The 288,358-nt window shown below is 30.2% G+C and overlaps 1 protein-coding gene across 3 annotated transcripts; it reads right to left on the bottom strand.

Annotated features, from left to right (window-relative positions):
- Positions 1–58,544: 58,544 nt before the first annotated feature.
- On the bottom strand, positions 58,545–207,937 carry LOC129958631 (EH domain-binding protein 1-like). 3 transcript variants are annotated; one of them, XM_056071230.1, is made up of 19 exons: positions 207,387–207,604; positions 207,202–207,266; positions 200,474–200,607; positions 199,770–199,883; positions 196,533–196,590; positions 195,445–195,594; positions 195,169–195,350; positions 194,882–195,084; positions 191,313–191,445; positions 189,352–189,589; positions 183,926–185,014; positions 182,380–182,490; positions 181,586–181,790; positions 179,445–179,491; positions 175,433–175,550; positions 173,906–174,005; positions 137,447–137,520; positions 97,646–97,760; positions 58,545–72,314 (listed from the first exon to the last, which is right to left on the bottom strand). In XM_056071230.1, exons 4-19 carry the CDS (start codon positions 199,871–199,873, stop codon positions 72,236–72,238), a joined length of 3,006 nt encoding a protein of 1,001 aa, XP_055927205.1. In that variant the 5' UTR covers positions 199,874–199,883; positions 200,474–200,607; positions 207,202–207,266; positions 207,387–207,604; the 3' UTR covers positions 58,545–72,235. The 3 variants fall into 3 exon arrangements, with proteins under 3 accessions (XP_055927205.1, XP_055927206.1, XP_055927207.1); XM_056071231.1 differs by lacking the exons at positions 207,202–207,266; positions 207,387–207,604 and adding an exon at positions 207,861–207,937; XM_056071232.1 differs by lacking the exon at positions 207,202–207,266.
- Positions 207,938–288,358: the final 80,421 nt, after the last annotated feature.

Below are 288,358 nucleotides of genomic sequence, written 5' to 3'. Positions count from 1 at the left end.
TATATTTTTTTGCATCTCTTTTTAGATATCGCCTTCACGGAACTGGATACCTAATTCAATTTCTTCGGAAAAGCCAGTCAGTTCCCACACGAAAGCCATGAGACGGTAACATCAAAGGCAAACAGGCGACAGTTGCTGGCTTTTGGCGCCTGGACCCGACACTGTCGATAAGATCGCTTCATACAGAACTCTCAAAAGGAGAAAGGTTTCTCCTCAAAAGAGAAGAAAAACTTTTTGAAAGGCCCATTGGATAATAATAGAAACAGTTGAAAGAAACTCCAGTATGCAGATCTCTTATTCGCACTGGGAGAGGATGAGTGGCGATCATAGAATTTTCGCCGAGACCAACAAATGAATAATAATAACAGCTTTGATTCTTGACAGCATTGTGTACAAACAAACGAGCAAAACCGGTTTATATTATAAAAAAAATAACTGAAAGGCCTTAATCTAATGTATCAGTTTTAATAGAAATCTGATACTGATTTTTTTAACGGAAAAACATTGTCCATGCGAATGAAATTAGGGGAAGATGTATGTATATGTATTTTATATGTAGAGGAAGGGAGAAAATGAAAGGTAATGAGAAAGCGATAGAGCGTTCACGAAGATCAAACAGTAATTAACCCTTTGCACTTGGAGGTGACTCTCACTTACCATTAAAGACTGTGCTTCATTTTGAAGTTTTATTTATTTAATTTTGATTGTTAAAAATACCTGTAGAGTTGTAAGAGGACGCAAATTAATTAAACGAGAGAATTCAACTTAAAGCAATTATATATATTTATTTTTCAGTAAGCAACAATAATAATTCTTTGTATCAGGAGACCAAATGTGCATAATTCGAGTGCAAAGGGTTTTCATAATTATTGGAATTTTATAATTATGTAATTAATTACCCAGAAATTCATAATTATGCATTTCCGAATGCAAAGGGTTAATAATCATAGGTTTAAAAAAAAAATTTCAAAACAACTGAGAATCTTAATTTAATGTATCAGTTTTAATATAAATAAGATAATTTTTTTTATTGGAAAGCATTGCCCATGTAAATATTATCCGTGCAACCGAAATGTTGAAAGAAATTGCAGTATGGAACCCCTTCATTGTAAGAAATATGAGGGGGGACATTCATAAAAGATCTTGCTTAGACCAATAAATGAACAATAATAATAGCTTTGATTCTTATATTTACTAGTATTGTTGGAAAAACAAACAACCAAAATTAGAATATGAAATTGCAAAAAAGAAAGTCAAACTACTATAGATATTGAACGATTATATTTGTTTTAAATGAAATTACTGCATAAGTAAGTAGGTTCTTTGTGTAGGTTCTTAAAGTGAAACTGTGTAATTGCGTATAGCTGACGAGGATCCAAGTGATTGCGAGGGATGTCCTTTTTTTTTAATCCGTTAACTGCTTATTTTTATCAACTATCTAATTAAATAACACCGTCCGTTTAGGGAATACGCTGTTCTACTGATTCAGTTAAATCCATGGAACAATTGAGGTGTTTGTGGATTAGGTGCAATTTTCGCATCACTTTATAGCGTTATACAACGCGTTTAACTCCTCTCTGACTACTAAAGGAACATAAAATTTAAAATAAAAATTTTAAATAAAACTGTGATAAAAAGTTCTTTGAAACTCATTGTAATGTATCCCAATTATAGATCAAAGATAGGCGTACTAATTTCATATTTAATTACTTAAATCCCTGCCAATTTTTCCGCCAAAAAGTCGCCAAAGCCAGAATGTTCGTCGAAAAGGCAATATCCCCCCCGCATAAAATTGTGAATTTTAAGTAAGACAGCGAATGCCTTACATGGAAGTAGCGAACTTAAGTTATGATATATACATTTTGGCGTGAATCTAATATTGTTACTGAATCTATCTTACGAATGGGCATTTCCGATGCCTTTCTTCTGACCTATTGTCGCCAGAATTTGGCACAAAACTACAGTTGTATTCAAAATATCACATATCGAATTTCAATGATTTAAGTCTTTGCGTTTATGAGTTATTGTTTTTTCATGCGTGCGTAAATGCAGACTGACTGACTGGAGGAAGTCAAAATTTGACAATCAAATAAATTCTTTGACAGATTTTGTTCAAAATTTGATCAGAATCCCATTTTAGATGCTAAATCTGAAGGCCAAATTATATTTATCTAGCTCTTTATATTCTGAAGTTCTTGCTTTCACTTGTATTTCAACAGCTAGACAGACAGACTTCCTTTAAATGGATTTCATTCAAAACGTAATAGAAATCTATAAATTTAGTCTCAAGTCCATGTACCAATTGTCATCCGTTTAGCTTTAAATGTTTCAGCATTACAACGTTCACAGACGGATGATTAAACATTACATAACATACTAGATGAAAAGACAAACAGACACACAAAGAAATATAACAGTAAAAATGTATTTTTCGAATTTAAGTCTGAAATATGGAGATTCGTCGAAACCTCGAGTTCAGATTTTTTTAAACGATTCAATATTTTCTATATGCTTCGTATACGAGAAAGTAAAAATGAAAAATGATGGCATTCTTTATTCTTATTCCTGACAACATTATTGGGATAAAGAAACAAGCAATACTAGATTATGAGTCTCGATAAGTCTTCATAATAAACAATGATGCTTAGTCTAATTTTTGTTTTCATACAAATCTGCTGTTCGTGTTTAAAACAGTGAAATTGCGTCTTTGAAATTTTTCATCCAAACTTTTCAATAAAAAAATTTAAAAAAAAAAGAAAAGAAAAGCCTAGCGACTCATACAAAGAAAGTAGCACTTTCAGTTCAAAGAGAGAAAACGTATATTTTACAGAATTTTTTCGAGTATGTTAAAACCCTCGAGAAAGCATTTTAAACCATTAACAAACAGATCTGTCATTTCTGAATCAAAACTGAATTTATAGAAATAAATAACTGATTAACTTATTACGAAAACTAATCATTTATTTATTATACTTATGAATTATTTATATATGATTTATTTCACTTCAGTTAATAAAAAAAATTAAAGGAAGCTGGGACTATTCTTATGATATATATGGACTGTTATCCTATTAACGATATCTTGAGCATGACTGTTTCAGATTAACTAACAAAAATTGTTGTAGAAAATCTCATGAACATTGGCAGAATGCTTAAAAAAATAAAAATTATTATTTTTAGTGCATTTTAAATGCAAATATGTAGTAATATTTAAAGTTTTGTTTCCTTGTTGTAGAATTTTCTATATTGATAATTTCACGATCACTCAAATCACCACTAATCACTAAAATCAGTTTTGAAACAAATTGAAATCCAATAAAAAAAATGCAATGTCAAATACAAAATGAAAATCATGTTTGAAAAAAATATCAGCTATAACCTCCAGCTAAAAGGGAAATATTATGAATCTACATAAATGCAAAATAATGAAAATTACAAACCTCGGCATATTAATCTTTGCTTCAATTCGGCATAAAAAAATGTAAATAAAATGTGAAGTTAACGATCCCATAACTTTTATTCATGCTTAGCTTTATTCGCTTACAGATAAATCAGTCAATTAAAACATTAAAGAATCTGTCTCAGTTTCCTGCCCCCCAAAACCGAAGCTGGGATTTCACAACCGATAATGATGCAGATAAAAAGGCCAGAAATATTTTTAATTTTATCCAACATTACAGACGGCGGTGGAAGATTATATATGCTGATAAATTTCGGACGATTATCATACTTAAAAGTGTTTATTTGAGTCACATTGATAACGGTGATAATAATCACTGGCGCTTTTAAATTAGGTTCTATACTGTAAAATAAAAAAATAAAGGAACATTTACAACGTTATTCATTATTTTCTAGCATTAATTACTTTACAGACCATTTTAAAAGTACAAGAGGGTTATTTCGATCGGATCTCTAATTTTATTCCTTGTGAGATTATAAGAATTGCACCTAAGCCAGACCCCTTTCTTAACTTCCCTATGACACTATACCTCTTCAAAACAGACACTGACTGCACCAGGGATACTCTTTATTCCGATAAAGCTGAAGATGTGGTCAGGGCTGTTCTGCATGCTTCGGCCCAATCTAATTGTCCCTCTGTCTCCCTCCCCCTATTTTTTTGCACTTGTCGCACGACAACAACAACAACTTCTGGGAAGAAATTTGATTTAGACGATTTAATATTCAAGGGACCATAATATACAATAGATCTTTCCAAAAATCGATCTCCAATTAAAGTCCTTTTTCCAAAGCAGATATAGTACCGTGCCAGCTTCAGCATATATAATCGTCCATCGTTATCTGTAATTCTGGGCGGAGTTAAAAATATCCCAGCTCTTTTGGTCTGCATCGTTATCGTATGCAAAATCCCAACTTTTGCTCTGGCATCTAACAACTCAATGCGATTTTTTTTTTATGTTTAAAGTGATTGATTTATCCCTGTGCGAATAAATCTAAGCATGAATAAATAATATTTATGAGGATCCATTGTATTCTCAATTCAAATCTGAGATATAGTTAACAAGATAACAAACCCTTAAGACGAGCTCATTTTCTACTGTGATACCTTATGTACTTTAAAAGCTTATTTCTCTATAAATGACTGAATTTCAACATGCTTTTTCTTAGGATTTTTGTCACAATATTGTTTAAAAGAATTGTAATTATTAAGAATTAAAAGAATTAATTTAAAATCTCTACTTGCAATTGCTATTTTTATTAAATTTTCAGATTCTCTGGGTTCCCCTCTAGAACAGAATTAAAAAAAAGAACCGAATAGAATAAATAAAATTATAATTGAATAAAAAAATATTTCCTCCCCCCCCCCACACCCGTTACTCTGCCTCTTTTTGGGTGAAATGCAAATGTAATTTCTCTCATGTGTTTTGGAAATATAATTTGGAACAGTAAATTTTTTTTCAGTTAATTTTCATTCTAAAAAGATTAAGTGAAAGAAAAAAAAAGAACTGAATGAAAAAATGCATAATTTTTTATACGAATAAATTAACGATCATTTTGGGAATTTAATTCTGGGTAGATCGATAACTTCGTTAAAGGTATTCGATAATGAATAAAATTTAATGAATAAAAGAAACGGTTTTTTTTTTTTTTTTTTTTTTTTTTTTTCCTTTTCTTCTGATGCCAAAGCAATAGGTTTTTAAAAAAAAATCCCCTTATTAAAACGACATTTAGTTAGAGCTCTTTAATTTTATCATAAAATAGAACTTGTATTTTTATTTCTTAGAAAAATAATCGGCATTTTTTTTTTCATTAAAGAATTTGTTTTGCGATCTTTACATGTATAGAAATGCGAAAAGAGGTTTAAATTTCGAGTTAATGTCCATTGGACTTTTAAATATAATTTTTGTTATTACTAAAATATTTTTTCAGTTAACAGCAATAACAATAAAAACTTTATAAAACTTTAAATTAATTTGTTAAAAGCAAAATAATAATTATTATTATTGTAAATAATCGGAGATAGTTTTTGCAGGCTATAAAAATATTTCTCACATCTTAAAGTAATTAATTTTTAGCAATATCCAAGATTACTTGAATATTTATAATTCTTTTCAGTTTTGACTTAATGTTTTATTTCCTTCTATGATATAATTTTAAATATTTTTTGAAACTTTATGATTCATTTATATAAATTTATTTAGAACCCTTTTATCCTTCTTATGTTGATACTTGTGTGTGTGAGAGTATTTGATACAGTAAAGTTAATTCAATAAAATTCCTCATTTTAAAGCAATAAAAATATATTGCAGATTTAAACTAATAAAAAAAGATGATTTGACTCAAAAAAAGAACTCAAGAACCTTTAGGAGTGCAGCTAATACTTCAAATGCCATAAGTGGTGAAAGCAGGTTTTAAGAAATGAAAATATAATTGAAGAATGTTACGTGAAATCAAGCTTATGATAAACAGAGACAAAAATGGCAGACTTAATGTACCCTATTTGTAAATAAATGAATTTCAGCAAAAATGCATCAAGTTTATTCGGTATCAGAGAGATATTTAAAATCCAACAGGAATTGGAAACTGCTTAAATATTCTAGTTCCAGTGAAGGTAAACAATCATTCTTATACAATTAGGTTTACTCAGTGATTATTATAATTTCAAATAAAGACATCTAGAGTTATATTTTTTGATGTGTGTATATTTTTTCAAGTTCCATGACAAATAATTCAAAGCTCAACAAGAATTATTGCTATATTAATAATAAAACCATAAAAGTGTTTTTTTAAATCTCTTTTCAGTTTGTTGGGAAATAAAGTATTTTTTTTTAATTCTAATTACTATACTCTACTCCAAGTAAATTCAAATTCAAACCTTTTGCCCTCGGATGGTGACTCTCACTCACTATTCAAGATGATGCATTATTTTGACATTTTATTTATTTTTTAATTTTGATTGTTAAAAATAACTTACAAAATGGTAAGAAGATGTGGAAAATAATTTGAGAAAATATAAATTTAAAAAATTATATATTTATTTTTCGGAGTAATGGACAAGTCCTTGCCTTAAGTGAATAAATATGCATTTAATTACTTTTTAGAGTGTAAAGGGTTGATTCCATTCAAAATATATTTTGATTTTCTTTATTTTGATATTCACTAAAGATAGATTTTCTCCTAGTGTCGCTTTGAATACCTCAAGTTAGTATAATTTTGTTTTGATCTTAATACTTTTAATGAACAAATTATTTTCCAATTTTTAGCATACTAATAAAAGACATTTTTGTAAAAGAATCTTTTTATTGTTAGGATTTCAACTCAGTTTCTTTAGATGTGTTTTGAAATTTTCACCGATCCTTTCCATGGACATCATGCTCAACTGCTACAAAGCCATTAATAAATGGCTTTGTAGCAGTATATTATACGTCGAGACCTCGGGACAAGAGACTCTTCTTAAAGTGACTGTCGTCGTCCTTTCTTCAATGACGCATAGTTGCAAACCGGTAAGTTTAGATCTTCCAACCATCCTATTTACATGTGAACAATATAGGCGGCAAAGTGCATTGTAAAAGCAAAGTATCTACGTCGAACCAAAGGAGAATCTTTTTGAATAGCGAAAAAAGAAACAAAATGGGAAAGAAGGGCGATTATGGTTTGGGTCTTCGAATTCACTGTCTCCAGCTACAGAGATGTCGCTTATCTTCAAAGTACCCTTCTCATTTTTGAAATGTCTCTCTTTCGAGGCTCCTTCTATAGGTGTTTTGGATCACGCTGTCATAATCACAACAGTGTCAGAGGTCAGACCAAACGTGATGCCGAAGACAGCTTTTTCGGGGAAGGGGGGTGGTGTGAAATTTGAAACTGACAAATTGCTTGAAAACATTGCAATTTTTTTTTTTTTTTTTCCCCTTCCCGATATATAGATTTGCTTAACTCATTCGCTGCCTTGATTTATGCTTGTGATTCGGATCCTCTATCTAATTAGATGATCCCCTCTTTGCTATCTATTAACTGTAGCTCAGAAGGGATCATCTAATTCTATTGTGTGAATCACAGGCGAGTCACGTGCGATCAAAATGTTAAATGATGGTATGAAGAATAAACAGTTTAAAACGGTGCGTTAATATAACTAAAATAATCTAATCTCACAAGAAGTATTTCGGAACAGAACTCGTTATTTTAAAACATGGTCGGTCGACAAAAACGATATTTGAACCAACATCTTACTGTCAAAATTTTATCAGGTAAACAAAAAAAAAAAAAAAATTATCAATTGGTAAAAGATTGAATCTTCCGACAATTTTTTAATAGCTGTGTTTTTAATAAATGTATTGTTTGCTAAATGGATCCAAGTACTTTTGAAACGAAGTGAATTATTATTTTTTTGCAACGTTATAATTGTATAATTTTATTCAACGCTATATAAGCATAAAAAAATACATTATATCCTATCTAGAGGAAGTTAGAAATACGCATCTGGTTCCTACAGGGGAATCGGGCCCATTTACATAACGAACCTTCGGAAGAAGCAAATCTCAAACGGAAATACAAACCCGAAACCTTACAACCAAGCCACTACAGTACAATACAAATAATTCGTTAACATTGCCCAAGGAGAACTATGTGCTTCCTTTGTTTCTCTCTGCATCATAATTTTGTAAGGTTATTTTCATTTCTTTTGGTCCTGGTGGCCTTATATTAAAGTCACAGCTTCAGGATCGTAGAATTGCGGATTCGAGACTTTATCCCACCGTCACTAGAAATGAGGAGCTGGTTCACATTAAATCTGCCTTACCATGGTCAAATGGCTATCTGACATTGATTCAAACTGTTGAGGTTCATCCATCCCTTGTCTAGTTTCGAAACGGGCGAGATGACTTGTTTATATTAATTTCCATATCAATTTTTCATTAGCTTATAGTTCTTTATGTATGTATACTCGCTGCAACAAAAAAAAGTTTAAATTTATTTATTTTACTTTTTTGGTGGAAAAAGATAGGGAACAACAAAAGTTAATGAAGAATAACGATGATCCTAGATTTCGAAGCCGTAAAGGTGATCATAAATGGATTTTTTAGGGATTCTACCACATTTTGCCCTAGTAACATCTTTTTATATTTGTTTCGGAACTTCTTTTAGCTCCAGGCATGTATTTACATAAATAAAATTAAGCACGTTGTTAAGACATTAATCACTTTCTTACGCTATAAATTAATTAGCAGAAGCGTGTATAGAAACGTGCATAGCATGTTATAGAGCAAGAAGTTGAATGTTAGCTTCCTTCTTGCATTTTAGTCATCAAGAATTAAACCTTAATTTTTATAATAAAAAATAAAATCATTCATCATCATTTTATCTGATGAATTAAAAAAAATCTTTAGACAAAGAATGATTTTCAGAATAGAGTCAACTTATATTCATCTGATGCACGTGAAATGCGATACGTTAATTTAATTTTATAATCCATTATGCATTTTGCAAGCGCGAAAAAGATGCGTAGTCACAACAGAACACAAGATAGGTGCACTTAAATAAAATGCAGAATTACGCTTTGCATGTGAATTGATTCGTATATAATTGCTTTTAAATAAAATTCGTGTTTTTGTATTTAAGAGATTTTGTAACCAACTTTTCAATCATTTGTGATACGCCAAAAATTCTGAATTTTGGAAATTTTTGATGAAAATTGGCAGAATTAAAGCTGAGGAAAATAAAATATTTAATATTTTCAGAACATTAATATCAGTTAATTGATTAATTTTAATTAAATTTTTATTCCATACAAAAGCCGTCATCTGGTGATGAATAATGGGGGAAAAAATGGATGACGACAATCCTTAATATTTATAATACTGACTAATGCTCATGCTGAAGATGAAAAAGTATAAAATAATAAAAATAAACAATTTTAAAAACATGCTTTTATTAAAGTACTAAAGAGTCGCAGATAATTTTTTTAATCAAAAATATGGGGATCAAAATAAAATGAGAAAAGAGTGAAACTCTAGAAACAATATAATAAGGATATTAAGCCTCAATGAATATAATAAAGAAAATTCCAAAATATTAAAACAAAGAAAAGTTTATTATGAATGTGATTAATCTCTTCATCCTTTATATAAATATGTGACGTCTACAATCGTTTCTTAGACGTATAAACTATTATTGCATTTTATAATGGCGTTATAATTCAATACAAAAAATGATAGATAACGCAAAAACACCTTAAGCGTTCTATGAATTCTTTGTTGAATAAGAAAAACAACATTTCCGAGACAGAAGCTGTCATCTTATTAGGTATTATTTGCTTAGAGTATTTCAATAATCGCCTATGTTTTTAGGAATTTGTTTTGACATCCATATTTCTGATTTCAAACATTTAGCTTTTATAGAAAAAAGGGTGCTTTCAAAAATTTATTCAAATTTATGATTTTTAAACACTAATATCGAAGAATTATACAAGAGCGCACACTGGCAGTTAACTTTGGCACCTGATGATTATACAACTTGGTCCCATTTCAGGATTCATAATAAAGAAAAATAAAAAGAATTAAAGAAGATTCGAATATCTGAAACATATTAGCATGATTATACTTCGGGCTTATTTTGTCTGTCTTGTTTGATTATATCAGCCGTTGAATTCTGTAAAAAGGGATTTTCATTGTCTCGTATACAAAATGCGCAAAGAGAAATTATTGTAATCGTCAAAAGAATCGAAATCGCGATTTTTACGAATTCCCTCATTTCATACCTCCCTGCCTTCATCATATACCCGAAAAACGGCCTTTTGTAATTATATCTATAAAAGCGGTTTGAATAAAAGAAATTTCAACTCCAAAGTTGCAGATTTTTATCCAATTTTCAATGAAATCCATTCAGAAAAAGTATAAAATTTGGTGCACAGATTTAACATTTAAAGTGTAAGATATGCTTAAAATTTGAAAACAGTTCATACTGTCTATCGGTCTGTACTTTCACAAGCATGTGATCGCAGTAACACAAAAATGCAATGAATTATATACATGGTATAACGTATGTGATTTTGTGACTACAACTGTAACTTTGTGACAATTTTTGGTTTCAATTAGTGGGGAAAAAATCGTCCAAAAATACACACTCAATTTTCCGATGCTTGTATATTAAATACATCCTAGCGATTAATAGCCAAAAAAAAGATCCCCGACTATTGCGTGCTAATTGACTATTCCATAACTATTGTTCACTAATTGATAATATGCAAGTACATCTATTCAAGAATATGAAAGAACGTTTCGGGAAGACTACTCCTGCTAATTAGCATTTGGAAAATATATTGGCACCCTATGTATTATGTGTACTATGAATTTACGAAACAATTCCGCTGATGCCTCAAATTTTGGTTTTCCTTGGTCACAAAAAAAGACTTTCAAAATACACATTCGGTTTTCTGGTACTTTTGCACTGCAAAAGATCGCACTCTAATAGTCACCTTCGTTACTACTGTTTGCCAATGGCTTATGGTTAATGATACAGAAATACACTCACTGGAGAGCATATGAGAAATTTTCGGCTAGATCGTCGACATTGACTAAAAAACTTCAACAATGATAAAACGCACGTCAGTCAAAGATTTGATTAAATAACAAAATTGGTATGAGTTTCATTATAGGAATAAAAAGCACTTTTTTATATATTCTGTTTAAAATTAATATTGAAAATTAATGAAAATTTTCGAAAATAATTCAAAATAAAATATGTATATCACTGAAATTTTAAATCTTTGAAATTAGCGTGAAAATAATAATTTTTGTGATAACATATACCGAAGTTGTTGAGTAAAAATGCTAAAATTTTGATTAATTTTTAATTTATTACAAATCTTATTACAAATTTTAAAAAGCTTTTTGTCATTGAACATATACTACCCAACAAGTAAATAAGCGCCAAATTTGGTTTTTCTGTGTCAAATTGTTTATCTTGTAAAGCATTGCATTTAGGACCTAAAGCATTTATTGATATGATTTTTTACTTGATGTACAGAATGTATATCAACCTAATGCGCTATCGTGAAAAATTGTAACTAAATTTTCACACCAGTTTTATCCAACTGGATTATAAGCTATCCCATTAAAACACGTTGTTATGAATGTGATCAATGGAGTGGATGGAAAGGGTTACAGAGACCCGCTTCTTATAAAACAGCACGAAATGATAGCATTATTTGACATTCAATACTGCCGCACAAACCTGCTCATTGAAAACCGGCGGGAGGTTTCAATGAAACGATGGCGACAACATAATGGAGGGGTGCAAGACGGTACCCCAACTGGTACCAAACAGTTTATCAATATTTGAGTTTCTTTCAGACACAAAGCTGGTGCAGTGAGGTGAAAGGGGGCCGTCTGAAGGGTCAACGGATCATGTCGCACTCCGTGTTAAGAAGAAGGAGGTATGAAATGGTGTCTTCAAAGGTGCGCGGTCTTGGCACAATAGGTAATTGCAATGCAGACAGCTTGAGAGGGATCCGAACAGTGAACCCCCGATTGAAAGGGCGAACTTTTTGAAATCGGTGTGGAAAAATCGCTTTCTTTGGCGTATCATCTGCTTCTCCGAACCAGAAAATTGCATTCCTTTGTGAAAATGAACGACTTTTACACTCCAGAATAAATATTCGCCAGAATGACGACTGTACGATCTGGAATGTGAATCACCTTTCCAATAGGAATTGCCATTTTCCGGACATTAGGAAATGGTTTAAAGGGGAGGTTTATTTAATACGTTATTAGGAGGTTTATTTAAAGGGGTCGTTGTTTCTTGGTTTGTGGTTGTTTTAATGGGCATTATAGTGGCAGGTATTCTTAAAAAGTCTTTGGAGTCTTGGCGTAGAAAAGGGTGTCAAACTAAAATGGTGGGACGGGATAAATAAACATGGTTTAGGTATATGGAAACCACACCCCAAAAAAAATCCCTTTGGAAATTTGTGTTTATTTCAAAAACGATATGTAAAAAAAAGAAAGGACAACTGTTTAATTTCTGGCACTTAACCTCTCGTCTCTATTATCATATTTTCTGTTTGGAAAGAGGAATCTGTATCGACTGATTTCAAAACTGACCCAGGGTGAATGTTAGTGATTCTGAATATGATAAAAGATTTATTTCTTTTCATATGTGAAAACAATGAAGCATCTTTATCGTGCTTCATTATATTCATTGGTCATTGTATAGTATTACAAATATAATCCATTTCAATTTTGTTTAGCTCTTTAAAGCTTTGAATTAGGTCTAAATACACACAAATAATTGGAACTCATTCACGGATTTCGCCGTAATTTAAACTGATGTACAAATCTAGTATTATTGTTATGTACCAAACTGCATTCATCATTTTCTCTTCTTTTTAAATTATGTTCATATGCACAGAAACAAGAGATGGTATTTGATAATAAATTATAAAAATATCGAGCTCTAATTTTATTGACGATAACTATAGTCTTTGTATCATTCATGTATGATTAAATTAAAATCTAGAGAACTTAGTTGGCCAAACTTGGTGCATTTACCATTACAAATATCCAAAGGTAAATTTATCTTACTCAGCATCATCTCTCTCAGAAGATTCAACTGAGTGCATTTAGCAGTCCCTATAGCAAGAGTATCAGCTGCTAAAAATTTTTTCACTTTTAGCTGAAGTCGAATTAACAACTTCCTTAGCAAGGCTGTGAACCTTTGAAATTATTTTTAGCTCATTCTGTTCCAACATAACATAAACCAATGTGCAGTTGGATGTTAGATGGAATTCGCAATTGCTTTTGCCATGTGATTGTGACGTAACGCAAATGAACTTCATTACATGACCTTGTACTTTATACTGCGATCGCGATCAATCGTATTTAATTGAGAATCAGCTATCAGTTATTATCAGTTACATTTTTCCTACATTTCGGATTTACATTCCCACGATCTTGAAGACATCTGAAATCAATGACAATTAGAAACTCTCACTTTATGGAGGATATATATGGGCAGTTTTCGTGACATGGCAGATATCTTTTTTATAAACATTTGAAATTCAAGGATTTCAAGCTGCCATTGGGGCAAGCCTTGAAGAGGACAAAAAACTTCGCAATGCCTTCAGTGTAGATATGTTGGTATTCCTTGAAAATGATGCTTTTAGGGAGAGTGTAGTCATCAATGATGAAACTACTTTCTATATCAACAACAAGAAACATGTTGATTCGAGTATGGGGGGAAATGGAATATTGATTACATATTTGCCATGTTACGAAGTGTGTCCATATTGAATCTTCATAAGGAAGATAAAAAAAAGCATTCATATACCACCCCTTACTTTGCTACATAAGAGATTTTAATATCACTTCAGGAAACCAGAGAACTTTTTTGAAAAAGGCACATTCTTTTTTGAGCACTCGGTATAGTGAAAATCTGAAATATCTCATTCCCTTACAAGTACAAAATTATTCAAACTGCAAAGAGACCTACATATTGTTGGATTAATCTCGAATTGTTAACAGGAATGGATAACAGGTTACAGGATAACAGGTAGGAATGTAGGCAAATCTGAGGACATCAAATGTGATGCTTTTAAGCCCATTTGGTAAAGAAAAACTACTTAAATCTATTAGTTAAGGACTCCTGATGAAGGGAAAATATAGCAACTTTTATTGACCAAAACGATCTTGGAACTCCTAGGTAATATCTGAGATCTTCAATATATATATGGTGGGTGGAAGTCCCACTGCATATGAAGATAGGTTGCTACCCAAAAGGACTTTCAGGTGAAATTGTTTTTCATTTGTATTTCATTTCCAACGAAAACTGAGAAAACCTCAGGCAACCAGGTCTGAAACAGCGAGCAATTTGTTTTTAAAGCCGATATCGATGTACCAATTCTTGAATAATCCTGTTTAAGAACAGTCAGAGATTAGAGTACTTGATTTTCTACTGACATGTCATGTCCCTCAACCATGCCATTCCAGACTTCAAATATGGTGGTAATAGTTGGGCTTGTGCAGTGAAATACACCTTGGTGAATTCACAACACAAGCCCAACCATTAGTCTAGATATAATCTTCATTATCTAACTGAAGTAATCTTTTCAAGTCCTCGAAGCATTTTAAATAACACTTTTCAGTTTTTAAAATAATTTAAATTTAGGGGAGGATCGTCTCTGATGTTTTATTGACAATGTAACTTAACAACACTTTGTGTTTTATTGACAATGTAACTTAACAACACTTTGTGTTTTAAATGGCGAAAAAGAAAAAAACAAACTTAAATACAATAAATAAGACTTTATTCAAATGGATGATGCTCATTTGGTACGTCATTCATTTACTTGGAAATAAATGTCAAATGCTCTTCCAAAATTTAAAAATATCTTTAAATATTTCGGAAATAAAATTAATGAAATATTCTTAGCAGCTTAAAATTATATGTATATAATATAAAGAACTGAGACATGTAAATTTTGAAAAATAATAAAAATTTGAAGTATGATTTTATGCACAGAAGCGATGTGAATGAAATCTCAATCTGAATGTAAAAACTTTTCGGTTGAATCCTTTAAATGAGATTTGCCATCTTCCGTATATTACATATTATTACTGCGTTTAAGTATTTAAGATTATAATAAATTTGAATTAAAAAATATCCATTTTATTGGCCACCATTATAATTACATAGCAAAATAAAAAAACCCAGTCAATATATTGATAACTGCTTAATATTATTATAATTTTTTTTTAAATAATCAGTCCCTTTCCTCAATTGTTTTCTTTAAATGAAATTGTTGTCTTCATAAGTCGATTACAAGTCGATGCATATTAGAAATATTTCTGTCTTAAATACTAGAGTAAAGAAATTAAAGAATGAATAAAAGAAAAAGTAAGATTCTGGCATTAGCATTGTTGCACTCTTGACATTTTGAGTCGACCATGAAAAGTGAGTTTTTTCCCCTTTTAAAAAAATACAATGATTGCTGATTTTTTTAGTGATAAAATATTAATCTTAAGGATAGTGTTTTTACTGTAAGAAAGGAATTAATGCATACTTTTTTTTTTTGTCTCGCACATGCACCAGAAAGAAAAATTAAGCCGTTATTAAGCATCGCTTTAAAAAATTTTCAGTTGCAAATAAATTTTTTTTTTTTTGGTTTTTTTCCCCCTAATACTTGCAAAACTAAATAATACAAAACTTTAAAAAAGAGAAATCAACGAAAAACAAATTTATAGAGGAGAAAAAAATTTCCTAACGGAAATTATAATTCTCCTTCCGATATACAGGATTCACAAGATTAACCAATGCATTGCATTAGCAAATTATTTTATAGAATAATATAGAAAAATACCAAGCTTTCAAATCTAATGAAAAATAATACCTTTTCTGAAGCGTATCTTTTGGCAAAAAAACTAATCAAATAAAAAAATTCATACAATAGACCAGAAGTCAATCGAATTTTTAGCCCTAATGCGTCTTAATTTTAGTCCTAATTCACTGAGTAGAGGGTATGGATGGGACAATTATCTTTCCTAAAGAGAACTAATAATTCTCTAAGTAAAATTAATTCATAGGAGAAAGTTAATATTATCGAATAAGTTAATCATAGAAAAGAATAATAATAAAATAAACCGAAATTTTCGTTCTTAATGAAAAATAATAATGATCTAATCGAATTATTAGCATGGATAACAAACTAATTCACGTTATTGAGCCAAAACATAATAGAGTTTTATTCCTAACGGAAAATAACTGTGTATAAAAATAAGCTATTAAAAATAAATTAATTCAAGAGTATGTAATAAATAGACTGACGATTTATTCCTAACGAAGAGTAATAATTCTTTTCTTATAAGCGAAAAGAAATGCGTATAAACAAATTAATTCATGACATAGAAAATAAACAGACCAAAGTTTCATTCCTAACGAAAAATAATTCTCTGTATGCAAAAGCAAATTAATTCACATAGTAGAAAATAAACAGATCGAAATTTCATTCTAACAACAAAAAAAATTACCGCCAACTTCTATTCCCTAGAGTTAAAAAAAGGAAAGAAAAATCGGGTGAAAGATCTCACTCTTGTTTACGGATTCGAAAGGGGTAACCCTAGAGGGCCGAATGTTAAGTGGGTCCCAAGTCCCAGCTGCAAAGTTCGACAGCGATCATTATGCATTTGCAGACGAAGAAAAGAGTAAAGAATGCAGCCTTTCCTCCGACAACAGATATTTTGCTGGATTTCTTTTTCGAGCGGAAGAATACGATTTAGGTTTAAAAAGGATTTGCCGGTTTAAAGCTTTGACTTCTAGCTTTAGCTTTTTGGGGGAAGGAGAAAAAAAAGCAGACCGAATTTCTTGCTCCGAGGGAAAACAAACAAGCATTTCGCGTGGACATCAGAGTTGTCATGCTAGATAAGATTACCGTTATTTTATTTGTCTTGCAAACGGAAATGTTGCTCACCCACCCCTTTTCCTTCAGAAGAGTGTTTTCTAATGGGTAACAAAAAGGGAAGGGTTTTTGTTTTCCATCTAAACAACAATAAAAACATATCGATCGTGTAGAAACGCATTTGACTAACTCTAGTATGAGGGGAAAGAATAGCACCCCATCGCATTGTTCTCTCAATGCTTTTATTGGCGCATTTAGAGGATGTTTCAGGATTTTGTTTTATTGATTATTTTTATTCTGTGCTTTTATTTCTAATTTTACTTTTAACTTATCGTTGTAGTAAGGAAGTTTGACATTTTACTTTTGAATAGAAAAGATTCTTTTTTAGGTGACCTTTGAAGCGTAAAATGGTAAAAGACATTATAAAACCCAATGCAATACCATAAATATTGCAGTGGCTCTTATACCCAACATATCTGGATAAGTCCATGAATCAAGAATTGATGATGAAGAGAAAGCATGGCAGTTTTTGTTGACCAGAGTTACCTTTGAGCACTTAAATAGCACCTGAAATAGTAAATTGCTTTCTTGGAAGATTACAGGGGAAATTCTCACATATTTGTGCTTTATTTGGAAGAAAATCCAGAAATATTTCAGCAGTTCAATCTGAAAGCAGCGGAAAATTCGTTGATGCCAGTTTTTGAATATGCTGGTTAAGAGCACAGCGAGAGAAGATAACCGTGGTCTTCAACGTGCGACTCCCATGAATATTATTTAATATTGTATAATATAGCACTTTTTTTTTATATTCAGAAACGAAAAGAATTTCACTGCTAAACATAAACTGAAATAGAAAAGTCGACAAGCTGTTAATGCTAGTGAAAGTAGTCTCAACAGTATTAACTTTCATTAGCAATTAGCTTTCAATGAAAACAGCAACAATTTGTGGGTTTCTGCAATCAAAAATTTATTTAGCATGCATCTTAAGAGAAAACCATAAACATTTCTTTTAATGAAAAATGCAAAAGAAAGCTAGCAAAGGAAACAAATTATGAGGAAAGATGCCTTTACCTTTGAGTTTATGGTAAAGGAAAGATCTCAAAATAATAACATTTTTTGATGCGAAATTTAATATGATGTTGCGTTTTTGCATCTTTTCAAACTGAATAAAACGTTTGCTGACTTCACTTTTCGTAAAAGTTATTATACCTTTTAAATGTTTTATCAAATTTACTATAAAATGTCTTGTTAGAAAAGAGTACCATTATTTATTTGCGCATATACAGAAATGTTATTCACCTTCAATTAGCTTTCTTCCCACATGTCCTTATAGTACAAAGTTTTTCTTAGATTGTTTCTCCTCGACCCTTTTTATGCAGATAGAATTTTTTCCCATTTCTTTTATAAAAATTTCAACATGACCTCAACTAGAAAAAGAAATATTAATTAATAATTTGTAAAGATAATTTTACAAAAACTAACTTTTAAACAGATTTCAATGAAGGGCTTAATGTTATAATTCGATGTGATTTTCTTAATTATTTTTGCTTACAAATGTTGAATAACTTGATAGATAAATGACTGCATTCTTCGAGAGCCCATTATTGTAGTTACCAAAAGTTAATCAATAACAATCAGTGGACGTGTTCTCCTCGACTTTCTCATATATTTAGACGATATTGTGCCTTCTGTTTTGTTCTCCTCCTATTCCCCCTGAACGCATAGCAGAAATGGAGTATTGTGAGGAGGGACTTGTTCTTGTTTTAATGAACCCAATATTATTACAAATACTAATTTATCAATAACAACCAGAAGGAATGTTCTCCTCGATTTTCTCGCAACCAGAAGGAATATTCTCCTCGATTTTCTCGCAACCAGAAGGAATGTTCTCCTCGACTTTCTCACATACTTAGACAATCTAGTGCCTTCTTTTCCGTTCTTTTTCTATCTTTTTTGCTTTCCTGAACGCATAACAGGCGTAATTTACACTAGGGAGAGAAGATAAGAAACTCTTGAAGGTCATAAAAATACGCAAGTGTGAGTAGCGCCCCCTCTTCTGCTTGTAGCAGTACGGTCACAACCCCCGATAGACAGATGTCTATCGAGGATTGTGGTACGGTCCGCTTTGTGCTTAATGTTATAATAATGAAAACCAAATATGCATTTTTGACGCTTTCCTTTCGCCCTATTGGATCCAAAATTTGACACAGATCTATAATTTTGGCCACATGAGCACATGCAAGATTTTATTTATCAAAACCATTGCATCTTCGAATTATCGCAGTTAGACTCATTGAACAAGAACGCACAGATTAAGAAACGGACAACCCTTGTATGGATTTCGCGCTAAATTATATATAGATCGATAGTTTTGATTATCAATTTGTATTCTAAATTTTATATGCATAGGTATTGGCGTTTCCTAGTTATGTTCTCGGACAGGCAAGCTTTTTTTTTGGTTTGTCCAAGTTTTGATGGAAATCTATAAATATGGTTTACATCAAATATGGTTTACATCAAAATATATATCAAATTTAGTCGATCTAGTTCAAAGCGTTTTTGAGTTATCATATTCACTGATAGACAGTCATTATTTGAAAAATATATTTTTTGGACTCGGAGAGGATTAAAATATAGAAATTCATCAAAATCTCAAGGTCGAATGTTTTGATGACTATATTATTGCTTCTTTGTATACTTCATTTAAAAGAAAGTAAAAAGAAAATATATTTCATATTTCATCTCAAAATTAAAAACAAAACAAAGAGCTGTTCGATGCAAATCGACCGATTTTGAAAAATGTTTATGGTGAATATATATGAATAAGCATTCATAGTTATTTTGAAACGGGTCTTTTAATTTTGAACCGTAATGAAGGAAGATACTAGTGCCGCCACTCCCATCTCCATCTTTCCGCTGGGAGAGCCTTTGACTCCGAGGTATTTAAAGTGTTCCAAACATAATTACACGCATTCTATTCGGAGGATTCAGGTTTCGATCCTGAAGTAGAAACTTTACAGCCATGCGAGGCAAAAATATCCCTAATTAATTATCCGGTACCTTAGAGTGGTGAAGGGAGCATGCGCCCTATTCAATTGAGATTAATGTGTTTCACACGTCCTATAGATTCTCTAGTATTTTGAAGTTTAGACAAATCGGATGTATTCATAAGACCTAAAGATCAAACATTAACATATAGGTGTGGTCTGAAATTGTGAAGAATAATGTGTCGGCTAAAGTCTTATCGTATGACAACAGGAGCATTCTTGTTGTTATCCAACGCTCCTTGGCAGCAAAATTGTGTCAGGTTGGTGACTGAACCGGCTACCTTATCATTTGTGATCCTTGTTTCGTGCAATATTTTCAAACAAGATAACACTCATTCTCATACAGTAGATATCACCCAACTTGCTTGTACAGAGTGTCGACATGTTGCCTGACCTGCGAGATCTCCAGATCTTTATCCAACCATTGGATGATAAATCCAGTGTCATCCATAATTAGTACAGACGGTTGCTGAATTGAGAGAGCAAGTGTAAGAGTCATGGCACTCCATGTAATTAAAGGACGTAGATAGCAGTACGACACAGTGCTTAAGCGTTTGCATGCTTGCATTCAAAATCACGGCACTATGCTGATTATTTATGTGTTTATTCCCAGTGACATTGGAACTTTAATCGACAAAATAAGTTGCCTCAACACTTATTTTGCCTAAATTTCATTCCTTATTTTATTTTTATTTTTTTCTAGCAGATGGGATTTTATTTCCCACCAGCATATCAAAAGGCTAATACAAAAACTTAAGAGAAAAAGCAAACTACATTTTATGCACTAATCCAAATTTAGCGTTTAAAATTATAAGTACTTGAAACTAAATCAAAATTAACCACAAACGTTAAAACAAATAAAGCCACGAATCTATTTTTTTCACTAAGCTCTTTCAGTCAGAAAAGCAGCTGCATATACAGCCGAAAATAAATAATATCTTTCACCTTCTCCACGCTATATTCACTATTAACTGAAATTTCACACCAAGCTGTTTTGTTTGTTTCAGTAATACTATTTAAACGACATTTTCTCGTAAAAAGGAATTCGAAGGTATAGCGATCTACATCACCCTGTGATCCATATTTATATCCATGGCCTGTTTTTAAAATATGAAAATTTGGACACCCATTATTACCCATTAAACAGTAACCATAGGGCAAGGTAAGTTAATGACCAAATCTCGACTACTGAGTTACAAAACATAACAAGAGATTCCAAGAATATAATATTGAAAGATTCAGAAATCGACTTGGAAGATACACTTCAGTATTCTGGTGCTGAACACTAGTAAGGAAAAGTGTCTTCTCTTCCATCCAATAGCTATCTTTCTTCTCCAAAGATGATCGATGGAGGAATCCTCTCTAGAAATAGATGAAGAAGAGGGTCTTCCCCTCAGCCCCCTCCCACTAAGAAAGGCCTGGCCAATCCTCCCAGTCACGTTCACTGTCTTCGTGAGACATTGCGCTCACGTTCGATTTCGGAAGCGAAGAATCCGATCGCGAGGGGCGTGGAACTGAATTTCGATATGCTTCATTCCCCCTACTCTCCCTTCCCCAGCAACTCGAGGTGGGGGGAGGATTTCCCAGCAGTGCGTGACCTTCTCCGACGAATGACTGGAAAAGTTGCTCGGGATGCTTGGAAAAACAATAGGTAGCGAGAGAGAGAGGATATTCTGTTTCCGAGGGGGGTTGAAGCTTCGAAACGCAACAGATGGGACACGCGACCGCCCCCCTGCTGAGTACTCGGGAACTCTATGGGGGGCTACAAAAGCACCCAACCGTCTCCCTTTCGCTGCGGGTGTACTCCGCTTTAACGCTGCTTACGCGCGTTTCAAAAATATCTATCCGATAGACAATGGGACAGTCGTGTTTATTTATTAGTGTGCAGAGGATATCTGACATATGTGTTTATATGATAAGTGCTAATGTTTGTCTTTACAATCTGTTTAACGCTACTAAAGCAATTAGTATCACGTATTTAATTCATATTGTATGTCAAAATCTTTGTACTATGTGTTGATGTATAGTCGGGAGATCATACATTTTTTTTTTTTTTTTTTTCATTTTGAAATAAAGCTCTAAGGGATTTACGAAATAGTGCTTCCTGAAACATTAAATTATTTTTTTATCTGTATATGAAAACCTTAAAAATAATCTGGCAAATGACTTTGATTTTTAATTTGGATATCTATTCGGCGCCTTATCCTATAAAATCTTTATTGATATTGAGTAAAAATTAATATATAAACCACTCATATTCAAAATATTTAATTTAATCTCATTAAATAAATACGACGACCAGAATTATCCTTTATTTACTGCCTGCAATGGTTTTTTATTTATTTATTTTTTATTTACTTATTTATTTATTTATTTTTTTATTATTTCTACTTTCTCGTATACGAAGTATAAAGTATTGTATTCATCAAAAAATTCAAACGAGAGATTTTCACGAATTTCCACTTTTCTGACCCTCTCTGAGTTAAAAAAACATTTTTTTGATATTATGTCTGTCTGTGAACACAACTCAAAAACTCTTTGAGTTACAAGGATGAAATTTGGTATATTGACTGAAACCAAATGTATCGATTTCCATCAAATTTTGAACAAAGTCCATCGAACGGAAGTCTCTGTCTATTCATGTACGAATGAACTGGAAATGATATACTTCAAAAACTTCAAACATATAAATGAATAAAATTCCATACATAGGTTTAGTTACCAAAAGGTAGATTCTTATGAAAATTTACAGTAAATATGTCCAAGAATTAACTGTCTGTCAGTCTGTGCTTTCGCATGCACGCAAACTCAATGACTTAAATCAATGAAATTCGGTATGTGATCTTGTGACAACTGTAGTTCATGTCAAATTTTGATAATAATCACTTTTAGGAAAGGCATCCAGAATGCTTATTTGCGCGGTAGATTTAATAAAATTGTTAGATTCACGCCAAAATTTTCTAATATTCGCCAATGCCATGCAAGACATTCGCAATTCAAAATTTTATGCAGGGGAGAGGGATGAGAAATTTATTGGATAGTATGCGAGAAAATTTCAGGGAACTCATTTCCGCTGGTTGAAGTTACATGTTGACTCAAAGCTTTTTTTTTTTTTTTTTTTTTTTTTTGTCAAGAGTGATAAATTTAGAAGCGATTTGCATTTGCTTTGTTGCAATTAAGGTTGATGCGTTTATACAATCCGACATTAAATGGTTAATGAGTTACATATTTTCAATAAGGCACTTAGGTGGTTTCACAGTGGAAAGATTCATTGTAAGACAGAATTGTGAATCAATGAGAAAAAAAGAGCTGTTGAAAACGTTCTGCCAAAATAATTAATCCTTTCTAAGGCCATGCGAAGTAGGCTTCCCACCAAATTTATCAATCTTTGTATGAATTTATGTAGGTTGGCATAAGTTCTGACAAATTTTTTTAGAAAGACAGAAACTTAGATGCTTCAGTTCTTTATCTCACACAAAATGATGTGTCTTGATTTGTTACTTAATTATTAATTAATCAAATTAAATTTATCTAATAAGCTAAATGAATCCCTTTTCTTATTCTAATTTTAAGCCTAAAAATATTTTAACATATGACTAGAAAAAAATGGCCCTTTTAAAGGGTTAAATAAAAACTTATAAAATTACCAGCACTTTAAGATATCAATGTATAATATTAAATAGCCCGTATTAATGATTAGTACAACATGAAAATAACAAAATAATATGAAGATATACTAAATAAGTTTAAATTTTAAATAAAAATAATTTCTAAAATTTATTTCGCTCTTGCCCCTTTCTCGGCTACTAGAAATAACGCGACATTATTTATACTAAAACAAAATATTTTTGACCCTTGAAAAGCGTTAAAAAATAAATAAAATAAAATTAGAAAACATTAAAATTAGCTCTTTGATCTACAAATTTATTTAACCTCTTAATTAGATAACACATTCCATATGGGAGATTTATTATAATTTTAGTACATATTTGAACAAAGAGAACTTCTGGGATATTTAAATGTGCTTAGATATGTTTTATTTTAAATGAATTGAAACTCTGACTTAAATGCAAATATACAATTCAGAAATACTATAATTAAACTGATAAGTCAGAGACGCCATTATATGCGATGAGGTTAAGAAAGCAACTTCCACTTTACAAATTCCAACACAACTTTGTTATTACTATGTTAGGATTTACCAGAGGTAAAGATGTGGAGAAAGCAAATGTTAGAAAATGATAACCCTCAATTCTAATTCAAAAGTTGAAAGAGGCTGTCAAAACAGTTACAGTTCTCTGTCAATGGCACGCTGGCAGGAGAAACGGGTTATCCAAGAGCGATTAGAGGGGGGAAAGGAAATTTGATGGATGATCTTATGGTTGAGCGCCAAAATCGCTGCTAAATCTAAACGTGATCGCATTTGATTTAAAAATTCATCGTTTTTTATTGCGAGAACATAAATCAAATTGCTCAATCATTTAAGGCCAAATGGTAAAGTCGGAGGTTATGAACGCGACTTTATTTTAAGTCTAATGTTCAAATCCGTTTTCAGGTTGTATATCTACAGGAACAAATCTGATTTTTGATGGGCTGTTTATATCTTTGTATTTCAACTTGTGGAAAAAAAAAGCACATGTTTGTACATATGGAAGAATGAAACACGATTTCTTTGAAGGAAAAACTATAAATATATGGTTAAAATTTTAGTTGATTTTTATTGATTTCCATAGACTATCAACCAATTAGATTTAATTTGATTAATTAACTTATCTTCATCAAAACGTATAACTACAAAAATGATGTCCGTGGAGTTAATTCAAGCTAACACATTTTCAAAATGTGACACCCATCATTTTTTTATTTATTTGTAACAATTTAATTTATTATTAATTTTACTATCCTATTTACTTAATTTGTTATTAATTCCTTTATGTATTTTTTTTCATTTTTAAAAATTTTTAACTAATTTTATTTTTGTTTTTATTTTTATAGATTGTTATTCGCTCATTTATCTATTTTTATTTATTTATTGCTCAATAGCAAATTCATTGAATTTCTTATTGGTGTCTAAATTAAACTGCAGGGTATAGCGCAGCGATAGACAACATGCCGATTTAGATAATATGCAAATTTATATTATTATCATATGAATATGATATCAAATGAATTGTCTTCAATAGTTTTTTTAAAGAAAAAACATTTTATTAAAAGTTACTTAAATTTGTCACGAAAATTTCCTAAGAAACGCATTAAAACTGTCTTTCTATTGTTGCACTGTAAACAAAAATAAAAAGAATACTTGGCGGTTCTTTGATGCAATCGGCATTCGAATCGTAGCCCTATGACCACATATTTGAGATGAAACTATATTACTAACTATTACTATATTTGTTACTATTAGACTAATAAAAGTAGACTAATAAAACTATTTAGACTATACTATATTTGTTTATAGAGACTATAGACTATACCATACTATATTTGACTATGCTATATTTGTTTTAAAGACTGTAACTGGAGTCTTTCCAGCAAAAATCAATTCCATTAAAAAGTATATATACTACGCAGTGAATTAAAACAAATGCATCGATTACAAATGACTATAAATTGTAAGCATAAAAGGGGGGGGGGGAATTGATTACATTTTAGATGCAATTTCACAGTTTTGTTTGTTTTCGTACGTAATGATTCCCTTATACGATTTTGTCACAAGGGCCAATAGTCATGCGGTAGTCCATTTCACGCCATACACTGTGAAGCATGGTGTATCTAAATCTTCTAACAGCATGCTTTAAAGTATCTAAATTTGCACCATTGATATAAACTTAGTCACGTGTAGAGCATGCTTAAGGATACCTATCTGAATCTGGAATTAACTACTCTTATCTTCATTTGATTGGAAAATATCGTAGAATCTATCTGAATGCCTCTTTTGCCTGAAACATTAAACACACTGGAGACACTGTTCATTTTCGGATTCTAAAAACATCCAAGTCTTTGGTCATGCGTCAGGATCCATTCATTTAGTCAGAATATGTGTGAGAGGACAGATAAAAGGAGATCTTTACTTTCAAAGGTAAGATGAACTAGGGTTATATTCGGACTTAAAACGCGTAAAAACTACAGGTCACTATAATATTGTCGGAAAGAATGTCAATTCGCAATAAAACACATTAGAGCAATTTTTATTTATTGTGAAGGGTCTAAACATTAAATTATGATAAATAAATAGATTTCTGATCTTAAAATTTGGTAATTCCCTTTTTTACAAAATATTTTTAGGTTAAAACGTTTTTTATTTGCTTATTTATTTATTATTGAATTTTTTGATAACATTTTACTTACAACATTAGATAATCTCATTCACATTTAATGATATAATATAAAATATTTTTCGTGCCAGCTCTGAAAGTTTTTTTCCACCCGAACTAGTCATATAAGCAGTCAATACGCAATTTTAAATTACAATAAATTAGTACGATCAGAAACAACACGACACTGACATACACATGGAAAAAACAATCAAACAGAACGTAAAAGGATCTAATGGAGAGAAAATCGGAGTCAAAGAAGGAAGAACTTCGGAAATGTGCTCATCCTTCCGTATCTCACCCCTTAGAGAGGTAGAATCATAGAAAAGTGGTAGTATCGTAATACCGAAACGAAAAGATCAATTAAAAAAAATTTCATATAATTGTGAGATGGATTACCCCATGGATGTTATCTGTTTGAGTGAGGATAATAACAATGAGTAATTATTATTTAAGCAAACAAACTACAAGTGGCGCCACCTTATAGGGAAGTTAAGAAAAGGAGATTTCCTGGCTCCTTAATATTTATAATAATGAGCTATAAATGAAGCTTGAAAAATAGAAAATAAATATAGCAATAATTATACACATGAAAAATTTATCTTTTAAACATATTAATAAAATTTGTTGAAAAATATTTTTATTAGAATTATTTTAATATTGTTTGCACGTCCAGAGGAAATATTTCTAAACATTACTCTTTATCCCATTTGTTATCAAAATAGTTTTCAATGAATAATTATTTATATTAATTTCCTCATGTTTTCTTGCACTACAATCATTTTCGGTATTTTAAATGTACCCCATGGCAACCATTTGATATACAAAGGCATTCTCAAGCTAAACTGTGCCCAGGATATGCTATGGCTTTTTTACTTATCTTTTCGATTATCATCAGTAAATCAGCAGTCGTGAATAGCATCCTGGGATTCCTCCCACCAGATTATCTGTCATATTTGGCTTTAAAAAGTGGCACAAACAGACCAATGTTTTGTTTCGATATTGCCTCCAAAGATTAGCGCCCAGGATATTCTATGCATTCTTCACATAGCTACGCCACTGGTGACGGTGTCCGCGTCTCATTTTAATAGAAAAAAATGTCTTAGTCTTCATCTTAGTAAAAAAGAAAAAAAAAATTGTTTCAATAAATCTGCAGCCTGTTCTTCAAATTTGCCTTTTAAGCAGACTCTGGCAAAGATATAATATATAGGCATGAACTGTGTTTACTTTTACTCTCCCCCCCCCTACCGTCCTCCCAAAAAAATTTAAGACACAATTTGCAAAAAGGGCATATAAAAACCATTATAGCTTATAAATACATCGATAATCTGCTGTCACCATAGATTATCTGTCGACAAAAACAGACTAGATCACAAAATAAAGAATAAATAAACCACGGAAAAAAATTAATTTGTAAGTACAATTTTAATTCTTACAATTCGTTCAAAGTTCATTTATTAATTAATATTCTGACAAAAATACAACATGGATACGAACTATGTTTATTTTCATTTTACCCCCTCAAAAAAAAAAAAAAAAAAAACTGCATAAAAGCATTATAAATCGTTGCATGTGAAGCCCATCGGAATTCTCGAATAGAGAGCCGATTGTCCGTCCCCGAGAAAATACCCCCTTCCAGCAGCAGAGTATCGGAAGTTTATCAATTATTCATAGCTCACTATGTGCAAAAGGCGTGAAATCCGCAGACAGCTGCGATAGAGTCCCAATTCAATTAGAAAACCCTATCGTAGCTTTCAGCACTCAATAGATGGCGCTTTCTCACGCCTTTTAGGGGATCTCCCTCCCCTGCAGTTCTTCAGGGAGGGGGTGGTATGACCGCAGGAACATTAGTCCCCATTGTGCTTTGGGGAAGGGCCGCCCCTGGATTATTTGTTTTGATTTAGAGCCGGAGGGATCGAAGGGCTTTTGGAAAAACGGCGACTTTTTGACACCTTGGCCGGGTTGTAAGTCGAATTTCGGAGGATGCTCCAGCGAGATAAAAGAACCCTCCACTTCAAAGGGGAGCCAGCGGCTATTTGGTTATATATCGATATACACTCAAACCATAGTCGTGAATGATGTACCTTTTTCCCTTTAATATCTATTGCAAGCCAAACTAGGGTATGAGTCAAGCACTTGATGGGTATGGGATCTGTATGAAAGCTAAAACTAGATATCAATATACAGCAGAGTTCTCGGAAATATATTGCGTCACGTTTTGTAAACGTTTATTAAGCCAGAAGTGAATGTAGTGTTCTTAATGAAACTGGTTCTTGTCACTGAATGAAAAGGAAACGTGAAAATTCATTTTAAAATTATTATGATCGAAGTTCATATAGAGAGACTTCATAGGTATGGGATTATATGAAGTTAAAAGTAAATATCAGTATACAGCAGATTTCTCTGAGATATATTGCTTCACGTTTTGAAAGTCTTCATTAAACCAGAAGCAAATGTAGGGATTTTGTTGAGGCTTTGTCTTATCACTTCATAAAATACCAGTGTGAGAGTTTATTTTGAAATGATTATGATCGAAATTCCCTATGAGGTGTTTCATTGTTTCTTACGTGAATAAAAAACATTATTGTTAGTAGAATTCATTCTTTATGAAGTGCCTCCTCAACTGACAGAATCCGATGATCAAATAAATAAAATAGGTACTTCTTAGATGCCTCACAACTTTTGGGAAACCTCGAGGATTTTTTACAGTATTTACAGCATAAATTTGTATTTTTTTTTTTTTTTTTTTTTTTTTTTTCATGCGGTAGCTTAATTTTTCACACTCTGTTTTTAGGATTTATCTCGTTTTTTCGAATTTTCTTGCGGATAAGTGCAATCCGGTTTAATTTGCAATCGGTTGACGGCAATTGGCGTAGTAAGCGAGAGAAGGGAAGTATGGTCATAGGGAGCACCCTCTTGGGGACAAGACATGAGCGCATTCATGCCTCTTTCTAAAATGCCTCTTTAATGCCTCTTTGCTTTTTATAATAAACCCAGCATTGAAAAATCCTGTTTATTACGCTATCTAATTTTAGTAATTCTACTGGCGAAAGTGATTTGACAACAGAATCATGCAAATCAAATCAGGAAGAAAATTTCCTAACCAATCAAATATATACTTACACTCACGATTATCCGCTGTTGTTAATCCTAAAATGTTTTAAAAATAATTCCAATCAAAAATGAAAAGAAACAATAAAAAATATTAAAAAAAAAATTTTCTTAAAAATTTAAACAAACCGACTTGTAAGCACAGAAATCTGTTGTTTATTAAATTATTGTTGCCATAGTTGTTCAAGAGTGTTTCGCGTTGATTTGTTTCTATTTTCGGCCATCATAGATTATTCAACTTGAATGCTAAGAAGAAATGCTAATGAGTTTATTTCTTTCGCAAAGTTTCTTTTTGTAAATCATTTACTTGGGAATGAAATTGTGCGTAAGGAAAGTAAGTGCTTTAAATCTTCTAACCAAATCGAACCACATGATTAAGAGTAAAATAGAATTCATTGAAATAGCGTTATTAGATGCATTCGTATTCTTTGCCATAAGTATTTCTGTATGTAAAATTGTTTCCTGTTAATAAAAGTATATTTGAGATCATACCAATTTTTGAACTATTTTAACTAAATCAACGATGATGTATTGAATTCAATGTAGAAATTGCAGTAATATTTATTGTATAATAATTGAAACTGATTGCTACTCGCATGCAAAATAAGAAAACAACGAAAGACCTGTTAGGCCAATCCGACATATAGAGATAAACCCTATCTTCTATTTTCTATTGTGGTTGCTCTGTTGGCGAAAGCTATTCGATAATAGAATATCCGTCTTATAAAACTATTTTCAGGAACGAATTCTCTATTCTATAAAACATACCTCTTTTCACTTGACAATAAACTAAAAAGAGTTAAAAGAAAAGAGTTAACGGGTGTCTTCTCTGCTTTGCAAACTTTCCTGTCTGATCAATTTCCTTTTTCCCATTTCCACAGTTGCCCAAGTGCTTCGTAAAGGAATTCGCTTCGAAATTACGTTTTAATGCATTATTCTCGAAATCGAAGGTACCTCTTTCGTCCCCAAACAGATAAGAAGGAAACTTTTCACCGATTTGCCTTGCCACGGTAGCAAGAGTCAATGGAGAAAAATGTGACTCCTGAAGATTCCCCTTCGGCTGGAAGCGCCAGGGGTATCAAAACCGTCTTTTTACCATCCCGTTTTCTTCCAGCAACTCTTCTCTTGACGGTTTACAGACTTAGGATTGCCTCAAGTCTCCTTACAGCCCAAACGGGCAACTGGTGAAATGGGTAGTTTCGAATAAAAAGACGTTATGATACCTCTTTTTGTTTTACCCTTGCTCGTTTTTGTAGCAGCGCTTGCTTACTTGCTAGCTTGCTTTCATTTTTATTATCCCCCCCCCCCTTTCCTTCTTTTTCCTTTTGCTTCCATTTTGCATATTTTATTTTATTTTTTATTTTTTTACTTCGCTATTCCCCTCCCATCTTCGGTGTCGGTTGCTTTTCTGGTGGTTTAAAACAACATCAAAAACAATGTCTCCTGCGACTGATGCGCCGTAATCCTCTGCACGTTGGAAGAGAAACAAGGCTCGCAGAACGGGAAGACTTTTGCATATTTCCGAGGCTTCTTTTCCCCCTCTTTCACTCTCTTTGGATTAGGGGACCCGGGGGGAATTCTGCTGCTCCACGCAGAATTTTCCTTCCACGAAACAGCTTCCACGCAACAAAAAGCATCCCTGATCACCAACAACGACAAAACAAAACAGCAAGTGGGATTTCATTTTCTATTCGGGAGTCACTTTCGGCTTCAACATTAGGACTTTTTGCATAAAGAAGGGGAGGAAGAAGAAGAAGGAGAATTCTCTCTTTCTCAGAAAAATGAGAAGTCGGGAAAGAGACTTTTCCGAAGTGGCTTTGGCCGAGTGTAATCTCTTCGCGAATCGAAAACGGAACCCGATAAAGAAAACAGAAGACCTTCGAATTCAATCAGAGACTCCTGAAAATTTCTGTGGAGTCCTGCTTTAGGGAGCCTTTTCTTTTCTTTCTTTCTTACCCTTTCTTCTTTTCGTTTTGTTTTCATTCTTTCTAAGATTCCACAAAGCAAAGAGTTGCGTATTGGTGAAACTCGTCGGAATAGGCCAGTCGTTACTCGTAGAAACGTTGGAGAAAGGAGACGTAATTTGCCGTTTGTTCAGAGTAAAAAAAAAAAAAAGACACCAATAGAAACAAAGTAGCTTAGGTTTATTAAAGTATTAGAAACAAAGGTACACTTTAAGTGAAATTTAAAACAAAATGTTCTTTATTTATTTTGTAGATCACTCCAGGTTTGGTTGTAAGAAACTGAGTTCCTTTTTTTCTAGCACAAATGACTTCTGAAACAATGTCCATGTGAGATAAAATGAGTATTAAACAGAAACATTATCTTTCGAAACCATTTTGTTATTGGTCAGTATGTGTGATATATTCCAACTAAATCGATATTAATTGTTTCAATAAAAGTGATTACTGATTCTTTAAAAAATCTAATAAAGAAATGTTACCATATTAAACAAAAGCAGGTATTAGTGTTGTTAGCTGTTAAGATTATATGCACATCATTTTTAAAATCTGAGGGCTAATTTTATTTGATAGTTTAGCTCACAGCTTAAACGTTATTTCAGGATTTTGAATAATGGATAAGAGGTCCATTTGACATCTCAGCCATAATACCATATTCAAACTTTCCAGCATTACGAAAACATAATATCGATATGGAAACTCGAATGGAATTACATGCATTATATCAATAAAGATAGCCAATTTTCTGTTGAGAACGATGCTCGAGAACAAGGAAAACTCCTGCCTCGAAGTTGAGATTCTTAGTAAGCCAATGATATAATATAAAGAATTTACTTCCCACGTGGTCTCTATAACTGAACCAGGGATCCCTAATTTTTTTAATTAGTGGTCTCTTTTCTTCGTAAAAATTTTTAGTGGTTTCACTTGAAAACATTTTTGACAACCTCCAAATGTAAAAACCAAGGCAAATATGAAACATTTTAATTAGAAATTAGTAAAAAGTTTATTTAAACAGAATTACTATCTGAATCCAATTAAAATACAGGGGATAATAAAATAACATGGGAGATATGTTTCGCTTAGTAGGAAATAGCCTTATAACAGGATATACATTATCGGGTGAATTTATGAAATTTTAAACATGTCTCTATGTGTAACTGCCTCTATTACTGTTGAGATCTTATTGTTTTTAAACTGTCTGCTTCATTGTTCATATTTAAATAACATGCCAGATCTATATTTACTTTTCTAAACAAAAGAAAAACTGGAAACTATGATAACATTAAATTTATCTTATGCTTTATATGGCATTGTTTATCAAGCCTCTGCTACCTTATACGAGTTCTCGTCATACGGGAACGGAATCCACAAGAATCCACTACACTTCAAATTAAAACGGTGTCATTGTCAATCCTATTTGCAAATGCTGCGCAAATAGAATTGTCAGGGCCATCATCTGCAAACTTTGCAAAACCGCTACTGGCAATTTAAGCCCTAACCTCTTAAATTGTGGATTCCGATTCCACATGAATTAAAATAACCTAATATTGCTATTATTATCAAAACTTTCACAAAGCCTTCTATCGAATTCAATAATATTTTTTTTTCATAGAGATATTCAAGAAAATCTCATGAATTAATACATTTTAACATTTTTTGTATGAATATTTAAAAATGTTTTTCATTTTTCATTAATTATTGCTTTATTTTCTCATTGATTTTCTAATTTTTCGATCGTTGCAAATTTCTACAAATGAAAATAAGATAGCGTCTGTAAGTACAGTCGCTAGCTTATAAAAATAAGATTTTTTTTTTTTTTTTTTTTTTTTTTTTTTTTTTTTTAAGAAATGGAAAAGTTAACTTCTGACCTAATCACAGTTTATTTTATAGTTGGCTTATTTCACTCCCTGAAAGCTCCTAAAGAACTCATAAATATACTTTAATCTTTACATATAACCAGCAAAAGTGTTCTACACTCAATTTGTCTATTCATAATTATAAAATTGGGCATTTTGTATTTAGCTCCATCATATAACGAAATTAAGTATACTTTTTGGGCCTCTTTCTTTTGATGCTTAGACTTTTTAAAATCATTCAGTAAAATTCATTTATCTATCTTGTTGCTGTTATGAATTATGCCAGCAAGTTCATCATACACAAGAATACATTAATCAAGACATATTCAACCTGTTGACGGATTTGGCCTAAAATATAAAAAAAATCTACAGTTATGGCAATAAAATCGTATATTAAATTGTGTGCATCTAGCTGCAAGCATTGTAGACTTTTGAAGTCGTATGCGTAATGACGTACAAGCAAACAAACTTACCGATGATGGGCTTTATCTAAAATTTAGCATAATCTACAATTTCAGAGTAGAAATCATATACTAAATCTCCTACGTATAACTTTTCATTTGTCCACAGACAGACAGATAAATCAATCGGTAGCTATAATATCAAAAATAGATTTTTTTTTTCTTTTTTTTACTCAAGTTTCCTCATAATCTCTTTTTGATGATTACGATACTTTCTTTCTAAGTTTCACTAAGAAATATAAAACTTTAGGATGAGCATACTTCTACTATACTCTGTTTCACCCTAACTTGGCAGTAGTGTATATTCTAGGCATGCCAAATCACAGTCGCTGTGAGGGGAACTGGGTTACTTTAAACTATAAAGTTACTAGAAATGCAGATCGCTGGCGGAACTTTATCTCGCAAATTTTTCGCCAAATAGTAAATATTTATTAACTTTATTATATTATCATTTTAAATCAGAGAATTAATTTTTTCCTTATTTTCATTATTTTGTTCAATATTATTGATACATTATTTTAATAAATCATTAAAGTTATTTCATTTCGTTTCATCGTTTCTCAAAAGAAAACCCTAAATCTTTTAATATTCTGTAAAGCGTAGTTCGGTTAATTTTTTTCGAAAAGATATCTGTATCATCGTTCACATCTTTTAAAACTTTATCTAATGTTGGTTTCTCATTTCTACGAAAAAATGCATGGATTTTTCGTCAGATACAGGATAATGTAAAATCATCATATTTTACAAGACCTGAATGTTTACCTACTGAGCCTGGTCGCTTCTTTCCAGGGTACTTAAAGGACTGGATGCCTTTATTTCTGTTTTCATGTTGCACTTTTTGTTGATTTCACTCTTCTAAAGGTGTGCACAGCGTATTCAGTGATAACACTTTTTCTTTTTCAGACATTTTAGAAGTGAATAGAAATGACGAATCGAATAAATATTCAACAATCAAAACTAATAACTACTAATGTGATTAATATTATCAAAAATATCAGCTGGTAAAAGAGCGAGAATAAAAAAGTACGAAAGATGATAATGGTTGGGAACTAAATGAAGCTGAGTTGGCGGAGACGTACAAGAAAAGCGCGCCAAATATTTGACCTTGAAGACCGGTTCTAGCCAAAGTGGAATGCATTATGTCAATTGTTTCGTTTTATTCACAAAATACTTAACAGATAAACACTTCTAACTTGAGAATAATTTTAAATACATACTGATAAAAGAAAGGAATTCTGCAATTTATGATATTATTTGATAAATTTCTGAGCATTTTAACTATTTTAAAGTCGGAATTGATGGGGAGTTCTTTCCCAACGCGGAGCGTCACATTTTCTGCCTTTTACAATACTGCCAAGTTTGGGTGAAACAGAGTATAGTATTTTATAGCAGTGAAGGCGCATTTAAATAGCGAATAAATTGCTTTCACACATAAAAAAAAGGTCTGTTCAGAGCAAGAATAGCGCACATTTTTCGGTTCTCATTTACCACCGCCCTTTTTTTTTTAGTATTCTTGCCCATGCATAATGAGCAGCGCACAGAACAACCGTTTTCAAACGGATGCGCTTCTCATGTGACACCCTATTCCTCCTGGTGCAATCGGATCCTCTTTCCCTTCAGGGGAGGTGTCGAGGGTTCTTGGGTGCCAAGACACGTGCCCATGGTCGGGCTTCTGTCGTGGGGGCGTGTGAAATCGCCTGGGGAAAATGTGTCCAGTGCTCCTTTCAATTAGGTGCCAACAGTCCTCTTGGTGGTGGATTATTATTTCCGCAGTTTTTTTATGCATATCTTCCTTTTCCCGTCATGCATCACGCATATCATTCGATTCAATGATTATTTCCTTCATAAAAATGTTGCCGAAGGGTACTTAATGATTTTCGAAGAGGTTTTGAACGGTATCTAAGGTATGTCCAACGTTCCTTACAATTAGATGACAACAGTCCTCTTCGTGGTGGATTATTATTTCCGCAGTTTTTTTACGCATAGTTCCCCTTTCCCGCGGTGCTTCTCCCATATTCAGATCAATGATTATTTCCTTTACGAAAAGGAAAGTCATCGAAGTATTACTGTTGATTTTTAAAGAAGTTTTGAATGGTAACTAAGATATATCCAGAGCTTCTTTCAGCTGTATACAATCAGTTTTCTTGGAAAGGAATTTTTATTTCGGCAACTTTTTACTTATAGTTACCCCTTTTCCATCATGCCTTGTGCATACCAATCAACTGAATGGTTATATTCTTTATAATTTTGTTTCCGAATAGTTAGTTTTAAGAGGTTTTGAATGGTATCCAGGATAGTTATTCCATGGAAAGTTTTGATATTTTTAGATTGGTTTTATTGTAGAAAAAGAATGTGAAATAATATTAGAGAAATTGCATTTCATGTTCTGGTTGAAAAGCAGGAAATATTTAGAACAGTATATCATTAAAAATGTGCATATACTGAAGAAGCATTTTATATTAGTTTGTAACATACTCGTAATGTTTCAATAGTTAAGCATATTGTGTGTAAGAAATTTCTCAAAGAATAGGTTTGTTGTATTTAACTTAATTTCGTTTTTGTTGCTTTCTTATTTACGAAAAAGAGAAAGCGAAGTGTTTTAGATCTCTGGAGAATATTATATTTGGAAATATGACTGTATATCAGACTATCTGAGAATATAATGACTCAGCAACAGAACGAGTTTAACGAACAAAATTAAGTATGTAGTCTTTAAACTAAAACTGCATATTTCAATCAAATTTCAAATAAACTCCATCGGATTGACATTTAATTATCTGTCCATACTTCCGCGCTATTTGTCCATCTATCCATATGAATTCGGAAACCACAACAAACTTGGAAGACAAATTTTAGTATGTGAATTTTACACATAAAAAATATTTTATATGTACCAAAAATTGAACCAAATCAGTCAATGAATAGATTGTTTGCCTGTATAATGAAGAAGATCACTGAAAAACGCCTTGTTGGATTAGATAGGTAGTAAGAGAAGTAAATGAATTTATATAAATTATTCGATGCAATTGCAATTATGCTTTTTAGAAAAATCTTCATTAAACGTAAAAAGTAGTTACTTTCAATATATGTGTAAAATTTAAGAGCTTATTTTAAATTATTAAAAATATATCGCATTTTCAAGCAAAAAAGAATTTTGGAAAAAAATTCTTTTTTATTATCAGTCTCCTATTTAGATTTTCATGCGTAGCTCTAAGAAAGCGAATGGGGTTAACCGGTTCAAGTGTTAAATGAAGGCTCATTTTATTTTTCTAGTAACCTTTCTTCACTCTGTTGACTCTTTTTCTTACAAGAATGAAAAATAATTCAAATCACGTTTTTGAGGTTTTTCAAACTCTTCTTACTTTACATTATTACTTTGCTTTAAAAAATAATATTTCACTTGATTGTTTCAAATGTATAAAAATAATAAAAAGTCGAGAAGAAATGAAAGGTTGAGTTACTTGATGACTGACTAAAGTTGACACATCTTGAACCCTATAAAGCTTACTTCTAAAACTCAAAATGGGGTAAACGATTCGTTTTGGCATATTTTTCATTCACTTTGCATGCTATTGAGCAGTTTCTTGAACATTTTATTAAAAAAAAAATCTGAAAACCCGGATAAGAAAAAAAAAAAAAAAAAGGGTTTTCCCTTCTCTTTAAGAGTACCGATAATAATATTATATCAAGTTATTTACATTGTAACGTTATTTTTGCTTTATTTTTTATTATTTTTGAAGACTTCAACTTAGCATTTCATTTTTAATAACAATAATTTTTTCTTTTTCTTTTTGGAGAAATGTATGAAAAAAATGCCAAAGAACCAAATTACTTGAAATTCTCTTGTTATAGAGCAGGGCTTTAAATTCTTTCATTTGTGCACAATTTTCTATCGGAACAAAAGCCTGAGCCCAATTTGGGTTAACATCTAATTTGCATATATGAAAAATAAATTAATGATAAAGAAATTTTCTATAATAAAGTTATTTAATAATTTTATGCAAAACATTTTAAATTCAAATGGTTCACTTTGATTATATTTCCTTATTATATCCTATGGCGTACCAGGCAAGTGATCACTATATTGTATGCAATTTTTTTCGCCTTGGCCATCCTCATTGGCCTAGCTACTGTAAAAAATTATCCAGGATATGAGATTATTTTTTTATTCCCTCACATATTTGACTTTAAAAACTGATATAAACATACCATTCATCTCCATGGAGCCTCTATGATCAGTGTCTAAGCTAGTTATACCCCCCCCCCCGCTTCCTCCTGCTTCCGTCGTTAGATCACTGATCGTATCAATGTCGGCTCATCAAATGGAGCGACAGATCTGCAACACTAGTTGTTTTTATTTCAAAAGTTCGTTTGTTCCTATTTATAATATTTGCCGGTATTTACTTTCTAAGATTTTGATGAATTCATGGAATTAAACATGAAAACACTTTTTAAGCTTATACAAGGAAGGAGCGGAATAAAAAAAAAAAAAATGTGATTTTAAATCTTGTTCTACGAAATCTCAACTCATCGTTCACTCCGGAATGCATCCGAGAATCCGAATCCACGAAATAAACATCGGAATTGGGATTTTTATTTCAAATATTGTATAAAAAATTAATTTTCTATCGTTTAATTATCACATGAATTATTTAAAAATATGTTCAGAATTCCACTCAAAGAACTATTTCAGATTCAAAGAAGATATGTCATTACTGAAAAGTAGGGAAAAAATGTGCCTAGTTCTACGAAATTTCATTTATTGTGTAGAATTCGGAAATTTAATCGTAGAACTATAATTTTTCTTTATTATATTTCTGCAACTCGCTGACACTTCATATTTTCTTCCTTCTCTGCAAGTACATTCGTTTGTCTGAGTTCCAAAATCAAACGCCAACTCGTAAATATCACTGTATATTAGCTGAATTAACATATTAATGCATTTCCAAAGCAGAAATCGTCATCTAATTAGAAAATAGAATAGATGAACAGTAAAAAAAACGTTAAAGCTACACTGATTTTGCTTCATTTCATTTTTATTTTATATGAGAAAGACAAAAAAATAATTCATTCATCAGAACATTCGGAAAAGTGGAATGTCTACAGTACATTATTTCTCATGACTTGCTTTCCGCTTTATACGCTCCTTCCTCTCAGTAAATCTATTCGTCTGCCTGAGGTCAAAGGTCAGCCGCCAACTCATCAGAACCACAGTATATTTATTCATTAACTGACATTAAAAAAAAAAATTGGGGTGGATATATATGCACAAAAAAGTTGTGTAACTGCATAATTATATTCAAATTGTGTTTTGTTTTGAAACTATGTTATTTTTAAAAAAGGGTGTCGTTATAAAATGATCAATAAAATCTTTTCAATAAAAAAAATTTAGTAAGTAACAGATCGTTATAATAACCTCTAAATTACATATTTATGTGCGGTATTTCATTAAAATATAAAAACCAAACCAAAAATATAGTTCTTCAAATATACAATTTTGTTCCGTTCAATTTACAGACGAATTTCAAATTCGTTCGCTTGTTGTAAAGAAACGAAGTACATAATATATACTTTCTGCTATATACAATATTGACTGATATATATATAGACTCAATATATACTTTCTGCTATATGCAATATTGACTGATATATATAGTCTGAAACTAAACTGTCAGGCGTATCAAATATATTTTTGACGCTGAGTGCTTTACACTTCCGTAAAATTTTCGAAATCCTCAAATGGGGATCGTGGCAGCTAATGGGTTAGTTGAATTGAAGCAATAACACATTCACATCAAAACAGATGGTTTCATCTAGTTAAAAAAAGTAGAGAAAAATGAATAGTCAAAAGGCTTTAAACTACATTGACATTATTTCGTTTCATATATTTAAAAATTCGTTTCATTTCATTCATACAAGCAATTTCGTTTCGTGGTTTATTTTAAATGGGAAAAGCAAATAATAATTCATTTATTTATGACATTTGAAGAAATGGAACATCTTGAATTCTTGCAACATTTCTGAGCTCCGCAAGAAACGCTACACATCATTTCTGTAGCAGAATCATCTGACCTATAAGCCTGAAAAAAAAATCAGCTCTGATAAAAGAGCGTGCGTGCGCTTAATACGTTGAGTGTATCACCTAAAAGTTTCTCAACCGACTAAAAGCTTTTCAAACAAAGGCAGGGGGAGTCCAATTACTTCAACAAAGTGTCGACCGGTGCTTGCTTTTTACGCGGACCTTTCGTTTGCAAGTCGGAGTCAAAGGCGAGGGAGGCCGAAATTCAATCAAAATAAAAGAGTTCACAGATTAACGGGGCTAGAAGGTGTCGGGTCGCCTATTGGATCATCCCACCTCATTAGAAGCCCCGTTGCCAAACAACTTGCGCTTCCGATACCCCCCACAATAGCAGACGATGAAATTTGATTTGGGTCGCGAGGCTCCCCCACACACCCCGGCACTATTAGCGTAATGAAGGGATACGGAACAACAACCCCCCTTCCGATTAGGGATGCAGGATAATCCCTGAGAATTGGAGGACCCGTCCCATCCCCCTCGATACGAAGAGTCCTCTGGGAACAGCGAATGCATTTCGACTTCATACATAAATAATGTGTTATTTATAAATAATGATGATATTTGACTGTTTAAGATTCTTTGAAAATATTGATACGTTTTGGATTGTTTAGCCTCTAAAGAGATCTGTTTTCTCTTCTAATTTGTTGATACTTTGGAAATGTGTTTAAATGTTTCCTTAAAAATCCATAGCACGCAAAATATATTTATGGATTACATGCCATATTTGCACGGAAATATAGAAATAAAATCATTCGATGTTCATGGGCAGGACAATTAAGCTATTAAGGATTAATATATCGAAGCTGTCTTAGTCTCAGAGAACTAGAAGACAGGGCAGTCTCTAAGAATTTGAGGATCCATTCATGCCACAAGACAAGAGCCAGTCTCTGAAAACAGCGAATGCATTTTGGCCTTGTGCATAAATAAATAATGAGTTATTTATAAATAATGATGATATTTGGAGATATTGGTATTTTTTTTTTTTTGGAGAGTTAATTTCTTAAGAGTTTTAGTTTTAATACTATTTAATAAGATGATACTTTCTGTTTTGAGCATGTGCTGTCATACTAATTACAATTTAGTAACCATAAAACACTTGAGATGTTCATACATTTTACATAATTCAGTTCCAAAATTGTCAGAAGCGGGGTTTTAAACATTTTTGAAACTTAATAGAAAATAAAGATTAGTTAATGATAAATAAAACCAATAAACTTACTAAATTAAATTATGTCCCTATAAAATATTTTTTCCGAAATAAATACGAAAATAATATAATTATGAATGTATTAATTTAAACCTTATACTTTTTTGATTTTTTTATTAATCAATTGCAATTGAGCAAATTTTTGTAAATAAAAAAGTAAATACTGCAGGAAATTTAACTAAGAAAATTTCAAAGTTAAATTTTTAGTTAAATGTAATTAAAAATTAGTAATTTCTTAATTGCTGTTTCTTTTCTTAAAATTTACTTGTATCAAGTCAGAAATCTGATTCGTACTTTGTTTATTATAACTCAATTATTCGAAATTAATTTTAAAAAAGGTAAAATTTAAGTTATGTCGAATGGCATGACTGCACATTATATAGAATAAACAGCACGGTGCTATATTTTAAATAGCCCTATGCATCACTAGATTTCTCTTTTCATAACTGACACATTTGGATGACATATTTTGCTTTGTAAAAATAGAGTCGTATTGATTTAACTATAGGTTCATGGAACAGTCGAGATAATTATGCTCTCCACATAATTTTTGTACCAATAATATAAATAACCATAAATTTTGTACCTCTGAACCATACACAGATGCTGAGGGCGATACCTGAAACAACATTGCATTTCCGACCTTCCAAACCACATCATCAATAGGAAGTTTAAATCTCGATGTGAAATCCAATTTGCAGAATGTCTGCTTACCCGCGGGATCTTTGTCAAAATCAGGTTTTAAAATTAGGAACTATCCACTTCCAAACCCGCGACCTTACTTCCGAAATATGGAATTGTGGTAGAAGCATGCCTTAACATGATAATATGTACTGATTAAATTTCCATCGTCCCCTTCTTAAGTATATGACTTATTTTATGTTTATGTTATGTTATCTTATGTTATTTTGTAAAAGATTTTTTTTTGTTTACTTCCTAATACGTCAGAATTTTGACATTTTGAATATTTATTCGTCCTCAGTGGACAGTACAATATTTTTATATTCTCAGAACTTAATCATCAATTAGTTATTAAATTAAGTTAATTAATTTTTGATTTTGTCACAGTGAATCCGAGAAAATTAATTTCAAGATTAAAAAGTGGAAAATAAATAAAATAAAAAGTCCTCTATTTTGTTTAACTTACTAATGAAAACGTGCTTTTAAAAAATGTTTTTATTTAAAATCATTAACAATTTCTTTTGCACATATTCTGTATCGATATAAACTTATTTCCAAGCAATTAAGACAAAAAAAATTTTTTTCCCTTGATTAGTGATTATTAAAAGAACAAAAAATCACCATCTTAGTTTACTGCTTTCTATATGACAGTATTATGAGTTTTTATTATCCTTTTGATGTTAATCGCAGACAGTTGTCTTAACCATCTGGGCATTGTCTGTTCTCAGTAATCTTCATGGAATTTGAAGTCTTGGACAATCAAATAAAAAAGAGGGGAGGGAGTGAAGAAGAATAAGAGAAATCAGAAGTGGGCGTAGAATCCGCGTAATAATATTTGAGGTCACTTCAAGAACATCTTAATGAAAGATTTCCAGATCTTAATGAAATGCTGGAACAAAAAAAATTAAGGATCATATTTCGCAAAGCTGTTTCAGATATTTTTGATGTAAATCGGCATCCAGATAAAATAATGCGCAACTCAGGATGAAAAGTTGCGAAACAAGGACACATCTGAAAAAGACAGCTGAGGACAAAGTACAGTACAAGAAATGGATAGGCGACAATTAAATACGAGCTTATAGTAATTCTAGGAAATGAGGTCATATTTCTCATAAACAGAAGTTATCTGTCAGCGACATACATATGAGCTGTGCAAAATGCTTGGGTATTATCAAAATAATCACTGGAATCGGACAGGATATAAAATAATCTTAACAGTTGTTTGGAGTTTGAGATTAACCAATTCTTTATTATTGTAAGTAATTTATGATTTATGAGTAATAAATCAGATCGGTAATTTGTAGTAAAATTAAACAATAAAGTTGAGTAAATAATATGCAAAAATCTAATTCCGGAGCTTTTTGAAAATACCATGGAAGTATTTTGATGTAAAATAAATAAATAAATAACCTTAAAAATTCGAAAATCTCAATGAGCGCATTATGTGATTAATCTCTATATTATCTCATTTGTTTTGTTAAAGGGCAGAAATAAGATTTTTATCTAGGTAATATGTACATAGTGCATTTCAAATCACTAAAGCGCAAAAGTTCATTGTTGTCTTTTCCTCTCCTTCTTTCTATTGCTTTCGAAAGCTTACGTTGCCGGCATTTTGTTTTCTGCATCCTTTCTCATAATTGAATATCACGACTGCTGCATCAAAATGTCGTATGTAAAATTTTCCAAAACATTTTATTAATGCAAAATATTTGTGTAAATTAGTTAAATATCTAAGTATATTGATGTATGTTGTCTCAAAATGTTGTATGTCGTCCAGTTATTACATAAAATTTTTGAATATTTTGCTGTTTGTGGGTTTTGACTTGAGATACTTTTATGTAACAGCATTTTTGTCGACTGTCAGTATATTTTATTTAGAGCTTACTGATTATTATATGAAATAACTAAATGGAAAAAAAATAAGGTGCATTTTTTAGTTTTTAATATTCATTTAAGCATACAAAAATGTTGCAGTTACTCGTGCAAAGATATTTTTTTCATTTTAATAAGTACTTGCTAGGGAATGGGCAAATCATCATAAAGGTATTGATGCGTATTCATATTTTATCAAGGAAATCAAATGGGTATTGATAGGTAATGTAGGTAATAAAACAATAATCCCAGACATTTCTCGAGACCTTGGAAATACCAGTGTGCTGAAACTATCTTTATGGCGTTATTAATTAAGAGAAATACATTTTTCAGTGAGTTCGAATTTAGTAAAATAATTTTGCATAGTTGTTTATTATTAGCACTGAAACTTCTTAAAGCATAATGTGCTAAACTTATAAATGATAAAAAAAAAATAAAGAAGGATAGAGGAAAAATGCGAATTATTCTAGTAAAATAGCCTAAATTTCGGTAACATGCATGCCATATATATACTTAAAAAACAGATTCTGAGAACCATCCCTCCATCATCTGACAAAGCAAAGTCCATCATATAAATCCTGCATTTACCCATTTAATGGGTATTATTGATGATCGAATTTCGTTCTATACTATATGGATAGTATCTACAACGTCATTGAAAATATTAATCTTTCCCAAAATGAAAAAATGTGGACACTCATTAAAATAAAACTTTACAGTTATTTTTTTACATTCATTACCTTTTTCTACAGAAATACTCTTTCATTTCTGAGAAATTGCGAAAGCCATGTTTCATACACATCATTTCATAACCAACACCTCGAATGATAGCCACGGGGTGTTACGAAACTCCCTCCTCCCTTTTTATTCGTAAGCATTTTCAAATTAAAAAGAGATTGTGCCCACTCATCTTTGTCAAATGACGATTTTATAGCCCAAGGGGAATCGTTCTCTAATGCATTCTGAAACGGTTGTTTTTCCAGTGTGTTAAGTTATGAAGTGTTAGTTGGTGGTGGCGCCTCCGGCGATGAAACCTAATATCGCCGATTCTGAAAGCGCAAACCTAATGAATCGCCAGGGTGTGAGTAGGTGACGGTTACAGCTGTAGCTTGAAAAATTAATTACTTCGTACAAAATTAAGGATCTCGACCAAAATCAGAATGTGGATTGCGAAAGAAAGCTTCTTTTGTTTCGATTAAGGATTTGAAAAGGATTATATCGAATTGGAATCTCATAAAAACGTTTTTAATATACGGTGTTTGTATTGTATTAGATGTTTCTTACATCATATTTCTTACGTTCATGATCAAATTGGAGCCGTATTTTATTCAGATAATTATGCACTTGATGATCTCGCAGTTGCCGTTGGTTGTAGGTCACAAAAGAGGAGGGAATAAAATTTGTACTGTGAAAGAATACAAACAAAACAGGGAAGGAGTAGATAGTTTAAAAGAACTTCATAGTAGAAGATAGTTCATTTGTTTTTTTAAGCACTTAAAGGAATGAGAAATGGGATTTCACAAAAATGTATTTAATTTATAATACTTAGATTAGACTGCGGAAAAAAATTGGAGCTTATATTTCTTGCCATATATATATATATATATATATATATATAAACAACAACACATCTGTTTGGAATCATCTGTAGCTAAAACTGTTGAACGGAAAGAGAGCAAATTTCGTGTATAATCTGTGAAAGCCATGGTTAGATGAATTCCACAAAAAAATGAAAACAAAAATTGCAGATAGGAGAAATCTTGGCTCAGTTGGAACCAAATACGTGTAAATGATTACAATGAACAAACCAACGTGAAGTTTCATTAATTTTCGAGTGCTTAAGATATTTCCTTATAAATGGGGGGATTGGTTTTCCCCGAAACTTCCCAGCATGCTTTTTAATAAATGTACTTTTGTATTATTAACCATATGCCATTAGTGAACAATAGACCAGAAAAAGTCTATCAAGTGAGATCTCTGGCGATTTTTTATTGATTGATCACTGGAATGCAGTGCCAGGAAACCGAATGGTTATTTTTCAACCGATTAAAATCAAAATTTGACAACAACTATAGTCATTAAATCCCATACCAAATTTCATATAGTTAGTCATATAGTTTTTGAGTTATCACGTTTACGTGCTTGAGAATATATAGGTCAATCTCTCGACGGATTTGGTTCCAAATCTGGAACGGATCTACACATTAGATGTTAAATCTGTGTTCGATGTTCTATCCATCTAGCTTTCTTCATTTTGTAGTTATCGAATGAATATATATTCGGACAGCCGGACACACAGATTTCCTTTCATTGGATTTAGCTCAAAATTTGATAGATATCTAGATATTTGGAGTAGAGACCATATACCAAATTTCATACGTCCAGCTCAAATCGTTTTTAAGTTACTGTGTTCAGACAGATAGAAAGACATAATTCCAAAAATGTGTTTTTTCGGATTCAGAAAGGGTTGAAACGGGGGGATTCATCAAAATACTTGCATACGAGAAAGTAAGAATGAATGGGCACCATATGAAACTCGCAAAATAATAATAATAATAATAATCTTTTATGAATAAACATTAGGGCTTTCTGGCTCATGTGCAGTGTGAGCAAAATATTGCATCGACGATGTTTTTATTTTTTCCCCCTCAGAATTCTTTTCAATATGCCATCAATATTTTATATGTACAATACGGCTTCATTCCACTCATTAATTTCAGCTGTAGATACCTTCCAATGTGGAAAGTTAATTTATGGCCATCCTATATTTTTTTTGGCTCATAGGGTCTTAGATTTTAAAGATAAAAAAGAAATTTGAAGCATCGGATTCATATTAAATTAAAAACTTACATATTGTAAAAAATATTACATTTAGGGGATTTGTATCAAAGAAAAACTTGGAACAAAAATATATGGAATCAACGGTTTCCGGAAAAATATGCTCAGAAATCTATTCCGACCCAAAAATTGTGATATTATACTTTTGTAATACCGCAGGCTGACTGTTATGTTCAAAAGATTCATTTGGTTTTCCAATTTACTAGCAGAGCCAGATCACCAAATCGAACCATAAGATCTCCCAATTTGCTAAGAGAAATTAGTAAAGATTACTTGTATTAGTGAAGGATTTGGCGGAACAAATTCTCGAGAGGGATCTAGGGAATATTGTTTTATTACCCACATTACCTATCAATACCTATATGATTTCCTTGATAAAATATGAAAGGTGTGACGTAGGTCAATCATAGCAATTCAGTAACTTGCAGGTGATATGGAGAGCAGATAGATATATGACGTATCTAAAAATAAGAAATGGTGAAACTGTCCGTTGAGATCCGCAGAAAGTGATAACTGTCCTTTGAGATCATTCCTCTGAATTCATTGTACAATGCAACGTTGATTCCAATTACAAGAAGACGAGCTATAACGAAATGAGCTGCAATTGATAAGTGACTCCCTAAATTTATAACCTAGAAGCTTTGAAGGAAGGGTAATTTTGATGCCAATCAATGAAGAGATATGCATCAACGGAATTCGTTGACCATTCTGGGAAATCGCTTTTCCGTTGTCGTCCCTACCGAATGTGAGTAATAGCGGAAACAGGAATTCTTCTTGATTGCTTTTAACCTACTATCCAAACCGTCCTGTAAGTTCGCTGAAATCGATAAGTGACTCTCTGACCTAATAACCTAATCTGCGCCCTTGTCCTAGATATCTATGAATTAGTCCTATATTGTAAAGTTGACCAGTTACGATAATTATAAGCCATTCTATTCTATTCCCTCCGTTTTGGGTGGTCATTCACGATAACTCCGCGCCAAGTGAATGGAGTAGTGGCAATTCCATTTTTTGATCCATTCGTTTCAGGTGGTCATTCACGACAGCTGCAAGTCAAACTAATGGAGTGGTAGCACTTAATGTAATTCCATTTTTTTAGTCCATCCATTTGGGTCGCTCATCAGCAATCACTCCACATAAATTGTCTTCCAATCTTCTTCGGCAAAATTCCCTGTCCTTCTGTGCACCCTAGAACCCCGAGCGTCTTCTTCAATCACATTCTTTTAGCGTCCGTTCCAAATAAGTGCTCGTACCGATACCGCTAAGTGCTCGTTTGATAAGAGTCAAATGGTTCCATTAAAGTCCTAATTCCTTTTGCAGTAAAATCTTTTAAGAAATTCGAATCTTCTTGAAATAAGTTCAGCAGTCGCCGACAACAAGTATTCACTGATGCAAATCTGGATTGAAATGCATTAACGGAAAAGAGGAAAACGAAATGCGTAACGACCTTTTCAACTTCACTTGCTTTGCTCGTAATAAATTAAATGCTTTAACAAGTGATTTGATAATCGGATGTGACATTTTACTTTCTATCGCTTCTTCCACCTTTTGGAACCAGCACTTAAGCAGATCAAACGTCTGCAATTCGAAAATGCGAGATTTCTCTTTTGATGTCTATTCTTCAGAAAATTTATGCTATCGAATTCAAAACATCCTTTTTAGAAATATTACGACGGAAGTTTGTCGATTTTAATGGTTTGAAGAAGCTATGCATCTAATTAGATAAGAGACGATGAGATGTAAATCTTTAGATCAAGATAAGATGAAATATCATAATTCTTTTGAAATAAGGATGAACCATCCGCATTTGTGTTACAAATCTAAAAAAATTTGTTAAGCAGGAGCGGGAAATCCGAATAATATTCCCCCAAGTTGTATTAATTCTTAAGGAGAGGAGAAATTCACTTTGTATATCTGAACCTCCGTAAAGAAAAGGTTAACTCAATTAGCAAGAAAAAGAAAAGATGACAATTCATAATCACATTTGCCGATTTTGAGATCTATAACATGTGAAAGGTGAAGACGATAGTACAAATAACACAACGTGTTGTTACCAATCAAGATGACATGAGCAGTTATATGTATCACATGACTGTAACATCACATAAATTGACTTATTGATGTTGCCGTAAAATTATACCCTTCCAGGATTGCACGTGCTATTTCCTTATAACCATTATCTGCTTTATATCCATTAATGATGAAGTGCAATATGTATTGGCTATCTACAAGGCATATCGCTTGATAATCGCTATCAATTTCGTACGTATTTATTTCATAGAGTAGGAATGTGCACCTCGCTGCAATTTTTGAAATTTTTATGAATTACAAATTGAGCGTGATGCTAATATCTTTCCACATTAATTTTCGAAAATATTATTGAGCAAAATTGCTTTCTACAAACTTTTAAAATTTAAAAAAAAATGTCTTTTTATTGATGCTAATTTAATTATCATGAAAACATTTCTTAAATTTTGGCAATTTTTTAACATTTTTTGTACAGTTTTCAACAACGGATTTCATTGTTAAAATGAAAGTCAAGTAGTTTTCATTATTCCATCAAATATTTAATCCCGTAAATTTCTACTGTTGTTGAAAGCTAAGGAAGAAAATTCTGTTAAACATTTGTGTTGTTTACATAAGGAATAAGAAAATAACCTCGACAGATTATCCGAACAATTACGTTTTTAATGGCATTACGATCTCTTGGAACTTGAGGGGTTCATAAAAATTAAATAATGCGCAAGAAATTTAACTGAAAGTAAATGGAACCAAATTTTCGAATTTTTATGCCGTAAGTTTTCGAATTTTTATTTTCAGAGTCCCACATATGAACGTTTTGCTCTTCACAGAATAGCGGGGGGAAAACCCGGTTATGCATTTTAGAAAACTTTTTTCGACCAAATAAATGCAAAATTTGTCACAAAACTAAAATTTTACTAACAAGTTCACATATGAAATTTCATTTATTTAAGCTGTTGCATTTCTGAGTAAAAGCTTTGCATACATGCAAATGTACGGATTGTTTGATGGTCAACCCGTCAATGGTTCTGGTTTAAAATTTGAAATAGATCTACACTGGTGGACAAAATTAAGAGATGGAAGACATTTTCCCAAACATCTCAAAAAATACTGAATATAAATAAATGAAATTTGGTATGGATATAGCTTATACCATGGTAATAAAGTATGCAAAACAAAAATGAAAGTGCCATTCACTGGCAAGACCTATTGCCAATAAATCCAATGTAGTCTGAACTTAAGGATAAGAGATGACAATAAAAGTGAGGCTTGTACAGTGTGTGTTGCCTCTAGTATGGTGTATGGTCACCCCTGACAGACAGACAGCATGCACAACGAGTATGCATGCTGTTAATAAGGGATTTCAGGAGGGGTTGTGGAAGACCCTCCCATTCTTCCACCAGAGCAATTTTTAACTCTAGAATGGTTCTGGGGGGAGGTTGGCGCATCGCAATAGCTCTCCCAAGAGCATCCCAAGCATGTTCATTAGGATTCAGGTCAGGGGATTTGGCTGGCCAATCCATTAGTTGAATGTCCTCGCTTTTCAGATACTCATCAACCATGAGAGCCCTATGTGGTCGCGCATTTTCGTCCATAAAAATGAACTCAGGGCCAACAGCGCCACTGAAAAGACGCACATAGGGCTCTAGGACCTCCTGCCTGTACCTCTGGGCATTCACGGAACCATTGTCAAACACATGGAGCGGTGTGCGGGTATCTTGCATGATCCCTGCCCAAACCATGAGTCCTCCACCAACATAAGGGTCTCTTTCGATAATGTTGCTGGAATGGTATCGGGTTCCAGGTTTCCTCCTTATCAATAACTGTCCAGAATCAGGTTGTAGACTGAATCTGGACTCATCGGTGAAGAGAATATTAGCCCATTGAAGCTGTGTCCAATTCTGATGTTGTCTGCACCATTCTGCACGCGCTCTTTTGTGGGAAGGAGTGAGTGGGATGCAAATAGCGGGCTTCCTGGCATACAGCCCTCTTTCATGGAGACTTCTGGAAACTGTCTTGCTCGAAATTGATGTTCCTGTAGCAACCGCGAGGTCCCTAGACAATTGAGTGGCTGTAGCCGTCCTCTGGCGCTTAGCTGAAACGAACAAATACCGGTCTTCATTGGCCGTTGTAGCCCTCGGGTGACCTTGTCCTGGTCGTCTGCATACTGTCCCACTAGTTTTAAATTGACTCCACAAATTGGAAATGACGCTTGGTGTTATATCCAATTTCCTAGCAACCTGAGCTTGGGACTGACCTGCCTCAAGTATACCCACAATTATCCACCTCATACCGTCGTCTAAACGATGATGTTCACTCATTTCACCTAAAACCCAGCAAGAAACAACACGATTATTCAAAAAATGCACTAAAATCTGCAACTGTGTTGAAAAGTGGAATGAGATGAAGTAGATGACACAGATTAAAGGAGTACCCGCCCGATATGGGCTACCTCCTTAATGGCAAAAATTGATGCGACCTGGCTTGAAATAAATTTACTTGGACTGTAACGTCTCCTGTGATGGTAGAAGAAGAAATGAGACAAAGTCGACTGGTGAAAAGTCGCATGGCAGGTGAGGGAGAGTGGGTGAGATGTCTCAGCCAATAGTAAAGCAGACGGTCAAGGGAGTAGGTGAGGGAGAAGTAGAAGCGTTTTGGTCTTTCGGAGGGTCCAGGCAGCGGATGAACTATTGTTTCTGGTCGGCCAATCAGAGACTTTCTACTTGCAGGTGGGCGGTAGAGCTTCAACTTAGTCCAGGAGTGCATTAAGGAGAATGAGTTTTCTTTCCTCTTTGGAAGTGGTTCCTTTTAATTTCGCTGCAACTGAGAGTAATCCAGGGAATTCTTTCAGGAGATTTCTAATTTCTTTTAACGTTTCTAAAAGTTCTTTCATTTCCAGGGTGTTGTTTTGAGAGCTGTGATCTGTTGAAGTTGGGGTAGGATCCGGTATCTGTTGTTGAGGCTGGGGTCTCTGTCTGGGTGCAGGGGGATATTGAGCTGCTTCTACGATTTTTTCTGCATTACTTTTCCTATTTTTGAGGATCTCCGCATAGGTTTTTCTATTAGTTGTCGATGGGGCAGTTGTTGGGTATGCAGGGCAACCTTTCCATGAGGCCAGATGTCCTGAGTTGTTACAATTTATGCAGATGGGATCTTGAACTTTTTCCTTTTGAGAACACTCATTTGTGGGATGATTGCCGTTACATTTTATACAGCGCGGATTGCATCTGCAATTCCTAGCGCTGTGATAAAATCCTGCGCATCTAAAACACATTGTAGCTTTTGCTGGTCTTCTGTATGTTTCTATTTTAACTCGGATATAGGATAGGATTCTAAGATTGTAGATGTTGTTAAAGTTACCAGTTTTCTTGACTTCCACCAGGAAAATAGGGTAGAGGGTCTTATTTCTAAAATTTTTAAGTTGTGAGATGCGTCCAATGTTAAAATTCTGAGCTTCAAGTTCTTGTTTCAGGTCATTTATATCTTGATTAAGAGGCAGTCCTTTAATGATGATTTTAATGGGTCTATTGGATGGGTCTTCGGAGATGATGTGTTCTAGTTTCTTTTCGGTCAGGAATTCCAGGATTCCCTGTCTCTCTTCATCGCTGCCTGGGGTGATCTTTATAAATCCATTTGAGTAGCTATTTTCAGATTTGGGGTATTTTCTATTGAGCTGCTGCAGTACTAGGTTATAACCTTCAGTTAATTTCATCTGGATGGGGGGGATTTCTTTTCTTGGTTGCTGTGCTTCTTCTTCTAAAATCTGGAATTTGTTACTGGTGGTGACTTCTAGGTTTTCTACTGAATTTTTTCTTTTGGAGGAGTGTTTTCTGTCAACAGGTTGGAAGGGCAGTTCAGTTTCCATTTCTTCAGGATTATTATTCTTACTTTCTGTCGTTTCCATCAAAGTTTCAGGATGAGAGGGCTGTTTTTCATTTTCTATATTATGCTTGTCGCAGTTCATGATGGGGCAGGGGTTAACTTCAAATAATTCTTGCTCAATCTTTTTGATATCATGCTGGATTCCTTGTAGTTTAAAGTAGTCTTCTTTATATTGACTTGTATGTTCCAAGTTATCATCTTTCATTTGTTGTAAGGTGTCGTTAAAGGAATTTGCTATTGAGTTTAATTGATGAGATCTAATTTGCTGGTATCTGATGTGTGCACAAAGATTTTTATTTCCATCATGTTTAGTGCAGTTTCTTTTTAAGCAGGGTTTTGCATTTTTTAGTTTCTCCTCATTAGTTTGCATTTTTCTATTTAGTATTTCTAAGCGTTTTAGCAGGGAAGCTTTTTCCTCTGGATTGCAATCATCTTTTAATTTATTTTTAATTTGCCAAGATTTATTACTAGATGCAGTTAGTTCTCTATCTAGGTTTCTAATCTCAGTACAGTGATTCATGATTTCAAAGATACGTGCAGAATAGCAACATGGCCCGCTACTAACACTACTGACACTACAGGAGCCATCAGAGCGTCCGTCTCCCTCCATGGCTGGAGACGGAATGAGATGAACAGCTCGATGCGGACTTTTATACCTCCTGCTGGCTTAGCAACGCCCACAAGAATACGTAAACTTATCTCAGGGCCAATAGCGCTACAGTGACCATATATGGCAATCAACTGTCCATGTTTTGTGCGGTATTTTTAGAGAAATGTGCGAAAATGCTTTCCATCTCTTAATTTTGTCCACCAGTGTACATTTTAGATACTAAAACTTGCAGTAAATCTTATCCATTTAACTTTCTACGTTTTGAAACGTTTGTGTTCATGTGTATTCGAACAGGCACACAAATTTCTTGTGGATGGATTTCTTTCAAAATTCGATAGAATTTAAAATTTTGCATATAACAAAAACATAACCAAATTTCATCTTTCTACGTTTTCTTTCATGCCTTGTGTACACAAACAGTTTTTCGGACTAGGAAAGATGTGAAACGTGGAGATTTGTCAAAATCTCGGGTTTCAATTTTTTGACGATTATAGTTTTTTTTTTTTTTTTTTTTTGTATATTTTATATAAAAGTCATTGCGTTTAATGGCTTCACTTCATTTGAATGATGAAAAAGTGTTTTATATAGATTTTAATTAGTATCTGTTACCCAATATTCGGACGCATCCATTATTAAAGTAGTAATTTTAAACGACAAAAGTTTCCTAATTGTGTATAATAGTAAAACGTGAAGTGTGAAATAACGTGTAGTGTGCTTTAACAAAAAAGAATTGAAATATTTACATGAAAGAATAATTGTAATTATTAATGTAATTATCTCTCAAAACTAAAAGATATTGCATTAGTTAAATAGAATTCGGTCTTTGCATATAGAAAACTTATTTTCCTGCAGAATGATCTAAAATACATGCTAAGAGCTTAAAACTTTTGAATGAGTCATCAATAATTACGCAACTAATTTGCCTTTTCGGAGAACCCATGCAAGATTTTACTTTTGGTTTCCACAAGTTTTTTAAATCCGAAACGATGTTTCAAACTCTGGTCTTTGGGCTTTTGGATCTGTAGCATAAAATATTATTAAGAATCTGTAATATCGTTTTTCTGCCATGTTAATCTTATGGTTAGAAAGATAAATTTACAGTGATAATGAACGCAAAGGCAATGGCACCCGTCCTTCGCGACAAAAGTAATGATTTTGAAAGATGTAAGAATTTTGATTCCATCTCAATTACTAATCGAGATCTGGAGATTCCTCAGGAAAATTACATGAGACATCACGTCTTGTTGGAATGCAATGTAAACCCAAGAACATCAAGAAAATTACACGTGACATCACGGCCTGTTGAAATGCAACATAAACTCAAGAAGATAAAGCAAGTAATATCACACTGGAGTTACTCGTATGTTCACAGAGTGAGCTGATGAGTGTGGACACTCGATTTTTGATTCTGTTATTAAATTAGAGACCTGCTTTCTACTTGTGCACATCTTGGCTGTGTTTTTATTATCCGCGTCCCGTGTTTTCTAAAATATTCAGGGAATATAGCGTCCATTTTCAATTTGTTAGACTATATTTACTGTACATCCATTGGATGAGTTCCGTAAAAATGAAAGTGTTTAATAAAGCGCAGTTGCACAAGCATTGATATAGTATTTCCTATATTGAAAAACCCTGATTAATCAATAGAAATTTTAAATTAATACACCTCATATTCGACTAATAATATTAACACAATACCATGTGATAAGACGGTAAAGTAACGCTTAATTAAACGCTTTTATATGACTTCACAAATACGAAACAAAGCCGGATAAGCACTTGCGATGGAAAGACGAGTCACACACGTCGAGATGGTTTTGTCACAGAATCGACAACGATGTGTTACACCAAGTAGCAGGCAATTGTTACAGAGGTCAAAATGTTCGTGATCCGTCGACTGAGATTATTTGCCAGAAAATAGTCTTACTGAGGTCGAAAATTAATTCATTTAGAAGATATAAACATTTTTCCGATTTCCATATGGTATTGGATACTTTGTGTAGCCTTGCTGCGAGTTACAGTGAACTGCTTTGGCATGTAAATTTCTTGCTACCTAAGGGGTTAAGATGAAATTTTATAATCGATTTTTCATTTATTTCCTGTTGTACTGGGGGGGGGAGGCTGCGGTGGCCTGGTGGTAAGGTCTCGGTTTGTGATCCGTAGGGCTTCAGGTTCGAGAACCGATTCCACCGAAGAACCGTCGTGTAAGGGGGTCTATTGCACGTTAATTCCGTCATGCCAAGCGTCCTTCCGCTGGTGTGGTGTGGCATGGAGAGGGGGGTGCCAGCTCAAGTGTCGTCCTCGTCATCTGACCACGGTTCAAAATGACGAGGTCCGTCCCAAAATAGCCCCAGTGTTGCTTTGCAACGGGACGTTAATATAACTAAACTAAACTAAACTGTTGTACTGGGGTTCTGAAATTTTGTTCAATTAGTGCTCTAGGCAATACATATTTTCAGAACTTTATCAACAGTTAGTAGATTAATTTTTGAGTGGTGGCTATAGATATTTATTGAGTTTAGAATATTGAGAAAAATTATCCCAAGAATAAAAATTGAATATTAAGTAAAAAAAAATCTGTTATTTAGTACACAAGTGTGTCTTTAAAAATAGATTTAAATTTAACTTACTATTTTTATTGATGCGATCAGTTAAGAAAAATAAAATTTTCAAAAAAAAAAAAAAAAAAACGCTGATGATTTAACGAATAATATTTTTTTTAAAATAAATTAAACATTTAATTTCTTATACCATTATGCTGCACTGTCAACATATTTTATGAGCATTTATTTATTTTCTTATAATTTTTGTGTTAGATGAAACTCAATTTTGCTGGCTGCACGCATTTTGTATACAGAAGCGTCGGCTCAAAATGCGGAAAGAAGTGGACATTTACATGATGATGATGTCGAGTCCGCGTTACCACGGAAAAGGGGGTGCAGTAGCTTCTGAGGGTAAAGAACCCTGAGCACCCGAGGGCAGAAGTCTGACTTCTAGCTCATATGAAGATGAGAGCTCACACATTCACTTGCACAACTCCTTTTTACAGGGGGGCACATTCACACACCTCACAGATGAAGAACAACCATGCCCGAACCGGGACTACCCCTATGCCAGAACGCCGGCAGTGGACATTTACATAAATATGGTAAATATACTATTTGTACCAAACGCTCGTCTAAAATAATTCTTCAGCTTAATAAGAATTTTATAATTCCTGTCCATATTCCTTAGATAATTTCATAGCCGGATCAACTCATACTTAAAAACAGACCAAATGCAATTATCACAAACATTCAGTTATTTTCTTTTAGAAAATTAATGAAGTATAATACGGATAGTTAAGTTTTATTTGAAATGAAGCAATTTTCAAAGGAACGTATGAAAATAATTTTAAAAATTAACCTCGAATTTAAAATTAACCAATTAAAAACTGTAGTCTTAAATTTTTTATTGATACATTTTCTTCTTCCAAGGCAATAGTTACGAATTAAAGCAACCATTTGCTTGATTATTAAATCGATCAAAATTAATTTTTAAATGAAAAAAAAAATAATCCTGAACTATGCAGTTTTATTTATCATTTCTTAGCTTTACAAATTTTGATGCATTCAGGAGTCAATTTATGCGATATCACAGCACGCGACGTACGCAATAGAGCATAGTATCTGACAGCGCAATGTGTTCAGACTCTGATACATTTTTTTTCTGTAATAATGCGTTATGATCCTAAATTGAATTAATTAATGCAGAACACTTTGCACCACATATGCATGATTCCAATAATATCGAAAAACGTTTCTTAAATATACTTTTTTTTTGAAAGATGACATTATTATTAAGTTTGCAAAATGTTTCTTTTAGTTTCAGTATATAGTGTGAGCACAAAGTGTGAGCACAAAATTTGTAACTAAATAATTCTTGAGTGTAATAATGCAATTTTGATATCAATGACTAGCTCAGTTTTAATCTCGCTTTTTTTGAGTGCAAGAGTGAAGGGGGGGGGGAGGTAAATTCTTAAGACATATTTTTGCTCGAAATGTCAAAAATATATGCAAAAAGTAGGCCTTGGATTTCAGAAACGAAATTGTTTAAAATCGACGTGTTTTTCATGAACTCTATTCTCTTAATGTAAAAACAATAATGTGATGGTATGAAAAGTTTACTGAAACAGACAACATTATTATTATTATTTTACTACTTTCTTCTATACGAAGTAAAGAGGAAGTGTTGCAATCGTCAGAAAATTCTAACTCAAGATTTTGATGAATCTCCATGTTTCAGATCTCAAGTTCGAAAACATATTTTTGGCATTCAGTCTGTAAACACGATAACTTTAAGACGCTTTGAGCCAGACGGATGAAATTTGGTTTACGGATTTACGCCCAAATCCATTCAGAGGAAGGCTGGCTGTTCGAGGATAAGTAACTCGATAACTACAAAACGCAAAGAAATAGATAGATAGTATTTGGGGTTAATATTTCAAATATAGATTACCAAATCTTGAACCAAATTTGTCAACGGCTTGACCGTCTATCGGTCTTTTCTTTCACATGCATGTAAACACAATAACTGAAATCACTGAAATTAGGTACGTGATCTCGCGATTACAACTACAGTACCGTGATAAATTTTTATTTCAAAAAGGCGTCCAAAATACATGCTCGCACGATAGATTCATGCCAACGTAATAGATTCATTTCGTAACTATTGTTAACTAAGGGGCCGCGGTGGCATGGTCTCGGCTTCGGAACCGGAGGGTTTCAGGTTCGTGACCCGATTCCACCGAAGAACCGTCGTGTAAGGGGGTCTGTTGCACGTTAAATTCGTCATGACCAAACGTCCTCCCGCTGGTGTGGAGAGGGGGCTGCTAGCTCAGGTGTCGTCCTCGTCATCTGACCGAGGTTCAAAATGACGAGGTCCGTCCCAAAATAGCCCTAGTGTTGCTTTAAAACGGGACGTTAATGTAACTAAACTAAACTACTGTTAACTAATGCCATGCATCCGGGCCTTACCTAAGATTTACAATTTTATGCTTTTGATGTAATATAATATCTTTATTAGGGAATGTATGAGAAAAGTTTCGGGGGACAACTCTTGTGGGTGGGCCTTCCTAGTTTCTTTATATGCCTAGTGAGAGGAAGCAACTATTGTTGAACGCTTTAACATATGTATCAGAGCAGCACGACAACATCAACGCGTAATGCATCTGACGAACTGCAAAACAACTGTGGTCAACATTTTTTTACAATAAGCTTAGTTTGCATTCTTACAAAATGCGCATCGTTCCAAGCCCTGCAGAATGTGCATATTTCAGAAAGCCGAAAAGTTTCGTATAAATAAAAGATGCTGTTTGTATCATTACAGATGAAATGTTAACAAACACTGTACGAAAACTCTGATACCGCTTTGACATTCTCCGAGCTATCAAGAAACAACATCTATTAAAGTAAGTGATCTTATTAAAAATTTTATAACTGTACTTATAATGTATACAAACAAGCATATTCGTAATTATAATTGTTTTCGCACAATAAATTTTTATAATCAGGGCAGGGCATTTTGCTTTTCCTGTATTTAGCTTTTCATACTGAAAAAAACCGACTTACAAGCTGCAACACTGATACATTAAACTTAATTGGATTAGGTTTTGTAGTAATAGATCAAATTAATAAAGAATGGAAAATTAAAGCATATGAATTATTGTTACCTTTCATATTTATTTACGGTTTTAATAGCGAGAAAAAAAAGTCAAAAGCAATGTTAACAAAACAGCTACACTTTATTTCAAATATATGATTCACTAAAGAACTTACAGAAGCAGTCAATTTTATTTCACAAAATTTATAATAGCAAAACAACAAGGCAGAATATCACAACCAGATATAAAGCCAGGGCCGGATTAAGCTTTGTAGACCCCCCCCCCCACCTGCTTCTTCCCTTTGAGTACTAATAGGATATATATGTCTCACTTGCATTTTAAAACTACTACTGAGATAAAAATTAGTTCGAAACCATTGTATTGTGCCCCAGTTGATCATATTCACACATTTCTTATTTATCTAGATGGCGCAGCCTATTTTCCAGGCAAAAGTCATTTTTTAGAAAAGATTTTAGTTTTGCAGATTTTTTTTTTTTTTTTTGCAATAAATACTGATTTAGAAGTACACGTATGCTTAATAAATAATTAACATAATAAATAATTATATTAAAAAATACTTTGCATAACAAAAATTGGTTATGGCAATTTTTTTAATTTAGAATCTATTGCTTTTCTCACAGAAAATATACCGAAATAATTTGAAAAAAAAAGTATTCAAAGGGTTATGATAACCATAAATAATAAGAATTTAAAATGCAGGCTGCCTTCAAAAGAGTTGGTTTTAGTCACATATAAAAAGAAGTCATGAAAACTTATAAAATTTTGTTAACGTAATATAAATACCCTAATAAGAAAGTTTATCATAACTATTTAGTTAATCGCTCAAAAACTACAAAAAAAAAAAAGACTATATTATAGCAGAATTTCAAAACCATTCTTAATCTAATGAACTAGGAATAATTTTCTGAAATTTAAACCAATTCCCAGATGTCCTGTACAAATTGTAGGGCCCCTAAACAATTCGCCTATTTCTTAATCCGGCCCTATACAAAACAATAACTTTGTGGAAGAATTCGTATTCCAGATGAATAGTCACAAAATGCAGTCTTCCACAACTACCATTAATTCACAATACAAAAGCATTTCATATGAGAAAAATTGTAAACATGACATAAAAAATAATAATTATTTGATGATAAATATCAATTTACAATAGGATTGTGATTTCAGTTAGAGCACATAGTAATTCATTTCTCTATCAGGAGTGCTTATCCTTAACTTTGTTTAGTATAGTTTTCGGCATTAAGAATAAACATTTATAGTTCTTCCTAATTCGGTCAGAAACTATATTTAAAATAGTTAGGCATTTTTTTCCGTCTCTTCAAATAATTATTATTTAAAGTCCAGGAGTTTCTAAAGACAAGGGTTCTCAAACTACGGGTTGCGACAAGATCTAGAGCATATATGTATCTTTAAATTGTGATGGAGTATAAAACTTGATCACGTTACACATAAGAAATAACTTTTGTAAAATCATAATTATAATCACAATTTTTTACAAAAGTTTCTTTTTTTAGAAAGAACATATGCTGTTCGTCTCTGAAAAAATTCAACGCGCCGATGATGAAGTGGGTCGCAAGGTTTGAAATTTGAGAACCTTTGTTTTAGATTAAGGCTTCTTAATTTGTTTAGCAACCTCAAGTGCACAGATACATGGAAAAACAAGATATAGTAATAAGAACTGATTTTCATATTAGATCATAAAGACAATGTTTTGAATTAAGATAATTTCCACCAGCATATCAATACTATACAACATAATATGGCATGAAACAATATTTACAGCATGGTGACCAGGGATTTCGTTCGTTAATTTTGATTTTTTTTTTTTTTTTTTTTTTTTGCACGCGTGGTAACAACTTATTATTAAGAAGCCTTCTTCTAAATAGGAAATTCTAAGCAGGTAAATTTTACAAGGCAATTTATGACATTGCAGCATTTTTACAAATGAAAAGAATAAGAACAGATTTCGAAAACGACACTTGTTTTCAGACTAAGAAATTATATTAAACTACTAATTAGACAATAAAGACTATTATAAAATGACTCATATTCTAAGTAAAGAATTATTATAAAAGCGACTGCACGACGATAGTTCAGTCAATAAAACCTAAATAATTGATATTTTCAAAAGACACATTTCTTTTTAAAATAAAGTTTAACACTTATTTATGACAGTAATGGGTACATTTCTAAGATCTATGCTGTACAAGAATGAAATTTTCATTTGTTTTATGTCCTTATATCATCTGAAATGGTTTCAAATGGGTAAGACCCATTCCCCACACATTTTTTTTGATTTGCGTTTTTAGAAAAATAGAAGCAATATATATTGCTTCTAATATACTACACATTTTTCCTTCACTTCAGCTGAGAAACTCAATAAAAAGTTGATTGAAATGTGAAAATAAATTGTTTTTTAAATGGGAAAATAGTTTTTATTAAACAATATATTTGTTGTTGTAACTAATTTTTTTATTTTAAATATCAGTTCTCAAACACAAGAGAAGATTTTTCAGCTTAAAAAAATAATAGAGAGAGAAAGATTGGATAGTAAAGGCGACAGCATTCTACCGTAATGATATTTTAAACAATATTTCAAATAAATTCAATCATAACACTTTATAGATATTTTTAGATTACAAAAGTATTTACTAACAGTCATTTAATATCCAATCTGTTGATTTTTGATAATATTTCAGAATTTTTCACATGCTAAGCGGACATGGTGAATATACGTATGCTTAAATGAAAAGACAAACCAGCACTAGAAACAATGTGTGACATGTAAAAGTCGTCTAGCTTGTTTTCTTATCTTTCATTTAGTCAGAAAGGTATCACAAAGTAGTCTATGTACATTAGGCTCGCTTAAGCTTATAATTGTAACTTCAAAGATATCGACTACCAGAAGAACAGAACGCAAATCTATTTCCTACAATTCTAAGCTTCATATATTATATCTATTTCTACACAACAAATATTTCTAAGTTTGTTCAGAAAAAGAAACAATTACAGTTCTAAGAGTAAAAATAAACATAAATAAGACTTCACATTAAAAGTGCATAAGGTAATTCTTTTCTACAACATGAAAGCTAATATTTTTACATCAAGATTGTGTACTTGCTATATATACATCATTCGACCAAGAAAATCAATCGATAAGCAAAACTTTAAATAAAAAATATAAAATCTAAGCAGGAAGACTAGAGAAAGTAGCTAAATCTACGAAGGAATCTAGGAATAATTTCTAGGATTAAAATGACTCAGGATATGAAGGCTGAAAGATTCCACACATATAGACAGCTTTACAGAATTTGAAGTATTCAATACATTATACACTGAATATAATGTTACATCAATAAAAATTCTTTTATTTCAGTGTGATATTTTCCAGAGGATTCCTAAATACTTTTACAAAAAAATTAGGTTTTATATATAAAATAATCAAATTTAGACGATTTTTTAAATTTTTAATTGTGTCACATTCAAAATATCCTCTTATAAACTATATACAATGATGAGAGCATACATATACTAACATTTAAACTTGATTATATCCGTTTTACAGCGAATTCGTCAAGATATGCAAGTCTACTACATCTAAACCTATATATGCATTTTATAACTACTTGCAACAAATTACTTATATCTAATTAATATATAACAGCTCTATAATTTTATTATAATTAACACTACTTTGGCACAGGTAACTGACTAACCGAAAATTATCTAAAAATGAATCAGTCTATTTCATATTCAAAAGGATTTTTAGAATATATAAGGCCAATTCTTTCTTTCAAGAAATGTGGTTTCAAGGGTAAGAACTGTCAAGCCTTATACAACAGTAACGTAATATTACAATAAAATTTATAAGAAAAGAAAGATAAAGAAATATCTTATACTAAAACATGAAATGTAAATGGCACATTTTTAATAAATGAAAAGAAATACCTACGAGACGAAAATGAGATGAATTTCTACGTCTATAAAAGAATGAGCACACTTTAAAGTTGACATCTAAAGTGGAATATATAGAAAAGTGTTATACAAAAAGTGAACGGAGGCAAAGAAATATTTAAACCAAAACAGAATGCACATTTTAAACAGCAATAAAGGCAACAACAACAACAACAAAAAAAAAAAACCACTAATTTCTTGTTGATATATTTGAAACTGGGAAATGGTATATTTATGACATACAAAAAGCAAGCGTCTGAGAGAAACAGTAATTCTCAATTTACATTTATCAGCAGGTATTATAATGTACCTTTAAGGTTTATTGTCTCCTTATAAGTGCATATTAAATAAGATATATATATATTAGTGCAAAGAAGTATTAGTAATTACCTAACATGGACAAAACATCTTACATTCCAATTCCACAGAAAAACTTCATACCTGTTATAGGTATAAAAGTGATGGCACATTTGATGCTCTACATTATACGCTGTTTGATAAATGTTTGATGATTTTCACCACGACGACACATACTATAATATAAAAACCAATTATTGAAAAAAACCATATAAAAGTTGAAAACCGGTTTTTCGAATAAAAAAAGGTTTTATTCGAAACATCAACATACAGCAAACAATGTCTCATAATCTTGTGTTTGAAATCCTCTAATTCCAACAAAAAATTTAAATTTTTAAACAATTTTAAAAAAAGCGAAAAAAAGCATTTGGAAGGTGAAGTATTTTCTTTCCAAATACCTTTGATACATAGTTATTTATAAATATTGCATAAAAATGCTACTTGAGCATTTTCACTTCAACTTTTACATTACAAAAATTTCTATGCTACGTAAAAAATAAGATGGCAAGATATATATATATATAGAAATGCAGTAATAGTAATTATGAAAAAACACGAAATATTATACACTCCAATTTCACACATATAATTTAAACTTTGTGTAGTTTTCAAAAATGCTAACACTTATCCGATGCTCTACATTTTACATTAATCGGTAAATGTTCAATATTTGTTTTATCAGAGCAACACACACTCTAACTTTAAAGCAAATAAAAATAAAAGGCCACATAAAAGTTGAGAAAAAAAAATGATGCAAAATGTAGACTCTCTCACGGAATATTAATTTTTACTTGGAAAATCAAACCACCACTAAAATTCAATTGGTTTAATAGTATTATGTATGTACTTAAAATTTTATACGTAATTTTTTTCAAATAAGCGTTATTCGATAATTTTGTTATACAGTTATTTATAAAAATGGAAATGCACAATAATGCTAAAATGGCATTTAAATTTAAATTTTATATTATAAGCATTCTTCGTTATTTATTTCTAGATTTTACTTCTTTCCATCTACTTTGTACAAATAAAAAAAAAAAACGTTGAATGAAAAAAACTATAAGTAATTACAAAAAACATCCAAAATTCCAATTACACAAACAACTTTGCATAAGTTCAGAAGGTTGCATCAACTTTTGGCTGCTTAACATTCTAAATTAATCAATTGTTTTCTCTGTTTCTGATAAAATGCTTTTTATCAGAAAAGCATATACTAATTTTAAATCAAATAAAAGAAGCCATAAAAAATTTGAAAAACTAAAAGAACGCACAAACGTCGCCTCCTCTCACTAAACATTCATTTTAAATACAAAAATCAATCCAATGCAAATAAATCAATAAATCTAAACACTACAGATTCTTTTTAATCCGAAATTAGAGATTAATTTTTTAAAATAGACGTTATCCCATAAATTTGCTTAATAATTATTGAAAATGCAAAATGAAGCTACAGCAGCATTTTAACTTCAATAACTTTTTGTTATAAGTATTTCATGTTATTTTTTGCAGATTTAAATATTTTTAATATACCTCATAAAAACACAATGCCACACATTCGAATTAGTGGAAAAGACAGCCAGATATATCTAAAACAAAGCAGGCACGAAAAAAGATGAAATATTTTGTATTCCCATTGCACATAGAAAATTTTAATTTACACTTAACATAGTTTCCAAAAGTGATAGCACTGCCAGGTATATGGAACAAACAATATTAATAATTACGAAAAAACACGAAATATTTTACATTCCGATCGCACAGATACAATTTAAAAATCTACATAAATTCTAAAAGGGATGGCATCTCTCCAATGATAAGAATGCCAGATATTATATATATACCAAGAAGTATTAATAATTAAGCAAAAAGACAAAATACTTTACATTTCCATGACATACAAATATATTGCACAGTTTCCACTCAGGCATCTATCCGAAGATAAGTCTGCCATACATATAGAACAAACAGTATTAATAATTATACAAAGAGTTGAAATATTTTACATTCCAAATACATCGAAACAATTAGCACTTTGCATAGTTTCCACGAGTGATGGCATCTTTCCGAGGCTCTACTCTAATCGATACATGTTATTGCTTTTTATCAGAACAAGAACACGCTAACATTAAAGCAAATAATAAAAAATCTACCTCACAAAAGTTGAAACAAAATAACAAGTAAGCCCGACACTTCTCTCTAAATATTAATTTTTATTTTAAAAAAAACAACAACAACTAATTGCTAAAACTCAATTTGTTTTATAGTCCTATGTATCAAATCCTTTATAGCAAAAACCGAGAGATTTAAAATTTTAGATTTTTTTTTAAAAAATAAGCTTTGCCGTATAATTTTGTAAAATAATTATTTATAATTCTTGCAAACACATATTAATGCTACGATAGCATTTTAATTTTATTAACATTTAAGCTATTTGCACTTCTCATTATTTGCTTTTAGATTTTACTTTTTACCTCATAAAAACACAATGCCACACATTCGAATTAGTGGAAAAGACAGCCAGATATATCTAAAACAAAGCAGGCACGAAAAAAGATTAAATATTTTGTATTCCCATTGCACATAGAAAATTTTAATTTACACTTAACATAGTTTCCAAAAGCGACAGCACTGCCAGGTATATGGAACAAACAGAATTAATAATTACGAAAAAACACGAAATATTTTACATTCCGATCACACAGATACAATTTAAAAATCTACATAAATTCTAAAAGGGATGGCATCTCTCCAATGATAAGAATGCCAGATATTATATATATACCATGCAGTATTAATAATTAAGCAAAAAGACAAAATACTTTACATTTCCATGACATACAAATATATTGCACAGTTTCAGCACAGGCATCTATCCGAAGATAAGTCTGCCATACATATAGAACAAACAGTATTAATAATTATACAAAGAGTTGAAATATTTTACATTCCAAATACATCGAAAAAATTAGCACTTTGCATAGTTTCCACGAGTGATGGCATCTTTCCGAGGCTCTACTCTAATCGATACATGTTATTGCTTTTTATCAGAACAAGAACACACTAACATTAAAGCAAATAATAAAAAATCTACCTCACAAAAGTTGAAACAAAATAACAAGTAAGCCCGACACTTCTCTCTAAATATTAATTTTTATTTTAAAAAAAAAACTAATTGCTAAAACTCAATTTGTTTTATAGCCCTATGTATCAAATCCTTTATAGCAAAAACCGAGAGATTTAAAATTTTAGATTTTTTTAAAAAAAATAAGCTTTGCCGTATAATTTTGTAAAATAATTATTTATAATTCTTGCAAACACATATTAATGCTACGATAGCATTTTAATTTTATTAACATTTAAGCTATTTGCACTTCTCATTATTTGCTTTTAGATTTTACTTTTTACCTCATAAAAACACAATGCCACACATTCGAATTAGTGGAAAAGACAGCCAGATATATCTAAAACAAAGCAGGCACGAAAAAAGATGAAATATTTTGTATTCCCATTGCACATAGAAAATTTTAATTTACACTTAACATAGTTTCCAAAAGCGACAGCACTGCCAGGTATATGGAACAAACAGAATTAATAATTACGAAAAAACACGAAATATTTTACATTCCGATCACACAGATACAATTTAAAAATCTACATAAATTCTAAAAGGGATGGCATCTCTCCAATGATAAGAATGCCAGATATTATATATATACCATGCAGTATTAATAATTAAGCAAAAAGACAAAATACTTTACATTTCCATGACATACAAATATATTGCACAGTTTCAGCACAGGCATCTATCCGAAGATAAGTCTGCCATACATATAGAACAAACAGTATTAATAATTATACAAAGAGTTGAAATATTTTACATTCCAAATACATCGAAAAAATTAGCACTTTGCATAGTTTCCACGAGTGATGGCATCTTTCCGAGGCTCTACTCTAATCGATACATGTTATTGCTTTTTATCAGAACAAGAACACACTAACATTAAAGCAAATAATAAAAAATCTACCTCACAAAAGTTGAAACAAAATAACAAGTAAGCCCGACACTTCTCTCTAAATATTAATTTTTATTTTAAAAAAAAAACTAATTGCTAAAACTCAATTTGTTTTATAGCCCTATGTATCAAATCCTTTATAGCAAAAACCGAGAGATTTAAAATTTTAGATTTTTTTAAAAAAAATAAGCTTTGCCGTATAATTTTGTAAAATAATTATTTATAATTCTTGCAAACACATATTAATGCTACGATAGCATTTTAATTTTATTAACATTTAAGCTATTTGCACTTCTCATTATTTGCTTTTAGATTTTACTTTTTACCTCATAAAAACACAATGCCACACATTCGAATTAGTGGAAAAGACAGCCAGATATATCTAAAACAAAGCAGGCACGAAAAAAGATGAAATATTTTGTATTCCCATTGCACATAGAAAATTTTAATTTACACTTAACATAGTTTCCAAAAGTGATAGCACTGCCAGGTATATGGAACAAACAGTATTAATAATTACGAAAAAACACGAAATATTTTACATTCCGATCACACAGATACAATTTAAAAATCTACATAAATTCTAAAAGGGATGGCATCTCTCCAACGATAAGAATGCCAGATATTATATATATACCAAGCAGTATTAATAATTAAGCAAAAAGACAAAATACTTTACATTTCCATGACATACAAATATATTGCACAGTTTCCCCGCAGGCATCTATCCGATGATAAGTCTGCCATACATATAGAACAAACAGTATTAATAATTATACAAAGAGTTGAAATATTTTACATTCCAAATACATCGAAACAATTAGCACTTTGCATAGTTTCCACGAGTGATGGCATCTTTCCGAGGCTCTACTCTAATCGATACATGTTATTGCTTTTTATCAGAACAAGAACACACTAACATTAAAGCAAATAATAAAAAATCTACCTCACAAAAGTTGAAACAAAATAACAAGTAAGCCCGACACTTCTCTCTAAATATTAATTTTTATTTTTAAAAAAACAACAACAACTAATTGCTAAAACTCAATTTGTTTTATAGCCCTATGTATCAAATCCTTTATAGCAAAAACCGAAAGATTTAAAATTTTAGATTTTTTTTAAAAAAATAAGCTTTGCCGTATAATTTTGTAAAATAATTATTTATAATTCTTGCAAACACACATTAATGCTACGATAGCATTTTAATTTTATTAACATTTAAGCTATTTGCACTTCTCATTATTTGCTTTTAGATTTCACTTTTTTTCAGCTTACTTTGTAACAATAGAGGGGGAACCAAGCAACGAAGTTAGTGGTAAAGATGGCCAGATATATTCACAGCAAATAAATGTAAGTAATTATGAAATAAGTCGAAATATTTAACATTCCAATTACATAGATGCAATTTACATTTAACATAGTCTCGAAAAGTGAAGGCCTCTTTCCGATGATAAAAGTACCAGATATATACAGCACAACACAATAAGTAAGTATGTTAAAAGACGAAATATTTCACATTTCAACTACACAGAAACAATCTACACTTTGCATAGTTTCCAAAAGCGATGGCATCTTTCCCAAAGGTAAGACACAACACAATAAGTTAGTATGTTAAAAGACGAAATATTTCACATTTCAACTACACAGAAACAATCTACACTTTGCATAGTTTCCAAAAGCGATGGCATCTTTCTGAACGGTAAGATTGCCAGATAAATAAAATAAACCAGAATTAGGAGTTATGCAGAAAGACGAAATACTTTACGTTTCAATTACAAACATACAATTTATACATTGCATAGTTCAAAAGATGAAGTGTATTTTTCCAATGCTCTACCTTCTACGTTTGTTGCCCGTTAATAGAGAGTTTCATATGGTTTATCAGAACACTAACATTAAAGCAAATTTTTAAAAAGCCACATAAAAGTTGAAAAAAGTAAGGCACAAATGCCGGCTCTTCTCACTAAGCATTAATGTTTATTAACAAAATTATTCATTTGTAAATATTCAATTAGTTTAATAACAGTTAACAATATCATGTCTTTTTTTTATTTTATTCAAACCGAGATATTTACATTTTTATACAATTTATTTTCAAATGTGCCTTATTCCATAATTTAATCATATAGTTAAGCACTGAAATTGCATAATATGATAAATTAGCACTTTGATTTTATAAAATTAAAAATGATAAGAATTTATCATAATTAATTTTTGTCTTTAACTTTTTGCAATGCATTTTTTAAAAATAAAGAGAATACCAGTTATTCAAGTTAGAGGAAAGGGCGGCTAAATATATATAGAGGAAAGCAGTATTAATAATTACATAAAGATGAAATATTTAACACTCCAATCACACAGAAATAATTTACACTTAGCATAGTTCTCAAAAGTGATGGCATCATTCTGGTGATAAAACTGCCAGATATGTAGAAAAACCTGAATTTAAATCATGCAAAAAGACGAAATACTTTACATTCCAATTACACACATTTAATTTATACATTGCATAGTTCAAAAGATGAAGTGCATTTTTCCAATACTCTACTCTACCCCCTATGTTTATTGCCCGATATTAATGAGCTTTATATGGTTCATCAGAACACTAACATTAAAACAAATTTTTAAAGACACATAAAAAGTTGAAAAAAATTAAGGCATAAATACCGGCTATTCTAACTAACCTTTAATGATTAGTTATAAAACGGAACATTAAAACGAAAAATTATGGAAAAGGATGAAATATTCTACACTGCAATTACATAGAAACAATTTACATTTCCCAGAGTTCAAAAGATGATGGCATTTTTTCCTTGCTCTACAATCTACATTAAGTGGTAAATATTTATTACATTTTATCAAAACTAACATTAAATGCACTAACATTAAAGCTAATGAAAAAAAATGATAAAATAAAATAATGCACGACTCTTCTAACAATTTTTTTTTTTTTTTTTTTTACTAGAAAGATCAATCTACTACAAAAATTTACTGAGTCTCATAACTTTAAGTATGAAATCTTTCACCCGGACAGATTCTTTTTTTCTTATTTTATTGTGATTTACAGTTATAGCAAATTCATAATAAAGTTATAATATTTTGATTTTAAACGCTAATGCATTATAAAAATTTCTTGTTATTTACTTTTAGATTTACAATTTTTCAATGAATCTTGTAAAATAAAAATATCAAACATTCAAGTTGGGAGAAATCGGTTAATGAGTCTTCATTTCACCGACACAAATATGAAGCCCTTAACTGATGCAAGTAGCCCATTTGCAGTAACTTCATGCAATTAATTCATAATTTTTCTTCAAACCTTCCTTTTAAGTCAGGTTAATCCTGAAGTAAAGGCTGACATTTTTTCATATTCTGTAAATGAGTGAAATTCACATTCCAATTTCACTAAATTTCAGTTTTATATATAATCATGAAAACTTTGAATCGATTGCAGTTTTGCATTTTGCTTCATTTACATGTTTTGAATAAATCAATTTCACAGAGATGACTTCTTGTATAAACAAAAAAATTATAAACATTAAAAAAAATATCTATTTGTTAAGGAAAGCAAGGAATATCTATTCAAAGCACCTGCTAAAACAATTAACATTTTAATTTTACTTTAGATGGGAAGAAAATTTAAAAAATGAAATATGCTGCATATATCTCAACAAGAACTTATAGTTTCTACTTTACTGTTGATAATTATATAAAATAAATTAGAAGGATTCTAAAGGAGAGTTTACACATATATATAGATAATAACTGCTATTCCATTACGTAAATATATAACGTCTAGAAAAAGGTTTTAGTTTCTACTTTACTGTTGATAATTATATAAAATAAATTAGAAGGATTCTAAAGGAGAGTTTACACATATATATAGATAATAACTGCTATTCCATTACGTAAATATATAACGTCTAGAAAAAGGTTTTAGTTTCTACTTTAATGTTAATAGTTCTATAAAATAAATTAGAAGCACTCTAAAAGAAAATTTACGCATATACGTAAATAATAACTGCTATTCCATTATGTAAATATATAATGTCTAGAAAAAGGTTTAAGTCGCTACTCTACTGTTAATAGTTATATAAAATAAATTAGAAGCATCCTAAAAGAGAATTTACGCATATATATAAATAATAACTGCTATTCCATTACGTAAATATATAATGTCTAGAAAAAGGTTTTAGTTTTTCCTTTACTGTTAATAGATCTATAGAATAAATTAGAAGCCCGCTAAATGAGAATTTACGCATATACATAAATACGCATATACATATATTACGCTATTCCATTACGTAAATATATGATGTCTAGAAAAAGGAAAGTTTCAAGATTTACGCATCAAGGCCACATAAAAATTAGTTATCATGAGACTACCTATACAATACAATAGACAGACATATATATATCATTGTGAATATGAATTATGTAAAAATAATGCCAATGAATAACATTCAAACCAGCATCATATAGTTGAGCATCTAACGCATTCATTTAGTTACTCGAAAAAACCCAAAATGAACGAGATTTGAGAATATATTTTATTATTGTTACAAAAGCCTTTTCAACGAAAAATTATTTCTTTTATAATAAGGGATAAAGAGCAATTAAATTTCATTTCACAATAAGTTATAGATTCGTAAGTTAATTTATATTTATTAGAATTATCATTTATGTCATTGAAAATTTAACATTCTTGCATTCAAAAAATATCTTTCTCATCACTTATAAACCTGAGACATAAAACTTATGAAGGTTGAAGGAATAAGTTGTTCAAAACCACACTATATTCTTTACGCTAGAGTCATCTACATAAAATCTATCTAAGAAAATAGTAAAAAAAGAGATTCTAATGTGACGTTATGCGCTTTCATACATAAAAGCGAAAGTAATGCGCTTGAAACACACACGTGATAAGACAGCAAACAACGCGCTTCGGTTATATACAAAGATACATTTTCGAAGAGTCAAGATTCTCAAGACTTTTCTCTCAATAAAAGCAACATAATCAATACAAAAATAATAAAATCCTCCTTTATAATTATGTGGCAATTATAAAAGGGCTACATTAAGTTACTTAACACTTAACTCACGAATTAAACACTTTGGCTATTTATCACTACACACTTAAATCACTGCACAAAAATACCAGTTTCAAAATATCAACAAGAAATGAGAGATTAGTAAAATCATAATTGTGATATGTTATCTAAAGCGAGACGCTATCGCTAACGTCGAAGCAATAAAACTTAACAATAAGTACACCAAGGGCAATTTAAGTCTTAAAAATATAATTCCTCAGTGATAGCTATAGTCGTTCCAAAAATGAAAACTTTTTTTTTGTATTCTTAGATGTAAATTACTTCCAAATTAAACAGTAACTTAATGCCCATTTATATCGTATAGTTTAAGGCAAATAGTCAATAATCAATTCATTAGTACAATTGGAAAAATCGTCACTGAATGATGCAACCTCTTTCGGGGCGTAACATAACACCTTGGGTATCTTGAATGACCAATTCATCCTCTTCAATCCTAGAAAAAACAAATTTTGATTATTTCCATTTTTATTCTCACATCATTCATAAAATATCATCAAATATTGCCATCTTAAATTAATAAGAAAACTAAAACTGCAATAGATTCTTAGTAATTCGGCAGATATTAGACAACAGAACGACCGGATTAACGGAAATCCATGGATTAATAAAAGTTCATTAAAAATGCATGTCGACTGCAGAACCTATGTATATTGCACACAATTTAATTCGAAATTCTATTGTTTACGTTGCGCTAAAACGCCTGAAATTCACCAGGAGGATTGATTCTCAATCAATTCCCTTCTTTAACACGCCTTATTCTCCTTTTTAAAAATGCTGGATATAAGAGAGACCGAATTGATGCAGTACTGAATTACTGAGAATATACTGTATCAATAAAAGTCAAATTTGGGAGATTTAGAAATTTCATATCTGTAATAGAGTTGCAAACTTTGTAACCTAATAATTTGAATGGAAACCATTAAATTAATACAGTCATTTCATGAGATGCCTAATCAATTGACAAACATCAATGTCAATTTAGAATCTAACTGTACGTTGTTTTAAGCTGTGCCTTAATGCAGTCATAATGCAGGTACTTAAAACTTAATAATAATGTACTTCATTAAACGGATTACAATATTCAGCTTCTCAATACATTGTGGCGATCCTGCTTCCATCAAAATGACTGTATTCGAAAAACTATTTTCCTAACTGCGCACCGGAAGTACGAAGCAGTTATCTACGATCAAGCGCGCAAGCTGTGCGAATTAAAAAGATCAATTTCCGGTCTTTCACAAAATCTGTTGTCTGTCGATGTGTTAGCGTTAAAAATTAAAAGATGTTTATTTTTATATAAAAAAAAGTCGTCGCTCATTCTTTATGTGTGGATGTAACTTAACTATCCCAATTTGCAACCTCCTCCACTAAAACATCCCACATTTGGTGACTCGAAAAGTGAAAGGATAACTTTCCCAGTTTTCTTTATGCATTAAATGGCGCCATAGCGCATTTCTTCCTAATGGCGGTAAGCGTATCGTTGAATATTGTTTCTATTTTCACAGCCTAAATAATTTCCATCGGAACTTCTGTTATATAATTTGGATTAGCATTTTCATATTATTTACTCTGATTATCAGTATATTATTTGTATTTTCGTATTTCAAAGCAGTTTTGTGAAATTATATTTATAACGTGCCTTTGATTTCTTGAATAAAACATGCCAGGAGATACTCCAAATTCCGCCAACAACGACGCAACAGTTTCTCGTGTTGGCGTCAAACTTCCGCCTTTCTGGAAAGCTAACCCTGCATTATGGTTTGTTCAACTTGAGGCGCAATTCGCCTTGGCGGGAATTACTGCTGACGATACAAAATTTAATCATGTTATTTCTGCAGTTGATTCTGATATTTTGAATTGTGTAAGCGATATAATATTGAAACCTCCTGATACTGATAAATATCCAACATTAAAAAAACGTTTAATTGAGTTGCATTCTGAAAGTGAAGCTTCGAAAATACGTACGCTGCTACAAGGCCTAGAACTTGGCAACCAACGACCATCTCAGTTATTAGCTCGTATGAAAACATTGGCGGGCGATACTGTTGGCGAGCCACTCTTAAAATCTCTTTGGCTCGGAAGACTGCCAAACAGCACACAAACTATTTTAACTGCTTTGAATGAAGATTTAGCTGGTTTAGCATCAGTTGCAGATAAAATAAATGATTTGGCTGGCCATTCAAACATTAATTCCGTTACTCCTCAATCTTCGAATAATCAAATAGCCCAACTTGAAAAACAAGTCGCCCATTTGACGACTTTAGTTGGCGAGCTTACTACAACAATGCGCCAATCACGCTCTCAAAGCAGAAATAGAAATCGACCTTTTAAAAACAGTCGTAGTTGCTCTCGTGATCGCTTAAAAAAATAGAAAGAACCTGCTGATGGCATTTGCTTTTATCATACAAATTTTGGCACAAAAGCAAAAAAATGTAGTTTGCCTTGCTCTTTCAAGAATTCGGGAAACTAAATCGGCGGTCGTCCACTGGCCTTGGCCACGATCGCAAAATTAATAGAATTATGCTGGCCGATAAAGTTAGTAAATGGAAATTTTTAGTGGATACAGGCGCAGACGTATCTGTTTTACCACACAATTATGCTCCTAAAGCTGATTCCTCTAATGAATTACTCCTCTTAGCTGCTAATGGCACAAAAATAGCTACTTTTGGTAAAAAACGCCTTACGCTAGACTTAAATTTACGGCGAAATTTTACTTGGTCTTTCATAATTGCAAATGTGAACCAACCAATTATAGGTGTTGATTTTTTAAAACACTATAATCTTTTGGTTGATGTTAAAAGTGGTTGTTTGATTGATGGCATAACTAAATTAACCACTCAAGGCAAATATACAAACACAGATTCATTAACTTCTGGTATATCCATTTTGCTTGGTGATTCAGAATTCTATGACATTTTATCGCAATTCCAAGACCTCACTAATCCATCTCAACCAACAAAAAGCAAAGTATCAACTAAAATACATCACTTTATTGAAACAACTGGTCAACCAGTATTTTCGAGACCTCGTCGCTTATCTCCCGAGTTGCTAAAAATTGCACGTCAGGAATTTGAATTTTTAATGTCTCAAGGTATTATCCGTCCTTCTAGTAGCCCATGGGCAAGTCCTCTACACATGGTGAAAAAGTCTAATGGAGAATGGAGACCGTGTGGCGACTACCGTCGTTTAAATTCAATTACCGTTCCTGATAGATACCCAGTTCCTCATATTCAAGATTGCACTCAAATGTTTTTCAATAAAACCATTTTCTCCACCCTGGATTTGATCCGAGCTTATCATCAAATTCCTATTAACCCAGCGGACATTCCAAAAACAGCAATCACAACCCCATTTGGTCTTTTTGAATATGTTTATATGCCCTTTGGTTTAAGAAACGCGGGACAAACCTTTCAACGTTATATACATCAAGTTTTGTCAAATTTAGATTTCTGCATTCCTTATTTTGATGACATACTGATTGCATCAAATAATGTAGAACAGCACAAACAACATTTAAAAACAGTATTTGAACGATTATCTCAGCACGGATTGAAACTAAACCCTTCAAAATGCGTCCTTGGGAAGCAATCGGTAAAGTTTCTAGGTTGTCTAATTACATCTGAAGGCGTGAAACCTTTACCGGAAAAAGTTCAAGCCATTTCTGATTTTCCCAAACCTCAAAATATATCTGAGCTAAAGCGTTTCTTGGCCATGCTCAATTTTTACCGTCGATTTTTGCCTCATGCCGCTCAGACTCAAGCTAGCCTACACGAACTTTTAAAAAACTCTAAAAAGAATGATAAGCGACTTGTTCCTTGGACTGACCTCACTACAGAAGCTTTCGAAAAATGCAAATCTGATATTGCAAATGCAGCTAACTTTGAACTTCCATTCACCTAACCAGCAATTATCTATCATGGTTGATGCTTCAGACTCAGCCATCGGATCTGTCCTCCATACAACTACGTCTAATGGTCAACAACCTCTAGCATTTTATTCCCGAAAACTTACGCCCTCAGAACGTAAATACAGTACGTATGATAGGGAACTTTTGGCGATATATGCAACTATCAAACATTTTCGACACTTGTTGGAAGGTCAAAATTTCATAATATTTACAGATCATCGACCTCTTACTTTTGCTTTCACCAAAAAATCTGACTCTTCTTCTCCAAGACAACTAAGATACCTTGATTTCATTGCACAATTCAGCACCGACATCAGGCACGTATCGGGCTCAAAAAACGTTGTAGCTGATACCTTATCTCGTATTAATGAAATACAGTTACCAAAAATAGACTTTTCTGCCATGGCGGAAGCACAAGCATCTGATGAAGAACTTCAGACTATTTTGGCAGAGAATGAACTGTCACTTTGTTTAAAACCTCTCTCAACCGACCCCAATTCATCTAAATTTTACTGTGATGTCAAGCAAAACAAAATTAGACCTTACGTCCCAGAAATTTTCCGAAAGAAAGTTTTTCTATCTTTGCACAATATTTCCCACCCAGGTATCCGTGCCACTAAACATTTGATTTCAGAGAGATTCTTTTGGCCGTCCATGCAAAAGGACATTTCAAATTTCACCCGTTCATGTCTAGATTGCCAAAAATCTAAAATAGCTAGACACACCAATAGTCCTCTTAAATCTTTTCAATTACCTGCAGCCAGATTCGATCATGTTCATCTAGATCTCGTAGGACCTCTTCCACCTTCAAACAATTGCGGATACCTACTTACCTGCATAGATCGTTTCACACGATGGCCTGAGGCAATTCCCATTCCTGATATTTCTGCTGAAACTGTTGGGCGTGCATTCATAACTCATTGGATCTCACGCTTCGGTTTGCCTTCAATAATCACGACAGATCAAGGACGACAATTCCAAAGCAACTTGTTTTCTTTGCTCAGCCAACTCTTGGGTGTCCAAAAGATCCGAACGACCCCATACCACCCAAAAAGCAATGGAATAGTCGAGCGATTCCATCGATCTCTTAAACAAAGCCTCCGATGTCATGCATCTACGAAATGGACCGAATCAATTCCTTTGGTTTTGCTCGGACTCCGAACCGCATTAAAAGAAGATCTACAGTGCACATCGGCCGAACTAGTTTATGGCTCAACCCTTAAACTACCATCAGAATTTTTTGAATCCCCTTCAATTAACGTCGAGCCTCATGAGTTCCTAATAAATTTACGGACCTTGATGGATCAACTTAAACCTGTTGCTACTGCACCTCATGACACCAAGAAAGTATTCGTTCATCCAGCTCTGGACACTTGCTCACATGTGTTCGTGCGCCACGATGCTGTTAAAAAACCTTTACAAGCGCCATACGATGGACCATACCTCGTACTCAAACGAACTGATAAAATGTTCACAATTGAAAAGAACGGCAAACAGTCCACGATCAACATTGATCGCTTAAAGCCTGCGTTCTTCGAGAACTCTCACCAGTCCTCTGCACCAGCGATATCACCACCAGTTGCAGTTCCGACTTCACCAAAACCAGTACCTGAACTGTCTCCATCGAGTCCTGTGTCACCTACAAATTCTACTCCAGTACCTTATGTGACCAGATCTGGCCGACGAGTTCGCTTCAACACTCGTTACCTCTAACTTCAGTGCCTGCTGCACTACTAGAGGGGGGAGTACTGTGGCGATCCTGCTTCCATCAAAATGACTGTATTCGAAAAACTATTTTCCTAACTGCGCACCGGAAGTACGAAGCAGTTATCTACGATCAAGCGCGCAAGCTGTGCGAATTAAAAAGATCAATTTCCGGTCTTTCACAAAATCTGTTGTCTGTCGATGTGTTAGCGTTAAAAATTAAAAGATGTTTATTTTTATATAAAAAAAAGTCGTCGCTCATTCTTTATGTGTGGATGTAACTTAACTATCCCAATTTGCAACCTCCTCCACTAAAACATCACACAACATTAACAAAAGCAGTGGTAAGATGTCAAATTGCAAGGGCTAATATGATTCTCACATTAATAACACCAAATTATGAACGATATTTTAAAAATATTTGTAACCACTAGCATGGCCGATAAACATTAAAGTTACAGACATTTAAATGTATTTTCATTCTATAAACCCATGATATTTTCTATAATACGTACTCATGTCGCGATTTTACAATGAAATAGATTATTTTAGTTGTTATTTGAAATTAACAATTCTTTTAAATCATTCTTTAACATTTGATTTATATTTAAATTTTGAATTACAGTATGCTTTAAGTAAATTGTTCATTAAAAATGAAAAAATAAAAAATGAAAACATGTTTTGTGTCATTGTTCCACAGTTAATATTTTATGGTTCCAACTCTACCTGAATTTAAAAATTCTAGAATTCATTTCAAATGCAAAAAATAAAAATATTTAATCGAGAAGTAATCCCCAGTTTACTTCTTCTCATTACCTTCTAAATTTTGTCCCCTAACCCCTCCCCTTTCCCTTCTCACCAATAATACTAAAGTAATTTATAATACTACTTAAGTAAGTTTATTTCATTTATGACTACACTGCTACCCGAATCATATGAAAAACAAAATTTAAAAAACTTAACATTCTTAACAACTTAAAACATAATGTATTGTGCAAAAACTTAACATTCAGGAACATTCCAATCTTCAGTTAATTTTGATAGAGGAATTTCATTTTTTATGCAACTTTTCAGCTAATCTAACTCTACAGGAAGAATTTTTGGACACATAAAAAAATTACGTAAAGGAATAATTTGTAATAATTTCTTCGATGCGACATATTACTAACTTGGCTCATAAAGTTTTATTTCATAAAATTGCAAATTCGCAGAATCCGATAGATGGTGCTATGTATTGGGCCGATAATGATTTAATGACAAAATTATAGTCATCATTATAGACACTTACTAGTCATCTGATGCGATTTTCAAAATTAAGTTCCTTAGTTATTTTTCATGTGGAATTATACAAAAACTGTGTGTATCAAATACCTTTCAGTAACTTACAGGTTTAAGTAGCCTACCGCAGTCGTAATTCAATCAAATTATCCACGCGGAAAAGTGATATAATATGCGCAATCAAAGGATCTCACACTGAGATTTTATTAACTTTAAGACTTCTAGTGTGAGTAATTAAACATATTTTCTTTCTATACCTTATAACTTTTATTTTATATAATTTTGCAATCTCATTGGGTTTTCTTGAAGATTAAAGGACGAATATTTCAGAACGAGCACAGATAAATTTGTCGTAGAATTTGAATACCTACGACATAGTCAGTTGTGAATATTTAAGATGTTTTTTGTCAGAAGCAAGAGTTCAAAATTGTTTTTAAAAAGTTAAAGTTTCAAACAACATGCTATCGGTAACGCCGGGTACTTTCTTGATATGCCCGTAAATATTTAATCAATCAACAAAAACTTAAAATCTCATGAAATAGCATTTTGAACTCCCATGTTCTCTCTCTCCCTCTCAAATCAAATCAATCCAATTCCAATAAACGTATGAATATAGAATAATTAAAAACTTCTGAGAGAATAAATATTTCGAAAAGATTTAAGTAATCAAAAAAGAAGAACTTTAAGGAAGAAAGACTTTTATTTTCTTGTACATGCCAAGTCCCTTTTATAATTGTTTTTTTAGTCTTTAGTCGCATCAAGTGCGGACGAACGTGCGTGCTTCCGAACAGAATGTAAACAATAGTACTTATAAAATATCAAAACGAGACGGTAATCGAACATATAAAATGTATTCAATTATACTGAAATAAAATGAAGTAAAATCGATTGATACTTTTACTCGTCTACCCTATCATGTTCAACCTCTGTATTCAATATTCAAAAAGAGCTTGGAATTCTTAGAATCAGTAAATTTGCCATCAAGACGTTGCAAAAATAAACAATAAAGGAGCCTTTTTCAACCAATTTTTTTAGTTCAAAGTGAATTCTTAAATAGTATAATAGGAGTCATACGTGCATCACATAAAAAAAAAAAATCTTACAGAATGAAAGATAAAGTGACACACACAGATGCAACAAAAATTGACATCATTAAACGTTATCCCTTTTCTTTCCCTACTTGGAGAATTCTTCTTGTTTAGTGATCGATCAGAACCAGAAAGTTTGCAAATTAACAGACTTATAGCCTATTATGACAAGGAAAAAAAAAAACTTGAAAGCTGATATGCAAGTTTTTAATAAAAAGCAAAGTAATATTTTTTTAAAAAAAACATTGTCTCTCTGGAAAGGCAGCTAATTTAAATACCTGAAGCGACTGCCTGTGGCCCAAAAGACAACAATATGGAAACTATTAACGAGAACTGAAAATCTGTAAAGAGACTGTCAAAAAATTCTTAGAATGGAAAACCATGCAAGGAATGATGGTCAATGCTATTTATTTATGGTCTAAAAGCTTTCTTTGTAAAAAGAAGTTCTGACCCATTAGAAAAATAAAGGGAAAAGACGCAGACTTGGAAAATACAGCGAAAATATTTAATAGCAAAAAAAATTCTCCTCATCAATTCCTTTGCTTCAAACTGAATACTTAGACAATGCGATTGGAAACATACTTGCGCAAGAACATACAAGGCACTTTGCAAGCAAGTAAAAACAAATCCTTCCGCAATGACAAATGAAGCGACAGATATAGTGTTTTCCAAGTGGAAGCAAAACAAACCGACATCGTTATACGTCTTCCCTCTCCTTCCCCATCATGGTCAACTCTTCTTCTTTGCTCACTGATCGACTAGGACTCAAATCAACAAACTTACAACCCATTACGACAATAACGGGACGAGCAAAGAAATTTGAAGGTTGATATGCATGTCTCTGGCAAAAAAAGCAAAGAAAAAAATGCAAAGGGCCTCGCTGGAAGGGTTGTTAGTCGAAATAATTGAAGCGGTTGCCTATGCCCCAAAAGGAGAACAGGCAGGCACAGCCGGTCGCTCTCCCTAACAAGAAGGAATTATTCATCGCTTTTAATGTCTGCGGATGAGTGGCAGAAACTAAGAAGGCAAGCGAGCCGGAGCGACCAGGGACAATCGGGTTTAACGGCGATGTCTTTATGGAATAAAATGGAAACCGGAGCGAGCTGCTTTCAGCGCGCCCATCTTGCGGTCGTGGTACAGCAGAGAGAGAGACAGAGTGAGTGAGTGAGTGTGTGAGAGAGAGATGGAGAGAGGCTGTGCTGCTGATGCATGCACTCTATTGGGAACGGCGTAATCCTAGCGGAAAATGAGCTGGCAGCCGTATAGGACGGAAAACAGTAGAAGGTAATCTCCAAATAATTACATGAGGACGCCAGAGATGCACGCGCTTCGTGGACTTGCGGTGGCTTAGGGACGGGGCGCTGTATTCGGCCCCAATAATTACATGCTCTTAGAGCAACTGATGGTCTACGGAAGGTACGGCAACGCCCACCGACGGTCCTGATTATTAGGAGGGTAGGCGGAACGGCCTTAGGGTAGGCAAACAAATTAATTTACTTATTTCCAGGATGGGGGGAAGAGAGAAGAAAAAAAAAAACTTTTCTTTCTTTCTCAATTACTTGGAAAATATTTTCCTAAAAGTTGCTCTTGACTTTTCTTATAAAGTGAGGAAGGGATGATTAGAAACAGCATCACGATTCCGTAAGGTATGCAAAAGAGCAAGGAAGAAAAGAAGATAAAGAAGAAAAGAGCCTGATTAGTCTTATAAAGGTATTATTTGTAGTAATTAATATGGAGTAATACTCTAACGGTAAATAATAGTCTTGAATGGGATAGGAAAGGATAAATAAAAGACAGTTCTTAAGAATGAAGATGGGACAAATATTGTAAATAGTTTGATGGTGAAGCGTGAATAAAGGGAAAATAATTTTAAATATGTATTAGAACAAAGAGAATTGCACATCGAAGGTAAACATTCGGTTTTAATACTATTGCAATTCACAGGTTAAGGACTTAATATATTACATTAACAAAGTCAAGCTGTGCAATTTTGAATAGTGATCAGATGGGCGAAGATGGCATCACCTTCATACCAGACAAAGCTACGGCATTACGCAGGCGGAGAACGTTTGACCAATGGCCAAAATGAACACGCAATAAGTCCACCGCCATCGAAGGTATTCAGCAGAATCGGATATGAAAATCCACGATTGAAGTATTTTCACTAACAGTCAAAATTTTGGAAATCTTTCTGAAAAAGTGCCTTCTGGAAATTTCAATAGTATTTGTAGTAATGACATAAAGGTATATATCGTCTTAAAGATAATTTAAGCAATAAATAACCAGAAGAAAGAAGCACATCTTGATTTTATGGATACGGCACAGCTTTTGTTCATCTGAATGCAGCCAATGATCCTGAATCCTTAGAATGCGAATGAGGTGGTATCTCGCTATCAGTAAAATATAATAATTGATTGCAACTTCTGGGACGGGTAGAAAGTTGTTTTCTCATGATTTTGGTAAGTGATATCAAGTTGGTCACTGTTTTTTTTTTCCCGTATTCTTCAATTTTATGAGTAGTCAAAACATGAAAAATAAAAGAAATGACATAAAAAATTGTCCGGTCACCCAAAAATTGTAGCTAAGTTTCATTACTGCATTTAAAAAAAAGCTTTAGTTATAATAAAATTAGAAAGAAAATTGGATAAAATCTAACTAAGGCCGATATTTCTAAATTTTTGAAGAAGTATAAGGAAACTCAATCACTAGGAAATCAAACTGGTTGAGCCAGGAAAAAACACAAAACAAAAGTAATGATGAAATAATTAAAAGATTGTGTATACATGATAGATGAAAATCATATGTAAACATACAAAGTGAAATGGTGCAATGCAAAGTAAAGTTGCGTGCGAGAACCAGTCAACACAGATTGGAGTAGTTTGCGTTTAAATGCAAGAATTCCACGAAAAAGCCATTGTTCAATCGAAAAAGAAGTTGCAAGGATTAAACAAGAAAACCCATATTAACTGGATAGAAAAACAATGAGGCGGTGTGATTGGGTGACGAGACCAAAATCACTTTTTGGTAATAATGACATAAAATTCGTAAGCAGAAGATTTCCATTACACCTACTTTAAACAACCAATTAGTGTTATGATTTGGGATTGTATGACAGCAAAATACATGGACAGAATTTGTATTATTAATAAGAATATAAATGCCTAAAATTCATAAATGAAATATTCATTCCTAAACTGCTTACAAAATAAACTTTTCCAAGATAATGAAAAATCTATAATTCACCAGAATTCAGCTATATGTCATGTTGCAATTGTATGTAAAAACTGGCTTCAAAATAACCGTATTTCATCATTGGAACGTCCCTTAATTTAATTGAAAATCTATGGAGCATACTAAAGAAATTTGTTACACAAAAGCAATCCGGCAATAAAAAAACCAATAAAATGAATTAACCGTTCGACCTTAGTATCACATTACAATAGCTGAGGAACTAAAAGGATTGGTGAACTCCATGAGGCGGAGTTGCAAGGCCGTAACTGATATAAAGATTACTCGAATAAGTATAAATTACCATAAGTTACAGTTTTTTTTTCTATGCTTCCTTTTACTTCTCTATTACTGCTATTCCAATACAAATAATGATTATAAAAATTATTTTATTAAATTCATGGCTAAATTATCTTGAAAATAATACATAATTTTATGGCATTTCGCAATAAAATTTCTGTAAGAAGCATAAAATCTCAAAAATGCCTTTATTCCAAAATATTTCCAGAAATTTAGCCACTATATTACGTTACATGTTTATGATGCGTTGAATCCTTTCTAAAAAGATTTCTTTATGACCAAAATAAATAAATAAAAAAAATTATAATCAACGAAAACAAGCAAAAGCGCATATTACGATTATATGCTAGAAATCTATAACTATTCAATTTTTCTAGCATTTCATACAGTCTTTCTGACAAAAAATTTCCAAACGACAAAATGCAATAAAACTAAAAAAGGATTTAAAATCCTCAACTCCTTCATTCAATTCTAATTAATTTCAGCGATCGCACTTGCCAATAGCCTTTGAATTGATTAATACATATTATTTTATCCTTTTCCATAATCAAGGATCTATACAGCTTCTTGAAGCAAGTAGAAAAATTGAAATAATAAATTCAGTATTTGAAATTTGACTAGTTTTCAAAGATTAGCTTCCTTTGATCCTATGGAATCTTTTAAGGGATTAATTATTTCAACAAACTAAATACTATACTTTTTCAACGCCTACGACTGTTTAATTTTTAAATCGAATATTTTCGAAGTTTAACAGTCGCATTAATTCAAAGAAAAGAGCTTTAAGTAAAAAACGATTCATGTTAAGACACCTTTGTGAACTACAACAAGAGGTATCAAATAATAATACATTTCATCCTTCAACATTTTTATCACTTATCCTTAACTAAAATCTTATCATTTTAAAATAATGTATTAAATACTTCTTAATACATCGACAACAATACATAGTCGATGGCAAGACAAAAATGTAAATTAATTTCTTGTTATCCATTATAGTAGCTTTCTGACTATATTTCGTTGTTCTGTTTTTAAAAAATGATGTTAACTCTGGTAGAATGATTAAAAATTAATTAATACATCCAGGTAAAGCTAGTTGTGATAAAACACAATATTTCATCTAATGATGTCTTAACATCATGAAACATAAAACAAGGTACATAGCACAATTAACTGATGAGTCTTGCATTCAGATATGGATTAGACATCTGGAACATGTAATGGTCTTTTAGATAATCATGCTCTGGACCAGTACTAGAGAATACGATCTAATTACCATCACAATGGGCGGCATGGGAGCCGAAAAAATGTTATATGACCTCATATGCCGATATAACATTTTGACGATGTATAAAGAGACAGATTCATTTTTTCACAAATCGAAAAACAAAAATGTCAGAAAATGTAATTTTCTTCACTAAATCAGTTTGTGAAAATTCACACCGAATTCTAAAAGTCTTATATTGTTTTATATAAACAACCGTTAAGTGAAAGATTAACTGTGAAGTCGGGAAAGATCTTTGTATTTTTGTTTTGAGTGTTAGTAATTTATTTTATAAAAATATTTATAAGAGATAATAACTTGAACAAACACATATTTCTTCTTTTTCTTTCTTACAGTATTTTAGCGGTAATTCTTTGTAATACTTTTTCTAATCAGGTGAATAATAATATTTTTATTGGATACTTTATAATTTTTCATAACTTAATTGATATTCAAAATTTCAAATGAATTTTTTAATGCATATTTTAAAACTACCGTAACATATATTTTGAATGATCTATTTTCATATTTTATTTATGAGGGTCTAATAAAAAACAAATATTAAATATTTGTTTTCTCTTTTAAAAATGTTATATACCAGATAAGAATACTTACAAAAGTTCGAGATCTCAAATTTCGCATAAACAAATGTTAAAAACATTCATAATCTTAAAAATATTTACATAAATGCGCAAAGCTAAAACCCCCACAATCTACGAATTCAAAATAAGTAAGAAAACTAAAGAAAAAAGATTATTTAGAAACAAAGCTGAAATAATCTACAATTATTATTTCAGGATAAATACTAAACTCCTAAAAAATTATTAAAAAATGCATCAGGCTTTCATCTTATTTAATTTATTGAGGTCGGTATCCTGTTTCTGAGCTATACGAGAACTATTTTGTACAGAGGTTCGGATGTTGTGCAAGACATGCCACCTTAAACTTCCATGCTACGCCAACTACAAAATGTTTGATCCTCGCGGATTGGAATAGGACTAAAACCAACAAAAATAACTTGCTTAAAATGAATACCTTCGACATGTATATAAATTCTTCTAACAATATTCTTGTAAATACGATCTAGTTCATCACTTGTGATAACAAGTCAGATTTCTTGAATTCATCAATAAAGATCCAATTAAAAATTCATGTTAATTTTTTCTGACCTCTTACACACACATTTTACATTTAGCAAAACATTTGGTACTAGACATATCTTCGGGGGAGTCGAGACACTGCAACCAGGTACCACAAAGCCAAAGTGCGATAGAGATAAATATTTGAACGAAAACAAGCAAGATGCATTCAGAAGCACAGTATATTGAAACCATTGTATTATATAAACACGCGACTTACTGACTAGAAATTGGATACAAGTTAAAAACAGACAATAAATACACATATTTTTGTCTTTAATCAATTAGAATAAATGAAACACAGTGGAGGGACCAATAATTAAGCGTGTTTTATGCGTTATCTTTATATCTAGATCGTGAGATAAATCGCACTTTCCTATTTCTTTTCTTTACAGAAACGTTGCGCATGATCATGAGTTTAATCATATTTTATGCCCCAATTAAAGGATGGATCAAGAGAGAATTTATATTTTCCTTTCTAGCAAGAGTATACTCGTGATCCTGCACTGCGTTAAGAACAAAATAACTACTTTCAATAAAATCAATTAAATATTTCCATTTAAGAATATTTTAGTTAAAAGAAAACGTACACTACAGAAAAAACTACAAATAATGTATTAACAAAAAAAAAAAAAAAAAAAATCAGAGGCAGAAAAAAAATTAGCAGTAACTCATAAATATATCAAAAACGCACTAGGTAGTTAATCTAAATAATAATAAAAAAATACGATTTAAAAAAACTGAAAAAGCATATTAAGAGCTTAGATGTCACAAGTTCTGAATTTAAAAAGCATTAAAAAAAGATAAATTTAAGACTAAACACAAATAATTTTGAAAATATTCAAATAACAGGAATTGAATCAATCTTTACCACAAATAAACACATTAGGATTTTAAAAAATGAATGCCTTCACTCATAAAAGAAAAACACGTTAGGTATTTAAAAGTTTATCGTGTAATTAAAATTCTAGCATTAAAAAATTAATGCATTTGATTTATAAAACATCACAGAATATATTAAAAATATCGAATTCTTCGGAAAATTTGTTAAATATTTCATAAAATTCACATAATGAGAATGTGTCTATGTAATTAAATTTAATAAACATATTCTTCAAAATTCAACGCAATTTCGAATATTAGAAAGGCGATGACATATCACAAATAAACATTTTATAATTGAAACAGAAAAGCATGACGGTCCGTAAGAATAAGACAAAATCAAATATTAAATAATACAAGTAAAAACATTAGTAATTTTACTGCCGAATAAATAAACGGCAGGAAATTGACAAGAATTATACGAATACGATCTTACCGAAGAGAGAGGATTTAAAACGATGAAGAAAAGAATAAAACTTCAAGATATACAGAGCTACACGCTTAATTGCCATTTTATATTCAAGAAACAATTCTAACAAATTGCAACCAATGCAATAAGTAGAAATATTATTAAAGGTAACAATGAACAAAGCGAATCAAAAGACCCTGTAAATAAAGAAAGAGACATTTGACTTATAAAATGGTATCATGCTCCAGAATTTACATAAAATAAAGCTTTTAAGTCAATAAATTTTCTTTAAATGCGACGAAAGCGGATGAACTGGTAGCGCATCTGCAGTAATACCTTCAAAACGAACGCAACAAGCTTCTTAGCTTTTAAGATGTAAATAACATCTGCTAATTTAAATGAAATTATATTTTTAAGAGAAAATCTGAGGACATGAAAACGATACGATGTAAGGTGGTATGTTTTTCATAAATGTGAGCTATTCGTTGTAATGGCTTAATATGGAAATAAGGATAAAAATAAAATAATAATATAAATAAAACATTAAAAATAATAAAAGAATAGGCATGGGGGAATTAGAGCTTTCCAAAAATTAGTAATTTATTTCACATTTAAAAGTAAAGTTATTATCAAGTAACTTGGTTACTTCGAACTGAAGGGATTATACTAAAAATTCTATTTACCGGAAAATTCAAATTAAGAAATAGGTCAAAATAAAATTAAAGGTCATTTTAAAAGTAAAAATAACAGAGAAGATTTAATTTTAATAAATAACTAATCATTAACATATTGACTGCCAATAACGAGATAACTCGTAGACAGACGTTTTTCTAGAGTGTGAGTCACGAATTATCTCGAAGAATCAGAATGTTTGAAAACTAGTTTCCGGGACAGGAAACCTGCAATTTGCCTTGCAAGCCAAAGTGTCAATAAAAAAAATTAAGCAATTTTAATAACCCAATACTGTACAACACTCTGAATACAAAAATTTTTGAATAAAATATTAAAATAAATAGAACATTGGCGTTTAATGCGTTCAAATATTGGCTGAAAATTTGAATTTTTTTGACTGAATTCAATGAACAACTATCAAGACATCGTGTAAAATAAGGTCGTTAAAAATGATTTACTTATAATCAGAAAAACATAAGCGATGGACGAGCTAAACTAGGAAAAAATTTTTTTAAAATAAAAACTTTTTTAAAAAATTTACTGCGAATTACATACGATATTTTAATATAAAATTTTGGAGCCTAGAGAAAAATTAGAAGTTGTGTTTTTAAATTTATTTGTCCCAACATTCATCTGGAAAATTTGAGAGTCAAGTTTTCTTTTCTTCACTTTTTCAATCATAGTAAAAGGGAGTCTTTGTTTAATTTAGAAGTAATACAATCAAAATAAACTTTTGCTCAACTTCGAATAAAAAATAAACTTAATATTTAGCATATTAATCCTTTCGTCGGCAAGCCAGTTTTAATTATATTAACTCCTATGCATATTATGACGCATTCGATTCAGGCATGGAATTCCGGAATTTTTGATATTTAAAACCTTTAAGTTACGAAAGTACTTAACTTATTTGACAAAAATTACTTGAAAATGCTTCAAAATCTCGAAAGTCCTATTCGTTCATATATGGATGAAATAATGTTTAGTGTCTCTCACAGGACATATCATCTATTAACGAGATTAACTGAATTTTTAAAGCAAGGGGTGTAAACGACCAGTTTTATCATTATAAGAGAGCTGTTTTGAATCGAGTCAAATTATGGGTAGGGCACATAAGTTTCCGCACATTTTACATTTCCAACATCCGACCAATGAAAATATGTTTCATCCATTAGGTTCAAGAATACTTGATTTTGAAAGAAGTTTTACCGCGTTTTGTAAATTTACACTTTATAAAAATTTCTTTGATAAAAAAATAATTAAACACTAAAAGTCGTTTAAAACTGTACACCTGGAGAAATTGAAGGAACATAAGCACAATTTTTATGCGCCGTCACAATTATAACAAACTTTAAGCTAAATCGTAATTTTGAAATAGTTTACTCCATAATATTCACGTACAGATGGACCATCTTGATTTATAGTCAAAGAAAATTAGCTCCGACGACAAATACATTTTTAAGAGACCCACATCCATACAACAAGAGAAATCTAACGACCCACAAATTTCCCTAGTTCTTAAGATGTGAGATTTTCTATAAAATTAATGCTTTTGAAGTTTTTGTCTCTCCACGCACAAACTAATTTAGATTAATGTTTCATTTTGAAACTGCACAAAGCATATTTTAGAATGAACCTTGTACTTTTGAATTGTGGTCAAGCAACATGGCCGAATACTGAATCGGAATACCTCCCTTATAGTGGTAGGACGTTCGACTATCGCCAGGTTAACTCTTTGACTACTAATGAGACATGCATGTCCCATTCTCTTATGATATCCGCAGTCAAAGGGTTAACGTGGGCCAATCCCATACATATGGTAGATCGTTCGTGAATTAGGAAGTCACTACCATCCCTAAACGAACCTCAAGTACTTATTTAAATACAATTAGTTTAATATTTTGTGCAAAAATCTTTTCCTAAACTTCATAAATTTTTCTTAAAAGATTTGTTCAACTATTCATTTTGAATGTTAGCTTAATACATTTCTTACAAAGATTAAGAATAAAAATATTTCTCTCCTTCCCAAAATAAATAAAATCATTTTTCAGCATCTATTTCTTGAAATGAATATTTTTTTAAATATAAAATTCATATAATTTGGCAAGTAAATTTCGTAAAATAGAAAAAGAATTTTGCTTTATACAGCATTTTTTCCCCTCCTCATAATTTTTTTTCATTGTTAAGTTTCAAAACTACAAAGTCCAAATTACCACGGAAGGCGTGGCAACTGCAGAATTTCACGGTTAATCGGAAAGATGACCGATAAGGGACACAGTTCACCACGAACTTATTTTTGAACAATTTTAATAATACAATTGTACTTAATAAACAATAAATTACTATGCTTATATGTTTGTTGGCTTATTGTTGCAAAAAATTAAAAATAAAAATTAATAAAATTTTGAAAATAGGGTATTGTTTTTGTATTGAAATGCACTTTTTATTATTATTGTGACTAGTTCATATACCATGCATCGATCGGGATTAATATCCTTTTATATATATAATATTTTTAACGAAGAAACTATTTTTGTATAATATATAATAATATACAAAACCCTTTTCATGACATATGTATTGAAATAAGAAAATTTTTTTAAAAAAAATACTGATAGTAAATACTGATAAAAAAAAAGTAAATAGTGCCCCGCAGAAGAGTACCTATAAAATTTCCTTATTTCAAATTCATTTGAGTTAAATTTTTTAAAGAATTAATAAAAATTGAAAGAAAAATTACACAAAATGAAATAGGTATTGTTGAAATATAAAATTTTTAATTTTAAGACAGCGTAAATTTTTTTCGGAATAATTTCCGCCGACGTTTCTGTAGACAAAAGACAAACTATTGGTTAATTCCTCAAAACCTGAAGCCGCTACTGTCGTCAATAAATGTTTCATTTACACACAAGAGCTTTATTTATTTTTGCATCCATTTGAGGGATTGACTTATGTCTGCTATCAGGTATTGTTAAATGAAAACCTGATAAAAAGATATTTATTAAAATAAAACAGAAGTTTAAAAAAATGTGATAGAGTAGTTCAAACTTCATATTCATTTTATTGCGCTTAAATTTGTTGTAAAATTAATAAAAAGTAGGTAAAGGGAATTTTAAATTTGAAAGACGGTTTAAAAAAATTTCTACTGGAATAATTTCCCCTAAAGTTACTGTGGGAAAAAAAAAAAGGCGAAATGTCAGCTACTTTCTAATTAATTGAATATTTACTTAATTTTTGAACTACGAAAAACGGACGGTATTTTTTTTTCTTTTTTTTTTCAAATAGTAAGTATGCAAAATTTGGTTGAATTCGAGTCAATTGTTAGGAATAGATGTGGAACATACATATATAGTCACACTGACTTTTATTAAGATTGTCGATTTTTAAGCATTATTCTGGGATTAGCAACGATATAAGTAGATCAAAACCTAAATATATTCCTTTTTAAGATAATTACCATATTTGTACACATTCTGATATTCAATATAATACATATTTGAATATAATAATTTAAATTAATTTCTATTTTTTTAATTACTGTAAAAAAACATTTGATAGGACATAACACGTTTTAATCTGAGTATCGCTGAGGTTTCAAAATATATCCACAAAGGTTATATTTAAATAGCTGACAATTCACATCCTTTCTGAAACATGGAACCCGCTTTTTTTTTTTTTTAAATGCCTACCCATTTTACCATTTTGCTCGTATTAATATGGCATTTTTTAGGCTCAGATAACAAGCAAGCCTGATTGCATCAGGACATACCTGTCCTTGCTATGCACGCGGGAGAACAATTGCGGGTCGAAAAAGTGTGCGGTTTGCCAGCTGTCACGAGACTTGACGGACGAGGGGGAGGAGTGAGTTGACCCCTAGGCCTCTTTGCATGCCAATTACAAGCCGTCAAGTGTGGGGGTGCTGACCTCGATAGTCTATCAAGCACCCATTTGGGTCTGTCAATTGACCACAATGTCTTTATTTCCACTCCTCTGGTAATGAGATAGGAAGGGATGAGTGGGAAACAGAAAAAGGACGATTCTGATCAAATCAGCATATGGTACAAGAGAGAAAAACAGGTACTCGCATACGCCTTTCATTTTGAAACGCATTTCTATGCTGGATTAGGGCACCTACACAGGTTGTGTTAATTTGAGTTGCAAGACAAAGATAAATTTGGATGATAAGGAAGAAATTCTTTTGGTGAAAAACTGACTAGAGCAAATTTTATGATACAAATAAAGAAACTTATAAACTAATCATTTGCAAGATACATCTGCCAGTTTTAAACATGGTTAAAATACTAAAAATAAAAATAATTTATTGTACGGAAAGAATGAAAAAACAGAAAAGAAACACGCACGCACAGAGAGAGAGAGAGAGAGAGAGAGATTAATTAAAATATTTTATATATTTTTGCAAATACAAATAAAGAAAAATGGATTACACTAACGTAATGCAACATTTATATCACCATGCACCCCTTGCAAATAAATTTCGTACTTCAAGCAAAATTATGTTTGGGTCAAAATTCAATTTATAAAAATATTTTTGGAGATTTTTCCTGAATACGATTTAAAAAAAGTTAAATCGTATTCAGGAAAAACCCGAAAGTCAATTTTAAAGACAATGCAAATGAATTGAATCAGTTTCTGTTACAAAATATACAAACAAACCGAGATAAAGCTATTACACAACAAACACGAATCAAATCTGATGCTTCTTAGACAATTTTTTCATTCTGAGACTTAAGCTAATCTTCCTATTGTTGGTAAAGTATAATTTAATGGCAAAAGACCCAGTATATGGAAATATTGCGTCAATTCAATTACTAGGGTACTTTGTATTTTCTCAAGAAAGACATATTTAAAAGGAAGTAATAAATCAAATTTAATATCTAACATAATAAACGGATTACACAGCAATTACGATAAACTGTTTTGAACAATGATTCTTCACTTTGGGTCGCGCCTCTAAGTGGAATTGTATTAAGCAAACTTATGGGATATAAGATTTTCGATACTATACAGTATGGTAAGGTTTTCGAATATTAGCAGGTAAAAATAATCGTTTAGAGTAATATCAATTGATTTGAAATTTGCCCATTAGGAAGATATTTTTCCACTGAATGCACGTCAAGTCAATTCGAAATTTTATTTATTGTAGAAAATTCTCATGTAGTAAATACTTAAATATAAATCGTCAATTTTGAAACAATTTTATTTAGCGTGATTTGCTTCATGTTGAGAATGAATATTGTTACCGATTTTTTACTCACTTCCTGATGTGTTAAGACTTTTGAAATTTTGTTCATTTACATATTCTCGATGACAATACGCTATTTTATATTTTCGGAATTTAATTATCAGTTAATCGATTAATTTAATTAAATTTTGATTAATAAAAATAACACTATTTTGAGCTGAATTTGAGAAAAAAAAATTGCTTTTGAATTTCCATAATATTTAAAATAATGAATTATAAATTAAAGACTAAAAATAATTATTTAAATTATTAATAAAATACTTTTATTAAATTTTCTAATATAAATGAGCATTAAATTTAGTGAAATTACTGCCACAATGACACCAGAACTACACAAATAATGTACAATATTTATAACAATATTTATTAATATTATCATCATATACAATTATACAGCATCGTAGACCATCGAGCGATACTTAACTTAGGGTGTTGGATATTTCAAACTCATTTCATTCCATAACCCAAGAGAGTCGAATCAACCCAACGATGGATAATTCTGATAAAAAATCATTAAAAAATGTTTTGACGATTCACCAAAGAAGTATATGCTAATTTAATTTCGTTAACTTACATAAAAATTTGATCGCCGAAAAAAAATTTCAGATTTTTGCAACGACGAAATTTCTAATATTAAAAATCTCTGACTTAAAAGTTATTATACAAAATCAAACTAAATTAGCAAATTGATGACATTTGCAAATAGCACTTTATTTATTTTAGCCAAGCTGATTTGTGAATTTTTAACTCTAATTAATATAAATGTAAGAACTATTTTCTGCCTATTCGTATTCATCATCAGCATTTCCACTTTTTTTAATTAATTTTTTATTTTTATTTTGTTAGCTTAATTTCGTAAAGTACCTGAAAGAGGCCTAAAAATCACTTATATTTTGATATTTACTTTTAAGAAAGAGTATTTAATTTAAAAAAAAAACAGAACTAAATAATAAGCAAGTCTTTTATGCGTAATTGGCATATTTGATATTAATAAGTGGCTTAGCCAATGCTATCTAAAGAGCGATAATAAGGTTTTTAATTATTTTGGAATAAAATCTATTATTTAAAATTTGAAGTCGCGATGGGCAACGTTCTTATAAAATTAAGTAATTAAAAGTATTTATTTTTGTTTAATTATGAAAATGACTGCTAATTTTAAGAGTTGTTGCCGAACTGCAAATTTTCTTGCGCTTTTCTGTGGTATCATGTCCTTTGTGCTAGAACAAATAGGGAAGTTTGGCACAATCCCCCCCCCTCCCTCCAAAAAAACAGATACTGAAACCGTGATTACTTGAAGTTGGAATTCTTTATATATTTGTGAATATATGTCAGCGTCTTAAAACATCTCCCAACAACTTTCAATTATATTTAGAAATCTGGTACCTTCTTTCCTTCTAACATCCCCTGAACATATAGTGGGTATGAGATAACGTAAGGAATGAGGTGGCAAATCATCGAAGGTTACGGCAGTCCGCAAGCATAATTGTCTCCCTTCCCACATTTTGGCGTGTCTCCTGCTTCGTAATATAACGAAGAAGAGTAAATATGCACTTTGGACGTCTCCTTTTCCACTGACTAGATTCAAAATTTAACATAGATCAACAATTTTGGCAACAAGACAGCAATCCAAATTTCATTCATCTAAATCATTTTTGAGTTATAGTGTTCTCATACATGCGGATATACAGACCAGCAAATGCTCCCAATCAATTTTCTATTCAGAGGAGCTCATCTATTATGCCTCTCTTTCTAATTAAAATTCAATTCAATAATTTTCTATTTACAATTCACGCGTGACAAATTCCACAAAATTCTAGAATTTGAGTTATCGTTTTCAAATACAGAATTAATTCGTAAAATGTGATTTTAGGATTCTGGGAGTTCTAAAACACAGAAATTCATCAAAATCAAGAAATCGAATTTTTTGACAATCGCAATATTTTATATAACTCGTTTACGAATAAGTACAAAGGACACAAAAACATTTCTTTCAATCCGATGCTTTTCCATTCAGAGGAGCCCATGACAAGAATATATTAAGCCTTTCTTTCAAACTACCTCTTATTATAATTCATGCGTGACAAATTTCACAAAATTCTAGAATTACTGAAATGAAAACAGCTTCTATACACTGATTGATTTGTGCCGATTTTGTTAATTTTAAAAATGACAAAACATTGACGCAGTTTTCATTAACTGATTTTCCTAGCACAAAACCAGTTCATTTCGTACAAATATCACATACAAAACTAACTAAATAAATGAATAACGAATAAAAGCATGAAAAAGTGTTACAACCGATAAAGATTTCAGCGAACTCCGGAAACCATTTTCTTTTCTTGAATTATCTAATAAGGCACCTATGACCTCTGAACTCCCTGAAAGCTTCTGATAGACAGGAGGAGGTGTGAAAGTGTCTAGTGTTTAATTGATGGTCTGATATTTTAATTAAGCAAACAGCAGGCGTAGCAGCAGGGAGTGCGGGTGAATGTATATCAATCAGAAGTTATGGCATACTTTGATGATGGGAGGTGAGAAAACTCTTTTTTTTCCCCTAAGAGTTCAATCTTATCCGATGATTTTGAACGGAATAGTCTCACGTCTGAGACAAATAAAAAAAAGTTTGACAATAGAGGAAGCGTTAAGAAAAATTTTGAAATAAGAATGTAAAAACGCGATACGAATTCTTACTTTCTCATGTACGAAATAGAGTCGTCAAAAAATTCGAACTCCAGATTTTGAGGATTCTCCCCGTTTTGGACCTCCCTGTGTTCGAAAAACACATTTCTGGCATTATGACTGTCTGTCTGCGACAAAGATAACTCAAAAACGCCTTAGACGAGCGATTATAGTGTATATTATATATTTATGCATTTACTTCCTGTATCTCGGAAATGGCTCTAACGATTTGTATCAAATTTTATATTTAGATAAGGTTTTGCTTTTTAAGTTTATATATAAGTGTCTTTCCTGAAAAAACGAAATCTCTCTCTTTCGCTCTCTCCCTTCGAGGCGGCCAATGAAGTGATCTAAATTCGCCCCAAATAATGTTATTTCGGGTGTCCACAGTTAGAGAGTTATTTTACCTTTTTTTAGATACATTTTACAGGATATTTCTATATTCTAAACCACTTAAAATACATCTGTCAACTCATATGCAAATTAGAAGCTCAGAACGACAATTTTTTTTTTTTTTTTTTTTTCGTATTTTCAATAAATACTTTTCAGAAACTAAAAAAAAAAAAAAAATCAAATTACTATGATCACTGACTTATATGAAAGTATTTCTAAAACACAAAATACAATCTTCCTGTACTCCTGTTTCCGAAATATAAAACATCCGTGCAAGTCTGTTGCCCAAATATATCTATTGCCACATTTATTAAACAACTTTAAGAAGGATTACTAGCTAGCATTTCTTTTATGAAAAAAAAAAAAAAAAAAAAACATTGCAAGGAGTACCATCCAAGTCATATAAAATTACACGGTATATTATAATTTGAGGTGCAACATTAATAATCCTTTTTTTATGTGCCCAGATTACATTTCAACTAATAGGGCAATGCTAACACTATTTGAAATACAATTTTCTTAATCAGTCGTTTCACCGAAAAGGACAATTGACTGAATGATTAATTTAATTTCCCTTAAATGTTTTTTTTTATTTTCTTTTAATAAAAATACGCCTAAATTAAGGATATTAAATTCTTCAAAATCGTGGGTTGCAAGTATAGCCACACAAATACAAATGATGGAAATAAAAGTTCAAATCTACAAATCAGACTATTTTAAGTACTTATGAAATGTAGTATGAAATGTAGTATAGTAAGGAGAACAATAGATATAAAAGTTGAAAGTTAACTCCTCGATATGTGTATGCTTGTTCTGATATAGTATTTATGCTTGTTCTGATATAGTATTTTCTGTTACGGAAAGCACAAGGCACTGTTTCATTCCATGGAGTGGATAAGTGCAAGAAAGCAAGTTTTACAAGGTCACAGCTAATCCATACGTAATTGATTCTGAGAATTTAATGACATTATTGCTGTTATGGCCCACTCCATAAAGTGTAAAGACAGTACAGCCACAAAAGAGGATAAAAATATACCAGAGAAACTTCTGCCAAACATAATCGCTCCACTGGAGTATATATTTATGACAAATCATTAAATAATAACAAGAAATTTAGCGATATTATTTGGCAAATTTTAGTCAAGTATTTAAAATCAAAACACTTAAAAAAATTTATACAAATTAACACAAAAATATCAAAGAAAATCATGCAATATTAGTTTTTCATAATATCAATATACAGAACTGAAATCCATCAGCCTGGATAGTAATATTCAAAACAGATCATTGTTTGAATATTACAGTTTAAAGAAAATATTACTTATTCTTATGAAACCGTATACAACAGCTATTCTTATTAAAAGAAAGCGCACTCGACTTTGGCGCCAATCAACAAATGCGCATACATACTCACATTTTTAAGAAAACTGAATAAAAGAAATCTACTGCTCATAAAAAAAAATACAAATACGCTTTCATTTCCTCTCCAAATAATCAAATGTTACATAACGAAACAAGGTAGATAACAATAACAACAACAACAACAAAAAAAAAACAATAAACTTACGCTTGTTCTTGTGTGTGAAGCTCCCGGACTAGCTCATCTCTCTTATTGACAATGATCACCAGTTCCTCTAATAGAAGTTTTTCACGCGCCTTGTCCGCTTCCGTTTTCTGCCATTCTGAAACGAAAGAACCGAGCGAGAATTTTTAAGGGGAAAAAATAATAAATATAAAGAAAACAAACCCAATTAAAAAAAAAAAACTAGAAAGAAAGAAAATAATAAATAAATAAAAACGTTCTTTATTCTCTGGCACTTCGGAAGTCACCCAAGCGAAGATGGGTAGGCGAAAGGAATTGTAGCAGCTTCCTTTCACATGGAATGAAGCGTCGGGCGATAGGCGTATTATGCCCATTAAAATCGACAAATCGCAACGATACGCGCGCGAAAGCAAACCTAATGAGAAGAACCTCTCGCGCAATCTTTAACAAACAGAGCGAAAAATTGTCGAAGCACGACTTGGTAAAGGGGAGTGGGGTGAAAATAAACACAGTCTGAAACTAATTGGCTACGCGGCTAAGTTGCTAACAAGCAGTAATGCATTATTTGCGAAAACTCCCTGGGTGAGTGGGTCGCTCTTTAACTTCTATTAGTGTCGCCGAGGGAGGCAGGAGAGATCACTCATTAGGAAGCGAAGCACGACCCCTCTTCGAAACATACTCAATAGATCGGAGTAATGAGCTGCATTCAAGAAATCGCAGCGACGGTAATTCCAAAGAGATGGAAAACGAACAATTAAAGTTCACACGCAGTCGGCTTGCCTACTGCTTGTAAGAAATTGCAATAAACGGAAAAAAAAAGAAAGTCGTAAAGATAATTTCCGATATATGTTGGATAACCCCTAGTTTGTTTTTCCAGCAATTTTTGAGATGGAACTGTTTGTTACAAATCACACCTTCACATGATATCTTGTTACTTGCTAATTTTCATGTCTGTTTTCGGAATGTAAAGAAGAAATCATAATAACTTTAATAACAAAGAATTTCATCAGAAAGCAAATAAGTCACTCTTCTAAACATCTATGTAGTAGGTTGTATTCTGGAAATTGTAGTATTGGAAACTCCAGAGAGAAGGGAAACAAAAAGTTAAAAGTTTGCACACAGTCGGCTTAACTATTACTATATGTGTATTTTCAATAGGCGGTTCAAGGTCACATTTTCTACCTCATTATTGGTTGTTTGGTACCAGTAACGCGGTAGAAAATGTGACCATGAACCGCCTACTGAAAATACACAGACTATAGTAAGAAACCACAATAAACGGTAGTTTCTGAGGATTCGAGTTAAAAATTTACCTTCATATCTCGATAATATCTTTAAGAAAGAAAGAAAGAAAAGCTTGCTACAAATCGGACCTTCATATCTCGATAATATCTTTAAGAAGGAAAGAAAGAAAAGCTTGCTACAAATCGGAACTTCATACTGCATATTAGTTACTTGCCAATTTTCATATCGTTTTTCACCACAGTGGGAACAAATCCGAACTATCTTTACTGCATTCTGGAAATCACATCAATAGAAAATGAAAAGTTAAAGTGCACACGTAGTCGGCTTGTCTTCCAGCCAGTAAGAAATTACAATAAACGAAAAGCGGAAAGTGAAATTTTTGAAGCATTCGAGTTTAAAAATTCAATTTGATATCTCGATGTAGCTTGGACTAGGCCTAATTTGTTTTTTCAACATTTTTTGAAATGGAAAAGTCTGTTACAGGTCACAACTTCATAATACATAACTCGTTACTTGCCAATTTTCACATCTGTTTTCATCAAGATGGAAACAAATCAAAATGGTCTTTCTAACAAAGAGTTTCATTAGAAAGCGAAACTAGTCAATCTTTTGAAAGTGCAGAACAGATCTAGGTAAGGAGCAAGATGCATTTTTGAAAATGTAGCGTGAAGAATTAGAAAAAAGATGAAAAATCAATAATTAAAGTTAACAGGCAATCATCTGGTTCGTTTATCTATCTGAAATTCCCATTACGCAGTCACAGAAAATGAAAAGTGAAATATCTCAAGCACAAGAGTTAAAAATTCTGTACGATATATCGAAGTAGAATGAATAAGGATAAATTTATTTTCCAGAATTACTTGAGGAATATATATTTGTGCAACAATTGGACTGATTTCGCGAATTAATTTTGCTACTTTGCAGCCAATTAAAATGCTTAATATTTTATTGCGAAAATATAAAATCGCACTTCCGTTTGTTGTGATAAAATGTATTTCAAGAAAGTTGGCTGGCTTGATTAAACTAACACAGCTAATACAATGAGCGCCGAAGTCAGAGAGTATTTAATTTATCTTCACTTTTTCATTAATTAACTTATCACTGGTTATTCCATTTTCCTGTTTGTGAGTGCTCTTGGGGTAGTTAGATTTTCATCCACAAATTTAATAGCAGTCACCGTCTCGAATTAAAAAGTTTAAGTATCCTCTCTCAAGTTTAATTTAACTAGACTAACCCTTTGACCGGGATATCGGTCATAATGCCCACTACAATACTTGTAAAATAAATGTTCCGGTTAGAGGGTTAAAGTCTCGTTTTCCGTTTTGAAGTCACATGAAAGCTATTTTAAGGATGGATCATTACTTTGAAGATAAAGTCAATTTCTGAGCACTCTTCAGAGCAATTCCTGATCACTCTCCTCCCCACTTCCAATCTCCCTGCCTGATTTACAAGATTTTATTTCAAGAACGCTATTTAATGCGTTAAATCAAAGCCCTTTACATTTTTCTATTCGTTCTCTTTATCCAAAGAAAAAATTTCCGCAACTCTAATTTTGACTGAAAACTTTTGCGATCTCAAGCAATAATGAAGAATTAATAATAAATGAAAAGAAAAATGGCTTCAAATTATAGATGGATAAATTTAACTGAAATGATTTAAGACATGCCTTAGAGAACTAATTATGAGAAATGGGAGGGGGGACGTGTAGTCTGGGTTATTGCGATTCAATTTGGTTTTGTTACTAGCAGATAAGAAACCTCGCTCAAGAATTGGCACTATACTGACTTGATTAATGAAGATTATGGGTAGAAAGTCAAAATTAACTTATTCCTATAACCAAGCCAAAATTATTTCCTAATTTATCATATATTTGCATCTATTTATTACAATGATATAAGCTACAATTCTCTTCAGAACTAAAACTAATTTTTACACCAGAAATAATTTAAGGGATTCAACCCAAAAGCATTTTGAATGTCTACAAAAATTATTTCTTGACAAAGATTATTTATGTTTGAATTTACAATTTTATTTCATTTCAAGAACGCTATTTCATGTACTAAATCAGGGCCTTTTACATTTTTCTACTCACTCGCTTCAATCAAAGAAAAACTTCCGCAACTCTAATTTTGGCTGAAAACTTTTGCGATCTCAAGCAATAATGAAGAAAAATTGGAACTTAAATGAATAAAAAAAATAAATCGGAAATAAGGAAAGAAAATAACAATAAAACTTATATGAATTATCTCATTTATTATGGCCAGGTATTAAAATAAGAAAAGCATTCAACTCGGAAACCTTACAAAGTGAAACAGAAGCCTTCCAAGATTACACTGGCTGCCGTTGCTTATTATAATAAATCTTTAACTCAGCAGTATTTTAAAGCAGTTTTTACAACTCAGCTAGTCGCCAATGGACATTTGAAATGCTGAGGAGTTACAAACCTACTACTCAAATAAGATGCCTATTACTGAGATAATTGATCTTACATATATGAGTGCGTGTATTAGTTTTATTAGCACTACATTTTTTAAATGTAAAATATCGGCTTAAAAAATCTCCTTCCTTTTTGATTTCGGAACATTTTCAGAGCAATAAATTATCTTTATATTTAAGGGGACAGAGGACTTTGAAATAAACAAAAATGGACAGAAACATGATTTTTTTTAATCGTTTCCTCACCAAAATATATGTTTATATTCAATTAAAATAGTGTTATAAGACATATTGTTCAATACAATGAAATTTCAGAGGCCTAAAGAAAAAAAAAATCCCATTTTTATTACTTTCCTCAAAATAATATTGTAATTACATTTAAATATGTGTGAAATGTTCCAAGTGTCTAAATTTTTGAAGAAATTAAATAGAACTGATTATAAAGATTTTGGTTAAACATTAAAAGAAAATAGGATATGCATTTTATGTTTCGATTTTTTTTTTTTTTTTTTTTTTTTTTTAGATGGTTAAAAGTCAATTTTAGTTCCGAAAAACATAAATTTTTATGAAAATTTAGTAAGTGTTCATAAAAATATTTCTCAAAAACGAGCATTTAATTGGAATTACAAAATCATACACAATTTTATTCCAAATAAATTTATATTGGGTAACAAGGAAAAAATATTAGAAAAAATTTAAAATTGAGTCGCCTAAAATCTTTACAAATTAAAAAAAATATTAAATATCTTTTAATTTTAAAAAAATAATATTTAGTTTTAAAAAGTTTTTTACAAGAAATTTGACGTATTTATATTTTAATGCATATGCATAAAACGTTTCATAACTCAAAGTGAATAATTCGCAAAAATTCCAAAAAGACTCCACCGTCCCTTTAAAGAATATGAGAAACCGACATCCACATCTTTCAGATTAGGCAAGACGCAGGGTCCAACTTAGAAGGTACGGGTGGCCGATTAGAAAAACACTTTAGTCAGCATTTAAAAAAAATCTAAAGATTTTATTATTTACTATTTATTTACTACATGATTCATAATATAATAAAAACAACTATGTAACATCCCATCACCCATTAGGAAACAAAATTTTATGCAAAACAAGAATTTTGGTGACAAGAATACATAACAAATTTCATTTATTTAAAACGTTATATTTTCAAATACAGTTTTCGCATACCTACAAACAGATAGACTAACAGACAGTTAACATTTTTATGAATTTGGTTAAAAATAGGTTACAGATCAACAATAATGATGATAAAACCATACGCCTAAATTTAATAATCTTTTAGTTCTTTCGTTCTCAGTTATCATGCCTCTAAGCAAACAGACGGAGAAGTCACCAGTAAACAAATTATTTCATTTAAAATTTGGTCGATAACCATAATTTCGGTGCTATGACTAAGAACCTAATATCATCAGTTGCGTTTGGGTTATGTTGCGAGACTGACTTTCACACGGGACTTTATTTATTTTCCATGGTTAAGGAAGACCTAAAACATGGAGATCCACTGTGAAATTCTAGGTTCGATTTATTGAGATTTTTTATATTTTTCTTTCCTATATTTTATATACCATGAAATAAAAAAAAAAATGCAGCTCTTAAATTTTTTAATTTAATCTTGCACATTCTGAAAATAAGTGCAGGTAATTCGCCATGATTAATCCAATTCTGGTAATGCCATTGAACTGAGCTGAGAATCAACTGCTGAGAATCAACTCCGGTGCGGAGTACCTTGAGGCCCTCGCTTAAATGGAAATAGCTGGTCCAATCGATTAAGGCCACCAATAAACACTACTATTCGAACATGAAACATTGCCTTGAAATTCATTTCTCTCTAAACCCCTTTTAAGCAAAAGAACAGAATCATCAATTCTATATCTGTATTAAGTTCGAATTTTACAAATTGTTCAGCGGATTTTTCAAGTAATGTCTTAGCAATTTCTAGATTAAAAAAAATTAATTTGATAAACAAATCACCAGGCCACTAAATATTATTCTGCTACTTCTTTATAGTCAAAAACAACGGTAAAAGAAAACATATAGACAAAGCAGAAAGCAGATGTAGAGAAAGATAAACTGAAAGGAATTGAAGATCCTTGGGTACCTCGGAGTTGGGAAACCCGTAATAACCTACAGAAAGTGAGTCCCTGAAAGGAAAACAGGAGGGATGAAAGAGGAGAAGTATACATTTTATTTACCGATACAATTTACCCCGATTATAAGGGGAATTAGGTGGCAGAGCAACCGTGGATAATACACAAAATTGATTTAGCTATATGAGCAATAAATACAAAAGATTCGGATCAAAATAAAAAAGTACGATTGAAAAGAACTGAAAGAAATCCCGTTAGATGCGTTTTCTTAACAAAGAGCCTTAGAAATGTTCTTATTTTTCTCACTGCTAGCACCTTTTATAGGATAAAAGCCGGCGTCCTGGCATAGGGCTAGCGCGTCTTCCTCGTGATTTGGGCGTCCAGGGCGTTCTTCATCTGTTCTATCTGTGACACGTGTGAATGTGCCCCCCTGTAAAAAGGGGTTGTGCAAGCGAATGTGATGCGTGAGTAGCTAAGACGTACTCTTGGCCCTAGTTGGCGCTACTAAAACAAGAGACCCTCCCTTGGCTAAAAATCGCTGACTTCGTCAACGAGCTTGCATGGCAAGTGCCATTATAAAACAACAACAAAACAATAGGATAAAATTGTTAAAAAAATTAATCTAAAGTTCTGGAAACGAACAACAAATTGGGAACTATACGCTCGCAAGTACTGGGTTTAAAAGTAGGTGCAGTGGATTTTACATGATATGCGCAGCTATTTGTCATGTGACTGCAACATCAATAATAATATCTCCATTTTTTTTAAAATTCGTCTACCGTATAAAAGGACTTGGATAAAGATTTTGAATCTGATTTTCATTCATTTTCCTTATAAATTAATGGATAAGAAACCTCACAACAGACTCGACAAATCTTTCTTCATACTTTTAACGACAATATTGATTGCTCAGAACGATGGAATAAAGGGACAAAGTATCAAAATTTTGCACATTCCTCACATATTTAACATATTATTATATAGAAACACACATTTCGAAGTTATAATGGATTTGAGTAAAAAATCATTAATTCAATTAAAGCAAGGCCTTTTCAAACTGCAGCTCCACTTTTATGCGATAAATTTTTGTAACTTTCAGAAATATGGATACAGTGTGAAAAGTAAAACATTAATTGATGATACATAAAATTGTAATTAATGAGAGCGTTCAGATTAAGTCAAAGCATAGACGAATTAAGTATCTCAGATATTCTTTAGGTTTTTATATGAAGTGAAATAACAATATATGTTTCAAGTAGAATGTGTCAACTGGTTAAGAAGGTTCAATATTTCATTTTCGTTACGTTATCATTACAACAATTATCGTTACATGTTCTTAATCACATTGAACTCTGGAAGAACTTTTTTTCTCATTCGGAACAGAAAAAGTTGTTGAAGCTTGCGAAAAAATATATAAATTTTCTTGCTCCTATGCGAAATAACACCCTTTCAGATTGCAACCCATAATTCAGTCACTTGTATTGGACAACACTTGGCAGTACAATCAATGTCGAATCAATAGTACATTTAACTGCATAGAAATAAAAATTAAAACCCAACTCAAAAATCTCATCAAATGAAAATAAAGATGTTAGTAAATGAATATTCAGTTTGTATGCAATTAGTACACCAAATAGACAAGCTCTCTTTTACACTGGGAGTCAATTGAATAAAATTTCGATAGAAGAAGGGAGGATTATACGAAAAATTTCTTTTCTGTTTCAAAGAAGAAAACTGCTTTCATTTAGTAGTGAATTGGCATCACTTAAGACACTAGAAGGCAACGCTAGAAAGAAAGTAGTTGAATAATCCTAGGTAAGCTGATTAAAATCAGCCTATTCAGTTGCTTCTCCTAAGTATCCTCAGCGAAACAAGCGGAAAAATTAATACATTTAAAAGATTTTCCGTCATTTTTTTTAAACCACCCACATAATGGAAAATATTTTACCTATTATCCATTACTTTTTTCATTAATCCAGTCCACTGATGAACAGCACTTCGGAAGGAAGCTATAGATGCACCACAAAGTGGTCCATCGGTCTTTGATTCTGGCTTCGTTTTCGTTTAATGGGCATAAAAACGGAGAAAGGGGCTGTTAATGTGGGCACAAATGACATCAAAGCAGTGTCTGAGCTCATCACCAGGGGAGGGAAATAGGACATCAAGTTACTTCAAAGTTCCAAGCAGGGAGCCAGACGCAGCTGAAGAGATGTCAAACCTACTTCCCTCTGTCCCATCTCCCCCATTTTCCATAAGTCACAGGTTATGATAGTAGCGAGCGAAAGAACTCACTCCCGGGGGAATATGTTCTCCAAAGAAAAATGGGGGAGAGTAAATAAATATCGCGACAGCGTACCCCAAATGAAAAAAAAATATATATATATAATAATAATAAAGAAGCGCCCAAATGGAGCGGCAAATTATTCCACTCTTTAAAGAGCATCTCAAATCAATAGCTAAAGCCTTCGAAGTACATTACTGAAGCAGCAGAGCCGAAGGCTGCTCTGATCTTATTTCATTTCAAGCTCTATCTCGTGGGAGAACAGTCACTCGCTATCCTAGAGAGATACAGAATGGGCCTCGCCATTCAAAAAATCTATTCCTAAAAGGCCCCCCTCCCCCTGCAGAACCGCAATTTTTGGATTCGCCAGGAGAAGTCGGAGTCTCGCCCGTAATCCAATGTAAGTAGAGCTGGAGTGGAATCGTCGACGACGTGGGATTACTACACAACAGTCTTTAATTCCACGTTTAGGAAACGCTAGAGGGACGGCAAAGTGTTTTCGGATAGCATAAATGAACAAAGATTCGTTCCAAATTGTGTATTTTTTTTTTTTCTTAGTTTGTCCTTCTAAGAATGAAGCAGTTTGATTTTGAAAAGGTAAAATGCCTTAGTCGACTTTTATTGTTGCAGCTTTTAGGTATCTCAGTTTTTTAAAAGTTGTTTACGTCTCTCAATTCGTAAACAAGAAAATGAAAACAAAATGAGAAAAGAACATCGCATCGAAAGGATACTCCGATTTATTACATATAATATGTCCGATTTATAACAAATAAAAATGCCACACGTTTCGATAAGATTCTTATCCTTGAAAAAAAAAAGATAATTCTGATATCAACTTTACCTCATATTCTTCTGTTCCAAGCATCAGATTAAACAGACATCACATGGAATTTTACAAATTTCTTCCATTCAAGCCCCCCCCCCACAAATTGTTTCTGAACTCTTTCCAATTGATATTTAACGACATAAGTTTTATGAGTCCTTGGTTACCAGTGGACTCACTCGAATTAATATTTGCTAAAAATTTCAATCAAATAACTTGGTTTTAATGACCATATTCAGCAAAATATTTCTTAACTTTAAATCTTGGTAGATGCATAATCCATGCTATTTTAGAAATCATACATCATTCTGCTCGTTGTGCTATGCATTTTCTTAACTTTCTATCAATATCTTTTACATCCAATTATATCACAGAAAAAAGTAGCAATACTTAAAAATAGCTGCACTTCAAAAAAAATGTCTCCATTACTTGATTCTGAATTTAAATTTCAATTGTAAGCACAATAAAATTTCAAAATTTTTAATAAAAGCATAAAATGAAACCTACTTAACATGAAAAAATAATCCGAATCTTCATATCTTGGTAATAACAATGAGAAAAAACGCCAGGAGGAAATATTAATAGGTAAAATGAAAAAGAGTTTCATTTCAACAATGAAATATATTGTAGTAAAAATATGCTTAACATATTTCTTAAACGTAAATTAAAAATTAAAAATATGGCAAAAAAATCGGTATCATCGAAAAATAATATTTTGAATTTTAAGATCATATAAAAATATCTTGAAACATTTTTGAGAATTATGATTAAAAACATCAAAATTTCGACTAATTTTTAATTGAAATTTCAAAAAAAAAAAAAAAAAATGTTGAGATATTCACATTTTCACCCTTTAAAGTATATATGTATAAAGTCTGGTAGCTCAAGATCAACAAGACAAAACACGATTATGTGCAGTCAACGCACGCACATTAACACATTCATCTTTATTATTAGTAGAGATTATGCCAGGTTCGTAGAAGAAAACTACATCTTCCTAGATCCAACTGGTATAGAATGCAAGCCGACTCGAAACAAAATTGCATGAACGTGGCGACCGGTGTCATCACGGCGACTAGCGCCATAGGTTCAGCCAGTGCAACCAAGTTGGTACCAGTCACCAAATCCACGCCACCTGTCTACATTCTGATGACTGAAGATCAGGCTATCCTTTTCAATCATTCTTGCAAAAATTTATATTAGGCTTCCTCGCACATCAAGACATAATGAAGATGCACACTATGGCTTCATGCAATGCTGCACCAATTTCTGAGAAACTGTAAAAGCTGTTATACAAAAATCCAAGCTTCTGGAGAACGGCTAAAAAAGATCAATGTTCAGAGAAGAGAACCATATATCTTCTTTAATCCAATTTGCAGACTGCAAGCTCAAGTGAGGTTGAATTGCATGAACATAGTGAGCGGTACCATACTTAGTCCATAGGTTCACCCACTATGACCAAGCTGGTACCGATCACCAAATCCACGCCACTGGTCTGTGTTATGAAGAATGGTGAGACGAAACAAAAGAACATTGAATCAAAGTACACTATTTAGAATTATTAGAATCTAAAAATATCACAAATGTTTTTCTTCAGGCAAGTAGAAGCTATATATATTTTTGAATGGAAATTCAAATCACAATTGAATATTTGCTACAGCAAAATACAAGAATCATGCATGTTTTTTTTTTTGTTTTTTTTTTTTTTAAAGAAATCACTGCATATTAGATAATAGGAGCCTTAGAGAAAAATGAACGAAAAATGTGCAACGAAAATATGTCAAATAATTCTAAATTTGACTTTGTGTTGTCTATTAAACAAGTTTTCTACCTATTTTCACTAATAAATACAAAGATGGTATCTATAATAAGCAAATATAAATTCAAAATTCATAGACGATTAAAATTGACGGCAAATTCAGTGACGTTCCATAAGTTAAAAAAATATAGATTTAATAAGAGTTTCCTATGAAAAATGAAATATGCAGCTCATTTTATTTATGCTTTTTTTTTTCAGATAATCGTTAACCAAGAGCATAAACTTGTCCTAACCCTCTGGCTATATAATTTTTAAAAATCACTATTTTGATGCGATGTTTGCAAATAAGTTCAAATTTGTTTCAAACAAAATGAGCTGATACTGTATGTTACATGATAATAATATGGTATAAAAAAAATCTGTTATCGTAAAAATAAACAATCTAAACTGCGAGAAACGCGGGACGTAATAGAAAATGAAACGATTGCCCATCCGAGGAAATCGCAGAATAAGCAGCTGGAGGGTTAAAAGGTGATATTAGGTGGAGCACTCTAACAGAAACATTATAAAGGTTGTAATCTTCAACTTTTAGTCTTTTCGCTATAAATGTATGTATGCAACTATAAATATACAAATAACTATAAGGAACAAATAACTATAAATACATGAATTTACAGTGATGTAACATTCAACATTTTAAGCAAGGGACTTCATTTTTCAAAATTATTCCTGATACGGTAATGCAGAAGTAATGTAAAAATTATTAACACATTCGCTGCCATAATTTAAGCCTGTGATCCGGATAATCTATCTAACTGAATGGCCTTCCTTCTCGCCTTCCTTATAAGTAGTAGAAAAGAGGATCACCGAATTACATAGTAGGAGTGAATCACCAACGATTCATGCGACAGACAACATGCTAAAGCGGTCAATCTGAGGAATTTAATTCTACTTTTCCTCACTATATATATGATCGGAGAAGATATGAAGACATTTTACAAAATTCGTGTGAAGACAACTATCTGCAATAGGTAGACTTCTTAAAAGGAACCCACTTATTCTCACATTCAAATAGTCTTGAAATCAAATTTCAAATCACTAGAAACAAATTAAAAGGAATATCTGTTAATTTAACTAAGAAAACGCTCCGCCAAGTTTAGTCTTCCAAATAAGTTTCTTAAAATTGCCATTTGACATGATGACCCACTTTTTTTTTTCTGTTGTTTTTGTTTAAACAGCGCTACTTTCTCCTCTAAATGTAATATGATGCAGATAATAAAACAATAATCAATTAAAGGCGAATAAAACTTATTCAGCAATCATTTGTTAAAATGTAATGAGATGGTACACAAGAAATGTCTGATTATTTTAGCACAGGAGAACCTGGAGACAACTGATCTTCCAAATTTTTTGCTATATGAAGATTTAACTCTCACCAATTGGCATTATCTATTAATAATAAAAAAATTAAAATATAACTCAGAAATATTTCATATTTAAAATAGTTCATCTCATCTACATTATTAATTCTTACTTTTTAATTTAATCTGACTGGGTGTAAAGCCGTAGCAGGCCGGTGGAGAACAAAATTCAATACATACTGCACCCATAAATGGGGTGGAATTTATTTACAAAATTCGATAGATTCAATAAAAAACATCACAGCAACATAAATAAAATAAGACATTAATATATAAAATACAGATTAAAAGACACAAACAAATTATTTACGATATATAACCAATTTTAGCCCACTGGCGTCTGAAGAATTTACAATTAATTAAAATACCCTTGTGTGTTTACAAAATGCACAGCTTTTTCACAGCTTTCGAAAGCAAAAATTCACTATAAAATATTCCAAAATGTAATGTGTATTAATAGATATAAAAAGTCATAAAGATGGCAGTACGTGTGTCTCTCTCTCATTATGTGTGCGTTGGCATTCTACAGACCAGACCATTTGGCTTATAGCTACCAATCTTGGTATATATATACTTTAGAAAATAAAAATGTGCACTTCAGAGTGATTTTAAAATTTTTTTAATTAGAATTTTAATTAACAAAAAATAAACTGAATTTTGAGTTTTTTTTCTGCGAAAACTTCAGAAAAAAGTATTGCACAAAAATGGAGATAATAATCTTTTTAATGATATCAAATAATAAAGCAAATTTTTTTTTCTGATTTTTGGCATTTTTTTTAAATATATATTTTTTGCATAATTTCCAACAGCAGATTACACTGTTAACTTAAAATTCAAACCATTTTCATTTTTCACCAAATATTTAACAGAAGGAGTTTTATCCATTGTTGAAAGTTAAGGAAAAAGGATTCTATTTAAAATCCATGTAATTTGCAAGACGAGTAAAAAAAAAATGAATATCCAGAAGTTTATAAGTGAGATGAACCCGGCAACTGTGTTTTTAATAGCGCAATGATATTATAGGACTGACTTCCAGAAATAATAGAAAATATGCAAGACTATTTAAACAACATGTTTTAAATGTCAGACAATTTGATTGCATCATGGACATGAAATTACGTTTAAGCGATTTAAATGAAATTAAATATAGCTAATATTCCTAGTGAACTGGTCCAGGTTGGTCACCAAAGGCGGCTAAATAATAATAAAAATTTTAGTTTAAGATCTAAAAATCATAATTTATAAGTAAATAAGCTGGAGCAAATATATATATATATATATATATATATATAACCAAAAACCAAACGTCACAACCAAACACAAGAACTAGGATCCCACCGATGAAAAGAAGAAATTGCAACAAACAACTGCATGCAACCAATTAAAACTTTTATTTTAAAATGAAATACAAATAAAATTCAATTTAATTTTTCAGTTTAATCCTAGTATAGTTGAAAATTTCCTGAAAAAATTTAACAAGTTCTTTTAAATACACACACTCCTTTTTTTTTTTTGGGCGAGGGGGGGGGGTAAAATTTAAATCCTAAGGCATTAAGTTTCACATGCTGGTTTTTAAGGTGAAACTTTTTTGGTGAAGAAACGTTTAAAATTAAAATTATCAACAACAACGACGACACACAGAGGCATAGTAGAGAATTTAATTTTTTGAATTTATTTAGACAATAAAAAAAATGGTTCATGTCCTGATAAAAAGAAAATTAAAAATTTATTATAATATTAAAAACTTTTAATCCACACAGGGAATGTAATTCTTTACCCTCTTCCCGAATTCTGGATCATATTTGTTCCAATCTTTTTGCCAATCTTGTAGAAATATTTTGTCTATTTTATACACAGAATAATTTATTGAAATTATTTACTTAGAACATGTACACTGCAATTTAAGTTCTAAGTTATTATTAAAACAGATTACAAAGATGCCTAATGACATCACCGAACCGGAAAGTACTAAGAAGTCTGTTTTCTTAGCAAAATAAGTTTTTAGATAGTGAAATAGCTAATTCAAAATCTATGAATAACTTTATACATCGAATAACTTAATTTCTCAATAATTTAATTTTTTTCGGATACTTTGGATATGTAAGATAATGATAAAATATCATCTATAATTCGAAATTATTTTTATTAATACGCAGTCAAAATCAATAATTGGAGAAAAAAATATTTTAATTTCCTAATCGCTTTCGTTAGTAAATAACGTCAGTAGATCGTTTCCTTAATGATTGTAAGTAAATAAGTTTTTAAGGTACTTGCTTCACTCTAAAACTAAGCACAAGTATTCAATCAAAAAAGTTTTTTTTTTTAAATATCACTTAAAAAATTGAGTATGTTAGTTTTAAAGTTTAAAATTTTAAAGTTTTACAAAGCAGCTGTTGTATTCAAAGCATTGTACACTATTTCTTCATTAAAATTTATTGTTTGTTTATTACGCATTATTTGTTAAAATTGCTAAATATTTACAATCTAAAGTTACTATCATTTTTAGCTAGGAAATCATCATTCCGTCTTACTGTATTTATTTTAAGGCACATTTTTCTTAACTTGAAATTTTATATAAATCGATAGTTTAGTGCAAACATGCCATTTTCGAATACCCAAGTACCACTGAATAACTTATTTTTATATAAGTAATAAAACATATGCCAACAAAAGCAACCAAAATAAAAAATTTCAAAAAAGCTCTAGCACCTTAAATCTAAACAAGAATATTTATGGAACACATATTTTTAAGCTATCGCCACGCCAAATCTTCACACCAATCTAGAAAAATTTTATAAGAAAAAAACATTTCACATCAATTAAATCTGATCTCAGAATGCTAGCATGATACTCTTATATGTATGCAAATATAAGAATCCAGTCTGTTAAGTCGAGTCACTCCGCAACCAAACGAAATAAGCATATCAAAGTCAATGAATGATTCACAGAATCGTATTTTCAGAATAACGCCACAACGCCTTTTATATTTCTATCCGAATCGTATATTTTCTGTAGAAGTTTAATCTTGAACTATTATCCCGATTCCCAGACTGGTCAGGCATAATCCTGAGCAGATACATTTCAGAAGCACTTTTCGTGTATATGTCTAGACTAATGCTTTTCGCGAAATATCCATGAATTTCAGTTTTTAATATAAAACACATGCAGATATCGATTTTCAAATATTGTTATTTGTTACTGCTAATTACTAGTTCAGGTAAAAACGCTACTAATTTTTGATTTTTAAATATACAAAACCTGTTAATACATCCACATAAAGGAATGAATGAAGTTTAAACTCAGTTTAATTTTGCCTGATTAAAATCTCAGCATCTATAATTCACGGTTTTTGAGGGGGGAAGTTTCCAACATGTAGATATCATCCATCATACCTTAAAAAAGCAAAAAAAAAAAAAAAAAAAAGTATAAAATTATACAAATTATTAACCTGATTCCGAAAAATAATTTTCACATATTATATAGGAATAAATAAAAACCTTATATAGATAAGCAATTCAATGAGTTTCTTTATATTTAATACGCAGTAATGCAAGATATTAAATTGGAATGAACTTCTAACAAATTCTAGAAAATTTTGAAATTGACTAGACAAGTTAAGAGGATAATAGCATCAAAGATCAGCCAAACCATTGAGCAGTAAACTCTCAATATAATACCTCATTATAAATTTCTAACCAGTACAAATAATTTCAAAATCTTCAGTTTCAAAATTCATTTAAATGCAACTGCTTGCTTACAGTAATTTCAAAGACAATATATATACTATGTATACCAAAATCATAAACGTTACAAAGAAAATTTCTATTTATAAGCTCAGATTCAACGATTGTACATTCCAAAACCAATTTCAATGTTAATATTCCAAGAGACACAGATTTCTATTTGCTAAAAAGCAAAATATTGATTGAAGTGTTTTGTTTATTATACATTTTTTCAGATAAAAATAATTAGTTTTTAACATTTAAAATGCGTCAAATCATCAAATACTGTCTTTATATCAAAATATAGTATGTCAAAAAGCAGAGGCAGTAAAACATGCAGATTTCATGCAAAAGCTGGAATCAAATAAAATATGGTATTTTGTCACAATACAACAATCAATTATCATATACAAACATTTTGAGAACCAATTTCTCAGTAGCTGCAAAAGTTATTCAAAAATCCGAAGCCATGGAGAACGGTCGGAAAAGCTCCATACTTGGAAAATAAAAGTGTTTCTTCCTTAATCCAATGTGTAAATCGCAGGCTCACTAGAAGTGGAATTGCATGGACTTAGCAACCGATGCCAAACCTAGTCCATAGGTTTAACCACTATGACTAAGCTGGAACCAGTCGCCAAATTCACGCTACCGGCAGCATGATGAAGATTAGAGGTATCCTTTTTAACCATTCTTGCAAGATTTTTTTCATCTTAGACTTCCACATATGCGAAGACAAAGTGAAGATTTAAGATAATCTAATACCTCATTTGACTAAACAGGTTTACCAAATAAACAAAAACATTCCTGTTAAATAAAAAACGGCAATGGTAGTTTTTTTTTTTTTTTTTTTTTGTCTATGTTAAATACAGTATACTATCTGCATAGATGAGAGATCTGCCGTGGAATTAAATCACTAATTTGTAACTCTCCGGTCTTGAAGATGAGTCTCGACAACGAGGTTACCGTATGTACAGTGAACTAAGAACAATTAATTTAAACATACATTAGAGGATGTTTTTTTTTCTCCTATGAGTGGGGTTATCGACTCCTTAATTTTTAAAGGGTAACAGATATCAAAAAGGTTTTTTTTTTTTTTTTTTAAATAACTGTTTATTACGACGAGGGAATTATTTTCCTATTTTGCATAATCTTTCTACTGCCAATAGTGAAGGAGATATAAGGAAAATGAAAATTTCATTCTTCCACCATTTTCTGACTTTTTGAGCAGAGTGGCCCATTTACGAACCCGTCAAAGACTTTCATTCTCTCTAAACCTATCCATTACCAGTTCAAATTCAATTAAAAATTTTCTAATTACCTTCTTCACAAAAAAATAAATCCAAACTACAAATCACCAGAAACCCTTTGAAATGGAATATTTGTCATTAAAATTTAAAAAATGTTCCACCCCGTTTCACTTTTTGAACTAGTGTTTCTTAAAAGTGCGACTTACTCATTTAAATCTTTTATGATGAAGAAAAATAATAATCAATTAAAGGCAAATAAAAATGATTTGATAACTGTATAGTAAAATGAAATGAGATGGTATACACAGAATGTTTTTGATTGCTTCATTTTAGCAATAAGAACCCGAAAAAAATTGCCAATTTTTTTTTTTTTTTTACTTAGATTAACTTTCTCCAGGCGAAATTATTACATTAGTAATAAAAAAAAAATCCAATATTGAAAAAGAACAATTCAAATATATCTCATGTTTAAATTTAATTTTAACCAAATTAATAAATACATTTCAACCAGATTAATTCATTATTCTATTGGCACACGCAACTTAAATACGTATGGAAATTGTAATTAAAAGTAGATAATTACAGTGACTTCAAATAGCATCAAAAGGTTATAAACTCAGATTATTATTTTTTAAATAATTTTCTAATTAAAATAAATTTCTCATTTAAAAATAATTTATGATCAAAATCGACGTTTTATTTGAAGTTTTGTTGTGCAATTATTGTATTCTAAGTGCTGCGTACTATTTTTTTAAATTAAAATTACTTACTGCTTATTTACTACGTATTATTTATTAAAAATGTTAATTATTTATTTATCTTTACTGCCATGCTTTGCTATGGAACCATCGTTCCGTATTACTGTACTCGTTTTACACACAAATCGATATTTTAGGGCGATTTTGTCATTTTCGAACACCCAAGTTCAACTAAATAACATTTTTTTTATATAAGTAATAAAACGTATGCCAACAAAAGCAACCAAGACAATAAAAAAAGCACTAGTATTTCCAATTTAAACAAGGAAATTTATGAAAAAAATATTTTTGAAGCAATACAACACCAAATCTTTTAGTAAGATTTTAATTGAATTTTACTTGAAAAAAATGTTTTTTTTTTTTTTTCATTAGTTAACACCCCCAACAAAGCAAACTCTGTTACGAGTAAGACCCATAACTAATCGACGGAGGAAAAATTATTTTATATATACTACATCCATAAATGATCTGGGAGAATAAACTGAATAAAAAACATTATAAAAGTATAAATAAAATATTTACAGGGATAGAGCTAGGTATCAATATATAAAAATACAGATCAAAAGATATAATTTTTACAATATATAACTAATGTTATTTCATAGGTTCTAGAGAGTTTACAACACACTAAAACATCCTTGTTAATTTACAAAATGCATATCTTTATTATTTCTAGTGAAAGCAAAAATTCACAATAAAGCATTCCAAAACAAAGTACAAAACATAAATATCATGAAAAGAACATACATACAAATTATAAATTCAAAAGAAGTGTCAATTTATCAAAATACTTTGTCCATATTAACCATTAATAAAAGCATTCACATCATTTTTCATGAAGATCATTTTTTTAAATTGATTTAATAAAAAAAATAACTAATTCAAAATACTAAAAATTAAGTAAGGTTAGGCTAAAGCATCAACGTTAAAATTATTTACTACCAGCAATCAGCAAAAATACAACCGATTTTGGATTTTCAAACGTGCAAAACCCATTAACGTATTCATATACGAATAGGTCATGTTTATCTTAAACCCAACTTCGTTTTTTACTTTTTAAAAAATCTAAATAACCAAGTATCTACTATCTTCATCATCTACAATTAAATTATACACAATCACAGTTAACCCATTTATAATCAGGCATCTTATTTCTTGCAGAAAGCTTACAGAAGGTATTCTTAATTTCACTAATAAATACGCAATATTCATAACTTTCGCCCACAATTTTTATATGCCACTTCTAAAAATCGCCTACATTTCATAAAGTGGCGTGGTGACGGATGGGAGGGGGGCGGACAAAGAAAGCATGTATACTATGACCACAATTTTAAAGCAGAGACAAAAAGCTAATGCGTTCCCCTTTTAAAAGCTAAATGTGATGCATAGATAAAAAAAAAAAAAAAAACTCCCCAAACGAACATTATTAAATAATGGTAACAAATTCCAAGTCTAATTCAGTACATTTCGAAAAAAAAAAAAAAAAAAATCCTATTTATACGTTCAGTTTGTTTTTTTTTCCCCCTTCTTGAAAAATATTCGTAAATATGTGTTTATAGTTAACTAAAAGGAGTCTTACTTCATACACGTAATCGGTCAAATGACATTAAAACAAGATTTACGAATATAAAACTATTACATTTTCACATCGAACGTAGTTTCCGTGTAGATGAAATTCAAAATGTCATTTATCTCATTCGCAGATATGAACACATTACGCGTCCGGCATGTAAAAGAACTCATTCCCCGCAGTACAAAGATGGAATATGCGGAGTCAAATATGTTAAATAATGCGGATGACAACAGCAAATAATTTATAATCTGATTTTTTTTTTTTTTTTACCTTTCCGCAGCAACCAATTAAAAGAGACAAAACATGCATTATTCTTTAACCATAGATTTAACTTTCTGACATTTCTTCATTCTCACTAAATCTAGATACAGTAAGCGCAATAAAACAAAATAACAGATATGCGAAGTACCGACGCATTTGATGATTTGATACACTGCTTGTAACTGTCCAATAAGACTTTTGCTTTCTACAACAAAAATACCATTACATTTAGATTTTCGTATAGATCAAAATCAACAATTCAACAAAAATGCATTAAGTCAATAAAATGTTTGAATTATTAGAATCTAAACCCTTTCGCAATTGTTGTCGCAATACTGAACTAAACACAACGACAGCAAATAATTTCTAATCTGACTTCCTACTTCTTTGCAGGAAGCTTACAGGAGCCCACTTTCTTCATTCTAGTTGAAACAGAAACGAATGATGCAACCAGGATTGGAAAAATAACAGAGCCACAGGGACTTGTGAATCCATTTCCTCCTGGCGTAACGCAACCACCAAGGATTTGGCACGGCTGAAAGAGTTTTCAAGTGCAATGATTCCATTCATATCAGTTTCAATTTCCGGCCCGCTTCGTTAAGGGTGCGCAGATTCAAGCAGCCTACCGTTCATGATCCCTCCCTCTTCGATCAAGTTAAAATGGGCCTGGCGATGGGAGCTTCGGCCAGATGGAAGGAGCTGTTAATGATGGGATTAAGCGGATAAATTAAGCGAGCCCCAGCAAATAATTCTACCGAGTCCTAACAATGGGTTGCTACGCTGGCTACTCGAAAGATTGGGGTTGATCCCTAATCCTTCACCATCCGAGACATGGTTGCCACATTTAAAATCCCAGATCAGGCGGTTAAACGCGAATATCCGCAATTCGCCAAATGAAGCGGCTTTTAAGTGATTAAGGTAGCCAAAATCCAGTTAATAAGCAAATTGTCAAGAGTTTAAACACACAAAACAAACGAAAGAAATTCATCATCATCCTATTGAAAGCGACGGAAAAATGGAAGGAAATTAAAGTCGGTTGCGACCCTAAGGGAATTAATTACGCGATGTGCATTCAAACGCATTGGAGATTGCTCTCCCAATCTTAAGACGCTATAATAGCTTTTAAGGAATTAAGACACTGAATAGTTCGGATTTGATTTGTCGATCTTAAGCTGAGCCAAGTATTAAAAAAGTAACATTAGCGTTCTACAGATGTTCTGGATTTAAATTTTGAAACAGACTTTGAAGGCCTTCTGGCCAAACAGCAATATTTTTTTTTAACCTCTTCCTTCTTTCCATGATTATATTTAAGGGCAAAAATTATAACTATTAATCAAAGGAAAGTTTTGAAAAATTGATTAATGAATGTTAACAAGCATACAATGTTATTCAATAATATGTTTCAAGAACACGATATAAAGGCGATTGCTCGATTTAAATTTCAAAAATAAACTTTGAAGACCTTATAACATAAATGAAACTATTCTTCCATCCTAGTTTTGATTTCGTTTAAATTCAAAAAGTCTTACAAGTCGTCAACGGTATTAGATTCAGCACGTCTTGAATTATAAAAAGGCAGTGATTTAAAGCAAAATTGTTAATTCGCCATATTTGCTCTCAATTGAAAATTGAAAACTTACTAAGGAAAAATTAACAAAAACAAAGTTTATTTTCATATTTACAGTTATTTTAAATACAGATAATTTTATTCTAACTGTTCCAAGGGTAACGTTCTACTCCTTTAAAAAGAAAAGAATACATATTTTAAGAGAGAATGCATACGAAACCTTAAACGGCAGAAATAAAATGCTGTGAAGTTATACAACAATCAATAAGAACATTTTTAAACAGTCATACTGGCAAAAAATAAAAAATAAATTTAACATTAAAGAACAACTTAAGTACAATACTTTTAATTTCATTAAAACCAATTCCTAGTAACTTCTAACAAAAACAAAAATAAATAAATAAAATCAAGGCACATCTTAAGTTTTCTAGAAAGAGACGATATTCATTTTTAAAAATCGAATATTTAAAAAACTCAGTTAATTTACACATGGGAGTGCTAATCAATGTGATTTCATAAATTGGTTTTAAAAATCGCACTCCCTTAAATGATTTTAGGCGGAACCCGACATTCATTAAAAGAAAGCTAAGTCAAAAATATTAATAGGTCCAATAAATATTTTAAATTACATAAAACGCACAATGTTTTCTCAAATAATTGTAATTAGAAAATGTGGAACAAAAAGAAGCAACGTGACGGCTATAAGGAATGAGGATTGCATACGAGGAAAAGGATAATTAAAAAATTATGAGTTCTGAGCACTTTTATAAGTTTTAATAAATAACAAATAATTCCCTTTAAACAACTTTAAAAAATTCCGTGAAAAATTTTCTTCCCCATAATTTCATTAAAAACTATATTTCACATAAATTTGTTATCAAATGAAATTTAGGATTGATTAGACTGGATTAAAACAACAGTTTATATTAATTATCTTAATAAACTTATTAGAACATCTTATTTATTAGTGCACCAAGCTTATTAATTAATCCAATTACCTACCTACACTTACACATATTTCCATATTGCAGAAAATCATATATATTTATATTAAACAGACGGATAAGCACTAAGTTTACAACACCCATTAACAATAGTTTAAAAAATTTAGATTTCTTGCAAGAAAAAAAAAAATTCAAGAAACCGTTTTTAAGACAGAAAAACAAAGCATCCATTTTTACAAATAAGTCCTAAAAATATTAATTTCGATGACCGAACGGTAATGGGTTAAGTGGTAAATGGGTTAACGGTAAATAAAGTGTACTTTGTGTTGAGCTTGGATGATCCGATAATGTAAAAGCAGGTTTTATTTTAGTCGAGGAGACGTTGAATTGCTAAGTCACAGGAAGAAATAATCATTATGATGCTTGAATTGAATCATATTTTTAATTTTTTTTTGCGTTGAAAGTGAATTAGAAGGCGTCTTTTTCAACCATTCTTGCAAAAGGTTTAACTTAAGCTTCCTCATATGTCAAGACAAAGGGAAGACGCACTTCTGGCTTAGTGCAATTCTTACTAGCAGTTGCAAAAGTTGTTATTCAAGAATTCGAAACACCGGAAAACTGCTGAAAAAGTTCCATGTTCGAAGAAGAAAACTTTTATTCCTTAATCCAGCTGCTGGATAGCATTCTCACACAACGTAGATTAGCATGGTGTTGGCGACCGATACCATCATCAGAAACAGTATTCAGCCATTACGACCAAGCTGTCGTACTGACTGAATCGTACCAGTTACCAAATCCATGCCACCAATCTGAAGACTGATGAAAAAGGGCATCGAATTAAAAACTAGCACATCTGAATTTCAAAAAGTCTCTAATCCGAAATTAAAATCTTCTTTTAACAGGTCCAACAAAAGCGTTCGAATTATTTTTAGCATGAATGTGTCATCTAAATCATTATTTTAATTACTTAATGAGTATACTTACATCAAATAATAAAAAAATAAATATCTGTGAAATGATTATCATTACGGAACGCAATTTCGACTATAGCATAGTTAATTATATCTTATGGGTTGAGGCACCTGTATTAAAGGTAACTGCTCACTGATTTTCAATCTAACTTTAATCAAAAATAATTTAAATTGGTGGTTTATCTTTATGATAAACGTCCAATCGCAATTCTCTAATTAATCATACACTGTTCAAAAGTTGTGTAAACCTTATGTTAAGAAATACAAAGAAAATCATTTAAAAACCCAATTTAGTATTTATTAATTGAAATTTAATATTTTAAAATTAACTAAAAACATACACAACTTCATAAAAAGCTTACAGTTTATAAGTCAATTCATTATAAATTATGCATCATGTATAAAAATTATCAAATTTAACTGTAGTTATTAATGACAAAGACGCAAATAAGAATCAACGCGGAGTATAAGGTTAACACTTACAATAACTTTAATTTAAATGCTAATTATATTAAACGTTAACAGTTATATACATTTATCTTACAGTGATTAACAGCAACCACTGCAAGACGAATGTATGGCAATAAAAAAAAAGAAGCTATCCTTTCAACAGTTTCTCACCACTTGACCGTAACCATCTTAAGAAAACTTTTAATAGCAATCACAAAATAATTATCCAATCGCATTCTAAATAATTATCTAATTAAAAATGACGGAGCAGTAAGACTTTCCAATGTATGACATTTGGCAGCACTCCTCTGAATGAGCAAAATATATCTAACGTGTTGGAGAAAAGTAACCTTTAATCACGAGAACCTGGACGCAAATGAGACAGGAATTAGGCGGCTTGACTGACAGCTAATGGGAAGCCGACTGTCCACTAGAAACTGGAGATTAAAAGTACGAGATGGACTTGGGAGACACGGATTAACCTCTAATCTGCCCTCGTATACTCAGCCCAAAGGATGAAAAGGATTCACGACGGCAAGCTAACAGCATATAATTAATGACCAAATGTTCGTTGGAAAAGTTTCGTTGCTGAGAACATTACCAGAGATAAGCTGCTGCACCAAGCTACGGACAAACTTCGAATGCTGCTTGCAGGGAAACTTTAATCATTCATTGCCATTAAACGTATTCGCAATTGATCTAGAAAACCAACTGAAGGGTATAAATTTCACGGACAATACTATAATAGAACCTGACAGACAGTTTCTGAGCTGTCAGAATAATGACTACTGAGTGCAAGAAGCTTTGCATCAGCAGACAGCAAGCAAAATTGAAAACGTTTTGGTCTAAGATTTATTAGTAACGGAAAATGTTTCAATAACACGCAGCTTTTAAACTCATCGGATTCTTATTTCAAATTCGGCTAAATAATTCTGCAATTCATGACATTTTTACTCATTACCATTCGATTAAAACGATACAATAAAATCTACTGACGAAAAATATTCAGTCGTCAAAATAAAACCTCAAAAAAAAAGGGTGACCCGGAAAATTTTGAAGATTAAGTTTCTTATATTCATAGATAACTTACGCGCAACACAAGAATCAATAAGGTACGATCATACACATCCGAATTAGTTTTCTTTCTAGGTCTCTCTTTTCTTTCAATAATTCTGGAATTCTGCAAAAGCAATCTAAATAAATCAAACGTATCATTAATAAGTAAAATAAGATGTCCGATAAGGATACAAAAGTGATTCATTCTTCAGACTTCAACGCATAGACTATTCACAATTTCAGACGTATAGGCTTCCAAGACCTTCATAAGACTTGGAATAAAAATGTCATATCGAATAGATACGTCGTCTTTGGCTTATATAAATTGATGTAAAAATATTTCCAAATAAAACCTAATGACTAATAATTGGTCAGTTTAACTTTTCACGCGTATCTAAAAATTATCAATTATTATGAAAATATTCAACTGCTTTCTCATTAAAATAATTTTTGTACTTGAAAAAATTATGCAAGTTCAGCATATGAATTATTTTATGAATTAACAAAATATAATTTATTCTAGACAGTATTTTTTGATTGAATTTTTGACAACATTGATGTCGGTCCTTGCACACAACATGCTGTTTTCAAAATAGTCCAGGTCAACATTCATCAAGAAAAGTATCAAAATGTGGAAGAAAAATCAATAACAACCTATAAAATCAGCCACCGAACGTGATAACAGATTAAACAATTCAGGAATAAATTTGGAAAGAACGTAAATTCTGAAATTATATATATATATAATTTCATAGAACCTTTTTACACTTCCATTAAAGTATGTTTTATACAGATGAAAATATCCGGTGAAAATTTCAGATCGATATTTGCATTATTTTTCATAAATTCAACTTCGTTAGGAAAAGAAAAGATCGTTGAAGAATTTTTATAAATATTTTATCTGTCCGAATTTGCAGAAAGAAAGGGGGGGGGGATTTTAAAGTGTTACTCCACAATTTCAGATAGATTCTCTGTGGAAGTCATTCAGAAAAAAAAAGTTAAAAATTAAATTTAAAATTTTATTTCAATTATCATGTACGTAAATGTTTCGCTACGCTTGAATGTGTTTGTTTCCCATGTCGAAGTACAATAATAAAAGATATCGAAACAAACCATCAATCAATAGACATTTAATCAAATTATGTGTTTCTAATTGATTTCAGCTTTTTTAAATGTCAGCCATTAAAGGATGGTCCTGGGACGATAACTCGATAACAAAAACTAATTTTATTTCAATCGTATGATTATAAAAATTATTCACAATGAAAGAAGTAGCAATAGCTTATTCAGTAGCATGATGTGAACGTCTTCTCAAGAAAGTGAAACCTTATTAGAAAATTTTATTAGTACATTATAGAAATACGTTTAAAGGGGCTCATCATAGCTGTGTTTTCGATCAAGCGAATAAGTCTCCCCCCACCCCTCTTCATAATGATTAATTAAAAAGACCACCTGTTATAAAGAAAACAATCACAAACCAAAAACAAAAGAACATAAGATATTGCAAACTTTTTACATTCGACGTCGCAGGCGAATCATGGTCCCTTTCAACTCTACACAATGCGATTTTTTTTTTTTTTTTTTGTGAATTAATGTTGAGAATATTTAAGTAAAATGAGCAAAAAATGCAGCAAAAACAATTAAAAAAATTATTATGAACTTAATTTAAATTTATTATTGAAATTATTAAAGCATGATAATTTAGATCAAATTTTTTTCTTCGATACGAAAATTCAATTTGTCAATTACAAAAATTATGAAAAATGAAAAACGATGCTAACGATGCAAATACTGAATAGTTTAGAGTTAATTACCTCAAAAATGCATTATATCTTTAAGTATTAGCATTTATATCAGCTAATGCATAAAATGGGGAAAAAATATCAGCATAAACTTCTTTGAAACTCAATTAAAGAAAACTTATACGCTACTATTTTAAAATCAACGTACAATGGCAATCTTAATTATTTTGAGAACACTGTAAAGAATGAAAGGAAAATAAGTTATGTGAGGTCATTTTTACGTTCATCTGCTAATTTTAAGTTTGAATTTGATTGTGCTAATGAATTCTTTGAATTCCACAACTCAATTTCAAACAAATTATTCGTAGCAATCTCCACTTTATATATTTGTACTTTTTGAGAGGAAACAATGAAGAAAATTCAAATAAATACAAATAAAAGAGTTAGATTGTCAATCCATTTTTGACATTAGATGTTATAATCAAAAACAATAAAAAGTTGCTTCAAAATAATTATATGAGGTATTATACAGGAAATCAGAGATATATCCTCTATTCTCATAAAATGAATTTTAAAATATTACTTTTATTCATTATATTAAAAGTAGATTTTTCTAAAAATTATCCGATAAGATCTTTTCAAGCACATTTACTTTTCTCCAGCCCAATAATTATTTGTTAGTAAAATCAATAACAAATATTGAAAAAAAAAAAACAATTTAGAAATGTTTCATGTCTGAAGTTATTAATTTCATTAAAATTAGTTAATAAAAGTTATTCATTTTTAGCCAGATCATGTTAATGCTTAGAAACATGCAAGAGCAATATGGATACAAATGATGACATCTGTTTTACATTAAAAGCAAATTATCTCTGCGATATTAAATAGTATCAAAGACCCGAAAAGGATTACGAAATTGACTATGGGATTTAGGTTGGATTGGCAGATTGATTTAAGGCAAGTAAGTTTTAAGAGTAAATAAACAACTTTCAAGACCGCATTCATTTTACTATATTTTTACAACAGGTATGAAATAAAATCACTTCAAATGAAAATGGTTTCATATAAATATGCTGAGTTCCAAAAATTCTTCTTAAAATAACAGTATCAAGTGGGAACAAATAAAAATGGTTTCAAAAATTCTTCTCAAAATTAGCAATATGAAATTACAATGGAACCTTAAATTCTAAGAATCATATGACGAAAACATATAAAAATAGTTTCAAATAAATAAATTCAATTTCAAAAATTCGTTTAAAAATTAACCGTATTAAACTGCAATAAAGTCTTGAATTCTAAGAATCATATGATGAGGATCTCTAAAACCATCTACTATTGTATGGCCAAAGATCGTGGTCTTTAGCTCTTTTCTATGCCAAAAGTAATCAGCAATTTGGTCCCCCGATGTACAAATAAACACAAAGTCAATAGCTTCTCCATCCGAATTACCATTTATTTGTTCGTCTACTCCACCTTCTCCTGCAACTGGGCCGCCTCCAACGAAATTCGAGAGTCAGCAAGCAGCAGCGAAGGATATTAGGAAAATTCAAAAGAGTGCTACCATTTCTATGGTCCCTCGGATTTCTCCCGACCAGAACTATTTCGATAACAACCCCTCCTTCCCAGCCGGAAACAGAGAGCAATCCTACAACAAGAAGGAAAGTTGGGTGTAAACGCTTGTTACCTCAAGATGCGAAGGGAGCATAAGCCCCACTGCTCGACGGGGGAATGAATATGTTAAACGCGAGTACGATGACAGGGAGAGGGGTGCTCACTCGGAAATCCTACAACTTCATTAAGCCGTAATTAGAGAGCCAGCTCGACACAATAACAGGACAAAATAAGAGCGTTGGTCCAGATTAGAGTGCACGTGGCGCAGAGGGGAGACAAGTCGTACACTGACGGCTTCCTTGTAAGGTTCGCTAAGCTGCTTATAGGTCGGCCAGCAATATCCAGGCTTTTCAGCAAGGGTCTCGGCGGACCAGGACTCTTTGGCGTCCATTTACAGTCCCTGATTATTAATTGGGGATCCCCTCCGAGCAAAAGCTCGGCGAGACTTCTTTGCCTGCCTCGATGGGGTTCCCAGCAAATAAAGGACTGGACCCGAAGTCCGTTTTTAAAACGGAAAGGAGATAGAAAAAGTGATCTCTCAAAAATTCCAAGGATGAGACATCTCTTTGTTAAATTTTTAAAAATATATAGATATATAAGACCTGGCTAAGATTCCCTGTTGTTTTAAGGGCGAGGTATGTCTTAGTTATTTTTTTAACACAACTGAAAATGTCGTCTGTGAAACAAAACAGCACGTAGAATCTCTTCGTTATGCTCTTTTTTGAAAAGAGAAATTGGGAACTAGGGACAATATACCCTGACTCAACAGAATTTTTAAAAAAAAATCTAATAAAAGTCAAAAGTAATAACACAAATCCTCAAAGATACAGAACTCAGGGAGTATTGCTATAAAACTGTATAATGTAAAAGATCTTGAGAATTTAGTATGCATTTTTTTCCCTTGTCTTCAATAATCAAAGTCTAACAAAGTGAATTTTTTAAAAAATAGAATATACTTTTAACTTGCTTTTTTTATGACTGTGTTGTCTTTCATCAAATATTCAATACTTAAAAATGGAACAAAACAAAAGACGGCTAATTGCATAAAAACCAATTAACTTGAGCTTTTAATTTCTAACATAAATGCGTTTTACTAATAAAATGTAACTTAATTCATTCGAAGCTGACGAGATCACAATAAAAATTCGATTTTAAAAAAGTCAGTGCAGAAATGACAAATTTTTTACTAACAAAATTTCAAAAGAAAGGAATGACAAATTTTTCACTAAAATGATGCAAAAAATGATTATTTTTAACATACAAAATAATATTTACAATTAAAAAAAACTTTAATAAACAAATAAAATATGACATGTTGAATACAACCATTGTACATAAAAGCTTCAAAAAAAAAACAAAAAAAAAAAACATAATTCTCCAATTCAAATCGAATATGTTCAAAGTTTTTTTTTTTTTTCAAAGTTTATTATTTTTTTTTTACGCACTATATAACAATTAAGTCCTCAATGGAATTATGGAATCTTTTGCCTTTCTTTCACAGAAACTTCAGAGAAAAATTAATCCGAAATTATTTGCACCATCATAAAATTAAAAACATTTACCTTTTCAATGATACCAATTTCCTTTTTGATCAATTTTTTGTCAATTTTTATTAATTCGTAAGAAAATTTCACACAGATAATTTTGACATAAGCGAATATGTAAATAGTTACCTCTTTGCTGGACAACGTTAAGACTGAATTAAATAACTGCCACTATTTCTATCATTACTTTTAAACAATTCTCTTTTATTTCAATACAAATGTCTTTAAAAGAGATTGGTACATTATAATATTTTATACAAAAGGAATTTCTACACTAAAAACATTGTTCATAAAAGAATTTTAACTCCAAGCAACGCTGGGTATATCAACTAATAATTAAAAATTGAACCAATTTATACCTAAAGAACTTAAAATGTAATGTTCTTGAAATTCAACAAGTTTTAAGATGTTTCCAAGTTTAATGAAAAAGAAAGAGTAGTTTTTCAGTTACTTTATTTTATTTATTTAAAATCTTTATTGTTAAAATTTCACAGGCAGAAAATTTATTTAAAATTTTAAAAAGTGTTTCACTATTAATTCAATACAATCATTTAATGCAATTATCCAACCAATTACATAGCAAAATAGACATCATTCATTTATTTACTTGAATATTTATTAAAATCTTAATTCATTTACTTATTCATTCTTTTACTTACTAACGCATGGTATATTGAGAAATAATTAAATGACAAAGCATGAAAATGTTTCAACAAATTCCATTTCTTAAAATCGACGCTTCAAGAAAAAAGCAGCTGCGATCAGTATCAGTTTCTGATTATTTATATCGCATTATAAAACCCATTTTCAAGGTGAACTTCAATTCAATAACTGTCACTAAAACTCATTCAGTGCAAATCCAAAAAATAAATTTAAAAAAAAAAATGTGCCTATAGCGATACCAAACCTTAGTAATGTTCTTTTTCTCTCTCTCTCTTAAGAAGAAGCAGAAGGGGAAGAAAAGAAAAGAAAAAAAAAAAAAAAAACTAAGAGCACGTGCAATTTCGTTCTTTCTAAACAAGAAACAAAAATACAGCATATCCATTGCAGAAGCACAAAGCAAGAAGAATTATATATATTTAAAACATGCCGAGACCATTCGCCGAGAATGAGTAAAAGGCAACAATTATATATTCTAGAAAATGAGCGAACTAAACTAAAACAAAAGGAAAAATTCCCCGCGGCGTTTGGGAAAGAGAACAAATGCAACAACGACGTCAGCTCCCCCAAGCCTGCGGGGTTCCGGGCCTAAGTGTTTGGTTGCTGTTTCAAGCACTCCCCTTAAAAAACACTGAACCCGCATTAGAAATGAGGGTGGAAAGGAAAACAGGTGCCCCTCCCCCCATCCTTTCCTTCAACAGCAATGGAAGCCACTAGTAGTGATGCATGGAATACAGAGGAATGGCGTAAGTCTAGATGGAATGGGTTAGGGATCGAAAACAGTTCAGTGTTTGGACAATAGGGTTTGTTTGGAAAAAGGAGGATTTGGAAATCCACAACCTATAGGAAACTGATAAAGACTGCTTTTCCGTTACGGCAATTTTTAATTCACTTTTTCAGTGCATGTAATACCGCTTGACGTCAGCAGAGAAACATCCCTTGCAAGGCATTTCCGCTTTTAACGTAGGGTGGAGAAAGTTTAGTAGGGTCTAAAAAAAACACGACAAAGGTATACATAAACAAAAAAACAAATAAATTTTATTAAAAAATTGACTAATTAAGAAAATAATGAACCAGTAATTGAAAATTTTTAAATATGAAGTATTTGTTTTTATGTTATTTAAATTATGCTTTTCTTTCGTCGTTTAAAAAAAAAACCATTCAAAAATATGTCAGTAAAATTTATGAGAAAAAGTTGAAAACTTCGACATGTTTCATAAAAATCTAAGCAAGTTAAATGAAGGAATTAATATTTGTAACGGTTACGAATACTACTAACAATACAACAAAAAAAAAAACTGATTGCACAAAAATATTTTATTGCATATTCGTCAAATATATTTTTTTTCATACCAGATAAAATTCTTAGTAGGGAAAAAAAGGGGGGGGGATTTTTAGTTTTTTAGATCAAGCTTAAAATAAATGGCCGCTTCTTTAAATTTAAATCAAGCACAATCAGTTTCACAACTGGAAACAAACATTTTAGCCTAATTAATCTTAAAACATTATGTATAAACCTGTAACGATAAAGAACTTTGAATATAATGGCAGAATATAAAACACGTAGAATATAATTTCAGAAATACACATTTTTAAACAAACACACACACAAAAAAAAATCGTTAAAAAATTAATTCCATGGTATTCCGAATTCAACAAAGCCCATTAGAAATTTCTCAGAATAATTAATTCTATGCACATCATATACTATACATAAAATTACAGCCAGTGACATCTGATGTTGGAAATATGTAGAAAGTGAAAAGCGACCACATTACCATATAATGATGCAAAGACTAGTCAAAGCCTTTCAAGAAATTAAATCGTTTCACATATGGTTTCATTACACAAAATACCAATTAATAACAGGGCCTATTTTATCATTAGATGGACCTAGGCGGACGCCAAAGGACATAAAAATAGAGCATTTATCAAACGAATCAAAATCACTATAAGAATAATCACTTAATAAAATTATTTATCAAAAATATAGCATCTGTCAAACGAAACTATCATTTATTCGTCAGATTTCAACCTCTAATAATAAATTTTTAATTGCAAATGAGTTTATTGTAAACGTATTATTAAGCAAGTTCGTGCATTGATCAGGGTTCCCATTCTTAGTGAGGCAAAAAATTCAAAGACTTTTCAAGGGCTTTAAAAACCTTTTCAGGAAAATTCAAGGACCATTAATGACATTTTAGACATAAAAATGCAAATGTTAAACTTAATGAAATATTTCCACATTAACGTCCAAATGTCTGGTACCACTTCTAGATGCTTAAGTGGAATACTAAGGATATCTGTTATGATTATCTTGCAGTAAATAAGCCAATATTTACAATTCAAAGTGGGGATTGAGATAACACTGCAACTGCTCTTATTGTACGCTACTGGACGGCCACAACTATATGCTAATTTCACATCGATTACCATTTGATATTTACTTTCACAAACACATTCACACGCCCAAGGCCAAACGTCATAAATTGGCTTTCTCTTCTGTCCTAAAACATAATGGATGTACATTTCGCCTATTTTCAAGAACTTTTCAAGGACTTAACAAAGTAAATTACCGAGTTTCAGAGTACAACAAAATAAAATTCAAGGTGTTTTCTATGATTTTTAAGGTCCGTGGGAACCTTGATGATGAATATTAGAGAAAATTTTTCTCTTTTAATACAATATAAACGGTCCACTGATTTTTAAAAAAGCAATCGATTTTTTAATATCAAATACGTTTATAATTGACTTTATTATGATTGGTTATGCATGCGAATATGTAAAGTATGAATTCAAAAGGGCTCATCAGTTTTTCTTTACCTAGGACGCACTCTCACAATGGTCCTGGTTTAAAATGTTTCAGAACTTATTTATGATCAACAAAGGGTTTCCCGCATTTTCAAAAACATCTCTACATAAACGTTGTGTTTAAATACGCTAACTGACGTTCATTTGAACATAACGTTAAGTTACAAAAACGCTTTCAAATCAAAACTAATAAAATGACCGATAGTACAAAACTCGATCCCCAAACCGCTTACCAAAATTCAGTTTGATTGCGTGAAGTCGATTAAATCTCAAAGCCAATAATGTGGCTATCTAAAAAGATCGATCAAGATTAAAAACTCTTCACACTCACACCTCACTTTTGATCGAGCGGTCTTCTTCAGACATTTAACCACTAGCCCAATTCATCCAATTCAAACTGTATAGAAACTGACCTTCTACAGACTTAATGTTTTTTTGTTTTTTTTAACACGATCTTTATCTTTATCAAGATATTTCAAAACTTTATTGACTTGGGAAAGGAAAGATATTTTGTATCAGTTGATTAAGAAATTTTACACCAGCCAGTAGGGTTCCTTTGAACTTTTTTTAATCTCTTAGCCGAAAAAATATTTTGAGAAGCCAAGTATTGGCATGAAGGAAAATAATAATAATAATAAAAAAAAAAACGCAAATGAAGCTTTAATTGGAGATAAATAAAAAAAAGAGGGAGGGGGGCTATCCTCCAAACTGCAATGATATTTTTGAAAAACGTTTGTGCGAATGCATTCTTCTCAGTTAAAGAAAGATATTTTACATCGTTACTTGATTTAGCAATTTTGAGTTTCAATAGTTGTAGGGCTAATCTGACAACAAAGTCGCATATACAAAATTAATTTGTGTAATTTGTCGTGTTTTTAACAACCGCCTTAATATACACACGAAAAGATAGACTGACAAATATTCAATCAGTTGGCGCAAAATTTATAAAATATCTAGAATGATGGTAATAATACGATAGATCGAATTTCAGTCATCAACCACATTGCATTTTTTAATTAGCTTGCTCATATGCACTCGAATGGTTATATAGAAAGACTTTCCACTGACTCATTTGATCCCAATTTTGAAATAGATCTATACTTTGAATGGAAAGACTAAGTACAAGCTTTTATTCGTCCAGTTCTTGCCTTTGAGAGATCGCGTACATAGGCAATAATCCATTTCCACCCCATACTAATGAGGGCTTAAAAAGTGTAGATTTATCAGAATTTTGAATCTCGATCTCATTTTTTGAGAATCACAATATTTTCTATAATTTGAGCGAGAAAGTAAAACTGATTTCACGTAGAATTTCTGTCTATCAGTATTGCAGAATCTCACAAAAAATGAACTACCGATTTTCGCGCTCCAAAAAAAACCATTAAAAGAGTTAGGACAGCACCTAATCAATTAAAAACCCGTAGTAAAAAACTAATAAAAATTTAAAAATTTTAACAGGCTACAGTAATTATGAGTGAATTTGAGTTCGAAATTCAGATATTATTAATATCTTGAACGTCAGTTTCTCAATTTAATGAGGTCAGATTACTAATTTTTTAAAAAACTTTCTTAACAGATGAAATTGCGCCATTTTACGATCACTTTTTTAAAAATAAGAAATCAAACAATCCTAATGCAGCATTTCTCAAAAAATTCGGAAGCATTTTGAAATCAAAGTTTTCAAGAACTCAAAAAGATATTAAAAATATTGGTAACTTAAATCATTCGCAAGCAAATTAAAATTAGCAGTTTATCTTCTCACGGCCTACAGACAAAAACACCTACAGTGAAGTCTACGGAATAATTTTTCAACGAACTTGGATTTTTTTTTTAATACGATTTGCTTCAGTTCTTACGAAAAACACTTTTTTTTTCGGGTTTCGAATGTTTATTAAAAGATTTTAAAGCGGCAGACAGAATGGCGAAATATAAGATTAAAGTAATGGGTAAAATAACATGTGGGTCAAGGTTGCGAAAGATACGTCCTAAGTACAATGAATTTCTTCAACATATCTAGATTAATTTTCTCCCAATAAAGTATTAAAAATCTTTTAGACAGTTACATTAGTTAAGAAAATAAGCAATAATAGATAAGGATACAGGATTATATCTAAGATGAGGGGAGGACACAGGACCAGAACACCAAACATTGCATAATCCATTAAAAAAATTATCAACAAAAACAAAAATCTGGATAAAAAGTATAAAAATGAAATATGAGAGTATCTAAATGGATCAGAAGGGATAAATTTTAGCTTTTTTTTCCACCCCCTATGTCAACAGCATCATGAGAGATGCAAAATGATTAAAAAATATATATAACAGAGAGCGACCAAACAAAGCTGCAGGCAAGATTCAGATAAAATAAGGTTTCTAAATTAAAGTTTAATTCAATTCGTAACCTCACGAACGAAATTTCTGTACATTTGTATCTTAAAATGGCTTTTGTGAACTTTTTATTCTTTCATTCATTGGAGTAAAGGGCTTTCGTTTTAATGTAGGCCCATTCCTATTAACATTGAAAGGAAAACCGAAGGTCCTATCAAATTACAGACAGGAAGAAAGGAAAATATAAATTATACCGTTGATTCGAGGAGTGGTTTGATTCTAAGCAGGATTTTATATTTCCTCCCATCTATGAATTTTGTCCCAGATGTGCATATTTAGTAAATTCTACAATGATATTGAATTACTATTGAATCAAAGTTTTATTTAATTTAGATTTAGATCTATTTTCGTTCATAGCGCAAAATAAACCTAAGAACTAAGAGGCGAAAAATAAATTTGAAAAGTTAAATTAGTCAACCGAATCAAGAAAGAATCTCTTATAATTAAATCCCACCAATGCTCATATCCTGATTATTTTGTAGACGTAATCGTTTTCTACACACTAATGGCGATTTTCGGATACCTTTTGATTCACCTATGCGGGAAAGATTTGAAAAGATGAGATAATTCATCAAATATAATCAATATTGATGAAAGCTTCAATACTTGAATCCTGACTTAAGAGTTTCTGGTTTCAATTTTCAACCGTGAGATACATGATTGAGTTGATGTTTTTCAACCATTTTTGTTGGCGGTAGTACATCCAATTCAAGCAAGAGTTCATCTCTACCAACAAAGGAGGTGAGCAGGCTATCTATGGCATAATTATAGCCACCAGAAGACAGATACATTTAACCACAGCTAATGAAAGTTTTCATTTCAATTTCAGTCTCATCAACGGCTACATCTTAAACATCTACATCTAGACAAAATCGTCTTCAATCTATGTTCTGAAAAATGGGAAGACAAAAAATATTTTAAATTATACCTAATACGAGATATCTGAACCTAGTTTTTAATGCACAGTATCGCGGTAGCTAAGAGCTGTTTTGGAGCTCATTATCTGAAAGAAGTGAATCATGTATCTCAGACAAAAGAAAGACGAAAAAGGCTGAAAGACGTTGTTAATTCGTTTAACTGTGAAAATCGGGATTTTCCATATCCATTTCGTTGAGTATGTCTTCGATACGTTGCAGACGAAATTGTTTTTCATCTGTGCAGTTAGGAAGAGAAAAGAAGCCAAATCCGGTAGCTCGGATGGGAGAGCGAAAGGGAATCTCGCAGGCAGCGTGTCAGAAGCACTGAAGGAATCAAAGGCAAGGAAAAACAACCCGTACAGACTCCAAATATTTTGCTGCCAGAGGGAACGTCACTCACAAAAGGAGACCTTCCAGCCCGCCTCTCCATCCCCAACACAGCTGCTGGGGTTAATCTGCGAGGGAAGGGGGTGGTGAATTGACATCGGAAAGGCGGGGCTTGTCTTAAAGCAATAAACACCGATGTCAGCCAGCAAATGCTAAATAGAAATGACGAATCCTCGAAGGCAATGGATGGTTGCCTGCCTTTGACACATATACAGGTGTTAAGGTCGTTTTCATTTTTTCAATATATAAAATTCAGCAGAAGAAATGATCTGGCCAACGGAAATTTACAGATAATCCGACAACCTCTCGCTTTGCCAAGGTAGGAGTTCATTAAAAGTAAATGTTTCGAACCATAATGTCGAGAGGCAAAGCTCACATTTATTTACCGAAGGGAGGAAAGTTAATCTCTGGAGATGTGGAACATGTTTGTTGAAAGGAGGAATAGGAAGAAATATGTAACATCGGTGTAATCGTGAACTGCGTTACTTTTTCAAAAAGAATTTTTCATAACATTGGGAGATATGCTATGTAAGGGAGTGCTTTTAAAAAGAGATGAGTGAAAGGAAATTTCTGGAACATCCAATTTAAAAATAGAATTGAAAGAACTTGAACGAAGTTGCTCGTTTATATGCTGAAGCTTTATCAATTAATTCAATACTGCAATATAGTTTAGCCTTATATTTGAACATACGCTTCCATTAGACAAAATAATAAAGTAACTAAAATGAAAATAAGTAAATAAAATATTTCCATTCTAAGGTATTTTTACTTACATAAGCAAACAAATATTGATTCATAATATAAAAAAGTTTTGTTAAGCTTTAAACATTTCTTTTTATGAAATAAATTATTTTTCTGAGAAATACTGTTGCTTGATTCCTAACTGTTACAAAATATCGGTTTTTTAACAGCTATTTATAAACATACAAATAAACACAGACGAATAAAAATAAATGGGAGGGGGAAAGGCTGAAATCTCACTTGATGTTCTAAAAACATTAAATACTGACACTGCAATTAATGAAAAAGTACCATAAAGTATCACAAAGAATAGAAATAATTTATAGAAGAACAGATTGATTCTGTAATTTTAATGCTATCCCTTTACTTGCTGTTGGCAACTTCCAAAACTCAATGTCTTTAAAATTTTATGATCATTTTTTAAACTAGGAAATAATTTAAACGGCAAGGAATCCAAAAATATAGAAAAAAATTTATAGGAAATAATTTTAATATATTTTATCATTATCACGCCCCCCCCCCCAAATTTCTCCTCCAATTCATTTGTTGTAAAGTCATGGTGACATTACTCCGAACTAATACATCGGAGACCACCACATACCACTCCCGTCTAATGGATTACCAAGGATAGCCAACATGTGATGTTTCTGGCTGTCCATGAGCAAACAGCTTCAAACTTAGAGCGTCCTCACTTGCCGTCGAGGAATAAAAAAAGGAAAGCAAAAGGTAACAAACTAAGGGGAGGGTAAACTTGGAAGACAGACAAAATCACTACGATTCGATACCTTGGGGTCGTGAAGTGCGTCATTACTTGAAGATGTGTTCCTGAGGATTCAACTAATTATTGGGCGCTAATAAAGACATGGGAAGAATTTTAAAACCATTTTTGAATTAAAAAAAAAAGCTTATTATGAAAACTATGACATAAAACGGAGCTTTCTAAACTTCTTTCATTTGTGACCCCAACAATGAGTGAAATCATTTTTCGACCTTTTCTCATATACATATAAATGGAACCCATTAACACATTCGATGCAGGACTCACACCTGTGATTCACGCCTTCCAACACAGGAGTTTTCAATTTTTTTAAAAATTTGTATCGTATAAATAAGAATTAAAAAGATATGTACCATCATAAAAGCATTTTCCATCAAAAATCTATGTATTCCAAACAGAGTGTTTAACATCATAAAATAAATCAATTCGAATTTTTATTATCCAATTATATTCGTAAATGAAACAAACCTTCATATTAAAATATAATTATACTATAAATCATGTTAAATGATAATAATACATAACATCAAATATTAAGATTTATTATTGATGTGTATTATGCGACAAATGAGTCTATTTCACTGTAACCAATTCCGAAACGTCGGGTAAGAGAAAAAACAAACTAAAATGACGCTAAATTTAATCAAACGAAACTTATAAAAGTTTACTATTCATTTCAATATTAAACCGGAGCCCCTTTACAAGCAAATGACCAGTTTGATGGCCATCACATTAAATAATAGGTGAAAATCATAAGCGTGTGTCAAATTGCGTCAACAGCAGCAAACGTATTAATGATATTCAAAAGAGAATTGGTTGAATATGCTTATTCAAATAAAGATGGATTTTTGAATTGATTTTACATTCCAACATTGGATGATCCGAGTGGATACTTCTCTATTAGTACTTTTGCAACCCAAAAATTAAATTATGTGACATCCTTACGGATCGAGATCCCAAATTTAAGAAGCTAATTACCATTCTACATAAACAATACCAGACCGCATTGATTGCTGTTGTGATCTATCCCATTTGGTTAACTGTAACTAGCTTATTTGAGTTTCCAATGACTCAAAGAAGTATAACAATTTCTGTTGATCTACAGCAACTGAAATAGAACTGCAACTTCTATGCATGGAAGTTAGTTGTCTACCTGTAAGACTTTCACAGAGAACTAGCCCACATCTGTGTTCGCACGGAAAAGGGGGGAGAAACCCTCCAATGACCAACACAACCGGAGCGAAAAATTAATTACTGAAGTGTACATGGATTTACCAGTTTTTGAACAGTGCTGATTAAGTGCATAGACAGCTGATAAAACTAACAAACATCTGTATCGCACTGATTATGCTTCATTCATGCGATGCTTTAACCCACTCGACCATTGGCTGGACCGTATTCATTTATTTATGATAAGTAAAAGTTCCGTGAAGCAAGGTTATCTAAAAGTAATTAAACTTAAAGGGAAAAGACCAAATAAATGTCAAAAATCCATTGTCTATAAAAATTTATTTAAAACAGACAATGAAATCAGACTGAAAAACCAAAATGATGTTCTTACCACGATTAAATCTGGTATAATAATTTGGTAATCTCACGAGAAAAAAAAAATACATACCTTCGCGAACCAAAAGAGCTCTGAGTTCTTCATTAAGGAATTCATAACGCTTTTCAAGATCGCATTCCTTCTCTCTGTAAAGGGAAAAAAATAAATTTATCCACTAATATATATTTATAGCTACCAAATTCGTAGAAAATTGACAAGACAAAAAAAAAATGGCAAAATAAAATCTCTCTCTTTCTCTCTCTATCTCTCTCTCTCTCACACACACACACAATTTGTGGGAAGTAATGAGTGTCCCCGTATGAGCAATGAATGAAGTCATAATATTTATTCACTTCTTAGGGATATCGAAAGATACTTATGAAATCAAACCACTAGGATTGGTAATTTAATAGAAGCAACCATACATTTAAGGCCAATATAATATGGTACTAATTAGAAAGATTTATAGTTCTTCGATTTGGTCATCAATATTGTATAGGATGTGTTTCCATCAATATGGAAATCGTAGAATACCAGATGCAGTGCCAGTTCTGTTGACAATTCAGAAGAGGTGGTCTACCCCTTTAAGAATTTGTAGAACAGTTCAGTAACAAACACGACAAGTTTTTAAAGACATTTCAAAGAAAGGACTTCTTCGTAACATTCGTTACCGAGCCGTTTCAAAGATTCTTAAAGCGTTGGACCGTCAACAAAACTGGTGATATTTCTTCAGTATCCTTCGAGTTTCACATCCGATTTGCCTACAATTTTTGTGATCCAGGATTATTTCACTGAGCATATTGATACATTGTATTCTTCTCATTTTCAATTAGAGTTTCACTAATTTAGATACGGGTTGCGGGTTAGATGATAAAACATCAAAGATATCACAACCAGGATTTACAAATTATTTTAGATCTTCTAAAAACACTTCCAAAATATATTTATTATTTTAATCTGCACCACTTACAAATTTTATAAATCATGTTATATTATAAAATAATTTGTAAGTATAAATTTCTTAATACATTTTCACTAAAAATAATTGTACACCCCCCCTCCCAAAAAAAAACCCACCATTAACCACATTCACTAAGTTTTCAAAAATGCAATACATCGCTTTTAGAAAACATAAAACAAAAATATTGCACATTCGAGATAAATCCTCGGTAGATAATTATTTTTCTTTAAATTTTAAAACTTTTTTTTTTTATTATTAAAGGGGCAAAATAGAAAATGTAACAACAATAAAAAATGTAACAAACTTTAAAAAAACAACCTACACAGTAAATCAATTAATTTATGATGAATTGCATTACCAAGGAGTTTGCTCGGGAAATTTACAGTAAATAAAAGGCTTATTTTTAATTATACTGCTTTTCATACTATAACTTTTCCTTTCCTTTGAGCTATTTTTTTTACAATTTATTCAGATTGATAAAAATTAAATAAATATCCGTATATAAATTACTAATTATTTTCAATTATAAAAGAAACTTTCGAAAATTTTATAACTTTTAAGCTTTAGTGAGAAAATTTTGATTTCTCTTACACTTTAACTCGCAAGAAATTTCTTTTCAGCAGTGCTTTACAAGCTGAAAATGGAGAAAAACGATTTAATGCAACCGTGGCGCCATCTATTGATCAGTGGAGTAAACACAACGTTGGCGCAAAGAGTGATAATAATATATATTTAGATAAGGTATTATTATTATTATTATTTTCAATTTAAAACAGCAAAAAATTTTACAATGCCAAAATAAAATAAAAAAGTTTCATAAAACCTTCTCACTTCCATACAATTTAATAATGCAACCTGTGTGGAATACCCTTTTATTATTACATAACCTTTTATAAAAATATATTTATTAAAAATATTTTTTTAACCTAGACAAGATGTTTTATCTAAATAATTGGATTCATTAAAAAAAATATGGCATAGTATGCAAATAAGAATAAGATCTTAGCACTCAGATAATGTTTTATATAATTGAACAATATGCTAAGAATATCTAAATTAATAATATGTACAATATACACACATCATAAAAATCGATGAGTAGACATGATACTACTATAAAGTAGTTCCAATAAAGTCAAACCCAGCGCAACAAATAAAAATTCCCTTAACTTTAAAAAAATTATTTACAAAACTATTCGATTAAGTTTGATGGACTTTTAATAATCATATCAAAATTAAACAAGTAGAATGCAGGAAACTGGGGAATATAATAACAACAACAAAAAACTTTGATTACATTACTGATATATTAACCCTTTCTAGGGCCGTGGGAAGTATGCTTCCCACCAAATTTATCAATCTTTGTATGAAATTATGTAGGTTGGCATAAGTTCTGACAAATTTTTTAGTAAGTCAGAAACTTAGATGCTTCAGTTCTTTATGTCAGACAAAATGATGTGTCTTGATTTGTTACTTAATTATTAATTAACCAAATTAATTGATTAATCAAATTAAATTTATGTAATAAGCTAAATGAATCTCTTTTCTTATTCTAATTTTAAGCCTAAAAATGTTTTAACATAATATGACTAAAAAAAAAATGGCCCTTTAAAGGGTTAATACGACAATTTAGTGCTGAACATCCGTTAAACAACAGCATTCGGTTATATGTAAGTGACACTTGTTTTGAAATGCCGTTAGTGAGGACTGGAAATCTATACAGCTAAAATAAAAATATATAAAACACTGATTAATCAAACTAGTGCAGAATTTTTGAAATTGAAAGAGGATACTTTTTAAAATTGTTATAGAAATAAATCAATGAATGATAATTTAAAAACCTTTAGAAAATATTTTAGATGCCTCCAAGCTACAATCAATTTGGACTTGCTATTAATGAATGTGAATGATTTTTATACTTTCGAAACGAGTCCTCGGCGAAAAAAAGTATTTTTAAAAGGCTTGGGGAAAACTAAAGACTAGCGAGACTTAAAGTCCTTCCATCTCTGAGACAGAAAAATTATCTTCAGAATTACAACATAGAATCAACGGCTCAATCAAGCTCCGAAAATGTAATCTTCAAACATCCTGAAGTCAAGTATCAGCATAAAAGTCTTTGCAAATGGATCCAATTATTGAAAGCTACTACTTATTATTATTACTCTTATTTGCATAATTTTTATTTACATTAAATGTCGGATTCTAATTTTCTATATATTAAATAGCAAGATTTAACAGCTATTTAACTTCGCTCTCAGATAACCCTGGTCTGATGGTCAAAAAATTTATCATAAAATATGCATATTTTCTTTTCTGAAAAACATGCTCTTTCGAATATTTTATTTGTAAAAAGCGATATAAAGAAAAAAATCTTGAAAAAGTAAGTAAGAAGCAATTTTATCGGTCGAATATTAAAACAAAATTATTAGAAGCTATTGTTAACGAAAAAAATGTATAGAACAAAGAGCATTACAAAGACATTTACAGAATGTCAATTGCTTAGTTTTCTTAAGGTCAGAAATGAACTGCAAGCTCTGCAATTCCAACAATGAAACAGAAGTGCAGTTATTCCTTGTTTATAAACCATATTATTAAGTGCACAAAGCGATTTAAAGTTCACATTCGAACTATACAATAACCAAATGGTTTTCATTTTAAATTGCATAAGAATCGCAATAAAGGTAAGTCGACAAACATTACATGAAAAAAGAAGAAACAATTTAAATCAATGCAAAAGGTGTAAAAAGTCCGCAGCCTCATGGGCGATACACCACTGGCTAGTTGGTTCTCTTGTTTTACCAAACAAATGTTTAAGAAAGTGACAAGGGAATAATATTGCAGGCTAGGAAGTGTTCATTTCCTTTCTGTTGAGAATAACCTGATAAATGAACAAGAACAAAAATTCGAACAGCAGAATAAAAGTAATGAAGAAATAAATTGAAGAAGATGATAGTCGCTTGAAATCAAAGTTATAAAGCAGCTATATCCCTATGGGTAATCATTTGCCATTAGGTGAAACAACGGTTTAAAAAATATTAATATTTTAATCCTGTTTGATTAAAAAGAGCAATGAATCTTGCAAAAAAAAAAAAATATCCAAGAGAATTTTTCGAAACTCTTAAGTCAAAAGAATCGTCATGGGAACGGAAAAATGATGCTGCTCCATTCTATGATACAACTTCACATTAAGAAGAAATAAAAGTCCGTAAAAGTAAAAATAACTTCTAGTGCTTTATGGAAGTTGAAAATAAAAAGTCAATAGTTCTTCCTTAGAGAATCAACATATTACTTTGGATTTTTAAATTTTTAACATAAAACCAGCGAGAGTGGTCTCTTCGAAACTTTCTCACATATTCTCCAAAAAGAACTAATCCGCATAATATTGTAGACATGCAACTTAGTTTGTAGTACAATGTAGCTGCTTCACATGCAAGAATAACAAAAGAATCAACAATTGCATATGAAGATGCAGCAACATAAATTGCTAGACTTGAGAAATATAAAGATATCCCTCGAAAAACAGCTAAAAATCACAGTAATTCTGTTAAAAATTGAACACATGTATTCGCAAATTTTACCTCTTGGGGACGATTTTTTAATGATAACAGGATTATTTTTATTTGATTATATTATTTTCATGATAAACCAGCAACAATTCAATAATGCAGAAAAAATCGAATATACTCAAATGATAATTTTTATCTAATCGATTTTAATTTATAAGAAAACTAACTGCATTTATAATTATCAATATCCTTGAAGAGACTAATAGGTAATTAGTATCAATATCCTTGAAGAAACTAAAACGTAATCATTATCAATATCCTTGTAGTGACTAATACGCAATAAGTACCACTATTCTTGAAGAACTATTATGTAATAAGTATCAAAATTTTATGTATAAATAAAATGACATTAGATATACTAGAAATTCTTAAATTTACTATGTGACTTATAAAAAAAATTTATAACTTGAAAATACATCCCAACGGATCTCAAGCTATTTGTCTATGAATTATTAAGAGATTTTTCATAAAATTATTATCTACGTACTCATTGTTTTAAAGTATCTAACCTTATGCGTACCTAATCAACTGGTCGAAAGAATGACAGAAATCACAATTTTGATAGTAAATTTTACTTTGATATGTTGTTCAATGAAACGATCTCTCAAGTATTCCAAAAAATCCATTCTTTGTATCGTGAAAAGCAGCTCGACGTTGATTTGTCAAAACTGCAGCGATATGCAAATCACACTTTTCAGATGACTATCATAAGTCAGAAACAAATAGTGAGTTCCAACCAGCTGCCAGGAAGCGCATGACTAATTATCCTTTCGTCAGTAAAATGTTATCGTGTAACTGAGAAAGATAATCAATCCAACGTGAAGTGACGCTCCATCTTGCATAATACAAGACATTGTAGGCAATACAATTCCTACGATTTCACTGTTATGAGAGAGTGTAAGCGATGTCAACTTATTGTGCATATATCAAAGATACGATATATGTACAAAGATATATATCATTGTACATATTTCATATATCAAAGATACCAAAATAAAATTTGTCATGTAAATCGCGATCGTAAATTTTTTGGGGTAAAGGACAAGGCTAGCTGCATATACAGTATCATATTGTAATTGGAGGTGAATATATATTATATTTCAAAAACAGAAAAATCCCATGGTTGAAATTGTATGTAAATCTAATTTGGTTGCGAAACTCGAACCAAACCAGTTACCCGGATATATATAAGACTTGAAACATGTTAAATTTGGACATTGGTTAAATTTGTCAAGTCATTTTTCATAATCAAACTCTAAACACACATTACTGGACAACCTGTATTACACAACAGATTAAACTCCGAGGCCCATAGCGAAGTTCTGGTCCGGTCTAGTTTAACAGACCACAACGTTTAAAGCAAGCATTTAAAGCGATGCAAATTTGACCGTCAATGCCTAACTTATTAAACACTGATCTAATTTTTTTAACTTTAATTTTTGAATATATCACGTAAGAAGTGTAAGAATATCATATAAAATCATATTTTGTTTAAAGTATTATTTACGATTAAGAAAGAGTTTGTTGTCAATTGGCAACAAGAGACATTGGTTGAGGAAAAACTTCTGAACAGTGATAGATTTAATACCTTACTTTTTAAATAGCAACTTTTAGTTCGACATTGAAGAATAAAATACAGTCTTCACAATAGCACAAATAAAACAACAAAAGATGCAGCCACCAGTGAAAACATCCATTTATATTTGTTTTGCATCAGCACTCTCATGCTGTTATGTTGCAAAAAAAAAAAAAAAAAAAAAAAAATGAAAGGCTGTTATTGTAAACTAGTTTAATAGCATTTCCCGTATATATCCTATCAGTAACAATAGGCATTAGAGCTTAAATCTTATTGCCATAACATTTTATAAGACAAAATTGAGTATGCAGCTTTAAGGCAACACTCAGCTTTTAAGGGTTAAATTCCTAAGGCTAAACTTGTAAGTATTTTTAAACAAGAGCCGCCAACAACACTCTGGTTCAATCTACTATAATATTATTTAAAAATGCATGAAAATGATCGATTTAAAATACATTAACAGCTCTGTTTTTAAGGAAAATCGCTATTGGGCAGCTAATGCTGAAATGATTTTTATTAGATTAACTCTCAAAATCCAAGAGGAAAAATTTTACTACTTGGAAGAAAGGGGGAGGGGATGAAAATGCCTTTATAAGCGAACCTTTTATTGCTGTAGAAATAAACCTCAGGGGTAAACATTTACCCAGCGAACCGAACAGAAGAAATGTAAGAGCAAGAATACAAAGAATGAGCTTCTTCCGCAATTTTATTTAAGAAAGTAATTTTTCAGATATTTGGTTTCCCAGAGGACATTTGTTTTCTCAAAAGCAGTTCACTAAACGAAGGTATATTCATGCATTTGCCTTGCTTTCTTTTCAAATATAAACCCCAAAATAAAAAAAGAGAGCTAAATGGATCTTAAATGCAGAGTTTCCTTTCTTTCTTTTTTTTTTTTCTTTCGGCCGCTTATGAAAAATAAGAAATAAAGAAAAATGGTTAAATCTATTCGGAGAATTTCGCCTTGTTACTTTAACAATTATTATGATGAATTTAATAATTGAGAATCGTGACAATAAAAATAATTTAAAGCATTGTATCAAAAAGCCTTCAGGCACAAGAAACAAACTGATCCATCTACACAGAAAACTTCACATTTCATTAATTTAAATTGGATTTCAATTCGATTAATAGTTTTTATAAGCCCAATTATGTTAAATCAAATACTGATTTGATTTTTCAAGCACAAAATTCTCAAAATGAATAAGCTGCGCCGAAAGCTAAGAATGTGTTTTTAACTAAATGCCAGAAGGTATTATTAACTGTAGCTGAATGTACTAGAGTACTACAAGCTACCATTATTGCTACCAGAAAAATTAATAAAAAAAAACCAGTGGAAGTGGTCTCTCTGAAACTTTCTTATCAGCTCTGAGATAAAAGTTTCATCCCCCCTCTTTCCGCAGCAAAAAAACTGTGGACTCAGAGCAAGGTCATGAAGACCACGAAGGTCATGAAGTGCTCAGGTTTTTATTTTAAGAGTCTAGCATATGAACGTTTTGTAGAGAAGAAAACCGAATATGCATTTTTTGGACTTCTTTTTTGTCATTGAATTATAATTTCAATACAAAGGTTACATAATAAATTTCATTTATCAAAATCATTATGTTTTTGAGCTATCGCGTTTGCATACATGCACCTGTACAAACCAACAGATACTCAACCTAATGACGGATTTTGTTCCGAATTTCATGAAGATAAGCGCTTTAGATGCTGAAACTGCGCATCAATTGTCTCAGACGTCTTTTCCATTTTTATATGGATGGTAATAGCAATAAAGATCAAGAACGAATCACTTTACATTGGAACATAAAGACATGAATGTAGTATTTGCTGGGTAATAGGCGTTATTTAGCTTGAAGTGAATGGGATATCCAGTCAAAGAACGTAGCAAAAGCAGGATGGAAAAACAAGATGAAAACCTTGAGATAGCAGTTAAAGCAGAGCTATTTCTGTATCTTGATTTTTTTTTTTTTTTTTTAAACAGACGTATGCTCTTTTATGAAAAATTTATCCATTTTTATCAAACACTGAGAAACTGAATCTTCCACATTCGACACTTAATGTGGTCAGTATAAACGACCTGGTTTCATAAATTGCATCTTAAGTGTCAAAAAAATTTAACTCAATACAACGATTTATAACTTATTTTTATAAAATAATTCAATTCAAGATGGCTTTCATACACACTTTTCACTTCCAAAGACTGAGGAAAGAAATAAAAGAAATGATTTCACAATTTCACAACCTCAGCGTTAAAATTCTTGATGCGAAGTAGGGTTAAGTAACCATTAATGATTTACCACCGTCTGTCTTAGCACCGGGACACTGAATTCCCAATGACTGTGGTCAGTTACCTAATGGCATAGATCTCTCGCGTAGGAGAGACAACCCGTCATTGGAAATGGAAACTAACATATTCTAGAATCCACTTACATATCAGGCAATCTTTCACTCACGCACTTGTGATATCAATAAGCAAAACTATTCCAAAAACTAATTTTTAGTTTAAACATTTAACTTTTTTTATATAAATTTAATTATGTTTGCAATTAATTACAGTTTCAATATGAAATGTATTTTCTGGCTTGTATATACAACAAGAATGTCGAAAATTATGTTTCCATGAACAGATGGGGGCGGGGGGGGGAGTTTCAGAAAACTGTTTACGGTTCAAAAAATGTGTTTAAAATGCGGGATGGGGGGTGGACCAACAAATCTGATACAAACAAATAGGTATTATTTCCTAAATACGACACTTTCAAAAACAAAATATTAGTTTTTAAATTTAGAAATGTGTTACAAACACTATGCATAATGTTAAGTCACTTAAGTAAGTAACCCTTAACAATCAAAGGTTCCAACATTAAACACCTGTACACAACATCAGTGAATACAGGTGGTGTTACAAGGGACAATGAATTCATGTTAATTATTTCTAGCCAAAGTCCATCGAATCCATCTGCTCGAACAAAGTTACTAATGATGATATTCATGGGGTGGATTGCTCTACAAAGTCCGACACCCTTAATCCAATTAGCATGCGCAGTTTGCTTTGAGATGGTTAGATGAAGCTCTTAGTTACTACCCTCCTGGTTTTCATGCCCATACAAAGGGAACAGCCGCTCTACAAAGTCATGACAGCCAGTCATAGAATGAGAATGTTCGAATATTCTATTATACCAGCAAAATAGGCTGAAATATGACGAACAAAGATGCTGAAACTATAAATAAAGGCACACACCCTTAGAAAATTAAACTAAATAAAAATTTGTCACCAAAAGGCAGTTATTTTGTAATGACTGAAGTTAACCAAATAATTGTCGGAATTTTAGCCCTAGAAAACTAAATAATTGTCTATCAGATAACCAATCTTCGCCAGTGTTGATAATTTGAGACATTCCCGTGTTGCTTATACTATCTTCAAAACTATTAACATTATTAACCCGAAGATACGGCAGAAATGCGCATTTATTACTTTTTGAGATTTACTGTAATCACCATTGAATGTTTAGTCATAATAAGAAGAAATTTGGGTCACTACAAGAATCAACCACAAGGAACATTTTTGTGGGGGGGGGGAGATCTTTTAAATTTTATTACTATCTTAACTACTTTTGGTAACAGATGGATTTAGAGAAAAGATTAAAAAAGAATATAAGAACATTGTAGCTCTGAAAGAGCACGACAAAACATGATCAAACTCTGAGGAAAAAATAAGAAGATATATATATCATAACTGATTAAAATAAACAAGAAACAATGATCTTCTGACAAAAATTCGTTTTTTTTTGGGGGGGGGGTCCCCCATTGTCCGTTTGCGAAATAGAGAATAACAAAATACGTCAACAAAGATATCTTTGAAAAAAAAAACTTTTGTGGTTTTTATTATTTTTCTACATATTAATTAAAGTATTATTACACTTTTCTCAAGTTATACATGTTTATTTGAAAGATATAAAAGAAATTTAAGAATAATCTACATATTTATAATTGATAGTTTTCGAGTCAAATTATTAGTTATAGTGTAACAATGATTTAAGTTCAGGTATTTATGGTTACGGAAAATGAGCTAACACGAAAAATTTAAACAGTGTCTTTTTTTTTTTTTTTTTTTTTTTTCTGTTTCACATAATTTTTTAATAACTACAACTCAAATTCCCATTAACTTAAACATCAGCTTTGAATAATTATTTTAGTTTATAATCCATTAATGTTTCATTTTGTTATTGTTTTCGAATTTTAATTTTTTTTACCTCTGAAAAGTGTTTACTATATTAATTTAATTAGATTGCTGTTTTGCTTTGAAGATACAGTCACACACCGGAGGCGGCATTCCATCGTCCAAACTCCTACGCCATACCAATGTGAAGACGCCTGGCCTTCGAAGACTGATCGATGGTGAACCAGACACTCATATATTGTGTATCTTCCGTGGAGTCGAATCTTGAATTTAGTTTAGTTTTAAAATATTAATGCCTTATTTTAAATCAACACTAGAACATAGTGGGACGAACCTCGTAGCTCTGAACCGCGTTCAGTTTATGAGGACAGCATTTCAGCAGGCTCCCTCCTCTCCAAACTTCCTTACTACATCAGAGGGATAATGCTGTTTGGTTCTGATGTGGTTAAACTGAACAGATCCGCTAACACGGCGGTTCTTCTGTGGAATTAGGTTTCGAATTTTGAATCTGGTCTCACAATCTTATCGCCAAGCCACCGCAGCCCTTCCCTCAATTCTAAAGCCAAATCTTACACTAAACAGTAGCAGAACAAGATAACAATTTAAAAAGGTATGATCTATGTCAGTAGCTCTCACTTTTAGAGATGCGCACGTTTGGGAAGAGAGGGGCTCACCATAAAAGAGGGGGAATGAAAGACTTCATTACTGAAACCAAATTAAGAAGAAAGAAAATGTAAAATTACATAATATAAAAATTAAATGGAACTCTTCAAAGCAAGTAATTTCATTTCAATAATACAAAATGTATGGAGATAATTATTTAAAATTCTAATATCCACTGGAAAGGATATGCCACTTAAACTCATAAAAGAAGTTAAGTCCCAAATAATGAAAGACCGAGAATCATTGGTCTAGGCAGTCACTAAAGAGGAATCACACCTACGCAGAATAATTCTTATTGGAAACAATTCAATGCAAATAAACTTCACGAAAGTCAGCGCGGGAAATGGAACAGGATGCACTGAGTCCAATATAGGCAGCAGACCCTTCTGCTTGTGCATTTTGGAAAAGTAGCTCAAGACTAGAAGGTATAGAACTACAGTGAGGACGGCTGAGAGCTTAGAGCCTTAAACCTTTTAGCGCTGGGCAGGCTTTCCACTGCTTAACAAGCTGCAAGTGACCTGTGGCGAGAGAAAAGTGACGTCATAATCCGGTGAAGGTGATGGACGGACGATGTTAGGGGTTGCCAGATAGAAATCGAGTCAGGAATCGCCAAATCACACATAAATAGAAATACATATCCGAAAACAAAAACATTTCAACAAGCCATTTTCATGCGAAGAAAGAAGCACGCCAGTAAATCTGAGTATATATATATATATAAAAAATGAGCGCTCCTGTGCAACCCTCTTTAAAATAAGAACGTAGAGAAAGAAGCTTTACGAATGGAATATATTTTGGTATGATAGAAATTGTAAAAATGGAGTTAAAAATATGAGTCCATGCACAATTCTAGCAAGATTGATACTATAAAAGAAGGAAAACATAAATAGTAACAACATATTTCATAATATTTGAAAGAGATTTTAATGAAATAAATACTATCAGAAATTGCTTGAGGAAAGACATCTTCTTATAATATGACGGGAATTCATTTTCAACTTTATGTAGCGATTTTAACTGCGAATAATTGATTAATATAAATCTTTCCTTTTTTCGGCCAAGGTGAAAAAATATCCATGCCCAGTTCTCAAATTCATAACAGCATATTAACATTTTATCAGTATTATTATTATTATTATTATTTATTTATTTATTTTTTTGCTTAATTAACGTTCACTATAAACATAAGTTGGTAATACGAATAAAACTACATGATGCATCAATGCGACCATTTAAACAGTTCCGATTATGAGTCTAATAAATTATCCCCATATATCGAATTTCAATAAATCGGAAAGTTCTATATCTTGAGATTTTCGTTCACTAAGTTAAGTTATCCTTTCAAAAAAAATTTCAATGCTTATAAACAAAATTAAAAAATATCAAATGTGTCTGATCCTTAAATGGTGACTTTACCAGCAGGGATAATTCGCAGTCCTCTCTAAAAATTAAATAAATTTACTTAGTAGAGTTTTATTATGAAACCCTGAAGCCCTTTCTCCAAGAAAGGGAATAATAATAATAATAATAATAATAATAAGCTGCCAAAATTATCCAAAAGGTCTCACCAACTGTAATGGGTAGACTAAATTTTTACTTTATACCACTCTATTGGTACGAATTTGCAAATAAGAAGTTTTCAACATTTTAATCTAAACTTGTTAAAATACATTTTAGTGTTCATCTGAATTATTACGACTCGACTCTATTAATTAAAATTCAAATTTTAATGTATTTAATTAAAATTATATTATTAAATTATACAATGTTACAATATTGTTTTAATAATGAATATCACTTTTAAACACTTATTTCACTTAGTTAGTTTTATTTTGTAAAGAAGGCATTTTATAATAGATTTTTCTAATACTTCTTAGAGAACAAGAGTTTTTTCAAAATTTGAGCACGTGCGCTCCTCAATAACATTGTAACATTTAAATATTTTTGGAATTTGATTTGGAGTTAAACGATCAAATTAACTGAATTTTGAGAATAGTATTACCTAGTATTGAATTCGAAAAAATTGAGTATAAAATCCTATAATATTCAATATAATGAATTATAAATTTTAGGAACTGAACAGTAGAAAATAACAAAAATAAAAAAATTCATTTTTAGTACACTAATGAAAGTGCTTTTAAAAGGCGTTTATATAAAATGTGTTTAAGTCAATTTTTCACTGAATTTAGATTTTTGAAGCGGAAACTTTCTTCAACTGGATGCAAGTATGTAATTAAGAATCAACTACTGTTCTATGGATTTTTGCTTCAGTATCGAAAACTGTCTATATCAGCGTATAATTTGCAACCAAGAATCGAATCAACTGCCATCAACTTCTTTCTTCTCAAAAGACTATTTGTAATGTAAAAAATAACTTTGAAAAAAAATGAATTTTTTGAATTTTTAATTATTTATTTTTTTGTAAAAAAGACTCAAGATGAATTGCTTCTTTAAATGCTGAAGTACACCAAATTAAACAATTGCTCTTTTACCCAATAAAAAATTCCGTTCTAATAAAGCAGATGTAAGATGAGAAGAAAAATTCAACCCACCATCTTAGCAGCACTTAATAAAGACATCAGTCTATTGAAAATTAATAACACTCAATCGATTGTACATCATCTTCGTTAAAATTTTTTCCAATAATTAGATCTTTTCTTCGTATTAAAAAAATGTCAAAAATATTACTTTTCCAACCAATATTAATGATTTTTTTTCTCTATGAAAGCAGTATTAATTAAAGAATACTTTTTAAAAAAATTCATATAACAGAAAATGTTTTAACGATAATTTGTTAGAAGGGGCTGGAAAAGAACTCGTTATATTTTTAAAAAACGCATTAATTTAGTTTCACAAAGAATGTGATTTTCACCCAAGAAAGAATTGAACATAAGGTTGAAAAAAGAAGTGGAATTAATCAACTTTTAATTCCATAACGTAATCGTGAATGTATACTAATCTCTAAAAAATCCATTTTTAGGTAATATTCTATTAAATTATTTTTGAGATAGACAGCAATTTAAGAAAAAATCTAATTTATTAAATAAAACTAATTTGATTTATTCCTTAATTTTTGATAAGAAACTGAAATAATTTCTGCCTTATCCAAAAATTTTGCAAGAAATTACGCCAACTTCCTTTTCAACGTTAGATGGCATATTATTATCTGAAAATATAATATGGGATTTTACATAAATATAAATAGAATGATGGATTTTTCTTGTTAAAACCACATTTTACTGTCAAGGTATAAGTTAATATCGTTTGAGGTTTTTGAAATTATTAAAAGCTAATAGCTGTAATCAGCTCACAAAGTCAAAGTAGTAAAATAGCTCCCAAAGGACATTAAAAATCGGTGATTTTGGTATTAACTATATTTACACGAAATGTAGAGTGCGTTAATATTTTTATTTTATTTTATTTATTTATTGGCATTTTTCTCTGATTTTTAATAATATGCATCACTTATTCACACTATGATTTGGTAAGAGCCAACTCAATACTAATATGTATTATATTTTTTATAACAACGATGTAGCTTTTTGTATCTAATCACACTTAGACGAAAATCATTATATTGGAATCACAGTTGTTTGCGATAAATAATAAATCTGTCTTCAGATTACGACATTACACAGAAAAAAAAATTAATTATGTGAGGAACTTTAGCACACAATTTCTCTTTTGAGCTGCACCTTATGTTGGTCTTTTTGCTTTCTACTGCAGGCAAATCTTATTAACAATTATTTTAACCCTACCACTTTTGGAAACTGACAAAATTTATTTTTACATTCTCGTCATCATTAAAGTACTCCCACATGGATTGATATAATAATAAATGTTAAAAAAAAGAATGTCATCTAATTAGGAGGTTAAATAAATTTGCATCTTAAGAGATTTAAAAAAAAAAAGAAAAAAACGGATGGAATCTGAACGCAAAGGAAATTTATAAATATCTATCTTTTAAAATTTCTTTCACGATAAAATGAAATTAAATACAAGGAAGCAACGCCAAAGTCTCTCCAAATACCAAACAATGCCTCATACTACCCTATGTCTCACTGCAGAGAATTACTTGCATGTTAAAAAAAATGATTGCAAAAAGATACAACAATAAAAAAAAAAAGGAAAACTTATTTTATCCTGAAGATGATTTTTGCAATTAAACTTATAAAATCCAACTAAGTGGCCAAATTTTGCAGGTACCACAAAGCACTACGGCAGGTCGCCGCTGATCTTGAGCAATTTGGGAATTAACAAGCAAATTTAATGAAGTAACTTTCAGAAAAAATAGTATCAAACTCTTAATGGATGGTTCAAACCTTTTCTATTTCTTGAAACGGGCAGAGTCCAAATGGCACTTTCTAAAGTTTTCTCTCTAAATTAGTTTTAGCTATATTTGCTGTAATTTAAGTTTTATAAACATCCTGTACTGAAGCAACAGCAGTCTTAATTTGGAATGTACTTCTTAATTTTGAACCGCGATCAGATGATGAAAACGACACACAAGTCGGCACCTTTCACACTACATCTGCGAAAGGACATTAGACCTTTAACGTCCGATTAAACAAGCAACAAAATAATCTACAAGTAAAATTAAATTCACGAATGAAGAAAAATACATAAATATGGGTTAAATTATATGTAATTTATAATATTATGGCTTACAAACATGTTAACTTTTTTTTCCTTACTTTCTGAAAATCTGATTTTACCAAAGTAAATTTGGCATGACGGATTTGATTAAAGAAAAACACATCTTTATCAATATTGGCAAATGAACAGTTTCAATCGGCAAATGAACAGCAATCTCAAAATGAACCGTTTCATTAATCCATTCATTCAATATCATTAAAACCATAAATTATCTGATAAAATTGGGAGCAACATCTACCTTATTTTTCATCAGCTAATCTTTTATGGAAAATGGAATTTCAATAACATATTCGTTTATGTATTCATAGTCTAAAAATATACTATCCAGCATAATATTCATAACATTTACCCCGTTTCAACCACATTATTTTACTCCGAATTTTAAAATAGATATTCGCAATTATCAAATGTTATTTATTAAAAATTATCATCAGTTAAGTCTTCTTTATAATTCGCTCAAAAGCACTGGCAATTAAATGCTGATTTAAGATCTTTTTTTAACGACAAAATTAATCCTGAACACATAACTAGTAATACTTTCAAATGCATTAATGAATAGTTACCAACAAAACCTTTAAGAAGATTTAAAGATATTAAAATTTTGTAATTTGCCATTTGTTGACTATTTAATGCTATTTTCAACAGAGGTAGTAATTTTACTTACTGAAATGCTTACAATGGCAACTAGAATTGTGGGGAAAAAATGCCATTATTCTGCTTGGCAACTATAATCTTCCACATCTCTTTAGAATTACTTTAAATGTAATAAATACATTTGCTCAGTTTAGAGGAATTAAAACATGAGAAACACGGATGCAACTGAAACATTATTTTTTACTTTTAATAACCATATTATAAGCTTTTAATATGGATAATATATCTTTCAATTACATAAATTTGAATTTAAATACTGAAACATTAAATGCAATTAATAGGTCCCAAATGGCACTAAATGTGTTAAAGAATATTTAACATTAAAAAAAACTGCAAGTGTCGTCATTGTTGTTAAAAGAAAACCCAAAATAAGAGAACAGAAAGAAAAAATTAAATACCATAATTTTTGAAAATAAGGGGGCGGGGGATATCTCTCCAATCATAGGAAAATGTGTGCAATAGAATTTGGATTATTCGAGTTGGTAAGGACCCTAAATACCGCGGATAATCGAAAACTCGGTTAATAGAGACTAATTTCTTTATTCACGATCATTTACGACAAGGTTTTGCATAATTGTTTATTTGAAATTATTTTTATAAATTCAAATGAAAGTCTGCGAGTGCTTCCACATATTAACATTTTACGAGGGCAATTCAGAAACTAACCTCCGGTTGATTGAAAAAAATACACCAAGTTAAGTAAAAATATTTTAATATATACATCTTACAACTACAACTATCACTCTTTTTCGACATAGTCTCCATAACGATTGAGGCACTTATCGTATCTCTTCACAAGCTTTGAAATTCCTTCTGCATAAAAATCACCCGCTTGTGCCTTGAGCCAGCCTGTGACCGCATCTTTGAGCTCTTCGTCGTCATCAAACCGCTGGGACCCGAGCCATTTTTTCATACTCATGAAGAGGTGATAATCCCTTGGCGCCAGATCTGGGCTGTAAGGTGGATGGTTGAAAACGTCCCACTTGAAGGACTCAAGAAGGGCTGTTGTTCTGCGAGCAGAGTGAGGACGGGCGTTATCGTGCAAAAAAACGATACCGGAAGTCAGCATACCACGGCGTTTGTTCTGTATAGCCCGTCGTAATGTTTTTAGTGTTTCACAGTACACGTCTTGATTAATGGTCGTCCCACGTTCCATGAATTCAACCAACAACACCCCTTTGGCATCCCAAAACACCGTTGCCATCAGTTTTCTGGCAGAAAAATCTTGCCGGGCTTTTTTTGGTTTGGTAGGCGAATCTGAATGTGAACACATCTTTGATTGTTCTTTTGTCTCAGGGTTCACGTACTTAATCCAGGTTTCGTCACCGGTCACGATTCTGTTTAACAATGGTTCTCCTTCGTCCTCATAACGTGACAGAAAGTCTAATGCAGAGGCCATTCTTTGACTTTTGTGGTGGTCGGTAAGAATTTTGGGCACCCATCGTGCACAGAACTTACGGTAACCCAATCTTGCTGTCACTATCTCGTACAAAAGAGTCTTAGAAATCTGTGGAAAATCAGTAGACAACTCCGCCATTGTGAAACGTCGATTTTCACGAACTTTTGCATCAACTGTCTGAAAGAGTTCGTCAGTCACCAAGGATGGTCTACCACTCCTCTCTTCATCATGAACGTTTTCTCGTCCACTTTTAAATAAACGTACCCATTCACGGACAACTCCTTCACTCATAACTTTTGGTCCGTACACGGCACAAAGCTCACGATGAATAGCTGCTGCAGAGTATCCTTTGGCTGTAAAAAACCTTATAACAGCACGCACTTCACATTTGGCGGGATTTTCTATTGCAGCACACATTTCAAACTGCCACAAAAACTAAACTAGCGCAGGTACGATGTTCACTCGACTACGGCTTGATGCCGACTGACCTGCTGAGCGTGTGAATGCACAGATGGCGCGCTACTCCCCCCACTACCCGCACTGTGACCAATCGGAGGTTAGTTTCTGAATTGCCCTCGTAACTAACTAAAAGATCAATCAGGGATAAAACGATTCGTAAATGATCACAGATTTTTTTTTTTTTTTTTTTTGCATTTTCACAATGATTTTTTTATAGTCCAGTTGAACTGGCATAAAAAACCGCGAAACATGGAAAAATATATGTAAAAGCAATTTTATTAGCTTTTGCAGAATTGGTTATCCAAAACTGGCCTTTAAGTTTGTATCCGGACATATTACCGGATAAGAGGTGAAGGTATGATGTTGGACGTTTTAACACTGACTTTTCGTATATAAACAAATACAAACTATTAAGTTTAGAGGAAAAGCATAAGTTAGAAACCTGTTGATATTATAGAGACCTGTAAAATGAGAAATAAAACGTAATGGTTACTTAATTAGATCAGGAGAAAATAAGTGAACATTTGGAAATATATTATTCATTTTTTTCCCCTTTGTGCGAAAATTTTGAAACTGCACTTAAGTATGTATAATGTTGAGGAAATAACTGGTAAAATTTTCCAACTTAATATTCAAATAATTTTTTGAAAAATTCATCTTTTCGCGAAAAATGCTTATAAGTACTTCAAATTTGAAATTAACATTGTTCTTATTTATTAATAAAAGTTTCACGCGCGGACTCGTTGCAAATAAGACTTTTTTTTTTTTCAATTTAATTTTCTTCTTTTTTCAAAATCTACCATTATAATACTTATTCCTACCATTATAATACTATTTGAAATGTTAAAACAACTCTTTTAGAATAGATTTTTTTTTCTTTGTATTCCGATTATTAAAGTACTTAAAAGCAGTTTTCGACATAGCCGAATTTTTTAAAAAATAATTGAGATACTGATCTGAAAATTTTATCAGTTATTGTTATCTATATTATACTTCAAAATTTTCAAATATTTCGCTCACATTTTATAAAAAGTAAAAAGTTTCCAAATTTCTACTTGTTTTAAATTTATTCCTGATTAAATTAAGTTGTCATCACGTCTTTTAACTCATTTTACAGGTTTTTATAATACCTAAAGCTCTAAATTTATACTTTTTCTTGACGGCTAATAATTTTTTTTTTTAATCATACGCGAAAAACCAATGTTAAAACTTCCACTTCCCCCTTTACTCCTTATCCGATAATATTTCCGGGTAAAAACTAATAGGCCAGCTTTGGACAGCCAACTCAAAAACTTAAGCCGATAAAACTGCTGTTAAGTATTATTTTTTTTCCAGGAAAAAGAACAATTCAACTGGACTACTAAAAGTGTTCTCAAAAGAGCATTTTCCTCTATTCAATGAAACACGAAACCTTTCGATATATTTATAGTGCCTCTCGCTTTTTTCTTTTTTTGACTCATTTTCTATGGAATTTGATCATACTTCTATTGAAGTGCTTACAAATGGAACCGTCGTCTTCTCCTCTAAATTATAAAAGATCACTTCCCAAAAAACGATATTTTACAACAATTTATATCATGAAATTTGGATCAAACGGCGAAAACTCATTAACTTTACTAAAATCAGAAAAACATTTGATTTTCAGATATCGGCTCGGTTAACAAAGGGCCGAATAATCGAATTTCAACTGTGCTTTGAAATTCTTACAGATGAACCGGAAAAGATTATCATACAGCCACAAAAGTGTTTTCACGCGAACGCAATTGATTCTGAATAGTTTATACGCAAGTTAAACACGTGCTCGGGAAGCATTAGTTCACGTTATTTTAATACTGAAATTTTAAAGTCATATTTGAAAATAAGTAAATTTTAAGGTCAATAAGGTCATATGAGACTAATATGCTAATTTAATGAAACTAGATAAAAGTTTGTAAAAATGGAATTTTGTAATCGATATTTCACTCACGTTCTAAAGATGCTAGAATTTTGTAATTCGCTATACTTGAGTATTTTTGATGGAAATACACTATTTTAATATTTTCAGACTTTTATATTCAGCTAATTTATTGCTTTAATTAAATTTTGATTTCATAGGAATGACACTACTTGATAGTAAATTTCTGAATTTATTCAAGACTCCAAATTATAATCATAAATTTATGTTACCGATAAAAAATATAATAAAATTAAAAAAAATTTTTTTTTTAGTATACTGATAAAAAATGCGTCTTAAAAACTGTTTTTAATTAATTTATTCTCCTATAATATCTCTCATTAAGAAGCCTAAAACATAGGAAGACAATATATATCTTAAGGTTTTCATTTTGGAACGAGAGATTAATTAGAACAGCCGAACAATATTATATATATATATATAAATTAACTCTAAAAAACACGTTAAAAACCTCTGACTAATTAACCAAAATTTAGCACGTGTTCGTAAAAGCACATATTTATCTTACCTCATTATAACTAATAATGAGCTCTGCTATACGAATAGACATAAGAAAATATGCGAGAATATTCAACTGTCGTTAATAATTTTAATGTTATTTTCATACTTTCATACCTTTAATAAAATCATGCTATCATCATTGTGATCGAGATACCTCATATGCTTGAAGTATTCGATGCGTATTAAAAATTGTTACATTATTTCTATTTCATTTAATCAGTTGTATTTTTAATGAAAATAGTCAATAATCGTGCAAAGAATGATGTTTTGAGTTTTCACACAGGGAACTGAAATTAACACAGCATGTAAAATATTCAGTGAACAAATAAGTAGTTATACCTATAGATGGGGTAGAGGCTTATTTACGGAAAATTATCATAGGTAAAGGAGGGTGGGGGGGTACAACGCACGGCAAACGAATGTTCAATTTGAAATATCTGCACATAAACTGAAAATATCTCTCATAAGGAATAGATGACAGTAAGAAATAATTTTAATATTTGTTGGAAAATTGCTCCAACGCTCCTAAGAAATAAAAACTACAATAGTAAAAAATTTATTCGTTGTGTCCATGAAAAAGCACAAGAAATTTTCAGTTTACAAGCAAATTTAGCGCATGCTTGAGAAACACACTCGCATTATTTCACACACTCTGCCATAAATAAGGCCACAATAAGTAAATTCACCAGCCATAAGATTGCATGCATCACTCATCTAAAGCAATACGCCAAATAGTGTAAATTAAACACTTTTTGCAGTACACGTTTACATTATTTTAATATAATCAGTTTTAAAACCAGACAGTCATAATCGGAATAGGTAAATCTGAATGTAATGTGTGTTATTTATATACTAGTCAGCTTTGGCAACCAACTGGTTTGAAAGAGATATTAATCATATTTAATCTTAGTTAAATCGTTTGGATATAATTTCATGTCAATGATTCCGTCAAATTGTTAGATATTAAAACTTTATTATTTTAACTGTCTTACGTGTGTTCTATTCATTGTACACAAGAAAATTTTTAATGATTACTATCTCCATGACATAACAGCGTAATTAAAAACATAAATGTGCGGTTAATCTATCTTTTAAATTACATGGTATTGTAATAACACTTTTTTATTCGTCTTATGAACTAACGAAATGTTAAACAGAAACCTTCTTTAAGTTTCAAAAATGGAAGAAAACCACATGATTAAATATTTAATGAAACAATGAAAATAGTTTGAATTTCAGAACACCAATGTAATCTATTGTTGGAAATAAAGCAAAAAGATATTTTTAAAAATTGCCAAAATTTCAGTAAAAATTAGCACAACTATTATATTGTTATCATTAACAAGAAAATATTGATTTGAAATGGAGCAAAATTTATTTTTGTGTAATAATATTTTCGTAAGCTATCGAGGAAAAATGCAAAACGTTCCAACTTAATTTTTAATTAAAAAGTTAATAAAAAATTTTAAAATTCGCTCTGAATTGTACATTCTCACCCACTAAGACATATGCTTGCTGAATTCAGTAGTTATAGGCCTAACGATCTGGCCTAGAAAGTGCCAACACACACGCATTCAACTATATTATTAATATAGATGAGTTATCAGAACGAGACAAATTTTTCCACACGTCAAAAGAATATCTAAGAAAGCGATACAAACATAGTATGCAAAATTTCTTATTGTCAAACGACAGCTTAGAATTGTAGAAGAAAAACTAAACACTGAAAAATAAGCAAAAAAAAAAAAAAAAAAAATTCAAAACCAGGCGAATATGTAATTTGAAATTCCTACAGATGAACCTGAAAAGATTCAGCGCCAAAACGGCGAATGTAAGCCACGTAATAGAAGTCGACATTCAGTGAAAAATTGATAACGCGCTTCGGAGTCCATTAAAGCAGCCCAACTCTAACAAAGCTCGAGGGAATGGCTCCAGGACGCGACTCCGGATTACGGAAAGAAGATTACTGACGGAGAATCCTTCTTGCGATCAAATCAACCAGTCCGTTACACTTTCTCGGCGATTCTGTGCGAGACGAAAAAAGAATGCCACCAACAGCAATAAAATGGAGAGTAATTATTTTAGATGGAAACCATCACAAGTGTCGTTGGGATCAATCACGTATTTGCGTGCAATTCAGGTTCATTAAAACTTCCAAGAGATGGAAATTCACGTTCAGATAATTAAGGCAATAGTACTAATGGGATTTGCTCTCTGGAAGTGAAGATGCTATTTAGGTTGGAGTAAAGAATGGTTGTAATGTACTTTTGATGTTTCTTTTACTTAGCTAATTACTTTTGTTAATTAGTTTTTTTTTTTTTTTTTTCATTTCGATGCGATGCTTTTGCAAAATGGAATTTTTAAAATTGGGCTTGAAAATAAACAGATCAATAAAAGACAGATGGTTTGATAAAAATAGCATTAAAGATTATTTTTTAATTCAATAACTTTAATAAATATTGTCCAAGAATTACCAAATTTGGTACAATTATACTCTGGAAGACGGGAAGTGCGCATTGGAGTGATTTTGTTTTTCAAATTTTAATTAGAATTTTCATTAAAAATTAAACGTGCTATTTGCGTTTTTCCATGATAATCCCGAAAATATTGTTCCACAAATCGAATTTTTATACCATTTTAAAATTTTAAAAATTGTCATTTTAGTGTTTTAGTGATATTAATTTAATTGATGTACAAGTCCTTCCTTGAATTTCGGTAATCTATATTATATAATGTTACGGCCAAAGCCCGAAATCGGCCAGTTCGCGAATTGGCCAACGTTGCTGTAAACTTACCGGCCAATGTCCGATCTTTTCTTGATTTCGGGCTTTGGCCGGCCAATTCGCGAAGTAGCTTGGGACAATCGGTCAAAGTAGGAAGAAAGAAATCAAGAGCAGATAGTTTTATACACTGTTAAAAATGAAGTATTTAAAAATGAGTACTTCTGTGTACTGTTTTTTTTAAACTACAGTTGTTTCAGAAACGAGTTCAAATATAAGTGACACCTCTTAGTTAAAAATAAGCTTGTAACATATAAAAATATGATCTCGTGTTATTCTGTTCTCATATTAAAGCATGACAGAAATTATTGAGTGAACGTATATGCTGTAACAACGTGATGGCGTGAAGAAGATTAGATTTGCGCCCTTCAAAATGACGAATTATATCTTGAGCAAATGCGTTGCGTATCGTGTATGAATACAAAGGTAAATTGAGTACTGAATTCGTCAACTACCTTTAAAGGTGATCCTTAGTCTTTACTGTTCCATAGTTAAGTAAACTTAATGTTAAAGACCCCAGATCACATTGCTTCCCGAAATATCGCTTCAAAAAATATGAATTTTTTTTACAAAGGCAAATAGCAAATATAAGGGTTAATTAAAACAAATATGAAGGAAAAATAATTTTGTTGTTAATATTATTTAAAGACATTTCTTTGTTGGTGCCATCTGTCGAATTTCCCCTACAATATATTTTTTACATAAATGTCATTATATTCCTTTTTAATTTACTCTTAATATTGTTTTTTCCCTTGCAAAAAAGTTCGTATTTTATGAATCGATATTTCGAAAGAATGTAATCTGGAAAATATAGCATTAGGTCTATGGGGCAGAAAAAGATTGACGATCACCCTTAAAACATTTCTTGGAATACACCGCTCTTGTGCGAGTTAGCCTAGTTGGCAGCGCATTGGGCTGCAGATCGAACGGTCTGTGTTCGAATCTCTCTGGGTCCAATCATGTCAGTCGGGATTTCGTTTTGGAAATTTAGGTTTGCATAATTTCTGCAGATTTGGAAAAACGCATACTCATATTCGAATCCTTGTACGTATTCAAAAAGTGAGTACATGCATTTCTCAAATTTAAGTCTATTGCACTCGAAGCTATTATAACAACATGAAGTACTCAAGAATGAGTACATTTTACTTATTTTTAGGTATTCTGTTTAATGTGCCGTCTACAGATCAATCTACCATCATCATATCGGGCTTTGGCCAAGGATTCCCAGCCACTTCGCGAAATGGCCAGCCAAAGTAGAATATACAATATTAATTGCAAGTACTTCGGACTTCGGCCGTAACATATATATTATATATTTTTCATTATTGCACTGAAATTCAAACCGTTTTCACTGTTTAATCAAATTAGCATGTCTCATACACATAATGAATAGAATAGATATATGGCTATCGAAATAATACGACTTTGATATCTGTCACAATTTTATGCTTTAAAATATTTTCCTGGGGAAATCAGACATTAAGCTATACATACTACATATATTTAATTGAAAGCAAACGCAATCAGTAATCATAGTGGACTAACTGGTGGCCAAAGGCGGCTAGTAAACAATAAGACACGAATAAAATCCAATAAAGTAGAAAAAACAGTCAAAATTCAGTTATATGCGAGATAACCAGAGGAATGGTTTCTTCTCGATTTTCTTCTATATGTACACAGAATGGACCATTTTTTGTTAAGATTCACAGTACACTGAAAATGTTCGAATATGATTTGGGTGTCTTCCCTTCGGTTAACTTATTTCAGAATTTGATATGGATTGAGAGTTTAAATGTCCAGACTACAAACCATATTACATTTATCTGGCTTGATGCGAGTTTGAGTTATGGCTTTATTATACTCACGAATGCAAAGACCCAACAGACAGTGAGTTCTTGGAAATATATCTTCGAAAATTCGATAAAAGTCTATAATTCTAGTGATAAAACTATATGCCAAATTTCACTCATCTAGCTAGCTATCTTTCTGATTTATCATGCTCACATGCATGCGCACACACAAGCATACTTTCTGTTGATGGATTTTGGTCAAAATTTGATAGGAATTGCAATTTTGGTGTAGAGACTACCAACTAAATGTTATCTTTCCAGTTCTTTGCGCTTTCGAACTCTCGTGTTCAGGGACAGATGGGTATAATTTTTTTTTAAATAATTTCTTTTGTTTCAAGGAGGTTTGAAAAAATGGATTCAAATTCCTCTTCAGGCCGTAAGTTCCCGAAGTTTAAAGTACTTTCTTAAAGTAGTATACGGGACAGTAAAAATAAGGGAAAAAATAACTGCTCAACGAAAATCATTATCAATTGGTTGCATCTGAAGTATCTAAAATGAAAAAAGAAAAAATTTTCTCTTATACAAATAGTTTTTTTCCCCCATATAGAAGTCTTCAAAGGTATCGGATAAACCATGCAGCTGCACTGGTGATTAATTCTTATAAATATATATTTCTAAAAATTTAAATTTGTGAGGAGCATTAGATAATCATATTTTTAGGTAGAAAAGATTCTTTCTCAATCGATGTCGTAATAGGAAATATTCATTTTCTTTTCAAATCTTTTCGGTGGGTCACCCAATGACACATAACTTAACTCTTCTTAAATTAAATACTTTTGTTTACCCTCATTTGTTTCATGCCTTCAAAGATGGAATTTCGCAGTCGATTTTCTTATTCATATCCTGATGAGACAGAATTTTGAAATTTTGGACATGTGCGTATACTCGGTAGTAATGTATACTATTTTAGTATATAACCATCAAGACTTTTTTCAGAACTTAATTATCAATTAATCAAATTAAACTTTGATTCCGTAATAGTAGCACGATCTCATAGTGTGTTTGAAAAATAAATGATACTAAGATAAAAGAAAATAAATAAAATAAAAAATATTTCAAATAAAAATCTCTTGGTTAAGTACAATAATAAAATTTACTTTAATTAAATTTATCAATAAAACTAAAATATTCTTTAAATAGTAAATATACATTCTTTACGAGTAAACAATCTTTACTCATATATATATAATCAATATTCAGAAACCTCCGCTTTCCAAGACCGTGAAAACTGATGGCAAAATAGATTCCACTAATTCATATCAAAATGTACGATGGGCATTATCATACATTATATTAATGCATTAACTGACAAAAAATAACAGTAGTAACCATATAATAAAAATTAGACAGAAAATGCGATTTGACCCAATCCGCAAGATTTACAATTCTTTTTAAGAATTCAACAACAACTGCAGAGAGAATTTTGAAGCTGAAACCGTAACCAAAAGACTCGGAAGAAACTCAAATCGACTATCCTTTTTCCCACTTTCCATTTACAAAGCTGAAATACTGATATCGAATTACCATCATTCCAAACACTCCAATGAAGTAAAAGTAAGATATACTAATTGACATAATAAATAATTCTTATTTCAGCAGGGCCTCAATTACCCAGGTCTCTATCAACCGGAAAATCGAACTGCCTTTTTCATTCAGTTTTATGTCACTGTATTTTTCAGAAATGGAAGTCAGAATCGTACTAGTGCCAAATTTTCATTATCCGAAGCTTTGAAAGACTAACAACAACCCACCCTTAGCCGGATGGGTGCAAAGCCCCACCCAGGCTTTGAAAAGTGAAGGCTTACAAAAAGTAATTATTAGAACGTGATCTGTTAATTCAAGAAGGTATTTAGAAAAACATACGCATAATTCCATTCTTAAGCACTTCAACAATAGACTAAGGCAGTTCCATTTATGTTCATGAAAATTACAAATTCCTAAAAATTTTGTGTTGTTGAGTGTGTGTGTGGGGGGGGGGGGGAGGGGGATATACTTTTGAGAAAACCCTTAAATGATCTCGGGTAAAGTACAAAAGTAAAATAATAATAATAATAACATTCGCGATTGTTTTTTTTGTCTAATTGATGTTTTGAAAAATGCAAGTAAGAAGTTTGATGGTTAATAAAAGTTCTAGTTCACATGTTAATAAGTGGTAGTACTAGCGGACTTGATTTTATAATTTCAAATAAACGATTTTGGAAAACCAAGTCTAACGAAAAGAAATGTAATTCAATGTCTTTCATATAAACAGTACTGCACCCTAACCAGAGGGCACTGGAGCCTTCTACTGGTGTGATAGTTTCCACTGATTCCAAAGGCATTTAGAATGTCAAGAGAGTCGATCTTGGCGTATCTACCTATTTAGAAAATTAATAACTTGCCTGAACTAATAGATTTACGTATCAGCTGCAACGGAATGATAGACAACCATCAAATTCGTTTCCGATTAAACAGTTTCAGAAATAAGTTATTTTTCAAATATATGGGCAGTAAATCATTATCAATAGATTATCAAAAACGACATTCTGGAAAATCGAATCATGGATATTAGAAAGTATATTTATGATTGATATAATCGAGACATATACCAAAAGGTAAAATAGTGATTGGAAAGAACTCATCATAAAACTTAAATTTACAACATTTCTTAAGGGGACGGTTGACTCTATTAGGCCTTTCTGCGACTTATTCACTTTGAGTTATGAAATTTTTTATGCATATGCATTAAAATATAAATAAGCCACATATCTTTAAAATATTCTTTAAAACGAACTGCATTATTTTTTAAAAATTAACAGGTACATAATTTTTTAAAATGTCTAAATATTCCAGGCGACTCAATTCCTAATTTTTTCTGCTATTTTTTCATTATCACCCCAATATAAATTTATTTGAAATAGAACTATGTATAATTTTGTAATTCCAATTAAATGCTAATTTTTTAGAAATGCATTTATCCACATTTATTGATATTTCATAAGAATTTTATGTTTTTTCGGAACTAAAATTGACTTTTAACTACCTACATAAACTCGAAATATAAAATGCATACCCTATTTTCTTTTTAACTGAAATTTTTATTAACAATTCTATTTAATTTCTTCATAAATTAAGGCAACTGGAACGTTTCAAAGATCTAGTTAAATATCATCTAAAATCTTAAATCTAAAATCCTTTAAATCTAGTTAAATATCATTTTGAGGAAAGTAATTAAAATGTGATTTTTTTTAACTTTAGACCGCTGAAATATTCATCTTATTGAACAATATATCTTAAAACACTATTTTAGTTAAATATAAACATATATAACGGTAAGGAAACGAAAAAAATAAAATTTCATGCTTCTATCTATTTTTTTTATTTCAAAGTCCACTGTCCACTTAATTGGAATGTCAAAAGAAGAGAAAGGAAAACCCATCAGCGTTATATTATTTACAATGTGGACTAAGGAAAACCAGAAATTATTATCATTAAAAATAAAAGGGCCTACCATGGAAATTATTTACAACAAAAATATATATGATTCAAGATGGAATAGATATAACCAAATATCAATGGAATATTTTTACCACACAAACACATTCATAAACTTATTCCTTTGTTTTTAACTTTTGACGATAGCAATATCAAGTGAAAGCAGCGGAGAATCTTTTAGCAAACCCAAACTGATTTTCGAATCCCCATACTTCAGTGCGACCAAAAAAGAATGCGATTTAGTTCTTTTGAATGTAAATGATTTCAAGGAAATTATAAACAATTTCACGACGATAAAAATGAGGAAGACGAATTTATAAAATTTCCGACACTTAAAATCTTCAACATTTTTCAAAAGTAATGTATTTTTTTTTATACACAAATAATTTTTACTAAAATTATAACAAAACGCAATTTTGCATGTCATAGAAAGACAAAAAATATTGTTAATTTAATTGAATCAGATCTTTGAGTATTTAAGTTATTTCATACCCTTTTAAATTCATGCATTGTTAATTTTGTCACAACATGTTAGATACATTATTAAACGCTATTAATTGCAAATTTTAATAGCTAAATTTAATAGGTGTGAAATAATTCTGCGTATTATTATAGATATTAACTTGATTACCAAGACTTTTGAATGTTTTTATATGTATAAACAAAGGATTTATTTCAGTATTCAGAATTTCACATAATGACTAAGGACGAAAATTTGATGTGTGCAAATTTTTCATTATTATTTGCATATATATTCCTTTTTAATGGATTAAGAGGCTTGTGCACACTTTATATTTTTTGAATATTATATAAACAGAAATCTTTTTTGATTTCTAATTCTCTAAATGCATTAAAAAACCTGTACAATGAAACCATTTGATTTTTTATTTGGGCCTTATTTAAATTATTAAAATTCGAATAATGGAAATTCTCTTGTAAGTTTCGCATAAAACGTCTGCACTAATTTTATAAAATTCGTTTTTCCAAAACTTTTTGAAATAGTTTTATGATAATTTTATATTCTAGGGCTGTTCATATATAAGGATCATTGTGAAGTTAATAGTAATTTTTAAATCATATCAATAAATAATAATATATATAATATTTCATATATTTAATTACACTTACAGACTTTGGGTCAGAAAAGGTTAGAAGAGGAACACGTTCATATATAATGGGGGGGGGAGGCAAGTATTGAATTTGTCCTATACGCCCTTTTATGTAAATAACGCCACAGGAATCAATAGAATATTAAGACTCCTCTCATCTAATTAAACTAATCTGACTCGGTTTCCAATTACTTACCAGTTCATTATACTCCCCAATCCTATTAATTCATTTGTAGTATGATGAATTGATTTTACTGGCTAATAAGTGGGAAAAAATAGCTCCACAGTGGCCAAAGGAAACTTCCGATTTTATTTTCTAATTACTTGGAGAGAAGGGGAAATACTTGCCTTCGTCTACAGCAAACATTCCATTGTGGAATGATTCTAAGCTTTACGTAAGCCCATAATAATAATAAAAAAAAAAAAATTAAATACAAATGGGTAGAATTTTTAAATCGATAGGCTGAATGCCAAGGAGAAAAAAAGAAAAAAGGCCTCGAGTTATAAAGCCAATTACAATAATTTGGATGGAAAAATAAAATCAAAAGTCAATAATAAAAGAAATCTGCAATCGAAAGATTAATGAGAAGGAAAATAATGACACAAAAAATAAAATAAAATAAAGCAATAAGAATAAATGATTGAGTTCTAGAGTTATATGAATAGAGCACCCGCATAATAGGGGGGGGGGGGCGAGAAAGAAAACCTAGTTAGTGATAAGAGTTTTAAAATGTAGTACAGTTTCCTTCCGGAAATATTAATTACATATTACGATGATCCTCATTTATACTATCAATTTGAAAATCGAAGTTGCTATTAATAGCTGATATGAAAAAAACAATATCGGATCAGACATTGCAATCAGTTAAAAAGATAACGAGTGAAATAAATCAATTGTGTGTGTATGTATGTGTGTGAGAGGGAGTCCAATAAATTCGTAAATAATTTAAATATTCGTAAAAATGGAAGGAACTGGTTGCGAATAAGTTATTGCTACACATGTGTGTGTGTGTGTGTGTGTGTGCGTGCGTGCGTTAGGTAAATAGCTTGGTTAAAGAAATCGCAGTCGATGATTAAAAGTATAGCTACATTTATTATTAAATTGAGTGATTAGAGAAAAAGCTTAAATGGGATTTTCGATATTACTGTCAACGAGTCCGTGCCATGACCAAGTAGTGATATTCGACGCAGCTTCACCTCTAAGAATGTTTGACAAAAAGAGGATGAAAAAGCAAGTTCATGGCGTTTTAACAGTTTAGAAAGGGGACTTTCCGTTTTCGGGAGTAACGTTGGTACCAAAAATAAAGAATTATTTCAGCAGAAGTTTAGGACAGTTAAAGTTATTGTTATTAAATCACAAATGGTGTGAAAACCAGGGCATCTCAGAAGTGTTTTTTTAAGAATGAATTTAATTGGATAGAAAGCATTTAATTTTTAGAACTTATAAAGAGGGAGTCCCATAAATTCGTAAATAATTTAAAAATTCGTAAAAATGGAAGGAACTGGTTGCGAATAAGTTATTGCTACACATGCGGGTTTATTTGTTTGGCCGTCAACTAAAAGTATTTCACATGTTCGTCGATAGAGAGCGCGGCACATATGGAAACACAGGTGATATGCAAATCAAGGGCTTATAAAATGAAAGATTTACAATTAATAGCCAATTTCTGATAGCACCTGTTACTTATACTCACATAAAGTTTCCATTGTGATGTTGACATTGGTGGATAAAGCATTACGGCTGGTAATGTTTAACCTCAACAATGAATCATCGACTGAAGTTTTACGAAAACAGAAGAGTTTCAAGAAAGGTCCAGGTTTACTTACTCCTGCCGGACTGCTGTCATTAGTGTACCGTTTCAAAGAAATGGAGTTTCTGTAATGATCTTGCAGAAGGGCTCTATGGTTATCAGAGCTTCGTACCTGTTCTGTGGCTGACAAATTGATACTTTAAACAGTCACCGAGTGCATAAGAAAAATTGGTTTACAGCATTTAACGATGTAAAATTGTACTCGTACAAATTACAATCAGTACACAAACTCTTGCTAAACGGCCCAGATAGGGGATGGGAATTTGCAAATTGGACTTAGATGAAATTTGGCGAGGCTGCACAATGTCTGCTCAATACCTCGTGGACAGACAAGGCTCATATTTCATTACAAGGAACAATCAAAACTTATAAAGAATCTGACTAAAGGAGAGCACACACCAGCATTTATAGCATATCCAGATATGCTATACATACTGCAATTAACAATGCTGTCACTCATTTGCAAACTGTCATTTGTGGTGGTGCTTACATTCAGTATTCTCTACTGATAAAAGTTTGGGCATTTTTTTAATCAAAAAATTGCTTTTGTGAGAACAACTTTGTTGCAAACTACATTCAAATACACTAATTCCTTCCAGATTCATGAACTTTTAAACTATATAATGGGGCATTCGGTATGTGTGTGTATATATATGAAGTAGAAAATCTTTCAACATATGTTTATCGGCACTTCTATTATAATCGAAAATAAAAGTTCAAACAGTACATTCAACGAAATGAAATGAAATTTATTTAATTTCTGCAGATTTTTGCACTTTATTTTCGAAATTTATAATAGACTAATACACCATATATGAAAATAAGTTTAATTCTTCTACACAAAAAAAGTTAAACCATACTAAATCGAGACTGTTTGATAAGGCTAAGAAATTATCTATATTTATAAACAGAATATTTCGAATTACTTTTCCTATTACACAAACTGAGAGGATATATCAAGTTTTTTCCATTGTCTTGTCAATTTAAGCAATCGTCATTATGTTATTAATTTTCAAATACTCTATTGAAATAATTTACATATTAAGTTAAGTAAACTGTAATTAATGTTAATATTTTGGAAAACAAAAAAAAACTCATGAAAAACATATATATAAGAACGCTGTTAAAATAATTTGCATAAAAATAAATTTTAAAACTATTTTTTGATATTTAAATTTGAAAACTTTTGAAATTTAATTTGCCATTATTTTACTCTTAAAAAAGACCATAATCTTGAGAAAATACTTCTTTGCAATTAAATTTCTTTAAAAAAAATTATTTATTATATTATTGCAATATAATCAAATTCTATGTTCAGTCACATACTATATTTTGAACTTTTTTATTTTAGCAAGTAAATATGCGAACATTAACTTCTCAGAAATATGAATAGATTTTAAAAAATATATATTTTTGATTAGTTTCTAACTAAACAAAAATTTTCATTACTAATTATCATTAAAAAAACCAATACAATGTCAATACACAAAACAAATACAATAGCAAACCAATTAAAATAACAATACAAAAATTGCTATTACTAATTATTTGAATTTAAAAGAAGTTGTTCTCTTTTAATAAGCATATATTAATATAGTATAGAGAAAATCTATACTATATTAAAGTAGGTATACACAACGATATAATTGCAAGGAGATCCTACAATCTTCTTCTATGAGTAAACCTAACGTTGCTATAATTTCTCATATTTATCATAGTACAAAAAAGGAAACAAAAAATACGTACGAAATATTATTACACATTTTATTCTGCATTAATTTTTCTTCGTCCAACTAAGCATAAAACATTTTTTCATTGTTGAGGGTCAGGTGAGACTTACAAAATTGGCCATTTGTCCCTTTCTCAGAGACTTCATCAGTAGTTTTGATCAATTAATTCTATAGCCCAGTATAGATTTAAGGAATAGATAAGTAATAGCAAAAAAGATTCAGGAATACTCCAAATAATCAGTCAATGGTCCAGATAAAACAGACAGTAGACATTAAAAGTCATTGGAAAATAAAGATACAGTTGACGCATTTTTCCATAATTTGTTCCAAATATTCATCGACGAATGTGTTTGAAGCCTATTTGATTATATATGAAGACTTTCTAGCGACCAAAAGTGAATATCGTTTGTCTTCAAATACCAAATCATATTTTTTTCGGGAGAGGGGGAGGGACTCTATAGGCTTCTTTATACGAGAAAAAACTTGATTTAATTTGAAGCATTTTGAATGGAATAGTGTAATAATTTAGATTTATACATGTTACAGAAATAATTTCTAATCGCTCAAACGCAGGCTTCACTTTAACATCCGAGTTACACATACTCTTATTTTTCCACATTGAATCCTAGCGTAGAAACCAAAATGCTGTATAAACAAAATTCCCTATATAAGCTTGGAGTATTCCTGAGTCTCTTGTTCTATACCTTCCCATGTGGACATATTTTAACAGCGTTTACGGTTCTAGCAAAGAACTTACGGTTCTGGCAAAGAACTTTTAAAACGCATACTAAAAGTGTATCCTTTACTTTCCAAGGACGCTCGTATGTGAGAGATATACCAGAGAAGAATTCCGTTTTATATCTCTTTACTACAAGGTGCTACGAAAACATAAATATGGCTATTCTTGTAATACCTTTCGACGAACTTTTAGTTAAAGCGTGGAAATCGAGACGTTAATAGAACTAAGGGAATCTGCAATTAGTATGTCAGACACGCGAGACCATTGAAGCAAGTTTATGCTGTTTGTTTTTTTCTTTGTTGCTTTAAAAATACTTTGTTGTCTATAAACAGCTACTATTATTCATTCGATAAGCAATAAAGAGAAGCTACTTAGAAGAAAATATCTACGACTACTGGTAAACGACTGTATGAAAAAATATGTTGAGTTGAGAGCACCAACCTCTTTATAAAGTAAACTACAACTAAAAGTGTTGAAAAGAAAAAGCAAAACAAGGTTTTGAAGAAGTCAATGATAAGTGCAAACCTACCAAAATAACAAGCACACTAGAATTGCAAGGTTTATCCGCGAGATTTTTCAGAAGTTTAACTGTTTGGAACATTCTAAGCATATATACTGATTGCAACGATGCTATAAAGTGAATATGAAACTCACTTCTTACTTTTTATATTTAAATTTCAATCTAATTTTTTGATAATTTTATATTGCTTTTGTGTTTTATCGTGATTATACTGTTGCCATTACATTTTAAATAGAACTTGTTAAAAATTATTGTAATTATTAACCTTTACGCAAGTATAACCTAACTTTAGTGCTTATTATCTTAAAAATTGATATTCAAAAATATTACATCAAAGAAACACTGCAACCTTCTTCATGTTGTTATGGAAGGTTAAATATGAAGAAACAAGGATAAAACGCGATTGCCAGTTAACCCTGTCTTTTCTCGAACAAGAAATATCTTATCATACATTTATATTTAATTTTAATATCTGGAAAAATGCAAATATTACTCATGCAGTAAGTTTTTCAGTACATTCGAGATGTTCTTCATTAATAATCACACACAGAATTTAATTTTATTTTACGTGCACTAAATAATATAGTTTTTGATTTTCTAATTTATTTCTCATCAAAGCAAATGGATAAGATGTAGCTAAGTAAATTATATTAGATTCCAGAAGGGGTTTTAAATATAATCCTTTGTGTAGCAAGCTCATTCAATGAAAAAATAGATCAAAATTTCGTTTAATTATACCCTAGTATACATTTTTTTTAGAAACTCTCTTACTTCATGCTAAAAAACACAATAAATTTGTTTAATTTACTTAAAATCATACGGCAATAACTTAACAGTGAATGCATAATTTATTTTTACCAATAATGTTCAAAAGTATGTATACTTACCACTTCCAATTTGACCTGAATGATCACTAGTAAATATATTTATCACCCTTAATTCCATAAATAAATCAGTTAACTATCAAACTCTTTATATTTTCTTGTTTAACAAATTACTTAATCATAATAAAACTCAAAAAAATTAAGTTGTCTGAATGTTTTATTAAAGAAAATGTGCAACAAATAATGTATAAAATCCGTTCTAAACAAATAATTCAATATTTAGAGTTCATCCGAAACAGCAGTTCTACCTCTGCATGTCAAAAATGTGGAAGAAGACAAAATGCATTAATAAGCAATAATTAATATTACCTCTTAAGAACTTTCCTGAGACTGCAGAAATAAGCTGTCAAAATAATTTAAAATGATGACATTCAAAGCTTCATAACTCAGACAATTTTAATCAAAGAAGAATGGAACTTCTTTTGTTTAAAATATTAGTGTATAATTTTCAGATTACATTTACTGAGTCAAACAAAAAATTTCCATTCTTTACACCATTTAAAATTTTTTTAAAAAAAACTGGAAGTACATACTGGTTTAGAAATTAATTAATGTACCGCGATTAGAGCAGACTATATCACATTATATATAATATATATACTTAACAAATGATTAAAAATGTTAGCAATCATTGGTGAAATTTCACACACACACACAAAAAAAATCCATTTTAGTACAAAACACAATTTTTGTTTTAGTACTTAAAATATGTTAAAAATATTTTGAATTACGAATTTTTTCTAAATTTTTTAATAAAAGTGCATACACTTTTAACACAATTTTTTGCCTCTTAATTTATCATTTTACTATATGTAAACAATAAAGCAACTTATTTGTAATAATAACGGCACTGTAAGCTAATATAAAATATGTTCTAGTAGAACTTAATTTCATAATTTAAACTCCGTTTTTTCCTAATCATTATTTTCAGTCATTTTAAAAATATTTTGAAGCGAATCATTCCGTTAATTTGTACAATAAGGAGGACAGGGCAAGGAGTTATTGTTTCGAAACGTTTTTTTTTTTTTTCTTTCTGTTCAGCATAAAAAAATTTAAATAATTACTTACAATATATTTAGCTGCATTTGCCTCCTTAATAAAGCATTCTTTTGATTGACAAGAGAAAACCACTTTTTCATGAGTTTGTCTTCTAACACTTCATTATTAACTACAAATAAAACAAATTGACATTTCAGAAAACTAAATCATAAAATATGAAAAGCTAGGTTTTGCAACTTGATATTTTAAAACAATTCATTTCACAATAATTTTTTAACAATTCATATTTATAAGATACATTCAGCACAAAATAAAACTTTTCAGATGGAGATAACACTGCTTTAGAGTAAATAAATCGCAGTTTGTTTTAAAAGCGGATAATCGTGGATAGTGTCATCTTGAAAATCTAAATTGATGAAAATGTATATCTATGTAAAATTAAATTATATGAATATATCGAAAAGATTATTGAAGTTAGGATGGCACAATCTTTTTTTCTTAAACTGCACATAACTAAAACAAATTTAGGATAATTTTTGCTTCATAAATGATATTACATAATAAATTACAAAATAAAATATAAAATTTATTGAAATATGCTTCTAACCTGACAGATTAAAGGGTTTTTTTTTTTTTTCTCATGAGCATTAAACAGAAAAAAATTATATCAAGAATATAATGTTTAAATTTTCAAATATCTTAAAAGCAGTTTCCTTCCTCTCTTTATATACATTAATGTTTTACTAATATTCAATTTAAGAGACTGTCATTGTAAAGAAAATAACCTCCAATTTTGAAATTCAAACTACTAGTTCTTATTACTATACTTAAATGATAATTAAAACATTAAATGATAACAAAAAACGAGTAAATAAACATCTAAAATTAACAATTATTATTATATCTGCATATAAATCTAAAGAATATTGAGAATATAAAATCTAAAGTAATAAATTTAATAGCTTCTAATAAAAGTAATAAATTTAATCAAATTAAAGAGATAATTAATACTTTTAAATATATTTAATATTTATTAAAGCTAAAAAAATTGAGCCCCCTTCTTTGAAAAGAATTTTATTAACCAGGATTAGGAATAACATTTATTTAAAGATCAGTACTCAGTTTTACTAGTAAAAATATTTCAAAATTCATTAGATAAAATTTGCTCATAATGAATAGCTAATCTCTGATTGCCTTTTATATAACTTATTATGCCTTTTATATAAATTTTATTTTATAATCTAAATCAACAAGATCCAAGAAACTAAAAATAGGTTTTAATATTTTTTTTATTTTTTTTGCATAAATTAAAGTATGGGTTAATAAATAATCAAAAACCCATTTAAAATGGACAGACACAGGGGAATTTATTATAAATTATAGTCTCAAGTATCTCAAAAAATAGATACAGTAACATGCAGTCTAAAAATACAAAAACAGTATGATTTTTATAGTAAATGATATCGAATTAGTATGTAATTGGAAATAGAATACTAATCCAAAAACTCAAAATTTTTAAGACAATTTAAAACAATAATAACTAATCATGAAACTTTCACTGCATTCAAATCTGTTTAAAACTTTCCAAATCATTACCTTTCATGGCGAACCGTAATCGTTTCTCTAACTCAGACGCCATTTGATCAATTTGTTTTTGCTTTTTATCTAAATCTTTTAACTCAGCATCAATATAATGGCTGTCGTCCAGAGTGTTCTGAAAGAAAAAAATAATACATAAAATGTCAATCAGAATCTGATTTAATTTATAGAAAAAAATTCGTAAGTTGAAAAAAGAATCGAAAATTGCATTAAATAACATCCAACATTCCATTAAACTCTTCTAATAAAACAGCCAATAAATAATACACAAATGAATATATGTTAAAGAATATTCCAAATGCATTCTTAAAATTCACTTTAAATTTACAATTTTAAAAACTGACACTTTAAATGTAGTTCATCTTTCTTTTATTTTAAATTCATTCCCGATTCATTACTAATAGATTTTTTCATTTTTCTTTACTTCTCTGAACTTGAGTATTTTCAATAAATGAAACTTTGGCTATCAATTTTGAAAATTTTGCTAAAATATACAAATGAAACTTAATGATTCAATCTATTTTGTAACTACATTTAAATCTTCTACTTTTCTCACAGTATCAAATGCATTTTCATTCTTGAAACATTGCAAACTTTAAAATATATTTAATCTGAAAACGACATCAAATTTAAGGGGAAAAACGTCCAAAACATTTTATTATAACATCAAAAAAGTGCTTTAAGGGAAATAATTATAAATGCTATATCACAGGAAAATGATATTAATGCTACAGCTTAAAAATATCTCATGCAATAAATTTTTCAATGTAATTAAAAAAAAACATTTGCAATTTCTCATTTACCTTATTCAATATGAGCAGCTTGACAAGCTCTAAAATTGCTTACAGTAAAAGCATTTAAATGTAAACTAAACATTTTGTATTAAAGACCATAAATTTATAACAGATATCAAAAACTGAATTTCATTTTTTTAAATTTATGAATTTAAAAATGCCTACAAATATTCAACAGAGAAAAGTATAATCATAAAAGGAAAACAATTTAACATTTCTACACATACACACATATATATATGTTAGGCCAAAGACCGAAGTACGGCCAATTCGCGAACTTGCCAAGAAGTTTGGCCAAAGTCCGAAATACTTGCAATTAATATTGTATTTTCTACTTTGGCTGGCCATTTCGCGAAGTGGCCGGGAATCCTTGGCCAAGGCCCGATGTGATAATCTATACTTATAAATAAAGCTCAGTGTGTGTGTGTGTGTGTGTGTGTGTGTGTGTGTGTGTGTGTGTGTGTGTGTGTGTGTGTGTGTGTGTGTGTGTTGGCGCTCTACAGTCCAAACCGTTTGACAAACAGTTATCAAATTTGACATATATATACCTATGAGGTCGGGAATGTGCACCTTGGAGCGATTTTTTTAAATTTTTAATTAGAATTTTAATTAAAAATTAAGCGTAATTTCGGCGTTTTGTCGCTATAACCAGAAAATAATACAATACAAAATCGATTTTTGCATCAATTTAAAGCTCAAAAAATTGTTTTTTTAATGATACCAATGTTTTAATTTATAAATTATGCTTAGATTTTTAACGAATTTTTAAAGAAATATTTTAACCATATTTTTCAATAACATATTTCATTCAAAATAAAAATAAAACATAATCTGCACGAGCACGTCAAATTAAAAAAAATATATAAGCTTTTATCAACGTGTTGCCATCACATTGATAGAAGTTTAAATTAAAAAATAAATCAACTATTATTTCAAATTTAATAAATAAAATTGTAATTTTCGCCAGGTGTCTGTATAAAATGAAATAAGATATTTTCTGAAAAGTAAAAGGAGGAAAAGTTTTCTATGAGCTTTGACAATACCTATATTATTAATTCAATAAAACAATTTAATTTAAGGCAAACATAGTTTAATATACTTATAATTACTCTAATCAGCTACCATCAGCTAATTTTGGGGCATACATTTGCTAACAAAATGGTCTAAAGGAACTAAATAATTATATTTCATATAACTTTAGTCAATAAATGCTCCAATGTATCAGGAATTTTAAATTTGTACAGAGGTTCTCTGCCCTTTGAATCATATTTAACAAAATATTCTTGAGACACCAATATTTTAAATAAAAATTGTTGAACTCCAACCAACTAAATCAATCACGACGTTTATTTATTTATTTAAAAGTTGAAGTGTCGAGAGTATTTCGCAGAATATGATTCCTTGGGACCAAAGGACTGTGTAAAATTTAAAATTCGTAATTTTTCGTAAGTTCATTTATTGACTGAAATAAAATAAAATATTTTTATTTGCATCATTTAAATCTTTTGAAAGTAAAAAATTAATTTTACATTGAAGCAGGGAAATTTTTATTGAATAATTCTTTAAGATATTATATAAATTATTCTGCAGTGCACATATAATTTCAATGCCAAACAACTCTGATTTCAATTTTCATATTTAAGAAAAAGACATGGTTAGCTTCAATATAAAAAGCTTTTATATTGATTGCAGTTTAACATCTCCACTTTAATTTAAAGTAGAAATTTTATGGATACTGATAGGACATTAGAGAAAGTAGTACAATGAACAGAACTGTTCAAGGCCTACATAAAAGTATGACTGAATCATGTAACTACCAAAATATGAAGCTCAAAAATATTTTGCAGAAAAGGCTACTAAGAGAACAAATTACATTAATTGAAAATTTTAGCGATCATTAATACTGGCGGGCCGGCTGGTGGCCAAAGGCGGCTAGTGGTAAATAAATATAATGACATTTATGTATAAAATATAAATAAGGTCATGTTGTAGGTGAAATTCGACAGATGGCGCCAACAAAGAAATATATTTAAATGATATTAATAACAAAACTATATTTCCTTCATATTTGTTTTAATTAACCCTTATATTTGCTATTTGTCTTTGCAAAAAATTTCATATTTTTTGAAGCGATATTTCGGGAGACAATGTGATCTGGGATCTTTAACATTAGGTCCATGGAGCAGAAAAAGACTAAGGATCACCTTTAAAGTTAATTGAAAACTGAATACTCAATTTGCCTTTGTATTCATACACGATACGCAACGCCTTTGCTCAAGATATAATTCGTTCATTTTGACGGGCGCAAATCTAATCTTCACGCTATCACGTTGTTACAGCATATACGTTCACTCAATAATTTCTATTATGGCTTTAATATGAGAACAGAATAACACGAGATCATATTTTTATATATTACAAGCTTATGTTTAATTCAGAGGTGTCACTTATATTTGAACTCGTTTCTGAAACAATTGTAGTTTTAAAAAAACAGTACACAGAAGTACTCATTTTTAAATACTTCCTTTTTAACAGTGAGTAAAACAATTTGCTCTTGATTCCTTTCTTCCTACTTTGGCCGATCGTTCCAAGCCATTTCGCGAATTGGCCGGTAAGTTTACAGCAACGTTGGCCAGTTCGCGAAATGGCCGATTTCGGGCTTTGGCCGTAAAATATATATTAAAAAAAACACTCTAAGAATAGCTAACATAAATGAAATATTGCACATTTATGTTGATATATCAAGATAATAGTACTGTATAAACACAATGAATTGAAGAATAAAGTTGTGGTTATAGGATAATGAGCTACAAGTTAAGTATAAACCAAGTAACATCTGTTACAGTGCAAGTTTTGAAACTATAAATAATTAAATAGTTCACATTATCCTGATGAACACAATGATTAAATAAACAATATCGACGCTAATAAAATAACTTTAATTGGCACATAGCCTTGCTGCAATAAGTAGAAGCCTGTACAATGTCATTCTAAATCAACTCACACTTTTGGCATGCATACCTACGATTCCACTCAGCCAGCAATTCACATTTTTAGTTCTAAAAGAACTTTATGTATTATATTATATTAAATTCGAAATTATGTAAATAAAATAGCAATTATAAATCATTTCCGAAAATTTCAAAAATAATTCCAAAACCTATTCAGCAACAAATATTTTCATGATATGTAATATATGAATATCTTGTACTTACTAGATTGGTAAAATTCTTCTTATCATTACTCACAGTGGAATTTAGATCTGAAAAATAGATTATGAGCTTTCCGTGATTTCAGTTACATAAAATGTATGAAATATAAAAAAAAAATAATACATCTAAATATTAAAAATTCTTTTCAAGGTCATTAAAATAAATAAAGTTAATGAATAATAAAATATACAAAAAGCACATGACAATTTATACTAATCTATAATGTGCTGATAATACATAAGCATATGTCAATACACGAATATGCTCTTTCATTCAGTAGCTAAAAACTTTGTTAACTATTGAATGAAATCTTGTTGTTTCAAATCCTTGATGACAAAAACTAAAGATTAATGTGATTTCAAACTTGTCATAAGCATTTTTGTGTAAGTTCAAAAAACTATAAAGGTAAAAATTAAACGCCTGGGAGAAAGTCATTAATTGCCGTTTCATTTTACAATTTCAGGTAGCATGAAATATTTTTGTGCTCATATTAAGAAGTACAGGGTGGTTCATATTGAATAGGAAAAAATATAAAGTATTCCTATGAACGCTTTAATTAATTTATTTTAATAAATTAAACTTACTGAGAAACTAGAGTTGTTCTCTAGGAGAATATGTAGAACAACTATTCTACATATTCCCCTCCAGTAACACTACAAATGTCTATGCAGTATTCCAGTTCCTGCCTCACTCATGCTAGCATATTTCTTGTTTGAATTCAAATCGTCCGTTACCCCCTATTTCAATTTTTGCAGTTCCTGGGGAAAAGGAGGCATAGAGCCTTTGTCTTCAAAAAAATTCCACATTTTCAAAACAATTCCACAGGGGAAAATCGCAAGGATTTGGTGGCCAAGAATGCAATAGCATGTCTTTTGACTTAGCATGACCAATGCAACAAGAGGGTAGGCAATCTTTTGAAGTGTATTAACGTACGTTCTAATGCCAATGAAATTTCGAGATTTCTTAAAAACTTTTCAGGATTTTTTTTCTAACTACTAGGTTTTGGAGGTGTTCATCTTGGCTTAGTTTTTTTAAATAAACAGCCCATGTTCTGAAACTGCTTCATCTACTGTTCGATGTTGTGACGATGCGGTGGTTCTTTACCAAATAGCAGGTGAAAATAGTTTTGAACAATGATAAACGAAGATGTTTTGGCATATTCCAAAATACAGAATGCTCTCTCCTGCATGGATGGCGACACTTTGATAATGATGGTGGTAAATGCTTTTTAGCGGCGATTTCGTTACTGGAAGAGTTTTTGCTATTGCCAGATAAAACTCCTATATATGTAGTTTCAGAATAAATTTGTTCCGGCTAAATAGATATATAAATTAAGAGAATTCGTGCCATGGTATTCTTTCCATTCCATTCAATATGAATCACCATGTAGTGCTAGGAGAAGTTGCAGAAGAAGACATTTTAATATTCCTGAAAAATATAATAGGCACAAAGTTTTCATATGATATTTAATAATTCTTCCCAACTTGAAACTTTTAGTTTCCTAATTTCCAGAGTAAAACAAATATTCACCAAGTTTCAGGGTGTTACATTTCAGGCTAAAATCAAAATCATACAGGTATTCTTTATCTCTTTGAATGTCTGAGTAAGACTTCCTTCTTACACAAAATACAAAGAAAGATGAGTAAAAAGACTGAAAACTGCCACCAATTTCTAACTTTCATTAATTGTGTTTTAATCAATTCAAATTTTGTTCATTAAAAGGAGCATGCATTTAAACAGCATGAAAGACAATTTCTATAATAGGTATTCACGTATGCAATCCACTAATCGAAAACTCAACAACTATACTCAATTTTAAATACTTATAAATCCAATACAAATATTAATTATAAAAAGTGTCTAAAATATTATTTATAACAGAATGTACTTCGATTATATTTAAAGAAACTTCCAAAGCGTCAAAATTTTTTTAGCATAAAATGATTTAGTAATTGCACTGAACAATCAAATTTCCAGCAATTTTACATTCATTAAAAGAAGTCAAGGGCTCAAATAATAAAAGGTTAAATAAATAAATATAAAAATACTTAAACGAATATTAAAAAATACTTCAAAATAAAAAATCAAAGTTAATAAAAAATCAAAATGTTAAAATATCCCGATGTTTTTAAATCTTTACTTACTTGTAGCTAATATTTTAGGAGACTGATTTTCCACTACATTTACAGGTATGTTTTTGTCAGTAGAATTAATATTCCTGTTTACAACATCAGTAGCGCTAGATACAGGAGGATAAAAAGAATCCAGATTAGGTTTTATTCCTTTACGAGTTTCTGCGATGAGTCGTCTTGCCTTCTCTCTAAGCATCATTTGTCTCTCGTCATCTCTCTATGGGGAAAAAAAATACTTAAATTATAATGAGCACAATAATAAATATAAAATTATTTCATTCCAAATATTTTATGCAGATATATAGCTATCTATATTTAGAACTTCTATAATATGATTTTGCATTATAACAAGATTTGAGAAAAAGAGTAAAATGCTCATGTAATACGACATCTTATATTTACTGTTGATATTTCTCTAATAGACTGAATGGTTTTGCTTTCTTTCAAAATTTTGAGAATATAATTTGCTAATAGAAAAAAAGTCTAAAAAAGATCAATAAGAAGTCACAAATTTTCTTTATCATTTTATTATTTTTAATAGCCAAGTATTAACAAAGTAAAGACTAAATCAACTTACATAAATTTAATGCAGAGTCTACAAATGAAATTTAAGACATTTAAAAAAATTTACCCTTCAGTCAAGATTCCACATATAATTATCCAAAGAACAAACCGATTTTAATGCAAAAACACTTTTCTGAAGAGCAGACTGAAAACATTCACAAGTAATGGAAGTAGAGAGTTACAAAATAAGTATGTTTTATGAGAAGTATAAAATGCATGCAGATATTTTAAAGGGAACATACATTTCCTTTACTAAGAAAACTTGATGTTCCTCTATTTTCTACTTCCTTGCGTGTCATTTCTAATAAATAATGAGCTCTTTCTTTTAATTGCTCCTCCCGAGAAATAGACAGCTGAAAATAAATGGATCTTAGACAAAATACAGAATATTTTACAATTCAAATTTTAAAATAACAAAAACTGACATCAATTCAGGTGAAGAATGTCCTTATTTTTTGAATCACTAAATTACAGAGTAACCCAAAAAACACATGCTAATATTTAATAGCTCTTACATTGTAAGATATTTCAGAGGTTATTGTATATTTATTAAGACGAAAACTAAAAAAGATTTTTAACAAGTTATCACATTTAAGGAATGTTTAAAAACAAATGAAGGAAAAATTGAAAAAAAAATTATATTTATATAAAAATTATATAATAAATATTTTTTAAATACTATTTATATAAAAATATTCTTACAAACTTTCATATCTATATAAAAGTACCTAATACAAAAATAATCCTTATCAAACTGATATGATAAAATTTCTATTAGAAGATCAATTACAAATGATTGAATAAGCTTCTTTAAGTCACTAAACCATGACTTGGAAAATATTTACTGGTTCTGAATATATATAAATCTATAAACTACACAGTAGTAGAACTGAGGAAAAATAAATCGCACTTAATAAATGCTCATGCACAATCAGAAAAGAAAACAATGACAGTTTTTATTCCTTTTCTGCATATTTAACAGAAAAGTAGATAATGCAAAGACTAATTGCAACTTCATATACAAGTTTTCCAATTATTTAGCTTATCAAATCAATTAAAACACTTTAAACCTTAAAAAACGTTTTTTAAAAAATGAGTAAACAAAATTATAGAAAAGAATTAGAAACAGGAAAAAAACCGAAAAAACCATCAAATAAATTTATTTAGAAAACAATATTTAACATTTCAGATCTAAAACACCTCTAATTAATAAATAGCATATAGTCAGATAGATCATTTAGGGCTCTGGATTTGCCTTTCAAAGAACCTTAAAAAATAAATTATTTCTTACAAAAGTAGAAAATATAAATAGAATATTTAATTTAAAAAATGAAAATAATAAACATTTTCAAGTAAACATTTTACAAGAACATAATTTGAAAAAATTGCACTGAATGAGTGGCCATAACTATGATACAATTGCCTTACAAATCTAACCTCATAAACCTATAACCATATTCTTAATCAGTTTTATAGAACGACAGCTTATAAAATTAAAAACTGCTCCATTTTTCAAGCACAGTCCCTTTGCTCAAATATTAAAAAATCTCTTATTGAAGAAAATATCCAATATAGAAAAGAAAAAAAAAGCTGCAATGGAATTTATTCAAAAATACAATCAAAAATTATAAAAATTTTTAAATGTTTTTGTGTGAAAGATTTTGAAATGCAATTAAAATATTATGATAATTAAAAAGCAAATACTTCACACTCTTGACAACTATGTGCAGCATACAGCTAAAGAAGTTAATAACACATAATAATGCACACAAGCAATAGAATTAATACCTTAGATTTATCACTGTCGGAGCAATGTGGTGATGGTGCAGAATTTTTCGTGGCTCTAGTTGGAGAAAGATCAAGAAGTTCTGGTACTTCAATATCGGAAAGATCATAGGGTAATAAACTTTCCGTTTTTTCAGGATCAATTACTTCATCAGCAATTATTGGCGAGACACCTCGGCATTGATAAGCTAAAGAATTCAAATTCTTGTTGCCGTCTGCGGGCGAAATACTCGATCCATTATTGCTTTCATTACTTTTTCTCATGGGTGTTGACGCACTACCAGGAAGACCACTTTGCAATGCAAGTAACTCTTCTTCTTCACTATCAGAATCAAAAGGATTCATTAACTGCTTTCGAGTCATCAATTTTGGACGAGGTTCTTCGGAAAAGTTAGCTGATTTTTTATTGACTTCTATATTATTCGCAGAATTGTTCGACAGTTCCGTGGGCGTCAATGGCTTTGGAGATTTAACTTGAGGAGGAGCAGTTGTTTGTGGCTTTGATTTCCGAATAAATTTTGATATTGATGAAAACTTATCAGACACTGTTTTGGTTGATGAGAATTTGTCGGAAACAGGTCTCACATTCTTATTAGCATCCAAAGATGTTTTATTTAGGGTATGCATTTCTAATTTACGATTTTCTTGATTAGTAGAATCAACAGATTTTGTCTTAAGTGCGCTAACAGGGTATTTATCAATATTTTTCATTTTAAATGAATTGTCAATTTCATCTACAGACTTTATATTAATAGTACTATCACTGTTATTATTAGGAGATGCCGGAAGTAGAGGTTCTGAACAGTCTCGAATATCTTCTAGACTAGAAGTGGATTTCGTATTTTCATTATTGTCTAAGTCATTGCAATGGGACTTAGCAACATTTTCAAAATCACTTTCAGTTCCTAAATTTTGATTTTGATCAGATGAAACAGGAAACGAACTCACAGGATCTAATTTCTGTCCACTAAAGAATGCTTTCAATTGATACAAATAAGTCATGACAGCTAATTTATCAGGAACAGCTAAAATGACCATGTCAGTATGCTCCATCACTTTAGGAATTCCTAAACTTTCAGCAGCATCAAATGCCTAAAAGAAATAAGATGCAATTTTAAGATACTCACTTAATAGCAGGCAACAAATATGGACAAACAAAACTATCATGCAATATATTAATGTAATGTATGCACTTCAAGGAAATAGGCTTCATAAATGTTCCAAAGCATTTTTTAAAAAATTAATATGGTATTAACTAATGTGACTTATCAAAAAGAAAAAAAGAAAGAAAGAAAGAAAAAGGAAGTTAAACTTTAAAATTCCTTAACAACAAAATGCCCAAAGAGATTTTCAACCGAATTAATTTTAATTCCTTGAAATTTAAACTTCCACTACTAAAAAATAATAATAATAAAAAAAACCCTTTCATTCAGGACCAATAAAAAAAATTGTTTAGTTGTTGTTTAAAATCTTTATTGCTACTATATATATTAAAGATATAAATACTTTAATATTTACATTATTATTGAGAGAAATTAAAAATTCAACTGACGTTTGTTTTCATTTCTTATTTTTTTTCATGGATACGAACTCGCATACTCTTGGAGAATCTATCAGATGTCACATAATTTCAGTTATGAGTAATTTCGTTTAAACTGGTTTCAACACAAAAGTTTTAAAAAAAGGCAAATCGTAATGGCGTAAATAATAACAGAAAACACTGAAAATTATAATCCTGAGGTATTTCATAATCAAAAAATATTTTCTAAGTTACTTTAATTTTTTAAAGTTAACATCAAGAAACACACCAGTCTAATTAGGCTGTCTTGTTTGTTTGTTTGTTTATGCTGAGGAAAAGGGATAGGAGGATCATCGTAATAAAATACAATAAAAATATACAAGTTAGTTATTAATGTGTATATTATATATGTAATGGTGTTTTAAACTCTAATTTAAATCTAAATTAATTTCCAAAGCTTTATCTTAATTTAGACCATAGTAATTTCATTCTCTTATTTCCTGATCCGATTCCACTGTTTCTATTTAATTAATTCAAGAGAAGCTTTGTAAAAATGTTTAGTCAGCGGTTCCCACGCTGCGAGTGAAAGGAGAAAAATTGATTTAGACAAATACTTTTTAAAAAGATCCCTCTGTTTCCCTTGCTTGTGATTGACATGCGTCAGAAATCTATCAGAATCTTAATAATATATTAGCACTGTAAAAATATATTCTCCCAATCGACATCTCATGTTATATAAGACGAGGGATAATTTATTTCTCGCTCTTCCCCACTTCTGCTTTGCGCCGTGCAGAGAGCGGACATGTTTTGTCCGCGCCTTCTTGTAAATACATCATGCCTGACTCCAGGGACAGAATAAATTGAATTTAAAAATGTAAAAAGTCTCTTCACTGATTGTAGAATCTGCCATCTGCTTTCAAAAAATAATGCTTACATATTATTTAGTCGTCAAGGATAGTTCCCTGTGCAAAATTTTCAAAAGAATTAAAATTAAATCCGCGGGAAAATAAAATGAATGATGCAATAGCTCTTCGTCGACACCGATGATTTTTGCCACAACTATGCTGTTTCCGTGGTGAATCTCCTTCGCTGGCTTCCGCCGTTCCACAACGACGCAATATCCTATCTCGTCCGAACTCCAAGGCCCAGTCCAGTTCTCGTTGAATTACCGGGCTGCTCATCGCTACTCCTTCCGTAACCTGTGACCTCATCTGACATTCCTGTTCTGCTATTCAATATCCTTGTGTTTGTGCTGGTTATCTTCCAAAAGTTCCTAGTGTGCCATGATTCATCCAGTTTCTCAAAATATTACTTGTGTTTTGTATAATTACTACAATATAATAATCGTATAATAATCGCCAACTTTACTCACCAGTGGTCTATAGTTCCAGTCCAGTGCTCAAAATTGCCTTTTGTGATTAATTAAAAAGTGATTATTCTTCAAAAAAGTGATTAATTAAAATAAATGGTCTCCAGTTCCTGACTTAATGGGTGGAAGTCAAGATTATTTATATTTTGTACTTTTGATTTTATTTTAAATTGCATTTTTCAATTATAACATAATTGCAAATAATCTTTTCATATTATTATTTAAAATATTGAGTTTTTGAAATTTTTTCATATTTATTATTTAAAATATATGCATAATATTAAAGTGTGTTGAATTTCAAATTTATTTATATGCTATTAAAATCAAGAAAGATGATTTCCCCAAATAAATTTTTAAATAAAAGAAAAAATAAATAATTAAAAGTCATGACTCATTATATCAGAGAAAATTAGTTAATACTTCAGAGGAAAATTTGTTACACCACTGGTTGTAATTAAACTATACTCTGGTATTTATTGTGTCAGATTGCTTTTTGTTTTAATAAGCATACAGACCTTGTGAATGAAAAAAAGTTACATATCAAGATTCTTACATGTTTAATAATTAATGGCACGTGATAATTATAATAATGTAGTAAATGCCTCGGGAAATTTTTACACCTCTGACAGTCATTAAGTTACCCTCTATTATCACTGTGTCCAAATACAATTATATATATATTTTTCAATTACTCAACTATTTCTTATATTACATATTTTTTTTTATTTAAAATCTTATAAGAGTATTTTGAATCTTGTGTTTGTTACATTCATTCACATTCGTTTGAAATCTTTGAATTTTGCATTTATTACTTTTAGTTCCAAGTTTTTCATTGGATATTTTTGAATTTTGAAATTATTATTATCATTTCCAAATAATTTATTTCAAATACATTGAAAAAAAATTGAATCTTACATTTATTTACATTTCCAAAAGTTTCATATGAAACCATTCAATTTTACAAGTATCATTTTCATATCCAAGTTTTTCATTAGATATTTTCAATCTTATATTTATGGTTTCAGTTCCAAGTGTTTAATATGAAATATTTCAATTCTGCAAGTATTATTTTCAAATCCAAGTTTTTACCTGAAGTTTTGAATCTAGAGTTTTTATTTACAGCTAAAATACTTTATTTAAAATCATTACTATACTGATATTTCATTTGAGTGAAGTCATAACAATATTGATATTATATTTAATAATTCAATATTTTATTTCTAATTTAATAATCTTGTTGAGTCAAACTTCCTAGCATTTAAGAATAATACTCAAATGAATATCATCAATTCAAATTCAATAATTCAGTTTCTACAGAAAAATGGTCAAAATAACTGTGCAAATATATCATTTAATTTATTAATATTTTGTTATTACTGTTCATTATTAAGATTTTTATATAATATTTTCACAAATATAATTCTTAATCTTTTTATACTTCTAATATAATATGATGAATGGGATTTCTGTATTGATGTAAAGGTAAGGGAAACTTAGATGTCACTTTCAATATATTTTTAAACATTAACCTCAGACTTGGTCACCACTGTAGGGTATGGTTGTGTGTCAAAGGGCCCTGACACACTTCCACGTGTTGCAGTGGGGGTTGAGGGAACTGTAATATTTTAAACTCTAATTAAAATCCAAAGCTTTATCTTAATTTAGCCCATAGTAATTTCATTTGCTTATTTCCTAATCCGATTCCACTATTTCTACTTAATTAATAATTCAAGAGAAGCTTTGTAAAAATGTTTAGTCAGCAGTTCCCATGCTGCCGGTGAAAGGAGAAAAACTGCTGATTTAAACAAATACTTTTTAAAAAGATCCCTGTGTTTCCCTTGCTTGTGATTGACATGAGTCAGAAATCCCTATCAGAATCTTAATAATATATTAGCACTGTAAAAAAATATTTTTCCTATCAATATCTCATGTTGTATAAGACAAGGGACAATTTATTTCTCGCGCCTTCTTGTAAATAAATCATGCCTCCCTCCCAGGAGAGAATAAATCAAATTTAAAAATGAAAAAGTTTCTTCACTGATTGTAGAATCTGCCATCTGCTTTCAAAAAATAATGCTTACATATATATAAAAATATATAATATGCACATTAGAAGCATGCACTTTCTCTTTTCTTTCTTTTCCATTTAACTAGACTGAGCCATAGCAATGTGTGACTAAGTACAGCTAGTACTAAAAATACCATCTTTCAGACATTTTAAATATAATCTTGAATTTATAAATATTTTTTCAACCAAAAAATTATAATAATTAAACAAAAAATTTCTTAATCAAAAAGTCTTTATAAATTTATCAAAAGCATTGAATATTTTGCAGGTTGTTAAAATAACTTTCAAATTTTAAAAATTTTGTCATCATAAACTGATAATCAGATTTGAATGGCAGGACAATGACTTGATATTCATAGAAAAAATAACTATGAAATAATACATTTGAAATTTTCTTTTCAAGCCTTTAATATATAAAATTTAAATTAACAGAGTAAAAAATTAGAGTAAGTACTCAAGAGAGTTTTTTATACCTTTTTGCAATTGTCTTTTATATTATGAGGATTTAATGATTCAAAATCAATCAAATCAGGTCGAAAATGATGGATAACAGCACAAAAAGCTAAACCATCCCGCCAAGATCTTGTCATATTTGTAACATTGACCCCTTTATAACCTTTAGTTACTTCTTTACACCAAGTTAAAAGATCATCAATGCCCATTAAGCTCTTATCTGCTTCATTTTCAGAATTGAGACTCAATCCTTCAAACCTTAAACAAAAATTGAGAGCGTTAGTGAAATTCAAAATACAATAACTACAATAAAGAAATTTAATAAAATTGCATAAAAAATCAACAATTACAAAAAAAAAACTGGAAAACCAATACTTCCTTAACAAATATCAATTTTGGTAACTTCTCTTACATAAAATTACTTCCATCAAAAGTACCATATAAAATTTTGTTGAAAACGATTAAAATTTAAAATTTGCTTCAAAAATAGGAAAAGCTGAAATAGTAGATAAAATATAAAAAGTGGCATAGCATTAAAACAAAATAAGTTCTTATTTTTTGAATGAAATCAATTTTTTCTTTATTAATGAAAGAAAAAACATTAAGCTCTAAACACACATTCACAGATCAAAAGTGTGCGTTTGTGTGTGTGTTGCACCAATGAGATTTCAACTTTTGAGTAGCAGAGTTACTTTGATATATTAGATTCAGAGAACTTCACAAGCACCACTTTTAAACCAATAAAAGAAACAAATTACTTATACTATTTAACAATTCTATGCATTTTTATAAATTTTAAAGTGACGTCGTCATCATGTGGCGCTAATAATTTGCTTTCAGTGCTTTATTTTTATATAATTGACTTGACCCCAAACAGGAGGAGACTAGATAAGTTGAAACTATTGTAAGCCATCCACCCCCCGATTATAAGCTTATCAATGCACTCCTGAAAGATGCATGTTAGAATTCGCTCATTAGCGAGTTTGTAACTACACTCCTACAAATTATAGGTGTTTTCCACTTGACAACAAAACAGATTAAAGTAAATGTAATGATTTTTAAACATTCTGCTAATCTTTTGAAATTCCATTATTTTTTCCCTAAAACTTAAAATGCAAATTTTAATTCATATTTAAAACTCAGAAAATTATATTTACTTTTAATTTATTGATCAGAATGCAAAGTAAATATTTTTCAGGATATAATTTAAGAATGTTTATTTTCTGGCGATACTTAAAAATTCTTAAAGGGTGGTTTCACAATTCAGTTGAGCTTTAACAAAGAAGTGCAAAGAAAAAAAAAACCTGGTATTTATTATTATTATTATTTCTTAAAAAATTAGAAAATCATCGTTAAATATTGAGAAAATATTTAAACAGCTTCACTTCTTAACTCTCTATACAATATAAAACTAAAATAATGCTTATTAGCATATATTGTAAGTGTTCCCGCGAATTGTGGGGATGATGGTGTAGATTCGCAAAATCACATTTGAAATATAATTTAATTGTATGGAAATACAATCATTTATTAACAGCAGCATTTTTTTTTCTTTGAAGAATTAATAAAATAAGGAATAATTTTAAAAATTTGCAAACAAAATAGACTACTAATTAGGCCAATGTTCCAAAAGCGAGTGCAAGTGCTGAAAGATTAACAAAAAGGATTTGAAGAATTTCGATTGAAAAAAAAGAAATAAAGGCCTTTAATATTATTTTGCTACTTAATTTATCCATATGTATAAAACAAAAATACTTGAGAACATTTTAGTATAGTATTTCTAAGATTCATTATCTGTCAATAGCTATCAGGAATTTTTATTTCATATACTATATTATCGTTTTCCAACACAGCACACTATTTACACAAATAAATTTTGAAAATGGTTTACTGAAAAACAGAAATAGGAAACATATGCAACAACTTGCTGGATCTGTAAATTTATATTAATTTAACAAAAAAAAAAGTACAAAAGACTTACGAATCATCACACTTCTGTTCAATTGAACTGTTATCGGGTAATGAGGTAACACTTGAAGAGATTTGATCTGAAGTATTTTGGTCAGTTAGGCTACATAAACTGTCATCACTTGGTAAAGCTTTTGGAGTAATCACTGTAAGAAAAAAAAAATCAATCTAATTATACACGATATTTCTGGAGGTGATACTATTCCTTAAAAAATTAATCATGCATATGATTGCATATTTTCAGAATGCAGCATATTTTCAAATTCAAGGCTAATACTTTATTTATTACACCTCAAATATATTTTTAAACAATATATTTTAAACATTTGCCAGAAAATGAGGAGAATGTTTCAATGCTTTAATATAAAAGGAAATACTGAACAAGTAGGACAAATATACATTTAACGTCCTTTTAATTTCTCCTCTAGAAAATTTGTCTAGCCATTATAAGAGAAGGTTTATAAAGTTAAAGTTTTTATTACTAATATATTCGTGAATAACAGGTTAAAAAACTAAGCCTAAATGAATAATTTTAATACCATAATTTACAGAAGATTTTAACTCCTTTGAGCTGATGTTTTTATAAATTTTACAATGAAACGATTCAATGGTCAACAATAAGTAGAAATAAGTAGACAGCTTTATAGTTGTTAAAAAACTTATAGTTCTAAATACGAAAGTGTAATTCTAATATTTTTTGAAATAAAAACAGCAAAATGATTTAACCCTTAACTGGGAGGTGAAATTTTAGAACTTAACTTGGGAGCTGCGGTCTACGAGACCGCATTTCATTTACACTCAAATTAAATTTTTTATTAAATGTATAAGTATGAAAAACTGCCAATATATTTTTCAGATATTTTTCTTGGTATATAGATATGTTTTAGAAAATTTTCAAAATATATTATCATTGAAAAAAGTAAATGCGTATGAACATACATTTTCTTCTCAAATTACATAGTACAGCAAATAATAGTCTTGAAAAAACATATTACTTTTTACTTTTTTAAATTATATTTATTTCTACAGTATATGAAGGTATATAAAAGACAATATAATGTAAAATTCAACAATTATATGAAAAATTAAAAAACAAAATGACAATAGGTAAAATTGGCCCTTTTTTTAACGGCTTGTGTGACTTTCATAGCACGGTTTTGTAGGGCATTTTAAACATACATTTTAAGAACTCGTATAAAAATCCACCTATAAATTCTGTATATATATCTCTTGGTATATTAATATATTTTATAAATTTTTCAAAATACATTATCACTAAAAAAATTAATTATGTTTGAACATACATATCAGAATCAGTTGAATGCGAATTTTCATCGAAAAACTCTTCTATACAATTATCCTTATCACTAAAATCACTTTCTGCTTCATTTAAAAGTGTCTGGGGCACTGCTTCATAATAGGATCAACAAATTGGATGATATTTCGGGGCCCAAGTTTTAGCGCCATCTGCTAAGCCTTGTTCATCACTGGGACACTAACAGGGAGGTGCGGTCTTGGGAGACCACGCCCAAAGAAATAACTTAATTATTTTAAAAAGTATCCGCTGAAATCGGTTGAAAAAGTGCACGTGTATTGAAGGTCACAAAACAGGAAGCTACAGGGTCAATCCATTCAATTGAGCTAAAAATAGAATAGAGGTTACCGAAAATCCATCGCTAGCGGTCTCACAGACCGCACGTCCCCAGTTAAGGGTTAAAAGATAACCTAATCAATAACACTGGAAGAAAAAACATCAAAACACCAATCAATGGCTTAATTTTGCTTGAAAAACCAGTTATATTTTACAATTCTTTCAGCTTTATCAATTGATAAATATAACTTTGAGAAACAAAAGTAAAAAAAAAATCGACAGTAGACATAAAGGCAATTCTTTTTTCATCTCACTAGCAGAACAAGGATGGATTACAGACAATTTTTTGAACCAAATACTATTAGATTAAGAATAAACTGGAACAAAATTATCATTGTATATAAATGGTAATAGACAGATCTTAGAATATCAGACCAACATTTCTTATCAATTTTGAGAGGCCTCTTTATTAAATTGTTTCTACTCCAAAATTCGGACTGTTAACATTTCACTTGCTTCGATTTTTTTTATTTAAATTATGGAGCTAAATTAAATAGTTCGTTCAAATTTAGGATTTTAGAATTTGAAGCTTTATCTGTAAATATTTAGTAAAGATTGATCTTAAAACTTTTCGATTCCTACATAAAGTTCATGTTCTATCCTGTTCCTTGTATATGATTGTGCAAACTATTTGGCAAACTGCTACAAGTTTTTTTTTTTTTTTTTTTTTTTTTATTTTCCACTAGAAAAGTTTGAAATTAAGAAATTGTCAGTATATAATTTTATTCCATACAAAAATGAAATAATAATCTCAAACTTAAATAAATGACAAATAATGCAAATGTGTTGATAGCAATAATAGTATATGTTTAATGGTATTATAATTAGCTTCCTCACTACCGCTACCTGTATACAGAGTGTTCTGAAAGGTTGGTTATTTACAAACTTTAAGAATAGGTCTAATACAGAGACACAAATCATTTTTGCAACAGAACACGAGGTCACAAATATGCAAGTTGGGCGAACAGCACGAAATGCCTTCTTGCTAGCAAATTAAATAAAAGAAAAGGGTACAAAAGATAAAATGTACAACTTATATTTAATGAATTACAAATTTATAATAATCCCACAATAATCCAATGGTACGAACAGAAGTTCTGTAACTCACAAACAGCATAACAGATATAATAATGGCAAGTAGAATACATTATCAGTAGCAAAACCTTGAAATATTTAAGAGTTTAAAGGACATGTTTTAATGCAACTGTGTTATTATGCAAATGAGAATTCGTATTCAATAAACTTGTGCTGTGCACTTTATCTGCAGTATTCTTCTTAATTCCTTTAATTCATTGATAGCTTCCTACAGTAGTAGTCCCCCGTTGATTTCCACCCTTACCCCATGTTCGATCATAAAAAGGAATTCTTGTAAGTCTGGCCTATGCAAACTACAAAACAACCTTTTGGAATACACTGCAATTGATACGACATAAACTGATACATACATTGAATAAATACAATGATTTTTAACCTTTATTTTTAGAATGTAAATATTTTTGCAACTTAATAATATGTTTCCTTTAATAATTATAAATACCAAACATTTCCGCATTATATATAATCAAACAGCAAAATTTCAAAACATACTATTTATAAAAAAATATATGTCTCAACATAATAATATGCGAATTAAAAAGGATGAGGAATAATATGACATTAAATTAATTTCAACAAATTGGAAGTAATTATTAAATTTTTAATAATTATGCTTCATCAATTAAGACATATATTCATAGCATCACATTTTTAGTAAAACTTTTCTTAGATTCATTTCTGATTTTAAAACAACAACTTAGAATTCAGAGACTTTACTTCCAAAATTGAAAAATTACTATACATCTACAAAATAAAATTGTATCTTATAACAGGCAAAATATTTCTAGAAGATTTTAAAGTTTTTTTTTTTTTTTTTTTTTTTTTTTTTTACATACCTTGCACTTCCATAGTTTTAGAATTATCTACATCTACACCCTGAGCAAGAAAATTAAACTGTGCAGCAAGTTCTGATATTTTAACAGCAGTTTCAGATTTATTTACACTAATATCATCATCAAAGTCATCCAGATTACCAACATCAGGCGCTGTGACACTTTCCATGCTCATCAAACTAGCTATACTCAACATATCTTCATCCCTAAATTAAAAAAAAATAGTATACATATTATATATACCTATAAAATGGTTGAAAATGAATTTAAAAGAGTTAAGATATACATACGTTGCTTTGCCTTCCTTAATAAGCTTACATGACAATGTAAACCTCAAACACACTTCAGCAACTTTTTTTGACATCGGTTTTAAGTTAATTTTAATATCTTTCTGATGGGGTGTTACACTTGCATATAGCTTCATATTTATATTAGCACAAGCTATTTGTCTAGGCTTTCCTGATTTGGAGATCTAAAAAATATACATTTTTAAATGACAAAAGAAACAATATAAACATCATTTACTGTGATAAATAAGGAAGAAGAAAAGCAGTGGTTTTTCATACATCTTCAATATAAAATGTCCAAAGCTTGTCTTCAAATTCATTACTTCTTTGGTCTCGAAATAACGTAATTGTTGCCTCTTTATTTTCTGGCACAGGCCATACTACAGAGCCTCTTAATGGATTTGAAAGTGTTGGTTTCCATTCTAATGGCTGAAACAAAGGAAAGATATTAAAGAAAGCCAATAAATATACTGAAAATAATGCAGAAGAAAAGTGTTCCAATATATCTATTTCAAAATTAAATCTACATGAACATTAAAAAAAATTACTCTAATAAATCAGCAGAAAAAAATCCTATTGAAGAGCTCCCAAAATCATTTGAACCCAGGCATTTTAATTCATTTGTTAATATGTAAGTGGAAACTTATAGCAAATTATGGTTATGAAATTATAACATATGATTTTGATAATTGATGTAACTCAATATTTAATTCACTGAGGATCAAAAGTTTCAAGTTTTTGTTTTCTCTGTCTTTATACAGCATTAAAACTTGTGCAAATGCTAAGGAATAAAAATGAAGTTGAAGCTAAAAAGTATTTTAAAAGGCTAAAATAATTTTTAACTCATTTTTCAAATTCAATAATTTAAATATTTATAGCACTCAATAAAATTGTGTTGCTATTTTGATTTTTTAAATTTTTATTAAATAATGTATGTTGCACTCTTTTAAGGAAATAACCTATTTTTAATTCTCAGTCTTGAGAATATCTAAACTATTAAAAATAGATGGCATGGATGCATAAGCTTGTAAGTGATACAGGTGTTTGAAGAGCTTAAAAGCATAATAATCACAACAGAGATAACTAACATCATACATGGCAGTAAATTGGATGGCAGTAGCTAAAACTTATAAATATGGATAAGCTTTTTATATTTATAAAAGCTACAGTATAAAGATTGACTATACTAAAATATTTTGCAATATGTTGATGAAATGTATTGCAGTCAATCTCCATACATATCATCCATAATCAGTTTATACATTTTAATTGCTATGGTGTAACACGAATTAAGTCTATATAACTGAGCATTTTTTAATTCATACACACATAAAAAACTTTAACATGCATGAAAAAATAAAACTTACTTCTGTTACTACTCTTCTACTTCGTCTAGTCCAAGCTACACACAATTCAGAGGGATGCCTAAATAAAAGAAAAACAGTTCATTGAACATTCATTTTCTTTGAAAAAACCTAAGTGATAATGTGCTAATCATAAACATTGCATACTTTAATTTTCCGCTACAAATAAAAATTGCATGAATGTATTATCTTCATCTTTCCTCCAAAAAAAAAAAAGTAAAAAAGAATAACTATCTTCCAAAATTCAAAAGCATATTACCCACAACAATAATCAGAATGCATTACAAAAATGTTAAGACTGTTGAATTCTGGAAAATTCAACAATTTAGGAAGTTCAGAATTAGGCATCAGCACTTGCAAATACTTATGTATACTACATTATCTAAGAAACTACTGGCTAAAATTCAGCAAATCCCCTTTTTCCTTAAATGGGTTATTTTGCAATCTTTTAATTACAATACTCCACTATATAAGGGAACAGTCTCATTTTGTCAGAAAATGTATTTTTCCCCTTCTTCATTTTTTGCAAAATTAAATATATTTACTACAAAAAAGAATTAATCATTTTACACCATATGTTTTGATGAAATAACTTTTTATGGATTCTTCCTTTCTTTCACTCCCACTTCTAAGACTGAAGCTATCCAATCTTTTCCTTCAAATTCAGGATACTTCACACTCATGTATCATTCATTTCAATTTTCTTTATTATTCAGATGCAATAATTTTTCTCTCATTGTTAAAAATTTGCTAGGATATTAGTAAAATAATTTTCTCTGTTCCTTTTACAGACCATTAAAGGTTGTCAATATTTGAATCTTTAAGTCAAGGAATTTTAGATTATATAATTTTCATTTTCATCACCCTCACTTCTAATTCCAGAGATAACCATTTTGTTGTTCTACTTAAGGATGATTACACATCCATGTTTTTTAGCGTAATCATCGTCAAAAAATTTTTTGCAAAGAACACATTCAACTTTATATATATAGCACCTAGATACCCTTTTACATTAAATGATTACAATGTTACGGAGGCTATATAAAATGAATGTAGAAACTAAAGTCGATTGTTTTTTTAAAAAGAAACTTTACGGAAATCTAGAATATTTAATTAAAAAAAATTCTCTATTCCCATCAAATATTTACATTTAACATGGTCACCCTAAAAGAATTTTTAAATAAGGGTTATTACTAACAAACAGAAATACAGATATGTTCCAAGTCTGATGTATGAACAAACATTTATTATTTTTCAAACGTGAATAATATAGAATGCAGTAATGATATGATTGATTTTTTTTAGATGGCTGGTGAAAATATTTTGTAACTATACGTAAATATTAATGTCATTCTTTAATAAACGTCTTACTAAGATTAAAAAAAAATGCACATGTGAAAAATGAACCACTTAAAATTTAGATTCTTCTTGCACCTATCTATGTACCTATATTTAGACTTATAGACATTTCATTCAAAAACAATCAGATTTTAAATTGTAACTCCACTATCTTCATTTTTAGTCACATGTTTTTATAGTTCATTATTTTCCCCTTCCCCGACTGAACTGTTGCATGCTTGAATATTCCCAAAAATATGAGGTTTCCTAACCCCCCCCCAAATGTATGAGTTGGTTTTTCTCAAAATGTGTTATATATGAATGTTCTATGAACGACTTTATAGTCGTCTTATTATTATTATTTTTTTTATTTCGCAACTACAAAAATAAAACTTTTAACTCCATTTATGAGCGGCCTCTTACCAGGCTAGCAGGCCATTGCAACTGCCTAGTTGGGTATCCGCCACTTTTTAAGACGATTTTATGCATCAATGAATTTTTTTCAATTCAATTTTAACTATTCTGGACAAATGTCCTAGAGATCTTATTAGTAATGAATTCGGACTTCTAAGCCAAACCTTAAAAAGTTTAGTTATAAGATCATTTTTAATTTCTTCATCTACAGTTTTATGCGTGTCAATTAAGTAAAATATTTGTATGATCTGTTTCTTCATATTACTGTCTTCTGACATTTTATTGCAAATGATTTTCTTAGCAGGAATAGTTTGCTAGATAATTTACTTCAATCATGAATAGCTTTGAGCTTATTTAATTTCATTTTCATTGTGGTTTCACATTTAATATGAATGATTTGTGAATTTTCAATACAGAGATTAATCATTGCTTTCGTTTGTCTGTCTCTTTCTTCAGACATTTCATCTTCTTGAGATGGCTGGTTATAATATAGATGGGGTTGCCATACATACCATACATGTCATTGTATTTCATCACCCAATTCACTACTATTAGTAAAAATGACAGTGGGGCACAGTAGGATACCTAAACATTTGGTAATTTAGGTAAATTGCAGCCCAAGACAGCTCACATTATGAGGCCCTCGGTAAAATAGCTTCATCTTTCAACACACTTTTATCATGTTAATGATTTATTTTGGGTACATTTATTAATTTTATGAATAAGAATGTGTTTTCATTTATTTCTCAGGGCATTTATCTTTGTAAATTTGAGTTGCACTCCAAAGAAAGTGAAAATGATGTTATGAAAGCTTTTGGTTTTTGCTACATATATTAAAAAAATAGCCTGCACAAATGGATAAAATTTGAAACACAGATGTTTTAAGACTTACTCCTTTGATTAGCATCTAAATTTTTGAGAATTTCCTTTCAAGTTTTTTTTTTTTTTTTTTTTTACTTATAAATATAAATTTAAAATAATTTCTTATATTGTTTCAAAAAACATCAATTTTGTCTCTTTTATTAAGTATTTTAGAGTGAAAAAAGAAATATTCTTAAAGATTCATTATATTTTGAAATATATTGAAAAAAACGAGAACTCTCATTCAACATTAGAAGTTGAAATTTTCAATTGTTTAAAACTCATCAACCGGTTACTCAAAATTACAAAGTGCTATATGTATTCTAATTGTTTTAATCTGGAAAATTCGAATATATATTCGAAATAGAATGTTACTATTTGAAAATATTGAATTTGAGTAAATCTATATTGAGGATGACCCTCGCATGAAAAGTCTTTCATACACTTATAGAAATATATTTCTACTGCGACCGGCATTTAAAGTTTCATTGTGCGATAATTAGTTTCGAAATAATGAGCAGTGTTCGAATAGATTTTTGATGGACTGTTCAAACGAATAAAACGAAATAAAAAATACACTAAAAATAACATAAGTCATTAATTCAAGAATATTGAATAAAAACTTACCATTTAGGAGTACCTTCAACTACAAGTTCTTGATAAGAAACAATAAACTGAAATTTTGCAGCCCTTTTGTTTACTCGTTGAAGACGTTTCCACACAGAAGTCATTTTTGTTTACCTCAAAAAAAAATTTTTTTTTTCAAGTATTAGGTGTAAAAAAATAATTTCAACTTTTTTTCAAATTTAATTAATTTTTTTAATTTAATAATTCAAAACCAAAGCATTTATGCAAACAATATAATTAAAAATAAAACAAAAAGTAAACATGATTTATCATATATTCTACTAAAAAAAATAAAAAATCATGTTCAGATATTTTCAAAATGCACAATATTAATTGAATAATGGAAAATGGTAAATAAATACCAAATATGCTAAACAATAAATAATCAAGAAAATTATGATCAATGTAGAAAAGCGACACTTCTTTTTATGCATTTAAGAGCATAAAACATCATAATAAAGAAAGGCTTTATTAATAAATGAACATAATTAGAAATCAAATGCTGAACCTTTGTAAATTGTTAGCAATTGATGCCAAGTTTTTAAAATAAAGAAACAAGAGTAAAAATGGGCAAAATATTTAATAAATGAAGGGAGTTAATTATAACTAAGAATAATTAATTATATACGAGAGTTTCACATACAATGATTATTTGATTCACACATAAACTTTTTACAAGCAATTATTACTTTAAAAAAAATTACCTTTATCAAGCACAAGTAAATTAAATGATCCAAATTTTTTTCTAATTTTGCTTATTTGCATCATCCAGAAAGAAAAGTCTAAAGCTGAATTCCAGTGGTCAAATTTTGAAAACTTAGAAATTAAATAATTGAACCTAAAAATTCAAAACATATTCAAATAAATTTTAATACATTACCATATAATAAACATACTAATAAAAATTTTCCACTCAACATCACATCTAAAGAAAATGGTGACTAAATATATTTAGATAAAATATGATATAAAATATATGCATCAAAAAGTATTTCATGGAAATAAAATATAATCACAATGTTGAATAAAATCTAAGTATTAAATTTAAAAACTGTTATTAAAAAAAAAATTATTCAGCATAAACAATGACGCATACAAAAAAGAATAGAAAAAGATTTATAAAAATCTGGCATTGACTACAAAAAATATTTATTAACTTTTATTGAAAAACCATCAGATTAAAAAAGTACACAGATATAAAATGATTTCCAAATCCTTTATTACTTATATTCTCTCTAGCTAAATCAACATCCTTCTTAGAAAAACAGCCAAAAATAACCCTTTCTACACTATATTAATAAAAATGATAATGTAAATATTTTATGCAAGAAAATAAAAATACATTTAATAATAGGTCCTAGTAAAATACCAACACATAAAAAAAGCATTTTTTAAAACCCTATACAATACTTTAAATGCAAAAATACCATTTCACAAAAAAAAAAAAAAAAAAAAAAAAATTAATTTATAATTATCGTACACAAAATCCTCTAAATGTGTGAATCAGTTTTAATTAAAATATGAATAATATTTGGACCAAATGACTTCTAAATTCATAGCTTCTAAGAAAAATTGCAATTAGCAACAAACAATTTTTAAAAAATCGTTACATTTAATTATTTATGTTATAATTCTCAAAAAATGATGCAAAATTTAACAAAGCACTATGAGTGGCATGTCCGAGACAAAAAAAAAAGAATAAATGATTTGAAATATCTGTAACATTTTCATTCAACAAGAATGACAGCCCTAAAGATAAATTAATCTGTTATATGTAGGAAACAAAGCTATTAATAAAAATAAATTAGTCATTTCTTTAATTGTAATAAAACATTTACCAATATCTTCCTTATGTCTCATATTATTTGTGAGCAAAATTTGAAGAAAATCTATGGATTTCTATAGCATAGAAGCCATTTGTGAGTTTCACTTTTATTTAAGTAGAGTTTCAATTCATATACATATAATTGCAAAAATTATATTGGCACTTTGTTGTTTTAACGAATGTTTTTGTTTTAAAATTTTATCATAAAAAAATCTGAATGATAGCAATGTGGGTTGGAATGGGTCTCTGTCTTCTGTAAATAAATATTTTCAGAGACAGTCCACCTCTGCCCTCACCAAATTTCTACATCATACAATAAGGATGATGTAGAAATATATAAATGTAACTACTTGAACTTGTAAATTATCAATAAATGCTAAGATTAACTTTTTATTTCAATTTATTTTAAATAATAAGATTCTTAACTGGTAGTACGGTCGAACATTTTCAACAACTGGTATGGAATTAATAATCAGTAGCAGTTTATACATAAACTCATTTTACAATAATATGGTTTTACTATTCTTTTTAATTCATTAAAAATGTACTTCATTAACATAATGAAATGAAAAAAATCTTATTTTGAGATTCGTTTTTTAAATAAAGCAATAATTTTATCAGAAGAAATTTTATTATATAACAAGAATATAAGAATTTATATAGTGTTTGTAAAAGAATTTGTAATAATATGATATATATGCTGAAAGTATGAAATCAATAACATAAATCAAACTTTCTACAAAAGGAACAAGTTAAATTGTATATTTTGAAAAAAAAAAAAAAATGGTTTGGTTTTTAGGAAACCAGTTAAAATTAAACTGTAATATAAAATTCATATGTATCTGCCCATCTAGATTTCACAAATGATACAAGTTATAAGTTTTCCATTACAAAATGCATAATATGAAAATAAAAACTAATCATTTTGGTGCATCAATAGTTTGTGCTTCTGTTAATACCAGCTTCTCTGGATCATATTAAATCATAAAGTGTCTCACCATATATAGCAGGGTAATCCTAAACAACCAACTTCTAAATATTTAATGGGGACCCCTTCCATTTTGTTCTATAATATAAAAATATTTCTATAAAAATTTCAAATTTAAAAAATATGTTTTCGAGGTGACTACTAAGTTTTACAATATTGAAAACAGAAGAAAATTTTCAAAAATTGATTTATCTTCATATTAAACTAGTAAACACACAAAAAATAATCACTAAAAAGTGCAGAATATAGATTAAATCTCCTCTTGTTCCCTCCTCTCAACTTGCAGACAATTCCATGCTGAGAAAGGAATGTTCATGTCCAGACTTTATGGTACATATCAATGACACACTCTCTGTCTAAATCTGATTCAAGCACACCATTTCATAATTAGTTAATGTACAGAGTATAGCATACCTTTCTGAATATTCTTTGTTCATGTTTGAGTTATGCCTAATTAAAAGTCATTTAAGTATCAATACAGTGAAATAGTGCTATAAATCTGATATTAATTATTTAGTTTGAAACATTTTTACTAATTGTATCGTATAGAAAAATGTCTATTTTAACAAAAAAGTTTACAAGTCAAATTTCTATAGCACAGTGTCAAGTAAAGTTGCCATTAGAAAAAAATAAATAAATCCCCAGCATTTTTTCTCCTTGAAAATTTTGTCTATTTTTCCCAGTCATTTTTACAGGAAACAGTACAGCCAATTACTTCCAATCCCAAAATACCTTTTAGGAACAAGAGAAACAATAGCTACTGCAATTCACAAAATGATAGAATCCTGGAAAATTACTGATCAAATAAAATATTTGAATTTTAATACAACTTAAATTAACATAGAATTATGAAAAAAATGCATTTATCTATATTATCGAAAGACGAATAAAGAAATGCACTGGATGGTTTGCTGTTATCATGTCTATGAAATCATGCTTCAAACAGTTACTGTTATATCAAAATGGGTTTAAACAGGGTCTGACATGCTAATATCTAAAAATCTTTGGAGAACAGTTAATTAAAGCAATTTTTCATTCTGCCCCATTTGATGTTTCAATTCATGAAAAAATGATCAACAGTGCCTCAAATATCACTGAATTTGACCAAAAATTAATTTCAGGATTTCCAGTCTCAAGACGACAATAAAGAACACCTTCACATTTTTTGGAAGTTTTCCTAAAAGTGGAATACACTTTAGAGCTCCAGAGAGATTACATCATCCCCAATGGATGAAAAAGTAATTTTTTTTGCTTAAAACATATGCATTCAGAAATCTACATAGCCAAATAAGAAGAATACAGATTCTGTGATATTTTTTCATTTGTTGTGAAATGTTATGTCATCAGCTGACTTCAATTATAAAATTTCCACAAGTGCAATGAACAAGTTTCTTGGACTTTTGTGGTATCTGGCAAGGGAACTTGATGCCCTTACATATTTTGATGACTATTTTTCTCAAGAAATGAAAAGGAAAATTTTTAGTGCTTTAAAAATGGAAGAAGAATCCTTTGAAATGGGCCCAAGTTGACATCAATGCAGCCCTTAGAGAGAGTCTGTATAATTTTGCATAAACTAACATAATCAGATTTTTTTTTTCCTTTTTTTTAAAGCTTGGTTATGCCATCAGATTTTCTGTAACAAGACATGACAAAATAGAAAGAAAATGAATCGTACAGTAAATGCAAAGCAAAGTAGATTCATTAAGAGTATTATGTAAAGTAGCAGAAAGTGTAATAGCACTGAGGAAAAGAACAACCAACTTCAAAAAAAAAAAAAAAATGGAGAACAAAAACATTATATGTTGTTGTTAGTAAAGCAAATATCTGGACTTTAAAAATCTAATGTCTTAAAAGCACATATATAAACAAATGATAATTATTTTCAGCTTCACACGCTCATTTAATATGTAATGAGTTGAAATACTTTTTAATTGTAATGAAATGTTTAACAAATAAAATGAGTTCAATTATAATTTTTTCTGAAATTCAAAAATTTTCATCTTGGTAGCAGCCCTTAAAATTTGTCTTAAAATTCTGGAAATATCACAAAATTCTTTTTTATAAAGTAGATCAAAATAAAAGCATGCCTTATCAAAAATTTGCAAAAAAATTAATAGTTTTTTTACTCTCTTATCCTTACTCTACTCTAATTATATATATATAGTGAAACTTCTTAAATATTATCATATCTTGGTATCCATATGTTATCATTAGATAGCATACGGATACAAGATCATTAGATAACATATGATTACCAAATATTCTCTCTAGATGAATCATGATCCTTCTTTAAAAAAGAACCACGATCACTCTTACCATCCCAATATTAATACTAATGATAATGCAAATATCTTATGCAAGAAAATATATTTAATAATAGTACATGATGAAATATCAACCAAAACCAAAAAAATATGTCTTCTAAAACTATATGCAATATTTTTAATGAATAAAATACTCATGCAAAATAATGGAAAATTTTAAATAAATTTATAACTATCCTATAAAATTTTTTTTCTAAATGTGAACATCAGTTTTGATTAAAATAGGAATAATATTTGAACCAAATGACTTCTAAACTCAGTTTCTTAGAAAAATTGTAAAAAGCAGCATGCGGTTTTTTAAAAAATGTTGAAATCTAATTTTTTTAATAAGTTATTAATAATTTTCAAAAAAAAAAAGATGCAAAATTTACAAAGCAATGTGAGCAACATGTCACATAAAAAATAAATTATTTTAAATATTGGCAATATTCTCATTTAAGAAGAATGACAATACTAAAGTTAAATTAATCTATTCTATGTAGAAAGACATTAATAAAAATAGATAAGATAAATTTATACTGAGATATCTATATACATATATATTTTTAACCATTTCTTTAATTGTCACAAAATCTTTACTAAAATCTTTCTTATGTCTCATAGTATTTGCAAGCAAAATTTGAGGAAAATTTATGGATTTCTATAGTAAATAAGCTATTTTTGAGTTACACTTTTATTTAAGTAGTCAGACTTTCAATTCAAATATAATCATAAAAATTATATTAGCTTCTTTTTGTTTTAACTAATGTGTTTTGGAAGGAAATTTTATCTTTTCTTCAAAAAAATTTGAAAGACAACAATGTGGTTCGAATGAGTGCCCCAATATATTTTCAAGGTCCCAGTCCATCATTGCTGGACACAAACGTGCCCCTACCAAATTTTCATACCTTACCATAGGGATGATAATCTATTTGTAAATTAAGTAATCAATAAATGTTAATATTAATTTTCCATTTCAGTTTGTTTGAAATAATCAGATTCTCAATAGTATACAAGCACGGTCAGACTTTTTCACCAACTAGTACTTGATCAATATAATTCTTAACATTTTGAATTAATATCTTATAGCAATTCATACACAAACTTATTTTATAGTAATATGGTTTTTCTACTCTTTTTAATTCAATAAAAATGTATTCCATTAACATAAAAGAAATTAAAGGATCTTATTTTGAGATCTTAATTTCATTTATTCATTTTATTTAAAGAAATTTTATAATACAACCGGAAGCTAAGAATATAGAACAGAAAGCTGTGTTTGTGAGAAAAAAATGCAATGATAAGTTGAAAACATAAAATTAGTAACATAAATCACGTTTTTCTATAGAAGGAAAAAGCTAAATAATATATCTTGAAAAAAAAATCAGCTTGGTTTATAGAAAACAAGTTAAAAATCGAACTGTAAGGTAAAGTCTATGTGTATGTAACATAATGAAAAGTATTTTTTCCTAATTATATTCTAAAATGCATTGTATAATGTAATATAAAACATATTACGCAGTTCATTTCTATAATAGTATAGTTTATCTTAAGAATTATCATATACAGACATAAAAAAATTATTACAGAATTATTACAAAATTAGTACAGAAATGCCTAATACACAAATTCAACATTAAAAACAGCAAAACTGCTACCCCTCATTTTGTTCCCAGTACTTCTATAAAATATATCAAATTTAAAAATTTGAGATACTTCTATAAAATATATCAAATTTAAAAATTTGAGATATTTTATAGAAGTTACTTACAAAAATTATGTTTAAATCTAGTCTTTATGATAAAAGATATTAACAGATTATGAGATAATTCTCTAAATTAATAGATAATAATTGAAGTTCAATAATTCCCGACAGAAAAAAACTTTTTGTTACAACAGAATTCAATTAGTAAAAAAACCAACAAAAGAGGGAGGCCAAGATGTGACTGAAAATTACTGTGCCAACAATAACTTACTCAAATCTGCTATAAGCTAATTACAACAGATCAAGAGTTTCACTTTGTAACAATAAACCATTGAAATGTATTATAGTTTTATATTATATTCTTTAAAAATTGTGTTTTTGTAAACATAACTATATCCCTCTCCGAGACTGATCATTTTTAATAATTTATTTAAAAGATCTTGCAAACCACATACTGTATAAATGTTCAGTGCCAAAAATGGAACAAAATTGCATTCAACAGGTATATAAAACTTCAAAGACATTTCATTTCATAATTTGCAGGTAAATAAAATAATTCAAATCTCAGAAAATTAAAAAAAAAAAAAAAAAAAAAAAATATCTCTATATACCTCTGGTCAGCAAACAGGTGGAAAATGTTTCAATATATATATATATTAATTTTCCCATTATAATTCTAAAAAAAAAAAAACTTCTCATTATAATATTAAAAGTAAATAACAAAAAAAAATAGAAGTAAAATTAAATTTTTGAAAAACTACTGATCTACCTTAGAAAAGCAGACAAATCTACTTACATTTTCCTGTCAAAATGAAAGTAAATTGTTTACATATGTGAAAAAGAATCATAATGCAATTAATAATTTTTTGGTTTTTCCTTAAAAAAAATTTACTCTTCTTTAGCAGAGGTAGCACATTTTTTAATATAACTGAACTTTTAACTCAAAAATTATACGATAACTCTCTCACATTTCCGTTTTGTGGGGAGCTTTGCATCGCAAAGCCCCCTACAGAAACGAAACCCCACGCAAAATGAACGCTCAAAAACGGACACTCCGTGAATCTACTGCACATCAGCATCGAAATCTTACGTAAGATAAATGACATGTCTATTAATAACTAAGAAAAGCGCATCAATTTTATTAAAAAAATATTTAAAAATATTGTTCCATAATTAGGCGAAATTATTAAAACCTACCATGAATAATTAGTCGAGGAAAAATGAAAAAAAAAGTCTAAATGTCTATATTTTATGAAAAGACAAAACATACCTAATTTCGAAACCGAGCAAACAAAAATGTAAACAAGATGAACAAATATTTTTCTAAGAATCGCAAACTGCAATGAGAAGGAAACCGGAAACACTGTTAGGGAAACGTTTAATTTTTTTATGGTGGCAACTCATGTTCCGAGATTAATCTGCATATTACACCCACGACTTGTACTCTTTTAAAAACATATAAAGATAATATCTATTTGAATTAAGAAAATATCGATAACATCAATGTAATAATTTCTCAGTAGTTATATTCAAAATATGATAGATTTTTTTTTTTTCTGTCTGATACTTTTAGTGTAATGATTGACTTCACTTTCAGTATTTCAAAAATAATCGCAGATGAGAAATTAAATCGAATACTCGTTTTACACTGTCAAATTGAAACTTTCATTAACATATCTATGAATAAATATCACATTTCTGCTCTGTAAAAAATATCTGATAATAAGGAAAAACAATCAATCTCGAGTCGGCGCCCTGTTCTAGGGGTAGCGTGTCTTCCCCGTGATCTGAATGTCCTGCTTTCGAGTTCTGGTTTGGGCGTGATTGCTCTTAAATCTGTATTCTATCTGTGAAGCGTATGAATGACCCCCCCCCAATAAAAATGGGTTGTGCAAGCGAGTGCGTGAGTGTCATCTTCATATGAGCTAGAAGTCAGACGTATGCCCTTGGGTGCTCAGGGGATTTACCGTCAGAAGCTACTGCACCCCCCCTTTCTGTGGTAACACGGACACGACATCATCATCAATCAATCCCAAATGAGCATAGAAGGTTGTTGTTTTTTTCCTTTCTTTTTTCTTTCCCTCATTCTTTTTCGAATTTATTCATTCCGATTAAAGCAATCTAAAATCATATGTGATCCACTTTTAAAAGTTACCAAGTATTTACATTCAACAAATGTAGTTAAGCTACAATCATTGATAAGACACTCTGATTTATCAGCATAAATGTTCTGCATAAAATGTTCTAAATTTTGTAGTACGTGATCACATGTCAGTGACATCAGGCTATGATAAATTTTGAAGGAAAAATCTGAAAATATTTAAACAAATGTATTCAAAATGCAATTTTGAGGCCATGCCAAGTATGAAAAGAAAGCATAAGTGCCATACAAAGTTTTCTGATAAATATTTTAATTTGTAACCCTATTAGAAAAATATCACAAATTTTTGGCAGCCATCCTGCTTTACCACTGGTACTGGTACAATATGTCCTTGTCCTTGATAATTATATTACATTCTATCAGAGTGGAAATGTTCCAGCATTAAGACTGAACCAAATATCCAATAAAGAAGAAGATTAACTTTCAATTTTAAAGCTATCTTATGGCTTTTTTTTTTAAAACAGATTTTGTAATTTTGATCTGTGATGAAATGACAAAACACCTTTAATCTTTTTTTTTTTCTACCATGGTGGCTTGGGGTGGAAAGACCTTGAAAAGGGAATATTTCCAGGTTCGAAACTCGATTCCAACAAGTTTTCCAGTAAGTATATGGGAGGATGCATATTAAATTTGACTTTGACTGCTAAAGAAGTTTGCGGGTGGGGTATCACCTCGCGTATCGTTTCCTCATTATACACTATTCAAAAGTGCAAGCTCCAATCTCAAACAGCTTTCTGTTGCTTCAAAACGAATCATCAATGTGATGTAGCTAAGCTAAACCTTTTCACTCTCCTAAAATATGTACCTCATTAGCAGAAGAATATTTTATACCAAAGACTAACGTGCACAATGATGGAGTGCAAGCTGAATATTCAGTTTAATCGAGTTTCAAATCCACCTAATTAGCGCGCGTTATTGTGTAATATTTATTCGATATTCTGAATACCGGGCCATGACGTGAAGATATCGTAACAATGTTGTTGGTATTTTGTATTAATAGGGTGAGATTCCTTCCCCCCGGTCTCGAAGTTAATGTAATGCTCGTAGTTTACTGCTGCTCAGAAAACTACCTGCTTATATAGCAAAATTATACTTTCCCAATTGATAGAAAGAAATGTTTAATATTTCTAAAGTAATATATTTCCAAAATCGTATTTAAGACAGAATGATGTTGAAGAAGTAATTCAAAATGAACTATAAGATATTATACCCTCATATATGTCTTTAAATATGATGTTATATTTTATAAAGCAAGACCTCTTTTTAATCATCAGTGCCTTAAATATAATTTTTCCAACAGCTCAAATTTATAACATTGTTCATTTATAACTTATTCATTTATAATTCTCATGTTTTCTTTTCATCTGTGTACTTCGTAACATTTTCACAGAAATTCGAAAGATTTCTAAATCTTTTCTGTTCTCTATTACATTCCATGCAAATTATTCGTATTGGAAACACAGCGGAAGGAATAGTTTGGGAATTTTTATCTATTTCATATAAGTATATTAACAAAAATATGTAACCAAATTTCCTGATGAGAATGCATCATAGAGGAGGTGGAAATTAACGCAAACATCTCTCATGACTGAATATAGAAAGGTGATTTAAATATGGCGAATTTTAGCCTCATTACAACGAACAACTTTTGTAGTAAACATTTGTGGATAACTGCAATAGCTTTGGAGTAGGGAACAAATTTTCACTTCGTAATTTAGGGCGATTTTTTCTCCTGGACGTGCCTTGTTGGAATGCTGTCGTCAATTATGTTCTCTCTCATGGTCATAGTTCTAACTCTTATGAAATTAGAGCAAGAAATGGTGGAGGGGAAAAATTTTTCTCATACATTATTTAATTAAAAGTATGCAGTTACTTTTGGATTTACATATTTTTTTCGAATTTCTCCAGAAATGTTGGATGAATTACCCTTGAATTTCTATCTTATTAGGGATATGTTTGAATTCACATTCTTCAGTGAAGATTCAGTCACGAGCAGAGGCGGCGGTAGCAGGGGGGCAATTGCCCCCATGTCGGCAGCCTCTTACCCCCCCGTTGGCTAGAAATTCAGAGTTTCGTCGGCAAAAGTGTTCACCATTTCAAAATGGTTGTAGAGAGTTGAGCATTATCAATATGATTATTTAAAATCCATCTTAAAGTTAATATATTGCAAACAATCGAAATATCTAGTTAATGGTTAAAGTGTTTGGCTATATTTGGCAAAATCGATTGGGGGTAGGTCAATAATCGACAGAGTGGTACGTCAATAATATGCCGTATTTTACGGACAAGTTTTGATACACCAAACTAAGAACTGAATACAATGGATGTCGAAAACGTTAAGTTCGCAGATTTTCAGACATCTGATTCAAATGTCTTTCATTAAGCTTATAATTGTACTACTTGTGACAATATAACCGGCAAGGTAATAAGTGAATAAGATATTGACAAGGTAATATTCTCATTTTGCTAGAAACTTTTGGTCGGTCGACTAAACTGAAAGATGTTAAATCTGAAGACCGAAGATCCTTTTTTTAAAAACTTCCTTTTCTTTAAAACCGAGGATGTTAAATCTGCAGATTTTCAGATATTTGATTGAATTGTCATTCCCTTAGCTTATAATTTGCATCAGATTTGGCAATATATCCGAAAAGTGAATAAGATACCGCATTCTGCCGATAACTTTTGGGCGGCCGACTATGAACTAAATATGATGAATGTCGAAGAATAAATCCACAGATTTTTCAGACATTTGACTCAAATGAATCTTTTAATTTGCACTACTTTTGGTAATATAACCGACAAGACGACATGTGTATAAAACATAAGACATGTCGCATTTTGTCAAGAAATGTTAATCGGTTGACTAAGAATTCAATGCGAAGGGATGGCGACGAGTCCAAATTCACAGTCATTTTATTTAAATGTCATAATGTTCATTCAGCATATAATTTATACTATATTTAGCAGAATAGTCAGTAATCTGGCAAATGAATACGGCGTCACATTTTTTCCGAATTATCTTTATCCTTCGGCTAAGATTTTATTATAGATTATGGAAAAAAAAATGTTTTCATCGGGAACTTCGATTACTTGCCAGTGGAATTATTAGAGAAATTGAAACTTTTATATTATTCATGAATAGGACGATAGAGTTGTTTTCCATAATTCATAATTCAAATCCATGTTCTAAAATTAATCATCATCTTATTCATATAATTATTACTTCCTCGGTAACGAATTGATAAATTTATTTTATTCGTTTCACAATGAGAATTGTCTGACTAAAATCTAGTTAATGGTAAAACTAAATTTTAAAAAAACACTGTTTTCTTTTGACACTCTTGTGAGTATGCATGCTAAGAAGAGTTATTTTGCTGTAACCAAATTATGTGAATTCATTATAAATGACTGGAGTAAGTAAATTGTATAATTGTAAATTAAAGCCATTCAACAATAAAATATCTGTTTTCTTTTGCAATCTAATTTATCAGGCTACAATTATTACACTAAAGAAATATTACCGACTGCAGTTGATGCCAAAAAAAATATATATATTTGGTATGGTAGCTTTTTAGCTACACTAAAAGAGTTTATCCAAGTATGCACTAATTTTTTTAAATAAATTATTACCTAAATGCTTAAGACTCTACATTCAATATTATGACTATGTAATCGGAGAACGTATCATTTATATATATTTTTCTTTCAATTACTATTATCGGCAAAAAGTATATAATTTCAGATGCTCCTAAATTTTTAATAGACTTTGAATAAAGATGTCTTGATAAAAAGATGATTAAAATAGTTATTCTTAGGACATTCATAAATAACACTTTAACCCCTTGATATACGAATTTACTCAATTTCCTAATTAGATAGCCGATCTCATTTGGGACAATTATCATTATCTTAATCTCCAGAAAAATATAAGGGTATTTGAGATAATGATGCGTTTTTAAGCGATTTTAGCGTTTTAAATTACTTAATACTTTCACTTAATTGCAGATTTAAAATTAAAAATTAAATAATTCCATACGCGAGTTAGACTCGCCATTGTATATGAAGAGGTTAAAAAAAAGCCTATGCATGCACCTGAGGGGATAAACTCACCTTTTGGTAGGAATATTAGCTTGTAATAACTTCGAATTAAGAAGGTACTTAATAATACATAGAATAGTCAGAAAGTATATAAATAAAAATGAAGATAGGTGAATTCATGTTCAAGATCTAATTTTTTTTCAAATAAAATGCATTGATTTTTTAAGCTTAAATATATATAGAAAAATAAATCCAAGGGGGATCTAAAGTTTAAGCAGTCCATTTTTCATAAGAATATTTTTCATATCTTACATAAAATAGTAAGTTTGTACATATATTTACAAAATATTTCTCCGGCCTTCTTAAAAAACGAGATATTGTATCTTTTCTGCTTTCTATATTGTTCGTGTCCGAACTATAGTAAATTTTTATTGAGTGCGCGCACTTATTCTCCTCGGATTCGAAACACATCTTAATTCTTGCTCGTTGTTGCAATTCTTACTTAATAAATATTTTAGGTAGGGGACTAAACAGAAAAATCGGTTTTTGAAGAAAACATCAAATATTTTTTTATTTATTATTCTCTATTTCTAAAACAGTTACTTTTATAAAACTTTTTGTTTCAACATTCATTTTATATAGCTTCTGATATAAAATAGTAAGAGTATGCATTTGTCCATTTAGCATGACACGTCATTCTGGTACAATCTGTGTTTCTATCTATATACTACAATCTAGAGTAGAATATGACTATATTTTTTTTCTAAAATTAGATCGCATAGAAATTAAATCTCAAGAGTCTCATAAAAAATAGACTCAAATATTGACAATTTTTTGATGGTTAGTAAAAGAAAGTAAAAACCATTTTTTTTTTTTTTTTTACAAATACCTTTATAAAGTTTTAACAATAAAAAAAGGGATCAGCATCTGAATAAAAATGAATTAAATAATACTTGATTTTCTTTAATTAAATGTAAAATTTATTATTAAGAGTTATTTTGATGCCAAATTAGAGATATGGAGTTTGCCCCCCTGTCGGATTTGTCTTGCCCCCCCCGTCGGCAAATCTCTACCGCCACCTCTGGTCACGAGACTGTTTAGGAATCCGTCCAAAAGATGACGAACAAGGAAATGGTTTGGGTAAATGAACACCATTTTACAGAAGACTGATAATGTTTTGCAACTTTCATCAATTATTTTACTTGCTGTGTGCAATTCTAATATATATTTTTGTAAAAATAACAGTATATCCCAAATATTCCTAAGTCATTTTATAAGACGTAGAGTTTCCAACTAAATTAAACGATACTTATAGAATACATGGTAATATAAAAATGAACATTATGATTAAATTTGAAAGAAACACTTTGAATATTTGAGGAAATATGAGAATTTTGAGTAAATAATTTTTAGCTTGTGTGAAACATAGAATATAGCTTCTTTTACAGTTCCAAAGCCAGAGATAGAGAACGACTTACATATTAAAAAAATCCATTTCAATAAAGGTAAGATCTTGAAAGATTCAGGATTACAGCGAGGTCATGTTCAGATAAGAAAAGCTAAATACTACGGGAGTTAATAACTTAAATTAATTCTACGAATAGATTTATTGAATTTTATAAAGGCTTAAAATATACTAAATATACTTGCATACTTGGAACTTAAGTGTAAAATTTAAATTGTGATAAATGAAGCATCATAAGCAGTAGTAAAGTTTATCATGTTTTTCGCATTATTTGTGCAAAAATGAAAATTGTAGCATTAATTTACTTGATATATACTATATAATTAAAATCATCCAGATACTTTCATTAATTATTAATATGAAGTGTGACCACTTTTTACCGCAATGATGATCTTTACTCTATGATGAAGATTATCTCCTAGTTTTTGGTATGTTTCTTCAAGAATTGTGCTTTATTCTTTAAAAATAAAATTCGTGAGTTTTGTCACTGATATCAGGTGTTCTTCTCTAGGTCCAATTTGACGTTTGAATTCATTCCACAGGAGCACAGGAATTTCACTAATCGGATTTTAATCCCATAATATTCCAGTGAAATGAGATGAAAGCTGTGATGTAGTGGGGGTAAACGTCGACAGGTGCATAACATGATTTTTTCATCCCCTATCTTCTTCATCAGTGACTTAAAAAGTGTAAATGGCACCCACCCTACTAACATAAGATACCATACGATATCTCCATGGTGTTATTCAATATTTTGAATGTCAGACGATATCGTAAAGATATCGCAACAATGTTATTGAACATTTTGTGCTAGTAGGACGGGATATTATATTATTATTGTTTTTCTCCTGGTTATATTTCACTTCAAAAAACGGCACAGGTGCAGAAACGTTTCGTCTCCATTGCTATCCCTAAAACAGTTGCGTGGGGCATTTGTATCCTCCTTGACCCCCTGTAGCTAAGCTACTGTTGAAATATCGAATTCTGTGCTAATAATGAATAATGTAATAAATTTTACTGTTATTTATTATGCTTAATTTACTACAATTAAAATGTTTTTAATTATAAAATTACTTAATTTATAATAATAATTCTAGCCAAATAGAACTTGCATTGCAATAAAAGATAGAATCACTTCATATTAGCAATTGACACATCCGATGAGCAAGAAAACATGAAATTGTCCTGGTGCTTTTAATTTTATAATTACGAAGCGAGTGTACTAAGTTACTCATATTACTTTTCACATGTTAGTGCAAATAATGTGATAAACGTAACTATATTTATTATCATTTATGATACCCAATTTACTGCAATTCAAATCATGCATTTAATTTATAAACACTCAGGGATATTTATTATAATTCTAACTTCTATACAATTTAATATGTGAAAAAATAAAATTCAAGTTTAAAAAATATCAATTTGCGGAAAACTCTTCATCATTTTACATCTATTAGAGAGCAGCTGAAGATCAGCTTGCTGCAATGCCGATATCTATGATTATTAAGAGTATTCAACTGAATTTCTTATATAAGATGTTTTACATATCTGGTTTCGAAATTATGAAAAGAAATAAATCATGCTTTGCAGGTGCATAAATTTAATTATTTACTAAAATATTCGAAGTACATACTTTTATTTCAATATAATTTACTGATGGCATATCTTCAGATATTATGCAAGTTCCGCACTATTTGATTGTATACTTTGCAGGTTATAATCGAAAACTATGCGGGAAATTTTTGAAATCTTTTCCGTAAATTCTTTATATCTTTCCAAATATAATGTTATGATTATGAAACTATTTATGAATATTTCACATAACAATCGAAACCATCGATGGAAATTTCAAAGCTTTATTAATTTTCTGTGAAATGAAGTAAGACCACATCATCTTTTTCTCCATTAATTTTTGTTCAGTCCCTTAATTGCTCTCGTGACCTAATCTTCACTGAAAAATGTGAGTTCAAGCATATTCCTTACAAGATGTAAGTTCAAGGGTAGTTTGCCCAGCTTTGCTAGAGAAATTTTTTAAAAAAATGTATAAATTTGAAAAAATACTTTTGGTCATATAATATATCTCTAGATGAACTGAATCAGCTCTCAACTTCTGATTTATCGACATGATTTTTATCATTAAATTAGATTTGGGCCTGCAGCCAATAGCTGCTAGATAGCTTCAAAATAAAAAATAAAAACCTAGTATAATCGAGCAAAAAAAAAAAAAAAAAAAAAAAAAAATCGAAAATGTAATGTAAAACTGAAACACTGGAGATGAACTTGTATTACACAATATTCATTGTAAATTATGTATATACGTCATTGAATTACTACCTTTTGAACTAAGAAAGCAAACAATCGTTTTCAATCAATTGCGCATTGTTTTAAAAAAGAATTTCTAAATGTATCGCAACTCGGCCAAAATATAGCGTATTATAATTTTATTCATTTTCTTCGTGAATTTGGACATGTGCTACCTTTATGAATAAGGATAGACCGTATTGCTCAGTGCCATATGTTTTTCAAAGGAATGTGAATGTTAATTAAGGGACAGGGAAAGGCCAAGCTCCTGTCCTTGATCAAAAAGAGTTTGGATGTCACAAATATCAGGGACAGGACTACTGAGCCGGAGACTATCTCGAATAGAATTCAAAGATTATCAAGTGAGGTCTTTATTTTGAAAACCAGCAAGAACTTCCCTTTCACTTTAGATACATCGACATGTTTCAATATACATCTATTTTGATATATCCTTTTTGTTTCAGTTTTGCTCATCATTTAATCAAACTCAGTAAGACATTTTGCTGCATATTTGAACATAAATCGGGGTTAGAGTTATAGATGAAATCTGTATTATATACAAAATGGTTGAATGCGTGGCTATTGAATATTGCAGTGGATTTAAATACGTATTCTCGATATAAAGATTTATTTTTTTCTAGTCACCACTGAACTCTCATTGCTAATAAAACTATATCCGACATTATAATGGAAAAATGCATATTTATCTGTAAACAAAATATTTTTTAAGCATCCTAAAGGCTAATTGTGACAGTAATGTTTCGGAATTGCTTTGCAGTTCAATGCAGACTTTTCGTAAGTGTGTGCTGTGATGTCAGTTGAATTCTGCCATTGATCTTAATGATGATATTTACAAATTTCATTCAAGGGTCAAATAGACAAAGTAAATAATTGGGTAGGAGGCATTAATTTTAAGGGGGCAGGACGAGAGGCTCAATTTTCTTTATTTCCAAGGTAATTTTTTTTTCATTTTATTTACAAGAGCCATGTGCTAGATAATATTCAAACATTTAAACTTCAAAACATTATTTTTAGAATATTTTTCTTCAAAATTTGCTTCTATACAGTGCAATAGTTTTAGTTATATAACTGATTTAGAACTCCACCCCAAATTTATTATATATATTTTACGTTAGAGTATTCAGATTAGGTTAAAAATCAATGCATTAAAAATGCAAAAGTAGTAAAAAACTTTTTTGTTTAAAATTACTTTTAAATTAAATTAATTTTTTTCACTCGAAATACTGAAATTGTACTTCGGAAGACGATCAGCAATTAAATATTTTATCATTTTAGCTTGTCATAATATTTGCTATTCGAAAGCTGTCTATATATTTTTAAAATGAAATCAAATAAATAATCGAATTTTTGAAGTTAAGGAGTGGGAAGAGAGATCCCCGATCTATCTATAGCCTCAAAGGGTCCCGACCTGGTTGATAAAACTGATTAATTCTTAACCCTCTGGCAGCAATTTTAACTTCTGAAGTACACGTTCAGTAAATGAATATGTAAAAAAATTTCTTGTCAGAAGGTTAAATCCATGAAGGTTTTTTTTTTTTTTTTTTTTTTTTTTTTTTTTTGTTAAATTCATGCCCAGAGAGTGTAATAGTGGTTTTTGAACTTCTATAGCAAAATTACATTTATTTTAGGCGCATGTAGACTCTGAGAAGCGTGATAAACAAGAATACGTACAACTCAAAAGTTAAATCGAGGTTTGTATTCAAATGATTAAAAAACATTTAATTTTAAGAATGGAAATAAATTGAAATTATTCAATAATTATATAAAACTATTTAGTATAATTATAAGGATACGTATAATGCTAGGGGCGTTCAAAAAGCAAGTTACACTCAAACAATTAGGTTATAAATACTTTATTGGCAAGTCCACTACAATGCAATATGATACACATACTAGCACACTATTTCTCTACATAATCTCCTAGTCGCTGGAGACATTTGTCGGAACGTAGCACTAATCGTCCGATGCCCTAACTATAGAAAATCACTCCTTGGTCCTGGAGTCAGCTTAGAACAGCTATCTGAACTTGGTCGTCGTTGAAAAATGGAATGAACACTGCCAACGGAAATTCCCACGTCCTGTGCAATGTGTTCGATGTTCACTCTGCGATTGCTGAGAATAATGTCTTTCATCCGCTGCATGTCTGATGTGCCCACCATTAGACTTCCTTGCCTTTCCACATCGGTTAAGTCTGTGCGACCATCTTCGAACTACTGGCACCATTTCGCAATGGTTGGACGTGACATTGCAAGTGGCCCATACACTGCCAATATTTCACGATGAATCTCCTTACTCCTTAAACGTTTTGCCCACAAAAAACGTACTGTTCCGCGTACTTCAACGTTGGAGTAAGTTTCTAGCTGACGCGCCATTTTTTTCTCGTACTACGCAGCAACGGTTTTCAATATCCGAATGAAATTGCTACCGTTGTAAGACGTGGAACTCAATTATCATCTGCTCAAGCTTAGCTCTTGTTTCGCCATGATGCCATCTGTGGGGGAACAAGGGTAACTTACTTTTCGAACACCCTTTGTAGTATAATAACACCCGTGATAAATATGAAAGAAAGAAATTCATTTGAGAAAATTGATTAAAATTTATTTGAATTGATTTATTTGGTTATAGATTCACCACAAAGTTAGTAATCATGTTGCTATAATAATTTTAAACGAATTTAAATTTGCACGAAAGTTTTATTAAAAGAATTTAAGATCATTAACTGTGAAATGGAAGAAAATTTTACCTGCTGTATTTCTTCTAGTCCCTTCTCGAAAATGCACTACAATATAAATTTGAAGATTTGTAGTTCCATTTTTAACAAAATATCTCACCTATAATAAAAAAGAGCCTTAAAATGTGCACAAAATAAAAATATTCCATATTTTCACATCTCATTATCATTTTTAAGGAAACTGTTGAATTTGTTGCACAATTATTTGAAATAGTGGTAAAGAGAGAAAGCCACATTCCGGAAATTCAGAGATTAATCCGAACTCAGCAAAAAGTAAATTATTTAAGTTTGATAACGATTATCTGCAAACGATAAAACTTTCAAAAATCTCGTTTTAGGAATTTGTAAGAGTTTTGTGGTTTTGGAGGAAATGACTCTACCTTCACGATGAATAAAGTATGTCGCGAATTACGTGTAACAATGCACAAATAATTTTTTTACATTTTAAAGAAGGTTACATAGTTTGTGCATCATATCCGTCTGCTCAACCGGATTTTAAAAGGTAAATAATTCACAGCAAGGAAGAAAAACTATTTAGCATTATTCATGCTGTCTGATCATCAATTTTCGCATGGCTGTACACTCAGTATCAATTGTCGTATGGTTGATTTAAAAATGAATTGTTTGTATGAAGAATGGATCTCAATATTATAAGAGTAATTATTAAAATAATTAAAAGTTTTTGACTATTTACTGCCATATTTTTGTCTATTTAATAAAATATAATGAGAATGACAATCATTATTGGTTATTAAATTCTGAGAAACTTGGTTAATTCGAAATTAACGAAAATAAAATATAATAAAAATTCGATTGATTCAAAAATTCGAAAATTGAGATGAATTGGAATTAAAAAGGAATACAGCAAGAAAAACTGACGATTTATAAACTAAAAATGGCAAAAAAAGTTTTCTTTTAATAAAAATAAATAATATATAATAAATAAATAAATAAACAAAATAAAGAAATAAATATATTTAAAGTTTAAAATAATTTTTAAATCACAATTTCTTTAAATAAATTAATAATTTTGTTTAATAAAACAGCATGCAAATCTTTGATTATGAAAACTGTATAGTAAAACTTAAACAAAGCATTTCATGTTTAACACTTCAAAGATTTTTAAAAGTTTTTCCTATTTTAATTGAATTAGAAGTGGTGTCAGTAGGGGTTCGAAGTGGCCCCGGTCTCCCTGTCGGAGATGAACCCCTCCCAAATCAGGGCAAAAATATTTTGTCGGAGAACTTTTCTTCGAGAAGAAATGTTTGCAATTTTCTCCCTATTAGAAACTTATCTTTATTTCATCAGAGATATTATTTTAGATTTATTGTGAACACATGGATAGCTGAATCCTGGAATGCTATTAATCACATTATAATCATCAACTTTTTTGCGGAAAAAAGATATCATTGCATTTGACGAATTGAATTGTAGCAAATCACAAGATTTAAAAATCAATCTGGAGAATATGCGTCATGTTTTTGCAAAGAAGCAAGATGCATCTAAACCAAAAGCATTCTCACAACTTCAACATTACATTTCTTGAGCTGCTGAAGCCTCTTACGAAATAAATAAATTGATAAAGCTTGCATGCCTTCTAATAGTTGTTAACATGCGCATGCTAAAAACGTTTCAGTACATTACGAATTGTTAAAAATTATATACGCATTAATATATTTCAAAATAGGCTTCAAAGCCTTATGGTTTTGGGAGTGCATAGTAGTAGGTTAAGAAAATTAGATTTGCATCATATGGTAAAAAAGCTTCATGAAATGTTTAAAAACCAGCGGGAGTGGTCTCCAAAAAGTTTTATCGCATATTCTCTTATAAACTTGTCATGCCAGAGAATATCTTACATGACACTGGTTTACAATAGCTACGGAATATTAACTTTTGGCGTGAATTTAGCAACTTTATTGAATCTGTCTTGTCATCTATAGCAGATTATTTGGCGATTAATCCATGGGTTGCACTAATAGTATGTTAAAATCGATTTTTTTTTTGTTTGTTTTAGAGACGTTTTCCTCACCGGATTGAAACAAAAATTAAACACAAACTTGCACTTGTAGTCACAAAATCCCGCATCAAATTTGAAATATTAAAGTCATTGCGTTTTTGAATTACCACGTTTAGATGTTTCTGAAAGTACAGACTGATAGAAGGTGACCCCGATTGGATTTGGCTCAAGATTTGACAGGTTTCTACGTTATAGATGGTAAACCTCTAAACCTCTGTACCGAATTTCATCTATCTAGCTCTCTTCGCTTTGTAATTACCATGTTAACTTATGTTCAAACAGCCGAACATCCGGATTTCCTCTGAATAGATTTTACTCAAAATTTGATAGAAAACTGTAAATTTGGTGTAAAGACAGTATACCGATTTTAAACAGTCTACCTCAAAGCATTTGTCAGTTATCTTTGTCACAGTCAGACAGACGAATATTTTCTAAAAATGTGTTTTCTGAACTCAGGGAGATCTAAAATTCGGAGATTCGTCAAAATCTCGAGTTCGAATTTTTTGACGATTATTATATTTTCTCAATACTACGTATACGAGAAAGTAAAAAACGAATTTAGCTGTACTAATATCAAAAATACCAATTATAAATAAGAGGCGATTTATTAGATTGTGCAATAAAGCATAACAAGTTACAATATTTGTGGGCAATAATACAATATTTGTCCATTTGTGGTTACAGCTATTTTGTAATATCATATTTATTATAATTAAAAAAAAAAACTTTTTTGTAATGTGAAATTCAACATTGTATACTTGGGGATGGATGTAAAAACCTCACTATCTATTTGTAAATATTTAAATTAGATGCTTCTTTTACATTTAAATATATATAATATACTTTAATACCATATAATATATATGGTGTTATATATTTGTATATACCATAATATTCTTTTATGGGATACCTTTGTGATGAACGTGGTAAGAAAAATATTAAATTGGTACTCAGATATACAAATAATGCATGTTAACGTAATTGAGTTCAAAGAGTCATAACTTGACCTTCAGTTCCTTGTGTTAAATTTTTAAAACTTTTGACAATGTGTGTTAAATTCAAAATAAAAAAGGAAACCGATTTAATCTTTTGACGCTAACTTTTTCAATGATGAGGTTAATTATTTCTTTTTAAAATGTGTGCTGCTAGAATGATATGTTCTGCAGAAAAAAAAATTAGCCAAGGAATTTGACAATATTTTTATACTCTGCTCATACAATGGTCTGTCTATTCAACTAGAAGATAAAGATCTGGTGAAAATTTGAAAAAATCATCATTACCTCTCTCCCCACCGTCGGACAGACCAAGACTCCCTGCTGGGCGGATTCTAAAGCCATTCTAAGATGAATACTTAGTACAAAATTTTCAAGTAAATAAAGGCCTTAAAAATGTCCTTCACTAACTTCAAAGAAGGCAGAAGGAAAAGATGTGTTTAACTGACGAAAATAATTCAGAAAAGATTTTTTAAAACTATTTTTAGTTTCGATTTCAGAACAATGAAAAAAAATCGTATTTCAATCAGTTTATCATAACGCTAACAGAGAATTGAAGGACCGGGAAAAAAATTAGAAATATCAACAGATTTGAATTAACAGGTTTTACTGTATAGAACAATCTTTACTATTTTCAATATTAATAAAAGATTGTTAACTCAAGTTAATAGGAGGTTTTTTGTAAAAAAGGTTAATTTATTTATTTTTATTTTATTTTATTATTTTTTTTTTTTTTTACTTTCCGTTATTGAATCACTATTTTCATGAAAAATTGAACACTTGAGCCTTATTTCGGATACCAAAAATTACTGCAATTCATAAAGAAAATTTTTCAAATTTTCATTTTATTTTTTATTTTGTTCCTTACAATTGTTTTTAGAGTGTTACCACAGATGAAAATAATTGGTGGATTTTAGTAAAATCTTTTAAACCAAGAAGGATAAGTGAGTTTCGTTTTTGTTGCTTACTAAAACTTCAGAATTTACTTATAGAAATGACATTTTTTAAATAAAAAAAATGCACTAACTCATTCCCCCTTTTTCTTTTGGCTTGGTCACTTTTATCTGTATGCCGACGAAATATAAAAATGCTACAGATCTTCTAAGACCCGAAAATTCTTTTGTGCGATCTTATTTGAAATTGGAATCATAGTTTAAGAAATCATTCTTAATCTCTAACTTGCTGATAAAAAACATGAAGTAAAAATATTCAGAAGAAATTGCTATAAGGTTATCAAAATCATCTAAATCAGGATCTTCTTTACTCGACACCATCTTCGGGAAAGGTGTACCGGTGGTAAAATCTCATATTCGGAGGGTTCCAAGATTGAAAATCGAGTCAACCGGAGAGTCACATTAAATTCTTTAGCCTGGGGCGGAATTTGAAAAGTAAACTGCAGTCTTAAGTGTCATTCTCGTTTTCTGACCACAATCAAAGTTGAAATGTTCGTATAAAATAGTAAATAGTTCGTAGCCTTCATATTGCTTGAAAACGGAATATAATTCAACTTAACTAACCTATTGAACAATTCTTCGCAACGAAAGAAGACAACCAAATTTAAAAGTAAATAAGAAAAGGAAAAATTAATTAATGTCAATCATAAAACATTTAAATGCAAATTATTTATTGAGATAAAATAATTTTTCATAACAATTTTTAGTTTCAAATTTTCAAAACACGACGGACCTTAGACAGTTTAGAGGAGCCACATGAAACCACGAAAATATTGACAGCAATGAAATTTGTCACATTAAGAGTTTAAGAAATAAAACTATTTTTTTTAAAAGTTTTAAAAATTTAAATTAAAAAATTTAATTTGAAATATTTTATTAAAACCGAAAATATAAATACATTTATTTCGCGTTCCTTAAAAAAATAATCCCGAATTAATATCTTATTCTGATAGCTATGTTTTTTTTATTTACTTATTGTTAAGGACCACAAAGGATTTCAAAATGAGATAGAAAAAACATGAAAAACTAAGTAGCTTTATTTAGGTCAAAGCTTCATTTTCTATCGCACCAGAAAGATTTAATTTGAGAAAAAAGCTTTCAAATTAATTTGATTGCTTATTTTAATCATTTAATCATATAAATCATTTTCGTATCATTTTGTTATTTCAAGAAAACGAACTCTTTTATTTGAATATTGATTTTTTTTTGTTACTACCCACTCGATAATTAACAAATAAAGTTACCATATAACCCCACTAAAAATAATCATGTTTTCTATTTTAGGTTTATTAAAAGGCGATAATTTCAGAAATGAAGATCTTATGCATACGCTAATGTAATATTTCTCAAACCCAGACTGATGATAATGCGCTTATTATCGATTTTCAGATTCCTAAAAGCTTCCTGGAATTATTTTCCTATACATTTTCCTCGAATGAATATCCGCAGTGAAGATTTTCTAGGAAAACAGGGAAATTCGGAAGAAAATGCTCAATTTATCAAATTCGGAGCATCTAATTAAACAGAGGAAAAATCGATGATAATTTTCAGCATGCATTTTGAAATAAATCAAGATTTTATTTCAAGATATATATATATATTAATTCATCAGTTAACAATAAAAAATGTCACAATCAATATTATTATAAACATAACGGTAATCTAATATTTTTTTATTATCAAGAGGGAATTTCATTTCCGTTACAATTTTCAGCATTTAAGTAAATTATTATCTTATCTCAACAACGTACTGAAAACAAATACTTTTGATTATTTTATATCTTATGTTATTTTATTAGGATTGGCTAGGGTAATTGTGAATTAAGGAACTGTGAACAGTGTTTATAGTTTGATTATATGTAGTAATTTCATGAAACGAAACCAATATTGAATTTTTCAGTCTTTTTGAATTTGCAATTAAAATTTGCTATCATTTCTCTAATCACAAACATTTTAACTGCTTTTATGCATTGCATTTTTTTTTTCGCTATCGCACATTTGCAGAGTTATGCATTTAAACTTTTGGAAATTTTGTTATTTAAATTTTTGAGGTAATAAATACATGAAAATTTTTTTAATGAAGTGAACAATATGCTAATACAGGGAGTATTCACTGTAATCATGGTTAAACAAGTAATGTTTAAACCGCTAGAGATAGACATATACTTCCGATAGGAAAAAATGCTTTAAAAGAGGTAAAGAATTCTATTTAATATAGTTTGAATCAATAAATGTACAGCTGAAAATATTATGAAATCTAAATTTTTATACTATCTTCTGACCCTATCAATCATGTTTAGTAAAATCTTGTTGACATTCGAATATCTTAAACTAAAAGAGTTACACTCCTCTGCGACTAAAATAAACTGAGTTATGAAACTTTGAATGAAATTATTTTAGATAATTTTAATCCACTTTAATGACCACCTTGAAGAAGATTCGCTGATCAGTTTTTTCAACTCCACTATTGATTGGCCTAAATCAGTGAAATTCAAAGATTCATAATTCGGATCATTTTGGCTGCAGAAGTGTCGAACTTTTATTTGACTAAAAAGCTAATTTGTCAGAACTAAAATGTGACTAATAGTATTGGGAGACAGTGCAAAAAATGAAAAGACCTCGTATTTTTATTAATTAACTAATTTATTTTTGCAGTATACTGATTGACTCAACAACTTAAAATATAATTCTTTACGATATTTAGAATATAGCACATTCACAGTATTATAGCACATTCACAGTATTATAGCACATTCACAATTATCCCATTAGTTTTAATTTTCAAAGCAATTGCAAATAAACCTGGGCATATTATAAAATTTATTAAAAAACTTTACAAACTGTTATAAATCCTGATTCAAGATAAATTTTTTTAAATGACATTTTTTTAAACTTGCATTTTTTAATAAAATTGAGAACCCAATGACGCAAGGAAAAATTGTAAAATCTAAAACTTGTGATATTACTATTAAAATTAGATATTTGTTAACAGCTTTCAATAAAGTTTATTAACTGATTCTTTTCTACTGCATTTTAAATATTTTCTCAAATGGTATTCGCAATGTTTCTCCAAAATCATAAAAATTGTTTGTTTAAATGTGAATGAGCAGCACAGTTCTTATTTTTAGTAAGCATTTAATGAAAATTTGTGGAAGTGCATCTGGAAATTCATAGAAGTTTGTCAATGTGCTTTCCATTGTGATATCTTAGAATATTTCAAAAATCACGATTTTAGTTGAACTCGTAAAAGCGCCTGGCAATAACTACAATCAATCCTAATTTTAATTATTTTATTACTTTTTAGTATTTTATTATGCGAAAAAGCAACTGCAACTGTGTGTATTTTCATATTTTGAAAAACAGGTTGATAATAATTGAATCTTTCTTAGAATCAATATATCACAGAAAACTTTAAAAAAAATTTTGATAAGAAAATATTAAGAATTTTAGTGAAAGACTTTAAAAGCTGATTTATTTCAAACAAACAAACAAAAAAACATCTCCCAATTTTCGAAACTACATTAATTCAATTAAAATAATTAAATAAAAGCATTATATTAAAGAACCTAATAAATTTATTTTTTTCATTGTGCCCTAAGGGAATTTTACAAATATACTTATCTTCCTTCTATAGTTTCAATGTTTAACAAACAAAAAGATGAATTTAAGTTAGAAATGTGCTATTATTTACAATACAAAATGCATAATTTTGAATTTGAAATGAAACTAATCAGGATCTTACAAATTCTTGAGATCTTACAAAAATGTGTACCACATCGAAACTAAACTTTAAACAGTGATGTGAATTATTTCTTACGCACTTTGCAAAATCATGAAAAGAGAAGGAATTACATTGGTGAACTATGTTTTATACAAAAAAAAAAAAAAAAAAAAAAAAAAAAAAAAAAAAAAAACTAAATTTTCAATAGTAGGCTAATTATTTTTTGAGAAACAAAAAACTGAGCAAATATTTTTAAACATCAGAATATAAATTTTAGCAAATTATACGTAATTAAATTATAAACTGTTAAATCATTTTCGGAAACCTAAAAATGACATAAAGTGTTGATATACTGAGAATTCCTATTCAATTTTTAATGACAAAAGAGTGGATGGATGGACCTTCCTGTTCCATATTGTAAATTGTTAAAAAATGGTATGTTTTTTAGAACATAAGCTATCTTTTGATAGCCTTTTACTACACATTTTTATTTATCTTGACTTGTTTCATGTCTAAAAATGCAAAATTTTGTAATGTATTATTTTACTTATTCCTTATGTACTTTCGAATTTTGACACTGTATGGATTACTATGGAACTTCAATAATTACTATGGATGTGATATGAGAGAACACTTTATTTGCGATTATTTACATAGAAAGTTTCGAAAGCATATTTACATCGAGAAAGACGAAATCTGAATGAATTACACAGGAGCGGAGTTGAGTTGCAACTGGTATGACGCTTACACGCATTTTTCGATGATTCACCAATAATTTCAGGAAAAGAGATCCGGAGATATGGTGTTTAATTCCCAGCACACTCAAGACTCATTATCCATTCCTCTGCAAAACACTGCTGTAGAACTTAATGAACATTTTATCACACTCATATTTTGAATAATCACAGCCCTAGTAGCAACTGACCATGTAAATTTTAATCTTTTAAGTGTAAATAGAGTTAATACTCCGAATCATATATAAGAACAATAAGATAAAATTTGAAGTGGAAATTGTGTGTTTTGCAATTCTTTCGGTATTTTGACTGAATGAACTGAGTGCACAACGCCATAAAATTATTGTGGCAAAAACCAGAGTTTTTTTCAATAAAAATTGGAAATATACGATTAGAATAGTATGTAAAATCAAATGTGGTAACATTTGACTAAACATACCTTTTTTTTTACAATCAAATTTTTCTTTCGTTTATTTCGTATACAAGAAAATACAAAATATCATGTTTATCTTGATTCTTCATTTACATAAAACACTTTATTTAAATATTTGGCTCAAAATATCGACTAAAAACTAAGCGATTTCATTTTTTAAAAAAAAAATAATATTTGTTTTCGAACAATCAGCGAAATCATATTCACTGTATTCGAAAACAATTTGAACGTTAGTAATTCCGTCTTCTTATAAGATATCTTGGGAAATGAATGAGAGAAATGTATGGCAGGAAATTCTGATGAAGGAAAGAAACAGATGAGAAACGTCCAGATTTATCGAAAATCATGCCACTAGATGTCGATGATTGAAGCTTTGATGTATTACGAATGTTTCCGGAATGACAAGTTAGATTAGTTAGAATTGATTCGCAGTATGGTTGGAATGATTCGCAGTATGGAACTCCAAAGGTTGTAGTGAAAGCAAAAGTTTCTGACAAATTATTTCCTAAAATATTTCGTCATTCAAGATGTCATCAATATTCATTCGCTTTTGTTTGCAACTCTTTGACAGTTCAGATTTCCCAACTCTTTTCTAATTAGGCCCACTTCTTTGTTTTGGCAATGTGCCGTCGTTTTAATTCGACTAAGATAACAAAGAACACTTGTGATATCTGTGGATTTTATATTATAAGGAAAATTCGTTTTAGGAAGTCTACGGATTGCAACGTTTCTTATGACACGACTTCCGGGAAATGTCTGCCTATTTTCACCGACCAAGGTCCCTAGAGCTCCAAACTACTCTTATGCAAGAGTGAAAACACTATAACTGGAGTAGTTTTGACTGGATGCAAGCGATATGTTGTAGAAAGAGTGAAAATTTCTGAAAATTTCGCAGACATATTATCAGATTCAAAGGAGGGGAAAGTGATGGAAAGATTGAAATTATCATTTCTCAGGAACCGTTGATAACGGAAAGATTATTCAAAATAATTTCTGCATTCAGGCAAATCATTTTTACATAAAAATTTGTGGATATCTATTATCTTTTATAAGTTAAGTGTATTTACACATTTTCAGAATGGTTTCGTTAAAGAATTTTTTTTTAAAAAAAAAAGCAAATGTTTTGTAATAAAAATTTCTGACAACAGCTCGTTATTTGAAATGGGAAATATCATTTACTACTTTTAAATTTATTCCTCTTTTAAAATATTACATATAAACAAGCTAGAATTAAAGGATAAATTTTCGTGATTTTCGAAGAGGAATATTCCTATTCCATAGTACAAAAAGTTTGTGAAAAGCGAAGTATTATATTTTCTAAGTGCAAAATAAACAACATTATTAATCGGAAAGAGAAAAACCGTCAATCATTAATTCTACATGGAAAGAAGCTTCTAAATGATTACCCGAGAAAGATACATACTGTTTCAAATATTTATTACGTGAAATTCTGGTAAAAAGAGAAATTCCGCCGATGCAGGAATCAATTGCAAAGTCTTTAAATATATCCAAATATATCCATAGCACAAATATATAAATTGATTCTTCTTTTAAAATATTACATATAAACAAGCTAGAATTAAAAGATACATTTTCGTGATTTCCGAAGAGGAATATTCCTATTCCATATTTCAAAAGTTTGTGAAAAGCGAAGTATTATGATTTCTAAGTGCAAAATAAACAACATTATTAATCGGAAAGAGAAAAACAGTCAATCATTCATTCTACAGGGAAAGAAGCTTCTAAATGATTACCCGAGAAAGATACATACTGTTTCAAATATTTGTTACGTGAAATTCTGGTAAAAAGAGAAATTTCGCCGATGCAGGAATCAATTGCAAAGTCTTTAAATATATCCATAGCCCCAATATATAAAATTATATATATATATATATATATATATATATATATATATATATATATATATCACCAGCTTTTGCCAAGGCATGAATTCATTGCAGAAGAATGCAATGTAGAATCCTATATCAAAATTATTTGATAGGAAATAAATGGAAATACTTTCTTTCATAAAAATCTTTGATGCAATAGATGAAATATAGATTTACCTAAATGTAACAAAAATAGATGTATTCACAACGAAAGAAGAGTAACAAAGATGTATAAATATGATTCAGTAAAGGGTTTGTGATTATCGTTGCGTTCTCTTACAATTTGAATAAAAATAAAAAAAATTAAAAAATTGTTGAAATCAACTCAACGTACTATCAAGAGAAATTTTTATGTCTGGCATTTACAGAAGAAATTCTATATCTTTGTTCCCAGTGATTTTCAAAGAGTGACTTTCATCAAGACAAAGTTCCAAGTCATATTTTGAAAAGTACTACTGCATTTCTTGAAAAAATAAAGATTGATATAAATATTGCATATATACTTTGCAATATATTCTTGCAAAATCCCCTCATGATTCATCTATGGACTATTGCTCTTTTGGTCTATTGAAAAGAGCTCTTTCTCAGTGCAAACCCACCACGATTGATGGAATCTGGAAAATAGTCAAAGAGGAATGGAAATCAATATTCCTGGAGATATTACAAAAAGTCCATCTGCCATGGAAATCACGATGCAAACTTATAATCCAGAAAAAAGGCTATATGGTCGAACATTTAAAAATCATAATTTAAATATTAATGAAATGGTCCAGAAATCGGCCTAAAATGTGGAAACATCCACTGTAATTAGATTATTTAGTAATTAATTAAAAATTAAAGGTGTCACGATTCGTTCAGTAAATTTATTATGCATTTCTCAGTGTCTAGACAATTCTAAAAGCCTTTAAACAAAGTGCTGGATGGAATGATAATCAATTAAAGTTGACAACAATTAACGTCAAACGTGAAATATTTCAGAGAAAATTTTTCTGTGTTCTAATGCTGAATTTTTTACTGTGTTATGAAAAGTGTTTCTTCTGCTTTTTATGTAGAATACATACGCCTTTCATAAACAATATTTATTTTTAAACATCAATTTTTCGAGTTGTGCAAAGTAACACAGGATTACGGTAACAAATTCCACAGGGGCTCATGGCCCATTTTAAATAAATTTTCTGTTTTTCCAGAGCTTTAAATCATAAATATCTATTTGAATGCTTTTATATATATAAGTTACTACTATTATGTAGTCATGATAAAATTCAATAGGAATAAAACAATTTCTTTTACAAAGTGCTTTTTGATTTTTACCATTAATTAGAATCTGAAATTCCCCAAAACTTTCTCGCATATTCTTTAATAAAGGTGTTATTCCACAGAACACCTTGCATAGCATCGGCGTACAGTAGTTACAGAATATTAACATTTGGCTTAACATTTGGCATTTTTACTGAATCTATCGTGTTTCCCTTGGCGAGTTATTTGACGATTATTGACTGGCATGCGGTTAATAGTATCCGAAAATCGAATTTGTCTTAGACACGTTTTTGCCAAACGATTGAAATAAAAATTTGACGCAGAACTACAATTGTAGTCACAAAATCGCATACCAAGTTTGATATATTTAAGCCATTGCGACTTTGAGTTATCGCATTTACGAGTTTCTAAAAGTTCAGACCGATAGAGGCTCAATTCCTCGTTGGATTTGGCTTAAAATTTGATAGATGTCTAGACTATAGATTATAATTCTGTGTATTGAATTTTGTCCGACTATCCCTCTTCGCTTTGTAGTTATCATGTTAAATTATATTCGAACAGCCGGACAGACAGACTTCCAATGAGCAGACTTTTGCTCAAAAAGGGACAGAAATCTACAAATTTGATATAAAGAGCGTAAACCAAATTTGATCTGTCAACATCAAAGCGTTTTTGAGTGATCTTTGTCACAGACAGATGGACATTTTCTCCACGTTATAGTGAGGTCTAAAACGTGGAGATTCATCGAAATCTAGAGTTCGAATCTTTTGATGATTACGATACTTCCTCTATACTCCTTATACGAGAAAGTAAAAATGAAGCCCAGATTATGGTTTTCTAGTATTTAAATGTTATAATTTTTTCTTTAAAATTATAACTGATTTAAATGTGAGAAAAACATTAACTTAAGCTTCAGTTTCCCTCAATTACGTTCTTTTCGATCATGATTATAGTTTTTAAAAACAGAGAATGAAATGACACTTTTAAGCTTTGCTTCATCTCTAATCCACAAATATTGATTCCCAAGTTTGATCTTAAAATCAAATGTTGCTATTTTAAAAATTTGTGATTTTATTCAATTCAAAAAATTCTGAAAAAAAAAACATTTTTACCATACACTTAATAAGAGCTTAATGAGTGGCAAGACTTGGTTTTTATTAACTTGCAATTTAAGATTAATATATTGAGGGTGTTTATGCAAAGACAGTGAATGTTACTCTATTTATCTACATACTTACTCATTATTCATCGATAGAAGTTGATTTTTAAAATGACACATTCTCTACCTAGACGCGATTTAATTCATTTAAATCCTCGTCAATAAGAAATTAATTTTTCAAGATTAATATTATTTTTCAAAATATGAATGACTTATAAGTCTTAAGGTTCATTGAATTTTATCAATCTAACTCAATATTTGTACAAAATATCACGCACTTATTTGTTCCCAGTTCCATAAAGTAAAAAAAAATAACAATTGAACATTAGTTTAATATGATTAATTAATGTTACATTTATATTTGTGAATGATTTAATAGATTAAACAGGAAGTGCATACAGGGTGATCGATGAAGTCTTTTTAAATTCTAAACGTCATCCTCTCAACGAGTGTCTTTCAGATTTTCTTTTCATTATTTTTGTTCACTTTAGACGCTAAAAGTTCTACATTTTGCTTTTTTAGGCCAAGTTTTCGTATTAATTTCTCCTTCAGAGAAATATTGTTGCGCTTAAGAACTTATTTCATATTCATTACATATAGTCGTTGGTTTGATAACACGTCGACATCAGGCAAATATATGAAAATTGATATAGGAGTATCCATACAGTGTCAAATGTGGCATTAATTCTCTCTCTCTCTCTCTCTCTCTCTCTCTCTCTCTCTCTCTCTCTCTATATATATATATATATATATATATATATATATATATATATATATATATATATATATAATGGATTCTAACTATACTGAGCATACATGTTCCTTTGCACCTAGAACTATTAAAATGTTTCTGCACCCCTCGAAGAAGGATGAAATAGAAGTTAAAAGATTTTAGGTTTTTTTTTTTGTTTTTTTTTTGCCATAACTTTTGAACGAGCTCAAATAATGTATTTACACCATCTTAAAATTTAAAAAAATTAGCTTTATAGTGACATCAATTTTATTACCTCAGAATTTTTTTCTGATTTTTAATCAATTTTCAATGTTAATTTAAACACAAGTTTTATTAATTCTATTTTTTACGAACTTCAGTGAATCCCATACGACCCCGTTTACAACTTACAAGTATAATGCGTTTTGTTGTTTTTTCTTACATGCGTATGGAAGAAATAGACTCAGTTTGCAGTAGCTATTATATCAATAAAATAATAAAATGAATAAAATCAGCAGATATAAACATTAAAATCAGCAACAGGCATTAGTAGTTGCAGATATTATTGAAAGGTTGAGAATGTGCTTTATTTAAAAGAACTGGAAAGTATTCAACAAAATTAACATCGTTTTGAAATCAGCACCATCAATATATCCTAAAAGCGTTAAAACTCTCTTGGCAAAAGAAAAAAATATATATTATTTTTATTCAGCAATGTTATATGTCAAAGCGTTTCAGGCGATGGAGATATACCCATCAAATTATATAGCGACTTAGCTCCGGGAACAGCTTATAGCTTTTATCTCTTATATCCTTTTTCGGATTAGGGACGAATAGAATTGCAGGACTTTGTCACGAACCGGAACTTGACTGCGACTATATTTTGTCACATGTGACCAGGATGAATGGTTTCCTTCCTGAGTAAATTTACAAACCTGGCTTGACTCTAGCACAATTTCAAATCCCTGTTTATATAAGTTTTGAAATAAATTACACAAGAAATTTTCCTCTTTTGAAAACCACAAACAACCTTAATAAAATATTAAATTGTTTTATTTTTATTTTATTCGTTAACCGTAGTATCTTTGTGTATTGATATTTTTCATTATATATTTCAGTTCACGTAATAATACAAGTCAGTTTTAATTGAGTTATTTTAGCGCCCAATTTTGAAATAGCAGGAGAACTATTTTTGGATGGATTTGATCCATGGTCAGGTGACGAGAACATTATCTGAACCAGAAATATGTTATTCAATAAATTTTAAATTAGTTTTAAAACACATTTTTGTTAGTATACTAAAAAGAAAGATTTTCAATTTTTTTTTCTATTTTTTATTCTTTAACTCCTTAACTGTTTTCTTTTCTTTTCTATCTAATTATATAACACTTTCCTATAAAATTATTTAAATATAAATTACAAATGGTAATTTAGAAAATATTACGGAATCCTGAAATCCATCTTTTCTTGAATTCACAACACTAGTATGGAATGAAAATTTAATTAAATGAATCGTATACTGTGTTAAAAAAATATATTATATTGTCATCATGAATACATAAGTGTGAAAAATTTCAAAAGTCTAGCACACCAGAAAGCGAGTCGAAAGTTGATCACAAAATTCCATCTTACAGGCATGAAACATGTCAAATAAAAATGAGTAAAAATTCAAGGTAGCCTTAAAGATTTTATGACTTCCATATCTCACAGATTTTATGACTTCCATATCATCTTATGACCAAGCACTATAAATCATATAAATTTTCACAAGTAGTATCATCAAAACTATCTTTAAAAATAATTGCCTCTAAAGACATCCCATTTCTATATCTCTTCTAAGTGAAAAAACTGAAATTCGAACTTGATCCAACCTTCTTAAATTCGGAGTTTCTCTACCTTTAAAAATTATTTTATCAAAACTATCAAATTTTCTCCCTTTTCTTGCCAATCAGAGGCGTTTTCGAAGATCGTGACTTATTGAAAGTATTCTGAATCTCCTTTAAAATTGGATTTTTTTATAGATATAGTTGTGAAGGAAATTTTAATGAGTTAAAAATTAATCATCATTCTTTTTGTTCCTTTACTTTTTACCCATAGATTTCATTAAAATTTAAAATTATCCTTTTTTGGAGATGTTTTTACTCCTCTCTGAAAATTATTGAATTTATTTTACATATATGTGAAATATATATGCAAGATTGCCTTCAGTTTAATAATCTTTTAGAAATTCAACTTTGAAAAAATCTTTGCCAATTACATGATCGATACTGAAGTGACATATTCAGCAACTTTAAGCAGAAAGTAAGAAAAGAGTGCGTGGAAACCCATTCAAAGTTAACTTCATAACCCATAACTTCAGAAAGGGAATCTTTTCTAAGTCTAGCTGAGCAAGATTTTATTTTAGCCGCGTGATGTTCATGCGATATTTCAGCTTTACTTTGACCAATTAAAATGACAGAAATTAGAATCCGAGAAATGAGAGAAAGCCAAGATCTCGCGTAACACAGAAGTAAAGTGAAATGTGTTGAGGTTAGAAGATAATGAATTTTGAGAATTCGAATAATTTAAATTGTTACGCACTCGCATATATATATGAATTTTTTGGGGTATATATATATATATATATATATATATATATATATATATATATATATATATATATATATATATATATATATATATATATATCATTTGACTACTAAAGGACGTATATGGCTCACTCATATTTTAAAGTTATCTTGAAATCATTGCAATGTCTCTTAGTTATTAATTGGGAAGAGAGATGCATATACATTTCGTAATTATTCATTTAGACTGTACTTCCTATTTTCTAGCTGAAATCCATTTCAACTGAACATATTAGTTCTGGTCATGTCAGTTCACTAGTTTTGATCTTTTGGTAAACATCGATAACACATTTTTTTCCATAAATACAGACTAAATTTTGTAAATTTACAAGCAAGTTCTTCTAACTACAAATAATAAAGTTTTGCAAATAAAGAATAATTTTTTTTGGTCATGAGTCAATTATGTCTGGCTTATAAACGAGTGGGCAAAATTCTGCAAGATAAATTTGCCTAATTTGGAATTATTTTGTTTTTTTCTAATAAAAAATGGGATAAAAATTAGTACGTAATAAGTTAAAAGGTACACAAGTTTTAAATCACAGTTTACTGAGACATCAAAACATATTCTTTTGGGAAACCTAGTTATTAGCAGAAAAAATTGCCATTATGTTTTATCTGTTATGTTCAAGCGATTGATTTCAAGGTAAATGAATTAATAATTTGTATTGCGTCATAAATCAGTAATGATACAAAATAATTGCAAAGAGAAAGAGATTCATTGAATCTTAAAGATCTAATTATTTTTATTTTTCCAAAATGGCAAAATATTAAATAATCTTGGCAGAGCTTCAAAAATATTGATTAAACGATCAATGAACAGCAAAAATCTGTTATTACATGTTCAAAAGGCAAAATGGGAGTTTAAAAAATTCAAAAGAGCATCAAAGAAGCTAATCTATTCATAGTCTTGCAAAGTAAAGATAAAGAAGTTTCAAACTTTTTAGATATAAGACATAAAAAAAAAAGTTTCCAAAGTTTTGATCCAGGTGATTGATTCTGATAGGGGAAAATTCGGAAACTTTCGCCAGAAAAAGCATTTTAATAATTTTATGGCTCTTTTACGGAAAATATGATAAAGAAAATCAAAGATTAATTCTTTCCACTCTAGCCTAACTGATTTGCAAGGTGAAAATTCAAATTAACTTTCCGAAGAATTTTGATTCAATTTATGCAAATTGCTCATTCATAAGAGTTTGCTAAAAGTTAACAAATAGCATTAGCTTAGAGAAGAGCTAAGCTTTTAAGAGTAAGAGATTTCGTTTTAATGGGTATCTTCTTTAAATGAAAAATTCAAAAAAATTTAGGGGAGTGAGTATTTATTAGTGGACTAAGGAATGGCATTTTTCTTCAAAAACCTGTGAATCAAAGCAAAAATATAAATGCTTGAAGAGCATATAAAAATGCATAAAATAAATCTGAATTTTAATCACATCTCTACTAAAAAGAAAAGGAAACGTATGCTGGTACTCTTCAGGAAGGTTTATTTTATCTAGAGTACCAAATTTGGTACAGATATACTTTGAAGGTTAGATTGAAAATTTTTAATTTTTGTTAATTGTATTGGATTAAATTATTTGTATTAAATTGTGAATTGAAGAGTTTTTGCAATATTTCAAATATTTTTTTAGTAGAAATTACATTGGGAAAAAAGTTTTAATGCATAATCTTTTCTCAATTTCATTCACAATTTTGGAAAATCTGTAATGCTAAAATTCTTATCTCACTGAATATAAGTTTATTTTTAATTGATAATAAGAAATCAAATACTGAATGCCACCAGAAGTTTGTTTATGAAAATCGCGAAAGTATGTCATAAAAAATTTGTCAATTATTTCTAATATACCTGTATTTTAAGAAAAGCATTCTCCTTTTTTTAAATCAAACAATAGGATGTATTGTACTACACATAGATCCCCTATTTTAATGAAAAACATAAACAACTCTGAATTTTCAATTCGTTGACTATTACCATTCAGAATACAAATGGAATGTTGATTTGATTTGTTTTGTTGCATTAAATTATTGTAATAACTGAAGAAGAAAGATGTCAGAATTTTAAGCTGCAGGAAGAGTTTTATAATTCCTGAGCGGGTATTAAGATTTATAGTATCCATAACCGGCTAACTCCCGACTCTCTTGAAAGCACACTGATAAAACTGAATGACCGGACAGCCGCGATAGCAACACTGGCGTTGAGTCCTATGGACTATCACCGCCCAAGGTACAACTCTTCCCATGGGAAGTACGTCCCGTCATCGATAGGAAGTAGCCGACCCGTACCATTTCTGTACCACCCGGATGGCGAGAACCAACCACAATACCGGAAGCTTCTCATCCTCATTTCTGATGTGCCCCCCGCCCTCGCCCCGAGAAGATATAAAGTAAACTTTCTCCCTAGGAGTATCGAGTCATTTAGTACATAATCAGATTTAATCCACTTAGCATATCTACGAAGCTGGGCATCCCCTCAATGTTTTTTTAAAATAGGGATTTAAGAAATATGCGAACTACTAATTAGCAACACTCGGTATGTCTCTACTCCATAAAACAGTCTGTTTATCAGTTTCAGTTGAGAAGAGAAAATGTTTACGAGAGGAAGACATTTTGTTGCTTACAACTTGAGACACTTTTTATTAAAATATTTGACTCCGTACCATATTTAAGCCCTGGTTTCAATATCTAAAGGATGGCTCTAAAAAAATTGCTGTAGTATCAAACGATTATATATTGGTTTATATAAGAATCAGAAGTATCATTGGAAAGTTGGTGGATTTGTGAATTATTAAATTAGAAGGGTCTTCCCCCCCCCCTTTTTTTAGGGGAGGGGGGAAGACCCTTAGAGAGGAGGGGAAGAAGACAAACATGTTGGAAGTAGCCACCAAGAGAAGTTATTATTATTATTATTTTTTCATGATCTTTCTGATATTGTCAAGATTATCCCTTATCCTAAATAACTGAATAAACATAGAATACATAAGGTGCTTGATTCAATTTTAAAGGCTGCTAGCTTATGCTTTGATACCAGTAAATCATGTTTTCCAAATAATGTTCATGTTTACCTTAAATAGGATAATTTAGCTTTATATTATAAGGTTCAATCTTCGAAAATTATATTCTTTTATTAACACATTATTTTGAGCATATAATATTTCCAGATTATAATAAGTTATTTTAAATGTTTTGCCATTAAATTTAGGTATAAAAATTCTCTTAGAAAGTTTATTAATAAATTTGATTTTTTTTATGAAAGTTTGAATTATAAGCGCAGCAATTTATATTTACTTATAATTTCTGAAAATAATATAATATGTTAATTTCTGCGTTTTCAACAAAGGCAGTGATTAGTGAAGTCATAATCAATAATTGTTATATTTCCTGCTATCTCACATAAAAAGGCATACACGTATATAAATTTGCACACGTAGAGAATTATGAACCGAGAATAATTGAAAAAAGGAATATAAGATTAAAAAACTGCCTTATTATTAGTCACTTGAGGAGGTCAATGTCCTTCTCACTTGACTATAATAAAAATACTAACATTTTAGATTTAAATCATGAAAAAAGCCCTTAAATGTTAATAATTATTAAAAAAACAACAACCCTCTTACTTAAATAATTTTTCTTTATTATTTCTAAGTTTTAGTAGAGGTGTGATTAGTTATCCCAACGAGATGGGAAACTGAGTATTTGTGATTGCATATTCATAAAGTAACTTTTCACAAAAAGGAATAATTAATTTCAATAAGGTTCTTAGATAAATTTAAACGTAAAGTCCACTTACCTAGATATATTGCAACAATGCAAAAAGAGAAAAATTATAGTTTGAAGAAATGATTAACTTAGGATCAATTTGCGATTTGCAAAATCGATTTCCAGTTACCCCACATCATTTTCGGAATTAAGATAAGATAAGCGATCCTATGATCACGATGTAAATTGTTGGAAATTCCTTATCGTTAGATATCATTTTAAGAAAGAATTTCGGAAAATGTAACTAAACAGTTCTGAAAGATTTTGTTTTTATTTAAGAGAAACAGAAACTAGTAGAATTTACGAATAGTCTGACTATAAAAATAAGTTCGTAAAACAGAAATATTTTTTTAATATTTTCATTTGATTAAACTTGTTTCAGATTTATGAAGTTGGTACTTTATTATCGATTTTTCAGTCACTTCCTGATACGTTTTTTTATTTTCACATTTTGGTATTTTAGATGACAATCAACGATTTTAATATTTTCGGAATTGAATCATTAATTAATTGATTAATTTAATTGAACGACTCAATATTAGTGGAATATAAATTTGGGAAATAACTGATATTAAAATTCCGTAGTTTTCCTAATGATAAATATTTAATTAAAATATAAAAATGGAAAACAAATACAATAAAAATATTCTACTTTTCAAAACTATAATAGAAGTGTGTTTCTCAAAATTGCTTTTATTAAATTTATAACATATTTATATTTAACTTGAATTATAAAGATGGAATAATCGATTTTTCGCTCGCTTTCTGACATACTAAAGTTCTGAAATTTTGTATAATTGTATGCTTTGGATAAAAATGTCCATTTTAATATTTCAAAATTTAATTTTCAGTTAATAAGTTACTTTCGTTTGAATTTTGTTTCCTAAAAATATACACCACTAAGTTATAAATTAAAATAAAATATTACAAGGTTCTTTAAATTATAAAGTCAAGACTAAAAAGGAGGAAATAGTATAAATTAATATGTATAAAAACACACTTTTTGGCACACTCTAAAGTAGCAGATTTTTTTTATCGAAACTCTGTCAGAGGAGTAGGTTAAAACGGAAACATAAAAGCATGTAGCGCTGAAATCAATATGAAGAGAATATTAAGCTTCGGTAATTATCATAAGAAAAAAAAATCCCGAGCATTCATTAAAAAAATTAAAATTTATTAGGAATGTGACTGAAATTCCATTTTCATTAGAGTGATTTAGAAATATTATTAATATATCTGCATTGTTCAATTAATTCATGAAGCGTCGATAAGCAATCTTTTTTTTTGTATGTAATACCAATTACTAGAATGCATTTAGTAGAAGCACCAAATAACTATTTTTGTAGTTATTTGATATTTTCGTCAATTCGAAGTACTTGGACATAAAATAAGAAAAAGAGAGTTTATTAAGGAACAAGAAAATTGCTCTTCTTTGAAACTTTAGGCGGAAAAGTAAATGAAAACTCTTTTTCATTTAATAGTACCAATTACTCGCCTTCTTTCCACTGTTTATATGATGAAGAAAGGGAGGAAATGGCTTTATTTAGCACTGTTTTCATTTTTAATGAAACATAATTGCTCAAAGTAAGACTATTTTTTTCTGTGATAACACTCATGAGGCCATTTTTTTAACATTGCATAAACTAAAATAAAAAGAATTCGGTTAATTCGTTTCAACTGAATCCCATTTGTTTTTAGAAAATTAAATGTAGCATCAGGTTTTGATGGAAAAATAAAATTGTAATTGAACCATAAATCCTAAAAAAAGTTATAAATGGCTATAACTTTTTTATAAACAACGACAAGAAGAAAATTTTTAAAAATCCAGAAGCTAGCTGGGAGTTTTTGACTAGATACATAATAATTGTAATAGATGACTTCCATTGATCATGTTGGTTAACATTCATATTGTAGTCCATTTCATGTCAAACACTGTGAAGCATGTTTGCAGACATTCATGTTAGTTCGATATTCAAAATTGTGTTTTGCAAGTAGCTATTGAATTCTGAAATAATTTCTTGAATCTTCATTTTATTGGAATGTGTCATATAAAATCTATCCTTACCTTCGTGTTGCACTGTCTTGGGTATGGAAAAATATCAGGGAATCTTTTTTTTTTTGTGTGTGTGTGTGTATTTACATACACAAATACATATGAACAAGATTCAAAACAAAATACTCAAATGCAGAATTACAAATCAAATTACTTTACAGGAAATCATGAAGAAGGATGCCGCCATTACCAAACATCCGCCTCTGTCTGCCTCGTTCACTAGATTGGCATCGTCGCGCGATCACATAAATCTTGTTTTTCTTTTCGCCAGATTATACATTTGTACTCGTAAGAGTGAACAGTGATTGTACTCGTAACAGTGAACCTACTGAAGGTACGCATACAGAATGCTTTATACGTGTGACACCTTTCTCGTGTGACCAATGTAAGTCACAGAAGGGCAGTTATTGAGTGCATAAACAAAACTTTAAGTTTCCATATGTATTTAGTTCACATTTTTTCTTCCTGTCACTATTGAAAAGGAAGTTATGATCATTTGTAATCGGTGCAATTATTTTGAATAGCCCTGTATATGTTAGCATAAAGTACCTATAATAAGTATAATTTAATATATTTATAATAATAAGTAAGTATAATTTATGCTATCATATTATATAATATGATAGCATAAAGTACTTATAAATTTTATTTTATTACTTTCTCTCAGGTCTTCAAGATCTGTACCATAACAATAAAATATCATTAATATACTCTCCATATTGTTTGGGCAATTGTTACCTATCCCAGTGCATTATTGTTTAATATGAGACGATCCCAAATGAATGTGGAGCTGTTATTCTAACGGCGTTATCTTATGTTAAAATTTATTTAAATTTCTCTAGTTGGTAGTGAGTGTCAGAAAAATTCTTATAGAAAGTGATTAGTGGTGGTGCGCCACTGAGAGAAACATAGTGCGGCAAAAGAAAAACATTTTCTTAGTTTCTTCCAAGCGAGGTCGACATAGTTTTAGTGGCGTAACAATCGGGGGTCTATAGGAGTATAAATTCTACGGGACACTCTTAAAAAGTACATTGAGGACAAAACATTAGGACTTCTATGCCAATTTTTAAAGAGAAATATCATGAAAAAAAAAATCCATCACTAGGACGTAGCTTACACTCACTATGACATTGCATGCTAGAATTCAGTTTTTGTTGATAGAAGGTGTTAGTGGACTCGACATTTACAGTCATGTGTATGGGATTGTTCTGTACCCAAAAGTACTGTTTTCTTACTATACAGTTATTTTAATTATGGATACAGGAACTTAATTGCTTTACCACGATCAGGATCAATCCCACTTAGTCATAATATAAAAATATGAGCAGAGTCAGCTAACTGCACTTTATGATATACACTCACCCATATATATATCCGGCTGTAAATGTCGATTTTTAACTTTTAACAAGTTAATTAGGCTTTTTCCATCAAACTTGTCGTGAATGAGGATTTCCAACAATTTATCGAAAATTACTCGGATATTATTTTTAAAATATTTTTTTTATTCTTCACATTAATTATTAAATATTATTTTTCTGAACTTCATCGAATTAGACTTTAAAAAAATGATATAAGAACACTAATATTTTATTTCCTTAGTATCCCCTTAGGGCATCTTGGGCATCTATAATCCACTGGTCGCTACGTCTTTGCTGTCTTTATCATCATCTAAGCTTTCGTCCCTGAAATATCTGATACAGCCTCAGCATTGTTGGAATTCTATTCTAATGGGATTTACTTTCTATCAATAGTTTGCCTCAGCTCCTAACCCTCTCCTTTATATCCGACATCGGCGTCATTCGATATATCTAATTCCGGAAATTTTCACTCTTCTGGTTTCTACCTGATTTTTTTCGAATCCAAAGCTAAATTGACCATACTTTCGTTGTTTTCATTTCAGTTTCCAGTAGCAAGGAAAATTGTGACAGATTTCCCATTTTTCTTTAAATGGGAGGGAGAAGAAGGGCATTCTACGTTAACTCTCTTTTTCATATGTTTCTCAGTGAACAACATCAAATCTCCATCTGGACCCATTTACAAGTAAACAAGTTTATAAAGGGATTGAATGCCAGTCCCTATAGTCAGTTCTAGACTCTTTCTGTCGACAAAAATTGAATTACTGTCGGACGACGGCACTGGGGGAGGCAAAGAAAACAACTGCCCTCACATCGTGGCCGCTCTCCCATCTCCTCCCTTATCGACAAGAATTTAAGAGTTTAGAGGACAAAATTTTTCATCATCCCAAAAGGATATTGTGGAGAGCTGTATATTGAAGAATATGGTTATTGAATTCCAATCTTATAGTAAATGATCGAAATAAGAGAATTTTGTTAGTTGAATTCGATTGAATTTGATGTTCCTGTTAGTTCGATAGAATGTCAGGCATCTGTTTCTGTTGTCATTCATTTAGACAGTAGTTCGCACTACGTTTGGCAAAATAACCTACATTGCGACAAGTGAATCAGATGTATTTTCATTGACTGTTTTTGATCAGTGGACTAAGAAATCAAAGCCGTCAAAAATTAAGTTGGCAAACGCATTCGACTTATCCCCCCCCTCCCTCCGATTCAAATTTTGATGAACACTAAGAAAAGAGGAGACATTTTATTTATCTATTTCTTCTCGCAGAAATTAATTAGCAGGATTTTCTAATATATTATAATTTATTTAATCATGATAATTCCTTAGCCGGTTATCTAAAAATAAATTAGTAAAAATTATCTTATCTAAAAACAAATTAGTTAAACATAAGCAATTGCTGTCACTTTTTCTTTTTCTTTTTCTTTTTTTTTTTTGTAATATAGGCTTGCTAAGAAGTGTTGCTTTGTAGTGTCCATATGATGTGGATTCACATAACCAATGGTGTAAGCAAAATGTGGAAATTAGATAAAATATATGTTAATATAATAATAAATATAAAATATATGTTTATTTTACTATCTAATGCACTAAACTACAATTACTTCGCTGATAAAATATAACTGATAGCAATTTAACAATAAAAAGTAAGCTAAATGAGAAGTAGAGTCTTATCCACAATTAAATAACTTGTCTCAAAACACTCTAAATTTTTTTTTAATGAATTCACACCTAAATTATACAGATTCCGTATTTAGTATCAAAAGAATGAAATCGGAATGAGATTTTTTTTCTTCTATCCGTTACTCCCCGACAAAAACTATACAATTTCGAATGCTTTTTAATGGCTTCTGAGTAAAAGTTTCTTTTCTTGTTTTAAATTTGAAGGAGCCGGCGTTCTGGCTTAGGGGTAGCGCGTCTTCGCCGTGATCTGGGCATCCTGGCTCGGGTATGGTTGTTTTTTATCCTGTGCTCTATCGGTGAGGTGTGTGAAAGAGCCCCCCCCCCCTGTAAAAATGGGCTGTGCAAGTGAGTGTTATCTTCATATGACCTAGAAGTCAGATCTCTGCCTTCGGGTGCTCAGGGGTCTTTACCCTCAGTAGCTAACGCGGAAAGAGGTGTGCACCATCATCAAATCTGAAGAAACAATGAATTGAACTTTTAGGAATTCAATTTATAGTTATATTTAAATTTGATGAAGACCCCTTTATTCGTATGGTATTGAATGTTGTTTTTATTAATATATGCATGCTCTGTTCTCCTAACTTTGCAAGTATTGAAGAATGAAAATGCAGCTAATTGGGCATTTAAAAGTAATTTTAAATTTCTCCAACTTCATATTTTGAAATTATGAATGAAACTATTTTTATATTTTGTAATATAATTTATGCTTTCTAACGAAATATTTTTAATGTTACCTTTTAATGAATGTCAAACTAATCGAAAAACTTTTTTTAATCAATTGAATGTTAAAGAGATTCGTATAAATTTTGAAGCATGTAATTATTTTTTCTTGTTGATCATTATAATTCTTGCTTTTAAAATAATTTGTAGATATTTTAGTTTGGAGAACTGAAAAAAATCCTTTATTTGAAAAAATATATATATTTTTGCACAGAAATTTATCAGAAAAAGTACACTGCCAAAAATACCATTTAATAAGAAGAATTTAGTATTAATAATTCAGAGTTTATTGAGAAAAAATATTTTTAGATAAATATTTATTTTTTATTCCAAAAATAATATAATCACTACAATTGAATATTTATAATTTGTGAAACAATCCAAATTTGAATTTGCATAGTTCTTTAACATTTCATTTGATTTATTTCATTTCATTAGCTTATGTTTCATTCAATTAGCGTAAAATATGGTTCAATTGTCAAGTTTAAGAACGTTAATAATTATTTTCGAGTATTTTTTCTGTTATTTTATTTTATTACATTATTTAAATAATATCACGAATAATTTTCTTCCAATATGAATGAAGTATACATCATTTGAGGTTATGTTGTGAAACGAAGTCCAAATTTGATTTGAACAATCCAGAATTAATTTTAGAAAGTTCTGTCATATTTTTTTTCATTTTATTAACATGTATTTCATTCAATTAGCTTACAATATTATTTAATTATTGTTTAACATTGTTAATAATTATTTTCACTTGTTTCGAGTATTATTTTATTTTATTATGATATTTAAATAATACCATGAAAACTTTGTTTCCAATATTAGAGAAGCATACAAGAATTGCGATTATGTTCGTAAACGTTTGTATCATTATTATAATTGCTTATCGTTCCGTCAGATATTTCTCACTACCCGATACTATTAATTATTATAAATAATTACTTTTTATAACTAAATTAGTTATTAAGTACCTGAATACCTTTAAAATAATTAAAAAAAACTATTAATATGTTTCATTTCGAAGCTAAATTAGAGAAATCATTCTTACCCTCCATCTGCTGCCGCCTCTTTGAAGCCATTGGGTGGAATCCAGTTTCTATTTCACTCATTCCTATACCACCGTTAAATCCAAATTTCTACAAACATATACATCCATCTACTACTGGAATATAAAGTTTCTAACTCGCGAAAGAGCATAGCTAGAACCACAGTCTTATTTTTATTTGAGGGAGCTTTATAAATTTCTATACATGAAAGACTAAAAATAACGTGAAATAAAATAGCATGAATCCCCTAAAATTAATCTAGTTAATTTATGAGCATAGGAAACCTTCTGTTTAAGAAAAAAGAAAAAGCTAATGATAAAAGTCATCTTCAAGATAAGTTTTACTTCTATTTTGACACTTCTGTTTCAGTCTCGACTTCTGATGCATAAAGTCCTCTACTAGTGAAATCTGAAGCTCCTAGAATGTGAAATAAAGCCGCTAGAACCAAAGGCCTATTTTTTTTTATTTGGGGGCTCTTTATACATTGCTATACACGGAAAATTATAAAATAGCATGAAGTAAAATAACACAAATCCTCTAATTAATAATCTAGTGAGTAAAATATGATAATATTCACTTTATGAGCATATTAAATATGCTTTTTTATTTTTAAATAGAAAAGAAAAGCTATTCACCTATATGATCTTTAGGAAAAGTTTTGGCGCTTTTTTGTCATTTGTTTCACTCCCGATATCTTATGGTGTATAAAACCATCTACAACTGAAATGAGATCCTAAAATGAGAAATAAAGTTACTAGAGCCATAGGCCTGGTTTTATTTGAGGCGCTTTATACATTGTTATACGAGGAAGACTATTAAACAGCGTGAAATAAAATAATACGAATCCTCTAATTAGTAATCTAATGAGCAAAATGTAACGATATTCAGCTTATGAACATAGTAAGCATGTCATTTTGATTTTTAAAAAGAAAAGTTAGTAATAAAAGTCGTCTTCAGAATAAGTTTTGGAACCACTTTTGAGAAAAATGAATAGATTTGCATACATAATTGCGTAGGAGAGGTTACTGTTATTAAACTAAAACTTCACTGAATAATCATGGTGGAAGATATTGAGTATCGTTAATGATGAATGAATGAATAATTTACAGTTGGTCTATATTACAATTTTTTTTTATTTTGTCTCCAAACAGATATTAATGTCATATAATGGATTGAAATACTGAAATATCTTTTAATAAAATATGATAAGTTAAATACTATGAACTTCTTTTTAAGGATTTTAAATTTTAAATTATGCAATGCTTACAGTTGTTTCCTGAAAAATGCTGAAATTTATGGTGCATGTGTGGTTTTTTTAAAACCTCTTTTAAGCCTTATTACTCCCATTTCCTCAGACAATTCTATTTTTTTCCATTCCTCAGCTAAATTATTTATAGACTATGAAGAAAAAGAAAGAAAAGAGTAAAAAGAAGGGAAAAAAACCGAAGAAAGAGGAAACGAAGAGCTCATTATCTTAAGACCGAGATAAGAAATGCATTGTTTCTTGCTGTATTCTTTCAAACTTTAGTTCAGATCGTCAAGTGAAGCCCTTAGTATTTTTTTGTGGTACTTCAAGAGCTCTTTTCCCTTACATTTTTATTTTAGCTCTTGATTGCCAGAAAAAGTTACCCCTAGTTTGAACGATAAATGAATTCTATCAATCAACCTCATCAACAATTTTACTATTGCAAAAAAGATATTCTTTTAGATATTCCTGAATATTTTCTTATATTCGTTTTTAATGCTTTTTACTGGTTTTAATTCAAAGTTTACTTTTTAAATGATTTTAACTTTTAACTCTTTCTAGGACAGTAAAAAGTATAATTACCATCAACGTTTGAATATCCATGGTAAGCAATTTTACCATGTCTGAGTAGAGCTATCATCTTTTCACGATTTCAAAATCCTAAAAAATATTAACAAACACTTACTGTGATTCTACCAATTAAATTAATTATAAATATTAAAAATAATTATTGATGTAAATATTCGCTAAATTTTTCGATAAAACTAAAATTTAGATTTCTCCGTTGTTATTTTAACTCAAACCATAAAGAAACACCTTGATTTGTTAATTAATTATCAAATAAACAAATTAATTGAGATATAAAATTAATTTCATCTAATAAGTTTAATGAATTGTTTTCTTAAATCAATCCAAATCCTACAAATATTTTAATACACCACATCGTTTTCAAAAAATTATCCTTTAAAGAGTTAAATCATACTTTTATTACTTGGTAGTATCCTGGAACTGATATTCTAATTTGTTAATTACTAATTAATTTAATTAATCAAAAAATAAAATTAATTGCATCAAAGGAATTAAATACTTTCTTAAATTAATGTCAATTTCAAAAATATTTTTGTAAAAATGGCTCTTTAAATGGTTAAATCACATTCTTATTGTATAATGAAGTCATCTGTAAGGGTTCGAGTTTCTTTTCCTGTAATGAAGAGTTCTTGTTGGAAATCACATTTTACAGTCCAACTGCACATCTTGTACACTGGTGACAAAAGTGAAGCATAATTTGTAAAATTCGAAAAATGTGAGCAAATATTGGTGAATTTGAACAAAGTATCTTCTGGAGAATTATCTGCTGAAAGAGGAAATTTATGTTTATGCAAAATATTTCAGTCGACGTCTTTATGCCCAAAACACCTGCGCACGTCGGAACGCGGATAAACCGGCTTATTCGGCATAAGCAGATCAGACAGGTTTCATGCAATTTATGTGTCGTGGAATGTTGTTAACGATTTAACAGAAGGAATGACGGCACAACGACGACAACTGGGTATGTTTTCAAAAAGAAAATCGTTGTAATGTTTCAATCTGGGAAATCGCTAACTGAAGTGTCTCGAATTCTGAATGTGTGTCAGTAGGGGATCTCAAAACTATGGTAAAGGTTTCAAAGTGTCGGTAATGTTAACAGTACCACATCAATCAGAAATCACAGCTGTTCGCCATGATCGATATCTAATGGTACCTGTGCTACTTCAGAAGGGTAGTCGCGCCAGAGAACTGGGCTCAGATCTTACAATTGACATGGAAGCATAAGTTTCTAGATAAATTGTTTACTAGAGACTCGTATTGGTATCTATTCTAGATAACCAACAGTCTGTATTACCTTCACATCTATGCATAAACAAGTTTATTCCACAGTTTCGACCATCAGTCCTGGAATTTCGCTCGGTAAGTGGCCATTGTGATGTTAAGTGACAAGTCTCCCTTTAGCCTCCCACTAATTTTTATTGACTAATGATATAGTGGGAAATCATTTTCGCTAGTGAAATATTACGGAAATGACATCGTTTTCTATCAAGAGGAGTCGTGATGTGGGTAAGCATTATGCTGAACTGTTGAACTGACCTCCATATCTTTGAGACGAGACCTGTGACTGTTAATAGCAACGGAGATGAAGTTACTTGAATCTTAAGCCGCGTTCCGACGGCCTGTGGCCTTTACAGATATGATCATAAATCTGCCAACTGACCCATCGTTGGACCATCCCCACCAGTGGACGCGATGGGTCAGCTTCCCAAAAATTGTCGGTAAACTGAACAGACATCAAAGAATCTCGGATAACCACAAGGGAGGGGAAAGTGTGCCTATCTCCAGTTGCGCGCAGGTCGGTGGAACGGGGCATTAGGTTCGCCTGTTTCAAGATGTTGTTGGACTTGACTTCATATTGATGGATGATAATACGCTTTGTAACCGTGAGGACCTAATAGACAACTTCATTGAAACGAAAAGTATCCACTACGCGTCTTGGTCTGCTCTCTCACTTCAGCTGAATCTTACCGAGAATGTATGGGATATGCCCGGGAGAAAATTTGCTGTTCTTTCACATCTACCAAATTCCGTTTCAAAATTGAAACTACCTCTTTGTTATGTTTGGGTTTTTTGAAACCACAATTCATTCGCAATGTCATAATGTTCATTTCAAAGAATGGGAAATCGATAATCAATGTTCATTTCAATAATATGGGAAATCGTTGTACAACGCGCCTGGTTGGGAGGTGACCACACAGCTTATTAAACTCCAGCATCACCTTCTTATTGTATTTGTGTTTCTCTAAAGTGTGAACTCCTCTTATAACCAATTTTTTTCAAACTGTTCTTTCAGATAATAAAAGTAATTATTATCATTCTCTCGCATTATTTTCTCATTTTATTACCCTTTCGCACAATTATATCGCGTTCTTGCCATACTGACTTATCCTGCCTTCATTATTCACATAATTACCAAATGTGTTTAACTTTTATATACTAATGTAAGTCTTTTTCTGATGAGTCTAGTAAATTAGCGTAAGTCTTTCCTCACCTTGACAGTGTGATTTTACACCTACTTGAAAAGCTCATTGTACGTTAATGCGCTTCTTGCAACACAGCATAAATTAAGCAGCGATAAGTGGAAACGGATATTCAATATTCCTGCGATAATTTTGAAGTGACGGTTGATGTATCGAATGCTATTGCCAGAGAATTTGTCTATAAGTTCATCTAGACTTTTTTCTTTTCGCAAACCTGCAAACTTTTTCTTAATTGTTTCCCTGCGTTGTTTCTGTCTATTTGAAAAAGTTTATCTAATTTTAAGATAATAACATTTGTGCTTTATTCTTCAATCAAGGGAATTTTCATCTTATTAATGGGATTTCTTCTTTTGTAAAAAATGTAATCCTTTATCCCATAACATAAAGTTTAAAACAATACAGAGTATAGTTCACAGTATGGTGCCACGAATTTCTTTAAAAATATATAACCTGACTCTTACAAGTTGATCGGAATAATGTAAGAATTGGGTAATATCAGGTGAGTCTATTTTGAAGGTTTCTAGTCGTGAATCAAAGCTTGCTAAATCTAGCTAGTTTTTATTCCTTCACAGCACATGATTAAAGATATATCAGCATGATATATATAAAAATACACCGAGTTTCACATAATCATATTTATTACAACTCTATTAAATTCTCCACTAGCCGCTTTCCTTCTCAGCAAGTGCATTTGTCTGAGGTTTAAAGGCAACCATCAATTCGTCAGAGTCACGCTATACTTTCAGGTTCTGTTTACCTGAACAGTCCTTCAATGCGTCACCGCCTGATAAAGAAGTACGAATCCCTGAAAAGGTATTAAGTATTAAAAATCAGCGGCTGTATTCTCATCTGGCTATACGCAATCCGGCACGTCTTGTGTTTAGCTTCGTTATAGTGAAAATAATCTAATACGCATTTTAGACCCCTTTCTTTAATAGAATGAACTCAAAATTTGATTCAGATCTAATCTCAATACCATATGCAAAAAAAAAAAACTTATTTATAATGTTTTTGAGTTATAATTTTCACATGCATGGACGGACAAACAAAGGCACAATATATCCATTCATTGATTGAATCGGAAATTAGATAAACATCTACAATTTTTATGTCAAGATCATGTACCAAAATTCACCCTTCTTCCTTGTTGCATTATCGAATAATCGGGATTACATGCAAAAAGAATAGATAAATCGACAAATAATTGCCTCTTTAACATATTTGATTCAAAGTCTGAAATAGATCAATATTTCTGACTATAAAACTACACGCCAAATTTCATAAATCTAATTCGTTGCGTTTAGAACCATCATGTTCACGTGTACATAATTGGGCAGACAAACGCTCTTCCTCTAGAGGGACTTTTGTCCAAAATTTAGAAAAATTTACAATTTTGGGGCAAATATAGCATACCAACTTTCATATCTCTAAATAGTTGTGTTTTTGATTTATTAAATTCACAGACAGACAGACATCATTCCAAAAATTAAGTTTCGTACTTTGAGATGCCTAAACTGTGGATATTCAAATCTAAATTTTTTTGGCAATTCCAATACTTTTGTTTTATGTGTTTCGTGCATGAAAAAGTAATTATATAAACAATATTAGAGATGCATAAATTTTTGAAACATTCATAAAGAAGCATTTGAAAATTCAAGCAATGAAAATTATTGCTAATTTTAAATAAAATGTGGGCTTTTTGTTGTTTTCATTGAGGACGTTAAAAATATATATATATAGATCTCTTTCTTTTTTAAATTGACATACAGCACAAAAGATAGAAGATAAGGAATTTTTAAACTTCCATCATTATTTAAAGCACTTTATTGAAGAAATTTAAAAAAAAATATTTTGATCAGTAGAATTAAGAAATGAACTATGCAGAAATATCGTTTGAATATAATTCTTTTGAGGAAACAAAGTAATGAAAAGAAAAATGATAGCTACTCAATGATAGATATAAATGATAACTAAAAATAAAAGAGACGAAAATGATTTTCGGTATTGAAATAATTGAAAAAAAAATCGACTATTTCGTTTCAAGTATATTTTTACTTTGAGTACAGGATGTTTTTGAGTTTGGAAGTCTATTATAACTTCAATTACATTAAATATATGAGCCATAAAATGAATTAATATTACAACGATAGATGCGATTTATGAAATCCATTTTTAGAGAAATCGCTACATTCTTACAGTTGAAGAAAAAATATCTTCATTTAGATATCATCAATTAAATAAAAAATATACATTATGCTATTTTAAAGCATGCAGCAAAATATATTATGTCGTCAAATTGGGAACTTGTTCCGCTGTATGTACTATTACTATTATATACAAGTACTATTACTAAATATACTATTTTACTATAATAATTTTATTAAAATGGTTTAAAAAGGAGATTAGGCTAATTTTTATTGTTTGCCAAAATTTTCACAGATTGGCTGACAAACAGCTACCAGAATTGGATTGTTTAAATCAATGAGTCTAGTTTCTCAAATTAAAGGAATAGTACCCAGAATGCAGCTCACATCACTAATAGCTCTCATAAATTATAAATAGTATAAACCAAAGAAAAAAAAGCATTGACAACATTTAAGATATAAATGTCGGTTCGAAAAGAATAAAAACCTAAAGATACATGGATTTGTATCACACATGAGGAAACAAAGAAAGTAGAAGACATACAGTGCATAAAATGTCATACTTGGGTTCACACATTGTGTGCTGATGGGAATTTAAGAATACTCTCGCTTTAATTATGCTTAAAAAGTTTGTTGGCCTCTTCTGACAAACCAGCAGTCGAAGCTGGGAAACAATTTTTCTGAATAGAAGGATATTGTTTTTTTATATTATTTTTTCCACTTCAAATTTTATTTCAAGAGAAATTAATTATATTGTTTAAAAAAAATAACGTAAAACAAAATCCTATTTTTTTTAATTAAAATTTCTTTTTATCACTGAACATTAAACAAATGGCAATGGTCTCCCCAAAACTGTCTCGCACACTCTCTAATAAATGTGTCATCCCCCCTCCCACTACTTATAAAATTATAAAGTGCTCAGATTTTTATTGTCAAAGCTCCACTCATGAGAGGTGTTTGTTACATAGTATAATAAAGAAATCCAATACTGGCACTGGCGAACAATATCTAAGAAATATCAATCTAGCGTGCGATTTTTGACAATTTTTTGGAGATAAATCCCAAACATGAAGTTAATACACAAATACCATCGAATGCAAAAATCAAATATTACTTTTATCGCTTTTTTCCGACCGACTAAAAACAAAACTTGGCACAGAAATATAATTGTAATAACTATATCACATACCAAATTTCTGGAGTTTAAATCGTTGCGTTTTTGGGTTATCTAGTCCACATCCCTGCAGACGTACAAATAGATAGATGGTCAACCCCTTAACGGATTTATTTTAAATTTGACACTGTTCTATATCTTCTAAACTTGTGTACCAAATTTCACTTATCTCTCTCTTTACTTCTAGTATTTATCATGTTCACTTGCACTTGATCAACCAGGTAAATAGACTAAATGGATTTCGCTCAAAATTTGATAGAAATCTACATATTTCGTGGAAAATCCTTATACCAAGTTTCAACAATCTAGCTCGAAGTATATTTTAGTTATCGCTTTCACAGACAAACAGAGATAAATCCAAAAATGTGTTTTCCGGGTTCAAGAAGGTATGAAACATGGAGATTCGTCAAAATCTCCAATTCGAATTTTTTGACAATTACAGTATTTTTCTTTTGCATACTTCATATATGCGAAAGAAAATTTTCAGATTCCAAATCGGCAATCTTTCCCAGTATTTTGCAGTTAATAGTGAATATACACAGTAAATATTTCAGGGAAATATTATCCTATACAGTAAAATAAAATGAGACTTTTTTTTGTTGTTGTTGAAGTAAATAAAACATAAATGATTTTGCTTGAAGTCGGGCTTGCTATTAAGTATCGTAATTTGTTTTTAATGTTTAAGCGATTAAAACAGACCTTAAAAGACAGGAAATGTTTCAAGTGGGAAAAAATGCTTTTATCAACTTTTATATGAAATTCGAATCTTAAAACTGCATTTTTATTCTTTTTGTCTAAGTTAAAGTGAATGCGGGAGATAATTTCAAATGTATTACGGTTTCATGTCCTTGAGACTGCAACAGCTGTTAGTAAAATGCTTTCTTTTTTTAAAATACTTTTGCCGCATGCGTAAACACAGCCTTGTCTATGATCTCAAATGCTATGAAATGCAAAGCTATTTTTAAGCTAATTTTTACGACTTAATGTCTTAAGAGAATTTGTTGTAACGAACTGAAAAATTAAATACCCAAAGCATTTTGTGATTTAGAATCAAAATGCTCTTTTTTCTGAAATGTCATGACGTTGATACCGCTTTCCAATTATATAAATTTATTACAGCTCTTTTTGCACGTACGTCTATACAATAGAAAATAATACTATAGTAGAATTCGATTTATTCGTATTAATTGTAATTCAGATTATCGAACGTTCGGATAACTGGTCAATTGATGAAATAGAAAGGGTTATTTCTTAGAAAGGAAATGAAATGTGTTTAAAACAGATCAATTTCAAGATTACATATGAAAAGCTACTTATCTATTGTATACCTACGAACTACATTAAAATATGCTTGTTTGAACGCAGATTTTTTTTCCTCAAAGCAATTATATTTTTCTTTTTTTATAATTCTACAAAAAAAAAAAGTATCAGTGGAAAATCAGGATGTTTCGGTGATTCAGAATTCCCTAACTTTGCAACAGTGCCATAAGAAACAAAGAAATTTACGTTGAAGTTGAAAAATATTTCACATATTACAAAGGAAATGAAATAGAAGAAAAACAAATAGTTTTTAAATAACCCAAATAAAAGAAAAGAAAAACGCCTATTTATATTATTATTTTCATACCATTTCAAGCGATTAAGTTCTATCAAAATGCCTTTAATTTCATTTATACTTATCTTGGATATAAATTAAAAACGGTTTTGAAAATGTAGAGGTAGGTTAATGATATATTAAAACTGTTGTGACCTCCAATAACAAATAGGTTTTCAACATAGGCGGAGACTTTAAATAAAAAATTCGAAAATTTGTTTATGCAGAAATTTCGATAGAATAATGTAAAACAAATATAAATTTTGTTGACATCGTACATAAAAAAAAAATTAAGATGAAATGCATAAAAATATATAAAACTATTAAAAGTACTACAAACAAAATTACAATAAAAAAAATTGCAGGCATTGCATTTTATTTGTGGAAACATAAAGTTTTCATAAATTATAATTCTTTGTTTTTTCTTCCTCATTTTACCAAATTATTCAGCTGGTCGGATTTTCAAATATGTGAAATAAATAACACCTTATGGGTCTCAAGGCTTCCCGGTTTGTTTTCATTTTTGTATTTTTAGGATAATTAATTTTTGCGTTTTTATTTGATTTGAAAATATCTAATACCTGAATATATTAAAATCAATTATTTTTTAAACTTCAGAGCATTATTCTTAGAATTTTTTGTTCTTCATGTTTACAATTTTGAATGCAGATGAGTATGATCCAAATCTTTACACATGGTTGACTGAATAATAAGTCAACAGCCCCAAAAAATTTCGCATTCGAATATTTGGAATGTGTAAAAAAAATTTTTGTCATTTTTTCTGCAATTTTGTTAAAATTAATTGTGAATTTAGTTTTTATATACACGAAACACTTATACCAATTATCTTGAAGATAACAGGCAGTTAAATATTTTTTATTCCAATTTTTCATAATTTGTTCCTTAAAAACTGCTCATATAAATAGAAACTTAAAATCAATAAAAATACTTTATAAAAAAATAAAACAGCCTCCAAATTTGCATTGCTTAAAGATCAATACAGAGATTAATCCATTTCTGCAAATACGCAGAAGTATTTCTTACTTTTCTATGCTCTTTTACAGTAAGAATAATGTGCCCTGTATGTTCTCTTACACTTGAATAGAGCCACTGAAATTTTAAGAATCTAAAGAATGAAATAAAAAAAAAAACCTCTCTTTCTTCAAAATGGTTAGCTGAATTTTTTGCCTTCTAGTGGTGTATCGCTCAGTTTGCTTGCTCCCGCTCTTGTTACACCTATGGCAAGTGAAAACGATAGTCACAAAGGTTGACAAGTACATTCAATTCACTCCTGTTCAAAACTTTAAAAAAGGATGAAAATCGGCCAAAGAAATAGACGAATTCTGAATTTTAGTTTCTCTCACGCCTGTAGGTGAAGACAGTTGAACAAACGGCAGATAGTTTCAGTGATGGACAAACGCCTCACCATTCTGATACCCGAAGGCAGTCGTCAAAAAACAGCTATCGGTAAAACTGGCTATGACAAGCTGTCCAACTATTCAAAGAATTATTTTGAGATATAAACTTCATTGTCATCTCCGATTAATACTCTACGGTTTGGTAAAAGTTACCAACTCTTTATTTATTATTTCTATATACTGTTGGTCTTGACTGAAATTTTTTAATACAAAAAGTAAAACATGCATTTTTTAGTGATAACACATAATATTTTATTGTTATATAGGCTGTTATCTTTATAGATGTTTCACGTTCTATTATAATATCACCCATATAAAAGAATTTTCAAAAATTTTCACAGATCCCTTAATTCCAAATTTAAAAGTAAAAAATCCCTAATTCCGGCTATTTCCGCACCGCAGCCATCTCTAAAGCAGCAAAAGATTTAAATTCAATGTAGTATCAGAAGTGTGTGAGTTCCACACTTCTGACACTACTTAAGGAAATTATAATAAAAAAAGCTGTTTCATTAAATAACTGCTTTTGCATTAAATTTATTAATTTAAAATGCAACAACCTGATTAATAAAACTATGGTTTAGATTTTCATTTACTGCTTACTGCCTATAAAAAAGTGACGTGCTTATAAAAAATGGCAATTACTAAAACTATGCCTTTTATGTTTTTTGAAATATGAAAGCTTTACTTTATATGTTTCATGTTTACTTGGTATGTTTGTTTGTTTAATCTGAAGGGCCAATTAGTTTCTTTATCTTTCAATTTGAGCTTTTGTCGGCATGATGGCAACACATCGATAAAGCCAATTTTTTCATGCAAGCCTAATAAGCTCGTACACGTTAAATTTTATTTTTATTTTGTGCGAAGTATATTATTAAGAATTATGTTTAAAATATTATTAAACATCAGAATTTAATATAGAAAATATCTTTGAAAAGATTTTTTTTTAGATTTTAAGATTTTATAAAAATATATTATTTATGCGCTATAATATTTTTGTAAGTTATCGCGGAAAAACGTCAAAATTTGGTATGATTTTTAATTAAAATTTCAAAAAAATTCTTTACATCTTGGAAAGGTATTTTACCAAGGTGTTTTAATTCCAAAGTACATATGTTCCAAATTTGGTAGTTCTAAGTCAAACAGTCTAGCCAGTACAGCGCCAACACCACCACGCACGTGTGCTCAAACACAAACACACATTTATCTTTATTGTAAGTAAAGATAAAAATGGGACAGGAAAATATTTATTTACATAATACTAAAATATTTAAAATCAATTCATTAGAAGAGTTCCTTGTTCTTCTGGTTTTACAATTCTTTTGCTCTATTTCAACTTCTACTCACATTTTTTTTAAGTGAGTAGAAATCCTTCCCTTACAAACACTTTATTTTATTAAGATTCGCTATAAAGATAAAGTAATTTGAAGACAAAACCGCATGTATTTTATTTCCCTACACCTCCAATTAAATTGTATCTGTTATTTTGTGACCTTGTAAGATTCCGTTGAATTTACTTTCCTATAAAATATTTTTGTATTCTTCTTTACCTTTCTTATATCTCTTAATTATTTCCTCACAGATCATTAAAAAGACAGGAAAATATATGCACAATTGATTTTAGTTCATGACACGGAGTTCGAACATTAATCGATCACTTTGAAAATGAGGAATTAAATTCAGTATTACCTGGCTTTTAAGTTCCCGTCTTCACCGGTTTCCCGTCGTTCGCAACACTTTCTGTCGGCCCCCATCGGATTAGGTGGTAATTAATGTCAGTGGTTTCCGGTGATTTAAATTTTCCTCATCCTCGATGACTTGGTGGTAAGGTCTCAGTTTCGAGATGGGGGTGCTCTGGTCTTGAAATCCGATTTCACTGAAGAAGCAGTGTAAGCTGAGATGACGCATATTAAATCCGTCGAGATCATATGTCCTCTCTCTGGAAATTTAGAAGAGAAAATCTGGCTCAAGCGTAGTCACCTAACCACTGTTTAAAATGATTGGGCTCCAATGCATTGCTTTAAAACGGGATGTAAATGAAACAAAACTAAACATTTTCTAATTTACAATATTATTCCTTTGGTCCCTTGAAAAATATAAAAGAGGGATAATAAAGGAATATAAATAAAAAAATAAAAGCGAAATAATGTAAACAAAAATGTGGGGATTGTCATAAAGTACATGGAAGAAGAAAAACGACGAGATGTCATTAAATAGCATAAAATAATAACTGTATATATATTGATATACAGTTAAATGTTATATTATTTGCGAAATTATGTTTATCAGGTGACTTTGATAGTATATCAATTAATTCCACCTCCGTTTCGATTAGAGTTTTTGCCAATAAAGCAAATACAAGCACAGAAATATTTTTTCGTAATTATTTTTCTCTTAGACAACAAAATTTGACTCATTTTTATCTTTCCGAATATAAAACAGTTCAAAAGATTTCCTGTTTTTCTTCTGATTCAGAAGAAGTTTCACTGATTCGAATATCTAAGAATATTCGCTCATGTAAATTACAAGAAAAGATAAATCAACATACCATGTAATGATGTGACATGATTAATTTTGCAAACGAATGTGAGATATCATTATCAAAATTCTTTTAAAGCATTACTAACCCTGGATAACTAAACATTCGTCTAACAGAGTATCGGTCTACCAGTTTTGCGAATTCGAGATATTGCTGTTACGTTTAGTCACAGTAAAATGAGTTACATTTTTTTTAAGACTGAAATATTATAATACTTCTCTTAAATTACGCTAATTCGCTTGGAATAAATAAATTTACTATAAATTATACTTATTTTTAATTCGTAATCTTTGAGTCAAATGATTAGTTGCATAGTAACACTGATTTAAGTGTAATTATCAAGAGTTAAAGTCTATACTTTAGACCAGCTCTGCAAGAATGAACTCTTTAGATTTCTGTCATTTCTCAACACAGAAATAATTGACAGAATATAAATCATCAAGAAATACGTAATTAATTTTAGAAAAATATAAACAATTCTTACATTCTTTTATTCGACTAGCTTTCTTTCATGTTTATGAAAATAGAATTTGGCAATCGATTTTCTTTTTATTAACTGATATGCTAGGGTCTTAAAATTCTGTGCAATTTGCAATATGGTCTGTTTTTTCTACTGTTTTTGTATGATTACAGAAATGCATTATTTTTAAAGCATTTTGGATATAGTGATCATACGGATGTAGCAATCACTTAGGTTTTTACCGAAACCGATTACTAGAAATAGCGTCCACTGCATTTTACTTGTCTGATAACTTCCTTTACAGAAGAAGATAAATTGCTTTCGAAAAAGTTTATGATATATAGTCCCCCTTTGACACGTTGCATTTCGTTTCGTCGTGAGAAAAGTTCACATTTTCTTCTAACTGATGATTTTTTTTTTAACTATAGGGCGACGAATAGACTGACGTAAGAGAATATTTTGGTCTCGAAGTTTTTGTTCGACTTCTTTTATTTTTCAAATACAAAATACAAAGAGAAAAGTATTGTTATCACCAATAAAATTGCCCTCGAGTGTTTTCTGGATTTCCATGTTTTCACCTTCTCAGGTTAGAGCGATAAAAAGACTCTTTTGTAAATATGGCTGTCTATCTGTGTCTGTTATTCGAACATGCAAGAAGCCAGCTAAATGAAATCTGACGCGTGGTCTTTACATCAGAATTTAAGGATTGCATAGAATTTTGGTTCAAATCCCTAAAATGAACAACTATATGTTCATGTATGTAAACTCGATAACTTTAAACCAAAACGAGTTAGACAAATTAAATTTTGATGCAGTCTCAGTCCAAAAATTAAAAATCCGTAGGAAATTGATGAAAAAGACCTTCAACGGGAACAGGTACGCCTTTGAAATATCGGATGCTTATATATATATTTAAAAAAACTAGCCTGATATATGAGACCGTGACCCTCCTATCGTTCATAGGAACGGAATAAAATTTTGGTTCAAGGCATTGTGAGGTAGGTATGCGTTCAAGAATCGCATGAAAAACAACAGTTTAACTCTAACAATTCCATTTATAGTGATAAAATTTCAAAATTTTCAAATAGCAACACCAACATTTTTATTGAAATATGTTCTGCGTAGTAAAAAATAACAAATAAAGTTGGAACTGTACCTGCAGCATGAAAATCATCAGTGGTAGATAGACTATGAAGATAAAGGAAATAACCAATAACAGCAGAGAAACAACAGAAAAAACATTTTATTGTGTCTCACAAATTTTCTGCTTGACCTACTTCAACCACGATCATACTCTGCATGCGGCAGATGGTGCCTAGAACCAAAGCACATACCATGCCGAGGGGAATCTGGTGAACTTCACGTCTCTGGTAGGCACGCCACAGTTTTTTTTTTTTTTTTTTTTTTTTTTTTTTTAGCCTGTTTAGCGCTGGTGATTTTCGTTCTACAAATACCCATCCAGCGCTTTGTAGTGTTTTTTGCTATGGAGAACACATTAAAATGAAAAAAGTTGGTGTTTCAATTTCAAAATTTTTAAAATTTTTTGACCGTAACTGTAAGAATTTAATTGTTGTTTTCCATATGATTCTTGAGCACATATCTCAAAATTCCTTGAACCAAAATTTTATTCCGTTCCTGTGAACGGTATGATACTTACGGTCTCATATATCGGGATAGTTTTTTTATAATCACCTGGCACATACTCTCTTCACTATATGACGAAGCTAAATACGAAATGTGCCATACTGGAAAGTATATAAGAAAATTCTATGGTTCAAATCCTTTCCTCTCACTTATGAATCCCTTTTACGCCAATGAAATCAATTCACTTGACGTCACAGTTAGACTGTACACTTTAATGCGCATAACTTCTAACTGCACTTTGTCTTACGATGTGTAGTATCTTCATGCCTTTCGCTCTCCTGTAAGAATTAAAGTTTTCAAAATTGGCGAGACACATATTTTTCTATAATGCACATTCTTTATTTTTATAATAATTACTTTTAAAAAACTATATTTTTATATTGCCTAGAAAAGAACGAACATCTACATATTTGATAATACAAATGTTAGAGAATCTGTCTTATGTATCGTTTATATGGAGGCTTATTTATTTATTTTTTCATTACGTTTACTTATATTCACAATGATATTATTTTCTACTCAGTACGTTTAAATTTATTACGCGTTCATATAAATAAAAGTTCTGTCATAAATAATACTCTCAGGAATAATTCACACTGCTCAGAGGTAAATTAAAATGCACTTAACGTAAATTATTAATGTAAATGCTTTACAGCGAGTTAAATTCTCCCCAGACGCAGTGACCTGATAGTTTCGGGACTGGGAATTCTGGTTTCACAATTAATTTTGCTGAAAACACCAGCGTAAGTGGGGCAGGCGCATGCAAATCCGTCGAGATCATAATATGTGCCCTCTCACTGGAAATTTGGAGAGGGACCTCTGGCTTTGGTGTCATCTCACTAACCGCACTTCAAAATTACGAAGTACGCCTAATGTGTTGTTTCAAAACGGGATGTAAAGGAAACAAAATTAAATATCTTTTGGTTTACACCAGTATTCTTTTGGTGCCTTGAAAAGTATAAAAGCTGCATAATACTATACAGAAAATGTTGGATTAGTTGTATGTGTATAGAGAAGAAAAAACGATGTGGCGTCATTAAATAGCATAATATAATATACTGTTGAATATTATATAATTTGTGAAATTACGTTTATTAGATGACAGTATAATAATTAACTCCAATCGCGTTTTGATAAAATCTTTTGTTGATAAAGCAATTACAATCGAAAAAAAAATGTCATAATTGTTTTTTGCTTTGACAAAAGCTTTTGTCTATTAATTGCAATAATTTCACAATTTAGGGGGAGGGGTTCTGAATGCGAAACAATTTGAATGATTTCCTATGTCTTGCAATTCAGAAGAATTTCACTGATTTGAATATCTGAAAATAATCTTTCATGCAGATAACAAGAAAAAAACCCAACAAAACGTTATGTGAAGTGATGATTTTGTCAACGAATGTGAGATCATATTATCAAAATATTCATCATTCAAAATCTTTTAAAGCATCATTAAAGCCATCATTATTTATCTTTGTCATTTCTAAGAACATAAATAAGTGACAAAATATAAATCACTGATTATGGAATTAATTAGAGAAAAATATATAATTAATTTTTACATTTTTTTATTCAACGGGATTTCATTTTTATGAAATGGAATTTTGCAATCTGTTTTTCGTTCATTTACTGTTCTACTAAATCACTAAAATTTTATACAGCTTGTATGTTCCCGATGAGAATGTGACATTTTAACTATCAATTTGATTTTTCATTTATTAAAAATTTAACTTTTAATCAAAAACAAATGAGCTATGCAGGTGTATGTATGTGCTTCTAAATCAATAGTAAGATTGTTTGAGAAAAAGAAAAAATAAATTTTCAAAGACTCAAGAATTTTTCTCATCCCGTCATTACGCGGTAAATGAGATGTCCGCCTCCTGAGTGAGGAGAAATATATATAATTTTTTTAATTTTGCAGCTATTAATTTTCCAGTCAGTTTATTGTTTATTACAAACACATAACTATTCAATGAAGAATGTTTTATAATTAAATTGAAAGTGCGAAATAAAACCCAAAAATTAAATCTGGCTAATATAATTCATGAGTTTGCTTCTTTAACAGAATTAGAAATTTTTTATAATAAAAATATAAAAGTAAAGTACACTGAATAGTCTACTAGTAAACATTTTACCTTTATTATATTGCTCATGTTTCATATCACTCTCTGAATGACGATAATAGTTTCAAATATCATATTTTTTTACAAAACACGATTAAGCAGAATATATAAATGTATAATAGCGTACATAAAACAGCCATTTACCGAAAAAAAAAATCGTACAATTAAAGAATATGCCGCTACTTTAATTATTACGACAATGAGGTCATTATCATCTGTTGTCTTGCTCGCCCCTTTATTTATGGCCCTAATTAAACTATTGCTGAGCAGATTTTATTATATCGTAATGATGTATAAATACTAATAGTTACTTACTAATTGCGCTACAAAATTAAATATATCCAATTAGACTTATCAATCTACAGAAATAATTGATAAAATCATTCGATGATAAATTAATTATAGGAATCAGTAATAATTATAATTTTTGATTATGAAAAGGAGGTAGTTATTTATACTTTACTTTGGATCATATTCTATTGGGAACAAAATAATTTGCTCAAATAACAAAATATTATTACATGAAACAAGAAATCATTCCATTGTAATTCAATTTATTGAGCATGAAAAGAATATTTTGATATTGAAAATCAAAATGCATATATATATATATATATATATATATATATATATATATATATATATATATATATATATATATATATATATATATATATATATATATATATATATATATATATATATATATATATATACAAAAGTATTAGAATCAAGTTAATAGGAAAAACAAAAATCAAATAAAAATTAAACCAAAAAAAATTATTAAAAAATTAAAAAAAGAATCCGGCCTGAAGACTTTTTCAAGGGTCACCCTCAGGCAGGGATTCAAATAAAGGGATTTTTTCTGTGAGGACATACAGACATTGTCTAATAATGATTCCTCGTGACCCGAAAATCCCCTGAAATTATATATATATATATATATATATATGATGTATGTGTGTGTGTTCTTGTATTACTACTTACTTTTTACAATAAAAGCAAATGTTGCCTCTATAATTTTTTTTGTATATTGTAAACTGAACAATTCTGTTTTTAACTTATTAATGTCATTATTTAATAGGGACCACGCGAATGAATTTATTTGATTTGTTAAAAAAAGTTGTAAGACATAAATAATAAAACATCTTCAGGTATTATTTTGAAGACTAAAGTTATACAAGATTAGTGATTTTTCGAATTATAATTCTATGCACCAATTGTAAAATATTAAATGCTTAGTGTAAAGTATCCGAATTCTAGTTTTATATACCAAGCGTATTTTATTTAAATTCAGATGCAATTATTATTTCCCATTATATAACATATAATGAAGATTTAAAACAAGAAAATTATAAAAATTAAATTAAGTATACTCTTAATTATCTAAATACAAAAAGCATAAAATATTTCTAATGTTTATTATTAATTGTTAATAAAATAATTGAAGCAAGTAAGGCAATTAATTTTATCTCTCTGTCGCTTCCAAAAACAGCTTCGAGGTGGAATTATAAATACCACTGCAAACTTTTCACTCTCTTTTTTTTATTAATTTTTAATAATATCATGAAACCTACCAGAGCATCTATTAAAACCAAAGATGGAAAAATATTAATCATGAACCACCTGTTAAAAATTTTCTGTCTTGGGTATCATGATTCCTTTCTATTCTCTCTACTTTAGACAAGTTGATTTGTAATCCATCTTCACACATCAAGAGCATAGGAGATGTTTGATAAATTCAAATATCCAAAAAAGTTCTTTTATATAATTTACAAAAGTTGTTAAAATGTAAGAGAATGTTAAAAGAAAATCAGCATGCGAAGCCATTAATTATACAAGTTTTGTTTAGTTATATTAAAGTCCCGTTTTAAAGAAATATTAGGACTGTTTTGGAACGGACCTCGTAATTTTGAATCGTGGTCAGATGATGAAGATGATACCTAATTGTGAGTTATACAAATAACCATAATCAAAATCTTCATCATTAAAATTCTTTTAAAATATTAGTGACTCCCTCGGTTAAGATTATCATTGTGAAAATTAATCCTTTAAATCCGTCATTTCTCCACTGAAGATTAATTGATAAAAGATAAATAGAAAAAACCGCTGAATTATTTGTAAAATAATAAAAAAAAAAAATTTTTATAACTCCAAAATTTTAAGAATCAATAGAATAAAAGATGAAAAACGCCGACTAATTCTCTTTCCCTTTTATTTTAATGGTGAAGCATCCAGAAAATACTCTGAAGAGGAATTAAAAATAGCGTTCCATATTTCTTCATTAATTCCTATTATGCCTTAAAGCATCCGAAAGCATCTAATGAAGCCAGAGAAAGAAACCGTGAGTCATCAACCACCTATAGAAAAATTTCGTTCTTTCAAATCACGTTTTCCACCCATTCTCCCCAAATCCACTTCAGACAGATAAGTTGATTTGTGCTTCAACTTCAAACATCAGAAGCGTAATAGAAGTCTTCAGAATTTATTTTTCCCCCCCGCCGTCCGACAACTCATCTCAACTTCCGCTTTCAGAATCCCTGTAAGCCTCTTGGTGTGAGAGTTTTCGTCTTTTACCCAGACTGAGTGGCAGTTATCTCCCACAGTATAAAAGCCTCACCACCTGCTTTCACATTGCCCGCTAATAAATCTTTCCATTTAACCGTGGATTTTTTTTTCTAACTCTTTGTTGTTTCTTTTCTGCAAGACCGTCACCGATGCAAATTTTTAATTTTAATATCTTCTGAGAAGGATAAAAGCACTTGTAATTTACATCTTATTGACTCTTTTTCTTAACTTATGTTGTTCCAAAAGATTTACTACAGTTCAAGAAAATGCCAAATATTTTATGTACAATAAGCTGATGATACTTGGCGTTAATAATACTCCTGGTGAAAATATTTATATCTTTTAGTAGTATAAAATTAACTATATAATTAATTGTCTCGAATTTTTAAAAAAATTCCTTATATTTCAGAATAGTTGAGCAAACTTTGAAGTACTTATAACATAATAAAGGTAATAGTTATTTCGTACCAAATTAGTTTTTGATGGCTACTTTTTGCAAATTTGGAAGCGAAAAAAAAAAGTAAAGATATATTCGCATTCAGATAAAGATATATATAATACAGAAGTACATTAAAGGCATATTTTAAAAAGAAAAATTATATTTCTTTAAGGAAAATATACTTCGATATAAAATATTATCATACTCATATAGGCTGGTTATCTGCTATCTTATTTTAATTAAAATGGGAATATCGGTTACATCAAACCTTTTTTTTTAATTACAGAAAGAATAAAACACTTTTTAAAATCTTCTGAAACCCTATTTTTTCCATAAGTTAACAATAATTTTAAAGAATTATGAAAAATTTAATTTTTATTGTTAGTGACAGTTCGGAAACAAATAATTAATGACTTAAAATATCTATAATATTTCTGTTTAACAGGAATAGGAATGTCTAAATATAAAGCAAATTTTTCCATATATGAAAATATGGCTTTTAATTGATAAAAGTAAATTATTTAATTAGTCCATGAAACCTTCAATAAAACCTTTCTTATACTCCATAGTGTTTGTGTGGAACATTAAAAAATACACTCAGCTGTTCGGACCTCTGATTATATAAATTAATTTTAAAATCAATATAGTTGTTGTAAAAAACTATATAACTGATTCAGCAAAACTGAATATCTGAGGTAAAGACAGCCGCAATTCATATAAAAATGAATTAGATTTTAATCGCGAAATTGCGTTTCAAATAAAGAACTTCATTTTTCGAATTTGATTCCATCTAACGCATTTCACATTTCTACAAACAGATCTTTCCACATAAATCTACTTTTAAAAAAACGTCATATCATTGTTTTTAAGTCAAATTTAATGACGTGTTTCCTAACTGTATTTTGCAGTATCGTTACTGTTATATCAAAATGTCTTACAATTTGCAGGCAGATTCCAAGCAGTTTTATTGATGGAAAATGCTTGCATGTACTAGCTATATTTGCTTTCAAATTGGTATATGTGATTATTTTATGTTGTCATAAAATGCCATATGTCGTTAGTGGTTCCAGCTGTTACATCAACGTTTCGTACGTTTTGATGTATGTGACTTTTAACATATGACTTTTTGATATAACAACGTCGATTACTATGTTAATTGGATCATTGAACAGTTGTTTTACTTTCACATTTGGGAAACCATCAATTCAGGGATGAAATTATTTTAAAGTACTTTCAGTTTAAATATTTTCCCAATTGGCAACAGTTTTGCTTATGCCATTACAAGTTATTAGAGAAACAACAAACAGTATCCAAAAATCATTGTCCGCTGGAATGATACGATGCATTGCCATGTGTTGTTAAATTGTTAAGATATTTAGCCAAATTTTACTCAATTACATTTTCGTCTCGTTGAGAGGCAACACGAGGAATATCTTGGGATAGAGCTCTTAACCTGACCTCGATTTAACATACACCCGCCAATTTTACCAATGGAATTGGACTTCGAACCATTTGGCCCTAAAGCCACGATCATCAGGCCACCGAGGCTGAATACAACATTTTTTCCACTCCCTTTTATTTTTTTCCTTTGATTGATTATTCTCATTTAAAATAATATGTCGTTATTTCTAGAGCTAATGATGTTATTACTTGCTACATTTTTACTATTTTTCAGCACACTTTTGTTTAACTAAAAGTTGTGGCATGTTAGTAAAGATGCAATTTTGTAATCGATTTTCCTTCAATATTTTATGTGGTTGAGATTTGAACTTTTGTATGTTGGGTTTTCTCAGAGAAAATATAAGATTTTAATGTCTTCAGAACTTAATCTGTTAATTTAATCATTTTTTCCATGAAATCAGTGACATTTGATAATGAATTTTAGGGAAAAATGATTTCAAGATTCCATAATATTTATAAAATTCTAAAATAAAGGCTAAAAATTAGAAATAATTAAAATTAAAAAAATTTGCTCTTCAGCATATTAATAAAGAATTTTTAAAAACTGTTTTGTTTAAATTATTGTTTTATTGTTTTTGTTAATAAGTAGTTATTAAACTACTTAAATAATTGTTAGACTGGATATTAATTTTTTAAAATATTTTTGCACTAGAAATTGTTTAGTTGTAGCTGATATTTCATGAAATAATGAACCTTAAGTTAGAAACAATAATTTTCTTTTATTAAATAAAACCGATCGAAATCGTTAATTAGTTACTTGATTGTCGGTATTTTTCGATGGTCTGCTTTCAGTCGACTATCTGTCTCCCACCTACTGTATCTTATTTTACACTAATTTAAATTAGAGCTATATTCAAATTAACTGACTGAAATTTGCTTGTTCTAAGGACAAAGCAGATCCTGTATCATTAATAAATATCTCCTTAATATTTGACTTACCTTTCCATTAATCACCTTTTTAATAATTTTATATTATAGCTACTTTGACAAATTTCTTTGTCATAAGTGCGATGGTTAGGTTTAATATTAATGAAGTAAGATAAGTTGCTCCTTGAGTGATTAAAAGAGTGTGCTGATCGGATCTTCCAATGATTTGAAAGGTGGATTACTTCCGTATTTCTTCGCCCTGCTTCCGATTTTACAAGGGCCTTTTAAGATTTTCTTTCACTTCTTCAAAATGAAAAATACTGCACCTGAATATTTAGGCATGATACTTCTTTGTAATCTAAGTGAATTTGTTGCAAAGTGCGCACTCAATGCATAAGAATTTAACCATAATATTCGAATTTATTGTATACTAGCCGCCTTTGGCGACCAGCCTGTTCGCCAATCTTAATGATCGTTAAAATTTTAATAATTAAATATTTTATGCAATTCCAACTTTAATAGATTCTTCAGCAAAATATTTTAAAACTTCAAATTTTGATAGTCATATAATTCACTCATAATATTATAAAGGCCTTCAGTAATAACGTGATATGTATCTCTCTAATTTTCTGTTACCCCTCGTAGAATTTATGTTTTAAATTAAAGTGTAAATGATTAATCTGCAATTAATATAATAATATTTTTTACTGAAACAAAGCATTTTTTTTAATAATATGATTACTGATAATAGAGTCACTGAGCGTTTAAACTTTATGGGCACTAAAGAATATCTTTCTTAATTTATGTAATATCTCAAGAATTTATCAACAAAATTTTCTGAGATTCATCATGAACAGATCGATTCATTAACAATGTTTAATTTTAAATGCATCAAATACTAAGAAAATAAAATGAATCGTTTAAAATAATCGGTCGAACACAGGTTTAAAAAAACTACTTAAAAAACGATGTACTTAAAACTATAAGCATATACAAAAAATATATAACTAACATAAATACAATTTACTTACAAAAGCATGCAACTAACCCAAAAATAATTTAAATCGTTCGTTGATAATGGCTGTCATGGCAACAATCGGAACACAATGAGCATGCGTGAATTTTCTTCGCCAATTACGGTAACGCAAATGCGTGAATTTTTCTACGCCAGTTGGGGTAACGCTATGCAGATTATACATTTTTAATTTCCTTTATTCTGTGTTATTTTAATTCAAAACTACTTCAGAAGGAATCTGAAACATGGATTAATTAACAATGTTTAATTTTAAATGTATAAAACATTAAGAAAATAAACAGAATCGTTTGAAATAATCCGCCGAAAAACGTTAACCCTAGCCTCATTACTGTTGGGAGAAAAATAATACTGACGAATTACTCATTTGGCGGTGGGGAAAATGGAAGATTTTTTTGGCGGGAAAGTTAGTTTTTAATTCAAAATTAAAATTCTAATTAAAATTTCAAAAAAGGGACCCCAGGTGCACATTCCCGACCTCTAAGGTATACATGTACCAAATTTGATAGCTGTATGTCAAATGACCTTGCCTGTAGAGCGCCAACACACACACACACACACACATTGAGCTTTATTATAAGTATAGATTGTATCCACTACTCGTTTTTCGTGATCGAATTTGTTGTAAATTATGTACACACTTGAATATCAACCATGGTACTTATGCGTATGGTATTAACCAAAATACTCAAATGTAGAGATCTTGAGTTGTAGTGTATAAATATAAATACATTGCGCAGTGTATTTCGCGTATATTAAACATGAGTATGTAGTTTTCTCAAGTGTTATTAAATTGTAATAAAAACAGAGTTTCCTTTTCGAGATTGACATCGAACGCTGGGATCTAATGTTCGAAAGTTAGATCTGCAGATCGTATTCTCCAGTCTCAAATTGAATCCGACGTCATTGCTCGAATGTTCTCACTTTGATGTGCTGTGGAAGTATAGATCTTCGGAAGTTAGATCTGCAGATCATATTGTCCAGACTCAAATTGAATCCGACGTCATTGGAAGAATGTTCTCACTTTGATGTGTTGTGGAAGTGTAGAAGGTGGGATAACAGCTCAGGTGTCATCTTTTCCATGTCATTTCAAAATGTTGTGGTCTGTCTCAAATTAATTAATGTTGGTTTCAACACTGAACAATAATCCACCACATTATAACAACAAAGAAATGCTTAGATTATGTACACTTTTATTTAGCTTGACTTATTTCATGTTTGTAAGAAGGAATTTTTTAATAGATTTTTGTACTTATTTCGTCATGTGTTAGAAGATTTAAGTTTTGTTCACTTGTGTATTCTGGATAAAAATATGATATTTTAATATTTTCAGAATTCTATTATCAGTTAATCAATAATTCAATTAAATTTTGGCTTTGTACCAGTTGCGCCATTCTATAGAGAGTTTTATAAAAATAGATCCAAAGGTTAAAAGATGGGAAATAATTAAAATAAAAAAAACTTTTGATTGTTTAGTGTTTTAATAAAAAGGGTATTTTTAAAACCTTTTTAATGAAATTTATTAATATTTAAAATGAATATCACAATAAATTCGGATATTTGAACTAAAAACGTATTATATTTACTTGCTTTAATCTGTAGAATGAGAAAAAAATATTCTCTCATTTTAAGCTAAGGTCAGAAAACAATTTTTTATTCTTAAAATTTCCACTTTAGTTTTTAGTTCTCATTTCCTCTAAAGCTTAAACTTGTACGTTACAAACACGAAATAAAACAATTATTTCTCGTAACATGATATATAAGAAATAATGAAACTTTCTGAAAAGCTGAATATCATATTTCAAACTTCGATGGGTTTTTTTTTTTTTTTTTTTTTTTTTTGTATAAAGGGAGAAATACTTTTGCAGATACATCATACTCATTTTTACTTCCAAAAGATAAAAAACAAGGGAGGGGGCATGAAAAAGCATAGAAAATCCGATGGATGAGCATTCTTGTTTTTGCCACATTCTTTTCGCAAAGTCTGCCTTACTGATTTGAATTTTTTGTGTTTTTTGAGAAACTTTTGCCATCCGTCTCTCTGACACAGTTTCACTTTTTTTTTTTTTTTTTTTTGCTCTAATATTTCAATAACGGAACCATGAATCGTGGTTTGCCAGAATAAGAGGTATCATTTCCTTATAGCACTTTCTAGACTATTCTTTAGCTGCCGGTTCGTATAGCTCTTAGCTATAGACAAATGAATAAATACAGACTGCACATCGCTTAATATTATTACGAGTTTCTACTTTTATTGTCATTATTAACTGTTTTTAGATATCCGTATGAAAATCTTTTCTTACCTAAAAAGCATATCAAAATAAGTCAACTATAGAGAGGACAAAAATAAAACAGGGAACCAGAGGGTCTGAAATATTCGTTGTATTTCTTATATCAAGAAATAATGTAAAAAATTAAATATAAACGTACTTCATAAACCTGCTACTAATATTGACCTACTTTAACCCCGATGGAACTTTGCATGCCGCAGACGGTACTTAGAACCAAACCACGTGCCATGCCGAAAGGAATCTGTTGAACTTCACGTCTCTGATAGGCACACCACAGTTGTTTTCTCTTTTTTTCTTAGTCTATCTAGTGCTGGTGATTTTCTTGCTACAAATACCGTTCCAACGCTTTTTTTTTCTATGGAGAACACATTCGAATAAAAAAAATTGGGTGTTGCCATTTGAAAATTTTGAAATTGTGTCACTGTAACTGTGACTGTTAGAGATTAATTGTTCTTTTCACATTATTCTTGAGAGCATATTTCAAAATACCTTGAATTAAAATTTTATTCCGTTTCTGTGAACGGTATGATAATTACGATATCATCATAAATCGGGATAGTATTTTTTATAATCACCCTCTGCATATATATATATATATATATATATATATATATATGATTCTTTTGTCTTAGCTACTCCTTCCCATTCTTTTGCTCTTAAAATCCAACTTCAACCTAGCTTGTCCGAATGGGTATAAGACTCTAAACGGGTCAGGGTTAATGTTATCTTTTCGACTCTTCCATTTTGTTATATTTGGCCTAAAACAGTGAAATAAATGAACTGATATGTTCCCTTTGTCTAGAATCTGGAAATTTCTAAGCAATAGCCGTAGCAAACCGACACAATGCCACTGAATATACAGAGTCCAATCTACTCGTGATCCAATAGCTAATTTTTAAAACGTTACAGATAGACATATAATTGTGGAAAAATGTTCTAAATGTCACAACGAATATTTTATGTTTTTTGTCCATAAAAATTAATTGATATTAAAATAATATTGATGAAAAAATATTTGTGGAAAATACAATGTCTAAATTTTTAGATTGTCCCTCTGTCTTATTAATCTTGATGCACAAAAATTTTCATGAAGAAAATTCATTCTTAGCGACTAAAACTGGCAGAATTTTGAATTTCCTTATTTTAGGCCAATCAGCGGCCGCTTGTTAACTACCGGGTTTTACTCGAGGTTTCCATTGAAATAATCTAAAAGTAGCTTTAGCTCTAAGGAAGAGATAGAGAGTTTTTCATTTCAATCCCTTTTTAAGTGTGTCGCCGTTATTAGTAAAAATTTTATCTCAAATTTTCACTTCGAAATCCTTAAAAAGTTTAAACAATTTAAAGTTATTCATTTCTATTTTAGTATATCATGGAGCTTTTATTGTATTAATCAATAATCCTAATAAAATTAATATACGAGCATATGTACACACACACATAAATATTAAATGCACAAATGGGTAAACTGTCAATAACGATAGCCTATCTGTAATAATATTTTTTCTACGTCTCTACAACATCAATATAAACAGGTTTTTACAGTAATAAGATATTTCTCTTTTAAATTTACTTAATTTAATTTAATTTTTTAAAATTTATTTAATTTTGGATGTCCTTTCTAACTTTCTGAAAAAAATAATCAAAGATTTTGATTTTTTTCAAAATCTGATTCATTTATTTTTGGTTGAATCATATGATCCTACTTTAAATATTTAAAATAAAACAAGCAGACTTCTGAAATTTCCATATTTCCCACATTATGTAGCTGAATATAATAAATTATACACGGTTCGATAGGCTCTCTGTTGTTTCTTTGGTTGGATTTATTTTCGTTTAGTAGGAAAGGGAATTAATTTTGTTTGCTTCGTGGGTTTTGATTTTCGTAGTTTAAACTTATTCCTTTTTTAAATAAATATCTTTCATTCGACTGAGGCTAAGGCAAAATTTCGCATGCACACGCTTTTTCATACAAATTAATTTTCTTCTAGATGCTTCTTCTTATTCTTTTTTTAATGTAAATATCCAGCCAAGGTGAGCACAAACTTTTACTTTCTAACATAAGAAGTATACGAAAAGAAAATATTTTAACCGTAAAAAAATTAGATCTGTAGATTTTTTATGAATTTTCAAGTTTCAGATCTCCCTGAATCAATATTTTAATTTTTTAAATATTTAATCTATTGGTTAGTTACTCTGTGAATACCGTAATTCAAAAACACGATGTGCTACATGCATGGAATTTAGTATGTAGCCTTTTCACCAAATTTGTAGATTTCTGTGCAATTTTAGACAAAATCCGATAATGAGAAACTTTCTTTTTTTCAGAAAAGCAAAGAGCTATATCTATGAAATTTAGCATATATATTCATCATTATAATTGTAGATTATTATGAAATTTGGAATTTATTTCGTCAAAGGATTGACCTTCTGTCGGATTGTATATTTGTGCATACGATAGCTCAAAAACAAAGTGACTTAAACAAATGAAATTTGGTATGTGAACTTATCACCAACATTTTCTCCTCTTCTAATATAAGAAAATCATTAAGACTATGATTGGACACATCTGTATTCCTCAAATCCAAAGTCATAATTTAATATTCACTTCTTACAGACATTTCATTTTTAGAGCTTTAAATTGTATGTCAAATTAAATAAATTATAATGTTTATTATTTGCTTCCCCTACATCTCATTTTCCTAAATTGTCATGGGTCCCAGATGTAATCCAATTAGAGAAAATAAACTTCAAGTGTTCAGTTTATTTTAATGTAATGGGTTATTTTCAAATGTTCTCTGAAGGTTACTGATAATTACGCACTCTAATATTGTTGCTTGCTTCAACTAATTCTCGTTTGCCATTTACAGTTTTTATAAGATTAACGTTTTAAATTCTAATTTAATCAAATACGAAACTCTCCTCAATTACTTAGCAATTGCTATGCATCTTTTAAAATACTAAATCCTAACAGCAATTTTAGTTACTATTGCACCTTAGATTTACTAAAATTGTGTGGTTTATGATTTTCATTTTGTGAATTCATATTTGAATTTTGTGTTTTGTTTCGCTGTTTTGTTTTTTTGGTTTTTTTCTCATTTTGAAATCATTATTCAATGATGTCTCGTTTCTGTCTATATTTTAAGAGTATTGCATCTTATTTTTTTATTTATTCATCTTGAAAACTTTGTATATTTTTTTTGTATTTTCCGTATTTAAAATATTATACATCAAATTGAAAGATAATAAATCGATTCACATGCTCCTGCTCTTAGACCCTGTAATCAAAAATTATCTTTATGACTCATTCTTAAATCTTTTATCATCTCAACTTTGTTTAACATGAACTTATGCTTTTTTATTAATTTTTCAATACCCCACTGTGGCCATGTAACTTCAACGACTTCCAATCAACGGCTAGGTCGTTATAGAAAGATAAAAACTGTTGTTTAAATCCACGGCATGCGCGCATCCAATGTGAGTTTTACCTTTCACACACATATCTGCACAAATTGCAAACCGGAACAAACTAGGATATGGAGCTAAGAATGTGTTGTGGTGTCTATGACTATGTCACCAACATTTCAGATCTGTATGAAATTTTGGACCTATTCTGTTGAAGGGAAGATACTTAAAATCCATACTCAGTTTTCTTCATTGTACTTTGAATCACAAAATTAGCTATAGTGTATTTGCTCGTGAGAAAGTCGGAGGAAAACACTTCTTCTGATTGAAATACCATTTATACGGTTAAAGCTGACGCGTATGTTTTTGTAAATGCATTTTCTGTATCTACAAAAATATATGCATGAACATATTTCTCCTACAGATACATGTAAACATTCAGTAAAGAAAAGTGCGATTTTTTATCCGAAGTTTGCGACAATTTCAAAATGTATGCAGTTGGCCTTAATTTGCTAGCCTTTTTAATAAAAATTACATGACTTGATGCCATTGTCAAAATAGTTGATTCTGAAAGTTCAGGTACAAATAATGTATCTCTGTGTGATACAGTAGTCGCCGCTTATAATGATAACGGATATAACGATTAATCAGTTGTATTGATAAAAATAGCGAGGAGCGGAATTTCCGTATCTAAATACATATAAAATCCGCCGGTTCTAGTGATCAACAATTCAACATGATGGTTTTATTAAAACCAATTAAGAAAATGATCTTGATTCATTGGAAAGTCAACGGACCTTTCCGAGGAAGATTATGAAGAATAGATCAACGTTGAAGTAAATTAGGAGACAACTAAAAGACATACAGAAGGGACAATTCGCCGCTATGCACGGATGAATTGAAAAGATGACATGAAGATAATAAAGATGCAAGAGAACTAGAAGAAATCAGTCCAATCTATGCTGAATCATTTGCTGAACATTATTTATATGAAAAGCATATCCACCGAATGCTTAATAACACCACGGTGTCGATAAATTTAAAAAAAATTAAAAATTAAATGTGCATGAATATTTTTCAATTCTGTACATTGTATCGATTTATCTGCTTCTAATTAAAACTAATGAATAAGACAAATGATGACGTGTAATCTGTGTTTTTCTGTTGTCCTTATATTCTTATATAATTGTATTTTTAAATGATTTGGGATGTACTTATCGCTTTGGCTTGAAAACAAAGCGATCACTACATGCTGCGTCCACTGTATTTTACTCGCTAGATAAATTCCTTTACAACACAAGATCAATTGCTTTTGAGAAAAGTTACGATATATATTTCTCCTTTGACACGTAGCATATCAACGGAAGAAAGTTTTTTTTAACTATAGAGTCACGAATGGATTGATGTAGTAGAATTTCTTTTATCTCAAAATTTTTGTTCGATACTTTTATTTTTTATTTTTCGCTCACGAAGCACAAAAAGAAAAAATGATGGAATCGTCTAAAAAAAAAAAAAAAAGACCACAAGACTTTTTGAAATCTCCACATTTTACACCTTCTTGAGTAAAAATTTTTTAAGAGTAATAGCTGTTTGCCCACGTCTGAAATTCAAACACCCAACAAGCTAGATAAATGAAATTTATCACGTGGTCCTTAAATCAGAATCATGGGACTGTACAGAAAGTTCATCAAAGGTTTAACTGCTTATCTGCGTGTATTTGAACGATAATATAATTAGGGCTTTATATTATCAAGATAACATAAAGCCATAACGAGCTAGATAAATTAAATCTCGTATGCAGTATCAACATCAAAATTGAATATTCGCATGAAATTTATGATAAAAACGCTCAACAGGAACGGTAACCGCTTTAAAGTACATACTGTCTTCACTATATGACGAAGCTAAATAAGAAAACGTCCCACGTTGTAATTCTACGGTTCAGAATAATTTATTTCACTTACGAATCCCCAAGCCAATGATGTCAATTCACGTGACATCATTGTGAGACTGTAAATTTTGATATACATGCCATCTAACTGCACGCTGTCTTACGATATGTTTGGACGTTATGCTCTTCGTTCTCCTGCAAGAAAAACTAAGGATTCCAAAATTGGGGAGACGCATATTTTTGTGCAACACATATTCCTTACTTTTAAAAATTATATTTTTTAAAGTAAGAATTAGAAATTAAAATATTTATATTGCCTAGAAAAGCATAAGCAACTACAGGCTTTATTACACAAATGTTAGAGAATATATTTTGTATATCCTTTACATGGAGATTTAATTTTCTTACTTTTTAATAGGTTTGCTTTACATTCACAGTGATATTATTTTCTACTAAATACTATTAATTTTATTACTCATTCTAGTCTTATAAATAAATACTCTCAGATATAATTGACGCTGCTAAGCGATAAAATGAAAACATTTTTTTTTGAAACTGTAAATCAACTTTAAATAAAATAAATTATAATGGATTTAATACTATTTAACAAACCATTGCTGCTATGAGAAATGGGAAAAAATCAACATCAACATTGTGAATTCTCAAGACAATTAATTAATTTGACGGAGAAAAAGTGAGATTAAGTGTTAAGTGAATAAAAATTGTTTTAATAAATAAGTTTCTACTTTATTCACATTCACTACTTATTACACATTCAGATAGTTTATGAATATAACCTTTATCACGCCCAAAGACGGTTATGTTCTTTTTAGATAAATTAATAACTTCATTCTTTTGCTAAACATTTATTCTTTTTTATTTTGTTCCTTTGCAAAATATATTTTTTAAAGGTAATATGACTAATGAAGTTAACACGAATAGTTTTTTTTTTATTTTTTTTTTTCAATAAATCCAGTGTCTATTGAGTTTTATATCTTTGCTGACCAATAGATACCAAATTGTAGCTGTAATCGGAAGATAACATCCCGAATTTGCGTATGCCATTGCGTTTACATGTATGCGGTTTTTACAACCATTTGATGGATTTAGTTTCAAATTTGATGAGTATCTATATTTTAGATGATAAAACTGTGCCCCAAATTTTATTTACCTAGCTCTTTATGTTTTTACTATTCTTACTTTTACGACTTGTACTCGAATATCCAGATAGATATACTTCCTTTGAATGGATTTCGTTCAAAATTTGATAGAAATCGACAAATTTGTCGAAATTCTACATACCACATTACAATCTTCTAGCTTAAAGTGATTTTAAGTCACCGTACTCACAGACAAACAGACATAATGCCAAAAAATGCGTTTTTCGGAGTCATGGAGATCTAAAATGTATAAATTCATCGAACTCTGGAGAATTTTTTGACGATTACAATACTTCCTCAATATTTCATATTCGAGAAAGTAAAAATGAGCAATCGTACAAGATCAAAATAATAATGGCCGCTCTGGAAGACTTTTACTTCAAGAAAAGAGTTTGGACAAATTCAAATCCGCGAGGTGCTATATTATATCCTTAGCTTTTCTTTTAAGATAGTAGAAGCCTTTTACTGGTATAATTTTTTAAGTAATAGCTAAAATCGCTAAATTGTCTTATTAACAACAATGAACCATATTATACTCAAATGCTTTATAATTAATAATATTAATCTTTCTTCTTGTTTAAATATTCACATATCTGTGATACATGAGAATTTGTAATGATTTTCGAATTAGTCATCTGAAGCAACTTAACTGAATTTGTTTTAGGCACTCAATTTCTTCAAACCAGACTTAAATACAATATGCGAAAACTTTTTTTTTTTTTTTTTTGCATAACTTATTTTCTTGCCGTGGCTGGATACTTTTCACGTATCATTGAGCATTTCCGGAGCTACGCTTACCAGCTGTTGTTAACCATTGTTACGCGCTGGTAATCATAAATAATTAAGGGAACTCGTTTCATTAAAATTTATGAAGTAACTATACTATATACCCCCTCTCTATAATCGTAAATAAAGCAATCATTTGCTTATTTTATTTTCATATATTTGAGGTCTAGTCACATCAGATATAGCAGTTTCTTCCCCTTTGTAACAGTTTTTTTCTTTTAATTTTATCTTACTTTATTTATTTTGCCTGCAGATGTTGCGAATTACAAATGCTTTAGAGTTTTGCTTTGCATGAGAGTGTATACAATTTATTCTTGAATTTCTGTCAAGGTTGGATCGGAAGTGATGCGGAAGTAGCAGAGAAATTAAAAACCTTTAAACCCTTTTATTGTAAAAATAAGGAAAAATAAATATTTAAAACTATTAGTCACAATTTAAATATATTTCACTAAAAATTCGAGATAATTGATAACCATAAATAAATCCATTATTCGCTTATTTTATTTTCGTATAGTTGCAATCTCGCTCTGTTAGAGATTGCAATTATTATTATTCTGAATCAAATTAGGAGGGGAAAGATTTTTTTTTCAGGGAAAACCTTTGAATAAGAAAAGTTTATTCGGTAAGAAAATACGTTGAATTTACGTCTCATTTTTATTTAAGGCCAGAACAGTGCAGAAAGAAGTTAGAATCTATTAAGAATACCAAGAGAAAATTATTTTAAATTATTATTTTTTAAAAAAATTATTATTAATTAAAATTTGAAACCATTTCTATTATTAAGTTATGCTCAAAAAGTAAACACTTAACACATTACGTTCCAGACTTGTATATAAACTTACTGTTCTGTATAACTCACTGTCTTTTATTTACAGTTTTTCACATCAGCAAATTTAGCCTAATATAATAATAATAAAATCTAGCTACCTCATGGGAAAATATTATAAAGAACAAGAAATCTTTGACACAAATATGCACTTAATTAATTTGCATTTCGTGTGTGCATTAAATTATAATATTTTTAAGCTTATAAACTGAAAATCATTCGTCGGCGTTATAATTCGATGTAAATATTACTTGGAATTCATTAGTATCCTAAATCGAATCGAAGCAGCACTCATTGCCATTTAAATTGATAAAGAAACCGAATAATTGTGAAGATAATCAATGTAATAAAAATTATTAGTAGACGAAAGCATCACTTTGTCACCGACTGAAAAAGCCATTATTTGTGCGCATTCAAGGAATTTTCTTTGGATTCAAGACATTTATATTTCCCCTCTTTTTTCGTTGTTTTTTCTATTAGATCGAAAAAATTAAATCTTTTACTTCCTGACAGAATAATGATAACAGATATGTTACAATATACATTTAAAAAAAGAATATTTCGCTGTTTGTTCTTCCAGAGAATGCTTTAATTTTTTTTATTTATATTTTCCTTTCTAATAAGATCAGCGTAATCTACTCAATGTCATTGTGAAATTTCAAGCACCTTTGCTTTGGACAATTTTTGGATTTAAGGCATCTATATTTTTCATTTATTTTCATTTTTAATCGTAAAACTCATTGGGTTGCTTCTTTACCAGCGGAATAATAATCAGTATATATAAACATCCACTGCCGTTTGCAATACTGGGCGGATTTAAAAATATCCCCACCCTCTTTTATTTGTATCATTATCGGATATGCTAATTCCAATTTCTGTTTTGGTGGCAAGCAGCTCTAAGAAGTTTTTAATGTTTAAAACGATTGGTTTATCAATATATAAAGGAAATAAACTAATCATGAATTAGTTATGGGATCGTAAACTTCACGTTTTATTTATATTTCATACTAGATTGTAATAAAGATCAAAGAGATGAGGTCTGCAGTTATTATTTTAATTATATGCTGATTCATTATATTCTCTCCTCGAGGATGTGTTGGAGATATTGCTAATATTTTCTTTCAACATTTTTTAATTTTGTATTTGGCATTTTTTTTTCTTTTAGTGGGTCACTGTTTTTCTCGATTTGTATTTGATGAATTTTTTTTATTTGTGTGTTCATGGATATTATATATATATAGAGAATTTTCCACTGCAAAAAACAGAGGTTAGTAAAGAGAGAATTGCAAGATGATAGGCGAGACAGAGCCAAATGACATTTAATCAAACCTGCCATTTTGTTAATAGGAGAACATTTTATCTGGAAGTGCGTCTCCTAGTAATTATAATAATAGATTAACACAAGACATATTGCAATGTTCATTTTTGAAAAGATTATCTGCTTGCTTATTCTTCCAGCTGATTGTTTTATGTTATTTTTTTTTCTTTTTCATTTTTGTATTCTTTTCTAATGAGATCCACTGAATCGATTGAAATTCAAATACGATATACTTTCAATTATTCGTTTGCCATTTTCTAGGTCTTTCAAATGCTTTTACTTAACCTCTCATGTTCCACATTGTAAGGGTGGAATTTTATAATCGATTTTTCAATCTTTTTTTCTTGTACCAGAGTTCCGAAATTTTATACAGTAATTGGTTCCAGATGACAATCAAGTATTTTAATAAAATTAGAGCTTTTAATTAGTAACTAAAGTATTAAAAACGGATTCACAGAAGTGGAATACGTTTTATCAGCAGAAATTTGGAAGTTGGAAGTTCGATTCACTTTGGAAGTGGAATCAGTTTTACCATTTGAATCAGTTTTCCGACTATCTAGATATTAATTTGACAAATAATTTTTCAATTCAACAAAGTTAGTAACCATGAGTTATGAAATATATAGAAGAACAAAAAATAGAAAATAAAAATAAAAAGGACTTTAAATGCCATTTAATTAAAGTAGTATAAAGTAGAAAAATAAAAAACATTTGTGAAATCAAGCAATACTTTTTGAACATTCAAACACAACGAATCACGAAATATTCACTGAAAAATAAAATATATTAAATGTGATAAAAATTCCGATTTGCTTAGAGTATTTCTAGCAGAATCGCATGACTTCACGGAATTTGCTTTGACTTCCATATTCTTGATTGTATGTTTCGTTTTAATGCACTGACGAATGGTTTTTTTTTTATATTTAATATTCCATTTTTCGTTTCAAAATCATTCGTTACGCTCTGCGAAATGTAAATATACTCATGCAACCAGATAAAGTGGAATTATTTTGAGAAAAGAGAAAAAATCGTCTTTTTTTTCTTTTTTTTTTTTTTTTTTTTGACAAATTCAATGATGCCGCGGTGGGCTGGTGGTAAGGACTCGGCTTGTGAGCCGTAGGGTTTCAGATTCGTGACCCGATTCCACCGAAGAATCGTCGTGTAAGGGGGTCTGTTGCACGTTAAATCCGTCATGCCAAATGTCCTCCCGCTGGTGTGGTGTTGTGTGGAGAGGGGGGTTCCAGCTCAGGTGTCGTCCTCTTCATCTGACCACGGTTCAAAATTACGAGGTCTGTCTCAAAATAGCCCTAGTGTTGCTTTACAACGGGACGTTAATATAACTAAACTAAACAAATTCAATTACCCTCTTCACCTACGAATTTATTTAACCTCCTAATTGGATGACACATTCTATTTGAGATATTCGTTATTATTCCAATCCCTATAATAACAAAAAGGACACTTGATAAATTGAAGCTTTAATAAGTGATTTTTGTGTTTGAAATTGCATAATAATTTCACTTAATTTCAGATTTAAATACTATTAATTTATTAATTCGATTCACGTGTCAGACACGGCATTATAACGCAAGAAAAAGTTCTTTTAAGAAAATTGATTTAGCAGTTATTTTTCTTAGGACATCAAAGAATTTAACAAACTCACACTTTTTCTCAGACTTCTCGTGACCCCAAAATTCTTCTAAGTGACCTCGTGAAGGATGAGGACTCATCTCTTAAGAAGCTCTACACTACGAACAGGCTCAGTGAATATCAAGATCAAATCCAGGAGGATTTGATGATGGGAAGATCGTATCAGGTTCTGCTATGGTTTCGTTATGAACAAATGCAGAGTCTGTGCAAGAGTTCTTCGCATCTCCTAGGTACAGAAAAAATCATGCATCGTAAAGCAGAGAAAATGTGTGCAACCCTTATTCACATACTCAGATGCATGACCAAACACAACGTCATGCACGAAATTTATTGCTTTTAAATTAAAGAAACTGCTAAATTGTGTTAACCCTTTCTAGGGCTGTGGGAAGTATGCTTCCCACCAAATTTATCAATCTTTGTATGAAATTTTGTAGGTTGGCATAAGTTCTGACAATTTTTTTTTTTTTAGAAAGACAGAAATTTAGATGCTTCAGTTCTTTATCTCAATCAAAATGATGTGTCTTGATTTGTTACTTAATTATTAATTAACCAAATTAATTAATTATCAAATTAAATTTATCTAATAAGCTAAATGAATACCTTTTATTATTCTAATTTCAAGCCTAAAAATATGTTAACATAATATGGCTAGAAAAAAATGATCCTTTAAAGGGTTAAATGAATATTGTTTTTCGGTAATGTTCATTAACATATGCTTGAGAACAACAGTAATTCATTAACATGCTTAATAACACCTTTATAGTCAGAATTAAACATTATTGCAATTTAAAATTTCGGCGTCGGTTTTACATTAAAGGACTAAGGTAGCTTTTAACAAAAATCATACTAATCAATGTGGGTGAAATTCTGAGAGTTTGTATTTAGTTTGATCATATAGAGAAACAAAGTCGGATTACCAAATAAACGAAGTAGACTGCCTAGAGGACCCCAAAACCTTGAGATTATTTGAGATTTTTGAAATATTTTCTTGATCATTTAATTTTATGCCTTCATTTGATTTGTAAGTGTATATATTAGGTCACATTTAAACTAAAATCAACTGCCGTTTAAATTTTAGAAAATTGTTCTTAAAATTTTACCATTTTTTCAAATTGTTCTTAATTGTTCTTAAAATTTTACCATTTTTTCAAATTGTTCTTAAAATTTTACCATTTTTTCAAATTTGCTTTTTAATTAATGTGAGTCATTTCTTCTCATTTGTTTAATTGATTTACAAGTCACAGCCTTAATAAACGCTTTAACTGAGTGATTTACATAGAATGCTTCAAAAATTAGCATTTATAATACATTAAGCTATGCATACTGAATTCTCTTGAAAGTGGTCCGATATTGAATATTATGATATTTTAGTTTGTCATAATATCACTATTCATATAGATATTAAAGGAAAATCAATATTAAGTGCCCTCAGAGGAGAGAATTTGGCCCTGCAGACAAGAGAATAGAGAACAGGCATGCATTTTAGATATCCTCCTAGTGACTTATTATATTCAAAATCTGAAAGAGATTTATTATTCTGAAAAACAGAAACTATATTCCATTTATCTAGCTTATTGTGTTTTCAGTTATCGTATTCGCGTACACAAACACAGTTTCACATTGACGGATTTAGTTTAAGATCTGTATAGATTTACAAATCTGGAAGCAAAATTACATTTGAAATTTCATGCATCAAGCCGGTTTTGTTGTAATAAAAGCAATATTTATATATTCGAATAATAAATGCATACTAAATTATAAACATATATTATTTTCATAGAAACAATCCAAAATTCTATACCATTTTATTCTTTCGTCAAAAATATAATAAAATAAATTTCATTCGTTTTATTCTCTATTTTTGAGTGTAGCGTTGACAGATACATTCCAAAAATATTTTTCTAACCTAGACATAGTTTGATACATTGTTCCTGAAATGTTTTTTTCTTCGGTGTCTGGGAAATAGAAAGAGCCGAGATCCATCCAAAACTCGTTATCGATTATTTTTTTTTTTGACAGCTACAATACTTTCCTTTTGTATACTTTGTATGAGAGAAAAAGAATAGTTAGGGCCAAATATTGTTTGCTTTCGCTCTGAAAACATTTTGAACGAGGAAGTAAAAGTAAAAGAAACTATTTTCTTCCTTTCTCTATAGTAATGTAGATTCCTTTCTCTATAAATGTAAACCGTAATAGTCTAACATTTATAACTGAATTGAACAAATTGCTCGGAGGTGTCTGATACTGCAAGTAAAATATATAAAACATTTCGATAATTCTAGTTAAATTCACAAGTATGGCATTAGATAAATAAGCAGTTACTATCGCCGAAATTGTGAAGAATAGGTTAAGGAACTTTTAAGCACTGCTTTTTAAACAACTACAGAAAATGTCATCATTTTTCATTCAAATGCACATCGAACATATTATTAAAATTTGTATAAACAATATCGATTTAAAATGGCAGTTAGTTTTTGCAAGTAAACCGGTAGTAAATGTGAAAATTCTTGTAATATTCCTGCGAAAATTACAATAAAAAAGATAATGAAGCACTGATAGAAATAATCGAAGCCAATTGGAATTTTAATCACATTAAAAATATGCTTGAATTTTTCAACATGCTTAGATTTTTTTTTTCAAATAGCCATGGGGTTAATTTTTTAAAAACAGTTTTGTTTTTAGTACTACACGTTTCTAAGATTCTATTTTGACTTTTGTGCTTTTGATTTAAAAAAATATCTACTACCTTTTAATGCATTCATAATTTTTTTTATTTCTATCTTTTACATTTTAAAAATATTTCATAACTTATCATAAAAAAAATATTATAGATTCTTAAAATAACTTTTTCTCAAATTCATTATCAGATGGCCCATCGCCTATAAAAACAAAATTTAATTGAAATTAATCAATTAACTTATTATTAAATTCTGAAAATATTCAGATATTATACTCCCACAAATCATTGCATAAAATCAGAAAATTCTAATTCATGAAGAAGCGAGTGAAAACTCGATTGCAATTTCCATTTTTGTAAACAAGAAGCAAGCTAAATAAAAGCATGAAATGATATCAAAAAATTATTCTCTATGTATGCAGTAAATCAATATTCATCTCAAGATCCTTATAGTTATCATATTGTATAGACACCAACGGCATATAAAACTATATATACTTTCAAAATTCAAAGTGAGTGAAAACTCGATTGCAAATTTCTATCTTTGTAAATATTAAGCAAGTTAAATAAAAACATGAAATGATGGTTAAAAATTGTTGTATATATAGTTAAATCAATATCCATGTCAATATGCTTCTTAGCTTATGCTGCTCTGATGATTACATATGCTGACAAGCTGTCTCTTCTCCAAATTTCCAAGCCATCCCAACCTAATTAGGTCGAAACTAGACGAAAATTTAGGATGAGTTTAGGTTTTTATTTGCAGTCTTCAGTTTTAATAGGTAATAAATTTAATATAAGCATTCTAAGATATATTTTTCAATCTCCCGTGTACAAAAATCCCAGAATGCATTACTAAAGAAATAAAATTATACTTGAAGTTTTTTATGAACCTCCATGCTTTGCTATGTTTTGCTGAGTGCTAAAGCTTCTCTTCGATTTATATTACTTTATAAAACTAGAACATTTAGGTATCTTAATTTTTATTCATTTCGATAAATTTTAGTTATAAGCATTCAATACATTTTTGTAACTAAAAATAGAAAAATAATTCTCATAGGGAGCAAATCTCCTTAATTTTTAAATAAACTTTAATCACGAAATTAATTATTGCATACAAAAATATTTTCTTCTGTTGTTTCATGTTAACAAATTCATTAAATGAGCAACTTCAATATACAGATTATGGCAGTTTAAGTGAAGATATAAACAAAGTAACAATCATAAGATTGTGAAAACCATGGTGATGAAATTTCATATAACTCTCCCACTATTTGTGCAGTCATGAAAAATTTTATTCAGCATTGTTTTGAAATAGTAAAAACAAAAATAGGAATTTTCAAAACAAAGCATTTTCTTCTGAAATAACACTCACTAGACAAAGATAACGAGCTACTAAAAATACATATGATATATACTTCCTTCGTCCAACTTGCCATTTTTTTCCTTGTCTAAAATTAAATGCCCACATTAAAAAAAAACGTAAAACAATTCACTATCCCATTAAATGTAACCCTTAAAATGTATGAGAACAAAACTCGCTGTTTTTTATATTGCATATTAAATCTGATAGTTTAATACGTCGATACATTTAATTGCATGATAGCATGGACCTGATTACTAAAGGGAGTTGATTGTTTCTTTCCTAGATATCTTTTGGCATATTGTCTTAGTTATGTCAAAATGGCATACACCTAAATTACTAAAATATTTCACTGATGCAAAACACTTCTGTCGGTTAGCTTCATCTATTCTCAAACTAAGGTAAATGATATTTAAAAGATTCATGTTGTTAAAAATTGATTGTTCCTTTTCTGTCTTTTAGCATATTGTCACTATCATATGAATATGTAGTATGTCAGATTTCCCAAAACATCTTACCAATGCAAAAAATTTCAATAGGTTAACTACATTTGTTCTCAGATTGTTGTATGTAATATGTAAGAGGTGTATGATGTCATAAAATTTTGATTCCTTTTCTGTCCTTTGCCATATTGTCACTGTTATATCTACGAAAATTTCCTACGTAAAATTTATGAAAATATTTTCTTGAAGCAAAACACTTCTATAGATTGTTTATATCTACTCTCAAATTATTGTATGTGCTGTTTTAGTATTATATGTTGTCACAAATTGCCGTATGTGCACAAAAGAAATT

Source organism: Argiope bruennichi, chromosome X1 (assembly GCF_947563725.1).
Source record: "Argiope bruennichi chromosome X1, qqArgBrue1.1, whole genome shotgun sequence".
NCBI lineage: Eukaryota > Metazoa > Arthropoda > Arachnida > Araneae > Araneidae > Argiope > Argiope bruennichi.
This window is presented reverse-complemented; position numbering and strand designations above follow the sequence as displayed.

What these genes read in the sequence shown, in the direction of transcription:
- LOC129958631 (XM_056071231.1), bottom strand. Translation starts at nt 199,873, where the DNA reads ATGACTTCTGTGTGGAAACGTCTTCAACGAGTAAACAAAAGGGCTGCA. An exon ending in GAACAGAAGTGTGATGATTC is followed by an intron (nt 189,590 to 191,312) that starts GTAAGTCTTTTG and finishes TTTTTGTTTAAG; the next exon opens with GTTTGAAGGATTGAGTCTCA. An exon ending in CTTCACACACAAGAACAAGC is followed by an intron (nt 72,315 to 97,645) that starts GTAAGTTTATTG and finishes TGTTTTTTCTAG; the next exon opens with GATTGAAGAGGATGAATTGG.